Source organism: Hemiscyllium ocellatum, chromosome X (genome assembly GCF_020745735.1).
Source record: "Hemiscyllium ocellatum isolate sHemOce1 chromosome X, sHemOce1.pat.X.cur, whole genome shotgun sequence".
NCBI lineage: Eukaryota > Metazoa > Chordata > Chondrichthyes > Orectolobiformes > Hemiscylliidae > Hemiscyllium > Hemiscyllium ocellatum.
In genome coordinates, this window is record NC_083453.1 from 2,783,594 (window position 1) to 3,035,843 (window position 252,250).

General features: G+C 47.7%; 1 protein-coding gene across 1 annotated transcript; it reads right to left on the minus strand.

Moving 5' to 3' along the window:
- Positions 1–101,826: 101,826 nt before the first annotated feature.
- Positions 101,827–214,708, minus strand: LOC132805734 (bridging integrator 2-like). Its single transcript, XM_060820954.1, has 13 exons — positions 214,537–214,708; positions 179,556–179,636; positions 167,519–167,573; positions 165,869–165,963; positions 162,288–162,383; positions 159,050–159,157; positions 157,863–157,948; positions 156,126–156,201; positions 154,675–154,757; positions 148,446–149,589; positions 142,043–142,198; positions 137,500–137,595; positions 101,827–102,287 (listed from the first exon to the last, which is right to left on the minus strand). Exons 1-13 carry the CDS (start codon positions 214,618–214,620, stop codon positions 102,180–102,182), a joined length of 2,268 nt encoding a protein of 755 aa, XP_060676937.1. The 5' UTR covers positions 214,621–214,708; the 3' UTR covers positions 101,827–102,179.
- Positions 214,709–252,250: the final 37,542 nt, after the last annotated feature.

Consider the following 252,250-nt stretch of genomic DNA (forward strand, 5'->3'; position numbering starts at 1 on the left):
CAGGCATGCTTTCACCAACACCGGACACAATTCTCCAGGTATGGTCATGCCAACACAGGACACAATCCTCCAAGCATGGTGTCTCCAACACGTGACGCAAAACTTCAGGTATGGTCTCACCAACACGGAACACAATACTCCAGGCATATTTTCACCTACACAGGACACAATACTCGAGGCATGGCATCACCCACACCGGACACAATACTCGAGGTATGGTTTCACCAAAACGGGTCACAATACCCCAGGCATGGTCTCACCAACACGGGACTCAATTCTCCTGGTATGGTGTCACCAACATGGGACACAATACTCCAGGCATGGTCTCACCAACATGGTACACAATACTCCAGGCATATTTTCACCTACACGGGACACAATACTCGAGGCATGGTGTCACCAACACGACACACAATACGCTAGGTAGGGTTTCACCAACAGGAGACACAATACTCCAGGCATATTTTAACCAACACGGGACACAATACTCCAGGCATGCTTTCACCAACACGGTACACAATTCTCCAGGTATGGTCACGCCAACACGGGACACGATTCTCCAGGTATGGACACGCCAACACAGGACACAATACTCCAGGTATGGTGCCACCAAAACGTGACAAAATCCTCCAAGCATGGTGTCACCAACACGTGATGCAAAACTCCAGGTATGGGCTCGCCAACACAGGACACAATACTCCAGGCATATTTTCCCCAACACAGGACCCAATACTCGAGGTATTATCTCTCCAACACGGGGCACAATACTCCAGGTATGGTTTCACCAACACGGGACACAATACTCCCTGTATGGTCTCACCAACACGGGATACAATACGCCAGGTAGGGTTTCACCAACATGAGACAAAATACACCAGGTATGGTTCACCAGCACGGGACACAATTCTCCAGGTATGGTCTCACCAACACGGGACACAATACTCCAGGAATGGTCTCACCAACACGAGACACAATACTACAGATATGGTCTCACCAACACGGGTCACAATTCTCCAGGTATGGTGCCACCAACACGGGACACTATTACACCAGGTATGCTTTCACCAACACGGGACACAATACTCCAGGTATGGTCTTGCCAACACGGGACACAATACTCCAGGCATGGAAACATCAACACAGGACACAATACCCCAGATATGTCCTAACCAACACGGTACGCTATATTCCAGGTATGGTCTCAACAACACGGGACACAATACTCTAGGTATGGTGTCACCAACAAGGGACACAATAGTCCAGGTATGGTGTCTCCAACATGGGATAAAATACTCCAGGTATTGACTCACCAACACAGGACATAATACTCCAGGTATGGTTTCCCCAAAACAGGACACAATATTCCAGGTAGGGTCTCACCAACACGAGACACAATACTCCAGGTATGGTCTCAATAGCACGGGACACAATAGTCCTGGCATGGAAACATCAATACGGGACACAATACCCCAGGTATGTCTTAACCAACACGGGACACTATACTCCAGGTATGGTCTCACCAACACGGGACACAATACTCCAGTTAGGTCCTAACCAACACGGGACACTATACTCCACATATGGTGTCACTAATACGTGGAACTATACTCCAGGTATGGTGTCACCAACATGGGACACAGTACTCCAGGTATGGTCACACCAACACGGGACGCAAAACCCCAGGCATATTTTCACCAACACAGGACACAATACTCGGGGCATGGTGTCTCCAACACGGGACACAATACTCCAGGTATGGTGTCTCCAACACGGGACACAATACTCCAGGTATGGTCTTCCCAACACGGGACACAATGGTCCAGGCATGGAAACAGCAACACGGGACACAATACCCCAGGTATGTCCTAACCAACACGGGACACTATACTCCAGGTATGATCTCACCAACCGGGACACAATAGCCCAGGTATGTCCTAACCAACACGATACACTATACTCCAGGTATGGTCTCACCAACACGGGACACAATACGCCAGGTATGTCCTACCCAACACGGGACACTATACTCCACATAATGTCTCACCAATACAGGACATAGTACTCCAGGTATGGTTTCACCAACACAGGACACAATACTCAGGCATGGTCTCACCAACCCGGGACACAATACTCCAGGTATGGGCTCACCAACAGGGGACGCAAAACTCCAGGAATGGTCTCACCAACATGGGACACAATACTCCAGGTATGGTCCTACCAACCCGGGACACAATACTCAAGGCATGGTGTCACCAACCCAGGACACAATGCTCCAGGTATGGGCTCACCAACATGGGACACAATACTCCCGGTATGGTCTCACCAACCTGGGACACAATACTCCAGGCATATTTTCAGCAACACAGGACACAATACTCGAGGCATTGTCTCCCCAACAACAGGACATAATAGCCCAGGCATGGGTGCATCAACATGGGACAAAATATTCCAGGTCCCGTTTCACCAAGACTGGACACAATTCTCCAGGTATGGTTTCACCAACACGGGACACGAGACTTCAGGTATGTTTGCACCAACATGGGACAAAATATTCCAGTCATGGGTACACCTACACGGGACACAATACTCTAGGTCCCTTTTCATGAACATGAACACAATACTCCAGGCACGGTTTCACCAATACGGGATACAATACTCCAGGTATGGTCTCACCAACACGATACACAATACTCCAGGTATCATTTCGCCAACACGGGATGCAATACCCTAGGCATATTTTCACCAACACAGGACGCAATACTCGAGGCACGGTGTCACCAACATGGGACACAATACTCCAGGTATGGGTACATCAACATGGGACACAATACTCCAGGTATGATTTCAGCAACACGGGACAAAATCTTCCCGGTCCCGTTTCACCAAGACTGGAGACAATTCTCCCGGTAGGGTTTCACCAACACGGGACACGAGACCCCAGGTATGTTTGCACCAACACGGGACACAATACTCCAGGCATGGGTACACCTACACAGGGCACAATACTCTAGGTACATTTTCAGCAACACGGGCACAATACTCCAGGTATGGTTTCACCATCATGGGACAAAATACTCCAGGCATGGGTACACCTACACAGGGCACAATACTCTTGGTACATTTTCAGCAGCACGGGCACAATACTCCAGGTATCGTTTCACCATCATGGGACGAAATACTCCAGGCATGGGGTACACCTACACAGGACACAATATTCTATGTACGTTTTCACCAACACGGAGCGCAATTCTCCTGGTATGATCTCACCAACATGGGACACAATACTCCAGGTATGGTCTCACCATCACGGGAAACAATACTCCAGGTATGTCCTAACCAACACTGGACACAATTCTCCAGGTATGGTCTCACCAACACGAGGCACAATATTCCAGGTATGGTGTCACCAACCCGGGACACAATGCTCCAGGTATGGGCTCACCAACATGGGACACAATACTCCCGGCATGGTCTCACCAACCTGGGACACAATACTCCAGGCATATTTTCATCAACACAGGACACAATACTCGAGGCATGGTCTCCCCAACAACAGGACACAATAGCCCAGGCATGGGTACATCAACATGGGACAAAATACTCCAGGACCCGTTTCACCAAGACTGGACACAATTCTCCAGGTATGGTTTCACCAACACGGGACACGAGACTTCAAGTATGTTTGCACCAACATGGGACAAAATATTCCAGTCATGGGTACACCTACACGGGACACAATACTCTAGGTCCCTTTTCATGAATATGAGCACAATACTCCAGGCACGGTTTCACCAATACGGGATACAATACTCCAGGTATGGTCTCACCAACACGAGACACAATACTCCAGGTATCATTTCGCCAACACGGGATGCAATACCCTAGGCATATTTTCACCAACACAGGACGCAATACTCGAGGCACGGTGTCACCAACATGGGACACAATACCCCAGGTATGGGTACATCAACATGGGACACAATACTCCAGGTATGATTTCAGCAACACGGGACAAAATATTCCCGGTCCCGTTTCACCAAGACTGGAGACAATTCTCCCGGTAGGGTTTCACCAACACGGGACACGAGACTCCAGGTATGTTTGCACCAACACGGGACACAATACTCCAGGCATGGGTACACCTACACAGGGCACAATACTCTAGGTACATTTTCAGCAACACGGGCACAATACTCCAGGTATGGTTTCACCATCATGGGACAAAATACTCCAGGCATGGGTACACCTACACAGGGCACAATACTCTTGGTACATTTTCAGCAACACGGGCACAATACTCCAGGTATCGTTTCACCATCATGGGACGAAATACTCCAGGCATGGGGTACACCTACACAGGACACAATATTCTATGTACGTTTTCACCAACACGGAGCGCAATTCTCCTGGTATGATCTCACCAACATGGGACACAATACTCCAGGTATGGTCTCACCATCACGGGAAACAATACTCCAGGTATGTCCTAACCAACACTGGACACAATTCTCCAGGTATGGTCTCACCAACACGAGGCACAATATTCCAGGTATGGTGTCACCAACACGGGACACAATACCTCAGGTCTGGACTCACCAAAACAGGACACATTATTCCAGGCATGGTTGCACCAAAATGGGACACGAGACTCCAGGTATGTTTACACCAACATGGGACAAAATACTCCAGGCACGGTTTCACCAACACGGGACACAATATTGCAAGTATGGCTTCACCAACACGGGACACAATGCTCCAGGTATGGCTCACCAACATGGGACACAATGCTCCATGTATGGGTTTCACCAACATGGGACACTACACTCCAGGTATGGTCTCACCAACACGGGATACAATGCTCCCGGTATGGTCTCACCAACACGGGACACAATACTCGAGGCATGGTATCGCCAACACAGGACACAATACTCGAGGCATGGAGTCACCAACACGACACACAATACGCTAGGTAGGGTTTCACCAACAGGAGACACAATACTCCAGGCATATTTTAACCAAAACGGGACACAATACTCCAGGCATGCTTTCACCAACACGGTACACAATTCTCCAGGTATGGCCACGCCAACACGGGACACGATTCTCCAGGTATGGACACGCCAACACAGGACACAATACTCCAGGTATGGTGCCACCAAAACGTGACAAAATCCTCCAAGCATGGTGTCACCAACACGTGACACAAAACTCCAGGTATGGGCTCGCCAACACAGGACACAATACTCCAGGCATATTTTCCACAACACAGGACCCAATACTCGAGGTATTGTCTCTCCAACACGGGACACAATACTCCAGGTATGGTCTTGCCAACACGAGGGACACAATACTCCAGGCATGGAAACATCAACACAGGACACAATACCCCAGATATGTCCTAACCAACACGGTACGCTATATTCCAGGTATGGTCTCACCAACACGGGACATAATACTCTAGGTATGGTGTCACCAACAAGGGACACAATAGTCCAGGTATGGTGTCTCCAACATGGGATAAAATACTCCAGGTATCGACTCACCAACACAGGACATAATACTCCAGGTATGGTTTCCCCAAAACAGGACACAATATTCCAGGTAGGGTCTCACCAACACGAGACACAATACTCCGGGTATGGTCTCAATAGTCCTGGCATGGAAACATCAATACGGGACACAATACCCCAGGTATGTCCTAACCAACACGGGACACTATACTCCAGGTATGGTCTCACCAACACGGGACACAATACTCCAGTTAGGTCCTAACCAACACGGGACACTATACTCCACATATGGTGTCACCAATACGGGGAACTATACTCCAGGTATGGTGTCACCAACATGGGACACAGTACTCCAGGTATGGTCACACCAACACGGGACGCAAAACCCCAGGCATATTTTCACCAACACAGGACACAATACTCGGGGCATGGTGTCTCCAACACGGGACACAATACTCCAGGTATGGTGTCTCCAACACGGGACACAATACTCCAGGTATGGTCTTCCCAACACGGGACACAATGGTCCAGGCATGGAAACAGCAACACGGGACACAATACCCCAGGTATGTCCTAACCAACACGGGACACTATACTCCAGGTATGATCTCACCAACACGGGACACAATACGCCAGGTATGTCCTACCCAACACGGGACACTATACTCCACATCATGTCTCACCAATACAGGACATAGTACTCCAGGTATGGTTTCACCAACGCAGGACGCAATACTCCAGGCATGGTCTCACCAACCCGGGACACAATACTCCAGGTATGGGCTCACCAACAGGGGACGCAAAACTCCAGGTATGGTCTCACCAACATGGGACACAATACTCCAGGTATGGTCCTACCAACCCGGGACACAATACTCAAGGCATGGTGTCACCAACCCGGGACACAATACTCCAGGTATGGGCTCACCAACATGGGACACAATACTACCGGTATGGTCTGACCAACCTGGGACACAATACTCCAGGCATATTTTCAGCAACACAGGACAAAATACTCGAGGCATGGTCTCCCCAACAACAGGACATAATAGCCCAGGCATGGGTACATCAACATGGGACAAAATACTCCAGGTCCCGTTTCACCAAGACTGGACACAATTCTATAGGTATGTTTGCACCAACACGGGACACGAGACTCCAGGTATGTTTGCACCAACACGGGGCACAATACTCCAGGCATGGGTACACCTACACAGGGCACAATACTCTAGGTACATTTTCAGCAACACGGGCACAATACTCCAGGTATGGTTTCACCATCATGGGACAAAATACTCCAGGCATGGGTACACCTACACAGGGCACAATACTCTAGGTACATTTTCACCAAAACAGGACACATTATTCCAGGCATTGTTGCACCAAAATGGGACACGAGACTCCAGGTATGTTTACACCAACATGGGACAAAATACTCCAGGCACGGTTTCACCAACACGGGACACAATATTGCAAGTATGGCTTCACCAACACGGGACACAATGCTCCAGGTATGGCTCACCAACATGGGACACAATGCTCCATGTATGGGTTTCACCAACATGGGACACTATACTCCAGGTATGGTCTCACCAACACGGGATACAATGCTCCCGGTATGGTCTCACCAACACGGGACACAATACGCCAGGTATGGTCTCACCAAAACGAGACACAATATTCCAGTTATGGTTTCACCAACACGAGACACAATACTCCAGGTATGGTTTCACCAACACAGGACACAATACTCCGTGTATGGGTTTAACTAACATGGGACACTATACTCCCGGTATGTTCTCACCAACACGGGACACACTACTCCAGGTATGGTCTCACCAGCACGGGACACAATACTACAGGTATGGTCACGCCAGCATGGGACACAATTATCCAGGTATGGTGTCACAAAAACGGTACCCAAAACTCCAGGTATGGTCTCACCAACAGGGGACGCAATATTCCAGGTATGGTTTCACCAACACGGGACACAATACTCCAGGTAGGGTCTCACCAACACGAGACACAATACTCCAGGTATGGTCTCACCAACACGAGACACAATACTCCAGGTAGGGTTTCACCAACACGAGACACAATACTCCAGGCATATCTTAACCAACACGGGACACAATACACCTGGCATGGTCTCACCAAAACGGGACACAATTTTAGAGGCATGCTTTCACCAACACGGGACACAATTCTCCAGTATGGTCACGCCAACACGAGACACAATTCTCCAGGTATGGTCACGCCAACACAGGTCACAATGCTCCAGGTATGGCGCCACCAACACGGGACACAATACTCCAGTATGGTCACGCCAACACGAGACACAATTCTCCAGGTATGGTCACGCCAACACAGGTCACAATGCTCCAGGTATGGCGCCACCAACACGGGACACAATACTCCAGGTATGGTGTCACCGACACGGAACACAACACTCCAGGCATATTTTAACCAACACAGGGAACAATACATGAGGTATGCTTTCACCAACATGGGACACCATGCGTCCATGCATGGTGTCACCAACACGGGACGCAATCCTCCAGGCATGGTGTCTCCAACACGGGTCACAACACTCCAGGTATGGGCTCACCAAAACTGGGCACAATATTCCAGGCATGCTTTCACCAACACGGGACACAATTCTACAGGTATTGTCATGCCAGCACAGGACACAATCCTCCAAGCATGGTGTCTCCAACACGTGACGCAAAACTTCAGGTATGGTCTCACCAACACGGAACACAATACTCCAGGCATATTTTCACCTACACGGGACACAATACTCGAGGCATGGCATCACCCACACCGGACACAATACTCGAGGTATGGTTTCACCAAAATGGGTCACAATACTCCAGGCATGGTCTCACCAACACGGGACTCAATTCTCCTGGTATGGTGTCACCAACATGGGACACAATACTCCAGGTATGGTCTCACCAACACGGTACACAACACTCCAGGCATATTTTCACCTACACGGAACACAATACTCCAGGCATATTTTCACCTACACGGGACACAATACTCGAGGCATGGCATCACCCACACGGGACACAATACGCCACGTATGGTTTCACCAAAACGAGTCACAATATTCCAGGTATGGTTTCACCAACACAGGACACAATACTCCGTGTATGGGTTTAACTAACATGGGACACTATACTCGCGGTATGTTCTCACCAACACGGGATACAATGCTCCCGGTATGGTCTCACCAACATGGGATACAATACTCCAGGTATGGTCTCACCAACATGGAACACAAAACTCCAGGCATATTTTAACCAACACGGGAAACAATACTCCAGGTATGGTTTCACCAACACGGGACGCAAAACTCCAGGAATGGCCTCACCAACACAGGACGAAAAACTCCAGGAACGGTCTCACCAACACGGAACACAATACTCCAGGCATATTTTAACCAACAGGGGACACAATACTCCAGGTATGGTGTCACCAACACGGTACACAATACTCCAGGAATGGTGTCACCAACATGGGACACAATGCTCCAGGCATGTTCTCAGCAACTCGGGACACAATGATCCAGGTATGGTGTCACCAACACAGGACACAATACTCCCAGCATGTTCTCACCAAAACGGGACACAATGCTCCAGGTATGGTTTCACCAATACAGGACACAATACTCCAGGCGTATGTTAACCAACACGGGACGCAATACTCCAGGTATGGTGTCACCAACACAGGACGCAAAACCCCAGGCATATTTTCACCAACACAGGACACAATTCTCGAGGTATGGTCTCACCAATACAGGACACAATACTCCAGGCATATTTTAACCAACACGGGACGCAATACTCCAGGTATGGTATCACCAACATGGGACACAATACTCCAGGAACGGTCGCACCAAAGCAGGACACAATACTCCAGGCATATTTTCACCAACATGGGACACAATACTCTAGGTACGTATACAGCAACACGGGACACAATACTCCACGTATGGTTTCACCAACAGTGGTCACAATACTCCAGGTATGGTCTCACCAACACGGGACACAATAGTCTAGGTATGGGTACATCAACACAGGACAAAATGCTCCAGGTATGGTTTCCGCAAAATAGGACAAAATATTCCAGGAGCGGTTTCACCAAAACGGGACACTATTCTCCCGGTATGGTTTCACCAACATGGGACACATTACTCCAGGTATGGATTCTCCAAAATGGGACGCAAGACTCCAGGTATGTTTACACCAACATGGGACAAAATATTCCAGGTACGGTTTCACCAACACGGGATACAATACTCCAGGTAGGGTTTCACCAACACGGGACACAATACCCCACGTATGTCCTAACCAATACAGGACACAATATTCCAGGTATGGTGTCACCCACACGGGAGATTATACTCCAGATATGGTCTCACCAAAATGGGACACATTTTTCCAGGTATGGTTTCACCAACACGGGACACAATACACCTGGTATGCTTTCACCAACATGTGACACAATACTCCAGGTATGGTCTTACCAAGGAGGGACACAATGCTCCAGGTATGGTTTCACCAAGACAGGACACAATGCTCCAGGTATGGTTTCACCTACACGGGACACAGTACTCCAGGTATGGTCTCACCAACATGGGACACAATACTCCAGGTATGGTCTCACCAACATGGAACACAATACTCCAGGTATGGTCTCACCAACATGAGACACAATACTCCAGGCATATTTTAAACAACACGTGAAACAATACTCCAGATATGGTTTCACCAACACGGGACGCAAAACTCCAGGAATGGTCTCACCAACATGGGACGCAAAACTCCAGGAACGGTCTCACCAACACGGAACACAATACTCCAGGCACATTTTAACCAACAGGGGACACAATACTCCAGGTATGGTGTCACCAACACGGGACACAATACTCCAGAAATGGTGTCACCAACATGGGACACAATGCTCCAGGCATGTTCTCAGCAACTCGGGACACAATGATCCAGGTATGGTGTCACCAACACAGGACACAATACTCCCAGCATGTTCTCACCAAAACGGGACACAATGCTACAGGTATGGTTTCACCAATACAGGACACAATACTACAGGCGTATGTTAACCAAAACGGGACGCAATACTCCAGGTATGGTGTCACCAACACAGGACGCAAAACCCCAGGCATATTTTCACCAACACAGGACACAATTCTCGAGGTATGGTCTCACCAATACAGGACACAATACTCCAGGCATATTTTAACCAACACGGGACGCAATACTCCATGTATGGTATCACCAACACGGGACACAATACTCCAGGTACGGTCTCACCAAAGCGAGACACAATTCTCCAGGCATATTTTCACCAACATGGGACACAATACTCTAGGTACGTATACAGCAACACGGGACACAATACTCCACGTATGGTTTCACCAACAGTGGTCACAATGCTCCAGGTATGGTCTTACCAACACGGGACACAATAGTCTAGGTATGGTTACATCAACACAGGACAAAATGCTCCAGGTATGGTTTCCGCAACATGGGACAAAATATTCCAGGAGCGGTTTCAACAAAACGGGACACTATTCTCCTGGTATGGTTTCACCAACATGGGACACATTACTCCAGGTATGGATTCTCCAAAATGGGACGCAAGGCTCCAGGTATGTTTACACCAACATGTGACAAAATATTCCAGGTACGGCTTCACCAACACGGGATACAATACTCCAGGTAGGGTTTCACCAACACGCGACACAATACCCCACGTATGCCTAACCAACACGGGACACAATATTCCAGGTATGGTGTCACCCACACGGGACATTATACTCCAGATATGGTCTCACCAAAATGGGACACATTATTCCAGGTATAGTTTCACCAACTCGGGACACAATATACCTGGTATGCTTTCACCAACATGTGACACAATACTCCAGGTATGGTCTTACCAAGGAGGGACACAATGCTCCAGGTATGGTTTCACCAACACAGGACAAATGCTCCAGGCATGTTCTCAGCAACTCGGGACACAATGTTCCAGGTATGGTGTCACCAACACAGGACACAATACGCCCAGCATGTTCTCACCAAAACGGGACGCAATGCTCCAGGTATGGTTTCACCAACACGGGGCACAATACTCCAGGTATGTTCTCACCAACACAGGACGCAAAACCCCAGGCATATTTTCACCAACACAGTACACAATTCTCGAGGTATGGTCTCACCAATACAAGACACAATACTCCAGGCATATTTTAACCAACACGGGACGCAATACTCCTGGTATGGTGCCACCAACACAGAACACAATACTCCAGGCATGGTCTCACCACCAAGGGACGCAATGCTCCAGGCATGGTATCACCACTACGGGACACAATACTCGAGGTATGGTTTCACCAACACGGGATACAATGCTCCAGGTACGGTTTCACCAACATGGGACACAATACTCCAGGTATGGTTTCACCAACACGGGACACAATACTCCAGGTACAATTTCACCAACACGGACACAATACTCCAGGTATGGTTTCACCAACACGGGACACAATCCTCCAGGTATGGTGTCACCAACACGGGACACAATACGCCAGGTAGGGTTTCACCAACAGGGGACACAATACTCCAGGTATGGTCTCACCAACACCGAACACAATACTCCAGGTATGGCCTCACCAACACGGGACACAATACTTCAGGTGGCGTCTCACCAACATGGGACACAATACTCCAGGTATGGTCTCACCAACATGGGATACAATACTCCAGGTATGGTCTCACCAACATGAGACACAATACTCCAGGCATATTTTAACCAACACGGGAATCAATACTCCAGGTATGGTTTCACCAACACGGGACGCAAAACTCCATGAACGGTCTCACCAACACGGAACACAATACTCCAGGCATATTTTAACCAACAGGGGACACAATACTCCAGGTATGGTGTCACCAACACGGGACACAATACTCCAGGAATGGTGTCACCAACACGGGACACAATGCTCCAGGCATGTTCTCAGCAACTCGGGACACAATGATCCAGGTATGGTGTCACCAACACAGGACACAATACTCCCAGCATGTTCTCACCAAAACGGGACACAATGCTCCAGGTATGGTTTCACCAATACAGGACACAATACTCCAGACGTATGTTAACCAAAACGGGACGCAATACTTCAGGTATGGTTTCACCAATGCAGGACACAATACTGCCAGCATGGTCTCACCAAAACGGGACACAATCCTCCAGGTGTGGTTTCACCAACATGGGGCACAATACTCCAGGTATGGTCTCACCAACACGGGACACAATACTCCAGGTATGGTCTCACCAACATGAGACACAATACTCCAGGTATGGTCTCACCAACACGGGACACAATACTCCAGGCATGGTCTCACCAACATGGGACACAATACTCCAGGTATGGTCTCACCAACACGGGACACAATACTCCAGGCATGGTCTCACCAACACAAAATTCCAGGTATGTTCTCACCAAAACGGGACACAATGCTCCAGGTATGGTTTCACCAATACAGGACACAATACTCCAGGCGTATGTTAACCAAAACGGGACGCAATACTCCAGGTATGGTGTCACCAACGCAGGACGCAAAACCCCAGGCATATTTTCACCAACACAGGACACAATTCTCGAGGTATGGTCTCACCAATACAGGACACAATACTCCAGGCATATTTTAACCAACACGGGACGCAATACTCCAGGTATGGTATCACCAACACGGGACACAATACTCCAGGTACGGTCTCACCAAAGCGAGACACAATTCTCCAGGCATATTTTCACCAACATGGGACACAATACTCTAGGTACGTATACAGCAACACGGGACACAATACTCCACGTATGCTTTCACCAACAGTGGTCACAATACTCCAGGTATGGTCTCACCAACACGGGACACAATAGTCTAGGTATGGGTACATCAACACAGGACAAAATGCTCCAGGTATGGTTTCCGCAACATGGGACAAAATATTCCAGGAGCGGTTTCACCAAAACGGGACACTATTCTCCCGGTATGGTTTCACCAACATGGGACACATTACTCCAGGTATGGATTCTCCAAAATGGGACGCAAGACTCCAGGTATGTTTACACCATTATGGGACAAAATTTTCCAGTTACGGTTTCACCAACACGGGATACAATACTCCAGGTAGGGTTTCACCAACACGGGATACAATACCCCACGTATGTCCTAACCAACACGGGACACAATATTCCAGGTATGGTGTCACCCACACGGGACATTATACTCCAGATATGGACTCACCAAAACGGGACACATTATTCCAGGTATGGTTTCACCAACATGGGACACAATACACCTGGTATGATTTCACCAACATGTGACACAATACTCCAGGTATGATCTTCCCAACACGGGACACAATAGTCCAGGCATGGAAACATCAACACGGGATGGTTTCCACAACATGGGACAAAATATTCCAGGAGCTGTTTCACCAATACGGGACACTATTCTCCCGGTATGGTTTCACCAACATGTGACACATTACTCCAGGTATGGATTCTCCAAAATGGGACGCAAGACTCCAGGTATGTTATAACCAACACGGGACACTATACTCCAGGTATGGTCTCACCAACACGGGACACAATACCCCAGTTATGTCCTAAACAACACAGGACACTATACTCCACATATGGTGTCACCAATACGGAACATAGTACTCCAGGTATGGTTTCACCAACACAGGACACAAAACCCCAGGCATATTTTCAGCAACACAGGACACAATACTCGTGGCATGTTTTCACCAACACGGGACACAATACTCCAGGTATGGTGTCACCAACACAGGTATTGACTCACCAACACGGGTCGCAAAACTACAGGTATGGGAGCACCAACACGGGACACAATACTCCAGGCATATTTTCACCAACACAGGACACAATACTCGAGGCATGGTTTCACCAACACAGGACACGATACTCCAGGTATGGTCTCACCAACACAGGACACAATACTCCAGGTATGGTCTCACCAACATGGGAAAAAAATACTCCAGGTATGGTCACGCCAACACGAGACACAATTCTCCAGGCATGCTTTCACCAGCACTGGACAGAATACTCCAGGTATGCTTTCACCAACACAGGACGCAAACCCCCAGGCATATTTTCACCAACACAGGACTCAATGCTCCAAGTATGGTGACACCAACACGGAACACAATACTCCAGACATGGTGTCACCAACACGGGATGCAAAACTCCAGATATGGGCTCACCAACATGGGACACAATACTCCAGGCATATTTTCACCAACACAGGACGCAATACTCCCGGTATGGTCTCACCAACATGGGATACAATACTCCAGGTATTGACTCACCAACACGGGACATAATACTCCATGTATGGTTTCACCAACACGGGACACAATACACCAGGTATGGTTTCACCAACACGGGACACAATACTCCAGGTATGGTCTCACCAACACGGGACACAATACGCCAGGTATGGTGTCACCAACACGGGACACAAAACGCCAGGTGTGGTCTAACCTACACGGGACACAATACTCCAGGCATATATTCACCAACATGGGACACAGTAACGAAGGTATGTTCTCCCCAACATGAGACACAATATTCCAGTTACGGTGTCAACAACACGGGACACAATAGTCCAGGTATGGCGTCTCCAACACGGGACACAATACTCCAGGTATGGTTTCGCCAACACGGGACACAATATTCCAGGTATGGTTTCACCAACACAGGACACAATACTCCAGGTATGGGCTCACCAACACAGGACAGAATTCTCCAGGTATGGTCTCACCAACATGGGACACAATACTCCAGGTATGGTCCCACCAACACGGTACATAATACTCCAGGTAATGTTTCACAAACACTGGGCACAATACTCCTGGTATGGTCTCAACAACAAGAGACACAATACGCCAGGTAGGGTTTCACCAATATGAGACAAAATACTCCAGGTATGGTTTCACCAACACGGGACACAATTCTCCAGGAATAGTCTCACCAACACGGGACACAATACTCCAGGTATGGTCTCACCAACACGGGACACAATATTACAGTTACGGTTTCCACAACACAGGACACAATTCTCCAGGTATGGTCTCACCAACACGGGACACAATATTACAGTTACAGTTTCCCCAACACAGGACACAATACACCAGGCATGGTCTCACCAACACAAAATTCCAGGTATGTTCTCACCAAAACGGGACACAATGCTCCAGGTGTGGTTTCACCAATACAGGACACAATACTCCAGGAATGGTGTCACCAACGCAGGACGCAAAACCCCAGGCATATTTTCACCAACACAGGACACAATTCTCGAGGTATGGTCTCACCAATACAGGACACAATACTCCAGGCATATTTTAACCAACACGGGACGCAATACTCCAGGTATGGTATCACCAACACGGGACACAATACTCCAGGTACAGTCTCACCAAAGCGAGACACAATTCTCCAGGCATATTTTCACCAACATGGGACACAATACTCTAGGTACGTATACAGCAACACGGGACACAATACTCCACGTATGCTTTCACCAACAGTGGTCACAATACTCCAGGTATGGTCTCACCAACACGGGACACAATAGTCTAGGTATGGGTACATCAACACAGGACAAAATGCTCCAGGTATGGTTTCTGCAACATGGGACAAAATATTTCAGGAGCGGTTTCACCAATACGGGACACTAGTCTCCCGGTATGTTTTCACCAACATGGGACACATTACTCCAGGTATGGATTCTCCAAAATGGGACGCAAGTCTCCAGGTATGTTTACACCAGTATCGGACAAAATATTCCACTTACGGTTTCACCAACACGGGATACAATACTCCAGGTAGGGTTTCACCAACACGGGATACAATACCCCACATATGTCCTAACCAACACAGGACACAATATTCCAGGTATGGTGTCACCCACACGGGACATTATACTCCAGATATGGTCTCACCAAAACGGGACACATTATTCCAGGTATGGTTTCACCAACATGGGACACAATACTCCAGGTATGATCTTCCCAACACGGGACACAATAGTCCAGGCATGGAAACATCAACACGGGACACAACACCCCAGGTATGTTATAACCAACACGGGACACTATACTCCAGGTATGGTCTCACCAACACGGGACACAATACCCCAGTTATGTCCTAAACAACACAGGACACTATACTCCACATATGGTGTCACCAATACGAAACATAGTACTCCAGGTATGGTTTCACCAACACAGGACACAAAACCCCAGGCATATTTTCACCAACACAGGACACAATACTCGCGGCATGTTTTCACCAACACGGGACACAATACTCCAGGTATGGTGTCACCAACACAGGTATTGACTCACCAACACGGGTCGCAAAACTACAGGTATGGGAGCACCAACACGGGACACAATACTCCAGGCATATTTTCACCAACACAGGACACAATACTCGAGGCATGGTTTCACCAACACAGGACACAATACTCCAGGTATGGTCTCACCAACACAGGACACAATACTCCAGGTATGGTCTCACCAACATGGGAAAAAAATACACCAGGTATGGTCACGCCAACACGAGACACAATTCTCCAGGCATGCTTTCACCAGCACTGGACAGAATACTCCAGGTATGCTTTCACCAACACAGGACGCAAACCCCCAGGCATATTTTCACCAACACAGGACTCAATGCTCCAAGTATGGTGACACCAACACGGAACACAATACTCCAGACATGGTGTCACCAACACGGGATGCAAAACTCCAGATATGGGCTCACCAACATGGGACACAATACTCCAGGCATATTTTCACCAACACAGGACGCAATACTCCCGGTATGGTCTCACCAACATGGGATACAATACTCCAGGTATTGACTCACCAACACGGGACATAATACTCCATGTATGGTTTCACCAACACGGGACACAATACACCAGGTATGGTTTCGCCAACACGGGACACAATACTCCAGGTATGGTCTCACCAACACGGGACACAATACGCCAGGTATGGTGTCACCAACACGGGACACAAAACGCCAGGTGTGGTCTAACCTACACGGGACACAATACTCCAGGCATATATTCACCAACATGGGACACAGTAACGAAGGTATGTTCTCCCCAACATGGGACACAATATTCCAGTTACGGTGTCAACAACACGGGACACAATAGTCCAGGTATGGCGTCTCCAACACGGGACACAATACTCCAGGTATGGTTTCGCCAACACGGGACACAATATTCCAGGTATGGTTTCACCAACACAGGACACAATACTCCAGGTATGGTCTCACCAACATGGGACACAATACTCCAGGTATGGTCCCACCAACACGGTACATAATACTCCAGGTAATGTTTCACAAACACTGGGCACAATACTCCTGGTATGGTCTCAACAACAAGAGACACAATACGCCAGGTAGGGTTTCACCAATATGAGACAAAATACTCCAGGTATGGTTTCACCAACACGGGACACAATTCTCCAGGAATAGTCTCACCAACACGGGACACAATACTCCAGGTATGGTCTCACCAACACGAGACACAATATTACAGTTACGGTTTCCACAACACGGGACACAATACTCCAGGCATGGTCTCACCAACATGGGAAAAAATACGCCAGGTATGGTCGCACCAACACAGGACACAATACTCCAGGTATGGTCTCACCAACATGGGAAAAAATACTCCAGGTATGGTCACGCCAACACGGGACACAAAACTCCAGGTATGGTCTCACCAACACGGGACTCAATACGCCAGGTATGTTTTCACCAACATGGGGCACAATACTCCAGGCATGGTTCCACCAACACAGGACACAATACTCCAGGTATGTTCTCACCAACATGGGAAAAAAATACTCTACGTATTGACTCATCAACACGGGACATAACACTCCAGGTATGGTTTCACCAGCATTGGACAGAATACTCCAGGTATGCTTTCACCAACACAGGACGCAAAACCCCAGGCATATTTTCACCAACACAGGACTCAATGCTCCAAGTATGGTGACACCAACACGGGACACAATCCTCCAGACATGGTGTCACCAACACGGGACGCAAAACTCCAGATATGGTCTCACCAACATGGGGTACAATACTCCCGGTATGGTCTCACCAACACGGGACATAATACTCCATGTATGGTTTCACCAACACGGGACACAATACACCAGGTATGGTTTCACCAACACGGGACACAATACTCCAGGTATGGTTTCCCCAACACAAAATTCCAGGTATGGTCTCACCAACACGGGACACAATACTCCAGGTATGGTCTCACCAACACGGGACACAATACGCCAGGTATGGTCTAACCTACATGGGACACAATACTCCAGGCATATTTTCACCAACATGGGACACAGTAGCGAAGGTATGTTCTCCACAACACGGGACACAATATTCCAGTTCCAGTTTCACCCACATGGGGCACAATATTCCAGGTAGGGTTTTACCAACTCGTGACACAATACTCCAGGCATGGTTTCACCAACACGCGACATTAATACACCAGGCATGCTTTCACCAACACGGGACACAATAGTCCAGGTATGGTGTCTCCAACATGGGACACAATACTCCAGGTATGGTTTCACCAACACGTGACACAATATTCCAGGTATGGTTTCCCCAACAACAGGACACACTACTCCAAGCATGGGTACATCAACACGGGACAAAATACTCCAGGTATGGTTTCAGCAACACGGGACAAAATATTCCAGGTCCTGTTTCACCAAGATAGGACACAATTCTCCTGGTAGGGTTTCACCAACACGGGACACAATACTCTAAGTATGGTCTCCTCAAAACGGGACACAATATTCCAGGTATGGTTTCACCAACACGGGACACAATACTCCAGGTAGGGTCTCACCAACACGGGACACAATACTCGAGGTATGCTGTCTCCAACACAGGACACAATACTCCAGGTATGGTCTCACCAAAATGGGACACAATATTCCAGGTATGGTTTCACCAACACGGGACACAATACTCCAGGTATGGTCTCACCAACACGGGACACAATACGCCAGGTATTGACTCACCAACATGGAATACAATACTCCAGGTATTGACCCACCAACATGGGACAGAATACTCCAGGTATGGTTTCACCAACGTGAGACAATATTCTCCAGGTTTGGTTTCACTAATACAGGACACACTATTCCAGATATTGACTCACCAACACTGGACACAATACACCAGGTATGGTTTCAAAAACACGGTACACAATACTCCCGGTATGGTCTCACCAACACGAGACACAATGCACCAGGTAGGGTTTCACCAACATGAGACATAATATTCCAGGTATGGTCTCACCAACACAGGACATAATAGTCCAGGCATGTTTTCACCAACATAGCACACAATAACGAAGGTATGTTCTCACCAACACGGGACATATTATTCCAGTTACGGTTTCACCAACACAGGACGCAATACTCCAGGCATGGTTTCAACAACACAGGACACAATATTCCAGGTATGCTTTCACCAACACGTGACACAATACTCCAGGTATGGTCTTGCTAACACGAGACACAATGGTCCAGGCATGGAAACATCGACACGGGACACAATACCCCAGGTATGGTCTCACCAACACGGGACACAATACCACAGGTATGGTCTCACCAACACGGGACACAATACCCCAGGTATGTCCTAACCAACACGGGACACTATACTCCAGGTATGGTCTCACCAACACGGGGCACAATACCACAGTTATGTCCTAACCAACACGGGACACTATACTCCACATAATGTCTCACCAATACAGGACATAGTACTCCAGGTATGGTTTCACCAACACAGGACGCAATACTCCAGGCATGGTCTCACCGACACGAGACACAATACTCCAGGTATGGGCTCGTCAACACGGGACGCAAAACTCCAGGTATGGTCTCACCAACATGGGACACAATACTCCAGGTATTGTCCTACCAACCCGGGACACAATTCTCAAGGCATGGTGTCACCAACCCGGGACACAATACTCCAGAAATGGTCTCACCAACCCGGGACACAATACTCCAGGTATGGGCTCACCAACAGGGGACGCAAAACTCCAGGTATGGTTTCACCAACCCGGGACATAATACTCCAGGTATATTTTCAGCAACACAGGACACAATACTCGAGGCATGGTCTCCCCATCAAAAGGACATAATAGCCCAGGCATGGGTACATCAACACGGGACAAAATACTCCAGGTCCCGTTTCACCAAGACTGGACACAATTCTCCCGGTAGGGTTTCACCAACACGGGACACAATACTCCAGGTGTGGTTTCATCAACATAAGACACGAGACTCCTGGTATGTTTGCACCAAAATGAGACAAAATACTCCAGCCATGGGTACACCTACATGGGACACAATACTCTAGGTACATTTACACCAACACGGGGCACAATATTCCAGCTATGGTTTCACCAAAACGGGACACAATACTCCAGGTATGGTTTCACCGAAACTGGACACGAGACTTCAGGTGTGTTTGCACCAACATGGGATAAAATGCTCCAGTCATGGGTACACCTACACGGGACACAATACTCTAGGTCCCTTTTCATGAACATGAACACAATACTCCAGGCACGGTTCCACCAACAGGGGATACAATACTCCAGGTATGGTTTCACCAACACAGGACACAATACTGCCAGCATGGTCTCACCAAAACTGGACACAATCCTCCAGGTGTGGTTTCACCAACATGGGGCACAATACTCCAGGTATGGTCTCACCAACATGGGATACAATACTCCAGGTATGGTCTCACCAACATGAGACACAATACTCCAGGCATATTTTAACCAACACGGGAAACAATACTCCAGGTATGGTTTCACCAACACGGGACGCAAAACTCCATGAACGGTCTCACCAACACGGAACACAATACTCCAGGCATATTTTAACCAACAGGGGACACTATACTCCAGGTATGGTGTCACCAAAACGGGACACAATACTCCAGGTATGGTCTCACCAACACGGGACACAATACTCCAGGTATGGTCTCACCAACATGGGACACAATACTCCAGGTATGGTCTCACCAACACGGGACACAATACTCCAGGTATGGTCTCACCAACACGGAACACAATATTACAGTTACAGTTTCCCCAACACAGGACACAATACTCCAGGCATGGTCTCACCAACACAAAATTCCAGGTATGTTCTCACCAAAACGGGACACAATGCTCCAGGTATGGTTTCACCAATACAGGACACAATACTCCAGGCGTATGTTAACCAAAACGGGACGCAATACTCCAGGTATGGTGTCACCAACGCAGGACGCAAAACCCCAGGCATATTTTCACCAACACAGGACACAATTCTCGAGGTATGGTCTCACCAATACAGGACACAATACTCCAGGCATATTTTAACCAACACGGGACGCAATACTCCAGGTATGGTATCACCAACACGGGACACAATACTCCAGGTACGGTCTCACCAAAGCGAGACACAATTCTCCAGGCATATTTTCACCAACATGGGACACAATACTCTAGGTACGTATACAGCAACACGGGACACAATACTCCACGTATGCTTTCACCAACAGTGGTCACAATACTCCAGGTATGGTCTCACCAACACGGGACACAATAGTCTAGGTATGGGTACATCAACACAGGACAAAATGTTCCAGGTATGGTTTCCGCAACATGGGACAAAATATTCCAGGAGCGGTTTCACCAAAACGGGACACTATTCTCCCGGTATGGTTTCACCAACATGGGACACATTACTCCAGGTATGGATTCTCCAAAATGGGACGCAAGACTCCAGGTATGTTTACACCAACATGTGACAAAATATTCCAGGTACGGTTTCACCAACACGGGACACAATACCCCACGTATGTCCTAACCAACACGGGACACAATATTCCAGGTATGGTGTCACCCACACGGGACATTATACTCCAGATATGGTCTCACCAAAATGGGACACATTATTCCAGGTATGGTTTCACCAACACGGGACACAATACACCTGGTATGCTTTCACCAACATGTGACACAATACTCCAGGTATGGTCTTACCAACGAGGGACACAATGCTCCAGGTATGGTTTCACCAACACAGGACACAATGCTCCAGGCATGTTCTCAGCAACTCGGGACACAATGATCCAGGTATGGTGTCACCAACACAGGACACAATACTCCCAGCATGTTCTCACCAAAACGGGACGCAATGCTCCAGGTATGGTTTCACCAACACGGGACACAATACTCCAGGTATGTTCTCACCAACACAGGACGCAAAACCCCAGGCATATTTTCACCAACACAGTACACAATTCTCGAGGTATGGTCTCACCAACACAGGACACAATACTCCAGGCATATTTTAACCAACACGGGACGCAATACTCCTGGTATGGTGCCACCAACACAGAACACAATACTCCAGGTATGGTCTCACCACCAAGGGACACAATACTCCAGGCATGGTATCACCACTACGGGACACAATACTCGAGGTATGGTTTCACCAACACGGGATACAATGCTCCAGGTACGGTTTCACCAACATGGGACACAATACTCCAGGTATGGTCTCACCAACACGGGACACAATACTCCAGGTATGGTTTCAACAACACGGGACACAATACTCCAGGTATGGTCTCACCAACACGGGACACAATATGCCAGGTATGGCCTCACCAACACGGGACACAATACTTCAGGTGGCGTCTCACCAACACGGGACACAATACTCCAGGTATGGTCACACCAACATGGGATACAATACTCCAGGTATGGTCTCACCAACATGGAACACAATACTCCAGGTATGGTCCCACCAACATGAGACACAATACTCCAGGCATATTTTAACCAACACGGGAAACAATACTCCTGGTATGATCTCAACAACAAGAGACACAATACGCCAGGTAGGGTTTCACCAACACGTGACACAATATTCCAGGTATGGTTTCCCCAACAACAGGACACACTACTCCAAGCATGGGTACATCAACACGGGACAAAATACTCCAGGTATGGTCGCACCAACATGGGACACAATACTCCAGGTATGGTCTCACCAACACGGGACTCAATACGCCAGGTATGTTTTCACCAACATGGGGCACAATACTCCAGGCATGGTTTCACCAACACGGGACACAATACGCCAGGTATGGTCTAACCTACATGGGACACAATACTCCAGGCATATTTTCACATGGGACACAGTAACGAAGGTATGTTCTCCACAACACGGGACACAATATTCCAGTTACAGTTTCACCCACATGGGGCACAATATTCCAGGTAGGGTTTTACCAACTCGTGACACAATACTCCAGGCATGGTTTCACCAACACGCGACATTAATACACCAGGTATGCTTTCACCAACACGGGACACAATAGTCCAGGTATGGTGTCTCCAACATGGGACACAATACTCCAGGTATGGTTTCACCAACACGTGACACAATATTCCAGGTATGGTTTCCCCAACAACAGGACACACTACTCCAAGCATGGGTACATCAACACGGGACAAAATACTCCAGGTATGGTTTCAGCAACACGGGACAAAATATTCCAGGTCCTGTTTCACCAAGATAGGACACAATTCTCCCGGTAGGGTTTCACCAACACGGGACACAATACTCTAAGTATGGTCTCCTCAAAACGGGACACAATATTCCAGGTATGGTTTCACCAACACGGGACACAATACTCCAGGTAGGGTCTCACCAACACGGGACACAATACTCGAGGTATGGTCCCACCAACATGAGACACAATACTCCAGGCATATTTTAACCAACACGGGAAACAATACTCCTGGTATGATCTCAACAACAAGAGACACAATACGCCAGGTAGGGTTTCACCAATATGAGACAAAATACTCCAGGTATGGTTTCACCAACACGGGACACAATTCTCCAGGAATAGTCTCACCAACACGGGACACAATACTCCAGGTATGGTCTCACCAACACGGGACACAATATTACAGTTACGGTTTCCACAACACAGGACACAATTCTCCAGGTGTGGTCTCACCAACACGGGACACAATACTCCAGGTATGGTCTCACCAACACGGGACACAATATTACAGTTACAGTTTCCCCAACACAGGACTCAATACTCCAGGCATGGTCTCACCAACACAAAATTCCAGGTATGGTCTCACCAACACAGGACACAATACTCCAGGTATGGTCTCACCAACATGGGAAAAAATACTCCAGGTATGGTCACACCAACACGGGACACAAAACTCCAGGTATGGTCTCACCAACACGGGACTCAATACTACAGGTATGGTCTCACCAACACAGGACATAATACTCCAGGTATGGTCTCACCAACATGGGAAAAAATACTCCAGGTATGGTCACACCAACACGGGACACAAAACGCCAGGTATGGTCGCACCAACATGGGACACAATACTCCAGGTATGGTCTCACCAACACGGGACTCAATACGCCAGGTATGTTTTCACCAACACGGGACACAATACTCCAGGTATGGTCTCACCAACACGGGACACAATACGCCAGGTATGGTCTAACCTACATGGGACACAATACTCCAGGCATATTTTCACCAACATGGGACACAGTAACGAAGGTATGTTCTCCACAACACGGGACACAATATTCCAGTTACAGTTTCACCCACATGGGGCACAATATTCCAGGTAGGGTTTTACCAACTCGTGACACAATACTCCAGGCATGGTTTCACCAACACGCGACATTAATACACCAGGTATGCTTTCACCAACACGGGACACAATAGTCCAGGTATGGTGTCTCCAACATGGGACACAATACTCCAGGTATGGTTTCACCAACACGTGACACAATATTCCAGGTATGGTTTCCCCAACAACAGGACACACTACTCCAAGCATGGGTACATCAACACGGGACAAAATACTCCAGGTATGGTTTCAGCAACACGGGACAAAATATTCCAGGTCCTGTTTCACCAAGATAGGACACAATTCTCCCGGTAGGGTTTCACCAACACGGGACACAATACTCTAAGTATGGTCTCCTCAAAACGGGACACAATATTCCAGGTATGGTTTCACCAACACGGGACACAATACTCCAGGTAGGGTCTCACCAACACGGGACACAATACTCCAGGTATGCTGTCACCAACACAGGACACAATACTCCAGGTATGGTCTCACCAAAATGGAACACAATATTCCAGGTATGGTTTCACCAACACAGGACACAATACTCCAGGTATGTTCTCACCAACATGGGAAAAAAATACTCTAAGTATTGACTCATCAACACGGGACATACCACTCCAGGTATGGTTTCACCAGCACTGGACAGAATACTCCAGGTATGGTTTCACCAACGTGAGACAATATTCTCCAGGTTTGGTTTCACTAATACAGGACACACTATTCCAGGTATTGACTCACCAACACTGGACACAATACACCAGGTATGGTTTCAAAAACACGGTACACAATACTCCCGGTATGGTCTCACCAACACGAGACACAATGCACCAGGTAGGGTTTCACCAACATGAGACATAATACTCCAGGTATGGTCTCACCAACACAGGACATAATAGTCCAGGCATGTTTTCACCAACATAGCACACAATAACGAAGGTATGTTCTCACCAACACGGGACATATTATTCCAGTTACGGTTTCACCAACACAGGATGCAATACTCCAGGCATGGTTTCAACAACACAGGACACAATATTCCAGGTATGCTTTCACCAACACGTGACACAATACTCCAGGTATGGTCTTGCTAACACGAGACACAATGGTCCAGGCATGGAAACATCGACACGGGACACAATACCCCAGGTATGGTCTCACCAACACGGGACACAATACCCCAGGTATGTCCTAACTAACACGAGACACTATACTCCAGGTATGGTCTCACCAACACGGGACACAATACCCCAGGTATGTCCTAACTAACACGAGACACTATACTCCAGGTATGGTCTCACCAACACGGGACACAATACGCCAGGTATGTCCTAACCAACACGGGATACTATACTCCAGGTATGGTCTCACCAACACGGGGCACAATACCACAGTTATGTCCTAACCAACACGGGACACTATACTCCACATAATGTCTCACCAATACAGGACATAGTACTCCAGGTATGGTTTCACCAACACAGGACACAATACTCCAGGCATGGTCTCACCGACACGAGACACAACACTCCAGGTATGGGCTCACCAACACGGGACGCAAAACTCCAGGTATGGTCTCACCAACATGGGACACAATACTCCAGGTATGGTCCTACCAACCCGGGACACAATTCTCAAGGCATGGTGTCACCAACACGGGACACAATACTCCAGGTATGGTCTCACCAACCCGGGACACAATATTCCAGGTATGGTCTCACCAACCCGGGACATAATACTCCAGGTATATTTTCAGCAACACAGGACACAATACTCGAGGCATGGTCTCCCCATCAAAAGGACATAATAGCCCAGGCATGGGTACATCAACACGGGACAAAATACTCCAGGTCCCGTTTCACCAAGACTGGACACAATTCTCCCGGTAGGGTTTCACCAACATGGGACACAATACTGCAGGTGTGGTTTCATCAACTTAAGACACGAGACTCCCGGTATGTTTGCACCAACATGAGACAAAATACTCCAGCCATGGGTACACCTACATGGGACACAATACTCTAGGTACATTTACACCAACACGGGGCACAATATTCCAGGTATGGTTTCACAAACACGGTGCACAACACTCCAGGTATGGTTTCACCAAAACAGGACACGAGACTTCAGGTATGTTTGCACCAACATGGGATAAAATACTCCAGTCATGGGTACACCTACACGGGACACAATACTGTAGGTCCCTTTTCATGAACACGAACACAATACTCCAGACACGGTTCCACCAACAGGGGACACAATACTCCCGGTATGGTCTCACCAACATGGGATACAATACTCCAGGTATTGACTCACCAACACGGGACACTATACTCCAGGTATGGTTTCACCAACACGGGACACAATACACCAGGTATGGTTTCACCAACACGGGACACAATACTCCAGGTATGGTCTCACCAACACGGGACACAATACGCCAGGTATGGTGTCACCAACACAGGACACAAAACGCCAGGTGTGGTCTAACCTACACGGGACACAATACTCCAGGCATATTTTCACCAACATGGGACACAGTAACGAAGGTATGTTCTCCCCAACATGGGACACAATATTCCAGTTACGGTGTCACCAACACGGGACACAATAGTCCAGGTATGGTGTCTCCAACACGGGACACAATACTCCAGGTATGATGTCACCAAAACGGGACACAAGATTCCAGGTATGGTTTCACCAACACAGGACACAATACTCCAGGTATGGGCTCACCAACACAGGACAGAATTCTCCAGGTATGGTCTCACCAACATGGGACACAATACTCCAGGTATGGTCCCACCAACACGGTACATAATACTCCAGGTATTGTTTCACAAACACTGGGCACAATACTCCTGGTATGGTCTCAACAACAAGAGACACAATACGCCAGGTAGGGTTTCACCAGTATGAGACAAAATACTCCAGGTATGGTTTCACCAACACGGGACACAATTCTCCAGGAATAGTCTCACCAACACGGGACACAATACTCCAGGTATGGTCTCACCAACACGGGACACAATACTCCAGGTATGGTCTCACCAACACGGGACACAATACGCCAGGTATGGTGTCACCAACACAGGACACAAAACGCCAGGTGTGGTCTAACCTACACGGGACACAATACTCCAGGCATATTTTCACCAACATGGGACACAGTAACGAAGGTATGTTCTCCCCAACATGGGACACAATATTCCAGTTACGGTGTCACCAACACGGGACACAATAGTCCAGGTATGGTGTCTCCAACACGGGACACAATACTCCAGGTATGATGTCACCAAAACGGGACACAAGATTCCAGGTATGGTTTCACCAACACAGGACACAATACTCCAGGTATGGGCTCACCAACACAGGACAGAATTCTCCAGGTATGGTCTCACCAACATGGGACACAATACTCCAGGTATGGTCCCACCAACACGGTACATAATACTCCAGGTATTGTTTCACAAACACTGGGCACAATACTCCTGGTATGGTCTCAACAACAAGAGACACAATACGCCAGGTAGGGTTTCACCAGTATGAGACAAAATACTCCAGGTATGGTTTCACCAACACGGGACACAATTCTCCAGGAATAGTCTCACCAACACGGGACACAATACTCCAGGTATGGTCTCACCAACACGGGACACAATATTACAGTTACGGTTTCCACAACACAGGACACAATTCTCCAGGTATGGTCTCACCAACACGGGACACAATATTACAGTTACGGTTTCCCCAACACAGGACACAATACTCCAGGTATGGTCTCACCAACATGGGAAAAAATACTCCAGGTATGGTCACACCAACACGGGACACAAAACTCCAGGTATGGTCTCACCAACACGGGACTCAATACTCCAGGTATGGTCTCACCAACACAGGACACAATACTCCAGGTATGGTCTCACCAACACAGGACACAATACTCCAGGTATGGTCTCACCAACATGGGAAAAAATACTCCAGGTATGGTCACACCAACACGGGACACAAAACTCCAGGTATGGTCTCACCAACACGGGACTCAATACGCCAGGTATGTTTTCACCAACATGGGGCACAATACTCCAGGCATGGTTTCACCAACACAGGACACAATACTCCAGGTATGTTCTCACCAACATGAGAAAAAAATACTCTAAGTATTGACTCATCAACACGGGACATAACACTCCAGGTATGGTTTCACCAGCATTGGACAGAATACTCCAGGTATGCTTTCACCAACACAGGACGCAAAACACCCGGCATATTTTCACCAACACAGGACTCAATGCTCCAAGTATGGTGACACCAACACGGGACACAATCCTCCAGACATGGTGTCACCAACACGGGATGCAAAACTCCAGATATGGTCTCACCAACATGGGGTACAATACTCCCGGTATGGTCTCACCAACACGGGACATAATACTCCATGTATGGTTTCACCAACACGGGACACAATACACCAGGTATGGTTTCACCAACACGGGACACAATACTCCAGGTATGGTTTCCCCAACACAAAATTCCAGGTATGGTCTCACCAACACGGGACACAATACTCCAGGTATGGTCTCACCAACACGGGACTCAATACGCCAGGTATGTTTTCACCAACATGGGGCACAATACTCCAGGCATGGTTCCACCAACACAGGACACAATACTCCAGGTATATTCTCACCAACATGGGAAAAAAATGCTCTAAGTATTGACTCATCAACACGGGACATAACACTCCAGGTATGGTTTCACCAGCACTGGACAGAATACTCCAGGTATGCTTTCACCAACACAGGACGCAAAACCCCCGGCATATTTTCACCAACACAGGACTCAATGCTCCAAGTATGGTGACACCAACACGGGACACAATCCTCCAGACATGGTGTCACCAACACGGGACACAAAACTCCAGATATGGTCTCACCAACATGGGGTACAATACTCCCGGTATGGTCTCACCAACACGAGACACAATGCACCAGGTAGGGTTTCACCAACATGAGACATAATACTCCAGGTATGGTCTCACCAACACGGGACATAATACTCCATGTATGGTTTCACCAACACGGGACACAATACACCAGGCATGGTCTCACCAACATGGGAAAAAATACTCCAGGTATGGTCACACCAACACGGGACACAAAACTCCAGGTATGGTCTCACCGACACGAGACACAATACTCCAGGTACGGGCTCACCAACACGGGATGCAAAACTCCAGGTATGGTCTCACCAACATGGGACACAATACTCCAGGTATTGTCCTACCAACCCGGGACACAATTCTCAAGGCATGGTGTCACCAACCCGGGACACAATACTCCAGAAATGGTCTCACCAACCCGGGACACAATACTCCAGGTATGGGCTCACCAACAGGGGACGCAAAACTCCAGGTATGGTTTCACCAACCCGGGACATAATACTCCAGGTATATTTTCAGCAACACAGGACACAATACTCGAGGCATGGTCTCCCCATCAAAAGGACATAATAGCCCAGGCATGGGTACATCAACACGGGACAAAATACTCCAGGTCCCGTTTCACCAAGACTGGACACAATTCTCCCGGTAGGGTTTCACCAACACGGGACACAATACTCCAGGTGTGGTTTCATCAACATAAGACACGAGACTCCTGGTATGTTTGCACCAAAATGAGACAAAATACTCCAGCCATGGGTACACCTACATGGGACACAATACTCTAGGTACATTTACACCAACACGGGGCACAATATTCCAGCTATGGTTTCACCAAAACGGGACACAATACTCCAGGTATGGTTTCACCGAAACTGGACACGAGACTTCAGGTGTGTTTGCACCAACATGGGATAAAATGCTCCAGTCATGGGTACACCTACACGGGACACAATACTCTAGGTCCCTTTTCATGAACATGAACACAATACTCCAGGCACGGTTCCACCAACAGGGGATACAATACTCCAGGTATGGTTTCACCAACACAGGACACAATACTGCCAGCATGGTCTCACCAAAACTGGACACAATCCTCCAGGTGTGGTTTCACCAACATGGGGCACAATACTCCAGGTATGGTCTCACCAACATGGGATACAATACTCCAGGTATGGTCTCACCAACATGAGACACAATACTCCAGGCATATTTTAACCAACACGGGAAACAATACTCCAGGTATGGTTTCACCAACACGGGACGCAAAACTCCATGAACGGTCTCACCAACACGGAACACAATACTCCAGGCATATTTTAACCAACAGGGGACACTATACTCCAGGTATGGTGTCACCAAAACGGGACACAATACTCCAGGTATGGTCTCACCAACACGGGACACAATACTCCAGGTATGGTCTCACCAACATGGGACACAATACTCCAGGTATGGTCTCACCAACACGGGACACAATACTCCAGGTATGGTCTCACCAACACGGAACACAATATTACAGTTACAGTTTCCCCAACACAGGACACAATACTCCAGGCATGGTCTCACCAACACAAAATTCCAGGTATGTTCTCACCAAAACGGGACACAATGCTCCAGGTATGGTTTCACCAATACAGGACACAATACTCCAGGCGTATGTTAACCAAAACGGGACGCAATACTCCAGGTATGGTGTCACCAATGCAGGACGCAAAACCCCAGGCATATTTTCACCAACACAGGACACAATTCTCGAGGTATGGTCTCACCAATACAGGACACAATACTCCAGGCATATTTTAACCAACACGGGACGCAATACTCCAGGTATGGTATCACCAACACGGGACACAATACTCCAGGTACGGTCTCACCAAAGCGAGACACAATTCTCCAGGCATATTTTCACCAACATGGGACACAATACTCTAGGTACGTATACAGCAACACGGGACACAATACTCCACGTATGCTTTCACCAACAGTGGTCACAATACTCCAGGTATGGTCTCACCAACACGGGACACAATAGTCTAGGTATGGGTACATCAACACAGGACAAAATGTTCCAGGTATGGTTTCCGCAACATGGGACAAAATATTCCAGGAGCGGTTTCACCAAAACGGGACACTATTCTCCCGGTATGGTTTCACCAACATGGGACACATTACTCCAGGTATGGATTCTCCAAAATGGGACGCAAGACTCCAGGTATGTTTACACCAACATGTGACAAAATATTCCAGGTACGGTTTCACCAACACGGGACACAATACCCCACGTATGTCCTAACCAACACGGGACACAATATTCCAGGTATGGTGTCACCCACACGGGACATTATACTCCAGATATGGTCTCACCAAAATGGGACACATTATTCCAGGTATGGTTTCACCAACACGGGACACAATACACCTGGTATGCTTTCACCAACATGTGACACAATACTCCAGGTATGGTCTTACCAACGAGGGACACAATGCTCCAGGTATGGTTTCACCAACACAGGACACAATGCTCCAGGCATGTTCTCAGCAACTCGGGACACAATGATCCAGGTATGGTGTCACCAACACAGGACACAATACTCCCAGCATGTTCTCACCAAAACGGGACGCAATGCTCCAGGTATGGTTTCACCAACACGGGACACAATACTCCAGGTATGTTCTCACCAACACAGGACGCAAAACCCCAGGCATATTTTCACCAACACAGTACACAATTCTCGAGGTATGGTCTCACCAACACAGGACACAATACTCCAGGCATATTTTAACCAACACGGGACGCAATACTCCTGGTATGGTGCCACCAACACAGAACACAATACTCCAGGTATGGTCTCACCACCAAGGGACACAATACTCCAGGCATGGTATCACCACTACGGGACACAATACTCGAGGTATGGTTTCACCAACACGGGATACAATGCTCCAGGTACGGTTTCACCAACATGGGACACAATACTCCAGGTATGGTCTCACCAACACGGGACACAATACTCCAGGTATGGTTTCAACAACACGGGACACAATACTCCAGGTATGGTCTCACCAACACGGGACACAATATGCCAGGTATGGCCTCACCAACACGGGACACAATACTTCAGGTGGCGTCTCACCAACACGGGACACAATACTCCAGGTATGGTCACACCAACATGGGATACAATACTCCAGGTATGGTCTCACCAACATGGAACACAATACTCCAGGTATGGTCCCACCAACATGAGACACAATACTCCAGGCATATTTTAACCAACACGGGAAACAATACTCCTGGTATGATCTCAACAACAAGAGACACAATACGCCAGGTAGGGTTTCACCAACACGTGACACAATATTCCAGGTATGGTTTCCCCAACAACAGGACACACTACTCCAAGCATGGGTACATCAACACGGGACAAAATACTCCAGGTATGGTCGCACCAACATGGGACACAATACTCCAGGTATGGTCTCACCAACACGGGACTCAATACGCCAGGTATGTTTTCACCAACATGGGGCACAATACTCCAGGCATGGTTTCACCAACACGGGACACAATACGCCAGGTATGGTCTAACCTACATGGGACACAATACTCCAGGCATATTTTCACCAACATGGGACACAGTAACGAAGGTATGTTCTCCACAACACGGGACACAATATTCCAGTTACAGTTTCACCCACATGGGGCACAATATTCCAGGTAGGGTTTTACCAACTCGTGACACAATACTCCAGGCATGGTTTCACCAACACGCGACATTAATACACCAGGTATGCTTTCACCAACACGGGACACAATAGTCCAGGTATGGTGTCTCCAACATGGGACACAATACTCCAGGTATGGTTTCACCAACACGTGACACAATATTCCAGGTATGGTTTCCCCAACAACAGGACACACTACTCCAAGCATGGGTACATCAACACGGGACAAAATACTCCAGGTATGGTTTCAGCAACACGGGACAAAATATTCCAGGTCCTGTTTCACCAAGATAGGACACAATTCTCCCGGTAGGGTTTCACCAACACGGGACACAATACTCTAAGTATGGTCTCCTCAAAACGGGACACAATATTCCAGGTATGGTTTCACCAACACGGGACACAATACTCCAGGTAGGGTCTCACCAACACGGGACACAATACTCGAGGTATGGTCCCACCAACATGAGACACAATACTCCAGGCATATTTTAACCAACACGGGAAACAATACTCCTGGTATGATCTCAACAACAAGAGACACAATACGCCAGGTAGGGTTTCACCAATATGAGACAAAATACTCCAGGTATGGTTTCACCAACACGGGACACAATTCTCCAGGAATAGTCTCACCAACACGGGACACAATACTCCAGGTATGGTCTCACCAACACGGGACACAATATTACAGTTACGGTTTCCACAACACAGGACACAATTCTCCAGGTGTGGTCTCACCAACACGGGACACAATACTCCAGGTATGGTCTCACCAACACGGGACACAATATTACAGTTACAGTTTCCCCAACACAGGACTCAATACTCCAGGCATGGTCTCACCAACACAAAATTCCAGGTATGGTCTCACCAACACAGGACACAATACTCCAGGTATGGTCTCACCAACATGGGAAAAAATACTCCAGGTATGGTCACACCAACACGGGACACAAAACTCCAGGTATGGTCTCACCAACACGGGACTCAATACTACAGGTATGGTCTCACCAACACAGGACATAATACTCCAGGTATGGTCTCACCAACATGGGAAAAAATACTCCAGGTATGGTCACACCAACACGGGACACAAAACGCCAGGTATGGTCGCACCAACATGGGACACAATACTCCAGGTATGGTCTCACCAACACGGGACTCAATACGCCAGGTATGTTTTCACCAACACGGGACACAATACTCCAGGTATGGTCTCACCAACACGGGACACAATACGCCAGGTATGGTCTAACCTACATGGGACACAATACTCCAGGCATATTTTCACCAACATGGGACACAGTAACGAAGGTATGTTCTCCACAACACGGGACACAATATTCCAGTTACAGTTTCACCCACATGGGGCACAATATTCCAGGTAGGGTTTTACCAACTCGTGACACAATACTCCAGGCATGGTTTCACCAACACGCGACATTAATACACCAGGTATGCTTTCACCAACACGGGACACAATAGTCCAGGTATGGTGTCTCCAACATGGGACACAATACTCCAGGTATGGTTTCACCAACACGTGACACAATATTCCAGGTATGGTTTCCCCAACAACAGGACACACTACTCCAAGCATGGGTACATCAACACGGGACAAAATACTCCAGGTATGGTTTCAGCAACACGGGACAAAATATTCCAGGTCCTGTTTCACCAAGATAGGACACAATTCTCCCGGTAGGGTTTCACCAACACGGGACACAATACTCTAAGTATGGTCTCCTCAAAACGGGACACAATATTCCAGGTATGGTTTCACCAACACGGGACACAATACTCCAGGTAGGGTCTCACCAACACGGGACACAATACTCCAGGTATGCTGTCACCAACACAGGACACAATACTCCAGGTATGGTCTCACCAAAATGGAACACAATATTCCAGGTATGGTTTCACCAACACAGGACACAATACTCCAGGTATGTTCTCACCAACATGGGAAAAAAATACTCTAAGTATTGACTCATCAACACGGGACATACCACTCCAGGTATGGTTTCACCAGCACTGGACAGAATACTCCAGGTATGGTTTCACCAACGTGAGACAATATTCTCCAGGTTTGGTTTCACTAATACAGGACACACTATTCCAGGTATTGACTCACCAACACTGGACACAATACACCAGGTATGGTTTCAAAAACACGGTACACAATACTCCCGGTATGGTCTCACCAACACGAGACACAATGCACCAGGTAGGGTTTCACCAACATGAGACATAATACTCCAGGTATGGTCTCACCAACACAGGACATAATAGTCCAGGCATGTTTTCACCAACATAGCACACAATAACGAAGGTATGTTCTCACCAACACGGGACATATTATTCCAGTTACGGTTTCACCAACACAGGATGCAATACTCCAGGCATGGTTTCAACAACACAGGACACAATATTCCAGGTATGCTTTCACCAACACGTGACACAATACTCCAGGTATGGTCTTGCTAACACGAGACACAATGGTCCAGGCATGGAAACATCGACACGGGACACAATACCCCAGGTATGGTCTCACCAACACGGGACACAATACCCCAGGTATGTCCTAACTAACACGAGACACTATACTCCAGGTATGGTCTCACCAACACGGGACACAATACCCCAGGTATGTCCTAACTAACACGAGACACTATACTCCAGGTATGGTCTCACCAACACGGGACACAATACGCCAGGTATGTCCTAACCAACACGGGATACTATACTCCAGGTATGGTCTCACCAACACGGGGCACAATACCACAGTTATGTCCTAACCAACACGGGACACTATACTCCACATAATGTCTCACCAATACAGGACATAGTACTCCAGGTATGGTTTCACCAACACAGGACACAATACTCCAGGCATGGTCTCACCGACACGAGACACAACACTCCAGGTATAGGCTCACCAACACGGGACGCAAAACTCCAGGTATGGTCTCACCAACATGGGACACAATACTCCAGGTATGGTCCTACCAACCCGGGACACAATTCTCAAGGCATGGTGTCACCAACACGGGACACAATACTCCAGGTATGGTCTCACCAACCCGGGACACAATATTCCAGGTATGGTCTCACCAACCCGGGACATAATACTCCAGGTATATTTTCAGCAACACAGGACACAATACTCGAGGCATGGTCTCCCCATCAAAAGGACATAATAGCCCAGGCATGGGTACATCAACACGGAACAAAATACTCCAGGTCCCGTTTCACCAAGACTGGACACAATTCTCCCGGTAGGGTTTCACCAACATGGGACACAATACTGCAGGTGTGGTTTCATCAACTTAAGACACGAGACTCCCGGTATGTTTGCACCAACATGAGACAAAATACTCCAGCCATGGGTACACCTACATGGGACACAATACTCTAGGTACATTTACACCAACACGGGGCACAATATTCCAGGTATGGTTTCACAAACACGGTGCACAACACTCCAGGTATGGTTTCACCAAAACAGGACACGAGACTTCAGGTATGTTTGCACCAACATGGGATAAAATACTCCAGTCATGGGTACACCTACACGGGACACAATACTGTAGGTCCCTTTTCATGAACACGAACACAATACTCCAGACACGGTTCCACCAACAGGGGACACAATACTCCCGGTATGGTCTCACCAACATGGGATACAATACTCCAGGTATTGACTCACCAACACGGGACACTATACTCCAGGTATGGTTTCACCAACACGGGACACAATACACCAGGTATGGTTTCACCAAAACGGGACACAATACTCCAGGTATGGTCTCACCAACACGGGACACAATACGCCAGGTATGGTGTCACCAACACAGGACACAAAACGCCAGGTGTGGTCTAACCTACACGGGACACAATACTCCAGGCATATTTTCACCAACATGGGACACAGTAACGAAGGTATGTTCTCCCCAACATGGGACACAATATTCCAGTTACGGTGTCACCAACACGGGACACAATAGTCCAGGTATGGTGTCTCCAACACGGGACACAATACTCCAGGTATGATGTCACCAAAACGGGACACAAGATTCCAGGTATGGTTTCACCAACACAGGACACAATACTCCAGGTATGGGCTCACCAACACAGGACAGAATTCTCCAGGTATGGTCTCACCAACATGGGACACAATACTCCAGGTATGGTCCCACCAACACGGTACATAATACTCCAGGTATTGTTTCACAAACACTGGGCACAATACTCCTGGTATGGTCTCAACAACAAGAGACACAATACGCCAGGTAGGGTTTCACCAGTATGAGACAAAATACTCCAGGTATGGTTTCACCAACACGGGACACAATTCTCCAGGAATAGTCTCACCAACACGGGACACAATACTCCAGGTATGGTCTCACCAACACGGGACACAATACTCCAGGTATGGTCTCACCAACACGGGACACAATACGCCAGGTATGGTGTCACCAACACAGGACACAAAACGCCAGGTGTGGTCTAACCTACACGGGACACAATACTCCAGGCATATTTTCACCAACATGGGACACAGTAACGAAGGTATGTTCTCCCCAACATGGGACACAATATTCCAGTTACGGTGTCACCAACACGGGACACAATAGTCCAGGTATGGTGTCTCCAACACGGGACACAATACTCCAGGTATGATGTCACCAAAACGGGACACAAGATTCCAGGTATGGTTTCACCAACACAGGACACAATACTCCAGGTATGGGCTCACCAACACAGGACAGAATTCTCCAGGTATGGTCTCACCAACATGGGACACAATACTCCAGGTATGGTCCCACCAACACGGTACATAATACTCCAGGTATTGTTTCACAAACACTGGGCACAATACTCCTGGTATGGTCTCAACAACAAGAGACACAATACGCCAGGTAGGGTTTCACCAGTATGAGACAAAATACTCCAGGTATGGTTTCACCAACACGGGACACAATTCTCCAGGAATAGTCTCACCAACACAGGACACAATACTCCAGGTATGGTCTCACCAACACGGGACACAATATTACAGTTACGGTTTCCACAACACAGGACACAATTCTCCAGGTATGGTCTCACCAACACGGGACACAATATTACAGTTACGGTTTCCCCAACACAGGACACAATACTCCAGGTATGGTCTCACCAACATGGGAAAAAATACTCCAGGTATGGTCACACCAACACGGGACACAAAACTCCAGGTATGGTCTCACCAACACGGGACTCAATACTCCAGGTATGGTCTCACCAACACAGGACACAATACTCCAGGTATGGTCTCACCAACACAGGACACAATACTCCAGGTATGGTCTCACCAACATGGGAAAAAATACTCCAGGTATGGTCACACCAACACGGGACACAAAACTCCAGGTATGGTCTCACCAACACGGGACTCAATACGCCAGGTATGTTTTCACCAACATGGGGCACAATACTCCAGGCATGGTTTCACCAACACAGGACACAATACTCCAGGTATGTTCTCACCAACATGAGAAAAAAATACTCTAAGTATTGACTCATCAACACGGGACATAACACTCCAGGTATGGTTTCACCAGCATTGGACAGAATACTCCAGGTATGCTTTCACCAACACAGGACGCAAAACACCCGGCATATTTTCACCAACACAGGACTCAATGCTCCAAGTATGGTGACACCAACACGGGACACAATCCTCCAGACATGGTGTCACCAACACGGGATGCAAAACTCCAGATATGGTCTCACCAACATGGGGTACAATACTCCCGGTATGGTCTCACCAACACGGGACATAATACTCCATGTATGGTTTCACCAACACGGGACACAATACACCAGGTATGGTTTCACCAACACGGGACACAATACTCCAGGTATGGTTTCCCCAACACAAAATTCCAGGTATGGTCTCACCAACACGGGACACAATACTCCAGGTATGGTCTCACCAACACGGGACTCAATACGCCAGGTATGTTTTCACCAACATGGGGCACAATACTCCAGGCATGGTTCCACCAACACAGGACACAATACTCCAGGTATATTCTCACCAACATGGGAAAAAAATGCTCTAAGTATTGACTCATCAACACGGGACATAACACTCCAGGTATGGTTTCACCAGCACTGGACAGAATACTCCAGGTATGCTTTCACCAACACAGGACGCAAAACCCCCGGCATATTTTCACCAACACAGGACTCAATGCTCCAAGTATGGTGACACCAACACGGGACACAATCCTCCAGACATGGTGTCACCAACACGGGACACAAAACTCCAGATATGGTCTCACCAACATGGGGTACAATACTCCCGGTATGGTCTCACCAACACGAGACACAATGCACCAGGTAGGGTTTCACCAACATGAGACATAATACTCCAGGTATGGTCTCACCAACACGGGACATAATACTCCATGTATGGTTTCACCAACACGGGACACAATACACCAGGCATGGTCTCACCAACATGGGAAAAAATACTCCAGGTATGGTCACACCAACACGGGACACAAAACTCCAGGTATGGTCTCACCAACACGGGACTCAATACTCCAGGTATGGTCTCACCAACACAGGACACAATACTCCAGGTATGGTCTCACCAACACAGGACACAATACTCCAGGTATGGTCTCACCAACATGGGAAAAAATACTCCAGGTATGGTCACACCAACACGGGACACAAAACTCCAGGTATGGTCTCACCAACATGGGGTACAATACTCCCGGTATGGTCTCACCAACACGGGACATAATACTCCATGTATGGTTTCACCAACACGGGACACAATACTCCAGGTATGGTCTCACCAACACAGGACACAATACTCCAGGTATGGTCTCACCAACATTGGAAAAAATACTCCAGGTATGGTCACACCAACACGGGACACAAAACTCCAGGTATGGTCTCACCAACACGGGACTCAATACGCCAGGTATGTTTTCACCAACATGGGGCACAATACTCCAGGCATGGTTTCACCAACACAGGACACAATACTCCAGGTATGTTCTCACCAACATGAGAAAAAAATACTCTAAGTATTGACTCATCAACACGGGACATAACACTCCAGGTATGGTTTCACCAGCATTGGACAGAATACTCCAGGTATGCTTTCACCAACACAGGACGCAAAACACCCGGCATATTTTCACCAACACAGGACTCAATGCTCCAAGTATGGTGACACCAACACGGGACACAATCCTCCAGACATGGTGTCACCAACACGGGATGCAAAACTCCAGATATGGTCTCACCAACATGGGGTGCAATACTCCCGGTATGGTCTCACCAACACGGGACATAATACTCCATGTATGGTTTCACCAACACGGGACACAATACACCAGGTATGGTTTCACCAACACGGGACACAATACACCAGGTATGGTTTCACCAACACGGGACACAATACTCCAGGTATGGTCTCACCAACACGGGACTCAATACGCCAGGTATGTTTTCAGCAACATGGGGCACAATACTCCAGGCATGGTTCCACCAACACAGGACACAATACTCCAGGTATATTCTCACCAACATGGGAAAAAAATGCTCTAAGTATTGACTCATCAACACGGGACATAACACTCCAGGTATGGTTTCACCAGCACTGGACAGAATACTCCAGGTATGCTTTCACCAACACAGGACGCAAAACCCCCGGCATATTTTCACCAACACAGGACTCAATGCTCCAAGTATGGTGACACCAACACGGGACACAATCCTCCAGACATGGTGTCACCAACACGGGACACAAAACTCCAGATATGGTCTCACCAACATGGGGTACAATACTCCCGGTATGGTCTCACCAACACGAGACACAATGCACCAGGTAGGGTTTCACCAACATGAGACATAATACTCCAGGTATGGTCTCACCAACACGGGACATAATACTCCATGTATGGTTTCACCAACACGGGACACAATACACCAGGCATGGTTTCACCAACACGGGACACAATACTCCAGGTATGGTTTCCCCAACACAAAATTCCAGGTATGGTCTCACCAACACGGGACACAATACTCCAGGTATGGTTTCACCAACACGGGACACAATATTCCAGGTATGGTTTCCCAAACAACAGGACACACTACTCCAAGCATGGGTACATCAACACGGGACAAAATACTCCAGGTATGGTTTCAGCAACACGGGACAAAATATTCCAGGTCCTGTTTCACCAAGATAGGACACAATTCTCCCGGTAGGGTTTCACCAACACGGGACACAATACTCTAAGTATGGTCTCCTCAAAACGGGACACAATATTCCAGGTATGGTTTCACCAACACGGGACACAATACTCCAGGTATGGTCTCACCAAAATGGGACACAATATTCCAGGTATGGTTTCACCAACACGGGACACAATACTCCAGGTATGGTCTCACCAACACGGGACACAATACTCCAGGTATGGTCTCACCAACACGGGACACAATACGCCAGGTATTGACTCACCAACATGGAATACAATACTCCAGGTATTGACCCACCAACATGGGACAGAATACTCCAGGTATGGTTTCACCAACGTGAGACAATATTCTCCAGGTTTGGTTTCACTAATACAGGACACACTATTCCAGGTATTGACTCACCAACACAGGACATAATAGTCCAGGCATGTTTTCACCAACATAGCACACAATAACGAAGGTATGTTCTCACCAACACTGGACATATTATTCCAGTTACGGTTTCACCAACACAGGATGCAATACTGCAGGCATGGTTTCACCAACACGTGACAAAATACTCCAGGTATGGTCTTGCTAACACGAGACACAATGGTCCAGGCATGGAAACATCAACAAGGGACACAATACCCCAGGTATGGTTTCACCAACACGGGACACTATACTCCAGGTATGGTCTCACCAACACGGGACACAATATGCCAGGTATGTCCTAACCAACACGGGATACTATACTCCAGGTATGGTCTCACCAACACGGGGCACAATACCACAGTTATGTCCTAACCAACACGGGACACTATACTCCACATAATGTCTCACCAATACAGGACATAGTACTCCAGGTATGGTTTCACCAACACAGGACGCAATACTCCAGGCATGGTCTCACTGACACGAGACACAATACTCCAGGTACGGGCTCACCAACACGGGACGCAAAACTCCAGGTATGGTCTCACCAACATGGGACACAATACTCCAGGTATGGTCCTACCAACCCGGGACACAATTCTCAAGGCATGGTGTCACCAACACGGGACACAATGCTCCAGGTATGGGCTCACCAACAGGGGACGCAAACCTCCAGGTATGGTCTCACCAACCCGGGACATAATACTCCAGGCATATTTTCAGCAACACAGGACACAATACTCGAGGCATGGTCTCCCCAACAAAAGGACATAATAGCCCAGGCATGGGTACATCAACATGGGACAAAATACTCCAGGTCCCGTTTCACCAAGACTGGACACAATTCTCCAGGTATGGTTTCACCAACACGGGACACAATACTCCAGGTGTGGTTTCATCAACATAAGACACGAGACTCCCGGTATGTTTGCACCAACATGAGGCAAAATACTCCAGCCATGGGTACACCTACATGGGACACAATACTCTAGGTCACTTTTCATGAACATGAACACAATACTCCAGGCACAGTTCCACCAACAGGGGATACAATACTCCAGGTATGGTTTCACCAACCCAGGACACAATACTGCCAGCATGGTCTCACCAAAACTGGAGACAATCCTCCAGGTGTGGTTTCACCAACATGGGGCACAATACTCCAGGTATGGTGTCACCAATATGGGACGCAAAGCTCTAGGTATGGTGTCTCCAACACGGGGCACAATATTCCAGGTATGGTCTCACCAATACGGGACACAATATTCCAGGTATGGTTTCACCAATACAGGACACAATACTCCAGGAATGGGCTCACCAACACGAGACACAATACTCCAGGTGTGGTGTCACCAACACGAGACACAATACTCCAGGCATATCTTCACCAACACAGGACACAATACTCCAGGTATGGTCTCCCCAACAACAGGACACACTACTCCAGGCATGGGTACATCAACATGGGACACAATACTCCAGGTATGGTTTCAGCAACATGGGACAAAATATTCCCAGTCCCATTTCACCAAGACGGGAGACAATTCTCCTGGTAGGGTTTTACCAACACGGGACACAATGCTCCAGGTATGGTTTCACCAACATAGGACACGAGACTCCAGGTATGTTTGCACCAACATGGGACAAAATACTCCAGGCATGGGTACACCTACACAGGGCACAATACTCTAGGTACATTTTCAGCAACACGGGCACAATACTCTAGGTATGGTTTCACCATCATGGGACAAAATACTCCAGGCATGGGTACACCTACACAGGGCACAATACTCTAGGTACATTTTCAGCAACACGGGCACAATACTCCAGGTATCGTTTCACCATCATGGGACGAAATACTCCAGGCATGGGGTACACCTACATAGGACACAATATTCTATGTACGTTTTCACCAACACGGGGCACAATTCTCCTGGTATGATCTCACCAACACGGGACACAATACTCCAGGCATGGTTTCACCAACACGGGACACAATATTCCAGGTATGGTCTCACCAACACGGGACACAATGCTCCAGGTATGGTCTCACCAACATGAGACACAATACTCCAGGCATATTTTAACCCACACGGGAAACAATACTCCAGGTATGGTTTCACCAACACGGGACGCAATACTCCAGGTAGAGTCTCACCAACACGGAATACAATACACCAGGCATATTTTAACCAACAGGGGACACAATACTCCAGGTATGGTGTCACCAACACGGGACACAATACTCCAGGAATGATTTCACCAACACGGGACACAAAACGCCAGGCATACTTTTACCACCACTGGACACAATACTCCAGGTATGGTGTCACCAACACGGGACACAATGCTCCAGGTATGTTCTCAGCAACTCGGGACACAATGATCCAGGTATGGTGTCACCAGCACAGGACACAATACTCCCAGCATGTTCTCACCAAAACGGGACACACTGCTCCAGGTATGGTTTCACCAACACGGCGCACAATACTCCAGGTATGTTCTCACCAACACGGGACGCAAAACCCCAGGCATATTTTCACCAACACAGGACACAATTCTCGAGGTACGGTCTCACCAATACAGGACACAATACTCCAGGCATATTTTAACCAACACAGAACACAATACTCGAGGTATGGTGTCACCAACACCGGACACAATACTCCTGGTATGATGCCACCAACACGGAACACAATACTCCAGGTATGGTTCCACCAACACGGCACACAATACTCCTGGTATATTTTCAGCAACATGGGACACAATACTCCAGGCATGGTCTCACCAACATGGGACACAATACTCCAGGTACGGTTTCACCAAAATGAGACACAATTCTCCAGGCATATTTTCACCAACATGGGACACAGTACGACAGGTTTTGTTTCACCAACATGGAACACAATACTCTAGGTACGTATACAGCAACACGGGACACAATACTCCACGTATGGTTTCACCAACAGTGGTCACAATACTCCAGGTATGGTCTCACCAACACGGGACACAATAGTCTAGGTATGGGTACATCAACACAGGACAAAATGCTCCAGGTATGATTTCCGCAACATGGGACAAAATATTCCAGGAGCGGTTTCACCAAAACGGGACACTATTCTCCCGGTATGGTTTCACCAACATGGGACACATTACTCCAGGTATGGATTCTCCAAAATGGGACGCAAGACTCCAGGTATGTTTACACCAACATGGGACAAAATATTCCAGGTACGGTTTCACCAACACGGGACACAATACCCCACGTATGTCCTAACCAACACGGGGCACAATATTCCAGCTATGGTTTCACCAAAACGGGACACAATACTCCAGGTATGGTTTCACCGAAACTGGACACGAGACTTCAGGTGTGTTTGCACCAACATGGGATAAAATGCTCCAGTCATGGGTACACCTACACGGGACACAATACTCTAGGTCCCTTTTCATGAACATGAACACAATACTCCAGGCACGGTTCCACCAACAGGGGATACAATACTCCAGGTATGGTTTCACCAACACAGGACACAATACTGCCAGCATGGTCTCACCAAAACTGGACACAATCCTCCAGGTGTGGTTTCACCAACATGGGGCACAATACTCCAGGTATGGTCTCACCAACATGGGATACAATACTCCAGGTATGGTCTCACCAACATGAGACACAATACTCCAGGCATATTTTAACCAACACGGGAAACAATACTCCAGGTATGGTTTCACCAACACGGGACGCAAAACTCCATGAACGGTCTCACCAACACGGAACACAATACTCCAGGCATATTTTAACCAACAGGGGACACTATACTCCAGGTATGGTGTCACCAAAACGGGACACAATACTCCAGGTATGGTCTCACCAACACGGGACACAATACTCCAGGTATGGTCTCACCAACATGGGACACAATACTCCAGGTATGGTCTCACCAACACGGGACACAATACTCCAGGTATGGTCTCACCAACACGGAACACAATATTACAGTTACAGTTTCCCCAACACAGGACACAATACTCCAGGCATGGTCTCACCAACACAAAATTCCAGGTATGTTCTCACCAAAACGGGACACAATGCTCCAGGTATGGTTTCACCAATACAGGACACAATACTCCAGGCGTATGTTAACCAAAACGGGACGCAATACTCCAGGTATGGTGTCACCAACGCAGGACGCAAAACCCCAGGCATATTTTCACCAACACAGGACACAATTCTCGAGGTATGGTCTCACCAATACAGGACACAATACTCCAGGCATATTTTAACCAACACGGGACGCAATACTCCAGGTATGGTATCACCAACACGGGACACAATACTCCAGGTACGGTCTCACCAAAGCGAGACACAATTCTCCAGGCATATTTTCACCAACATGGGACACAATACTCTAGGTACGTATACAGCAACACGGGACACAATACTCCACGTATGCTTTCACCAACAGTGGTCACAATACTCCAGGTATGGTCTCACCAACACGGGACACAATAGTCTAGGTATGGGTACATCAACACAGGACAAAATGTTCCAGGTATGGTTTCCGCAACATGGGACAAAATATTCCAGGAGCGGTTTCACCAAAACGGGACACTATTCTCCCGGTATGGTTTCACCAACATGGGACACATTACTCCAGGTATGGATTCTCCAAAATGGGACGCAAGACTCCAGGTATGTTTACACCAACATGTGACAAAATATTCCAGGTACGGTTTCACCAACACGGGACACAATACCCCACGTATGTCCTAACCAACACGGGACACAATATTCCAGGTATGGTGTCACCCACACGGGACATTATACTCCAGATATGGTCTCACCAAAATGGGACACATTATTCCAGGTATGGTTTCACCAACACGGGACACAATACACCTGGTATGCTTTCACCAACATGTGACACAATACTCCAGGTATGGTCTTACCAACAAGGGACACAATGCTCCAGGTATGGTTTCACCAACACAGGACACAATGCTCCAGGCATGTTCTCAGCAACTCGGGACACAATGATCCAGGTATGGTGTCACCAACACAGGACACAATACTCCCAGCATGTTCTCACCAAAACGGGACGCAATGCTCCAGGTATGGTTTCACCAACACGGGACACAATACTCCAGGTATGTTCTCACCAACACAGGACGCAAAACCCCAGGCATATTTTCACCAACACAGTACACAATTCTCGAGGTATGGTCTCACCAACACAGGACACAATACTCCAGGCATATTTTAACCAACACGGGACGCAATACTCCTGGTATGGTGCCACCAACACAGAACACAATACTTCAGGTATGGTCTCACCACCAAGGGACACAATACTCCAGGCATGGTATCACCACTACGGGACACAATACTCGAGGTATGGTTTCACCAACACGGGATACAATGCTCCAGGTACGGTTTCACCAACATGGGACACAATACTCCAGGTATGGTCTCACCAACACGGGACACAATACTCCAGGTATGGTTTCAACAACACGGGACACAATACTCCAGGTATGGTCTCACCAACACGGGACACAATATGCCAGGTATGGCCTCACCAACACGGGACACAATACTTCAGGTGGCGTCTCACCAACACGGGACACAATACTCCAGGTATGGTCACACCAACATGGGATACAATACTCCAGGTATGGTCTCACCAACATGGAACACAATACTCCAGGTATGGTCCCACCAACATGAGACACAATACTCCAGGCATATTTTAACCAACACGGGAAACAATACTCCTGGTATGATCTCAACAACAAGAGACACAATACGCCAGGTAGGGTTTCACCAACACGTGACACAATATTCCAGGTATGGTTTCCCCAACAACAGGACACACTACTCCAAGCATGGGTACATCAACACGGGACAAAATACTCCAGGTATGGTCGCACCAACATGGGACACAATACTCCAGGTATGGTCTCACCAACACGGGACTCAATACGCCAGGTATGTTTTCACCAACATGGGGCACAATACTCCAGGCATGGTTTCACCAACACGGGACACAATACGCCAGGTATGGTCTAACCTACATGGGACACAATACTCCAGGCATATTTTCACATGGGACACAGTAACGAAGGTATGTTCTCCACAACACGGGACACAATATTCCAGTTACAGTTTCACCCACATGGGGCACAATATTCCAGGTAGGGTTTTACCAACTCGTGACACAATACTCCAGGCATGGTTTCACCAACACGCGACATTAATACACCAGGTATGCTTTCACCAACACGGGACACAATAGTCCAGGTATGGTGTCTCCAACATGGGACACAATACTCCAGGTATGGTTTCACCAACACGTGACACAATATTCCAGGTATGGTTTCCCCAACAACAGGACACACTACTCCAAGCATGGGTACATCAACACGGGACAAAATACTCCAGGTATGGTTTCAGCAACACGGGACAAAATATTCCAGGTCCTGTTTCACCAAGATAGGACACAATTCTCCCGGTAGGGTTTCACCAACACGGGACACAATACTCTAAGTATGGTCTCCTCAAAACGGGACACAATATTCCAGGTATGGTTTCACCAACACGGGACACAATACTCCAGGTAGGGTCTCACCAACACGGGACACAATACTCGAGGTATGGTCCCACCAACATGAGACACAATACTCCAGGCATATTTTAACCAACACGGGAAACAATACTCCTGGTATGATCTCAACAACAAGAGACACAATACGCCAGGTAGGGTTTCACCAATATGAGACAAAATACTCCAGGTATGGTTTCACCAACACGGGACACAATTCTCCAGGAATAGTCTCACCAACACGGGACACAATACTCCAGGTATGGTCTCACCAACACGGGACACAATATTACAGTTACGGTTTCCACAACACAGGACACAATTCTCCAGGTGTGGTCTCACCAACACGGGACACAATACTCCAGGTATGGTCTCACCAACACGGGACACAATATTACAGTTACAGTTTCCCCAACACAGGACTCAATACTCCAGGCATGGTCTCACCAACACAAAATTCCAGGTATGGTCTCACCAACACAGGACACAATACTCCAGGTATGGTCTCACCAACATGGGAAAAAATACTCCAGGTATGGTCACACCAACACGGGACACAAAACTCCAGGTATGGTCTCACCAACACGGGACTCAATACTACAGGTATGGTCTCACCAACACAGGACATAATACTCCAGGTATGGTCTCACCAACATGGGAAAAAATACTCCAGGTATGGTCACACCAACACGGGACACAAAACGCCAGGTATGGTCGCACCAACATGGGACACAATACTCCAGGTATGGTCTCACCAACACGGGACTCAATACGCCAGGTATGTTTTCACCAACACGGGACACAATACTCCAGGTATGGTCTCACCAACACGGGACACAATACGCCAGGTATGGTCTAACCTACATGGGACACAATACTCCAGGCATATTTTCACCAACATGGGACACAGTAACGAAGGTATGTTCTCCACAACACGGGACACAATATTCCAGTTACAGTTTCACCCACATGGGGCACAATATTCCAGGTAGGGTTTTACCAACTCGTGACACAATACTCCAGGCATGGTTTCACCAACACGCGACATTAATACACCAGGTATGCTTTCACCAACACGGGACACAATAGTCCAGGTATGGTGTCTCCAACATGGGACACAATACTCCAGGTATGGTTTCACCAACACGTGACACAATATTCCAGGTATGGTTTCCCCAACAACAGGACACACTACTCCAAGCATGGGTACATCAACACGGGACAAAATACTCCAGGTATGGTTTCAGCAACACGGGACAAAATATTCCAGGTCCTGTTTCACCAAGATAGGACACAATTCTCCCGGTAGGGTTTCACCAACACGGGACACAATACTCTAAGTATGGTCTCCTCAAAACGGGACACAATATTCCAGGTATGGTTTCACCAACACGGGACACAATACTCCAGGTAGGGTCTCACCAACACGGGACACAATACTCCAGGTATGCTGTCACCAACACAGGACACAATACTCCAGGTATGGTCTCACCAAAATGGAACACAATATTCCAGGTATGGTTTCACCAACACAGGACACAATACTCCAGGTATGTTCTCACCAACATGGGAAAAAAATACTCTAAGTATTGACTCATCAACACGGGACATACCACTCCAGGTATGGTTTCACCAGCACTGGACAGAATACTCCAGGTATGGTTTCACCAACGTGAGACAATATTCTCCAGGTTTGGTTTCACTAATACAGGACACACTATTCCAGGTATTGACTCACCAACACTGGACACAATACACCAGGTATGGTTTCAAAAACACGGTACACAATACTCCCGGTATGGTCTCACCAACATGAGACACAATGCACCAGGTAGGGTTTCACCAACATGAGACATAATACTCCAGGTATGGTCTCACCAACACAGGACATAATAGTCCAGGCATGTTTTCACCAACATAGCACACAATAACGAAGGTATGTTCTCACCAACACGGGACATATTATTCCAGTTACGGTTTCACCAACACAGGATGCAATACTCCAGGCATGGTTTCAACAACACAGGACACAATATTCCAGGTATGCTTTCACCAACACGTGACACAATACTCCAGGTATGGTCTTGCTAACACGAGACACAATGGTCCAGGCATGGAAACATCGACACGGGACACAATACCCCAGGTATGGTCTCACCAACACGGGACACAATACCCCAGGTATGTCCTAACTAACACGAGACACTATACTCCAGGTATGGTCTCACCAACACGGGACACAATACCCCAGGTATGTCCTAACTAACACGAGACACTATACTCCAGGTATGGTCTCACCAACACGGGACACAATACGCCAGGTATGTCCTAACCAACACGGGATACTATACTCCAGGTATGGTCTCACCAACACGGGGCACAATACCACAGTTATGTCCTAACCAACACGGGACACTATACTCCACATAATGTCTCACCAATACAGGACATAGTACTCCAGGTATGGTTTCACCAACACAGGACACAATACTCCAGGCATGGTCTCACCGACACGAGACACAACACTCCAGGTATGGGCTCACCAACACGGGACGCAAAACTCCAGGTATGGTCTCACCAACATGGGACACAATACTCCAGGTATGGTCCTACCAACCCGGGACACAATTCTCAAGGCATGGTGTCACCAACACGGGACACAATACTCCAGGTATGGTCTCACCAACCCGGGACACAATATTCCAGGTATGGTCTCACCAACCCGGGACATAATACTCCAGGTATATTTTCAGCAACACAGGACACAATACTCGAGGCATGGTCTCCCCATCAAAAGGACATAATAGCCCAGGCATGGGTACATCAACACGGGACAAAATACTCCAGGTCCCGTTTCACCAAGACTGGACACAATTCTCCCGGTAGGGTTTCACCAACATGGGACACAATACTGCAGGTGTGGTTTCATCAACTTAAGACACGAGACTCCCGGTATGTTTGCACCAACATGAGACAAAATACTCCAGCCATGGGTACACCTACATGGGACACAATACTCTAGGTACATTTACACCAACACGGGGCACAATATTCCAGGTATGGTTTCACAAACACGGTGCACAACACTCCAGGTATGGTTTCACCAAAACAGGACACGAGACTTCAGGTATGTTTGCACCAACATGGGATAAAATACTCCAGTCATGGGTACACCTACACGGGACACAATACTGTAGGTCCCTTTTCATGAACACGAACACAATACTCCAGACACGGTTCCACCAACAGGGGACACAATACTCCCGGTATGGTCTCACCAACATGGGATACAATACTCCAGGTATTGACTCACCAACACGGGATACTATACTCCAGGTATGGTTTCACCAACACGGGACACAATACACCAGGTATGGTTTCACCAACACGGGACACAATACTCCAGGTATGGTCTCACCAACACGGGACACAATACGCCAGGTATGGTGTCACCAACACAGGACACAAAACGCCAGGTGTGGTCTAACCTACACGGGACACAATACTCCAGGCATATTTTCACCAACATGGGACACAGTAACGAAGGTATGTTCTCCCCAACATGGGACACAATATTCCAGTTACGGTGTCACCAACACGGGACACAATAGTCCAGGTATGGTGTCTCCAACACGGGACACAATACTCCAGGTATGATGTCACCAAAACGGGACACAAGATTCCAGGTATGGTTTCACCAACACAGGACACAATACTCCAGGTATGGGCTCACCAACACAGGACAGAATTCTCCAGGTATGGTCTCACCAACATGGGACACAATACTCCAGGTATGGTCCCACCAACACGGTACATAATACTCCAGGTATTGTTTCACAAACACTGGGCACAATACTCCTGGTATGGTCTCAACAACAAGAGACACAATACGCCAGGTAGGGTTTCACCAGTATGAGACAAAATACTCCAGGTATGGTTTCACCAACACGGGACACAATTCTCCAGGAATAGTCTCACCAACACGGGACACAATACTCCAGGTATGGTCTCACCAACACGGGACACAATACTCCAGGTATGGTCTCACCAACACGGGACACAATACGCCAGGTATGGTCTCACCAACACGGGACACAATATTACAGTTACGGTTTCCCCAACACAGGACACAATACTCCAGGTATGGTCTCACCAACATGGGAAAAAATACTCCAGGTATGGTCACACCAACACGGGACACAAAACTCCAGGTATGGTCTCACCAACACGGGACTCAATACTCCAGGTATGGTCTCACCAACACAGGACACAATACTCCAGGTATGGTCTCACCAACACAGGACACAATACTCCAGGTATGGTCTCACCAACATGGGAAAAAATACTCCAGGTATGGTCACACCAACACGGGACACAAAACTCCAGGTATGGTCTCACCAACACGGGACTCAATACGCCAGGTATGTTTTCACCAACATGGGGCACAATACTCCAGGCATGGTTTCACCAACACAGGACACAATACTCCAGGTATGTTCACACCAACATGAGAAAAAAATACTCTAAGTATTGACTCATCAACACGGGACATAACACTCCAGGTATGGTTTCACCAGCATTGGACAGAATACTCCAGGTATGCTTTCACCAACACAGGACGCAAAACACCCGGCATATTTTCACCAACACAGGACTCAATGCTCCAAGTATGGTGACACCAACACGGGACACAATCCTCCAGACATGGTGTCACCAACACGGGATGCAAAACTCCAGATATGGTCTCACCAACATGGGGTACAATACTCCCGGTATGGTCTCACCAACACGGGACATAATACTCCATGTATGGTTTCACCAACACGGGACACAATACACCAGGTATGGTTTCACCAACACGGGACACAATACTCCAGGTATGGTTTCCCCAACACAAAATTCCAGGTATGGTCTCACCAACACGGGACACAATACTCCAGGTATGGTCTCACCAACACGGGACTCAATACGCCAGGTATGTTTTCACCAACATGGGGCACAATACTCCAGGCATGGTTCCACCAACACAGGACACAATACTCCAGGTATATTCTCACCAACATGGGAAAAAAATGCTCTAAGTATTGACTCATCAACACGGGACATAACACTCCAGGTATGGTTTCACCAGCACTGGACAGAATACTCCAGGTATGCTTTCACCAACACAGGACGCAAAACCCCCGGCATATTTTCACCAACACAGGACTCAATGCTCCAAGTATGGTGACACCAACACGGGACACAATCCTCCAGACATGGTGTCACCAACACGGGACACAAAACTCCAGATATGGTCTCACCAACATGGGGTACAATACTCCCGGTATGGTCTCACCAACACGAGACACAATGCACCAGGTAGGGTTTCACCAACATGAGACATAATACTCCAGGTATGGTCTCACCAACACGGGACATAATACTCCATGTATGGTTTCACCAACACGGGACACAATACACCAGGCATGGTCTCACCAACATGGGAAAAAATACTCCAGGTATGGTCACACCAACACGGGACACAAAACTCCAGGTATGGTCACACCAACACGGGACACAAAACTCCAGGTATGGTCTCACCAACACGGGACTCAATACTCCAGGTATGGTCTCACCAACACAGGACACAATACTCCAGGTATGGTCTCACCAACACAGGACACAATACTCCAGGTATGGTCTCACCAACATGGGAAAAAATACTCCAGGTATGGTCACACCAACACGGGACACAAAACTCCAGGTATGGTCTCACCAACACGGGACTCAATACGCCAGGTATGTTTTCACCAACATGGGGCACAATACTCCAGGCATGGTTTCACCAACACAGGACACAATACTCCAGGTATGTTCTCACCAACATGAGAAAAAAATACTCTAAGTATTGACTCATCAACACGGGACATAACACTCCAGGTATGGTTTCACCAGCATTGGACAGAATACTCCAGGTATGCTTTCACCAACACAGGACGCAAAACACCCGGCATATTTTCACCAACACAGGACTCAATGCTCCAAGTATGGTGACACCAACACGGGACACAATCCTCCAGACATGGTGTCACCAACACGGGATGCAAAACTCCAGATATGGTCTCACCAACATGGGGTACAATACTCCCGGTATGGTCTCACCAACACGGGACATAATACTCCATGTATGGTTTCACCAACACGGGACACAATACACCAGGTATGGTTTCACCAACACGGGACACAATACTCCAGGTATGGTTTCCCCAACACAAAATTCCAGGTATGGTCTCACCAACACGGGACACAATACTCCAGGTATGGTCTCACCAACACGGGACTCAATACGCCAGGTATGTTTTCACCAACATGGGGCACAATACTCCAGGCATGGTTCCACCAACACAGGACACAATACTCCAGGTATATTCTCACCAACATGGGAAAAAAATGCTCTAAGTATTGACTCATCAACACGGGACATAACACTCCAGGTATGGTTTCACCAGCACTGGACAGAATACTCCAGGTATGCTTTCACCAACACAGGACGCAAAACCCCCGGCATATTTTCACCAACACAGGACTCAATGCTCCAAGTATGGTGACACCAACACGGGACACAATCCTCCAGACATGGTGTCACCAACACGGGACACAAAACTCCAGATATGGTCTCACCAACATGGGGTACAATACTCCCGGTATGGTCTCACCAACACGAGACACAATGCACCAGGTAGGGTTTCACCAACATGAGACATAATACTCCAAGTATGGTCTCACCAACACGGGACATAATACTCCATGTATGGTTTCACCAACACGGGACACAATACACCAGGCATGGTCTCACCAACATGGGAAAAAATACTCCAGGTATGGTCACACCAACACGGGACACAAAACTCCAGGTATGGTCTCACCAACACGGGACTCAATACTCCAGGTATGGTCTCACCAACACAGGACACAATACTCCAGGTATGGTCTCACCAACACAGGACACAATACTCCAGGTATGGTCTCACCAACATGGGAAAAAATACTCCAGGTATGGTCACACCAACACGGGACACAAAACTCCAGGTATGGTCTCACCAACACGGGACTCAATACGCCAGGTATGTTTTCACCAACATGGGGCACAATACTCCAGGCATGGTTTCACCAACACAGGACACAATACTCCAGGTATGTTCTCACCAACATGAGAAAAAAATACTCTAAGTATTGACTCATCAACACGGGACATAACACTCCAGGTATGGTTTCACCAGCATTGGACAGAATACTCCAGGTATGCTTTCACCAACACAGGACGCAAAACACCCGGCATATTTTCACCAACACAGGACTCAATGCTCCAAGTATGGTGACACCAACACGGGACACAATCCTCCAGACATGGTGTCACCAACACGGGATGCAAAACTCCAGATATGGTCTCACCAACATGGGGTACAATACTCCCGGTATGGTCTCACCAACACGGGACATAATACTCCATGTATGGTTTCACCAACACGGGACACAATACACCAGGTATGGTTTCACCAACACGGGACACAATACACCAGGTATGGTTTCACCAACACGGGACACAATACTCCAGGTATGGTTTCCCCAACACAAAATTCCAGGTATGGTCTCACCAACACGGGACACAATACTCCAGGTATGGTCTCACCAACACGGGACTCAATACGCCAGGTATGTTTTCACCAACATGGGGCACAATACTCCAGGCATGGTTCCACCAACACAGGACACAATACTCCAGGTATATTCTCACCAACATGGGAAAAAAATGCTCTAAGTATTGACTCATCAACACGGGACATAACACTCCAGGTATGGTTTCACCAGCACTGGACAGAATACTCCAGGTATGCTTTCACCAACACAGGACGCAAAACCCCCGGCATATTTTCACCAACACAGGACTCAATGCTCCAAGTATGGTGACACCAACACGGGACACAATCCTCCAGACATGGTGTCACCAACACGGGACACAAAACTCCAGATATGGTCTCACCAACATGGGGTACAATACTCCCGGTATGGTCTCACCAACACGAGACACAATGCACCAGGTAGGGTTTCACCAACATGAGACATAATACTCCAGGTATGGTCTCACCAACACGGGACATAATACTCCATGTATGGTTTCACCAACACGGGACACAATACACCAGGCATGGTTTCACCAACACGGGACACAATACTCCAGGTATGGTTTCCCCAACACAAAATTCCAGGTATGGTCTCACCAACACGGGACACAATACTCCAGGTATGGTTTCACCAACACGGGACACAATATTCCAGGTATGGTTTCCCAAACAACAGGACACACTACTCCAAGCATGGGTACATCAACAAGGGACAAAATACTCCAGGTATGGTTTCAGCAACACGGGACAAAATATTCCAGGTCCTGTTTCACCAAGATAGGACACAATTCTCCCGGTAGGGTTTCACCAACACGGGACACAATACTCTAAGTATGGTCTCCTCAAAACGGGACACAATATTCCAGGTATGGTTTCACCAACACGGGACACAATACTCCAGGTATGGTCTCACCAAAATGGGACACAATATTCCAGGTATGGTTTCACCAACACGGGACACAATACTCCAGGTATGGTCTCACCAACACGGGACACAATACTCCAGGTATGGTCTCACCAACACGGGACACAATACGCCAGGTATTGACTCACCAACATGGAATACAATACTCCAGGTATTGACCCACCAACATGGGACAGAATACTCCAGGTATGGTTTCACCAACGTGAGACAATATTCTCCAGGTTTGGTTTCACTAATACAGGACACACTATTCCAGGTATTGACTCACCAACACAGGACATAATAGTCCAGGCATGTTTTCACCAACATAGCACACAATAACGAAGGTATGTTCTCACCAACACTGGACATATTATTCCAGTTACGGTTTCACCAACACAGGATGCAATACTGCAGGCATGGTTTCACCAACACGTGACAAAATACTCCAGGTATGGTCTTGCTAACACGAGACACAATGGTCCAGGCATGGAAACATCAACAAGGGACACAATACCCCAGGTATGGTTTCACCAACACGGGACACTATACTCCAGGTATGGTCTCACCAACACGGGACACAATATGCCAGGTATGTCCTAACCAACACGGGATACTATACTCCAGGTATGGTCTCACCAACACGGGGCACAATACCACAGTTATGTCCTAACCAACACGGGACACTATACTCCACATAATGTCTCACCAATACAGGACATAGTACTCCAGGTATGGTTTCACCAACACAGGACGCAATACTCCAGGCATGGTCTCACTGACACGAGACACAATACTCCAGGTACGGGCTCACCAACACGGGACGCAAAACTCCAGGTATGGTCTCACCAACATGGGACACAATACTCCAGGTATGGTCCTACCAACCCGGGACACAATTCTCAAGGCATGGTGTCACCAACACGGGACACAATGCTCCAGGTATGGGCTCACCAACAGGGGACGCAAACCTCCAGGTATGGTCTCACCAACCCGGGACATAATACTCCAGGCATATTTTCAGCAACACAGGACACAATACTCGAGGCATGGTCTCCCCAACAAAAGGACATAATAGCCCAGGCATGGGTACATCAACATGGGACAAAATACTCCAGGTCCCGTTTCACCAAGACTGGACACAATTCTCCAGGTATGGTTTCACCAACACGGGACACAATACTCCAGGTGTGGTTTCATCAACATAAGACACGAGACTCCCGGTATGTTTGCACCAACATGAGGCAAAATACTCCAGCCATGGGTACACCTACATGGGACACAATACTCTAGGTCACTTTTCATGAACATGAACACAATACTCCAGGCACAGTTCCACCAACAGGGGATACAATACTCCAGGTATGGTTTCACCAACCCAGGACACAATACTGCCAGCATGGTCTCACCAAAACTGGAGACAATCCTCCAGGTGTGGTTTCACCAACATGGGGCACAATACTCCAGGTATGGTGTCACCAATATGGGACGCAAAGCTCTAGGTATGGTGTCTCCAACACGGGGCACAATATTCCAGGTATGGTCTCACCAATACGGGACACAATATTCCAGGTATGGTTTCACCAATACAGGACACAATACTCCAGGAATGGGCTCACCAACACGAGACACAATACTCCAGGTGTGGTGTCACCAACACGAGACACAATACTCCAGGCATATCTTCACCAACACAGGACACAATACTCCAGGTATGGTCTCCCCAACAACAGGACACACTACTCCAGGCATGGGTACATCAACATGGGACACAATACTCCAGGTATGGTTTCAGCAACATGGGACAAAATATTCCCAGTCCCATTTCACCAAGACGGGAGACAATTCTCCTGGTAGGGTTTTACCAACACGGGACACAATGCTCCAGGTATGGTTTCACCAACATAGGACACGAGACTCCAGGTATGTTTGCACCAACATGGGACAAAATACTCCAGGCATGGGTACACCTACACAGGGCACAATACTCTAGGTACATTTTCAGCAACACGGGCACAATACTCTAGGTATGGTTTCACCATCATGGGACAAAATACTCCAGGCATGGGTACACCTACACAGGGCACAATACTCTAGGTACATTTTCAGCAACACGGGCACAATACTCCAGGTATCGTTTCACCATCATGGGACGAAATACTCCAGGCATGGGGTACACCTACATAGGACACAATATTCTATGTACGTTTTCACCAACACGGGGCACAATTCTCCTGGTATGATCTCACCAACACGGGACACAATACTCCAGGCATGGTTTCACCAACACGGGACACAATATTCCAGGTATGGTCTCACCAACACGGGACACAATGCTCCAGGTATGGTCTCACCAACATGAGACACAATACTCCAGGCATATTTTAACCCACACGGGAAACAATACTCCAGGTATGGTTTCACCAACACGGGACGCAATACTCCAGGTAGAGTCTCACCAACACGGAATACAATACACCAGGCATATTTTAACCAACAGGGGACACAATACTCCAGGTATGGTGTCACCAACACGGGACACAATACTCCAGGAATGATTTCACCAACACGGGACACAAAACGCCAGGCATACTTTTACCACCACTGGACACAATACTCCAGGTATGGTGTCACCAACACGGGACACAATGCTCCAGGTATGTTCTCAGCAACTCGGGACACAATGATCCAGGTATGGTGTCACCAGCACAGGACACAATACTCCCAGCATGTTCTCACCAAAACGGGACACACTGCTCCAGGTATGGTTTCACCAACACGGCGCACAATACTCCAGGTATGTTCTCACCAACACGGGACGCAAAACCCCAGGCATATTTTCACCAACACAGGACACAATTCTCGAGGTACGGTCTCACCAATACAGGACACAATACTCCAGGCATATTTTAACCAACACAGAACACAATACTCGAGGTATGGTGTCACCAACACCGGACACAATACTCCTGGTATGATGCCACCAACACGGAACACAATACTCCAGGTATGGTTCCACCAACACGGCACACAATACTCCTGGTATATTTTCAGCAACATGGGACACAATACTCCAGGCATGGTCTCACCAACATGGGACACAATACTCCAGGTACGGTTTCACCAAAATGAGACACAATTCTCCAGGCATATTTTCACCAACATGGGACACAGTACGACAGGTTTTGTTTCACCAACATGGAACACAATACTCTAGGTACGTATACAGCAACACGGGACACAATACTCCACGTATGGTTTCACCAACAGTGGTCACAATACTCCAGGTATGGTCTCACCAACACGGGACACAATAGTCTAGGTATGGGTACATCAACACAGGACAAAATGCTCCAGGTATGATTTCCGCAACATGGGACAAAATATTCCAGGAGCGGTTTCACCAAAACGGGACACTATTCTCCCGGTATGGTTTCACCAACATGGGACACATTACTCCAGGTATGGATTCTCCAAAATGGGACGCAAGACTCCAGGTATGTTTACACCAACATGGGACAAAATATTCCAGGTACGATTTCACCAACATGGGATACAATACTCCAGGTAGGGTTTCACCAACAGGGGACACAATGTTCTAGGTATGGTTTCACCAACACGGAACACAATATTCCAGTTACGGTTTCACCAACACAGGACACAATACTCCAGGTATGGTTTCACCAACACAGGACACAATATTCCAGGTATGGTGTCACCCACACGGGACATTATACTCCAGATATGGTCTCACCAAAACGGAACACAATATTCCAGGTATGGTCTCACCATCACGGGACACAATACTCCAGCTACGGTTTCACCAACACAGGACACAATACTCCAGGTATGGTCTCACCAAAACGGGACACAATATTCCAGGTATGGTTTCACCAACACGGGACACAATACTCCAGGTATGGTTTCACCAAAATGAGACACAATACTCCCAGCATGGTCTCACCAAAACGGGACACAATATTCAAGTATGGTCTTCATCCACATGGGACACAATACTCCAGGCAGCGTCTCACCAACATGGGACACAATACTCCAGGTATGGTTTCGCCAATACGGGACTCAAAACTCCAGGTGTGGTTTCGCCAAGAAGTGACACAATACTCCAGGTATGGTTTCACCAACATGGGACACAATACCCCAGGTACGGTCTTACCAACACGGAACACAATACTCCAATTATGGTTTCACCAACACAGGACACAATACTCCAGGTATGGTTTCACCAATACGGGACTCAATACTCCAGGTATGGTTTCACCAACACGGGACACAATGCTCCAGGTACAGTTTCACCAACACGGGACACAATACTCCAGGTACGATTTCACCAACACGGGACACAATACTCCAGGTATGGTTTCACCAACACAGGTCACAATACTCCAGGCATGGCCTCACCAACACAGGACACAATACTCCACGTACAGTTTCACCAACATATGACCCAATAATCTAGGTATGGTTTCACCAATACGGGACACAATACTCCAGGTATGATCTCACCAACACGGGACACAATAATCCAGGTGCGGTTTCACCAAAACTGGATGCAATAGTCCAGCTATGGTTTCACCAAAACTCGTCAAAGTACTCCAGGTATGGTTTCACGAACATGGGACTCAATACTCCAGGTATGGTGTCACCAACACAGGGCACAATACTCCAGGTATGGTGTCACCAACACAGGACACAATACTCCAGGTATGGTTTCACCAACATGGGACATAATACTCCAGGTATGGTTTCACCAACATGGGACACAATACTCCACGCACGGTTTCACCAACATAGGACACAATACTCCAGGTATGGTTTCACCAACATGGGACACAATACTCCAGGTCTGGGTACACCTACACGGGACACAATACTCCAGATATGGTTTCACCAACACGGGACACAATACTCCACGTACGGTTTCATCAACATGCGACCCAATACTCCAGGTATGGTTTCACCAACATGGGACACAATACTCCAGATACGGTTTCACCAAAACTGGACCCAATGCTGCAGGTATGATTTCACCAACACTGGTCAAGGTACTCCCGGTATGGTTTCACCAACACCTCATGTAATTGTGACGACCCTTCTTTACTTCTTTCTGTGTTTCTGAAGTGCTCAGAGCTCGGGGATCGAAGATCTCTGAGAAGGTCGGGTTGCAGAGATGAGGAGGGTGGGATTTCGAAGCAGAGCCTCTATTTAATGGGATCAAATGTGGCGCCACGCAGTTCAGAGGTGGAAAGAAGTCGATGATAAACAATCCTGAAAGAATTGAGCATGACTGTTACAAAATTGAAAACCTGATACTGATTGATTTTGGAAATGAATGCGGGGCAGACAGTGCAGATCAACAAAGAGTTATCTGATGGTGACCACTGGCTTCAGCCTTTGATTGGTCTCTTTCTTTGCTTTCAATGAATGCCTGTCGGAGTTGCATTGTGGGTGATGTGCTTACCTCCATCATTACGCGCATCTGCTTCATTGAGAACCATCTGTACCAACATCAGGAATCTAAGTGTCATGAAGAGACCTTTCTTCATCTTGGAATGAGCTCCTCAGATTTAGAATGAGACGTCTGGAACGCAATGCTCCTTATGTGAGTGACGTGGAAGTGCCGGTGTGGATGAAGTCAGAAGTCACATGACACCAGGTTCCAGTCCAGCAGGTTTATTTGAAATAACAAGCTTTTGAAGCACTGTTCCTTCATCAGGTGAAAAATCCTTTATGGACACACAGATATTCACTGGTTAATATTTACACACACTCTTTCACACTCACGCACACAGAAAACAATCCTCATTAATGGCTTTGAGCATCTGTCCAAATATTTCCACTTTGCTCTTCTCGTTCTCTGCGTACCTTCAATTATTTCCCTCCTCAGGTCATTAGGAAATTCAAGTTTTCAAAGTTGAATTGAATCTTCTTCAACTGAATTCCCAGAGTATTAGTAATCAGGAAGGCTAATGGAATGTTGACCCTTATTTTAAGGGGGTTGGAGTATAAGATTCGGGAAGTTAGCACGTTTTGAGAAGATTTGGAGCTCAGGTTGAGGTTCATTTTCAGACATTTTGTCACCATCAACTCGCCACAAAATGACATGACCCTCCCTCACTAGTATCCTAATATATAGATGAGGAAGGACACCACTTTGACTGGGACAACACATCCATCCTAGGACAAGCCAAACAGAGACACGCGCGAGAATTCTTAGAAACATGGCATTCCAACCGGAACTCTATCAGCAAACACATCAAGTTGGACCCCATCGACCACCGCCTGAGAAAAAGAACAGGAAATGAAATTGCCACAAGAAATGACATCACCACCGGAAATGATGTCGCAGTGGGAAATGACACCACTGACCCAAGGAAACTTAAGCACATAAATAGAAAGCGTGTCACTAACACCAGTGCTTTACTGAAGGCTCACTGATGATGTTACCTCGTGTGGTGACGAAACATCTGGAAACGAACCTTCCAGATTAGGGAAGTCTTACTGTAACTGTACACGGTGCTGGTGAGACCACATCTGGGGCACTGTGAGCCGTTCTGGTTCCTTATTTAAGGAAAGGTATCATTTCATTCGAGGCAGTTCAGAGAAGGTTCACTAGGATGATCCCTGGTGTGGAGGGATTGTCTTATGAACAAAGGCTCAACAGGTTGGGACTTTGCACACTGGAGTTTAGAAGGATGAGAGGTGACCTCAGTGTAACATGTTGGATTCCTAAGGGGCTTGACAGGGTAAATGTTGAGAGGACTTTTCCCCTCATGGGAGCGTCTAGGACTAGAGGCATAGTCTCAGAATAAAGGGGGGGAGTGCAATGTCAGACTGAGATGGAATGGAATTTCTTTCTGAGATGGTTGTGAGTCTTTTGAACTCCTTGCCACAGAGAGGAGGGAACAGAGTCCTAGTGCATATTTAAGGCCGAGATAGATTCTTGATCAGTCGGGGATGCAATGGTTAAGGGGAAAGGACAGGAGAGTGGATGTGAGGGATGTCGGATCAGCCATGTCCCTATGGAATTGGGGAGCAGGCCAATGGGGCTGAACAGTTTCTCCTGTTCCTATTTCTTGTGGAGTTATGGTCCATTTAAAATCACAGCACCACACTGCAGCAAGTACATCCTTCTTATCTTCTCACATGAACTTATCTCTGAATATGTAAGATGCCAGCATTCCATGGTTAGTACTGAAAAAGGGCTTTCAGAGTTCCTCCCATTGTCCTGGGACCAATATTTCTCATCGGAATATGAGCAGGCCATTTGGCGCCTGGAGCAGGCTTCACCATCAAACTAGATCATGACTCAACTCAAAGTGATTTTCACACCCTGTCCCCATATCCCATAGATGAGTTCAATATCAACAAACCCATTGACAGTATTCTCGTATTTACACAGTGACTCATCCTTCTCTGCTGCCAGGGAGGTAGAGAATCCCAAATGTTTGATATACCCTGAGTGGAAGCATTCCTCCTCATTCTAGTCACAAATGGCCCAACCCTTACTGTGACTGTGTTTCTTCATTCTTGACCACCCAGCACAACCCTAATCTCAACAAAGGGAACCCTTGTTCATTCTGTGGAACATTATAAGTGTTCTGCATCCTTCAATGGGGCCACCTTCCAGTTTTCCACATCCTGCATGGTCAGCAAAATTGCACACAATACTCCCAGTGCCCTCAGCTCTTTACAATTGCAGCAAGACCTCTCTACTCCTCTACTCCGATCTTCTTGCCAAACTGCTAGTTACTCTCCTGTTGCTTGCATGTTCATTTTCAGCAACTCATGATCAAGGGTATCCATTTCTCTTTGTGCATCAGCACATCCCACTATCTAGCCATTGAAAAGAAAACCTCAGCTTTTCTATTGTTCATACCAAAACAGATGCCTTCATGTCTTTCCCCTTTATTTTCCATCCGCTGCGCTCTCACTTACATTAGATTACTTACAGTGTGGAAACAGGCCCTTCGGCCCAACAAGTCCACACCGACACCCGCCCAGACCCATTCCCCTACACCTAACGCTACGGGCAATTTAGCTTGGCCAATTCACCTAAGCTGCACATTTTTGGACTGTGGGAGGAAACCGGAGCACCCGGAGGAAACCCACGCAGACACGGGGAGAATGTGCAAACTCCACACAGTCAGTCGCCTGAGGCGGGAACTGAACCCGGATCTCTGGCGCTGTGAGGCAGCAGTGCTAACCACTGTGCCACCATGCCACCCACTTAGCCCGTCCAAAATCCTTTGCAGCTTGCTCACAACTCACATTTCCACATTGCTTCATGGAATTACTTGGGCATGTTGTATTTGATCTCTGCATCCAAATTCTTGATATAGATCTGGGGCCCAAGCACTGACCCTTGCCTCATCTCACTTTTTGCAGCCTGTCAAGCTGAGAATGGCCCATTTATTCCCACTCCGTCTTTTCTGTCTGTTAACAATTCTCAATCCCTGTGCTCACATTTTATTTACTGACCTCCTTTGTAGATGCTTGTTGTAAAATCTGAAAATCCAAATGCACCGCATCCACAGGTCCCACTTTTCACATTACATCCTTCAAACAACACTAACAAGTTGTCAACCATAATTTCCCTTTTTAAAATCCATGTTCTCTCTGCCCACTCTGAACATTTTATTTCCAATGTGTCCAGTTCTCACTTATAGAATCATAGTCATACAGCACAGAAACATCCACCACTTCCTCTAGAAATTCATTCCACATGCAAACCACTCTTTGAGTAAAAAAAAAGCCCCACCGTGTCTTTTTTAAATCACCCTCATTTCACCTTAAAAATGTGCCTCCTCATCTTGAAATCCACCGTCCTAGGGAAAAGACAAATCATAGTTAGATCTGCTACATTACAACAGGGATTACACCAACAGGTTTTCATTGGCTTTAAAGATCTTTGAGGCACACTGGGGCAGAGACATTCTTCACAATGATGCAGTTCCTCCTTTTATTCTCATTTCCTCATTCTTGAGGGGAGTCCAAAGCTACAGGCATGAGTTTAGGGTGAGAGGGGAAAGATTTAAAAGGGACCTGAGGGACAACTTTTTCATACTGAGGGTGGTGTGTGTATGGAATGAACTGCCAGAGGAAGTGACGGACACAGTACAGTTACCATGTTTAAATGTCACTTGGACAGCTAGATAAATGGGAAAGGTTAAGAGGGATATGGGCCAAATGCTAGCAAGTGGGACTAGTTTAGTTTGGGAAACTTGGTCGGGATGGCTGAGTTGGACTGAAGGGTCTGCTTCGGTGCTGTATGATTCTATGACTCCCTCTCTCTTTCTCCTCCTCCTGTCTCTCTCTCTCTTTTTCTCTCTATTTGTGTATGTCTGTATATGCATATTTCTGTCTATAGCTCATGTACTTCCTCTTGCTCTGTCGTGCTCTGTTCCTTTCGATCACTATTTGTAGTTCATCCATCCTCCATCTTAATTTCCCTTCACTCACCAACTCTCTCACACTGAATGAATGGCTTTACATATTTGTCATCAGGATAAGCACCCTAGATGCTATGGGTTTTGAAGATGGGTCACCAGACTCGAACCATCGACTCTGTTTTACTCTTTCTGCAGATGCTGCCAGACCTGCTGAAGTTCTCCAGTGATGACTGTGTTTGTACCCCTGTTCCGATGATGGTTCGATATATTGGCTATTGAGAAATATATTGACTGCTGACTTCAGTTGCTCCTTGTCCCTTTTCAGTAGTGACAGGCTGGGATTCTGACTCCTGACAGCAGCACTTTACTCAGATTCCTTTATCTGACCTTGGGAGGTACACAGACGCAGTTGGCTCCACATTGCCATGCTAAAGCGACAATCAACTAATTAAGTCAAACAGGAGCTAAAATGAAAGCTTAAATATGTCTAAAAAGTAGTGTTTTGTTTATTAACCAGCACAAAGAAAATGTAAGTGATAATTAAACTGGGCAAGCAAAGGATTAACCAGAATACTGAGGAGGCCATACCATAATTCTGGACTCTTTGAACTTTCACACCATCCTTCCAATAGGAGGGAGACCAGAATTGCACACTGTATTCAAAAGTGGCCAATGTCCTGTACAGCCGCAACATGACCTCCCAACTCCTATACTCGATGCACTGACCTATAAAGTCAGAGCCTTTTTCCTTGGATGGTGATGGCTAGCATGAGGGGACATCGCTTTAAATTGAGGGGTGATAGATATAGGACAGATGTCAGAGGAAGTGTCTTTACTCAGAATACTAGGGGCGTGGAATGCACTGCCTCTAACAGTAGTAGACTCACCAACTTTAAGTGCAGTTAAATGGTCATTGGATAGACATATGGATGAAAATGGAATGGTGTAGGTTAGATGGACTTCAGATTGGTCCCACAGGTCGGCGCAACATCGAGGGCTGAAGGGCCTGGACTGCGCAGTAATGTTCTCTGTTCTATTCTATAATAGTGTCTGTACTGTCTTTTGAAAAGGCTATCTAGTTGCACTAATCTCCCTCCTGCTGTTTCCCCATTGCACTGCATCTATTCCTTGCCAATTATATATTGAAAATCACCCTTTCAAAGCTGCCATTGAATCTGCTTTGGCTGTGTTTGCAGCCAGCACAGTCTCGATGATAACTCGCTGTGTGTGTGCATCTCCCGTCTAGGGCTTTGTGATTTATCCTCGACACGATTTGTTGGTCAATGATCTTCCACCCTTTAAAGCACCCCAGGGCCACTGTCGGAAGAGGACACATCATGGGGAATTTTTGTTTTCATCTAACTGTCAACGTTTGTCAGTGAAACAGAGGACACAGCCATCATTTCCTTTATTGGTCAGTACATTGAGTACAGGAGTTGGGGGGAGGTCATGTTGCGGCTGTACAGGACATTGGTTAGGCCACTTTTGGAATCTTGTGAGGATTCTGGGTAATCCAAGATGGAGGATGGGAAAAATTTCTGGCTGTAAGAGCTGCTCCTTTTTTTGAGGTATTTCAGGTGTTGGAGGTGATTTCCTTGAATTCCATGAGCAGCAATTCCTCTTTTATAAGCTGTGGCAAATGTTTTCGAACATTGTAGAAAAAAAAGTCAAAACAGCTGCACTTTTAAAAGGAAGAAAGACAAACAAAGGCAGCGAGCACATGGTCTGTAAGGGAGACATGGAAAGAAACCCACGCTGCTAACTGGCACAGCAGTGAATTTGCGCAGTTACTGCCTTTGCTGTTTGAATTCATGTATCACTGAACATCGGAGAGCATATAGGAAAACTTAACAAACAGCGAAAGTTACAACTGATCTTGGAGGCATGTGTTTGGGAGAGGTCACAGCACTAAAACAGATAAGTGAATATTTTTAAGTATTGTCTTGCTGTGAATCTACAATAGTCAGTAGAGTGGGTTCTTTCTTGATTATGTTTTTATTATGACTTGATTTTTTTTAAAATAAGCGCCGTAAGTATTAAGTTAGCCTGGGCAAGTGTTTTGTAGAGCAATAAGGCATTGCTATTTTCTGGGTCTGTAGGTTGGAAGGGGCAAAATGGCTTTTAGTAGAGTGATATGCTCTTCTTGTCGGATGTGGGAGTTTAGGGAGAGTTTACGAGTTACTGAGGATTATATCTGCAATAAATATCATTGGTTGCGAATCCTGTCAGATCGAATGGATCAGTTGGAGTGGCAGTTAGAGGCAATGAGGAATTTACAAGAGCTTGGGAGTGTGATGGATGGCAGTTATAGGAAGGGAGAAAAGCCGCAGATACAGTCAGGTAGACGGGTTAACTCCAGCAAAGGTAAGAGAGGTAGGCAGGTAGTACAGGAGTCTTCTGTGGCTAGAGCTGAAAATGTGTTGCTGGAAAAGCGCAGCAGGTCAGGCAGCATCCAAGGAGCAGGAGATTCAACGTTTCGGGCATAAGCCCTTCTCCTGTTCCTTGGATGCTGCCTGACCTGCTGCGCTTTTCCAGCAACACATTTTCAGCTCTGATCTCCAGCATCTGCAGTCCTCACTTTCTCCTCTTCTGTGGCTATCCCCATTTCAAACAAGTATGCTGTTTTGGAAAATGTAGGAGTGATGGACTTTCAGGAGAATGTAGCCAAGTTTCTGGTATCAAAACAGACTCTAATCTAATGAGTGTATATCGGGTTCCAAACAATCGATTGCATTAAGGGACTCTCTAGTTAGGGGTACAGACAGACGTTTCTAAACAGAGAACATAGATAGAACATAGAACAATACAGCACAGAACAGGCCCTTCGGCCCACGATGTTGTGCCGAACATCTATCCTAGATTAAGCACCCATCCATGTACCTATCCAATTGCCGCTTAAAGGTCGCCAATGATTCTGACTCTACCACTCCCACGGGCAGCGCATTCCATGCCCCCACCACTCTCTGGGTAAAGAACCCACCCCTGACATCTCCCCTATACCTTCCACCCTTCACCTTAAATTTATGTCTCCTTGTAACACTCTGTTGTACCTGGGGAAAAAGTTTTTGACTGTCTACTCTATATATTCCTCTGATCATCTTATAAACCTCTATCAAGTCACCCCTCATCCTTCGCCGTTCCAACGAGAAAAGGCCGAGAACTCTCAACCTATCCTCGTACGACCTATTCTCCATTCCAGGCAACATCCTGGTAAATCTTCTCTGCACCCTCTCCAAAGCTTCCACATCTTTCCTAAAGTGAGGCGACCAGAACTGCACACAGTACTCCAAATGTGGCCTAACCAAAGTCCTGTACAGCTGCAACATCACTTCACGACTCTTGAATTCAATCTCTCTGCTAATGAACGCTAATACACCATAGGCCTTCTTACAAGCCATATCCACCTGAGTGGCAACTTTCAAAGATCTATGTACATAGACCCCAAGATCCCTCTGTTCCTCCACCTGACTAAGAACCCTACCGTTAACCTTGTATTCCGCATTCTTATTTGTTCTTCCAAAATGGACAACCTGACACTTGGCAGGGTTGAACTCCATCTGCCACTCCTCAGCCCAGCTCTGCATCATATCTAAGTCCCTGTGCAGCCAACAACAGCCCTCCTCACTGTCCACAACTCCACCAATCTTCGTATCATCTGCAAATTTACTGACCCACCCTTCGACTCCCTCATCCAAGTCATTAATAAAAATTACAAACAGCAGAGGACCCAGAACTGATCCCTGCGGAACTCCACTTGTAACTGGGCTCCAGGCTGAATATTTACCATCTACCACCACTCTCTGACTTTGACCGGTTAGCCAGTTTTCTATCCAGTTGGCCAAATTTCCCTCTATCCCATGCCTCCTGACTTTCCGCATAAGCCTACCATGGGGAACCTTATCAAATGCCTTACTAAAATCCATGTACACTACATCCACTGCTCTACCCTCATCCACATGCTTGGTCACCTCCTCAAGGAATTCAATAAGACTTGTAAGGCAAGACCTACTCTTCACAAATCCGTGCTGGCTGTCCCTAATCAAGCTGTGTCTTTCCAGATACTCATAAATCCTATCCCTCAGTACCCTTTCCATAACTTTGCCTACCACAGAAGTAAGACTAACTGGCCTGTAATTCCCGGGGTTATCCCTATTCCCTTTTTTGAACAGGGGCACAACATTCGCTACTCTCCAGTCCCCTGGTACCACCCCCGTTGACAGTGAAGACGAAAAGATCATTGCCAAAAGTACTGCAATTTCCTCTCTTGCTTCCCACATAATCCTAGGATATATCCCGTCAGGCCCAGGGGACTTATCTATCCTCAAGTTGTTCAAAATGTCCGACACATCTTCCTTCCTAACAAGTATCTCTTCTAGCTTACCAGTCCGTTTCACACTCTCCTCTTCAACAATACGGTCCCTCTCGTTCGTAAATACTGAAGAAAAGTACTCATTCAAGACCTCTCCTATCTCTTCCGACTCAATACACAATCTCCCACTACTGTCCTTGATCGGACCTACCCTCGTTCTCGTCAATCTCATGTTTCTCACATACGCATAAAATGCCTTGGGGTTATCCTTGATCCTATCCGCCAAGGATTTTTCATGCCCTCTCTTAGCTCTCCTAATCCCTTTCTTCCGGTCCCTTCTGGCTATACTGTATCCCTCCACTGCTCTGTCTGAACCCTGTTTCCTCAACCTTATGTAAGCCTCCTTCTTCCTCTTTACTAGACATTCAACCTCCCTCGTCAACCAAGGCTCCCTCACACGACCATTTCTTTCCTGCCTGATAGGTACATACATATCAAGGACACGTCGTATCTGTTCCTTGAAAATGTTCCACATTTCCACAACATCCTTCCCTGACAGCCTATGCTCCCAACTTATGCTCCTCAAATCCTGTCTTACAGCATCGTAATTTCCCTTCCCCCAATTGTAAAATCTACCCTGTTGTGCGCACCTATCTCTCTCCATAACCAAGGTGAAAGTCACAGAATTGTGGTCACCATCACCAAAATGTTCACCCACTAACAAGTCCATCACTTGTCCCGGTTCATTACCGAGTACCAAATCCAATATGGCCTCCCCTCTGGTTGGACAATCTACATACTGAGTTAGAAAAGCTTCCTGGACACACTGCGCAAACACCGCCCCATCCAATCTACTTGATCTAAAGAGCTTCCAATCAATATTTGGGAAGTTGAAGTCGCCCATGACTACAACCCTGTGGCTTCTGCACCTTTCCAAAATCTGTTTCCCAATCTGTTTCTCCACATCTCTGCTGCTATTGGGGGGCCTATAGTAAACACCCAACAAGGTGACTGCACCTTTCCTATTTCTGACTTCAGCCCATACTACCTCCAAAGGCAGATCCCCCCTCAAACTTCCTTTCTGCAGCTGTTATACCATTTCTAATTAGCAATGCCACCCCCCCCCCACCCTCCTTTTTTACCACCCTCCCTAATCTTACTGAAACATCTGTAACCAGGAACCTCCAACAACCATTCCTGTCCCTCATCTATCCACGTTTCCGTGATGGCCACAACATCGTAGTCCCAGGTACCGATCCACGCCTTAAGTTCACCCACCTTATTTCTGATACTCCTTGCATTGAAGTATACGCACTTGAGCCCATCTCTGTGTCCGCAAGTATTCCCTGTCAGTGCTACCTTCTCCACAGCCTCCCTACATTCTTGGACATCCTGACAAAAAGCTAGCCTACTTGCTGGACTACAAGTCCGGATCCCATCCCCCTGCCAAATTAGTTTAAACCCCCCCGAAGAGTGCTAGCAAACCTACCCCCCAGGATATTGGTGCCCTTCTGGTTCAGGTGCAACCCGTCCTGTTTGTACAGGTCCCACCTTCCCCAGAATGCAGTCCAATTGTCCAAATACCTGAAGCCCTCCCTCCTACACCATCCTTGCAGCCACGTGTTCAACTGCACTCTCTCCCTATTCCTTGCCTCACTGTCACGTGGCACTGGCAACAACCCAGAGATGATGACTCTGTCTGTCCTAGCTTTTAGCTTCCAGCCTAACTCCCTGAGCTCTTGAATGACCTCCCCACCCCTCTTCCTACCTATGTCGTTGGTGCCAATGTGTACCATGACTTCTGGCTGCACACCCTCCCCCTTAAGGATTCTGAAGACACGGTCCGAGACGTCTCGGACCCTGGCACCCGGGAGGCAACAAACCATCCGAGAGTCTCGCCCATGTCCACAGAACCGCCTGTCCGTCCCTCTAACTAGAGAGTCTCCTATAAGTAGCGCTCTCCTCCTCTCCCCCTTTCCCTTCTGAGTCTCAGAGCCAGACCTCACGCCACAGACCCCGTCACTGCAACTTACCCCTGCAAGGCTGTCCCCCCCAACAGTTTCCAAAGCTGTATACTTATTGTTTAGGGGAACGACCACAAGGGAACCCTGCACTGCCTGCTTCTTCCCTTTCCCACCTCTAACTGTTACCCAGCTACCTCTGTTCTCCGGCGTAACTATGTCCCTGTAGTTTCTATCAATCACCCTCTCAGCCTCTCGAATAATCCTCAGTTCATCCAACTCCAGTTCCAGTTCCCTAACTCGTTCGGTGAGGAGCAGGATCTGACTGCATTTCCTGCAGATGAAGTTGGCAGGAGTATCGGTGGTCACCCCTACCTCAAACATCCTGCAGGAGGAACATTCCACTGCCTGCGCTGCCATGACTGTACACTTTGTCTCCAACACAAGAACACTGAGTCAATAACACTGAGTCGCTTACCTGTGGACTTTAAAGTTAGGTTAGAGGAGGAGGATGGGAGGGAGGCCCTGCGAAGTAGGGCCTGGGGTCTAGAACACACCCACTCAAATACCAATCACTTACCTTCCCGACCAGCTCTGCACTCCAACCTCACTTCCGCCAAGTTTCTGTGGCCAACAGCAAAAAATCAGAGTGGTGTGTTGCTTCCCTGGTGCCAGGATCAAGGATATCTCAGAGAGGGAGCAAAATGTTCTCAAAGGGGAGAGGGGCCAGCAGGAGGTCATTGTCCACACTGGTACCAATGACACTGGAAGGGAAAAGAATGAGTTTCTGGAGGGAAACGAGAAAGTTAGGCAGGAATTTAAACAGGAGGTCCTCGAGAGTAATAATATCTGGATTACTCCTGGTGCTACGAGCTAGTGAGGGCAGGAATAGGCGGATAGGGCAGATGAATGCATGGCTGAGGAGCTGGTGTATGGGAGAAGGATTCACATGTTTGGATCATTGGAATCTCTTTTGGGGTAGAAGTGACCTGTACAAGAAGGACGGATTGCACCTAAATTGGAAGGGGACTAATGTACTGGCAGGGAGATTTGCTAAAGCTACTAGGATTTAAACTAGTAAGGGGTGGGACCCAGGGAGATAGCGAGAAAAGATTTCAATCTGAGACTGGTACAGTTGAGAACAGAAGAGAGTCAAACAGACAGGGCAGGCAGGGACAAGGTAGAACTGATAAATTAAACTGCATTTATTTCAATGCAAGGGGCCTAACAGGAAGGCAGGTGAACTCAGGGCATGGTTAGGAACATGGGACTGGGATATCATAGCAATTACGGAAAAATGGCTCAGGGATGGGCAGGACTGGCAGCTTAATATTCCAGGATACAAATGCTAAAGGAAGGATAGAAAGGAGTGCATGAGAAGATGGTGCATGGCATTTTTGATAAGGGATAGCATTACTGCTGTACTGAGGGAGGATATTCCCAGAAATACATTCAGGGATGTTATTTGGGTGGAACTGAGAAATAAGAAACAGATGATCACCTTATTGGGACTGTATTATAGACGCCCCCCCCCTAATAGACAGTGGGAAATTGAGACACAATTTTTTAAGGAGATCTCCGCTATCTGTAAGAATAATAGGGCGGTTATGGTAGGGGGTTTTAACTTTCCAAACATAGACTGGGACTGCCATAGTGTTAAGGGTTTAGATGGAGAAGAATTTGTTAAGTGTGTACAAGACAATTTTCTGATTCAGTGTGTGGATGTATCTACTAGAGAAGGTGCAAAACTTGATCTACTCTTGGGAAATAAGGCAGGGCAGGTGACTGAGGTGTCAGTGGGGGAGCACTTTGGGGCCAGCGACAATAATTCTATTTGTTTTAAAATAGTGATGGAAAAGGATAGACCAGATCTAAATTGGAGAAAGGCCAATTTTGCCGGTATTAGGCAAGAACTTTCAAAAGCTGTTAGGGCGCAGATGTTTGTAGGTAAAGGGACGGCTGGAAAATGGGAAGCCTTCAGGAATGAGATGACGAGAGTCCAGAGAAATTTTATTCCTGTCAGGGTGAAAGGGAAGGCTGGTAGGTATAGGGAATGCTGGGTGTCTAGAGAAATTGAGGGTCTGGTTGAGAAAAAGAAGGAAGCATATGTCAGGTATAGACAGGATAGATCGAGTGAATCCTTAGAAGAGTATAAAGGGAGTAGGAGTATACTTAAGAGGGAAATCAGGAGGGCAAAAAGGGGACATGAGATAGCTTTGGCAAATAGGGTTAAGGAGAATCCAAAGGGTTTTTACAAATATATTAAGGACAAAAGGGAAATTAGGGAGCGAAGAGGGCGCCTCAAAGATTAGCAAGGCAGCCTTTGTGTGGAGCCACTGGAGATGGGGAAGATACTAAACAAGTAATTTCATCAGTATTTACTGTGGAGGAGGACATGGAAGGTATAGACTGTAGGGAAATAGATGGTGACACCTTGAAAAATGTCCATGTTACAGAAGAGGAAGTGCTGGATATCTTGAAATGCATAAAAGTGGATAAATCCCCAGGACATAATCAGGTGTACCCTAGAACTCTGTGGGAAGCTAGAGAAGAGATTGCTGGGCCTCTTGCTGAGATATTTGTATCATCGATAGTCACAGGTGAGGTGCCGGAAGACTGTAGGTTGGCTAACGTGGTGCCACTGTTTAAGAAGGGCAGTAAGGACAAGCCAGGGAACTATAGACCAGTGAGCCTGACCTCGGTGGTGGGCAAGTTGTTGGAGGGAATCCTGAGGGAGAGGATGTACATGTATTTGGAAAGGCAAGGACTGATTAGGGATAGTCAATATGGCTTTGTGCATGGGAAATCATGTCTCTCAAACTTGATTGAGTTTTTTGAAAAAGCAACAAAGAGGATTGATGAGGGCAGAGCATAGATGTGATCTATATGGACTTCAGTAAAGCATTTGACAAGGTTCCTTATGGGAGACTGGTTAGCAAGGTTAGATCTCATGGAGTACAGGGAGAACTAGCCATTTAAATACAGAACTGGCTCAAAGGTTGAAGACAGAGGGTGGTGGTGGAGGGTTGTTTTTCACACTGGAGGCCTGTGACCAGTGGAGTGCCACAAGGATCGGTGCTGGTCCACTACGTTTCGTCATTTACATAACTGATTTGGATATGAACATAGGAGGTATAGTTAGTAAGTTTGCAGATGACACCAAAATTGGAGGTGTAGTGGACAGTGAAGGTTACCTCAGATTACAACAGGATCTTGACCAGATGGGCCAGTGGGCTGAGAAGTGGCAGACGGAGGTTAATTGAGATAACTGTGAGGTGCTGCATTTTGGGAAAGCAAATCTTAGCAGGACTTATACACTTAATAGTAAGGTCCTAGGGAGTGTTGCTGAACAAAGAGACCTTGGAGTGCAGGTTCATAGCTCCTTGAAAGTAGAATCACAGGTAGATAGGATAGTGAAGAAGATGTTTGACATGCTTTCCTTTATTGGTCAGAGCATTATAGTTGGGAGCTCATATTGTGGATGTACAGGACGTTGATTAGGCCCTGTTGGAATATTGTGTGCAAATCTGGTCTCCCTCTGATCGGAAAGATGTTGTGAAACTTGAAAGGGTTCAGAAAAGATTTACAAGGTTGTTGCCAGGGTTGGAGAATTTGAGCTATGGGTTCAGGATGAATAGGCTGGGGCTGTTTTCCCTGGAATGGCTGAGGCTGAGGGGTGATCTTATAGAGATTTATAAAATCATGAGGGGCATGGATAGGGTAAAGAGGGGGAATCCAGAACTAGACGGCACAGGTTTAGGGTGAGAAGGGAAAGATATAAAAGGGATCTTTTTTCGCACAGAGGGTGGTGTGTGTATGGAATGGGCTGCCAGAGGAAGTGGTGGAGGCTGGTACAATGACAACATTTAAAAGGCATCTGGATGGGTATATGAATAAGAAGGGTGTAGAGGTATGTGGGCCAAGTGCTGGCAAATGGGACGAGATTAATTTAGGATATCTGGCCAGCATGGGCGAGTTGGACCTAAGGGTCTGTTTCCATGCTGTACATCTCTATGACTCTATGACTCTAATTCTGGTCTCTCTCCTGTTGGAAGGATGTTGTGAAACATGAAAGGTCCAGAAAAGATTTACAAGAATGTTTGAGGATTTGACATACAGGGAGAGGCTGAATAGGTTGGGGCTGTTTTCCCTGGAGCATTGGAGGCTGAGGGGTGACGTCATAGAGGTTTATAAAATCACGAAGAACTTGGGTAGGGTAAATAGACAAGGTCTTTTCCCTGGTGTTGGAGTCCAGAACTAGAGGGCACAGGTTTAGGGTGAGAGGGGAAAGATTTAAAAGTGACCAATGGGGCAACCTTTCACGCAGAGGGTGGTACGTGTATGGAATGCGCTGCCAGAGAAAGTGGTGGAGGCTGGTACAATTACAGCATTTAAAAGGCATCTGGATGGGGATATGAATAGGAAGGGCTTGGAGGGATATGGGCCAAATGCTGGAAAATGGGACCTGATTAGTTTTGGATATCTGGTCGGCATGGATGAGTTGGACCGAACGGTCTATTTCTGTGCTGTATATCTCTACAACTCTATGCTTTTGTGGGTGAAATAGACAGGCAGGAGGCTGGGAGAACACAGCAGGCCAAGCAACATCAGGAGGTGGAGAAGTCAATGTTTCTGGTATAAGGGTTATATCTGAAACATTGATGTTTCCACCTCCTGACGTTGCCTGGCCTTGCTGTGTTCTCCCAGCCTCCTGCCTGTCTACTTTTGATTCCAGCATCTGCAGTTTTTTTGTCTCTTCCTTCACTTTTGGTATTGTTGCATTACCCCTGGTGTGGAGTGCTTATTCATTGTTTGTTTTGTTGATTGTTTGGGTGATTGGGTGGTGGGCTGTTAAATTAATGAAACCTAAAGCATCAGCAGTACTTCACTGATTGTGAAGTTCTTTAAGATATCCTGACATTCTGAAGAAACATTCTGGAAAGGCAAATTGTTCCTTTCATCTTTTCCTTCCACCCCAGCTCTCTCTCTCTCTCTCTCTCTCTCTCACTTTCTCCCAACCCTTTCATGCCTGCATTTAAATTTATTTCACCTTGCTCTTTCCTGCTGTATCCCTGCTTCCCTCTTTCAGTTCTTTTGTGCTACCTCCTTTTTACCTTCCTTCTCCATGTCCCACACTGTTAAATATTTCTGATTTAAAGCCATTATTGGTTCAGTAAACACTGACTTCTCAGGCGAAACTGAGAGGTCATCAGATTCTAGACAATGAGGCACCTTTTAGCATGATCTAAAGAATGAACTGTCCCTGAATATGAGCTGGCAGATTACCAACTTTCCGTGAGGAAAATATCAAACTTGCAATTCTTGACTATCCAAGTGATGTTAGTTTGAATTCTTAAACATGTCACAGTTTTATTGGGCAGAAGACACACACACACACACACACACACACACACACACACACACACACACACTCTCTCTCTCACACACACACACACACACACTCTCTCTCTCACACACACACACACATACACACACACACTCTCTCACTCACATACGCACTGTCTCTCTCATACACACACACATACACACACTCTTTCACACACACACACACACACACACACACGGTAGTAGTCTGCGATTGAGATAGTTGTGCCCTGCGAATCTCCAACTTTCAGTCCAAATCCAATGTTATCTCATGGCACAAAGACCAATGACAGAAAGAAAATCCCTTGTTGGTTCACACCGACACTCGTTCTGCTAACTAACATGGATTCCTCCATCTTGGATGATTCCTGGAATATCCGAGCACAACCCCGATGAATGCACAATGTTCGGCACCATTTGCAACTCCTCAGACACTGAAGCAGTCCATGTTCAAATGCAATAAGATCTGGACAATATCCAGGCTTGGGCCAACAAGTGGCAAGTAACATTCATGCCACACAAATGCCAGGCTAAGACCATCACCAATAAAAGACAATCTAACAATCACCCTTGATGTTCAATGGTGTTACTGTCACTGAATCCCCCACTATCAACATCCTGGGAGTTACCATTGATCAGCAACTGAACTGGACTCACCACATAAACACTGTGGCTCCAAGAGCAGGTTAGAGGTTAGGAATCCTGCAACGAGTAACTCATCTCCTGTCTCCCCAAAACCTGTTCCACCATCTACAAGGCACAAGTCAGGAGTGTGATGGAATACTCCCCACTTGCCCTGGATGGGGCAGCTCCAACAACACTCAAGAAGCTCAACACCATCCAGGACAAAGCAGCCACTTGATTGGCCCCACATCCACAAACATCCCCTCCCTCTCCCACCGACGCTCAGTAGCAGCAGTGTGTACTATCTACAAGATGCACTGCAGAAACTCACCAAAGATCCTCAGACAGCACCTTCCAAACCCACGACCACTTCCATCTAGAAGGACAAGGGCAGCAGATACATGGGAACACCCTGCAAGTTCCCCTCCAAGCCCCTCACCATCCTGACTTGGGAATAATTCGCTGGGTCAAAATCCTGGAATTCCCTCCCTCAGGGCATTGTGGGTCAACCCACAGCACATGGACTGCAGCGGTTCAAGAAGACAGCTCACCCTCACCTTCTCAAGGGGGCAACTAGGGACAGGATAATAAATGTTAGCCCAGCCAGTGACCCCCACATCTCATGAATGAATAGAAAATACGCACGCTTAGATAGTCAACATGGCTTTGTGCGTGGGAAATCATGATTCACAAACATAATTGAGTTTTTTGAAGAAGTAAATAAGAGGATTGATGAGGGCAGAGCGGTGAACGTGATCTATATGGACTTCAGTAAGGCGTTCGACAGGGTTCCCCATGGGAGACTGGTTAGCAAGGTTAGATCTCATGGAATACAGGGAGAACTAGCCATGTGGATACAGAACTGGCTCAAAGGTAGAAGACAATGGTTGGTGGTAGAGGGTTGTATTCCGGACTGGACGCTTGTGACCAGTGGAGTGCCACAAGGATCGGTGCTGGGTCCTCTACTTTTTGTCATTTACAAAAATGATTTGGATGCGAGCATAAGAGGTACAGTTAGTAAGTTTGTAGATGACACCAAAATTGGAGGTGTAGTGGACAGCAAAGGTTACCTCAGATTACAACAGGATCTGGACTAAATGGGCCAATGGGCTGAGAAGTGGCAGATGGAGTTTAATGGGGTGCTGCATTTTAGGAAAGCAAATCTTAGCAGGACTTATACGTGTAATGGTAAGGTCCTGGGGAGTGTTGCTGAACAAAGAGACCTTGGACTGCAGGTTCATAGCTCCTTGAAAGTGGAGTCACAGGTGGATAGGATAGTGAAGAAGGCGTTTGGTATGCTTTCCTTTATTGGTCAGAGTATTGAGTACAGGAGTTGAGAGGTCATGTTGCAGCTGTACAGGACATTGGTTAGGCCACTGTTGGAATATTGCGTGCAATTCTGGTCTCCTTCCTATTGGAAAGTTGTTGCGAAACTTGAAAGGGCTCAGAAAAGATTTACAAGGATGTTGCCAGGGTTGGAGGATTTGAGCTATGGGAAGAGGCTGAACAGGCTAGGGCTGGAGCGTCGGAGGCTGAGGGGTGACCTTATAGAGGTTTACAAAATTATGAGGGGCATGGATAGGATAAATAGGAAAAGTCTTTTCCCTGGGGTGGGGGAGTCCAGAACTAGAGGGCATAGGTTTAGGGGAAAGATATAAAAAAGACCAACTTTTTCACATAGAGGATGGTACATGTATGGAATGAGCTGCCAGAGGAAGTGGTGGAGGCTGGTACAATTGCAACATTTAAAAGGCATTTGAATGGGTATATGAATAGGAAGGGTTTGGAGGGATATGGGCCAGGTGCTGGCAGGTGGGACTAGGTAGGATTGGGGTATCTGGTCGGCATGGACGGGTTGGACCGAAGGGTCTGTTTCCGTGCTGTACATCTCAATGACTCCATAATCACGGATGATTTAAATCTTCATGTCAATTGAACAAATCACATTGGTAAGAGTAGTATCAAAGATGAGGTCATAGCATGTATTTGGAACAATTTCTTAGGAAGACTACCAGCAACCATGGTATTTTGGACAAACCTGGAATTTGGAAAGCTTGATTAAAGACCACATATTAAAGGGTCATCTAGACAAGTGATCATAATATGTCAGAATTACATTCGGTTTGAGAAGAAAACTAGGAATGAGAATAATCAGGAAGCTTAAGACTGACTACTTTGCAAGTCTGGTGGTCTGTGGACTAACTTTTGAAAAAAACATGGCAGCAGAAATGGTGGATGTGAGCGTGTGCAATGTTTTAAAATTCCACAGATTCTGGAATAGTTCCAATGGATTGGAAACTGCAAATATATCATCTACGCTCGGGAAAGTAGGGAAAAATAAAAAAAACCATAGACTCGCGATGCTAATGCCTTCCGTTGAGAAAAGCAATCCAATATATGAGGCAGTAGTGGCACATTTGGAAATAATAATAATGCCCGACTGAACTAATACGTTTCTTTGTGAATAGAGAAATCGAGTCGATATCTTTGATACTCAAACAGGCAAGTTAAAAAGGGGACCAAGTCGATGCAGTGTATTTGGAATTCTAAAGGCAAGTTATAAGGTTTGACATGATACATTGCTGGACAAGAGAGGAGGTTAGGGAATTGAATTGAATGTTAGCTTAGATTAAGAACTACCTAACTAACTGGAAGCTGAGCGTCAGGATAAATGGGACATTTTCAGGATGGAAGGCTGTAATTAGTGATGTGTTGCAACAATCAGTGTTGAGGCATCAACAATTTGCAATCTCTGTTTGTGACTTGGACAAAAGATCCAAATGCATTGCAGCTAAATTTTCTGATGACCCTAAGGCTTGTCAGAAAGCAAGTCACAAGAGCATAAATGAGTTAAGTGAGTGGAGAGATGAAGTATAATGTGGTAATTATATGAAACCTTCTACTTTGGCAAATTGAACCTCTGTGTGGTTTAACCAAACAATAGAGCGACTGCAATTTGGGGCGGCACAGTGCCAGGTTCGATTCCAGTCTTGAATGACTGTCTGTGTGGAGTTTCCACATTGTCCCTGTGTCTGTGTGGGTTTCCTCCCGTGGTTCAAGGATATGCAGGTTAGAGGGTTGGGCCATGCTAACTTGCCCGTTGTGTCCAGGGATGTGTAGGTTTGGTGGATTAGCCATGGGAAAAGTTACAGAGGAGAGGTGGGTCTGGATAGGATGTTCATCAGAAGGTCACTGTATATTCGATGGGCTGAATAGCCTGCTTCCACACTGTGGGGATCCTGTGATTCTACAACTATGAATGCAAAACTTGACAACAGCTTCTTTATTTTATATCACGTTTACAGCATTAAGCCTTCCAAAAAGGGGGATAGAGGATTTGTTAGCCATTTTCAAATTGGTAAGCTGTTACACTGAATCAGAGGTCAGAGTTGTGGCCTCAAATGTTTAAAATCTACACCAGTGACTTGGATGTTGGGTCTGAATGTATGGTAGTTAAATTTGCTGATGTAAGAGAGTGGTAGGCATGTAAGTTTGCTATCGGACATGAAAATTCTACAAAGGCTTCTATAGGTTAAGTCGGTAAGAAATCATTGTATGGAGCATAATGTGGGACAGTATGGATTTGTGGGGACTTGTATGAATTTGTGCACTTCAGAAGGATGTATTAAAAAAGCAGAATATTATTTGACTGGAGAGAATGGAGAATTCTGATTTACAGATGTCTTGGTAAATGATTTACAAAATGTGAGCATGCAGGTACAGGATGTAATTTGAAAGACAGGTTGAATAATGCCATTTATCTGAAGGGGAATCAAGTCTAAAAACAGAGAAATGTTTCTATAGCAGCACGGTTCTTTTGTGAGAACATAAGTGGAGCATTGTGTACAGCTTTAATCAGCTTTGCTTCGGAAATAAAACATTAAGTTGTTAGTGGCCCAACAAAGTCTCATTCGACTGACTCCTGGGGTGACTGTGTTATCTTGTGAGTGAAGGTTACACAGGTTGGGTCCATACTCATTGGAGTTTAGCCGAAGGAGAGGTGACCTTTTTGCTAGTCTAGATGCTAGGTCATTGTGGTGGACTTTGTTGACAAGGGAGTCATGGAAGTTGGAATAAAGACAGGAAAGTGAGTTGAGGCCACAGTAAAATGAGTCACTGTTTTATGGAAAGGTATGAAAGGATGAAGGCTCCTCAGGACCTAACTCCACTCCTGAATCATGTATTTTTCCATCAAGCATCCAAAAATATAACATGACATATCGGGTGGCTCACGGTCAGCACTGTTGCCTCACAACCCCAGGGACCCAAGTTCGATTCCAGCCTCAGAAACTGTGTGTAGTTTGCACATTCTCTCTGTGTCTGCGTGGGTTTCCTCCCACAGTCCAAAGAATTAAGGTGGATCGGCTGTGGTAAATTGCCCCATAGTGTCCAAGGATGTGCAAACTTTGTGCGTTAGCCATGGGGATTGCAGTGTGACAGGGATTGGATAGGAAGGTGGGTCTGGGTGGGATGCTCTTCGGGGGGTCAGTGCGGACTTGATGTTCTGAATGGCAAATTTCTGCACTGCAAGGATTCTATGACATTCAACATCACGGTGACCTATTCGGTGAGATGATCGTTTACATGTTTAAAGTAGAGATGCATAGAGTTATGTTTGTGGGGAGCTCCAGAGCTTAAGAGTTCTATACTCGAGACATGAAGGAGGATTGCATGACAATTTGAATCTTTACTCTCAAAGCTCCGAATTGGAGGGTTCAGCAATCTCAGAGTGTTGCAGCTGTACCGACTTGAGTAATACATGAGGAGTCAGAGCCACTTGTGAATTTTCAACATTTCGATCATGTCACCAAGGGCCAGCTCATGAATGACAAATAAAATGGACACGAGGTTATAGTCCAACAGGTTTATTTGGAAGCACTAGCTTTCAGAGTGCTGCTCCTTCATCAGGTGATTCCAACTGATGAAGGAGCAGCGCTCCGAAAGCTAGTGCTTCCAAATAAACCTGTTGGACCATAACCGGGTGTTGCTTGATTTTTAACTTTGTCCACCCCAATCCAACACCAGCACCTCCACATCAAATAAAATGGAAAGAAGAGAAAAGATCTTTTGGGGTGAAATTGTGGAGGTCGTAGCACAATTTACAATTGGCAGTGAATTCCTCGGAAAAGTCAAAAGTCTTTGTTTGGGAAGGATGTGAGGGGAATGAATGAAAACAGACAGAGTTAAGAAACGTATCAACAAGATCTAAAAAACTGGCAGTATTGTTGTGCCCCTCAAAGATCAGCAAGGCGACCTTTGTGTGGAGCTGCAGAAAATGGGGGAGATACTAAATGAATATTTTGCATCAGTATTTATTGTGGAAAAGGATAGGGAAGATATAAACTGTAAGGAAATAGATGTTGACATCTTGCAAAATGTCCAGATTACAGAGGAGGAAGTGCTGGATGCCTTGAAACGCATAAAGGTGAATAAATCCCCAGGACCTGATCACGTGTATCCTAGAACTCTGTGGGAAGCTAGAGAAGTGATTGCCAGGCCTCTTGCTGAGATATTTGTATCATCGATAGTCACAGGTGAGGTGCTGGAAGCCTGGAGGTTGGCTAACGTGTTGCCACTGTTTAAGAAGGGCGGTAAGGACAAGCCAGGGAACTATAGACCGGTGAGCCAGACCTTGGTGGTGGGAAAGTTGTTGGAGGGAATCCTGAGGGACAGGATTTACGTATATTTGGAAAGGCAAGGACTGATTAGGGATAATCAACATGGCTTTGTGCGTGGGAAATCATGTCTCACAAACTTGATTGAGTTTATTTGAAGAAGTAACAAAGAGGATTGATGAGGGCAGAGCAGTGGATGTGATCTATATGGACTTCAGTAAGGCGTTCGACAAGGTTCTCCATGGGAGAATGATTAGCAAGGTTAGATCTCATGGGGCTGAAAATGTGTTGCTGGAAAAGCACAGCAGGTCAGGCAGCATCCAAGGAGCAGGAGATTCGATGTTTCGGGCATAAGCCCTTCTTTCAGGAATCCTGACTGGCTGAAACTTGTCTTCCTGTCAGTGATTAACTAGAAGGGGCTTCCAGTTATCTGAGACCCTGGGATAATCCTTTAAGATGTAAGTCATAGATCTCATGGAGTACAGGGAGAACTAGCCATTTGGATACAGAACTGGCTCAAAGATAGAAGGCAGAGGGTGGTGGTGGAGGGTTGTTTTTCAGACTGGAGGCTTGTGACCAGTGGAGTGCCACAAGGATCGGTGCTGGGTCCACTGCTTTTTGTCATTTACATAAATGATTTGGATGTGAACATAAGAGGTACAGTTAGTAAGTTTGCAGATGGCACCAAAATTGGAGGTGTCGTGGACAGTGAGGAAGGTTACCTCAGATTACAACAGGATCTTGACCAGATGGGCCAATGGGCTGAGAAGTGGCAGATGGAGTTTAATTCAGATAAATGCGAGGTGCTGCATTTTGGGAAAGCTAATCTTAGCAGGACTTATACATTTAATGGTAAGGTCCTGGGGAGTGTTGCTGAACAAAGAGACCTTGGAGTGCAGGTTCATAGCTCCTTGAACGTGGAGTTGCAGGTAGATAGGATAGTGAAGAAGGCATTTGGTATGCTTTCCTTTCTTGGTCAGAGTATTGAGTACAGGAGTTGGGAGGTCATGTTGTGGCTGTACAGGACATTGGTTAGGCCACTATTGGAATATTGTGTGCAATTCTGGTCTCCTTCCTATCGGAAAGATGTTGTGAAACTTGAAACGGCTCAGAAACGATTTACAAGGATGTTGCCAGGATTGGAGGATTTGAGCTACAGGGAGAGGCTGATCAGACTGGGGCTGTTTTCCCTGGAACGTTGGAGCTGAGGGCTGACCTTACAGAGGTTTACAAAATTATAAGGGGCATGGATAGGGTAAATAGACAAAGTTTTTTTCCCTGGGGTCAGGGAGTTCAGAAATAGAGGGCATAGGTTTAGGGTGATAGGGGAAAGATATAAAAGAGACCTAAGGGCCAACGTTTTCACACAGAGGTTGGTACGTGTATGGAATGAGCTGCCAGAGGAAGTGGTGGAGGCTGGTACAATTGCAACATTTAAGAGGCATCTGGATGGTTATATGAATAGGAAGGGTTTGGAGGGATATGGGCTGGGTGCTGGCTGTTGTGACTAGATTGGGTTGGGATATCTGGTCGGCATGGACAGGATGGACTGAAGGGTCTGTTGCCATGCTGTACATCTCTATGACTCTATGACTCTAATTCGGAGTGGTTCCAATGTGGATATGTCATAGAGCCAGTCATTGAGTCAGAGCATGGAAACAGACCCTTCGGCCCAACCAGTCCATGCTGACCATAATTCCAAACTGAACTAATCCCACCTGCCTGCTCCTGGCCCATCTCCCTCCAAACCTTTCCTATTCATGTCCTGATCCAAATGTCTTTTAAACATTGTAACTGTAGCCACATCCACCACTTCCTCAGGAAGTTCATTCCACACACAGCAAACTCACTGTGTAGCAAAACTGCCTCTCATGTCTTTTATAAATCTAGGGAAAAGACACCTGCCATTCACCTATCTATACCCCTCCTGATTTTATAAACCTCAATAAGGTCACCCCTCAACCTCCTACACTCCAATGAAATAAATCCCAGCCTATCCACCCTTTCCTAACTCACACTCTCCATTCCCGGCAACATCCTCATAAATCTCTTCTGAACCCTCTCCAGCATAACAATATTCTTTCTATAGCATGGAGACAAGAAATGGGCACAATACTCCATAGGTTTAAAGAGGAATTCAGTCTCTCCATTCTATTTATCACACATACACACAGGCACATTCAGAGTCATGTTCACGTTAGAAAAGGTGAAATAAAATCTTAGCTGGAATGAAAATAAAATTTGTGCAGCTGAGAAAGAACCCAGTCTCAGTGCTATATCTTGAAAACAAAGATCCAAATACATCTCATAACCCTCCTCGCTTTCTCCATAGCCTTGCAGTTTTATATTCATAGAATCCCTATTGGGTGGAAGTAGGCAATTCGGCCAATCGTGTTCACACTGGTCATCCGAAAAGCATCCCACATAGACCCACCCCTCTACCCTATCCCGGTAATCCCGCACCCCCCATGGCTAACCTACCTAACCTGCACAGCCCGGAACAGTATGGGATAATTTAGCGCGGCGAATCCACTCTAACCTGCACATCCCTCATTACTATGAGCAGTTTAGCATAGCCTACACATCTTGAGACAGTGGGAGAAAACTGGAGCAACAGGAGAAAACCCACTCAGACACAGAGAGAACGTACAAAGTCCACACAGACACCTGAGATAGGAATCGAACCTGGGTCCCTGGCGCTGTGAGACAACAGTGCTAACCAATGAGCCACTGTGCCGCCCCAATCGAACCTGGATCCCTGGCGCTGTGAGACAACAGTGCTAACCACTGAGCCACTGTGCCGCCCCAATCGAACCTGGGTACCTGGCGCTGTGAGACAACAGTGCTAACCACTGAGCCACCCTGCCGCCCCAATCGAACCCATGTCCCTGGCGCTGTGAGATAACAGTGCTAACCACTGAGTCACTGTGCTCCCCCAATCCAACCTGGGTTCCTGGCACTGTATGGCAACTGTGCTAACCACTGAGCCACCGTGCTGCCAGAATCGAATCGGGGTCCCTGGCGCTGTGAGACAACAGTGCTAACCACTGAGCCACCGTGCTGTCCCAATCGAACCCATGTCCCTGGCGCTGTGAGACAACAGCGCTAACCACTGAGTCACTGTGCTCCCTCAATCGAACCTGGGCCCCTGGCGCTGTGAGACAACAGTGCTAACCACTGAGCCATTGTGCCGCCCCAATCGAACCCATGTCCCTGGCGCTTTGAGGCAACAGTTCAAACCACTGAGCCACCGTGCCACACCAATCGAACCTGGATCCCTGGCGTTGTGAGGCAACAGTGCTAACCAATGAGCCACCTTGCCACCCCAATCGAACCCTGGTCCCTGGCGCTGTGAGACAACAGTGCTAACCTCTGAGCCACCGTGCTGCCCCAATCGAACCCAGGTCCCTGGCGCTGTGAGACAACAGTGCTAACCACTGAGACACCGTGCCGCCCCAATCGAACCCATGTCCCTGGCGCTGTGAGACAACAATGCTAACCACTGAGACACCGTGCCGCCCCAATCGAACCTGGGTCCCTGGCGCTGTGAGACAACAATGCTAACCTCTGAGCCACCGTGCTGCCCCAATCGAACCCAGGTCCCTGGCGCTGTGAGACAACAGTGCTAACCACTGAGTCACTGTGCTGCTCCAATCGAACCCATGACCCTGGCGCTGTGAGACAACAGTGCTAAACACTGACCCGCTGTGCCGTCCCAATCGAACCTGGGTCTCTGGCGCTGTGAGACAACAGTGCTAACCACTGAGCCACATGCCGCCCCCAATCGAAGCTGGGTCCCTGGTGCTGTGAGTCAACAGTGCTAACCACTGAGCCACCGTGCTGCCCCAATCGAACCCATGACCCTGGCGCTGTGAGACAACAGTGCTAAACACTGACCCACTGTGCCGTCCCAATCGAACCTGGGCCCCTGGCGCTGTGAGGTAACAGTGCTAACCACTGAGCCACCGTGCCGCCCCTTTTAATATTTTTTAATCGCATTTATTTTCAATTTACCATCGACGCTGCTTTTCCCAGTAGTTCACATCATAACAACTCACTGCTTGAAAAGAAATTCTCGCCATCCTTCATCAGGAGCTGTTTCGGTAAGGGTTTGATTCTCTTTTGAAAGCCTGAACTGGTCAGGCCTCCTCCAACTCCGAACGCGCTTCTTTTGTTGATTTTCGGAAATGTCCATCTTCTGTTATTTCATCACTTGCTCCCTCCCCATTGTTTTTTCATGTTATTCTCCCAGACTTGCTCCCCCTGCCTTATCCATTTTAAGCATTTGTCATTTTTGACAAACTTTACTCATTTCCTGCTGAAATAGAACTTATTTGTCACTGGCTGTGATCCCCTCTGATGTCGGTCTTGAGACTCAGGGGATGGTGTCTCTGTCCTTGTGCGTGCAAGTCAAACTTCAGTTCTTTTTGGCCATTAGTTCTTGATGACCAAGGGGATGAAAGATTATCTGACGGTATGCAGGAATGTCTGGTTTAGGGTAAAATCAGATCAGCCATACTCTTATTGAATGGGAGTGCAGGCTTGAAGGGCCGAGTGTCTGCTCTTGTTTGTATGTTTGTATGACTAGATGAATGAAGAGTATTTGGCGTAGAATCTAACATGTGATTCTGTGACCGTGACTATGTTGCACTGCAATTTGTCAAGGGGTGACCCTGCCATTTCTTCGACCTTCCCCTTCCTCCTCCTCATATTTGCAGCACTCTGATCTTAATCAGAAAGAAGATACGACAGCAATCATTGCAGCGAGATTTATTCATACTCTTCGATGGATCGGGGCATCTTAGAGTTCACTTCATCTTGCAGTATACCAGGAGCAATTACTGTTCTAGAGATTGTCATTTTTCTTGTATGGGCATCTTGCGCAGGTCCCTCCCCATCCAATGTCCCTCTTGAATGCCTCAGTTGAACCTGTGTCCACCACATTTCCAGGCAATGCATTCCAGACTCACTGGGTGAGAAAGTTCTTTTCTCACATTCCCCTTGCTTCGCTCACACGTCACTAAATCTATGCTCCTCTCGTTCTTGTGCCTTTTACAAGTGGGTACGGCTTCTCCCGATCTACTGTCCGGCCTACTCATGATTTGGTAAACGTCTATCAACTCTCCGCTCAGCCTTCCTCTCTCCAGGAAGAACAGTCCCAACTTCCTCAATCTACCCTCATCACTGAACTTTCCCATTCCTCAAACCATGCCTGTAAATGACGTCTGCTCTCTCTCTCTCTCTTTCTCTGTCTCTCCAATACATCCACATCATTCCTATAATGTGGCGATCACAATTGAACACGATAGTACAGCTGAGGCCCACCAAGTGTCTTGTATAAGTTCAGCATCATAGAATCATAGAGATGTACAACATGGAAACAAACCCTTCGGTCCAATCCATCCATGCTGACCAGGTATCCCAACCCAATCTAGCCCCACCTGCCAACACCCGGCCCATTTCCCTCCAAACCCTTCCTATTCATATACCCATCCAGATGCCTTTTAAATGGCGCTGTGAGACAGCAGTGCTAACCACTGAGCCACCGTGCCATAAAATTGTTTCAGGTCACATCACAAAGCTGCTTTAGACTCACGACTGAGATTTGGGTAGGAACCGCACGAATGAGCGATATCTGGCCAGACTTCAGCTGGGTGTACCCTCTTCCTCTGGACTCTGAGCTCAGGCCCCTGCTTCTGCGATGGCTGTTCTTAGGTTATTGTTCTTGCTGTTTTTTTCAATATGTTTCCCCTTGATCTTCCAGAGAACTCGACTCCGGCCCAGCACCCTCGTGACTCTGACATTATCCATCCAAGGGTGGAGTGACAAGATACACCTGTCCTCCATTGTGCCTTTAGGTTTAGCAACCTGTGGGTCAACCTGTAGCACATGGACTGCAGCGGGTCAAGAAGGAAGCTCACTCCCACCTTCTCAACAGGGCAACGAGTCATAGAGTCATAGAGATGTACAGCATAGAAACAGACCCTTTGGTCCAACCTGTCCATGCCAACCAGATATCCCAACCCAATCTCGTCCCACCTGCCAGCACCCAGCCCATATCCCCCCAAACCCTTCCTATTCATATACCCATCCAAATGCCTCTTAAATGTTGCAATTGTACCAGCCTCCACCACATCCTCTGGCAGCTCATTCCACACATGTGCCATCCTCTGTGTGAAAAGGTTGCCCCTTAGGTCTCTTTTATAACTTTCCCCTCACACCCTAAACCTATGCCCGTTGGTTCTGGACTCCCCCACCCCAGGGAAAAGACCTTGTCTATTTACCCTATCCAAGTCCCTCATGATTTTATAAACCTCTATAAGGTCACCCCTCAGCCTCTGACGCTCCAGGGAAAACAGCCCCAGCCTATTCAACCTCTCCCTGTAGCTCAAATCCTCCAACCCTGGCAACATCCTTGTAAATCTTTTCTGAACCTTTCAAGTTTCACAACATCCTTCCGATAGGAAGGAGACCCAACTTGCACTCAATATTCCAATAGTGGCCTAACCAATGTCCTGTACAGCTGCAACATGACCTCCCAACTCCTGTACTCAATACTCTGACCAATAAAGGAAAGCATACCAAACGCCTTCTTCATTATCCTATACCTGTGACTCCACTTTCAAGGAGCTATGAACCTGCATCCAAGGTCTCTTTGTTCAGCAACACTCCCTAGGACCTTACCATTAAGTGTATAAATCCTGCTAAGATTTGCTTTCCCAAAATGCGGCATCTCGCATTTATCTGAATTAAACTCCATCTGCCACTTCTCAGCCCATTGGCCCATCTGGTCAAGATCCTGTTGTAATCTGAGGTAACCTTCTTCACTGTCCATGACACCTCTAATTTTGATATCATCTGCAAACTTACTAACTGTACCTCTTATGTTCACATCCAAGTCATTTATATAAATGACGAAAAGTAGTGGGCCCAGCACCGATCCTTGTGGCACTCCACTGGTCACAGTCCTCCAGTCTGAAAAACAACCCTCCGCCACCACCCTCTGTCTTCTACCTTTGAGCCAGTTCTGTATCCAAATGGCTAGTTCTCCCTGAATTCCATGAGATCTAACCTTGCTAATCAGTCTCCCATGGGGAAACTTGTAAAATGCCTCACTGAAGTCCATATAGATCACATCTACCACTATGCCCTAATCAATCCTCTTTGTTACTTCTTCAAAAAACTCAATCAAGTTTGTGAGTCATGATTTCCCACGCACAAAGCCATGTTGACTATCCCTAATCAGTCCTGCCTTTCCAAATACATGTACATCCTGTCCCTCAGGGTTCCCTCCAATAACTCCATTCCCTCCAATAAGCCATTACCGAAGTCAGGCTCATTGGTCATAGTTCCTTGGCTTGTCCTTACCATCTTTCTTGAATACTGGCAGCACGTTAGCCAACCTCCAGTCTTCCAGCACCTCACCTATGACTATTGATGATACAAATATCTCAGCAATTGGCCCAGCAATCACTTCCCTAGCATCCCACAGATTTCTAGGGTACCCCTGATCAGGTTCAGGGGATTTATGCATTTTTATGCGTTTCAAGACATCCAGCACATATACCCATCCAGATGCCTTTTAAATGTTGTAATTGTACCAACCTCCACCACTTTCTCTGGCAGCTCATTCTATACACATACCACCCTCTGTGTGAAAAAGTTCTTCTTGTTTTTGTACTCTAAGCCTCTATTATTAAAGTTGAGGACACTGCTTTATTTAGGGGAGGTGATGGCCAAGTGGTATTATTGCTGGACTGTTAATCCTAAGACCCAAATCATGTTCTGGGGCCTGGGTTCAATGCCACCACAGCAAATAGTGGATTTTGAAATCAATTTTTAAAAAAACAAATCTGGAATTAAGGGTTGAATAAGGCTCATGAATTCAATGCTGACAGTCAGGAAAAATTCATCTGCTTCATTGGTCATAGAGTCATAGAGATGTACAGCATGGAAACAGATCCTTTGGTCCAACTTGTCCATGCCGACCAGATATCCTAACTTAATCTAGTCCCACTTGCCAGCACTTGGCCCATATCCCTCTTAACCCTTCCTGTTCATAGACCCATCCAAATGCCTTTTAAAAGTCGCAATTGTATCAGCCTCCACCACTCATGTCCTTTCGGGAAGGAAACTGCCATCCTTACCTGGTCTGGGCCTACATGTGACTCCAGCCCCACAGCAATATGGCTGGCTCTTAACTCTTTGGGCAATTAGGGATGGGCAATAAATGCTGGCCCAGCCAGTGAAATCCTCTCCCAGTGTTCTCTACACCTGTACTACCAGCCTCTATTCTTTAAATACCCCAAAGCAGCGATTGGAAGATTTGTTTTTACTTGCTCATTTTGTCAGGTGTGGGTGTCGCTGGCTGGGCCCAGCATTTCTTGCCCGTCCCAGTCAAACAAGGATCGGTGCTGGGTCCTCTACGTTTTGTCATTTACATAAATGATTTGGATGCGAGCATAAGAGGTGCAGTTAGCAAGTTTGCAGATGACACCAAAATTGGAGGTGGAGTGGACAGCAAAGAGGGTTAAGAAGGGCTTATGCCCAAAACATCGATTCTCCTGCTCCTCTGATGCTGCCTGGCCTGCTGTGTTTTTTCAGCATCACATTTTTCAACTCTGGTCTCCAGCATCTGCAGTCCTCACTTTCTCCTAGCGAAGAAGGTTACCTCAGATTACAACAGGATCTTGACCAGATGGGCCAATGGACCGAGAAGTGGCAGGTGGAGTTTAGATAAATGCGAGGTGCTGTATTTTGGGAAAGCAAATCTTAGCAGGACTTACACACTTAATGGTAAGGTCCTGGGGAGTGTTGCTGAACAAAGAGACCTTGGAGTGCAGGTTCATAGCTCCTTGAAAGTGGAGTCGCAGGTAGATAGGATAGTGAAGAAGGTGTTTGGTATGCTTTCCTTTATTAGTCAGAGTATTGAGTTGGGAGGTCATGTTGCAGCTGTACAGGATATTGTTGGAATATTGCGTGCAATTCTGGTCTCCTTCCAATCGGAAAGATGTTTGAAACTTGAAAGGGCTCAGAAAAGATTTGCAAGGATGTTGCCAGGGTTGGAGGATTTGAGCTATAAGGAGAGGCTTAACAGGTTGGGGCTGTTTTCCCTGGAGTGTCAGAGGCTGAGGGGTGACCTTATAGAGGTTTACAAAATTATGAGGGGCATGGACAGGGTAAATAGACAAAGTCTTTTCCCTGGGGTCGGAGAGTCCAGAACTAGAGGGCATAGGTTTATGGAGACAGGGGAAAGATATAAAAGAGAGCTGCTAGAGGAAGTGATGGAGACTGGTACAATTGCAACATTTAAGAGGCATTTGGATGGGTATATGAATAGGAAGGGTTTGGAGGGATATGGGCCGGGTGCTGGCAGGTGGGACTAGATTGGGTTGGGATATCTGGTCGGCATGGACGGGTTGGACCAAAGAGTCTGTTTCTATGCTGTACATCTCTATGACTCTATGACTCGTTGCCCTCTTGTGAAGGTGGGAGTGAGCTGCCTTCATGAACCGCTGCAGTCCATGTGCTACAGGCTGACCTACAATGCTGTGAGGGAGGAAATTCCAAGATTTTGACCCAGTAACGGTGAAGGAATGACGAGATATTTCCAAGTCAGGAAGCTGAGGGCCTTGGAGAGGATCTTGCGGGGGGAGGGGTATGTTCCCATGTATCTGCTGCCTTTGTCCTTCTAGATGGAAGTGGTGGTGGGTTTGGAACATGCTGTTTGAGGATCTTTAGTGCATTCCTGAAGAAGGGCTCATGCCCGAAACGTCGATTCTCCTGCTCCTTGGATGCTGCCTGACCTGCTGCGCTTTTCCAGCAACACATTTTCAGCTCTGAATTTCTGCAGTGCATGTTATAGATGGTACACACTGCCGTGGAGTGGACATAAAGTTATTCATATAGGGTGACATGGTGGCTCAGTGGTTAGCACTGCTGCCTTACAGCACCAGTGCCCCAGGTTCAATTCCAACCTCAGGTGACTGTCTGTGTGGAGTTTGCATATTCTCCCCGTGTCTGCGTGGGTTTCCTCCGAGTGCTCCAGTTTCCTCCCAAAGTCCAAAGATGTGCAGGCCAGGGTGAATTGGTCATGCTAAATTGCCCGTAGTGTTAGGTGCATTAGCCAGAGGGAAATGGGTCTGAATGGGTTACATTCAGAGGTTCGTTGTGGACTGGTTGGGCTGAAGGGCCTGTTTCCACGCTATAGGGAATCTAATTTAATAAGGAAAAAATGCATTGGTAACAATCTAAGTTTTAACTTCACCCCCTCTCCACCTCTCTTGCCCTGTCTGTGCCTCAAATGATTTCTCTTGCTTCCACGCTCAAAACCATTCTTTTCTCTCACCATTTCTGTCTATTCATTGTCCCTCTAATCTCTGATGTACTTATCACGCTGTCCTCCCTTGTCTCTCTGGTGATGCATTACCCATCTGCCCACATGTTTCCATTTTCAACCTTCTTCTTTATGAAATAAATTGCCTGCAAATTGGATGATGCATGGAATGCTGGGAGGAGTTTTGAGAGCAACAGTTGCACTGAAAAGCCCCTTGTGCCACATATCCTGCATGACACTCCGTGATCCAATGCAAGAGGCACAGACGTTTGCAGCGAATAAAGCTTCCTATAGCCTGTCCATTGCACTGTGCAGGGGAATGCACTGTGGGGAGAAACCACCTGCCACCTCAACACTAATCTTAATGACGCAACTTTTGCCACCACACCTCTGTCTGTGCCACCTACAAGGGGCGCTGTATCAGTCTACCTGGCTTACTTTTACAGCACTTATCAACCCGAGACCTCTGCCAGCCAGAAGGGCAAGGACAGCAGATTGCAGCTATACAGCTGCTGCTTAAGTCCCGTGCCATACCAGAACGGTTAACAGCTCACTCTTCACAAGGATGATGGGAAAAAGTGGCCAATCCCGCAGGAACAAAAGCTGATTGCACAAGGAAGAGCTTGGCACTGCTCATTAAACAGGAATCTGGTGATACAAGCCGCTAAACGGCTGTCTGACCTTCGTCATTAGAGGAAGTGGTGGAGGCTGGTACAATTGCAACATTTAAGAACATAGAACATAGAACATAGAACAATACAGCACAGAACAGGCCCTTCGGCCCACGATGTTGTGCCGAACATCTATCCTAGATTAAGCACCCATCCATGTACCTATCCAATTGCCGCTTAAAGGTCGCCAATGATTCTGACTCTACCACTCCCACGGGCAGCGCATTCCATGCCCCCACCACTCTCTGGGTAAAGAACCCACCCCTGACATCTCCCCTATACCTTCCACCCTTCACCTTAAATTTATGTCCCCTTGTAACACTCTGTTGTACCCGGGGAAAAAGTTTCTGACTGTCTACTCTATCTATTCCTCTGATCATCTTATAAACCTCTATCAAGTCACCCCTCATCCTTCGCCGTTCCAACGAGAAAAGGCCGAGAACTCTCAATCTATCCTCGTACGACCTATTCTCCATTCCAGGCAACATCCTGGTAAATCTTCTCTGCACCCTCTCCAAAGCTTCCACATCTTTCCTAAAGTGATGCGACCAGAACTGCACACAGTACTCCAAATGTGGCCTAACCAAAGTCCTGTACAGCTGCAACATCACTTCACGACTCTTGAATTCAATCCCTCTGCTAATGAACGCTAATACACCATAGGCCTTCTTACAAGCCATATCCACCTGAGTGGCAACTTTCAAAGATCTATGTACATAGACCCCAAGATCCCTCTGTTCCTCCACCTGTCTAAGAACCCTTTAAGAGACATTTAAGAGACATTTGGATGGGTATATGAATGGGAAGGGTTTGGAGGGATATGGGCCGGGTGCTGGCAGGTGGGACTAGATTGGGTTGGGATATCTGGTTGGCATGGACGGGTTGGACCAAAGGGTCTGTTTCTATGCTGTACATCTCTATGACTCTATGACTCGTTGCCCTGTTGAGAAGGTGGGAGTGAGCTTCCTTCTTGACCCGCTGCAGTCCATGTGCTACAGGTTGACCCACAGGTTGCTAAACCTAAAGGCACAATGGAGGACAGGTGTATCTTGTCACTCCACCCCTGGATGGATAATGTCAGAGTTATGAGGGTGCTGGGCCGGAGTCGAGCTCTCTGGAAGATCAAGGGGAAACATATTGCAAAAAACAGCAAGAACAATAACCTAAGAACAGCCATCGCAGAAGCAGGGGCCTGAGCTCAGAGTCCAGAGGAAGAGGGTGCACCCAGCTGAAGTCTGGCCAGATATCGCTCATCAGTGTGGTTCCTACCCAAATCTCAGTTGTGAGTTTAAAGCAGCTTTATGATGTGACCTGAAGCAATTTTATGGCACGGTGGCTCAGTGGTTAGCACTGCTGCCTCACAGCGCCAGGGATCCAGGTTCGATTCCAGCCTCGGGCGACTGTCTGTGTGGAGTTTGCACATTCTCCCCGTGTCTGCATGGGTTTCCTCCGGGTGCTCCAGTTTCCTCCCGCAGTCCAAAGATTAGGTGGATTGCTAAATAGTCCAGGGATGTGCAGTCTAGATGGGTGAGCCCTGGGAAATGCGTAGGGGGTGGGTTGGATGCTTTTTAGAAGGTCAGTACGCACTCAATGGGCCCAATGACCTACTTCCACACTGTAGGCATTCTATGTAGAATTATGTTGAAAGATTGGAGTGACTGGGCTTGTATACCCTTGAGTTTAGAAGACTGAGAGGGGATCTGATTGAGACATATAAGATTATTAAAGGATTGGACACTCTGGAGGCAGGAAACATGTTTCCGCTGATGGGTGAGTGTCGAACCAGAGGACACAGCTTAAAAATACGGGGTAGACCATTTAGGACAGAGATGAGGAGAAACCTTTTCACCCAGAGAGTGGTGGCTGTGTGGAATGCTCTGCCACAGAGGGCAGTGGAGGCCCAGTCTCTGGATTCATTTAAGAAAGAGTTGGATAGAGCTCTCAAGGATGATGGTATCAAGGGTTATGGAGAAAAGGCAGGAACAGGATACTGATTAAGGATGATCAGCTATGATCATATTGAATGGTGGTGCAGGTCCGAAGGGCAGAATGGCCTACTCCTGCATCTATTGTCTCTTGTCCATTGTCTAATCAGACTGTGTGATAAATAAAGAGGCGGATTGCATTAACAGTAAAGGCTGTGAATCAGTGTGTTCATTGGCGTTGATCTGGAGAGGGCAACTATAGACAAGATGCCTGGGAGCAGTTCCCTTCCAAGCCACAGGACGTCCTGACTCAGACCCATTATCACAATTCCTTTGCTTCCTCAGGGTCAAAATCCTGGAGCTCACTTCTTCACAACTCAGTGGCGAAACTGACAGCATGTGGGCTGTAGCAGGTCAGGACGATAGCTCAGTAAAAGCTTCTCAAAGGCTATTAACCATGTGGTCGCCAAGTGCTATCCTTGATAGCAGTGGTACCATGACATCAACCAATAAATTATACATAGGAGAGGGCTGACAAATTGGCGATTGCACTGGAGGCACATGCTCATTCGTCTGAAGATCAAGGGTTAATGTTCTCACTGTTCCAGTTGGAACAAGTATCGCTTATTTTTAGCTCTTTTCCAGCGTGTTAGATATTCGCTTGCAACACAGAACTGACCAGATGCCATCAACTCTGTCAAATGTGAGGCTCTGGAAGGAACAAATTGCTCCAGGGCAGGATCTCACAAACTGTCTGCGTACGTCAATGCACAAGTTGTCCATTATTGAGTGCTCAGTTATGACCTGCCTCACAAATTCAACAATGCAGAACAGTAATCGTTGAGGGTGAAATCCAATGCTAGGTAGGTACTGTGCCACTTGGAGAGGACAGTTTGGATTCAAGAAGGCAGCTGACCTCTATTTGTTGGCGACCACATCATGTATGTGCTTGGGAACACAGAATAGAAACACTTAGTGCTTCAGAAATAAGGCACAGCATGATAATGGAGCTGTGTTGAGCTGACACACTACTCAAGGGAAACTCGATGATGAAGTTTCTCATCGTACGTTCATCAGGGTGAGGGCATTAGACACCAGACATGGGAAAGAAACACAAATTTACACGGTTTTACAGGAAAGTGCCAATTGATTTGGCCATCGTTGGCAAGGAGATGTAGCAGAAACAGTTATCAATCTTACTTACCAGGTAGACAGGTAGGCTCTGATCAGCTAGCGTAACCATTTTCCCAATGAAAAAAGTGCAATTTATGAATGCATTCTTTTAGCCTCCATACAAATACGTGTTACTGTATTTGACTTCGGACACACATGAATGCATCACGTTGCAGAACCTGCTGGAATTATTAATGTGATCTGCATTATGTAGCAAATGTTTGGCATGGTGTTTTGAAGCTAGTGAGCACAGGCCTGGGTGAGTATGATTGGCTTGCTGCCAATTTGATTAAATATAATTTAACCCTGATCAAATAACTTCAAATGAAATTTATTGATCGTAAATAAACTCTCGACAGAGTGGAAGCGGGCCATTCAGCCCACTGAGTCCACACCGCCCCTCTGATGAGCATCCCACCCAGACCCACCCTATAACCCTGCATTCCCCATGGCTACTCCACCCAGCCAACATATCCCTGAACACTATGAGTAATTTAGCATGGCCAATCCACCCTAACCTGCAAATCCCTGGGCACTATGGGACAATTTAGCATGGTCAATCCACCTGAACCTGCACATCCCTGGACACTATGGGACAATTTAGCACGGCCAATCCACCCTAACCTTCACATCCCTGGGCACTATGGGACAATTTAGCATGGCCAATCCACCCTAACCTGCACATCCCTAGACACTATGGGACAATTTAACATGGCCAATCCACCCAAACCTACACATCCTTGGACACTATGGGGCAATTTAGCATGGCCAATCCACCCTAACCTGCACATCCTTGGACACTATGGGACAATTTAGCATGGCCAATCCACCCAAATATTCACATCCTTGGACACTACGGGATAATTTAGCATGGCCAATCCACCCTAACCTGCACATCCCTCAACACTATGAGCAGTTTAGTATGGCCAAGCCTCCTAGCCTACACATCTTTAGACTGTGGGAGGAAACCGGACTACCCGGAGAAAACCTGCACAGAAAGGGCAAACGTGCAAACTCCACACAGTCACCCGAGATCGGAATCGAACCCAGGTCCCTGGCGCTGTGAGGCAGCAGTGCTAACCACTGAGCCACCGTGAGGATTGTCTAACTAATAGAAGTCAGAGTTGGGATAATTTTCAGGCTGGCAACCTAGAACTGATGGAGTACCACAAGGGTCAGTGCTGGGGCCACAATTATTTACAAGATACATTAATGACTTGGGTGAGGAGAGTGAATGCACTGTAGCCAAATCTGCAATGACACAAAAATAGGCGGCAAAGGAAGTGGTGAGGGTGGCACAAAGAATCTGCAGAGGGAGAGAAACGGGTTAAGCAAAATCTTTTACAGAGGCAATAATAACATGGACAACTGTGAGGTTATGCACTTTGGCAGGAGTAGAAGCGCTGAATATTTTTTCTTAAAATGGAAACAGACTGCAGGAAGCGATAGCACTGAGGTCCTAAAAAGCATGAATCACAAAAAGCTAGCACCCAAGTACAGACGATAACAGGGAAGGCAAATGGGATGTTTATTCCAAAGGAAATGGAGTATAGAAATAGGGAGGATTTTGCTAAAACTATATAAGACCACAGCGGGAATACTGTGAACAGGTTTGGGTCCCCTTACCTGAGGAAAGACAGACTGACATTGGAGGCAGCCCAGAGAAGGTACACTCGGCTGATCCCGGGTATGGAGGGACTGTCCCATGAGGAGAGGTTGAGGAGGTTGGGCCTGGACTCATTGGGGTTTAGGAGGAGAGGTGACCTTATTGAAACATCCAAGATTCCCTGAGGGACTTGACAGGGGAGATGTGGAGAGGTTGTTTCCCCTTGTGGGAGAGAGTCTAGGACCAGAGGGTACAATCCCAGAATAAGGGGTCACCCATTGCAGACAGAGATGAGGAGGAATTTCTTCTCTCAGAGGGGAGTGAGTCTGTGGAATTCTTTCCCACAGAGGGCTGTCGGAGCTGGGTCATTCAATGTATTCAAGGTGAAGATCGACAGATTTTTAATCAGGAAGGAAATCAAAGGGCATTGGGGAAAAGGCAGGAGAGTGGACTTGGGGATGATCAGATTAGCCATGACATCATTGAATGGCGGAACAGACTCAATGGGCTGAATGGCCTCCTGCTGCTCTTATACCTTATGGTGTTACTTACTCTGGTCTGGCCTACACGTGACTCCAGACCCACACCAATGTGGTTGCCTTGTGTAGCCGAACACACGATTCAGTTCAAGGGGCAGTTAGTGATGGGCAACAACTGGTTACCCAGCCAGCGAAAGAGCGAAGAAAAAAAAATGCACGTGAACTCTGGTGGTTGCTTTGACAACCATTTTGTGCCAAGAAAGCGTCGAGCCAGAACCCCGTAGCTCGGCGCAGATGACAGAATTTGAATTCTTGAATTTGAAAATCAAGAGAGAAACAAGGTCAAAATGATCACTCTCTCCCCACCCTCGCCCTACAAAGCCCCCTGTCCAACCCCGGTCAGGAATCTAGTGAAGGGATTTTGGGAAATCAATCTTCCATTCAGGTCAAAGGGATGGAGAAGTGCTGGAAGATTTTGCTGGGAGCCTGTTCCAGTCAAACAACAATCTGGCTTTCCACAATGCAGCTTTTTAATGCAGTGCATGTAAAGAAATGAAACTCAAGACAGAAGCACACAAACACAGGCTATAAAGCTCTTTCAAGTTATCTCCAGCCTTGCCACTGTTCAACTGCAACTGAGCTGTGTTGCCGTGCTTGCTATTGCCGCATCCAGGGAAGCTCGTTTTGCACGGAGGTCAATGCAGTGACATGGTGGCTTTCTCAGTGGAGCTCGAACTAGGAGTGTCAATCACCGAATCGGTCTTCAATCCACACGCTCAGTCAGGTCTTCTGGGAATAGACCTTGCAGATTGGCCACATCCTTGCTCTGATTCCAATCGTCCTCCCTCACACCCATCAGGCATCCTTTCGCCTGGAACAGAAATGAAGGTCAGCACGTCAACGGGTCCAAAAAGATGGACAGCATCATTGGGGGTCGCACGAAATGCTGGCATTGCGTCTGGGCCACGTGGAGCTGGCTTCCACACTCAGAACGAGTGACCCACGATAATACACTGACACAACGCGAACATCAACACCAGAACTTCGGCAACGGACAGGATCAGAACACAATTTACACAAAAGGTGCACAAAACAGACATAACGGGGCAGGAACAAAACCGACAGATCTCTGGACAGATCAAAACCATGGCGTACACAGACAAAATATATCACGGGGTTTGGTGTTTTATGCGGTGCAGTACTGGTGGGGACAGGTGTGTACCCCATGTTATATTGCTGGGGTAAAGTACTGATAGGGACTGGTCTGTCCAATGTTATAATGCAGGGTTACAGACTGGTGGGGACAGGTCTGTCAGTGTAAAACACTGGCATAGAGTACTGCTGGGGACAGGTCTGTCCCTGTATAACACTGGGATACAGTACTGCTGGGGACAGGTCTGTCCCTGTATAACACTGGGGTACAGTACTGGTGGGGACAGGTCTGTTACTGTGTAACACTGGGGTGCAGTACCTATGGGGACAGGTCTGTTACTGTCTAACACTGGGGTACAGTACTGGTGGGGACAGCTCTGTCACTGTATAACATTGGGGTACAGTACTGGTGGGGACAGGTCTGTCACTGTATAACACTGGGGTACAGTACTGCTGGGGACAGGTCTGTCACTGTATAACACTGGGGTACAGTACTGGTGGGGACAGGTCTGTCACTGTATAACACTGGGGTACAGTACCTATGGGGACAGGTCTGTTACTGTGTAACACTGGGGTGCAGTACCTATGGGGACAGGTCTGTTACTGTCTAACACTGGGGGACAGTACTGGTGGGGACAGCTCTGTCACTGTATAACATTGGGGTACAGTACTGGTGAGGACAGGTCTGTCACTGTATAACACTGGGGTACAGTACTGGGGACAGGTCTGTCATTGTTTAACAATGGGGAACAGTACTGGTGGGGACAGGTCTGTCACTGTATAACACTGGGGTACAGTACTGGTGGGGACAGGTCTGTCATTGTTTAACAATGGGGAACAGTACTGGTGGGGACAGGTCTGTCAGTGTATAAATTTGGGGTACAGTACTGGTGGGGACAGGTCTGTCACTGTATAACACTGGGGTACAGAACTGGTGGGGACAGGTCTGTCACCGTACAACACTGGGGTACCGTACTGCTGGGGACAGGTCTGTCACGATATAATACTGGGGCACCGTACTGCTGGGGACAGGTCTGTTACGATATAATACTGGGGTACAGTACTGGTGGGGACAGGTATGTCACTGTATAACATTGGATACAGTACTGGTGGGGATGGGTCTGTCCCTGAATAATACTGGGGTACAGTACTGTTGGGGACAGGTGTGTCACTGTATAACAGTGGAGTACCGTACTGCTGGGGACAGGTGTATTACTGTATAACACTGAGGTACAGGACTGGTGGAGACAGGCCTGACACTGTATAACACTGGGGGAAAGTGCTTGTGGGACAGCTCTGTCTCTGTATAACACAGGGGTATAGTACTGGTGAGGACTGGTCGGTCACTGTATAACAGTGGGGTACAGTACTGGAGGGGACTGGTCTGTCATTGGACAACACAGGGGGACAGTACTGGCAGGAATGCAAACTGTGACGGTATAACACCACGTTACAATACTGGTGTGGATAGGTGTGTCACTGTGGACACTGGGGTACAGTACTCGTGGGGATCATTATGTCATGGTATAACACTGGGGTACAGCACTGTAGGGGACAAATGTGTGACTGTAAAACAATGGGGTACAGTACTGGTGGAGACAGGTCATCACTGTACAACACTGGGATACAGTACTGGTGGGGACAGGTCTGTTATTGTCTAACACTGGGGTACAGTACTGGTGGGGACAGGTCTGTCACTGTATAACAATGGGGTACAGTACTGGTGGAGACAGGTCGTCACTGTACAACACTGGGATACAGTACTGGTGGGGACAGGTCTGTTATTGTCTAACACTGGGGTACAGTACTGGTGGGGACAGGTCTGTCACTGTATAACACTGGGATACAGTACTGGTGGGGACAGGTCTGTCACTGTATAACACTGGGGTACAGTACTGGTGGGGACAGGTCTGTCATTGTATAACACTGGGGACAGTGCTTGTGGGACAGCTCAGTCGCTGCTGGTGAGGACTGGTCGGTCACTGTATAACAGTGGGGTACAGTACTGGTGCGAACAGGTCTGTCATTGTCCAACACAGGGGTACAGTACCGGCGGGGACGCATCTGTGACTATATAAAACCACATTACAACACTGGTGTGGACAGGTCTGCCCCCGTATAAACTGGGATACGCTACTGGTGGGGATAGGTCTGTCACTGTATAACACTGGGCGACAGTGCTGGTGGGGACAGGTCTGTCACTGTGTAACACTGGTGTACAGTACTGGTGGGGACATGTCTGTCACTGTATGACACTGGGGTACAGTACTATTGGGGACAGGTCTGTCACTGTATGACACTGGGGTACAGTACTGGTGGGGACAGGTGTATCACTGTATAACACTGGGATACAGTACTGGTGGGGACAGGTCTGTTACTGTATAACACTGGGGTACGGTAGTGGTGTGGACAGGTCTTGCCCTATATAACTCCGTCCAAAAGTATTGGTGGGTACAGACCTGTCGCTGTACAACACTGGGGTACAGTACTGTTGGGGACAGGTCTGTCACTGTATGACACTGGGGTACAGTACTATTGGGGACAGGTCTGTCACTGTATGACACTGGGGTACAGTACTGGTGGGGACAGGTGTATCACTGTATAACACTGGGATACAGTACTGTTGGGGACAGGTCTGTCACAGTATAACACTGGGTTACAGTACTGGTGGGGACAGGTCTGTCACTGTATAACACTGGGGCACAGTACTGGTGGGGACAGGTCTGTCACTGTATAACACTGGGGTACAGTACTGGTGGGGACAGGTCTGTCACTGTATAACACTGGGGCACAGTACTGTTGGGGACAGGTCTGTCACTGTATAACACTGGGGTACAGTACTGGTGGGGACAGGTCTGTTACTGTATAACACTGGGTTACAGTACTGCTGGGGACAAGTGTGTTACTGCTTTACAATGAGGTACAGTACAGGTAGGGACCGGTCTGACACTGTATAAAACTAGTGGACAGAGCTTGTGGGACAGCTCTGTCGCTGTGTAACACTGGGGTACAGTACTGGTGAGGACTGGTCGGTCACTGTATAACAGTGGGGTACAGTTCCAGATGAGGACTGGTCTGTCACTGTAAAACAGTGGGGTACAGTACTGGTGCGAACAGGTCTGTCATTGTCCAACACAGGGGTACAGTACCGGCAGGGATGCATCTGTGAATATATAACACCACGTTACAACACTGGTGTGGACAGGTCGGGCCCCTGTATAAACTGGGAGACGCTACTGGTGGGGATAGGTCTGTCACTGTATAACACTGGGGTACAGTACTGGTGGGGACAGGTCTGTCACTGTATAACACTGGGGTACAGCACAGGTGGGGACAGGTCTGTCACTGTATAACACTGGGGTACAGTACAGGTGGGGACAGGTCTGTCCCTGTATAAACTGGGATACGCTACTGGTGGGGATAGGTCTGTCACTGTATAACAATGGGGTACGGTAGTGGTGTGGACAGGTCTTGCCCTATATAACTCCGTCCAAAAGTATTGGTGGGTACAGACCTGTCGCTGTACAACACTGGGGTACAGTACTGGTGGGGATGGGCCTGTCCCTGTATAACACTGGAGTACAGTACTGGTGGGGAAGGTCTGTCACTGTATGACACTGGGGTACGGTACTGGTGGGACAGGTGTGTCACTGTATAACACTGGGGTACAGTACAGGTGGGGACAGGTCTGTCACTGTATAACACTGGGGCACAGTACTGGTGGGGATGGGTCTGTCCCTGAATAATACTGGGGTACAGTACTGTTGGGGACAGGTGTGTCACTGTATAACAGTGGAGTACCGTACTGCTGGGGACAGGTGTATTACTGTATAACACTGAGGTACAGGACTGGTGGAGACAGGCCTGACACTGTATAACACTGGGGGAAAGTGCTTGAGGGACAGCTCTGTCTCTGTATAACACAGGGGTATAGTACTGGTGAGGACTGGTCGGTCACTGTATAACAGTGGGGTACAGTACTGGAGGGGACTAGTCTGTCATTGGACAACACAGGGGGACAGTACTGGCAGGAATGCAAACTGTGACGGTATAACACCACGTTACAATACTGGTGTGGATAGGTGTGTCACTGTGGACACTGGGGTACAGTACTCGTGGGGATCATTATGTCATGGTATAACACTGGGGTACAGCACTGTAGGGGACAAATGTGTGACTGTAAAACAATGGGGTACAGTACTGGTGGAGACAGGTCATCACTGTACAACACTGGGATACAGTACTGGTGGGGACAGGTCTGTTATTGTCTAACACTGGGGTACAGTACTGGTGGGGACAGGTCTGTCACTGTATAACAATGGGGTACAGTACTGGTGGAGACAGGTCGTCACTGTACAACACTGGGATACAGTACTGGTGGGGACAGGTCTGTTATTGTCTAACACTGGGGTACAGTACTGGTGGGGACAGGTCTGTCACTGTATAACACTGGGATACAGTACTGGTGGGGACAGGTCTGTCACTGTATAACACTGGGGTACAGTACTGGTGGGAACAGGTCTGTTATTGTCTAACACTGGGGTACAGTACTGGTGGGGACAGGTCTGTCATTGTATAACACTGGGGACAGTGCTTGTGGGACAGCTCAGTCGCTGCTGGTGAGGACTGGTCGGTCACTGTATAACAGTGGGGTACAGTACTGGTGCGAACAGGTCTGTCATTGTCCAACACAGGGGTACAGTACCGGCGGGGACGCATCTGTGACTATATAAAACCACATTACAACACTGGTGTGGACAGGTCTGCCCCCGTATAAACTGGGATACGCTACTGGTGGGGATAGGTCTGTCACTGTATAACACTGGGCGACAGTGCTGGTGGGGACAGGTCTGTCACTGTGTAACACTGGTGTACAGTACTGGTGGGGACATGTCTGTCACTGTATGACACTGGGGTACAGTACTATTGGGGACAGGTCTGTCACTGTATGACACTGGGGTACAGTACTGGTGGGGACAGGTGTATCACTGTATAACACTGGGATACAGTACTGGTGGGGACAGGTCTGTTACTGTATAACACTGGGGTACGGTAGTGGTGTGGACAGGTCTTGCCCTATATAACTCCGTCCAAAAGTATTGGTGGGTACAGACCTGTCGCTGTACAACACTGGGGTACAGTACTGTTGGGGACAGGTCTGTCACTGTATGACACTGGGGTACAGTACTATTGGGGACAGGTCTGTCACTGTATGACACTGGGGTACAGTACTGGTGGGGACAGGTGTATCACTGTATAACACTGGGATACAGTACTGTTGGGGACAGGTCTGTCACAGTATAACACTGGGTTACAGTACTGGTGGGGACAGGTCTGTCACTGTATAACACTGGGGTACAGTACTGGTGGGGACAGGTCTGTCACTGTATAACACTGGGGCACAGTACTGTTGGGGACAGGTCTGTCACTGTATAACACTGGGGTACAGTACTGGTGGGGACAGGTCTGTTACTGTATAACACTGGGTTACAGTACTGCTGGGGACAAGTGTGTTACTGCTTTACAATGAGGTACAGTACAGGTAGGGACCGGTCTGACACTGTATAAAACTAGTGGACAGGGCTTGTGGGACAGCTCTGTCGCTGCGTAACACTGGGGTACAGTACTGGTGAGGACTGGTCGGTCACTGTATAACAGTGGGGTACAGTTCCAGATGAGGACTGGTCTGTCACTGTAAAACAGTGGGGTACAGTACTGGTGCGAACAGGTCTGTCATTGTCCAACACAGGGGTACAGTACCGGCAGGGATGCATCTGTGAATATATAACACCACGTTACAACACTGGTGTGGACAGGTCGGGCCCCTGTATAAACTGGGAGACGCTACTGGTGGGGATAGGTCTGTCACTGTATAACACTGGGGTACAGTACTGGTGGGGACAGGTCTGTCACTGTATAACACTGGGGTACAGTACAGGTGGGGACAGGTCTGTCACTGTATAACACTGGGGTACAGTACAGGTGGGGACAGGTCTGTCCCTGTATAAACTGGGATACGCTACTGGTGGGGATAGGTCTGTCACTGTATAACAATGGGGTACGGTAGTGGTGTGGACAGGTCTTGCCCTATATAACTCCGTCCAAAAGTATTGGTGGGTACAGACCTGTCGCTGTACAACACTGGGGTACAGTACTGGTGGGGATGGGCCTGTCCCTGTATAACACTGGAGTACAGTACTGGTGGGGAAGGTCTGTCACTGTATGACACTGGGGTACGGTACTGGTGGGACAGGTGTGTCACTGTATAACACTGGGGTACAGTACAGGTGGGGACAGGTCTGTCACTGTATAACACTGGGGCACAGTACTGGTGGGGACAGGTCTGTCACTGTGTAACACTGGGGTACAGTATTGGGGGGGACAGGTATGTCACTGTATAACACTGGTGTACAGGACTGGTGGGTAATGTCTGCCATTGTATAATGATGGGGTAGAGTTCTGGTGGGGATAGGTCTGTCAATGTATAACACTGGGGTACAGTACTGGTGGGGACGGGTCTGACACGATATAATACTGGGGAACAGTACTGGTGGGCACAGGTCTGTCACTGCATAACACTGAAATACAGTACTGGTGGGGACCAGTCTGACACTGTATAACACTGGGATACAGTACTGGTGTGGACAGGTCAGTCACTGTATAACACTGGTGTACAGGACTGGTGGGACATGTCTGCCATTGTGTAATGATGGGGGTACAGTTCTGATTGGGATAGGTCCGTCACTGTATAACACTGGTGTACAGTACTGGTGGGAACAGATCTGTCACTGTATAATACTGGGGGGCAGCTCTGTTGTTGTATTACACTGGGGTACAGCATCAGTGAGGACAAGTCAGTCATCGTATTACGATTGGGTACAGTACTGGTGGGGACAGGTCTGTCACTGCATAACACTGGTGTACGATACTGGTGGGGAAAGGTCTGTCACTGCATAATACTGGGGGATAGCTCTGTCGTTGTATTACGCTGGGGTACAGTCCTGGTGGGGACAGGTCTGTCACTGTATAACACTGGGGTACAGTACTGGTGGGGACAAGTCTATTATTGTATAACACTGGGGTACAGTACTGCGGGGGACAGGTCTGTCACTGTATAACACAGGGGTACAGCACTGGTGGGGACAGGTCTGTCACTGTGTAACACTGGGGTGCAGTACTGGTGGGGACAGGTCGGTCACTGTATAACACTGGGGTACAGTACTGGTGGGGATAGGTCTGTCAATGTGTAACACTGGGGTACAGTACTGGTGGGGGACAGGTCTATCAGTGTATAACACTGGGGTACAGTATGGGTGGGGACAGGTCTGTCACTGTATAACACTGGTGCACAGGACTGGTGGGGCATGTCTGCCATTGTATAATGATAGGGTACATTTCTGATGGGGATAGGTCTGTCACTGTATAACACTGGTGTACGTTACTGGTGGGGAAAGGTTTGTCACTGTATAATACTGGGGGATAGCTCTGTCGTTGTATTACACTGGGGTACAGTCCTGGTGGGGACAGGTCTGTCACTGTATAACACTGGTGTACGGTACTGGTGGGGACAGGTCTGTCGATGTATATCACTGGGGCATAGTACAGGTGGGGACAGGTCTGTCACTGTATGACAGTTGGGGTACAGCGCTGGTGGGGGACAGGTGTGTCCCTGTATAACACTAGGGTACAGTACTGGTGCTGAGAGTTTTGCCACTGTATAACACTGGGGTACAGACCTGGTGGGGACAGGTCTGCCGCTGTAGAACACTGGGGTACAGTACTGGTAGGGGACAGGTTTGGCACTGTATAACACTGGGTTACAGTATTGGTGGGGACAGGTCTGTCAGTGTATAACACTGGGGTACAGTACTTTTGGGGACAGGTCTGTCAGTGTATAACACTGGGGTACAGCACTGGTGGGGGACAGGTTTGTCACTGTATAACACTGGGGTACAGTACTGGTGTGGAGAGATCTGCCACTGTATAACACTGGGGTACAGTACTGGTGGGGATAGTCTGTTACTGTATAACACTGGGGTACAGTCCTGGTGGGGACAGGTCTGTCACTGTAGAACACTGGGGTACAGTACTGGTGGGGACAGGTCTGTCACTGGGTAACACTGGGATACAGTACGGGTGGGGACAGGTCTGTCCCTGTATAACACTGGGGTGCAGTACTGGTGGGGACTGGTCTGTCACTGTATAACACTGGGGTACAGTACAGGTGAGGACTGGTCTGTCATTGTATGACACTGGGGTACAGTACTGGTGGGGACAGGTATGTCACTCTATAACATTGGGGTACAGTACTGGTGGGTACAGGTCTGTCACTGGGTAACACTGGGATACAGTACTGGTGGGGACAGGTCTGTCACTGTATAACACTGGGGTACAGTACAGGCGAGGACTGGTCTGTCATTGTATGACACTGGGGTACAGTACTGGTGGGGACAGGTATGTCACTGTATAACACTGGGGTGCAGTACTGGTGGGGACAGGTCTGTCACTGTATAACACTGGGGTACAGTACTGGTGGGGTCAGGTCTGTCACTGTATAACACTGTGGTATGGTACTGGTGAGGACAAGTCTGTCACTGTATCACACTGTGGCAATGTACTGGTGGGGACAGGTCTGTCACTGTATAATACTGGGGTACAGTACTGGTGGGGACAAGTCTATTATTGTATAACACTGGGGTACAGTACTGCGGGGGACAGGTCTGTCACTGTATAACACAGGGGTACAGCACTGGTGGGGACAGGTCTGTCACTGTGTAACACTGGGGTGCAGTACTGGTGGGGACAGGTCTGTCACTGTATAACACTGGGGTACAGTACTGGTGGGGACAGGTCGGTCACTGTATAACACTGGGGTACAGTACTGGTGGGGATAGGTCTGTCAATGTGTAACACTGGGGTACAGTACTGGTGGGGGACAGGTCTATCAGTGTATAACACTGGGGTACAGTATGGGTGGGGACAGGTCTGTCACTGTATAACACTGGTGTACAGGACTGGTGGGTCATGTCTGCCATTGTATAATGATAGGGTACATTTCTGATGGGGATAGGTCTGTCACTGTATAACACTGGTGTACGTTACTGGTGGGGAAAGGTTTGTCACTGTATAATACTGGGGGATAGCTCTGTCGTTGTATTACACTGGGGTACAGTCCTGGTGGGGACAGGTCTGTCACTGTATAACACTGGGGTACAGTATGGGTGGGGACAGGTCTGTCACTGTATAACACTGGTGTACGGTACTGGTGGGGACAGGTCTGTCGATGTATATCACTGGGGCATAGTACAGGTGGGGACAGGTCTGTCACTGTATGACAGTTGGGGTACAGCGCTGGTGGGGGACAGGTGTGTCCCTGTATAACACTAGGGTACAGTACTGGTGCTGAGAGTTTTGCCACTGTATAACACTGGGGTACAGACCTGGTGGGGACAGGTCTGCCGCTGTAGAACACTGGGGTACAGTACTGGTAGGGGACAGGTTTGGCACTGTATAACACTGGGTTACAGTATTGGTGGGGACAGGTCTGTCAGTGTATAACACTGGGGTACAGTACTTTTGGGGACAGGTCTGTCAGTGTATAACACTGGGGTACAGCACTGGTGGGGGACAGGTTTGTCACTGTATAACACTGGGGTACAGTACTGGTGGGGATAGTCTGTTACTGTATAACACTGGGGTACAGTCCTGGTGGGGACAGGTCTGTCACTGTAGAACACTGGGGTACAGTACTGGTGGGGACTGGTCTGTCACTGTATAACACTGGGGTACAGTACAGGTGAGGACTGGTCTGTCATTGTATGACACTGGGGTACAGTACTGGTGGGGACAGGTATGTCACTCTATAACATTGGGGTACAGTACTGGTGGGTACAGGTCTGTCACTGGGTGACACTGGGATACAGTACTGGTGGGGACAGGTCTGTCACTGTATAACACTGGGGTACAGTACAGGCGAGGACTGGTCTGTCATTGTATGACACTGGGGTACAGTACTGGTGGGGACAGGTATGTCACTGTATAACACTGGGGTGCAGTACTGGTGGGGACAGGTCTGTCACTGTATAACACTGGGGTACAGTACTGGTGGGGTCAGGTCTGTCACTGTATAACACTGTGGTATGGTACTGGTGAGGACAAGTCTGTCACTGTATCACACTGTGGCAATGTACTGGTGGGGACAGGTCTGTCACTGTATAATACTGGGGTACAGTACTGGTGGGCACAGGTCTGTCACTGCATAACACTGAAATACAGTACTGGTGGGGACCAGTCTGACACTGTATAACACTGGGATACAGTACTGGTGGGGACAGGTCAGTCACTGTATAACACTGGGGTACAGTACTGGTGAGGACAGGTCTGTCACTGTATAACACTGGGGTACAGTAATGGTGGGGACAGGTCTGGCCCTATATATCTCTGGCCAAAAGTATTGGTGGGCACAGATCTGACACTGTATAACACTGGGGTTATGGTACTGGTGGGAATGGGTCTGTCCCTTTACAACACTGGGGTATAGTGTTGTTGGGGACAGGTATGTCACTGTATAATGCTGAGGTACAGTACTGGTGGGGACAGGCCTGTTACTGTATAACACTGGGGTACAGTGCTGGTGGGGAAAGGTCTGTCACTGTATAACACAGGGGTACGGTACTGGTGGGGGACAGGTCTGGCCCTATGTATCTCCGTCCAAAAGTATTGGTGGGTACAGACCTGTCGCTGTACAACACTGGGATACAGTATTGGTGGGGACAGGTCTGTCCCTCTATAAACTGGTGTACAGTACTGGTGGGGACAGGTCTGTCACTGTATAACACAGGGGTACAGTACTGGTGGGGACAGGTCTGTCCCGGCATCACACTGGAGTACAGTACTGCGGTGGACAGGTCTGTCCCTGTATAATACTGGGGTACAGTACTGGTGGGGACAGGTCTGTCAATGTATAACACTGTGGTACAGTACTGGTGAGAACAGGTCTGTCACTGTGTAACACTGGGGTACAGTACTGGTGGGGACAGGTCTGTCACTGTATAGCATTGGAGTACAGTACTGGTGAGGACAGGTCTGTCACTGTGTAACACCGGGACACAGTACTGGTGGGGACAGGTATGTCACTGTATAACACTGGGGTACTGTACGGGTGGGGTCAGGTCTGTCACTGCATAACACTGGGGTACTGCACTGGTGGGGACAGGTCTGTCACTGTGTAACACTGGGGTACAGTACTGGGGGGGACAGGTCTGTCACTGTATAACACTGGTGTACAGGACTGGTGGGTAATGTCTGCCATTGTATAATGATGGGGTAGAGCTCTGATGGGGATAGGTCTGTCAATGTATAACACTGTGGTACAGTACTGGTGAGGACAGGTCTGTCACTGTGTAACAAAGTGGTACAGTACTGGTGAGGACAGGTCTGTCACTGTGTAACACTCGGGTACAGTACTGGTGGGGGACAGGTCTGTCAATGTATAACACTGAGGTACATGTACTGGTGGCAACAGGTTTGTCACTGTATAGCACTGGGGTACAGTACTGGTGGGGACGGGTCTGACACGATATAATACTGGGGAACAGTACTGGTGGGCACAGGTCTGTCACTGCATAACACTGAAATACAGTACTGGTGGGGACCAGTCTGACACTGTATAACACTGGGATACAGTACTGGTGGGGACAGGTCAGTCACTGTATAACACTGGTGTACAGGACTGGTGGGACATGTCTGCCATTGTGTAATGATGGGGTACAGTTCTGATTGGGATAGGTCCGTCACTGTATAACACTGGGGTACAGTACTGGTGGGAACAGATCTGTCACTGTATAATACTGGGGGGCAGCTCTGTCGTTGTATTACACTGGGGTACAGCATCAGTGAGGACAAGTCAGTCATCGTATTACGATTGGGTACAGTACTGGTGGGGACAGGTCTGTCACTGCATAACACTGGTGTACGATACTGGTGGGGAAAGGTCTGTCACTGCATAATACTGGGGGATAGCTCTGTCGTTGTATTACGCTGGGGTACAGTCCTGGTGGGGACAGGTCTGTCACTGTATAACACTGGGGTACAGTACTGGTGGGGACAAGTCTATTATTGTATAACACTGGGGTACAGTACTGCGGGGGACAGGTCTGTCACTGTATAACACAGGGGTACAGCACTGGTGGGGACAGGTCTGTCACTGTGTAACACTGGGGTGCAGTACTGGTGGGGACAGGTCGGTCACTGTATAACACTGGGGTACAGTACTGGTGGGGATAGGTCTGTCAATGTGTAACACTGGGGTACAGTACTGGTGGGGGACAGGTCTATCAGTGTATAACACTGGGGTACAGTATGGGTGGGGACAGGTCTGTCACTGTATAACACTGGTGCACAGGACTGGTGGGTCATGTCTGCCATTGTATAATGATAGGGTACATTTCTGATGGGGATAGGTCTGTCACTGTATAACACTGGTGTACGTTACTGGTGGGGAAAGGTTTGTCACTGTATAATACTGGGGGATAGCTCTGTCGTTGTATTACACTGGGGTACAGTCCTGGTGGGGACAGGTCTGTCACTGTATAACACTGGTGTACGGTACTGGTGGGGACAGGTCTGTCGATGTATATCACTGGGGCATAGTACAGGTGGGGACAGGTCTGTCACTGTATGACAGTTGGGGTACAGCGCTGGTGGGGGACAGGTGTGTCCCTGTATAACACTAGGGTACAGTACTGGTGCTGAGAGTTTTGCCACTGTATAACACTGGGGTACAGACCTGGTGGGGACAGGTCTGCCGCTGTAGAACACTGGGGTACAGTACTGGTAGGGGACAGGTTTGGCACTGTATAACACTGGGTTACAGTATTGGTGGGGACAGGTCTGTCAGTGTATAACACTGGGGTACAGTACTTTTGGGGACAGGTCTGTCAGTGTATAACACTGGGGTACAGCACTGGTGGGGGACAGGTTTGTCACTGTATAACACTGGGGTACAGTACTGGTGTGGAGAGATCTGCCACTGTATAACACTGGGGTACAGTACTGGTGGGGATAGTCTGTTACTGTATAACACTGGGGTACAGTCCTGGTGGGGACAGGTCTGTCACTGTAGAACACTGGGGTACAGTACTGGTGGGGACAGGTCTGTCACTGGGTAACACTGGGATACAGTACGGGTGGGGACAGGTCTGTCCCTGTATAACACTGGGGTGCAGTACTGGTGGGGACTGGTCTGTCACTGTATAACACTGGGGTACAGTACAGGTGAGGACTGGTCTGTCATTGTATGACACTGGGGTACAGTACTGGTGGGGACAGGTATGTCACTCTATAACATTGGGGTACAGTACTGGTGGGTACAGGTCTGTCACTGGGTAACACTGGGATACAGTACTGGTGGGGACAGGTCTGTCACTGTATAACACTGGGGTACAGTACAGGCGAGGACTGGTCTGTCATTGTATGACACTGGGGTACAGTACTGGTGGGGACAGGTATGTCACTGTATAACACTGGGGTGCAGTACTGGTGGGGACAGGTCTGTCACTGTATAACACTGGGGTACAGTACTGGTGGGGTCAGGTCTGTCACTGTATAACACTGTGGTATGGTACTGGTGAGGACAAGTCTGTCACTGTATCACACTGTGGCAATGTACTGGTGGGGACAGGTCTGTCACTGTATAATACTGGGGTACAGTACTGGTGGGGACAAGTCTATTATTGTATAACACTGGGGTACAGTACTGCGGGGGACAGGTCTGTCACTGTATAACACAGGGGTACAGCACTGGTGGGGACAGGTCTGTCACTGTGTAACACTGGGGTGCAGTACTGGTGGGGACAGGTCTGTCACTGTATAACACTGGGGTACAGTACTGGTGGGGACAGGTCGGTCACTGTATAACACTGGGGTACAGTACTGGTGGGGATAGGTCTGTCAATGTGTAACACTGGGGTACAGTACTGGTGGGGGACAGGTCTATCAGTGTATAACACTGGGGTACAGTATGGGTGGGGACAGGTCTGTCACTGTATAACACTGGTGTACAGGACTGGTGGGTCATGTCTGCCATTGTATAATGATAGGGTACATTTCTGATGGGGATAGGTCTGTCACTGTATAACACTGGTGTACGTTACTGGTGGGGAAAGGTTTGTCACTGTATAATACTGGGGGATAGCTCTGTCGTTGTATTACACTGGGGTACAGTCCTGGTGGGGACAGGTCTGTCACTGTATAACACTGGGGTATAGGACTGGTGGGGACAGGTCTGTCACTGTATAACACTGGGGTACAGTATGGGTGGGGACAGGTCTGTCACTGTATAACACTGGTGTACGGTACTGGTGGGGACAGGTCTGTCGATGTATATCACTGGGGCATAGTACAGGTGGGGACAGGTCTGTCACTGTATGACAGTTGGGGTACAGCGCTGGTGGGGGACAGGTGTGTCCCTGTATAACACTAGGGTACAGTACTGGTGCTGAGAGTTTTGCCACTGTATAACACTGGGGTACAGACCTGGTGGGGACAGGTCTGCCGCTGTAGAACACTGGGGTACAGTACTGGTAGGGGACAGGTTTGGCACTGTATAACACTGGGTTACAGTATTGGTGGGGACAGGTCTGTCAGTGTATAACACTGGGGTACAGTACTTTTGGGGACAGGTCTGTCAGTGTATAACACTGGGGTACAGCACTGGTGGGGGACAGGTTTGTCACTGTATAACACTGGGGTACAGTACTGGTGGGGATAGTCTGTTACTGTATAACACTGGGGTACAGTCCTGGTGGGGACAGGTCTGTCACTGTAGAACACTGGGGTACAGTACTGGTGGGGACTGGTCTGTCACTGTATAACACTGGGGTACAGTACAGGTGAGGACTGGTCTGTCATTGTATGACACTGGGGTACAGTACTGGTGGGGACAGGTATGTCACTCTATAACATTGGGGTACAGTACTGGTGGGTACAGGTCTGTCACTGGGTGACACTGGGATACAGTACTGGTGGGGACAGGTCTGTCACTGTATAACACTGGGGTACAGTACAGGCGAGGACTGGTCTGTCATTGTATGACACTGGGGTACAGTACTGGTGGGGACAGGTATGTCACTGTATAACACTGGGGTGCAGTACTGGTGGGGACAGGTCTGTCACTGTATAACACTGGGGTACAGTACTGGTGGGGTCAGGTCTGTCACTGTATAACACTGTGGTATGGTACTGGTGAGGACAAGTCTGTCACTGTATCACACTGTGGCAATGTACTGGTGGGGACAGGTCTGTCACTGTATAATACTGGGGTACAGTACTGGTGGGCACAGGTCTGTCACTGCATAACACTGAAATACAGTACTGGTGGGGACCAGTCTGACACTGTATAACACTGGGATACAGTACTGGTGGGGACAGGTCAGTCACTGTATAACACTGGGGTACAGTACTGGTGAGGACAGGTCTGTCACTGTATAACACTGGGGTACAGTAATGGTGGGGACAGGTCTGGCCCTATATATCTCTGGCCAAAAGTATTGGTGGGCACAGATCTGACACTGTATAACACTGGGGTTATGGTACTGGTGGGAATGGGTCTGTCCCTTTACAACACTGGGGTATAGTGTTGTTGGGGACAGGTATGTCACTGTATAATGCTGAGGTACAGTACTGGTGGGGACAGGCCTGTTACTGTATAACACTGGGGTACAGTGCTGGTGGGGAAAGGTCTGTCACTGTATAACACAGGGGTACGGTACTGGTGGGGGACAGGTCTGGCCCTATGTATCTCCGTCCAAAAGTATTGGTGGGTACAGACCTGTCGCTGTACAACACTGGGATACAGTATTGGTGGGGACAGGTCTGTCCCTCTATAAACTGGTGTACAGTACTGGTGGGGACAGGTCTGTCACTGTATAACACAGGGGTACAGTACTGGTGGGGACAGGTCTGTCCCGGCATCACACTGGAGTACAGTACTGCGGTGGACAGGTCTGTCCCTGTATAATACTGGGGTACAGTACTGGTGGGGACAGGTCTGTCAATGTATAACACTGTGGTACAGTACTGGTGAGAACAGGTCTGTCACTGTGTAACACTGGGGTACAGTACTGGTGGGGACAGGTCTGTCACTGTATAGCATTGGAGTACAGTACTGGTGAGGACAGGTCTGTCACTGTGTAACACCGGGACACAGTACTGGTGGGGACAGGTATGTCACTGTATAACACTGGGGTACTGTACGGGTGGGGTCAGGTCTGTCACTGCATAACACTGGGGTACTGCACTGGTGGGGACAGGTCTGTCACTGTGTAACACTGGGGTACAGTACTGGGGGGGACAGGTCTGTCACTGTATAACACTGGTGTACAGGACTGGTGGGTAATGTCTGCCATTGTATAATGATGGGGTAGAGCTCTGATGGGGATAGGTCTGTCAATGTATAACACTGTGGTACAGTACTGGTGAGGACAGGTCTGTCACTGTGTAACAAAGTGGTACAGTACTGGTGAGGACAGGTCTGTCACTGTGTAACACTCGGGTACAGTACTGGTGGGGGACAGGTCTGTCAATGTATAACACTGAGGTACATGTACTGGTGGCAACAGGTTTGTCACTGTATAGCACTGGGGTACAGTACTGGTGGGGACGGGTCTGACACGATATAATACTGGGGAACAGTACTGGTGGGCACAGGTCTGTCACTGCATAACACTGAAATACAGTACTGGTGGGGACCAGTCTGACACTGTATAACACTGGGATACAGTACTGGTGGGGACAGGTCAGTCACTGTATAACACTGGTGTACAGGACTGGTGGGACATGTCTGCCATTGTGTAATGATGGGGTACAGTTCTGATTGGGATAGGTCCGTCACTGTATAACACTGGGGTACAGTACTGGTGGGAACAGATCTGTCACTGTATAATACTGGGGGGCAGCTCTGTCGTTGTATTACACTGGGGTACAGCATCAGTGAGGACAAGTCAGTCATCGTATTACGATTGGGTACAGTACTGGTGGGGACAGGTCTGTCACTGCATAACACTGGTGTACGATACTGGTGGGGAAAGGTCTGTCACTGCATAATACTGGGGGATAGCTCTGTCGTTGTATTACACTGGGGTACAGTCCTGGTGGGGACAGGTCTATTATTGTATAACACTGGGGTACAGTACTGCGGGGGACAGGTCTGTCACTGTATAACACAGGGGTACAGCACTGGTGGGGACAGGTCTGTCACTGTGTAACACTGGGGTGCAGTACTGGTGGGGACAGGTCTGTCACTGTATAACACTGGGGTACAGTACTGGTGGGGACAGGTCGTTCACTGTATAAAACTGGGGTACAGTACTGGTGGGGATAGGTCTGTCAATGTGTAACACTGGGGTACAGTACTGGTGGGGGACAGGTCTATCAGTGTATAACACTAGGGTACAGTATGGGTGGGGACAGGTCTGCCACTGTATAACACTGGTGTACAGGACTGGTGGGTCATGTCTGCCATTGTATAATGATAGGGTACATTTCTGATGGGGATAGGTCTGTCACTGTATAACATTGGTGTACGTTACTGGTGGGGAAAGGTCTGTCACTGTATAATACTGGGGGATAGCTCTGTCGTTGTATTACACTGGGGTACAGTCCTGGTGGGGACAGGTCTGTCACTGTATAACACTGGGGTATAGCACTGGTGGGGACAGGTCTGTCACTGTATAACACTGGGGTACAGTACTGGTGGGGATAGGTCGTCAGTGTATAACACTAGGGTACAGTATGGGTGGGGACAGGTCTGTCACTGTATAACACTGGTGTACGGTACTGGTGGGGACAGGTCTGTCGATGTATATCACTGGGGCATAGTACAGGTGGGGACAGGTCTGTCACTGTATGACAGTTGGGGTACAGCACTGGTGGGGGACAGGTGTGTCCCTGTATAACACTGGGGTACAGTACTGGTGTGGAGAGATCTGCCACTGTGTAACACTGGGGTACAGTCCTGGTGGGGACAGGTCTGTCACTCTAGAACACTGGGGTACAGTACTGGTTGAGGACAGGTCTGTCACTGGGTAACCCTGGGATACAGTACTGGTGGGGACAGGTCTGTCCCTGTATAACACTGGGGTGCAGTACTGGTGGGGACAGGTCTATCCCTGTATAACACTGGGGTACAGTACAGGTGAGGACAGGTATGTCACTCTATAACATTGGGGTACAGTACTGGTGGGGACAGGTATGTCACTGTATAACACTGGGGTACAGTACTGGTGGGGACAGGTCTGTCACTGTATAACACTGTGGTACAGTACTGGTGAGGACAAGTCTGTCACTGTATCACACTGTGGCAATGTACTGGTGGGGACAGGTCTGTCACTGTATAATACTGGGGTACAGTACTGGTGGGGACAGGTCTGTCACTGTGTAACACAGATACTGTACTGGTAGGGACTGGTCTGCCACTGTATAATACTGGGGTACAGTACTGGTAGGGACTGGTCTGCCACTGTATAACACTGGGGCACAGTCCTGGTGTGGACAGGTCTGTCGCTGCAGAACACTGGTGTACAGTCCTGGTGGGGACAGGTCTGTCACTGTAACACTGGGGTACAGTACTGGTGGGAACAGTCTGTTACTGTATAACACTGGGGTACAGTCCTGGTGGGGACAGGTCTGTCACTGTGTCACACTGAGGTACAGGACTGGTAGGGACTGGTCTGTCACTGTGTAACACTGGTGTATAGTACGGGTGGGGACAGGTCTGTCACTGTATAACACTGGGGTACAGTGCTGGTGGGGACAGGTCTGTCACTGTATAACACTGGGGTACAGTACAGGTGGTGACAGGTCTGTCACTGTATAACTCTGGGGTACAGTACTGGTGGGGACAGGTCTGTCACAGTATAACACTGGCTTACGGTACTAGTGTGGACAGGTCTGGCCTATATAACTCTGTCAAGAAGATTTGGTGGGGACAGATCTATTGCTGCACAACACTGGCGTACAGTATTGGTGGGGACAGGTCGGTCACTGTATAACACTGGGGTACAGTACTGGTGGGGATGGGTCTTTTAGTGTGTAACAATGGGGTACAGTACTGGTGGGGGACTGGTCTGTCAGTGTATAACACTAGGGTACAGTATGGGTGGGGACAGGTCTGTCACTGTATAACACTGGTGTACAGGACTGGTGGGTCATGTCTGCCATTGTATAATGATAGGGTACATTTCTGATGGGGATAGGTCTGTCACTGTATAACACTGGTGTACGGTACTGGTGGGGAAAGGTCTGTCACTGCATAATACTGGGGGATAGCTCTGTCGTTGTATTACACTGGGGTACAGTCCTGTTGGGGACAGGTCTGTCACTGTATAACACTGGGGTATAGCACTGGTGGGGACAGGTCTGTCACTGTATAACACTGGGGTACAGTACTGGTGGGGAAGGGTCTATTATTGTATAACACTGGGGTACAGTACTGCGGGGGACAGGTCTGTCACTGTATAACACAGGGGTACAGCACTGGTGGGGACAGGTCTGTCACTGTGTAACACTGGGGTGCAGTACTGGTGGGGATAGGTGTGTCACTGTATAACACTGGGGTACTGTACAGGTGAGGACTGGTCTGTCATTGTATGACACTGGGGTACAGTACTGGTGGGGACAGGTATGTCACTCTATAACATTGGGGTACAGTACTGGTGGGTACAGGTCTGTCACTGGGTAACAATGGGATACAGTACTGGTGGGGACAGGTCTGTCCCTGTATAACACTGGGGTGCAGTACTGGTGGGGACTGGTCTGTCACTGTATAACACTGGGGTACAGTACAGGTGAGGACTGGTCTGTCATTGTATGACACTGGGGTACAGTACTGGTGGGGACAGGTATGTCACTGTATAACACTGGGGTGCAGTACTGGTGGGGACAGGTCTGTCACTGTATAACACTGTGGTATGGTCCTGGTGAGGACAAGTCTGTCACTGTATCACACTGTGGCAATGTACAGGTGGGGGCAGGTCTGTCACTGTATAATACTGGGGTACAGTACTGGTGGGGACAGGTCTGTCACTGTGTAACACAGATACTGTACTGGTAGGGACTGGTCTGCCACTGTATAACACTGGGGCACAGTCCTGGTGTGGACAGGTCTGTCGCTGTAGAACACTGGGGTACAGTACTGGTGGGGACAGGTCTGTCGCGGTATAACACTGGAGTACAGTACAGCTGGGGACAGGTCTGTCACTGTATAACACTTGGGGTACAGTACTGGTGGGGGACAGGTGTGTCCCTGTATAACACTGGGGTGCAGTACTGGTGCGGAGAGTTCTGCCACTGTACACGACTGGGGTACAGTCCTGGTGGGGACAGGTCTGTCACTGTGTAACACTGGGGTACAGTACTGGTGGGAACAGTTTGTTACTGTATAACACTGGGGTACAGTCCTGGTGGGGACAGGTCTGTCACTGTGTCACACTGAGGTACAGGACTGGTAGGGACTGGTCTGTTACTGTGTAACACTGGTGTATAGTACGGGTGGGGACAGGTCTGTCACTGTATAACACTGGGGTACAGTGCTGGTGGGGACAGGTCTGTCACTGTATAACACTGGGGTACAGTACAGGTGGGGACAGGTCTGTCACTGTATAACTCTGGGGTACAGTACTGGTGGGGACAGGTCTGTCACTGTATAACACTGGGGTACAGTACTGGTGGGGACAGGTCTGTCACTGTATTACACCGGGGTACAGTACAGGTGGGGACAGGTCAGTCACTGTCTAACACTGGGATACAGTACTGGTGGGGACAGGTCTGTCACAGCATAACACTGGGGTACAGTACTGGTGGGGACAGGTCAGTCATTGTATATCACTGGGATACAGTACTGGTGGGGACAGGTCTGTCACTGTGTAACAAAGTGGTACAGTACTGGTGGGGACAGGTCTGTCACTGTGTAACACTCGGGTACAGTACTGGTGGGGGACAGGTCTGTCAATGTATAACACTGAGGTACATGTACTGGTGGCAACAGGTTTGTCACTGTATAGCACTGGGGTACAGTACTGGTGGGGACGGGTCTGACACGATATAATACTGGGGAACAGTACTGGTGGGCACAGGTCTGTCACTGCATAACACTGAAATACAGTACTGGTGGGGACCAGTCTGACACTGTATAACACTGGGATACAGTACTGGTGGGGACAGGTCAGTCACTGTATAACACTGGGGTACAGTACTGGTGAGGACAGGTCTGCCATTGTGTAATGATGGGGTACAGTTCTGATTGGGATAGGTCCGTCACTGTATAACACTGGTGTACAGTACTGGTGGGGATAGGTCTGTCAGTGTATAACACTGGGGTACAGTATGGGTGGGGACAGGTCTGTCACTGTATAACACTGGTGTACGGTACTGGTGGGGACAGGTCTGTCGATGTATATCACTGGGGCATAGTACAGGTGGGGACAGGTCTGTCACTGTCTGACAGTTGGGGTACAGCGCTGGTGGGGGACAGGTGTGTCCCTGTATAACACTGGGGTACAGTACTGGTGCTGAGAGTTTTGCCACTGTATAACACTGGGGTACAGACCTGGTGGGGACAGGTCTGCCGCTGTAGAACACTGGGGTACAGTACTGGTAGGGGACAGGTTTGTCACTGTATACCACTGGGTTACAGTATTGGTGGGGACAGGTCTGTCAGTGTATAACACTGGGGTACAGTACTTTTGGGGACAGGTCTGTCAGTGTATAACACTGGGGTACAGCACTGGTGGGGGACAGGTTTGTCACTGTATAACACTGGGGTACAGTACTGGTGTGGAGAGATCTGCCACTGTATAACACTGGGGTACAGTCCTGGTGGGGATAGTCTGTTACTGTATAACACTGGGGTACAGTACTGGTGGGGACAGGTCTGTCACTGGGTAACCCTGGGATACAGTACTGGTGGGGACAGGTCTGTCCCTGTATAACACTGGGGTGCAGTACTGGTGGGGACAGGTCTATCCCTGTATAACACTGGGGTACAGTACAGGTGAGGACAGGTATGTCACTCTATAACATTGGGGTACAGTACTGGTGGGGACAGGTATGTCACTGTATAACACTGGGGTACAGTACTGGTGGGGACAGGTCTGTCACTGTATAACACTGTGGTACAGTACTGGTGAGGACAAGTCTGTCACTGTATCACACTGTGGCAATGTACTGGTGGGGACAGGTCTGTCACTGTATAATACTGGGGTACAGTCCTGGTGTGGACAGGTCTGTCGCTGTAGAACACTGGGGTACAGTACTGGTGGGGACAGGTCTGTCGCGGTATAACACTGGGGTACAGTACAGGTGGGGACAGGTCTGTCACTGTATAACACTTGGGGTACAGTACTGGTGGGGGACAGGTGTGTCCCTGTATTACAGTGGAGTACAGTACTGGTGCGGAGTGTTCTGCCACTGTACACCACTGGGGTACAGTCCTGGTGGGGACAGGTCTGTCACTGTGTAACACTGGGGTACAGTACTGGTGGGAACAGTCTGTTACTGTATAACACTGGGGTACAGTCCTGGTGGGGACAGGTCTGTCACTGTGTCACACTGAGGTACAGGACTGGTAGGGACTGGTCTGTCACTGTGTAACACTGGTGTATAGTACGGGTGGGGACAGGTCTGTCACTGTATAACACTGGGGTACAGTACAGGTGGTGACAGGTCTGTCACTGTATAACTCTGGGGTACAGTACTGGTGGGGACAGGTCTGTCACTGTATTACACCGGGATACAGTACTGGTGGGGACAGGTCTGTCACAGCATAACACTGGGGTACAGTACTGGTGGGGACAGGTCTGTCACTGTATAACACTGGGGTACAGTACTGGTGGGGACAGGTCTGTCCCTGTATATCACTGGGATACAGTACTGGTGGGGACAGGTCTGTCACAGTATAACACTGGGTTACGGTACTAGTGTGGACAGGTCTGGCCTATATAACTCTGTCAAGAAGATTTGGTGGGGACAGATCCATTGCTGCACAACACTGGCGTACAGTATTGGTGGGGACAGGTCGGTCACTGTATAACACTGGGGTACAGTACTGATGGGGATGGGTCTTTTAGTGTGTAACAATGGGGTACAGTACTGGTGGGGGACAGGTCTGTCAGTGTATAACACTAGGGTACAGTATGGGTGGGGACAGGTCTGTCACTGTATAACACTGGTGTACAGGACTGGTGGGTCATGTCTGCCATTGTATAATGATAGGGTACATTTCTGATGGGGATAGGTCTGTCACTGTATAACACTGGTGTACGGTACTGGTGGGGAAAGGTCTGTCACTGCATAATACTGGGGGATAGCTCTGTCGTTGTATTACACTGGGGTACAGTCCTGTTGGGGACAGGTCTGTCACTGTATAACACTGGGGTATAGCACTGGTGGGGACAGGTCTGTCACTGTATAACACTGGGGTACAGTACTGGTGGGGACAAGTCTGTTATTGTGTAACACTGGGGTACAGTACTGCGGGGGACAGGTCTGTCACTGTATAACACTGGGGTACAGCACTGGTGGGGACAGGACTGTCACTGTGTAACACTTGGGTGCAGTACTGGTGGGGACAGGTCTGTCACTGTATACCACTGGGGTACAGTACTGGTGGGGTCAGGTCTGTCACTGTATAACACTGGGGTACAGTACTGGTGGGGACAGGTCTGTCGATGTGTAACACTGGGGTACAGGACTGGTGGGTCATGTCTGCCATAGTTTAATCATAGGGTACATTTCTGATGGGGATAGGTCTGTCACTGTATAACACTGGTGTACGGTACTGGTGGGGAAAGGTCTGTCACTGTATAATACTGGGGTACAGCACTGGTGGGGACAGGTCTGTCACTGTATAACACTGGGGTACAGCACTGGTGGGAATAGGTCTGTCACTCTATAACACTGGGGTACAGTACTGGTGGTGTCAGGTCTGTCACTGTATAACACTGGGGTACAGGACTGGTGGGTCATGTCTGCCATAGTTTACTCATAGGGTACATTTCTGATGGGGATAGGTCTGTCACTGTATAACACTGGTGTACGGTACTGGTGGGGAAAGGTCTGTCACTGTATAATACTGGGGGATAGCTCTGTCGTTGTATTACACTGGGGTACAGTCCTGGTGGGGACAGGTCTGTCACTATATAACACTGGGGTATGGCACTGGTGGGGACAGGTCGGTCACTGTATAACACTGGGGTACAGTACTGGTGGGGATAGGTCTGTCACGATATAATACTGCGGAACAGTACTGGTGGGCACAGGTCTGTCACTGCATAGCACTGAAATGCAGTACTGGTGGGGACCAGTCTGACACTGTATAACACTGGGATACAGTACTGGTGGGGACAGGTCTGTCACTGTATAATACTGGGGTACAGTACTGGTGGGGACAGGTCTGTCACTGTATAATACTGGGGTACAGTACTGGTGGGGACAGGTCTGCCACTGTATAACACTGGATTACGGTACTAGTGTGGACAGGTCTGGCCTATATAACTCTGTCAAGAAGATTTGGTGGGGACAGATCTATTGCTGCACAACACTGGCGTACAGTATTGGTGGGGACAGGTCGGTCACTGTATAACACTGGGGTACAGTACTGGTGGGGATGGGTCTTTTAGTGTGTAACAATGGGGTACAGTACTGGTGGGGGACAGGTCTGTCAGTGTATAACACTAGGGTACAGTATGGGTGGGGACAGGTCTGTCACTGTATAACACTGGTGTACAGGACTGGTAGGTCATGTCTGCCATTGTATAATGATAGGGTACATTTCTGATGGGGATAGGTCTGTCACTGTATAACACTGGTGTACGGTACTGGTGGGGAAAGGTCTGTCACTGCATAATACTGGGGGATAGCTCTGTCGTTGTATTACACTGGGGTACAGTCCTGTTGCGGACAGGTCTGTCACTGTATAACACTGGGGTATAGCACTGGTGGGGACAGGTCTGTCACTGTATAACACTGGGGTACAGTACTGGTGGGGACAAGTCTGTTATTGTATAACACTGCGGTACAGTACAGCGGGGGACAGGTCTGTCACTGTATAACACAGGGGTACAGCACTGGTGGGGACAGGACTGTCACTGTGTAACACTGGGGTGCAGTACTGGTGGGGACAGGTCTGTCACTGTATAACACTGGGGTACAGCACTGGTGGGGACAGGTCTGTCACTGTGTAACACTGGGGTGCAGTACTGGTGGGGAAAGGTCTGTCACTGTATAACACTGGGGTACAGCACTGGTGGGGACAGGTCTGTCACTGTGTAACACTGGGGTGCAGTACTGGTGGGGACAGGTCTGTCACTGTATAACACTGGGGTACAGCACTGGTGGGAATAGGTCTGTCACTCTATAACACTGGGGTACAGTACTGGTGGGGTCAGGTCTGTCACTGTATGACACTGGGGTACAGTACTGGTGGGGACAGGTCTGTCGATGTGTAACACTGGGGTACAGGACTGGTGGGTCATGTCTGCCATAGTTTAATCATAGGGTACATTTCTGATGGGGATAGGTCTGTCACTGTATAACACTGGTGTACGGTACTGGTGGGGAAAGGTCTGTCACTGTATAATACTGGGGGATAGCTCTGTCGTTGTATTACACTGGGGTACAGTACTGGTGGGGACAGGTCTGTCACTATGTAACACTGGGGTATGGCACTGGTGGGGACAGGTCTGTCACTGTATAACACTGGGGTACAGTACTGGTGGGGACAGGTCTGTCACTGTATAACACTGGGGTACAGTACTGGTGGGGATAGGTCTGTCACTGTGTAACACTCGGGCACAGTACTGGTGGGGGACAGGTCTGTCAATGTATAACACTGAGGAGCATGGACTGGTGGCAACAGGTTTGTCACTGTATAGCACTGGTGTACAGTACTGGTGGGGACGGGTCTGACACGATATAATACTGGGGAACAGTACTGGTGGGCACAGGTCTGTCACTGCATAACACTGAAATACAGTACTGGTGGGGACCAGTCTGACACTGTATAACACTGGGATACAGTACTGGTGGGGACAGGTCAGTCACTGTATAACACTGGTGTACAGGACTGGTGGGACATGTCTGCCATTGTGTAATGATGGGGTACAGTTCTGATTGGGATAGGTCCGTCACTGTATAACACTGGTGTACAGTACTGGTGGGGATAGGTCTGTCAGTGTATAACACTGGGGTACAGTATGGGTGGGGACAGGTCTGTCACTGTTTAACACTGGTGTATGGTACTGGTGGGGACAGGTCTGTCGATGTATATCACTGGGGCATAGTACAGGTGGGGACAGGTCTGTCACTGTCTGACAGTTGGGGCACAGCGCTGGTGGGGGACAGGTGTGTCCCTGTATAACACTGGGGTACAGTACTGGTGCTGAGAGTTTTGCCACTGTATAACACTGGGGTACAGACCTGGTGGGGACAGGTCTGCCGCTGTAGAACACTGGGGTACAGTACTGGTAGGGGACAGGTTTGTCACTGTATAACACTGGGTTACAGTACTGGTGGGGACAGGTCTGTCAGTGTATAACACTGGGGTACAGTCCTGGTGGGAACAGGTCTGTCAGTGTATAACACTGGGGTGCAGTACTGGTGGGGACAGGTCTGTCACTGTGTAACACTGGGATGCAGTACTGGTGGGGACAGGTCTGTCACTGTATAACACTGGGGTACAGCACTGGTGGGGACAGGTCTGTCACTGTATAACACTGGGGTACAGTACTGGTGGGGTCAGGTCTGTCACTGTATAACACTGGGGTACAGTACTGGTGGGGACAGGTCTGTCGATGTGTAACACTGGGGTACAGGACTGGTGGGTCATGTCTGCCATAGTTTAATCATAGGGTACATTTCTGATGGGGATAGGTCTGTCACTGTATAACACTGGTGTACGGTACTGGTGGGGAAAGGTCTGTCACTGTATAATACTGGGGTACAGCACTGGTGGGGACAGGTCTGTCACTGTGTAACACTGGGGTGCAGTACTGGTGGGGACAGGTCTGTCACTGTATAACACTGGGGTACAGCACTGGTGGGAATAGGTCTGTCACTCTATAACACTGGGGTACAGTACTGGTGGGGTCAGGTCTGTCACTGTATAACACTGGGGTACAGTACTGGTGGGGATAGGTCTGTCAATGTGTAACACTGGGGTACAGGACTGGTGGGTCATGTCTGCCATAGTTTAATCATAGGGTACATTTCTGATGGGGATAGGTCTGTCACTGTATAACACTGGTGTACGGTACTGGTGGGGAAAGGTCTGTCACTGTATAATACTGGGGGATAGCTCTGTCGTTGTATTACACTGGGGTACAGTCCTGGTGGGGACAGGTCTGTCCCTGTATAACACTGGGGTATGGCACTGGTGGGGACAGGTCTGTCACTGCATAACACTGGGGTACTGTACTGGTGGGTCAGGTCTGTCACTGTATAACACTGGGGTACAGTACTGGTGGGGACAGGTCGGTCACTGTGTAACACTGGGGTACAGTACTGGTGGGGGACAGTTCTGTCACTGTATAACACTGGTGTACGGTACTGGTGGGGACAGGTCTGTCGATGTATATCACTGGGGCATAGTACAGGTGGGGACAGGTCTGTCACTGTCTGACAGTTGGGGTACAGCGCTGGTGGGGGACAGGTGTGTCCCTGTATAACACTGGGGTACAGTACTGGTGCTGAGAGTTTTGCCACTGTATAACACTGTGGCAATGTACTGGTGGGGACAGGTCTGTCAGTGTATAACACTGGGGTACAGTACTTTTGGGGACAGGTCTGTCAGTGTATAACACTGGGGTACAGTACAGGTGAGGACTGGTCTGTCACTGTATGACACTGGGGTACAGTACTGGTGGGTACAGGTATGTCACTGTATAATACTGGGGTGCAGTACTGGTGGGGACAGGTCTGTCACTGTATAACACTGTGGTACAGTACTGGTGAGGACAAGTCTGTCACTGTATCACACTGTGGCAATGTACTGGTGGGGACAGGTCTGTCACTGTATAACACTGGGGTACAGTACAGGTGAGGACTGGTCTGTCACTGTATGACACTGGGGTACAGTACTGGTGGGGACAGGTATGTCACTCTATAACATTGGGGTACAGTACTGGTGGGTACAGGTATGTCACTGTATAATACTGGGGTGCAGTACTGGTGGGGACAGGTCTGTCCCTGTATAACACTGTGGTACAGTACTGGTGAGGACAAGTCTGTCACTGTATCACACTGTGGCAATGTACTGGTGGGGACAGGTCTGTCACTGTATAACACTGGGGTACAGTACTGGTGGGGACAGGTCTGTCACTGTATAACACAGATACTGTACTGGTAGGGACTGGTCTGCCACTGTATAACACTGGGGCACAGTCCTGGTGGGGACAGGTCTGTCACTGTGTAACACTGGGGTGCAGTACTGGTGGGGAAAGGTCTGTCACTGTATAACACTGGGGTACAGCACTGGTGGGGACAGGTCTGTCACTGTGTAACACTGGGGTGCAGTACTGGTGGGGACAGGTCTGTCACTGTATAACACTGGGGTACAGCACTGGTGGGAATAGGTCTGTCACTCTATAACACTGGGGTACAGTACTGGTGGGGTCAGGTCTGTCACTGTATAACACTGGGGTACAGTACTGGTGGGGACAGGTCTGTCGATGTGTAACACTGGGGTACAGGACTGGTGGGTCATGTCTGCCATAGTTTAATCATAGGGTACATTTCTGATGGGGATAGGTCTGTCGCTGTATAACACTGGTGTACGGTACTGGTGGGGAAAGGTCTGTCACTGTATAATACTGGGGTACAGCACTGGTGGGGACAGGTCTGTCACTGTGTAACACTGGGGTGCAGTACTGGTGGGGACAGGTCTGTCACTGGAGAACAATGGGGTACAGCACTGGTGGGAATAGGTCTGTCACTCTATAACACTGGGGTGCAGTACTGGTGGGGACAGGTCTGTCACTGGAGAACAATGGGGTACAGCACTGGTGGGAATAGGTCTGTCACTCTATAACACTGGGGTACAGTACTGGTGGGGTCAGGTCTGTCACTGTATAACACTGGGGTACAGTACTGGTGGGGATAGGTCTGTCAATGTGTAACACTGGGGTACAGGACTGGTGGGTCATGTCTGCCATAGTTTAATCATAGGGTACATTTCTGATGGGGATAGGTCTGTCACTGTATAACACTGGTGTACGGTACTGGTGGGGAAAGGTCTGTCACTGTATAATACTGGGGGATAGCTCTGTCGTTGTATTACACTGTGGTACAGTCCTGGTGGGGACAGGTCTGTCACTATATAACACTGGGGTATGGCACTGGTGGGGACAGGTCTGTCACTGCATAACACTGGGGTACTGTACTGGTGGGGACAGGTCTGTCACTGTATAACACTGGGGTACAGTACTGGTGGGGACAGGTCGGTCACTGTATAATACTGGGGAACAGTACTGGTGGGCACAGGTCTGTCACTGCATAACACTGAAATACAGTACTGGTGGGGACCAGTCTGACACTGTATAACACTGGGATACAGTACTGGTGGGGACAGGTCAGTCACTGTATAACACTGGTGTACAGGACTGGTTGGACATGTCTGCCATTGTGTAATGATGGGGTACAGTTCTGATTGGGATAGGTCCGTCACTGTATAACACTGGTGTACAGTACTGGTGGGGATAGGTCTGTCAGTGTATAACACTGGGGTACAGTATGGGTGGGGACAGGTCTGTCACTGTATAACACTGGTGTACGGTACTGGTGGGGACAGGTCTGTCGATGTATATCACTGGGGCATAGTACAGGTGGGGATGGGTCTGTCACTGTCTGACAGTTGGGGTACAGCGCTGGTGGGGGACAGGTGTGTCCCTGTATAACACTGGGGTACAGTACTGGTGCTGAGAGTTTTGCCACTGTAGAACACTGGGGTACAGTACTGGTAGGGGACAGGTTTGTCACTGTATAACACTGGGGTACAGTACTGGTGGGGACAGGTCTGTCAGTGTATAACACTGGGGTACAGCACTGGTGGGGGACAGGTTTGTCACTGCATAACACTGGGGTACAGTACTGGTGTGGAGAGATCTGCCACTGTATAACACTGGGGTACAGTCCTGGTGGGGATAGTCTGTTACTGTATAACACTGGGGTACAGTCCTGGTGGGGACAGGTCTGTCACTGTAGAACACTGGGGTACAGTACTGGTGGGGACAGGTCTGTTACTGGGTAACACTGGGATACAGTACTGGTGGGGACAGGTCTGTCACTGTATAACACTGGGGTGCAGTACTGGTGGGGACTGGTCTGTCATTGTATGACACTGGGGTACAGTACTGGTGGGGACAGGTATGTCACTCTATAACATTGGGGTACAGTACTGGTGGGGACAGGTATGTCACTGTATAATACTGGGGTGCAGTACTGGTGGGGACAGGTCTGTCACTGTATAACACTGTGGTACAGTACTGGTGAGGACAAGTCTGTCACTGTATCACACTGTGGCAATGTACTGGTGGGGACAGGTCTGTCACTGTATAATACTGGGGTACAGTACTGGTGGGGACAGGTCTGTCACTGTGTAACACAGATGCTGTACTGGTAGGGACTGGTCTGCCACTGTATAACACTGGGGCACAGTCCTGGTGTGGACAGGTCTGTCGCTGTAGAACACTAGGGTACAGTACTGGTGGGGACAGGTCTGTCGCGGTATAACACTGGGGTACAGTACAGGTGGGGACAGGTCTGTCACTGTATATCACTTGGGGTACAGTCCTGGTGGGGGCCAGGTGTGTCCCTGTATTAAGTGGAGTACAGTACTGGTGCGGAGAGTTCTGCCACTGTACACCACTGGGGTACAGTCCTGGTGGGGACAGGTCTGTCACTGTGTAACACTGGGGTGCAGTACTGGTGGGGAAAGGTCTGTCACTGTACAACACTGGGGTACAGCACTGGTGGGGACAGGTCTGTCACTGTGTAACACTGGGGTGCAGTACTGGTGGGGACAGGTCTGTCACTGTATAACACTGGGGTACAGTACTGGTGGGGTCAGGTCTGTCACTGTATAACACTGGGGTACAGTACTGGTGGGGACAGGTCTGTCGATGTGTAACACTGGGGTACAGGACTGGTGGGTCATGTCTGCCATAGTTTAATCATAGGGTACATTTCTGATGGGGATAGGTCTGTCGCTGTATAACACTGGTGTACGGTACTGGTGGGGAAAGGTCTGTCACTGTATAATACTGGGGTACAGCACTGGTGGGGACAGGTCTGTCACTGTGTAACACTGGGGTGCAGTACTGGTGGGGACAGGTCTGTCACTGGAGAACACTGGGGTACAGCACTGGTGGGAATAGGTCTGTCACTCTATAACACTGGGGTACAGTACTGGTGGGGTCAGGTCTGTCACTGTATAACACTGGGGTACAGTACTGGTGGGGATAGGTCTGTCAATGTGTAACACTGGGGTACAGGACTGGTGGGTCATGTCTGCCATAGTTTAATCATAGGGTACATTTCTGATGGGGATAGGTCTGTCACTGTATAACACTGGTGTACGGTACTGGTGGGGAAAGGTCTGTCACTGTATAATACTGGGGGATAGCTCTGTCGTTGTATTACACTGTGGTACAGTCCTGGTGGGGACAGGTCTGTCACTATATAACACTGGGGTATGGCACTGGTGGGGACAGGTCTGTCACTGCATAACACTGGGGTACTGTACTGGTGGGGACAGGTCGGTCACTGTATAATACTGGGGAACAGTACTGGTGGGCACAGGTCTGTCACTGCATAACACTGAAATACAGTACTGGTGGGGACCAGTCTGACACTGTATAACACTGGGATACAGTACTGGTGGGGACAGGTCAGTCACTGTATAACACTGGTGTACAGGACTGGTTGGACATGTCTGCCATTGTGTAATGATGGGGTACAGTTCTGATTGGGATAGGTCCGTCACTGTATAACACTGGTGTACAGTACTGGTGGGGATAGGTCTGTCAGTGTATAACACTGGGGTACAGTATGGGTGGGGACAGGTCTGTCACTGTATAACACTGGTGTACGGTACTGGTGGGGACAGGTCTGTCGATGTATATCACTGGGGCATAGTACAGGTGGGGATGGGTCTGTCACTGTCTGACAGTTGGGGTACAGCGCTGGTGGGGGACAGGTGTGTCCCTGTATAACACTGGGGTACAGTACTGGTGCTGAGAGTTTTGCCACTGTAGAACACTGGGGTACAGTACTGGTAGGGGACAGGTTTGTCACTGTATAACACTGGGGTACAGTACTGGTGGGGACAGGTCTGTCAGTGTATAACACTGGGGTACAGCACTGGTGGGGGACAGGTTTGTCACTGCATAACACTGGGGTACAGTACTGGTGTGGAGAGATCTGCCACTGTATAACACTGGGGTACAGTCCTGGTGGGGATAGTCTGTTACTGTATAACACTGGGGTACAGTCCTGGTGGGGACAGGTCTGTCACTGTAGAACACTGGGGTACAGTACTGGTGGGGACAGGTCTGTTACTGGGTAACACTGGGATACAGTACTGGTGGGGACAGGTCTGTCACTGTATAACACTGGGGTGCAGTACTGGTGGGGACTGGTCTGTCATTGTATGACACTGGGGTACAGTACTGGTGGGGACAGGTATGTCACTCTATAACATTGGGGTACAGTACTGGTGGGTACAGGTATGTCACTGTATAATACTGGGGTGCAGTACTGGTGGGGACAGGTCTGTCACTGTATAACACTGTGGTACAGTACTGGTGAGGACAAGTCTGTCACTGTATCACACTGTGGCAATGTACTGGTGGGGACAGGTCTGTCACTGTATAATACTGGGGTACAGTACTGGTGGGGACAGGTCTGTCACTGTGTAACACAGATGCTGTACTGGTAGGGACTGGTCTGCCACTGTATAACACTGGGGCACAGTCCTGGTGTGGACAGGTCTGTCGCTGTAGAACACTAGGGTACAGTACTGGTGGGGACAGGTCTGTCGCGGTATAACACTGGGGTACAGTACAGGTGGGGACAGGTCTGTCACTGTATATCACTTGGGGTACAGTCCTGGTGGGGGCCAGGTGTGTCCCTGTATTAAGTGGAGTACAGTACTGGTGCGGAGAGTTCTGCCACTGTACACCACTGGGGTACAGTCCTGGTGGGGACAGGTCTGTCACTGTGTAACACTGGGGTACAGTACTGGTGGGAACAGTCTGTTACTGTATAACACTGGGGTACAGTCCTGGTGGGGACAGGTCTGTCACTGTGTCACACTGAGGTACAGGACTGGTAGGGACAGGTTTGTCCCTGTATAACATGGTAGGGTACAGTACCGGTGGGGACAGGTCTGTCACTGTGTAATACTGGGGTACGGTACTGGTGGGGACGGTTCTGTCACTGTATAACACTGAGGTACTGTACTGGTGCGGACAGGTCTGTCACTGTATAACACTGGGGTACAGTACTGGTGGGGATGGGTCTGTCCCTGTATAGTACTGTGGTACTGTACTGGTGAGGATAGGTCTGTCACTGTGTAACACTGGGGTACAGTACTGGTGGGGACAGGTCTGTCACTGTATAACACTGGGGTACAGTACTGGTGGGGACAGGTTTGTCCCTGTATAACATGGTAGGGTACAGTACTGGTGGGGACAGGTCTGTCACTGTGTAATACTGGGGTACGGTACTGGTGGGGACGGTTCTGTCACTGTATATAACTGAGGTACTGTACTGGTGTGGACAGGTCTGTCACTGTATAACACTGGGGTACAGTACTGGTGGAACAGGTCTGTCACTGTATAACACTGGGGTACAGTACTGGTGGGGACAGGTCTGTCGCTTTATATCACTGGTTTACAGTACTGGTGGGGACAGGTCTGTCCCTGTATAACACTGGGGTACAGTTCTGGTGGGGACAGGTCTGTCAGTGTATAACACTGGGGTACAGTACTGGTGGGGACAGGTCTGTTGCTGTATAACACTGGGGTACAGTACTGGTGGGGACAGGTCTGTCAGTGTATAACACTGGGGTACAGTACTGGTGGGAACAGGTCTGTTGCTGTACTACACAGGGGTATAGTTCAGGTGAGGACTGGTCTGTCACTGTATCAGACTGGGTTTTGTACTGATAGGGACATTTCTACCATTTTATTAAAATTAAAGTCAAGTTATTTATTCAAAGTTTGTGAGAAGATTTGTAGCTCGTTGTTGTGGTTCTGTTCGCCGAGCTGGGAGTTTTTCTTGCAAACGTTTCGTCCCCTTTCTAGGTGACATCTTCAGTGCTTGGGGGCCTCCTGTGAAGCGCTTCTGTGCTGATTCCTCCAGCATTTATCCTGGTTTGAATCTGCCGTTTCCGGTTATCAGTAGCTGTACAGCCGGACAGCTACTGACAACCGGAAACGGCAGATTCAAACCAGGATAAATGCCGGAGGAATCAGCACAGAAGCGCTTCACAGGAGGCTCCCAAGCACTGAAGATGTCACCTAGAAAGGGGACGAAACGTTTGCAAGAAAAACTCCCAGCTCGGCGAACAGAACCACATCAAGTTATTTATGTCACAGTGACCTTTTCATTGATATGCACACATATCACCGCCTCTTGGTGTTGCAGATGATGTGTCCCTGACCACTCCTTGTCTCCAAAGTGAGGACCTCTGCCCTCGTTACTCAGTGAAGCCTCTCACAGCACTAACTGCTCCTCGTGTATCCATGGAATCCTGACTCAAATACTTTTCCTGCGGGCAGTGGGAGCAGATCTGACCTGAGAAGACTGGCTGCCTCTCAATGTTGGGTGCTGACCGGATTGCATCACTTGTTCCTCTGCTCAGCGTATAAACCACTCACCTCTGTCTGAGTCCCATCGAAGGACAGGACCAATATGATGTCCCCCTGAGTAAACTGTAAGTGTGTCTCCTCACAGGAGCTGTGTGTGGCTTTTACCTGCAGAAGCAAACGCAGTAAGCATCAAATCTCCTTCCCACTTGAAATTGATATCAGTTCCTTGCTGAACACTTTCCCACTTGGACCCCATTTCACAGCCTGAAGAAACCCATCAGTGAGACCTGAGGGAGAGAGAGGTGAGTTTCAAAGATTGGGCTGGGGTAGGAAGGCCTGTGAGATGTCAGAGTAATGTCTTGTGGTGTCTTGGGAGGCAAGGGCTTGTGAGAGAGGGTAAGAAGCTAGTCTCTGCCGGTTGGAGATCTATGGAGCTTGTTACCCAAATGTTTCAGTTCACGATCCCATCTCAGATCCTCCACCCCAGTTTGGGACTAAGCTGAAGACTCACCTCTGCTCTACAACTATATAAATAAACTGAAGTGAGATGGAGGACAGGGAGCAACTGAAACGATGGCTTGTCCACCTGTGAGTTCCACAGACATCTCACCACTTTGGATGGTGACACTTGAGAAAATGCAGCAGCCTCCTCTCGCTAAAATCAATAAGTCCAAGCCTGAGGGAGGGGTCAAGGGTCAATTCAGTTCATTGGGAGAAGAGCTTTGTTCCTTGATTGCTCTTCAAGCAACGCTCTGTTTAACGTGTATCGTCTCCCGCCCGAGAATGGCCTGAGTGTCTCCCTCTGTGGAACAAGCATTTGACCCATTCTGCCATTGAATTGTTCGGAGAACTTTCCCGGGAGCCAGCAATGAGATGGATCCCATGGAACATTCCAGCTTTCCAAATGGATATCTGTGAGAGGTTGGTTCGTTCAGTTGGCTGGGCCGTGCTGCCAACCATATGGATTCAATTCTTCATGGCAGACTGGCTGAAGTTACCACAAAGGACTCGCCTTCTCAACCTGTCCCTTCATCCGAGGCATGGGGAACCTCAGGTTAAACCACCACTAGCCATCTCTCTCTCTCTCTCTCTCTCTCTCTCTTTACATTTATCTATGGTCACTGGAAGCTGCTCAAAACATCTAATCTAAACATACAGCTGCTTTTGGCTCCCAGGATTAATTAAAACACCAGCATCAAGTGTTAGATTATGGTTTTGCTTCATTTTTGCTTGCACACAATGTTGAATACAGTAATACGTTCCAATTTGCAAGTGTCCAGTTAAGTGCCATCTCCAACAAGACAGGATCTAACTATACCCCTTGACATTAATTGCAGCACCATCACTGAATCCCCCACTATCAACATCCTGGGGGTTACCACTGTCCAGAAACTGAACTGGACTCACCACATAAACACAGTGGCTGCAGGAGCAGGTCGGAGGTAAGGAATCCTGCAGCAAGTAACTCACCTCCTGACACCCCGAAGCCTGCTGCACCATCTACAAGGCACAAGTCAGGAGTGTGATGGAACACTCCCCACTTGCCCCTGGATAGGGCAGCTCCAACAACACTCAAGAAGCTCAACACCATCCAGGACAAAGCAGCCGCTTGATTGGCCCCACATCCACAAACATCCCCTCCCTCCCCCACTGACGCTCAGTAACAGCAGTGTGTACCTTCTACAAGATGCACTGCAAGAATTCACCAAAGATCCTCAGACAGCACCTTCCAAGCTCATGATCACTTCCATCTAGAAGGACAAGGGCAGCAGATACATGGGAACACTACCCCCTGCAAGTTCCCCTCCGAGCCCCTCACCATCCTGACTTGGAAATATATCTCCGTTCCTTCAGTGTCACTGGGTCAAAATCCTGGAATTCCCTCCCTAAGGGCATTGTGGGTCAACCCACTGCACACGGACTGCAGCGGTTCAAGATGGCAGCTCACCCCCACCTTCTCAAGGGGGGCAACTAGGGACGGGGCAATAAATGCTGGGCCCAGACAACAATACCCATACCCCATGCATAATCGAAAAAGATGCAGGCATAAAGTCTGTCCATGTGGTCCTTGCTCCCCCGTCAGCCGAGCCATATTCTGCTCCTGGGATGTCCCAGCGATGCTGCACTTGCTTAGTGACGGCTGGAAGTCAGATACTTCTTGTACTTTGAGGAGGCATCACATGAGGTGCACAGCAGAAAACTGAGCAACTATTTGCTGCAAGACCAGGTTAATTCTGGCAAATGACAGAGCACTGTGCTGATTGTTCTGTTTCAATGCAACTTCCCACAACCAGAGAACAGCATCAACAGACCAGTCATTGGACTGCAATCATTAACTCTGATTTCTCCCCACAGATGCTGCTCGACCAGCTGCGGTTTTTCCAGCACTTTCTGTTTTTGTTACTGATTTCCAGCATCTGCGCTTCTTTGGGTTTTTATCATTCGATGGTTAAATCCCAGCCAGAGATATCAGTAAGCTACATCCATCTTAAACTCAATAACCCAGAGAGGATTCTGTGACATGCTTAGGACTGTGTAAAGAACTGGAAGATATTGAATTGTTTGGACCATTTTGATTGTCCTCACAGGTCTTCAAAAGACAATTCGAGGCTTCGATGCTGGTGGGGACCTGGCTCAATTTGATTCCCACTACAAACAAGGGAGTCAGACAGAAAGAAAAGGTGCAGAAAGGAACAGTAGTTAGGTTCAAGGTTGCTGGCCTTCTCCTAATTCAAATTTGGGAATCCAATCAAGTCAACACCTTCGTATTTTGACAACCATGCAAACACTTAGAAGCAGAACTCTGTGTGTGTGTATGTTTGTTTGTTTACGTATGTGTGAGCATGTGTGTCTGTGTGTGTCTGTATACATACGTGTGACTGTGTGCATCTGTTTACATATGTGTACATGTGAGCATGCATCTGTATGTGAGTGTATGTCACTTTATACGTATGTTTGTGTGTGAGAGCATATATGTGTCTGTCTACATGTATGAGTGCTTATGAGCATATATGTGTGTGCATGGGAGTGTTTGTGTTTGTGAGACACAGAGTGTGTGTGTGTGTGTATGTTTGTCAGATTGTGTGTGTGTGTGTGTGTGTGTGTGTGTGTGTGTGTGACAGAGACTGACCATGTGTGTGAATGCACGTGTGTGAGAGTTTGTGTGTGTGAGAGAGAGAGATTCTGAGTGATAATCTATGTGTGTGTGAGAAAGAGAGAGATTCTGAATGTGTGTACCAAATGCCTTCTTCACTATTCTATCGACCGGTGACTCCACTTTCAAAGAAGTATGAACCTGCCCCCAAGTTCTCTTTGTTCAGCAACAGTCCCCAGGACCTTACCATTAAGTGTAGATGTCCTGCCCTGATTTGCCTTTTCAAAATGCAGCACCTCACATTTATCTAAATTCAACTTCACCTGCCCCTCCTCGGCCCATTGGCCCATCTGATCAAGATCCTGTTGTACCCTGAGGTAACCTTCTTTGCTGCCCACTACACCTCCAAGTTTGGTGTCACCTGCAAAATTACTAACTACACCTCCTACGTTCACATTCCAAATCTTTTATATAAATGATGAAAAGCAGTGAACCCAATACTGATCCTTGTGACACTCCACTGGTCACAGGCCTCCAGTCTGAAAAACAACCCTCCACCACCACCCTCTGTCTCTACCTTTGAGCCAGTTCTGTATCCAAATGGCTAGTTCTCCCTGTATTCCATGAGATCTAACCTTGCTAATCAGTCTCCCATGGGGAACCTTGTCGAACACCTTACTGAAGTCTAAATAGATCATGTCCACCGCTCTGCCCTGTTCAATCCTCCTTGCTACTTCAAAAAACTCAATCAAGTTTGTGAGACATGATTTCCCACGCACAAAGCCATGTTGACTATCCCGAATCAGTCCTAGCCTTTCCAAATACATGTACATCCTGTCCCTCAGAATTCCTTCCAACAACTTGCCCACCACTGATATCAGGCTCACTGGTCTATAGTTCCCTGGCTTTTCCTTACCATCTTTCTTAAATAATGGCACCACGTTAGCTAACCTCCAGTCTTCTGGTACCTCACCTGTGACTATCGATGATACAAGTATCTCAGCAAGAGGCCCAGCAATCACTTCCCTAGCTTCCCACAGAGTTCTCGGGTATACCTGATCAGGTCTTGGGATTTACCCATTTTTATGCATTTCAAGACATTCAGCACTTCCTCCTCTGTAATATGGACATTTATTTCTCCAAGTCCTCTAACTTGCATATCCTTCTCCAGACACAAAATACTCATTTAGCATCTCCCCCATCTCCTGTGGTTGCACACGTAGGCCACCTTGCTGATCTTTAAGGAGACCTATTCTCTCCCTAGTTACCCTTCTTTCCTTAATGTATTTGTCGAATCCCTGAAACCTGGTCTTTGCTTGCTGTCAAGACAGGAAAATGGGGGAATTATGTGCACTTTTGGAAGCTTTGACTGTTGTGGTAACTCTAGGAACAGTGGGGCTTGATTTAGCAGACCTGCCCAGAGAGACGTAACTGAGTAACGTAAATATTTGCACTAACTATGTGACTAGCGGAGCAACGGAGCAGTGTGTGCCTCACCTCAGTTGGGACGCAGCGTACCTTATACATGAATCCAGGAGGCAGTTCTTCACAAACTGACTGCTCTAATGTCAGTCCTTCACTGCATGAAGGAGACAGAGCTATCTCTTTGCTGGCATCGGCCTTCGCTCTGCTGTCTTCCACCTCGTCTTTATCAGTAACAGGAAGAGCCTGGGCCTAAATGGGATAAATGCCACGGCATTAATCTCAGTATTGGCAGTTTTGAAAATACCTTTCCCTTACCATTTACAACAGATGAAGGCTGAGATCGCAGGTGAGGGAGTGGGCAGAGTCCCTGCCTCTGAGCGAGAAGCTCCAGGTTCGAGTCCCACTCCAGGACATGATGGTCAAGGAAGGTGAGTGGGAGAACCAGGATGAACCAGGATTGGAGGGTGGCTAATGTTGTACCACTTTTTAAGAAAGGTGGGAGAGAGACAGCAGGAAATTATAGACCAGTTAGTCTGACCTCAGTGGTGCTGGAAAGATGCTGGAGTCTATTATAAAGGATGAAATTACGACACATCTGGATAGTAGTAACAGGATAGGTCAGAGTCAGCATGGATTTATGAAGGGGAAATCATGCTTGACTAATCTTCTGGAATTTTTTGAGGATGTAACTCTGAAGATGGATGAGGGAGATCCAGTAGATGTAGTGTACCAGGACTTTTAGAAAGCTTTTGATAAAGTCCCACATAGGAGGTTAGTGAGCAAAATTAGGGTGCATGGTATTGGGGGCAAAGTACTAACTTGGATTGAAAATTGGTTGGCTGATAGGAAACAAAGAGTAGTGATAAACGGCTCCATTTTGGAATGGCAGGCAGTGACTAATGGGGTACCGCAGGGATCCGTGCTGGGACCGCAGCTTTTTACAATATATGTTAATGATTTAGAAGATGGTATAAGCAATAACATTAGCAAATTTGCTGATGATACTAAGCTGGGTGGCAGGGTGAAATGTGATGAGGATGTTAGGAGACTACAGGGTGACATGAACAGGTTAGGTGAGTGGCCAGATGCATGGCAGATGCAGTTTAATGTGGATAAATGTATGGTTATTCACTTTGGTGGCAAGAACAGGAAGGCAGATTACTACCTCAATGGAATCAATTTAGGTAAAGGGGCAGTACAGAGAGATCTAGGTGTTCTTGTACACCAGTCAATGAAGGCAAGCATGCAGGTACAGCAGGTAGTGAAGAAGGCTAATAGCATGCTGGCCTTCATAACAAGAGGGATTCAGAATAGAAGCAAAGAGGTTCTTCTGCAGCTGTACAGGGCCCTGGTGAGACCACACCTGGAGTACTGTGTGCAGTTCTGGTCTCCAAATTTGAGGAAAGACATTCTGGCTATTGAGGGAGTGCAGCGTAGGTTCATGAGGTCAATTCCTGGAATGGCAGGATTACCTTACACTGAAAGACTGGAGTGACTGGGCTGGTATACCCTTGAGTTTAGAAGACTGAGAGAGGATCTGATTGAGACATATAAGATTATTAAAAGGATTGGACACTCTGGAGGCAGGAAACATGTTTCCGCTGATGGGTGAGTGTTGAACCAGAGGACACAGCTTAAAAATACGGGGTAGACCATTTAGGACAGAGATGAGAAGAAACTTCTTCACCCAGAGAGTGGTGGCTGTGTGGAATGCTCTGCCCCAGAGGGCAGTGGAGGCCCAGTCTCTGGATTCATTTAAGAAAGAGTTGGATAGAACTCTTAAGGATAGTGGAATCACGGGTTATGGAGATAAGGCAGGAAGAGGATACTGATTAAGGATGATCAGCCATGATCATATTGAATGGTGGTGCAGGCTCGAAGGGCAGAATGGCCTACTCCTGCACCAATTGTCTATTGAACAAGTTAAGGATCAACTTAGGAATCCTTCCAACCGATACCAATGGCTGGCAGTAACAGTCGGAGAGGTTCCGGCTCCTTCATGAGGTGGGATGAGATTCGGAGCCCGGACTCATCACTATCCAGGGCTCCAGGCTACAACATGCTGGCAAAGGCATCTGGTGCCACAGCAACCTGACTCCATGGGTGGTCCTGGGTAATGCGCCCTCCTCCCTTACACCTTGCATTCAAAATTGGTCACATGATTTCCTGAAGAAGGGCTCATGCCCGAAACGTCAATTCTCCTGCTCCTTGGATGCTGCCTGACCTGTTGCACTTTTCCAGCAACACATTTTTAGCACATCATCATCTCTGCCTTGTTCCCAAACCAACATTTCATGGGTTTAGGGCTCAGGTTGGAGAGGGGAAGAGCCAATCGTTTCAAAGTGCAGGAAGAATACCATTCGACCCATCGACTCTCCCCCTGTAACCCTGCGTTTCCCACAACTAACCCACCTACCTGCATATTCCTGGATGGTATGGGGTAATTTAGCCTGGCCAATCCTCGAGCCTCTATAGGGACAGTGAGGGATGGGCAGCAAATACTGGCCAAATCAGTGATGCCCACACCCGTGTGACAATACTATGGCTTTAAGAGGTGCATTTTGTCCTTTTTTTAAGAAGAGAGATTGAGACAGAGGTACTGAGCACTCAGCTCCAAACCAATAAAGTAAACAGCTTGTGAGGCATTGGGGTTTTTTTCAAGTAGGAACAATAGAAGCAGCCTGAAGGGGCGGGGTCAAGCTCCCACAGAACCAGGGTTTTAGTCTAACTTTCAGTAGCTGTTGGGGTTTGGAAGCAGCTCCACATCTCTCCCTACTACAGCAAAATGCTTGAGTTCTTTCTCTCTCTCTCTCTTTCTCTCTCTCTCTCAGAGCTTTCTCTCGATATTCTTTCCTCCTGAACTAAATAATTGGATGTGAGACAATCTATTTCACTGAACGCGCCTTTGCCAAGGGTGTGTTTATGGGATGTACTACACTGGAACAGCTAACCATTGGTAGTTAACATATTATTGTGTTCGGTATTTCAATAGAAGTTACTGTTCAGCTAATTCTTATTTTGTCTGTATTTTAACTATACTGTAAGAATAAAGTTTGTTTTGCTTCAAGCTTGGTTGTTCGACCAATCAAATTGCATTCAGAACACAATGCTTAAAACTTGCCTCTAAAAATAAGTTGGGGGTCCAGGCTATTTTCTTTGGAGGACTTGAGTACAGGAGCAGGGATGTCTTGCCGCAGTTAGACAGGGCCTTGGTGAGGTCACATCTTGAGTATTGTGTCCAGTTTGGGTCTCCTAGTCTGAGGAAGGGCATTCGTGCAAAAGCATCTGGCAAAATCATCAATCCCCGTCTCACCTCCCCTGAGCTCACTGCCCTCGTAACCTCCTCAAATCTCTCCCTTCATATAAACTTCTCAATCCTTATTCAAGGCCCCCACTTTGGTCTTGCAGGTCGCTGATAAAGCTAGCACACTCTCTCACTCTGACCGTCCTCCCTGATACCATGCTCACATTCATTTCTGTAAATCCAAGGAACACAGACTTCTTGCTACTGAGGGAGTCTAGTGAAGGGTCACCAGACTGATTCCCGGGATGGCAGGACTGACATATGAGGAAAAACTAGATTGACTGGGCTTGTACTCATTGGAATTCAGAAGAAGGAGGAGGGGGGTCTAAAGCAAACCTATAAAATCCTGATGGGAATGGACAGGCTAGACGCAGGAAGAATGTTCCCAATGTTGGGAAAATCCAGAACTAGGGGTCACAGTCCAAGAATAAGGGGTAAGCCATTGAGGATTGAAATGAGGAGGAATTTCTTCACGCAGAGAGTTGTGAACCTGTGGAATTTTCTCCCACAGGAAGCTGTTGGGGCCAGTTTGTTAGAGATCTTCAAGAGGGAGCTGGGTGTGAAAGTCATAAACCATTAACGCATATCCATGCAAGACTGTGTTCCTTGGATTTACAGAAATGAATGAGCATGGTATCAGGGAAGACGGTCAGAGTGAGAGAGTGTGCTAGCTGTCTCAGAGACCAGCAAGACCAAAGTGGGGGCCTTGAATAAGGATTCAGGAGTTTTTTTGGAGGGAGAGATCTGGGGAGGTTACAAGGGCAGTGAGCTCAGAGGAGGTGAGACAGAGATTGAAGCACTGAAGATGAGAAGGCAGTTGGTGCAGAGACTGAGAAAGAGAACAGTGAAGCAATCTTAGTGGAAACCTTTTGTTATCCGGGATGCTGGGACCGATGTATGAGGAGAGACAATGAGGACTATATTGACTGCAGTTCAGAAAAATGAAAGGGGGAGGGTGTGGGGGGACTATCATAGAAATGTATAAAATTCTAATAGGACTAAACAGGATAGACACAGAAAGGATGTTCCCAATGATCAGGAAGTCCAGATTCAGAGGTCACTGTCAAAGGGTAAGAGGTAGACCATTTCAGACTGAGATGAGGAGAAATGTCTTCAACCAGAGAGTGAGGATCCCGTGGAGTTATCTGCCAATGCAAGTGATTCCAAGGGTTTCAGGGATCAAAAGGTTATGGGGGAGAAATTGGGAACAGGGGACTTAGATAGATGACCAGCCATGATCATGTTAAATAACAGAGCAGGCTCAAAGGGCCGAATGGCCTCCTGCTGCTATTTTCTATATTGCTATGTTTTTATTTTAAACTTGGGCAGGGGTAGCGAGTGAGGGATTGGAATGAGAGGTGAGAGGAGTAAGATGCTGAAAGGAGGAGAAAGAAGCAAAGGCCTAAGGGGGTCAGGTCAATAATGTGATCACACCACCATTGTGATTGTTTGACAGGGACAAATTCTGGGAGATATAGCTAGTGGGGAGGCTTTACTTCAGGTGGCGAGGTCTCAGCATCCCTCAGCTAGGTTTCCATTAAGGCCACGATAAATTCATGGAACAGCAAGGGCCTCATTCACCAGTAAGTGGACAGGCAACATGGAGATGCAGAGAGAGGAAGGGAGAGGCTTTGATAGAGTCTGCAGTAAGAGGGTGAATTGAACAGGAAGGAGATTGTTAAGAATCAGAATAATAATAATAATAGTGAGAGACCTTACAGAAGGTTGGATTGTTCTGTTGAGGTTGTACAGGACATTGGTGAGGCCTGTTCTGGAGTAATGTGTCCAGTTCTGGTCCCCCTGTCATAGGAAGGATATTATTAAGCTGGAGGGGGGGTTCAGAAAAGATGTTGCCGGTAATGGAGTTATAAGGAGAGGCTAGATAGGCTAGGACATTTTATCACTGGAGTGTAGGAAATTGAAGGATGACCTTATAGAAGTTTATAAAATCATGAGGGGTATAGATAAGGTAAATGGCAGGGGTATTTTCACTAAGATGAGGATTTCAACACTAGGGGCATATTTTTATGGTGACAGGAGAAAGATTTCAGAAAGACATGAGTGGCAATGTGTTGTTTTACACAGGTTCCTGTGTGGAATGAACTTCCTGAGGAAGTGGGGGATGTGGGTACAGTTACAATGTTTAAAAGACATTTGGATAAGGACCGGAATAGGAAAGGGTTTGGAGGGATATGGGCCAGGAGCAGGCAGGTGGGACTGGTTTAGTTGGGGATTATGGTCAGCATGGACTGGTTGGATGGAAAGGTCTGCTTCCATGCTGTATGACTCTCTGACCCTACAATAGCTCCCGTAAATACAGGGTGGAGATTGGGATGAGGCACTCCGTTTTCCTGTTTGCGGAGTACTTCACTGACCCGTCCCCATGAAAGAATGCCAACAGAGTGAAGCAGTAGGTGCACCCACAAGGGAGTCCACTTGGGATGCCACTCTTGACAGAAGAGCGGGCAGCATCAGAGGTGGCTCCACGGGCATGCCCCATAACCTCAGAGGGAGGACCCAAAGCCCAGGCCTTGAGTGAAGCCTTGTCCTCCCCTGAGGCAAATACAGTCGACAAGGCGACTGGTCCAAGTGACCCCCCAGCTCCTGAGGTGCCGCAGACTTGTAATGGGGAAATTGCAGCATCTAACGCTCTGAGGGAAGGACCTGTCCTCTCAGCATGCCCGAGAGAAGGCAACTTGAGGAGGGTTAAAGGTTCAGGAAGCAAGGAATGGGAGAGTTGAGGACTCCGAGAGGAGAGAAGTAAAGGGATGCATCAAACGATAAGAGAGTGGAATGGCTCAGACTTGGACAGAAGAACAGAAGCTTTTAAGATAAAGAAAAAAAGCAGTGGGAACTGAAGAGACGTGCTTCCTCAAAGAACGGTGCTAGGGGGAATTGAGTGATCTACGTATATGTAATGTCCTTTAAAAGAAAAACGTTCGCACACATTTGATACTGGAATGTGGTAAACTCCAAGCTGCCTGAAATACATGGGTGGCATTGACCCACTGGAGGTCGCCATATCCATTGCCTTCAAACTAAGACAATCTCAGGCGTCAGCCACAGCCTGTGCTGCACATTTGCAATCCACGGCGATGGAATGACTCTGATTTTCTTTCATCAGCGCAAGAATAGGGCTGGACTTACCTCATGTGGGCCTGGCCAGAAACCTGATGTCTCTATCCCTCTTACCTGAGGTGATGCCGGGTCAGAGGTCATGTCGGCTTCACAAGGTGCGGACGTGTCCTGGGAGCCATCTTCTGTCGAGCTCAAAGTATCATTCTCTGGAAGGCGAGCTGAAAGGACGGGGCCTTCCCTTGGAGCATTACACGCCGTGATTTCCTCGCTACAAGTCTGCGGCACCTCAGGAGCTGGAGGGTCGCTTGGACCAGTTGCCTCGTTGACTGTATTTTCCACAGGAGAGGACAAGGCCTCAATCAAGGTCTGGCTTCCAGGTTCCCCCTCCGAGGTTATGGGGCCGGCATGGGGAGCCAGCTCAGATGATGCCCGTTCTTCTGTCAAGGGTGAAGCTTGGGCCTCTGAATCTGCCAGCGCCACAGGGCAAGCCTCCATGGTCTCCTTGTGAGGCGGTTGACTTCCAGAAGGAGCTGCGGCATCCGAAGACACAGCTGGCGAGTGTTTAAGGGCATTGCTCAGCATCAGGGATACTGAGCGAGGAGCTGGGGCTGGATCCGCTGATGGACTCAGAGATGACAGCGAGGACGAGAGACCTAATTCCTCAACGGCTGTACTGGCGTCCTTGCACCCAGCATCAATACTCACAGTGGATGTGGTTTCCAGCGACAGGGGTGTATTGATGGCCAAGGCTTCTGAGCATGCTCCGTCAGTGGTCGATTCATCGCTGGACCTGACGCCCGGCGTTGCTTCTGCTGGAGAGGGGTCACTTTGAGGGGCTTCGACCATCTTGGCGGGGGACTCTGACCTCGAATCTCCAGGCTCCTCAGCAGGTTCCAGATCAACAGAGGCTGAGGTGTCTTGAGGTGAGACGAGAGGGGATTGTCCGTCAGGAGAAGGGAGGTCCAGGGGCTCGGCCTTGCTTATCGATAAGCGGGGAAGAGGTTTCGGAGTTTTGATGGGCGGCGACGCAGCAGCGGGCAGCGGGTCTTCGTGTGGCTCAGCTACTTCGGGGGCTTCCTCACTAGGTGCCACTTGTGGTGCCCGTGTAGCTTCAGTGGAGGATGGGGCATCAGGAGGCACTGCCTCTTCCTTTGGCAGAGCTGTGGTGGTCGAAGTTGGCGTAAGTCCAATCTCCGACGAGATTGAAAGTTGACTGGCCGGATTGACTGGTGACGAGATAATCAATGAACGCCTGTTGCTGTAACAGAGAAAGGCACAGGTACCTCATGTGTTTGTTTGTGGCTTTCATTGGACAATCGACAATGTTAATAAAAGCCATCACATTCGGTTGTTAGCTCAGGAAGGAGATTGCTGTGTTATGGACCAGGCCAGACCTCCTCAAAATATTTTAAGAAGGTAGCCTGGACCCTAATGTTGTCTTATTTTTAAAGCAGATGTGAAGTGGGTATTCCAGGCAGCTGGCTAAGACACTCAGCTTTAAGCAAAACACAATTTATTTAAACACGACAGTTGAAACGCGAGCAAAAGGAAACAGAATTTAGAATGACGACTATTGGGAAACCGATCCTTGACAGCAAATTAACAAAGGAGCTGTTCCAATTCCCATAATGTCCCATAAGCATACCCCTTGGCAAAAACTGAAACACAGATTCTTACAGGCAGGAGAGTACAACACCCAAAGAGAGATTTCAGAGAGAAAGTCAGTCAGGAATCATCTGCTGAAGCTTGCAAGCTTTCCTGGACCCAGCATCTTGTGACTGCCACAGCTAGACCAAACTAGAAAAAAACCTGAACTAGGAGAACTGGCCACACCCCTGCCATTGTTAAACATCGGTACCTCTGCCTTTATGGCCTCTTTTTAAAAAAAACCCAAAGATAAAATAACATTGTTAAAGTGATAGCAACGTCACACCTGAGCCGTATAGATCACACAGTGAAGACTCCAGCTTGACTTAGATATAGTTCTTAGGACTAAAGGGATCAAAGAGTATGGGGGAACAAGTAGGGACTGGGTTGGATGGTCAGATTGAATGTTAGAGCAGACACAAAGGACCGAAAGGCCTCCTCCTACTCCCATTTTCTACGTTTCTCTGGTGACGACACTCGAATCGGCCTCAGCTCCCTGATTGGATGGCAGTGCTACAGAACTCCAGTGCACAGCTTAATGGCAAACATGCCTCACACCAAGAACTAGCCATTCGTGTCAAAGGACAAGATGCAGCCACTTGGCACCACCCGGAGAAAGGAGCCAAAAGAAGGTGAGAATTCAGGCTCATTCATCTCGTTTCTGGGACGGAGGGATTGGGGAGGTGGCCTTCTGGAGGGCGTTTAGGCAATTCTGGGAGGACTAACACAGCAAGGGAATACACGATGAATGGTGGGGCTCTCGGAAGGACAGTGGATCAGACCGACCTTGGTGTGCATATCCGTAGAAAGCAGCAGGACAGGTCGGCAAGCTGGTTAAAAGGGCATATGGCATACTCTTCATGAGGCAAGATGTTGAAGAGAAGAGTGGGGCGGTGATTTTTGGAGCTTTATATATATTAGTTAGGCCACAGCTGGAGTACAGTGTGCAGTTCTCTGCACGATAGGAAGGCTATAGCAGCAGAGGAGAGATAGTCATAGATGGTGTTAAGCTGGTTCAGGACTGATAGACCCTCATTAACTTACTTCATTCTTCTTTTTCTCCTTATTCTTAAATTATTCAAAATGGCGCCAAATCATGACAACAAATGATAGCTTTTCACTATTTTATTGTATTCTTACTGTAAAGTACACATGACAATAAAATTATTCATGTGATTGCACTGAAGAGGGTGCAGAGGAGATTCACCAGCATATTGACTGGGGAAAGCTGTCTACACAGAATCGTGACAGTGTGGACATTCAGCCCATCAAGCCCTCACTGAAGAGCCAGCCCAGTAACCCTACATTTTCCATAGTAAACCCACCCAGACTACACATCCCTGGACACAACAGAGGAATTTAGCATGGCCAATCCACCCTTACCTGCACATCCCTGGGCACTATGGGACAATTTAGCATGGCCAATCCACCCTAACCTGCACATCCCTGAGCATTATGGAACAATTTAGCATGGCCAATCCACCCTAACCTGCACCATCCCTGGGCACTATGGGACAATTTAGCACAGCCAATCCACCCTAACCTGCACCATCCCTGGGCACTATGGGACAATTTAGCACAGCCAATCCACCCTAACCTGCATAACCCTGGACACTATGGGACAATTTAGCATGGCCAATCCACCCTAACCTGCACATCCCTGGGCACTATGGGAAAATTTAGCATGGCCAATCCACCCTAACCTGCATATCCCTGGGCACTATGGGACAATTTGGCATGGCCAATCCACCCTAACCTGCACATCCCTGGGCACTATGGGAAAATTTAGCATGGCCAATCCACCCTAACCTGCATATCCCTGGGCACTATGGGACAATTTGGCATGGCCAATCCACCCTAACCTGCACATCTCTGGATACTATTGGACAATTTAGCATGGCCAATCCACCCTAACCTACACATCCTGGGACACTATGGGGCAATTTAGCATGGCCAATCCACCCTAACCTGCATAACCCTGCGCACTATGGGACAATTTAGCATGGCCAATCCACCCGAACCTGCATAACCCTGCGCACTATGGGACAATTTAGCATGGCCAATCCACTCTAACCTACATATCCCTAGACACTATGGGACAATTTGGCACAGCCAATCTACCCTGACCAGCACATCTTTGGACTGCAGGAGGAAACTGGAGCAGCCAGAGGAAACGCACACAGACATGGGGAGAAAGTACAAACTCCACACAGACAGTCACCTGAGGCTGGAATCAAACCCAGGTCCCTGGCGCTGTGAGGCAGCAGTGCTAACCATCGAGCCACCGTGACACAAGGCTACAGTGGAGGCAATGACAGAGTCACCCAGGAAACCTTTCTCAATGCTTGGCATTTTGAACACTGTGGTTGTGAATGATGGTCTGCAGTTTGCAAATATAATTTTACATGAGTTCCACAATCACCCCAGTGAATGGAGAAGCTGAATGAGGAGTTCTTACAATTGAGACATGATGGAAATAAGAACAAAGCCTTCAGTCTTGCCCCATTACTGTCAGAACGGGTTCAGAATTATTGACGGAATGGGAGAGCTGGAGCATTGAGAATACAACATGCACCTCTGCTGCAGATGCTCCAGCCAAATGTGACTGAAAATGGCCAGAAAGAAGAAACTGAACACCAGGTTCCAAATTTAACGAAATGTACAGGAAAAGGGAGGCAGACAACCCCGGGAGAATGTGGAAATCAGAGACTAACAGGAAGACAGATTTATGATAAGGGGAACAAAGAAACTGAGACCACACGAGGGGTGGAACAGATCAAAGGGGCAAGAAGGAGGATATTGTATTGCGCTGATATCATGCACAAGAAATAAAGAGGAATGTGGAACCCATTTTGGGAAGGAAAGGAAGGAACAAACTTTATATCTGCCCTGGAGAGGAACATTGTGACTGAGGAGAGAGGAAGTGTGTCGAAGATGTGTGACCACAGAACGTGGCCAGAGCCAGATCAGGGAGATTGTTGGCAGCAGTGCAAGAGATACCCTCTGAAGTCTGAGACTCATGGGGATATGCTCTTCACAGCATCATGAAGGAGGAGAAAGTCTGTTGGGGAAGAGGAGGGGGGAGAGGGTGGAGATGCAGAACAACAGTGAAACATTGATGACATCGAATGACAGTGGGGCCAAGGTCCCATGCCAATGCAGAGAACTTTTGTGAAGGGCAGGTCATGCCTCACAAACCTTATTGAGTTCTTTGAGAAGGTGACTAAGGAGGTGGACAAGGGTAAAGCAGTAGATGTGGTGTATATGGATTTTAGCAAGGCGTTCGATAAGGTTCCCCATGGCAGGCTAATGCAAAAAATACGGAGGTATGGCATTGAGGGTGCATTAGAGGTTTGGATTAGGAATTGGCTGGCTGGAAGGAGACAGAGGGTAGTAGTTGATGGAATAGGTTCATCTTGGAGTGCAGTTACTAGCGGTGTACCACAAGGATCTGTTTTGGGACTATTGCTGTTTGTCATCTTTATAAATGATCTAGAGGAGGGGCTTGAAAGCTGGGCGAGCAAGTTTGCAGATGACACGAAAGTCGGTGGAGTTGTGGACAGCGAAGAAGGATGTGGCAGGTTACAGCGGGATATAGATAAGTTGCAGAGCTGGGCAGAAAGGTGGCAAATGGAGTTCAATGTTGCTAAGTGTGAAGTCGTTCACTTTGGTAGGAGTAACAAGAAGATGGATTACTGGGCTAATGGTAGGCTACTTGGTAGTGTGGATGAGCAGAGGGATCTTGGTGTCCATGTACACAGATCTCTGAAAGTTGCCACCCAGGTAAATAGTGCTGTGAGGAAGGCATATGGTGTACTGGGCTTTATTGGCAGAGGAATTGAGTTCCGGAGTCCTGAGGTCATGTTGCAGTTGTATAAGACTCTGGTGCAGCCACATCTGGAGTATTGTGTGCAGTTTTGGTCGCCATACTATAGGAAGGATGTGGAGGTACGGGAACGGGTGCAGAGGAGGTTTACCAGGATGTTGCCTGGCATGGTAGGAAGATCGTATGAGGAAAGGCTGAGGCACTTGGGGCTATTCTCATTGGAGAAAAGAAGGTTTAGGGGAGATTTGATAGAGGTGTACAAGATGATTAGGGGTTTAGATAGGGTTGACAGTGAGAACCTTTTACCGCTAATGGAGTCAGCTGTTACTAGGGGACACAGCTTTAAATTAAGGGGTGGTAGGTATAGGACAGATGTTAGGGGTAGATTCTTTACTCAGCGGGTTGTGAGTTCATGGAATGCCCTGCCCGTATCAGTGGTGAACTCTCCCTCTTTATGGTCATTTAAGCGGGCATTGGATAAGCATATGGAAGTTATTGGGCTAGTGTAGGTGAGGTAGGCTTCGGTCGGCGCAACATCGAGGGCCGAAGGGCCTGTTCTGCGCTGTATTTTTCTATGTTCTATGTTCTATGTTCTATGTTCTATGTTCTATGTTCTATGATCTATGTTCTATGTTCTATGTTCTATGTTCTATGATCTATGATCTATGTTCTATGTTCTATGTTCTAACTGGAAAGAGGTAAAAGCAAGTTGGAAACAAAGAGTGGGAAGGAAGGCAGTTTGAGCTGAGGGAGCAGTGCTTGGGAGATGGAATGGAAGCCGAAAGGCACAGGCATACCAAGGCCGAGCTGCCTTCAAAGCTGACGACACGGGACATGACATTGCTGCAGTGGCGACTTGTCCTGACTTACCTCGCCACGCCCTTCACAATAAACACTGTGGTACTGTGCTGCTTCTCCAGTTTGGTCATCACAGAGTAGAGGCTCTGATTCAGCTGCAAAAACACAAGTACGTACTGAACTTGAGGAGCATCACTGACACAGCAAACCGCGTTTATCCGCAACTGAGGAGTGACAGCGATTGGTCCAGGTGCTGGGATTGCAACAACAGGAAACCAAAACTAACAGGTCACTCAACCCCAGAGACAGCACCCTCAACATCACTTAAATTAAGAGAACTGAGAAAAAAACAAAACATTCATCATCAGGTTCGATACAGAGTAAAAGTCTCTCTCCACTGCCCCCATCAAACACTCCCAGGACAGGGACAGCACAGGGTTACATACAGAGTAAAGCTCTCTCTACACTGTCCTCCCATCAAACACTCCCAGGGGCAGGGACAGCACGGGGTTAGATACAGAGTAAAGGTCTCCCTACACTGTCCCCCATCAAACACTCCCAGGACATGGACAGCACAGGGTTGGATACAGAGCAAAGCTCCTTCTACACTGTCCCCCATCAAACACTCCCAGGATAGGAACAGCACAGGGTTAGATATAGAGTAACGCTCTCTCTACACTGTCCCCATCAAACACTCCCAGGACAGGGACAGCACGGGGTTAGATATAGAGTAATGCTCTCTCTACACTGTCCCCCATCAAACACTCCCAGGACAGGGACAGCACGGGGTTAGATACAGAGTAAAGCTTCCTCTACACTGACCCCCATCAAACACTCCAGGATAGGGACAGCACGGGGTTAGATACAGAGTAAAAGTCTCTCTCTCCACTGCCCCCATCAAACACTCCCAGGACAGGGACAGCACGGGGTTAGATAAGAGTAAAGCTCTCTCTACACTGTCTCCCCATCAAAAAATTCCCAGGACACGGACAGCCCAGGGTTAGATACAGAGTAAAGCCCCCTCTTACTGTCCCCATCAAACACTCCCAGGACAGGGACAGCACGGGGTTAGATACAGAGTAAAGCTTCCTCTACACTGTCCCCCATCAAACACTCCCAGGACAGGGACAGCACGGGGTTAGATACAGAGTAAAAGTCTCACTCCACTGCCCCCATCAAACATTCCCAGGACAGGGACAGCACGGGGTTAGATACAGAGTAAAGCCCCCTCTACACTGTCCCCATCAAACACTCCCAGGACAGGAACAGCACGGGGTTAGATACAGAGTAAAGCTCTCTCTACATTGTCCCTCCATCAAACACTCCCAGAACATGGACAGCACAGGATTAGATACAGAGTAAAGCTCTCTCTACACTGTCCCCATCAAACACTCCCAGGACAGGGACAGCACGGGGTTAGATACAGAGTTGTACACAGTGAGACTGCTGCATTTTTCAGCATTGCTTAATCTGTGCTTTCTCATGCAGTTTCACATTATTGTGCCTCTCCTGACCATGCCTACCTTGCTCATTTCCTGATAAAAGATATCCCGTAAGTTGGACATGTTCTGAAATATTGTCACGTAGCATCCAATGCGGCTGTTGGAACAGGAATTATGATCAGCTGTTACACCATTCGAGATAAATCCAGGGCTGAGAGTGCCACAAAGTGGACACAGCTGCATACTTCACGTGTGGAGAGAACCAGCCAAAGAACCATTCCCATTCAATTCAATGAGTCCTCTGAAACAGACTGAGTGTGGAACTCCCCTGTAATGACTTATACCTGCCACGTCTTAAACAATTCTTCTCTCTGCCCCAGTTTTCCGAGGACACCTCGGAACTCAATTGTCCCTCTCTAGCTACCAGAGGCCAGGCAATAGAAATCTCAAGCCACCGCTTAGAGCTCGGCTTGCTCACAAGGTGGTAGAAAAGGCAATGTCACTGCGCCAAGGCACACAAGGGCTTTTCTTGAGTGTTAAGACCACAAAACGACGGAGCAGACGTAGGCCATTCAGCCCATCGAGCCTGCTCCCCCATTCATTGAGATCATGGCTGCAATTTTCTGGCACTTTCCTTATAAGCAGCTCAGAGATGTTACTACACACCTCTAGAGAAGAGGAATCTTGAACCCGGAACTCCTGGTTCAGAAGTAGGGAAACTATCGCCACAATTCTCACGCCCACTCTCCTGCCTTTTCCCTGTAACCCCACGATTCTCCTTCCTGATTACAAATCTCTCTGTCTCAGCCTTGAATAAACTCACTGACCCAGCCCCGACAGCCCTCTGTGGGAAAGAATTCCACAGACTCACTCCCCTCTGAGAGAAGAAATTCCTCCCCATCTCTGTCTGCAATGGGTGACCCCTTATTCTGGGATTGTACCCTCTGGTCCTAGACTCTCTCCCACAAGGGGAAACAACCTCTCCACATCCCCCCTGTTAAGCCCCCCAGGGAATCTTGGATGTTTCAATAAGGTCACCTCTCATTCTTCTAAACCCCAATGAGTCCAGGCCCAACCTCCTCAACCTCTCCTCATGAGACAGTCCCTCCATACCCGGGATCAGCCGAGTGTACCTTCTCTGGATTTTTAAAAAATTCATTAACAGGATGAGGGCGTCACTGGCTCGGCCAACATTTGTTGCCACCCCAAAAGGTCGTTAAGAGTCAACCACATTGCTGTGGGTCTGGAGTCACATCTAGGCCAGACCAGGTAAGAATAGCAGTTTCCTTCCCTCAAGGACATTAGTGAACCATATGCATTTTTTCAGCAATCAGCAATGGTTTCACATTCATCATTATACTCTTAATTCCATGTGGGTGGCATGGTGGCTCAGTGGTTAGCACTGCTGCCTCACAGTGCCAGCGACACAGGTTCGATTCCAGCCTCGAGTGACTGTCTGTGTGCAGTTTGCACATTCTCCCCGTGTCTGAGTGGGTTTCTCCAGTTTCCTCCCACAGTCCAAAGTTGTGCAGGTTAGTGAATTGGCCATGCCACTATTGGTGTACAGCGTGTCAAGCCCTGACCAAAGCTGGAGTTAAACATTGCATTCGTGGAGCAGAAGTCAACGTTTCAACAGCCTTGTTTCCCCGACATGTCTCCCTATCCTCAACCAGTCAGAGTTCCAACTCTGCAAATGGATTTTTGGGGTAGTTCAGGGTCACGCCACTAGAACCAGCCCCTGCATGCACTGCCTGAGGGTGATCCGTTCATGATGCTCTTTGTGAGCAAACGCTCCCTGATCCCAAAAGCAGACCATACCTGTTCCACAGCTCAGGGAGCTCCTCACGAAGTTGAGCATTCAGCTCTTCAAACTCATTCTGGGCGTTGACAAACTCCTCTTCTGCCTGAAAGATAAGCAGCCTAGAATGTAACGCCGTTTGTCCACCCCAGACATATCTATTACTCAACAAACTCCATCCACAGCATCTCCCAGTACTTGCTTTACCCTGAAATGCTGTCTCTGTTGAGTTCTCCACAGATTTTACCTGACCTGCACTTGAGTGTCCCGAATATTTTCTGTTTGATTTATAATCCTCTTGGTCATGCAGATCTTGAGCAGTGCAGAAAAAATGCTTTCTATCCTACTCGCATCTGGACAAAATCGCAAGAATCACCCAATCTCAGAACAACTTTTGATACTGCATGCCAATAGGTTGCTGATTGATTGGCAAGGAGGCTTGGATTGGTCGAGGGGTTGCCATGGAAAACACACCAGGGAACAGTTAACTGTCAACCTGTCTTCTCAATTTATTCACTGGATAGGGCCCAGCATTTATTGCCTGTGCTCCTTTGAGAAGGTGGGGGTGAGCTGCCATCTTGAACCACTGCAGTCCATGTGTTGTGGGTTGACCCACAATGCCCTGAGGGAGGGAATTCCAGGATTTTGACCCAGTGACACTGAAGGAGCGGCAATATATTTCCAAGTCAGGATGGTGAGGGGCTTGGAGGGGAACTTGCAGGGGGTGGTGTTCCCATGTATCTGCTGCTCTTGTCCTTCTGCATGGTAATCATAAAGGATTTGGAAGGCATTGTTGTCAGAGCTATAATGAGTCGCTGCAGTGCATCTTGTAGATTTAAATTCAGTCAACTTGACTGGTTTGAATTCAAACTCAAAATTGACAGTTAACTGTTCCTTGGTGTATTTTCCACAGCAATGCTTTTACTAATAGCAGTCCACTTGAAAACCAATCAGCGCCCTTTTCCCATGAGGTATATATTGTTGTTCCCTTTGGGGTTTGGCATTCTTGCGATTCTGTCCTGATGAGAGTAGGGCAAGAAACATGGACAGCAATCCCGCTTTCCAACAACCCTCCCATCAGGCCATTCATTGTGTTCACCATTGTCTAGAAATCTCATCAACCACAAGTCCCGGCGATAGGGTGGCAGGATCTGACAGGACGTAAGGGCCAAAGCTGACCACTGAGATTAAACTGTCGCCGAATTACCTTTGTGATCTTCGCTTCATCTTTCTTCTTGGCACTATGCAGAGATTCAAGGTGATGTCGGCAGCTGTCATAGTCCACCAGCTTACGCCCTCGTTTCGCAATGCGTTTCTGATGGATCGAGAACAAGCTCAGGTTCAATATTCACTCGGCCTCCACACTAACCTCCCTGGGACATAACCGCAGTTGGTTCTTGTGCATTAACCCTGGCAGTTATGTTTGTTTCTCAAGGAATTATTGTATTACAACTACATTTGTATATCGTCCTTCACAGGATAAACATCCTCAAGCTGCTTAATGAGCAAACAAAATTTGAGGCGGATCATGGAATCCCTACAGTGGGGAAACAGGTAATTTGGCCCAACTGACCCTCCAAAGAGTAGCCCACCCAGACCCAGTCCCCTACACTGTTACTCTACATTTATCCCTGACTAACACAGCTAAACTACACACCCCTGAGCCTATGGGGCAATTTAGCATGGCCAATTCACCTAACCTGCACATCTTTGGTTTGTGGGAGAAAGCAAGAGCACCTGGAGGAAACCAACGCAGACACGGGGAGAACATGCAAGCTCCACACAGTCATCCGAGGTTGGGTCCCTAGCGCTGTGAGGCAGCAATGCTAACCACTGAGCCATCATGCCTCCCCTCAGGCTGGGAGCAACATGGTGAATGCAAAATAATGAGGATAAGTTCCACTTTGGAGAGAGCAACAAAGGTGCAGAGTGTTTCTTAAATACGGAGAGATTGGACAGTACTTGTTTTCAAAGGGACCTGGATCTCTTTGTTCTCAAAACACTGAAATCGAGCAGGCAAGGGGAGCAAGTAAGTAGGAAGGAGGACAATAGGTCGGCCTTTATTTCAAGCGGATTTGAGCAAAAATGTGTTACTGCGATGGGACAAGATCTCACCCAGCTGCCATATTGTGGGCAGTCCTGGCTGAAGGAAGGATATGGAGGGTGTGCAGCAGTGCTTCATCGGTGATTCCTGGGACAGTGGGATTACTACACACGAAGAGATGGAGGAGACTGGGCCTGTACCCTCCAGCATTTGGCAGTATGAGAGGCGATCTCATCGAAGCAAGCAAATGTCTGGCTGGGGGTTGACAGGGGAGAAGCAAGAAGCAAGTTTCCACTTGGCTGGGAGATCGAGAACCAGGGGACACACAATCTCAGGATAAGGAGGCGGCCATTTTGGAATGAGAGAATATGGGGTTTCTTCAGTCAGAGACCAGTAGGGGGGTGGTGGGGGTGGACTCTTTGGAGTTTTCTGGAGGATTAATTAAACTAGAGAAGGTTGAGAGAAGTTTTACCTGGATGTTTGGGGAGTGGAGGGTTTGAGATATAAAAATAGACTGGTAAGGCTGGTACACTGGAGTGTAGGAGGTTGAAGAGGTTTATGAAATCATGAGGGGCATAGATAAGGTGAATGGCAAGGGTCTTTTTTTCCCAGGGTAGGGGAGTCCAGCACTAGAGGGCATAGGTTTAGGGTGTGAGGGGAAAGATTTTAAAAGAAACCTAAGGGGCAACTTTTTCACACAGAGGGTGGTGCGTGTATCGAATAAACTGCCAGAGGAAGTGGTGGAGGCTGGTACAATTACAGCATTTAAGAGGCATCTGGATATATGAACAGGAAGGCTTTAGAGAGATATGGGCCAAGTGCTGGCAAATGGGACCCGATTAGGTGAGGATATCAAGCCAGCATGAACAAGTTGGACTGAAGGGTCTGTTTCTGTGTTGTACATCTTTATGACTGCATAACTAAAGACAAATTATTCCCATGGACCTGATGGGGGAACATCCTAGGATGCTAAAGGCAGTAACTACAGAGATAGTGGGTGCACTGGTTGTAATCTGCCAGGAATTCTTACATTTTGGAAAAGTTCCAGAGGACTAAAGATTGCCAGTGTAATCTAATTATAACTATCGGTCAACTATAGCCCGATGTGGTCTCCTCTACATTGGGGAGACTGGGTGCCCTCCCACAGAGCACTTCAGATAACATCTCTGGGACAACTGCACCAATCAACCCCACCGCCCCGTGGCCCAACATTTCAACTCCCCCTCCCACTCTGCCGAGGACATGCAGGTCCTGGGCCTCCTCCATCACCACTCCCTCACCACCCGATGCCTGGAGGAAGAACGCCTCATCTTCCGCCTCAGGACCCTTCGACAACAGGGCATCAATGTGGACTTAACCAGTTTCCTCATTTCCCCTCCCTCCACCTTACCCAGTTCCAACCTTCCAGCTCAGCACCATCCTCATGACCTGTCCTACCTGTCCATCATCCTTCCCACCTATCTGCTCCACCCTCCTCTCTGACCTAGGAAGGCCAAGGGAATGTTGCTCTTTATTCCAAAGGGAATGGAGCATAAAAATAGGGAGGATTTTGCTAAAACTATACACGACACCGGTCAGACCACAGCGGGAATACTGTGAACAGGTTTGGGTCCCCTTATCTGAGGAAAGACTGACATTGGAGGCAGACCAGAGAAGGTACACTCGGCTGATCCCGGGTATGGAGGGACTGTCCCATGAGGAGAGGTTGAGGAGGTTGAGCCTGGACTCATTGGGGTTTAGAAGGATGAGAGGTGACCTTATTGAAACATCCAAGATTCCCTGGGGGACTTGACAGGGGGGAATGTGGAGAGGTTGTTTCCCCTTGTGGGAGAGAGTCTAGGACCAGAGGGTACAATCCCAGAATAAGGGGTCACCCATTGCAGACAGAGATGAGGAGGAATTTCTTCTCTCAGAGGGGAGTGAGTCTGTGGAATTCTTTCCCACAGAGGGCTGTCGGAGCTGGGTCAGTGAGTATATTCAAGGCTGAGACAGAGAGATGTTTAATCAGGAAGGGGAATGGAGGGGTGATGGGGAAAAGGCAGGAGAGTGGGAGTTGGGGAGTATCAGAGTTGAAAAATGTGGTGTTGTAAAACACAGCATCCAGTATCTGCAGTCCTCACTTTCTCCTAGTTGGGGGGGGAGGTATCAGGTCAACCATGACCTCATTGAATGGCGGAGTAGACTCGATGGACTGAATGGCCTCCTGCTGTTCCTCCATCTCATAGTCTTATGAACCCCCAAGGTCAGTTACTCTCGATAAGGATCGAAATGCTTTGGTTTCGTTCACTATGACCGCTGGTTCTCACTGGTGGAGATGCCAGCCCTACGACACGACGTTTATTGGCTGATCAACCTTTTCAAAAGAAGTGGGAACATATTTCTGTCCTCTCTTGTGACTCACCTTAAATGCTGGGAACTGGCTCAGGTAGGTCTCCAATGTCCTCAGGGCCTGATCTGATAGTTTCTCTTCATAGTCCGCCCACAGCAGGTCATTATTCTGGAATTACAAAAGTCTTGTAAAAGCTACAGTTAGCACAACAGATGCAGTTGTGTTGCTTTGTTGGTCTTGATGTACGTTTGTGCTTTGCGCTTGAATCTCAAAGATGTTCATTGGTTAATTCATTGAGAACAGGAGTTGGTTCAGTCATAGAACCCTTGCAGTGTGGAAGCAGGCCATTCAGCCCACACTAACCCTCCAAACCAAGGAACTCATTATTCACTTTCGGTGGGATGTTATTCCTGCCCCCCTCCCTACACATTAACAGCACAGAAGTGGAACAAGTGGAGAGTGTCAAGCTCCTGGGATTGGTCATCCACAACAAGCTTCCTTGGACTCTTCATGTGAATGCACAGGTTACAAAGGCCCAACGTCTCTTCTTCCTCAGGCAGCTGAGGACATTTGGCATGACAGCTAATACCCTTGCTACCTTTTATAGATGTGCCATCGAGAGCATTCTGTCTGGATGTATCACTGCCTGGTATGGCAACTGTACCATTCAAGATCGGAGACGGTTACAGAGAGTGGGGAACTCGGCCCAGACAATCACAAAGACCAACCTCCCATCTATAGAATCCATCTACCAGGCCCCACTGTCAAGGAAAGGCCGCCAGCATTCTCAAAGATCCATCCCACCCTGGCAATGTTTTTCTACAGCCTCTACCATCAGAGAGAAGGTACAGAAGCCTGGACACACACACCAGCTGGTTTCGAAACAATTTCTATCCTACGGTTGTTCGAATACTGAATGGACTCACAACCTTTTAGCATTCGCTTGTATTTTTGTTTTTGCGACTGTTTATCTATTATTTACTATCTATGCTACTTAACTCTGTGATCTGCCTGTATTACTCGCAAGACAAAGCTTTTCACTGTGCCTCAGTACACGTGACAATAAATTCAATTCAAATTCAAAGATAATGTCACCCCAAAACCCTACATTTCCCATGGTGAACCCACTGAGCATGCACATCCCTGGACACTATGGGCAATTTATCACAGCCAATCCCCTTAACTTGCACATCATTTGACTCCAGAAAGAAATTGGAATACCCAGAGGAAACCCGTACAAAATGTGCAAACTCCACACAGACCTGCCTGAGGCTGGAATCAAACCTGGGTCCCTGTGCTGTGAGGTAGCGGTGCTAACCACTAAGCCACTGTGCTACTGTACAGGACATTGGCCACTTTTAGAATACCGCACTCAATTCTGGTCTCCCTTCTATCGGAAGGATGTTGTGAAACTTGAAAGGGTTCAGAAAACACTTACAAGGACGTTGCTGGGGTTGGAGGGTTTGAGCTAAAATGAGAGGCTGAATAGGCTGGGGCTGTTTTCCCTGGAGCATCAGAGGCTGAGGGGTGACATTACAGAGATTCATAAAATCATGAGGGGCATGGGTAGAGTAGATAGACAAGATCTTTTCTGCAGGGTAGGGGAGTCCAAACCTAGAGTGCTTAGGTTTGAGGTGAGAGGGGAAAGATTTAAAAGGGACCTAAAGGACAACTTTTTCACACAGAGGGTGGTACGTGTATGGAATGAGCTGCCAGAGGAAGTGGTGGAGGCTGGTACAATTGCAACATTTAAAAGGCACCTGGATGGGTACATGAAGAATGTAGAACATAGAACAGTACAGCACAGTACAGGCCCTTTGGGACTCGATGTTGTGCCAGCCTTCTATCCTACTCTAAGATCAGACTAATCCACATATTCTTCATTGTACTACCATCTATGTGTCGATCCAAGAGTCACTTAAATGAAGAAAGGTTGAGAGGGATATGGGCCAAGTGCTGACAAACGGAACTAGATCAGTTTAGGATATCTAGTCAGCAAGTTGGACTGAAGGGTTTGTTTCCATGCTGTACATCTCTGTGACTCTATGTTGCTGTTTCTTTGTCCTGCTCTCATGTATGTAATGATTCTAACTCCATCATAATTACCACAGTTGGTCCCTTCAGAACAACACAGCTCAATCCCAGACTGGGAGTATTCTGCCAACAGGATTTAAAGACCTGAAGCAACTTTAAGGGCCCAACTTTAACCTTGTTGTTACTGCTCAGGGATAGAACATCTCCGAGTGGTCAAATTGCTGCTTGTTTAACAGTCAAGCCATCAAAAGCAGCAATAATTTATGTTTTAGTTTATTCATTCACAGGATCCAGGCTAGGCCAGCAGTTTTGCCCATCCCTAATTGCCCAGAGGCAGCCATGTTGCTTTGAGCCTGGAGTCACATGTAGGTCGGACCGGAAACACAGAAATCTCCCCCTTGCGTTTCCACCCGGAGCTCAGGAATACCACCAACGAGGGCACTCCGTCTCACCCTGTCTCTCATCTCCGCTTCCTGACAAGTTCGGTCACCGTGACAACCTGGTAGAGCTGACAAACCCCTCCCACATCATCCTGGAATCCTCGGCCTCAATATCCAAGGGCAAAACCCAGAGGGTCGTGGGCGGAGGGCAAGGCAGGGTAGATTGAATGTTGCAGCAACCGCCTGGCTCATGGACAAAGTCTGAGGTCAAGGTGGGGGGGAAAGGAAACCAGCAGAAGAAGACGGCCCCTCCATTTCTCCTGGCCTTGGAAAAGCATGTGTGAGCACAGCGTCAGACCTCACGATCTCAAAGCAGATCAGGCTGCCAGAGCTCAGTCCCACCAGCTCAGGGTTTGTGAAATGGTGCTCTGTCCTCTCACCATCTTGTGGACGGAATCACTGAGCAGACTCAGAGAGCATCTGACAACACAGAAATAAGGCCCTTCGGTCCATTGCTTTCATGCCAGTCATCAATCTATTCTAATCCTGTTTTCCAGCACGTGGCCTGTAGGTTTGTATGCTATGGCATTTCAAGTGCTCATCTAAATGGTTCTGAAATGTGCTGAGGGTTTCTGTCTGCACTGCCCCTTCAGGCAGTGAGTTCCAGATTCCCACCATCCTCTGGGTGAAACACTGTGTCCTCAAATCCCCCTTGAAACCACCTGCTCCTCACTTTAAAACTGTGCTCTCTAATTATCGACCCCTCTGCTAAGGAGAAAGGTTTCTCACTATCCACCCTGTCTCTTCTCTTCAGAACTTGCTAATCTCTGTCAGACCCTCACTCAGCCTTCTCTGCTTTAAGGAAAACAGCCCCAGCGTATCCAGCCTCTCTTCAGCGCTGAAATGCTCCATCCCAGGCAACATCCGAGTGAATCTCCTCTGCACTCCCTCCAGTGTAATCACATTCTTCCTATAGAGTGGGGATCAGAACTGCAGACAGTACCCCAGCTGGGGTCTCACTAATGTGGTACACAGCTCCACCATAAGCTCCCTACTCTTCCTCCTAACACAAATTTAAGAGCTTATTCAAGTGGCATTCTTGCTGAACTGCCTCTCTGAGTCAGCACTGGTCGTTGATGTGTTTCCAAACGGAGGAGCCAACACCCACTGTTGGGTCCTGCCAACGACGTGTAGGGGCTGAAAGAGAGAGTGTAGGCCAACACAGGAGATTTCACTCACCTCTACGATGGGGAGCAGCTCGTCCTTGCCATCCCAGTCGGGCTCATATATCTCCTGCAGGGTAAGGCAGAGTCTCTTCGATGTGTCGTGCATCGCTGGGAAAAGTGGAGAATCAGAGGCTGCTCAGTTCTGTCCAGACCAGGTAATGCCGTGAAAGGTTTGAGGAGCGGGGAGGCCAGGCCTGTGGGTGGCTAATGGCACTCTACTGGGTGTGCACTTTCATTTCACTGCAGGGTTAAACCTAACAGGATTCTTTTATTTTGTCACTGTCTGGGCCCAGCATTTATTGCCCCGTCCCTAGTTACCCCTTTGAGAAGGTGGGGGTGAGCTGCCATCTTGAACCGCTGCAGTCCGTGTGCTGTGGGTTGACCCACAATGCCCTGAGGGAGGGAATTCCAGGATTTTGACCCAGTGACACTGAAGGAGTGGTGATATATTTCCAAGTCAGGATGGTGAGGGGCTTGGAGGGGAACTTGCAGGGGGTGGTGTTCCCATGTATCTGCTGCCCTTGTCCTTCTCGATGGAAGTGGCCGTGGGTTTGGAAGGTGCTGCCTGAGGATCTTTGGTGAGTTTCTGCAGTGCATCTTGTAGATGGTACACACTGCTGTTACTGAGTGTCGGTGGGGGGAGGGAGGGGATGTTTGTGGATTTGGGGCCAATCAAGCGGCTGCTTTGTCCTGGATGGTGCGGAGCTTCTTTACACTGATGCAGCCCGACAACCAGGCGGTCTTTGTGAAGCTTTCTAACGAGTTCAACCTCCCCTGAGGGACTGAAACAGGCAAGGAACCAGGGTCAAACCTGAGCGGGCGGCTGAATTTGAATTTGAATTCGAAATCAAATTCAAGTTCAAATTCAAATTAGAATTAGAATGAGAATTAGAATTATCTTCATTGTCTCAATGAGTACAGTGAAAAGTGTCTATGTTGCACCATTTGGATACAAAGGTACCTAAGTATAGATTCTTAAGTACTGGGAGCCATGGTGAGTGTTGGGACAAGCATTGACCTTAACGGAGAGAAAACGAGGGAAGCAGGGGAAACGCTGGTCTCATTCCTCTCCAATGACTCCTGTCGGGAGACAGGTGTAGATTCTGAGTGGAAGAAACGACTGGATTTAGCTGTAAAGCTCCCCCTCTATCTCCCCCCTTGTCCCAGTCCAATATCAGGTGGGTACCCAAAATCTGGGTATACATATGGAGATTATCACTTCACATGTGTCTGAAAGCCAAGTACTGAGATCCCTGCTGTCAATATTGGTTGCTTCCAAGCAATTTACTGAGTCTGCCATTTTTATGGGTAGGATCTTTCAGTGTTTTGGGCCTGTACACGAGATGGTACAGCATCACCCACTGCCTGGCAAGCACAAGGAACGGGCTTTAGTGTATACACCAAGACAGACATTATGGAGTCTGTTCAGCAAGATATTTGACTCTGCAGGGCATCACAACAGAGCCTGAAGCCGGGCGAACACAGATAGACAGGGACCCAGAGATCAGTATCACTATTGATGTGTCCATCAATCAACTGTTAGCCTGAACTATGAGAAGAGAATATAAGGCTCATAAGATGGTGGGGCTTTCAAAGACAGGGAGGATTACATGAATGCACGGGAATAAAGAGAATCATCAGAAAGCTAAGGGACATTCCATACCTCTCACAGCATTCAGATAGGCTTTCAGGTCCTTTTGCAGCTTGCTCCCATCAGCCTACAATAAAAACACAAAGTTCAGCTTCACGTTTTACAGCTGCCCTCTCCTCTGGCACACTGCATTGCACCACTGGTGGAGACTCCCGCTCCTCTGGTGAAAACAAAATCCCCACCTTTGGTGCAGCCACCTTATCCCCAGTACACAGGTACACTGTATCTAACCCCGTGCTGCCCCTGTCCTGGGAGTGTTTGATGGGGATAGTGTAGAGGGAGCTTTACTCTGTATCTAACCCCTTGCTGCCCCTGTCCTGGAAGTGTTTGATGGGGACAGCGTAGAGGGAGCTTTACTCTGTATCTAACCCCGTGCCGTCCCTGTCCTGGGAGTGTTTGATGGGGGGACAGTGTAGAGAGAGCTTTACTCTGTATCTGACCCTGTACTGCCTCTGTCCTGGCAGTGTTTGATGTGGACAGAATAGAGGGAGCTTTACACTGTGTGTAACCCCAATCTGCCCCTGATCCTGGGAGTGTTTGATGAAGGGATGGTATCGAGAGAGCTTTTCTCTGCATCTAACCCTGTGCTGTCCCTGCCCTGGGAGTGTTTGATGGGGGACAGTGTAGAAGGAGCTTTACTCTGTATCTGACCGTGCTTCCTCTGTCCTGGGAGTGTTTGATGGGGGGACAGTGTAGACGGAGCTTTACTTCAATTTTCCAGAGTGGCGGGACAGTGACTTGCATTTTAAGAGAGTTGAGGGGTGGTCTACCACCTATTGGAGAGTGCAGTCCAAGTCCAATCCATTCATTGCCTATACATGAAACACCTGCCTCCATATCTCCCATGACAAAGAATCCTTGACCAGGCCAAATTGGCACAGTGCAGCACCGAGTTGGAATCTCATCTCCAATCTCTGGAGGCTTGCATGGCATCTCAACTTGGCACAACTGGCAGAGTATGACAGCGGTCAACACCAAAAGATTTTGAGGCTTCTTAATATTTTTGGTGAGAGAAACAGATGGTGGATTTTATTCGCCTTTCAGCACACGAAACTGGGAGACAGCACTTGTGGCATAGTGGTAGTGTCTTAACCTCCGGACCAGAAGACCTGGGTTCAAGTCCTATCTCAGCCATGGAGATGTGTCATTACATACCTGAGTTGGTGAATTAAAATAACTGTTGCCAATAAATAGGAAAAATTGTGTATGGATGAGGTGAGTGATGATACACTCTGGACCCCAACTGCTTGGAAAGACATAATTGACCTGGAGGAAGTATTGAAGATTTACCAGAATGGTTTAAGAAAGGGGGTGTTCCAGATGCAAGTTGAAAAATCTGAAGTTGTTCTCCTTGGATGAAAGGAAGCTGGGGGTGGGAGGAGTGTATTGAAGGCTACAGGACCAGAACAGGCTTAGGTGAGATGGAAAGGGAATAACCAACTGCATAAGAACCAGAAGATATAAGTTTAACATCCCAAACAGGGGAGTGCCCTGGAATTCTGTGCACGTGTGGGGTGTGATAGAACTGGAAACAACCAATGATTTCAAAAGGAAATTGAATTGGTGCTTGAAAGAAATAAAATGGCCAGGTTCAAAGGGAATAAAGAATGGGCATGCAAACTGAGGGAAACATAACATTAAAAATCACACGACACCAGGTTTATTTGGAAGCACTAGCTTTCGGAGCGCTGCTCCTTCATCAGGGAGGTTGTCAAAGCTTCTCCTGAATATCTCAAAGGAGAATGATTGATAAGGGCCATCGCAATTGAGAACAGGAGAATTTAGAATGGAGATCAAGGGAAGCCATAACGGTTACTTTGTATCTGTCTTCACAGAAGGACGACCGAGGACTTGTGCCCTTGAGCCAATGGATGTGAAAGAGATGGAGCAGAGGAGTGGGGCTGGCTGGATTGCTCTCTGCAGAGCCAGCATAATCTCAATGGATTGAATGGCCCGCTTCTGTGTTGTAAGTAACTCTATGGGCAAGCTATCCATTCAATGAGAGCTCCCCTGTAAACGCCTCATATCCCTCTGCCCACTGGTAAACAAAAAAATCTAATGGTATCAGTTACAGAAGACAATTTCTAAATGTTATTATCCTCGATATGAAAAGGTATTTCCTAATTTGAATCCTGAAAAGTCAGGCTCCAATGTTTTGACTTTGCCTGTCATCTTAGACTGACAAATAAAAATCTGGCAGATGCTGGAATCCAAGGGAGACAGGCAGGAGGCTGGACCAACACAGCAGGCCAGGCAGCATCAGGAGGGGGAGAAGTCGACTCTTCAGGACTGCTTCAGTTATACCCTAAGGGTTATACCTGAAACGTCAACTTCTCCACCTCCTGATGCTTCGTGGCTTTCTGTGTTCTTCCAGCCTCCTGCTTGCCTACTTAATCTTAGATTCCCAAGCCAACGGAAATTATTTCTCCCACTCGACCCCACGTATCTTGAAAACTGGAGGGAAAAGGCAGCAGAGTGGAGTTGTGGTTCTCCGATCAGCCATGGTCTTTTTCAATGTCAGGGCAAACTCGATGGGCCAAATGGCCTGCTACTCCTCCTACATCTTCTGGACTGAAGTAGACCACTCTTGGGGTGACACCGCTGAGGCATCACAAAGCTCAGTGCCTAGTCCACAACGGTTCATTCTGGATAGAAATACATGAGGGGCAATTGTAACATCTCCAAATCTGCTGCTCACATCAAATTGGACGGGAATAGGAGTCTCGAGAAGGGTTCAGGGAGGCCTGAAGGGGGCTTGGGCTGGAGAGGTGAATGGGCTGGAACATGGCAGATGGAACATCACGTGAATAAGCATGAAGTTGTTTACTTTGGTCGAAGAAAGCCGAGGCAGAATATTTCTGAACTGGGTTGAGAGGTCTTGTGCTCCTTGCCCAGGCGATACTAAAAGCTAGCAAGCAGGTGCAGCAAGCAGTTCAGATGACAAATGGCGTGTTGACTCTCATTTCAAAGAGATTTGAAATGAAATCCTTCAGGGGATGTGGGCATAACTGGCTGGGCTAGCATTTATTGTCCATTCCTTGTCGCCCCTTGAGAATGATGTGGAGGTGCCGGTGTTGGACTGGGGTGGAGAAAGTTGGAGCCCTGCACCTTTGTCACCTAAAAACTTGCGACTTCAAGTAAACCTGGTGGACTATAACCTGGTGTCAAGTGCCTTCTGACTTTTCCCTTTGAGAAGGTGGGGGTGAGCTGCCATCTTGAACCGCTGCAGTCCGTGTGCTGTGGGTTGACCCACAATGCCCTGAGGGAGGGAATTCCAGGATTTTGACCCAGTGACACTGAAGGAACAGCGATATATTTCCAAGTCAGGATGGTGAGGGGCTTGGAGGGGAACTTATGGCGGGGGGAGGGGTGTTCCCACGTATCTGCTGCCCTTGTCCTTCCACTTGGAAGTGGTGGTGGGTTTGGAAGGTGCTGTCTGAGGATCTTTGGTGAGTTTCTGCAGTGCATCTTGTAGATGGTACACACTGCTGCTACTGAGCGTCGGTGGGGGGAGGGAGGGGGTGGATGCTTGCGGATGTGGGGCCAATCAAGCGGCTGCTTTGTCCTGGATGGTGTTGAGCTTCTAGAGTGTTGTTGGAGCTGCCCCCATCCAGGGGCAAGTGGGGAGTATTCCATCACCCTCCTGACTTGTGCCTTGTTGATGGTAGGACAGGCTTTGGGGACTTAGGAGGTAAGTTGTTTGCTGCAGGATTCCTAGCCTCTGACCTGCTCTTGCAGCCACTGTTTTTTATGTGGCAAGTCTCATTCAGTTTTTGGTCAATGATGCCTCCCAGAATGTTGATCGTGGGGGATTCATTGATGGTAACACCATTGACTATCAAGAGAAGATGCAATTTTCTCACTCACTTCCTTTCAAACCTTGGGACGGAATGCATCTGCTCTGAGGGGTACCTTTTTCTTCATTGCTGCTGCTTTGGTTACATCGATGTTATTCCGCCCCTCTCTGTGAGTTTAGTCAGTGTTTTCTGGGGATGTCTGGAATGCAGTGTCTTCCCTGACTTTAAATTCTGATACATTGTCATCAATCTCTGTGCAGCCATCTGGTTAGTCTAATTTCCACAGCCTGTGCTCTCCCCAGAGTCCTGCCTGGATATTTCCCTTGAAACCATCTGGTTTCCTTTCAAGGTCTCGATCTTCACCATTTCCACGCCCTCACAGGCAGTGAGTTCCAGATCAGCCCCTCTCATTGCATTAGAAAGTTTTCTCTCCCTGTGTTTCACATCCAGAACCTTCAGCCTACTCCCACTCATTCTGGACCACCGGCTAATGGGAATAGATCCTCAGTGTTTCTCTTACTGAAGTGTGCCATCATCTTAGTTCACATCTATCTAATTTCCCTCAACTTCCTTGGTTCCCAAACTGAATCCCTTACCTTCCTGAACCCTGACCTTATCGTGAAAATCTCGCATCCCTAATGGATGACCAGAACAGAAGCATTCAGATAAATCTCCTTTGTAACCATCTCACACCCTTCCTAAAGTGTGGTGACCAGCTTTGGATTTAATACTCGCACTGTGTCCGAACTGGAGTTTTATAACGGCTCAGCTTGTTCTGGAGTCAATACAATACAATCCAGTCCTGAAGAGGGGTTTCGGCCTGAAACATTGACTTTCCTGTTCCTGCTGTGCTTTTCCAGCCTTCGCATCTATTGACAATACAATACAGCACAGGAACAGGCCAGGAACTAAGCCTGCACTGATTCCTGATCCTTATTTCGACCTGTTACTCATTGCCCATACGTGATTTCCATCCCTCTGTTTGCCTCCCATTCATGTGTCTATCAAAATACGCTTTAAACACTGCTTCCACCACCTCCACTGACAGTACATTCCACAATCCACCATCCTCTTGGTGAAACATTTGACCTGTACTTCTCCCTGAAACGCCTCCCCCTCCATCACCTCGGGCCTGTGCCCTCTTGTAATTTGTAAAGTCCAAGATCGCAAATACCGTGCTCACCACCATCTCAATATGTCTTGCCACCTTCAAAGGTGTCTGCACCCGCATCCCCAGGTCCCTCTGTCCTTCCCCGCTGGTGAGAACTGTGCCATTAAGTCTTTGTTGCCTCTTCTTGTCCCGACAACCAAAATGTAGCAGTTCATCCTTCGCTGCATTAAACTCCATCTGCCACTTGTCTACCCATTGTACTCACAATGGCCCGTTGCTATCATCTTCACTTCTTTTCAACATAACTGGGAAATATTGAAATTTTAACCCGCATTTCAATATTTCCATATAACATTAAAAAGAAAACACAATTATCTGAGTGCTGACCCTTAGGGAAAGCCATGATCTTTCATCCTTGAGTCTGGAAAATCGCTTTTCACCATGGTCTCTGTCCTTAATCCAACTGTTTCACCAATTGGACAATGATGCCCCTTTCCCATGAGCCTCAATTTTCTTAAACATCCTTCCCTTTGGTGTCTTGTTGGACTCTTTCTTCAATTCCAAGTGCAACAACATGCACCACCTTTTCCTTTTCTTACTTCATCCAAAACAAAACAATTCATCCTTTCACAAAATAGGGCAGCACATTTAGAGTCACAGAGATGTACAGCATGGAAACAGATCCTTCGGTCCAACCCGTCCATGACAACCAGTTATCTCAACCCAATCTAGTCCCACCTGCCAGCACCTGACCCATATCCCTCCAAACCCTTCCTATTCATATCCCCATCCAAATGCCTTTTAAATGTTGTAATTGTACCACCCTCCACCACTTCCTCTGGCAGCTCATTCCATACACGTACCACACTCTGTGTGAAAAAGTTGCCCTTGAGGTCTCTTTTATATCTTTCCCCTCTCTCCCTAAACCTATGCCCTCTAGTTCTGGACTCCCCAACCCCAGGGAAAAGAATTTGTCTATTTATCCTATCCATGCCCCTCATAATTTTGTAAACCTCTATAAGGTCACCTCTCAGCCTCCGACGCCCCAGGGAAAACAGCCCCAGCCTGCTCAGCCTCTCCCTATAGCTCAAGCCCTCCAACCCTGGCAACATCCTTGTAAATTTTGTCTGAACCCTTTCAAGTTTCACAACATCCTTCCGATAGGAAGGAGACCAGAATTGCACGCAATATTCCAACAGTGGTCTAACCAATGTCCTGTACAGCCGCAACACGACCCCCCAACTCCTGTACTCAATACTCTGACCAATAAAGGAAAGCATACCAAATGCCTTCCTCACTATCCTATCTACCTGCCACTCCACTTTCAAGGAGCTATGAACCTGCACTCCAAGGTCTCTTTGTTCAGCAACACTCCCTAGGACTTTACCATTAAGTGTATAAGTCCTGCTAAGATTTGCTTTCCCAAAATGCAGCACCTCACATTTATCTAAATTAAACTCCATCTGCCACTTCTCAGCCCATTGGCCCATCTGATCAAGATCCTGTTGTAATCTGAGGTAACTTTCTTTACTGTCCACTACACCTCCAATTTTGGTGTCATCTGCAAACTTACTAACTGTACCTTTTATGCTTGCATCCAAAACATTTATATAAATGTTGAAAAGTAAAGGACCCAGCACCTATCCTTGTGGCACTCCACGGGTCACAGGCCTTCAGTCTGAAAAACAACCCTCCACCACCACCCTCTGTCTTCTACCTTAGTGCCAGTTTTGTATCCAAATGGCTAGTTCTCCCTGTATTCCATGAGATCTAACTTTGCTAATCAGTCTCCCATGGGGAACCTTGTGGAACGCCTTACTGAAGTCCATATAGGTCACATCTACTGCTCTGCCCTTATCAATCTTCTTTGTTACTTCTTCAAAAAAACTCAATCAAGTTTGTGAGACATGATTTCCCACGCACAAAGACATGCTGACTATCCCTAATCAGTCCTTGCCTTTCCAAATACATGTACATCCTGTCCCTCAGGATTCCCTCCAACAACTTGCCCACCACCGAGGTCAGGCTCACTGGTCTATAGTTCCCTGGCTTGTCCTTACCGCCCTTCTTAAACAGTGGCACCACATTAGCCAACCTCTAGTCTTCCGGCACCTCACCTGTGACTATCGATGATACAAGTATCTCAGCAAGAGGCACAGCAATCACTTCCCTAGCTTGCCACAGAGTTCAAGGGTACACCTGATCAGGTCCTGGGGATTTATCCACCTTTATGCGTTTCAAGACATCCAGCACTTCCTCCTCTGTAAAATGAATATTTTTCAAGATCTACCATCTATTTCCCTACATTCTATATCTTCCATATCCTTTTCCACAGTAAACACTGATGCAAAATACTCGTTTAGTATCTCCCCCATCTCCTGCGGCTCCACACAAAGGCCGTGTTGCTGATCTTTGAGGAGCCCTATTCTCTCCCTAGTTACCCTTTTGTCCTTAGTGTATTTGCAAAAACCCTTTGGATTTTTCTTAATTCTATTTGCAAAGCTATCTCATATCCCCTTTTTGCCCTCCTGATTTCCCTCTTAAGTATACTCCTACTGCCTTTATACTCTTCTCAGGATTCACTCGATCTATCCTGTCTATACCTGACATATGCTTCCTTCTTTTTCTTAACCAAACCCTCAATTTCTTTAGTCATCTAGCATTTCCTACACCTACCAGCCTTTCCTTTCACCCTGACAGGAATATGCTTTCTCTGGATTCTCATTATCACATTTCTGAAGGCTTCCCATTTTCCAGCCGTCCCTTTACCTGCGAACATCTGCCCCCAATCAGCTTTTGAAAGTTCTTGCCTAATACCGGAAAAAATTGGTCTTTCTCCAATTTAGAACTTCAACTTTTAGATCTGGTCATCATTATTTTAAATCTAATAGAATTATGGTCGCTGGTCCCAAAGTGCTCCCCCAATGACACCTCAGTCACCTGCCCTGCCTTATTCCCCAAGAGTAGGTCAAGTTTTGCACCTTCGCTAGTAGGTACATCCACATACTAAATCAGAAAAATTTTTTGTACACACTTAACAAATTTCTCTCCATCTAAACCTTTAACACTATGGCAGTCCCAGTTGATGTTTGGAAAGTTAAAATCCCCTGCCATAACTACCTTATTATTCTTACAGATAGCTGAGATCTCCTTACAAGTTTGTTTCTCAATTTCCCTCTGACTATTAGGGGGTCTATAATACAACCCCAATAAGGCGATCATCCCTTTCTTATTTCTCAGTTCCACCCAAATAACTTCCCTGGATGTATTTCTGGGAATATCCTCCCTCAGTACAGCTCCCCCTCCTCTCTTGCCTCCCTTTCTATCCTTCCTGTAGCATTTGCATCCTGGAACATTAAGCTGCCAGTCCTGCCCCCATCCCTGCGCCATGTCTCTGTAATTGTTATGATATCCCAGTCCCATGTTCCTAACCATGCCCTGAATTCATCTGCCTTCCCTGTAAGGCCCTTTGCATTGAAATAAATGCAGTTTAATTTATTAGTCCTACCTTATCCCTGCCTGCCCTGATTGTTTGACTCGCTTCTGTTCTCAACTGTACCCATCTCAGACTGATCTCTTTCCTCACTTTCCCCCTGGGTTCCCCACCCCCCCACCCCATCCCACATCTTACCAGTTTAAATCTTCCCGAGCATCCTCCATCTCCCATACACCAGCTCCTCAGCCATGCATTCATCTGCCCTATTCCTGCCCTCACTAGCTCGTAGCACTGGGAGTAATCCAGATACTCTCAAGGACCTCCATTTTAACTTCCTGCCTAACTCTCTGTAATCTTCCTTCAGAATCTCAACCTTTTCACTTCCTATGTTGTTGGTTCCAATGTGGACAATGACCTCCTGCTGGCCTCTCTCCCCCGTGAGAACATTCTGTACACTCTCTGAGACATCCTTGATCCTGGCACCAGGGAAGCAACACACCATTCTGCTTTTTCTCTGCTAGCCACAGAAACATCTGTCTGTACCTCTGACTACAGAATCCCCTAACACAATTGATCTCTTGGAACCTGACATACCCCTCGTTGCATTAGGGCCAGTCTCAATACCAGAAATTTGGCTGTTCGTGCTACGTTCCCCTGTGAATCAATCATCCCCTACATTTTCCAAAACAGCATACTTGTTTGAAATGGGGATAGCCACAGAAGACCCCTGGTGCTGGAAGAGCACAGCAGTTCAGGCAGCATCCAACGAGCAGCAAAAGCCCTTCATCAGGAATAAAGGCAGTGAGCTGGAAGCGTGGAGAGATAAGCTAGACTCTCCATGCTTCCAGCTTTTGCCCGAAACGTCGATTTCGCTGCTCGTTGGACGCTGCCTGAACTGCTGTGCTCTTCCAGCACCACTGATCCAGAAGCGGGTTTCCAGCATCTGCAGTCATTGTTTTTACACAGAAGACCTCTGTACTACCTGCCTACCTCTCTTACCTTTCCTAGAGTTAATCCATCTATGTGGCTGTGTCTGAGAATTTCCCCCCTTCCTATAACTGTCATCCATCTCATACCCTTGCTGTTGCAAATTCCTCATTTCCTCTAACTGTCTCTCCAACCAATCCTTTCTGATAGGATTCACAACCAACAGCATTTATTGCAGATACAATCCGCAGTAACCCGTAAACTCTCCTTAAACTCCCACATCTGACAAGAAGTACATATCACTGTACTAAAGGCCATTTTTGCTCCTTCACAGTCTACAGACCCAGAAAATAACACCGTCATATTCCTCTACAAAACACTGCCCCAGGTTAAATTAATAGTTATGGCTTATATTTTAAGTTTAATCAAGAGACATTTCTCAAAAAAAAATCAAAAAAAACCCGCTCTACTCACTACTGCAGACTTTTTGTAGGCCACATTTAAAACAATTAACTTATGTGTTTCTGTGCTGTGAACTTTGCTCAAACAGTTCCTCCAAGATTAGTTGTGAATTTCACTGTTTGTTAATTGTCCCAGATGCACTCCGATGTCCAGAGATACATGAACTCAAACAGCAAAGGCAGTAACTGTGCAGGTACACTGTGGTGTCAGTTTCTTTCTCTCTCTCCTGCACTGACCTCCCCATGTGCTTCCTTTGTCTGTTCCTCTCCCTTTTAAAACTGCTGTTGTTTTGACTTCTTTTTCCCAAAGTTCCAAAACAATGCAACACCATATAAAACAGGAATTGCTGCTCCTGGAATTCAAGGAAATCACCTCCAACACCTAAAATACCTCAAAAAATGGAGCAGCTATTACAGCCAGAAATTTTTCCCATCCTCCATCTTGGATTACTTGTTGCTTGTCCCTCATTGCTCTTAAGAAGGTGGGCATGTGCCATCTAACTGTGGCACCGAAGTCCAACTGGCTTATTTTCTCTTCTTAGCCATGTCAGAGGGCACTTCAGGTGTAACCTGTGGGTCTGGAACCATGAGGTCTGCCCTATTCCAGTTGCTTTGCCCTTTCTTGTACCCTCTCCAGAAGACTCTGGAGCAATGCCAACCAACTCCCCGCCCCCCCCCCCGCCCACACACCCCTCCCCAATCCCCGGTATCGAACATCCATGTCGGCCATTTTGCAGCCCGCATTGCGCAGCAAGATGAGAGAATTGGCTCCTGCAATGGGCTCACTGAGCCACTTGGCGCGGTTGGCAGTTGCTGGCATTGCTGCTTGGTTCTGCGCTGCACTGTGTTTGCGAGGGTCATAGGACATGGTTCCTTCGATCACCCAAGGCTGGCCAAATCCTCGGCTAACGGGCACGCTCCTCGTAACCAAAAAGTTGAGCCAACACTCAGGTGGAACTAAACAAAAAGGCTGCTGGCAAAAACATGCCTGCAGTTGGTAAGGAGATGAGTATCTTTTGCTAAGGGCGATGTCAGATAGTCTGTTGGTACTGGCGTTGACTAAGTACCTATCGCTAAAGAAAATGTCAGGCTACCTTTACTGAACAAGGATGTCAGAATCTGTTGCTATGAATGTTGATAGAGTATCTATTGCAATGGGGAGATCTCAGAGAGTGTCTGTTGCTCAGGCAGTTTTCAGGGCACCTGTTGTGTTGGAGAATACGAGAGTGCATGCTGCTAATGCAGGTGTCACAGTACCTGTTGATGTGGTGTTCATTAGATTGCCTGTTGCCAAGATTTATGTCAAGGAACCTGTTGTTCTGATGGAACTGAGAATGCTTGTTGCTCAGAAGGATATGACAGTATTCTGCTAAGGCCAGTATCAGGGTAACAATTGGTATGGAGGACATGAGAGGGTCAGATGCTGAGGCAAGTATCAGGAAATCTTTTGCTTTGTAGAATATGAGAGGAGCAGTTGCTAAAGCGGGCGTCAGGTTACCTGGTGCTCTGAAGGAAAGGAGAGTGCCTGTTGCTAAGGCAGGTTTCAGGAGTTCATGTTGCTATGGCAGCTATGGGAATACCAGTTGTTAAAGCAGTGGTCGTGGAACCTGTTGCTATGGATGATATGACAATGGCAGTTGCTAAGACAGGTGTCAGCGTACAGGTTGCAAAGGAGTATTAGAGAATAGTTGTTGCCAATATGGGTGTCATCGTATCTGTTGCTGTGGAAGATATGAGATTGCACATTCCTAGGGCACATGTCAGGGTAACTATTACTATGGAAAATATGAGAATGCTTAGATGATAAGGCAGATATCAGGGTATCTGTCGTTATAAGAGATGGCAGTTGCTAATGCATGTGCCAGGATAACTATTGCTATGGCAAATATGAGAGCACCTGTTGCTCAGGCAAGTGTTATGTTACCTGTTGCTATGTAGGCCTTGAGAGTTCCTGTTGCTACTGAGGGCATGACAGTGCTTGTTGCTAAGGAGTATAAGGAGCATAAGTGAGTATCTGTACCTAAGGCATGTCAGGATCCATATTACTCTGGAGGATATAAAATTGCTGGTTGCTAAGGGGTATATGTTGCTAAATCAGGATCAGGATACTTACTGCTATAGAGGATTTCAGAGTGGTGGTTGCTAAGGCAGGTGCCAGGGTTCTTGTTGCTATGGAGGATTGAGAGTGTCTGTTGCTAATGCCAGGGTACCTGTTGCTATGGAGGATTGAGAGTGTCTGTTGCTAAGGCAGGTGTCAGGGTACCTTTTGCTATGAAGGATGTCAGATTGCCCATTGCTAAGAAGGATGGTATGGTACCTGTTGTTTGTTGAAGCTGTTTGCGCACTGCTCAAACTGTTCATCTTTTGTTTCCATGGTTTTGCCCATTTTCTGGAGAACCTGAAGGAGAAAAGTAAAGTTCGGTTCAGCACCCGCTACATTTCAGCAGCTGCACATCAGAGTAGGAAGGGATGGTAAGAGAAATGGAAATAATTCTTACCCAAAATCATTGGCTGCTCTGGGACTCACGTACACCCTCTGAGTGGTGGAGGATTATAGGCTGGCGAATACTCTCATCATTGGGCGCATAGCTAGCAGTCACACTGAGCGCTTGAGGTGGGAGTCCAGGAATGGCTCCACTCTTTTGGAATACCTCCATCAACACCCAAAATGCCAGTGGAGCATGTCTTTGTCCCATTAGCCACCAGGAATTGGGCATTCCTCAGGAGCAAGGGCCAAAAAAATAAAATCAGCCCTACCATTTCTGAAGAAGACGATTTGATTGGATCCTTGCCCTTCTGCAAGTAGATTCTAGACTGTCAGAGGTGTCGTTATTTAGTGGAGTATCACTGAATCAGGGAATAAATGGTGCCAATATTGGAAGGGCAAGAAATTCACCTGCAGTCCTGGTGAAAACAGTTAACAAGGACGCCAGAAACCACACTGAAAGTCACTGGCCTTTGTTGGATCTTGGTGTGCATAATCTAGCTGCCTTGCGAGATTTGTAGCAGGACATACAAGAGAGGATTCATGTTCCACTCCTCATGCTGTTTGGGATTTCAACAATGATTATCCACAATACCGAACGCTCTTTAATCCAATGGGAGTCGGGGCAGGACCCCAAGCTAAATCAAAGAGGAATTAGAGGGGCAAAGGGAGGAATGGGAGACAGGGAGGGGAGAATAATGGGAGAGTGTGGGAGGGGTAGAAATGCAAGAGGTGGGGGAGGGAAGGAACAGAGGGGAAGGAATGGAAGAGGGGTGAGGGGAGGAATGGGAAATAGGGAAGGGGAGGTGGGATAATGCGGGAATGGGAGGTGGGTGAGGGGAGGAATGGGAAATGAGGATGGGGAGGAATGGGAAGTGGGGTGAGGGGAGGAATTGGAGGGGGAGGAATGAAAGGGGGAGGGGAGGAATAGGAGGGGGAGGGAGGGAAGTAAAAGGGGAGGAGAAGGGGGTGGGGAGGTGTGGGAGATGGGCGGAGAAGAGGACTGGGAGAGGTAGGAAGGGGAGGACTGGGAGAGGGGGCAAGTGGAGGACTGCGAGAGGCAGGAAGGGGAGGGAGGACTGGGAGGGGGAGGGGAAGACTGGGGGAGGGAGGGGAGGAATGGGAGGAGGGGAGGAATGGGAGGGGGAGGATTTTGGAGAGGTAGGGAGGGGAAAATTGGGAGAGAGGGAGGGGAAGATTGGGAGAGGGGTGGAGCGGAGGATTGGGTGAGGGGAAGGGATGATTGGGAGGGGGGAGGATTGAGAGAGGGGTGGAGGGAAGTAATGGGAGATTGGGGAGGGGAAGATTTCAAAAAAGGAGGGAGGGGAGGATTGGGAGAGGGGTGGAGGGGGTGGAGGGGAAGATTGGGTGAGGGTGGAGTGGAGGATTGGGAGAGGGGTGGAGTGGAGGATTGGGAGAGGGGTGGAGTGGAGGATTGGGAGAGGGGTGGAGTGGAGGATTGGGAGAGGGGTGGAGTGGAGGATTGGGAGAGGGGTGGAGTGGAGGATTGGGAGAGGGGTGGAGTGGAGGATTGGGAGAGGGGTGGAGTGGAGGATTGGGAGAGGGGTGGAGTGGAGGATTGGGAGAGGGGGAGGGGAGGATTGGGAGGGGGTGAGGAAAGGATTGGGAGAGTGGGGGAGGGGAGGATTGGGAGGGGGCGGATTGGGAGAGGGTGAGGGGATGATTGGGAGAAGGGGAGGGGGTGGTTGGGAGAGGGGGAGGGGAGGATTGGGAGAGGGGGAGGGGAGAGTTAGGAGAAGTTGGAGGGGAGGATTGGGAGAGGGGGAGGGGAGGATTGGGAGAGGGTGGAGGGGAGGATGGGGAGAGGGTGGAGAGGAGGATTGGGAGAGGGTGGAGGGGAGGATTGGGAGAGGGTGGAGGGGAGGATTGGGAGAGGGGGAGGGGAGGATTGGGAGAGGGTGGAGGGGAGGATTGGGAGAGGGGGAAGGGTGGATTAGGAGAGGGGGAGCGGAGGATGGGGAGAGGGTGGAGAGGAGGATTGGGAGAGGGTGGAGGGGAGGATTGGGAGAGGGTGGAGGGGAGGATTGGGAGAGGAGGAAGGGTGGATTAGGAGAGGGGGAGCGGAGGATGGGGAGAGGGTGGAGGGGAGGATTGGGAGAGGAGGAAGGGTGGATTAGGAGAGGGGGAGCGGAGGATGGGGAGAGGGTGGAGGGGAGGATTGGGAGAGGAGGAAGGGTGGATTAGGAGAGGGGAATGATATTCCAAGCATAGCGCTTATTATGTAGAATCGAGAAACAGATTGAATGTTTTGAAGCAGAGTCGACGAGCAATACATTCACTGATTATTATTCCGATTGAGAGTTCCCTGCGGGATTCTTCTCTCTCAAGGAAGCAAACCAAATTCCTGCTGACTGCCAAGAGTTCTAAAAGGGCTACCATGCGGAATTCTGAGTCACATGGGGAAGTAGAGTGTGTTTCAGTTCGATAAAACTGAACTGGCAACAAAACTGTCAGAGTACACACAGAAACTAAGGCACTTTCTGAATACATTTCCTTTTTAACTGCACAGGGCAACTTGGGTAGACAAGGCAGGAAGGAACAGGGGTGAAGGGAAGGTGCCTGGACTTAACAAAGAATGTCTTAACAAAGATCTAACAGCTTCAGAATCAGTTCTGTGACATGCTCAAGCTCATTAACTTCACCTTCGACAAAATGTGTTATTTGGCTGTGTCGAAAGTCTCCCTGGTTGGTGAAATTTGAATTCAACAAATATCTGGAATTAAATGTCTAACGATAACCATAAATTGATTGTTGGAAAAGCCCATCTGGATCACTCATGCCCTTCAGGGAAGTGCCAACCTCTGGGCCAACATGTGACTCCAGACCCACACCAATGCATTTGATTCTTAACTGCCTGTGGGCAATTAGGGATGGGCAATAAATGCTGGCCTAGTGTCACCCAACACTTTACATATATTCAAGAGTGGAGCACCTGCAATCTGATAGGCCAAAGATTGAGTGTAGATATTTCTTCTCATCTTGATCCTAAATGATCAGTCCCTTTTCTTGAGACTGAAGGATAATGAGTCATTAATCAGCTAGATGTGACTTGTGGTGTCCCACAAAGGTCTGATCTGTGTTCAAACCTCAATTCTTCACCGTATTCTGTCACAATGATGGGATAGACAGCTATCCAAACCAAACTTGGTTCTCCAGATCTAAAGTACTGCTGCGAATCAGGATATGCCATCAAAGTTTCCCTCTTGTACACATCAGGAGAGAATCACAAGAATGTCAAATCTGACAGGGAATGATCATTTCTACTGCATGAGAAAAGGTTGCTGATTAGTAGGCAATCGGAACTCCAATTGGTCGGGGTGATGCCATGGTGAAAGCATCAGGGAATGCTTAATTGTCAACTTTCTGTTCAAATCAGGTAAGTCAAGTCATGCCCTTCAGGGAAGGAAACTGCCATCCTCACCTGCTCTGGGCCAAGGCGCTGAGGCGCAGATTGGACAAGGTGCTGCCATAAGCAGTATACCAGGGATGCACCTGGGAAGGGCAAATCTAAATTTGTTGACAGCACAAAGATGGAAGGGGGTTTCCAGCAATGAAAACTTGCATTACGATAGAGGTTAAATGAATGGAGAAAGAAATAGCAAATAGACACGAAAATGTAAGGTCAGCCATTTTGGATCTAAAAGGGATGGCATATATGTTGTATATGGTGAAAATCTACAAACCTTGGAGGCCCAAAGCGACAGTTTTTTTTTGTGGGGGGAGGGGGGGGGGAGTCAGTCCAGGTATAGATGTCATTAAAATGTCACAAACCGGTCCAGAAAATATTCAGAAAGGTAAATGGAATTCTGGCCTTTATGTCTTAAGGAACAGAATCCTAGAATCCCGACAGTGTGGAAACAGGCCCTTCGGCCCAACAAGTCCACACCGACCCTCCGAAGAGTAACCCACCCAGACCCATTCCTCCCTGACTACTGCACCTAACCTGCACACTATGATTAGATTACTCCTAGAGTACAGCACACAGTTCTAAGCACCACATTTTAGGAAGGATAGATTAATCTTCGAGGGAAATGCGGTCTGATTCACCACAATGCTCCCTGGATTCCCAAGATTGGAAGGAGAGATTACACAGACTATGGTTATATTGCCCGCAATTTAGCTCAGCGTATAGAAGGCACTGAGAGGAACAGGCAGGGAAACTGGAGGGAAAATATTTCTGCTAGAATAGAATCCCTACATTGTAGGAACAGGCCTTTTGGCCCAACAAGTTCACACCAACCCTCCGAAGAACAACCCACCCAGACCCATTCCCCTACCCTATTCATTTACATTTACCCGAACTAATACACATCCCCTGAACACTACGGGCAATTTAGCATGGCCAATTCACCTAACTTGCACATCTTTGGATTGTAAGAGGAAACCCACACAGACACAGGGAAAACATACAAACTCCACACAGACAGTCACCTGAGGCTAGGATCAAACCTGTGTCCCTGGCACTGTGAGGTAACAGTGCTAACCACTGAGTCACCAGGCTGCTTACAACAGCAAGGCTGAGGGAGCATTGTTTAAATATTGGAGCCAGATGTTTCTGGAATGAAGTTCAGCATTTTTGTATGCAAAAGATGACAGAAATTTGGAACACACTTCTGTAACAGCATTGACACCCGATTGGTTGTTCGTTATCAAATTGTATTGATCATTTCCTGTTAACCAAATGTAAGGGATTTAGGGTGAAGACATTATGTGATTAGATCACCGTTCAGACCTTGTCTCATTGAGTGATTTGAGGCGTTACGTAGCCTCTTCTTATTCCGATGTTGCAATGTGCAATGTTAATGGTGGATTAGAACTCTATCTCATTAGATTAATGTTCATGATCATTAATCATGTTAGCTTGATCAGAACTCCCTCATTGGACCAATCTTTGTGACTGATCACATTACTCTCTCATTGGTCCAACATTAGGAATTCATCACAAATCCTTCTCATTGGTCCTAAGATAGGAATTCGTCACATCCTTCTCATACTGGACCAACATTGCCGTTTGATCACAACTCTCTCTCATTGGTCCGTTCTTCATGATTGATTCTTAAGTCTTCCATTGGATCAAAGTCGGTGATTGAATATATCACTCTCTCATTGAATTGATGTCTGCTAGTGACCACATCTTACGCTCTCTCTCTCTATCGTCACTGTCAGTGATTGATCACGTAGTTCTATACTTGGATCGATATGAGTGATTGATCACATCTTTCTCTCAGTGTATCAATTTCAGTGGTTTGTTTTTCACTGGTGGGACATGGACTTTGTTGGCTGGGCCCAGCATTTATTGCCCGTCCCTAGTTGCCCCCTTGAGAAGGTGGGGGTGAGCTGCCTTCTTGGACAGCTGCAGTCCATGTGCTGTGGGTTGACCCACAATGCCCTGAGGGAGGGAATTCCAGGATTTTGATCCAGCAACACTGAAGGAACGGTGATATATTTCCAAGTCAGGGTGGTGAGGGGCTTGGACGTGAACTTGCAGGGGGTGGTGTTCCCATGTATCTGCTGCCCTTGTCCTTCTGGATGGAAGTGGCCGTGGGTTTGGAAGGTGCTGTCTGAGGATCTTTGGTGAGTTTCTGCAGCGCATCTTGTAGATGGTACACACTGCTGCTACTGAGCATCAGTGGTGGAGGGAGTGGATGTGGTGCCAATCTAGCGAGCTGTTTTGTCCTGGATGGTGTTGAGCTTCTTGAGTGTTGTTGGAGCTGCCCCCATCCAGGCAAGTGGGGAGTATTCCCCTGTGCCTTGTAGATGGTGGACAGGCTTTGGGGAGTCAGGAGGTAAGTTACTTGCCGCAGTATTCCTAGCCTGTGACCTGTTCTTGTAGTCACTGTTTTTGTATGGTGGATCCAGTTGACCTTCGGGTCAACAGTAAGAATTAGAATTAGAATCCCTACAGTGTGGAAACACGTCCTTCGGCCCAACAAATCCACACTGACTCTCCAGACAGCAATCACCCAGGCCCATTCCCCTAACCTATACTTACCCCATACTTAATAACTTACACTGTGGGCAATTTAGCACAGCCAGTTCACCCTGACCTGCACATTTTTAGATTGCAGGAGGAAACCAGAGCAGCCGGATGAAACCCACGCAGACACAGGGAGAATGTGCAAACTCTACACAGACAGTCGCCTGAGACTGGAATCAAACCCGGGTCCCTGGTGCTGTGAGGCAGCAGTGCCACCCACAGAATGTTGATGCTGAGAGATTCGAGGAGGCAATGACGTAGTGGTGTTATTGCCAGTCTGTTAATCTGGAAATTCAGCTAATGTTCTGGGGCCAACGTGGCTGACACTCATCTGCTCTCTGAAATAGCTTGATAAGCCATTCCGTTCAGCAATAGATGCTGGCTAGCCAGCGACGCCCATGTCCCACAAATAAGAACAATTCAGTGATGATAACATGATTGAATGTCAAGGGTCAGTGGTTAGATTGGCTCTTATTGGTGATGCTTATTGCCTGGCATTTGTGTCGCGCGAATGTTACCTGCCACATGTCAGCCCAAGCCTGGATATTGTCCAGATCATGTTGTCTTTGAATATGGACTGCTTCAGTACCTGAGGAGCTGCGAATGGTGCTGAACACTGTACAATCATCAGTGAACATCCCCCACTTCCGACCTTATGATGGAGGGAAGGTCATTGATGAAGCAGCTGAAGATGGTTGGGCCCAGGACACTACCCTGAGGGACTCCTGCAGAGATGTCCTGGAGCTGAGATGACTGACCTCCAACAACCACCAACACCTTCCTATGTGCCAGGTATGACTCCAACCAGCAGAGAGTTTGCCCCCCGATACCCATTGATTCCAGTTTTGCCAGGGCTCCTTGATGCCACACTCGGTCAAATGCAGCCTTGATAACACCTTCCATCACTCTACTGATAAACAAGACTAAACTGATTGGGTGGAAATTGGGCATGTTGGATTTGTCCTGCTTTTTTGTACAGGACATACCTGGGCAACTTTCCACATTGTCGGGTAGATGCCAGTGTTACAACTGTACTGGAACAGCTTGGCTGGGGGAGCAGCAAGTTCTGGAGCACAAGTCTTCAGTCCCATTGCTGGAATGTTGTCAGGGCCCATAGCCTTTGCAGTATCCAGTGTCTCCAACCGTTGCTTGATATCACGTGGAGTGAATCGAACTGGCTGAAAACTGGTATCTGAAATGCTGGGGATCACTGGAGGAAGTTGCGATAGATCACCCACTCGACACTTCTGGCTGAAGATTGCCGCGAAAGCTTCAGCCTTTTTGTTTGCAGAATGTGGTAGGACTGCAGAGCTTAGATCTGATCCATTGGTTATGGAATCGCTTAGCTCTGTCTATCACTTGCTGCTTTTGCTGTTTGGCGTGTAAGTAACCCTGTTTGGTGGCTTCACCAGGTTAACATCTCATCTTCAGGAATGCCTGGTGCTGCTGCTGGCATGTTCCTCTGCATTCTCCATTCATCATATCTCTCTCTTGGTGTGTTAATGTTAGTGATTGATCTTTGGATCAATATGATTGACTGATCACATCTCATTCTCTCTCTCTCTCATTGGCTCAATGTTAATCATTGTTTGCATCCCTCCATCATTAAGTTAATGTCAATGAATGATCACATCACTCTCTGGATCATGGTAAGTGTTCACATCCCTCTCTGATTGGATCAAGCTCACTGCTTTATCACATCTATCTCTCATTGTGTCGAGGTCAGTGATGGATTGCATCCAGTTCACATTGGATCAATATGAGTGTTTGAACACATCTCTTTCTCTCTCCCTCTCATTGGTTCAACGATAGTCATTGAACCCACCTCTGCATCATAAGGTCAATGTAAGTGATTGATCAGAATGCTTTCTTATTGGATCAATGTGAGTGATTGGCCACATATCTCTCTCTCTCTCACTAGATCAACGGCAGTGATAGATCACATCTCTCTCTCTCACACACATTAGATCACTGTCAGTGAGTGATTACTTCTTTCTATAATTGGACCAATTTGAGTGATTGATCACATCACTTTCTCATTAGGTTAATGTCAGGGAATGATCACATCTCTCTCTGGATCACTGTCAGTGATTGACCTATCTCACTCTCATTGGTTCACTGTCAGTGAATGATCACATCTGCAACGAAACGTCTGCAACACAAATTCTCAGCTCAGCGAACAGAACCACAACAATGATCACATCTTTTGTTCAATCAATGTCACTGGTTGATTAGATCACTCTCTCTCATTGGATTAGTGTGTGACTTAATCTCTCTCTCATATCATCAGTGTCAGTAGCTGATCACATCACTCCCATTGGATCAACATGAGTGAATGATCACATCTCTCTCTCATTGGATTAATTTCACTGATCACACCTCTCATTGGGTCAAAATCAGTGATTGACCACGTGCCTCTCTCATTGGATCACTGTCACTGACTGATCACATCTCTCTTTCATTGGATGAATGTCACTGATCCTCTCTCTTTCTCTCTCTCTCATGGATCAATGTCAGTGGATTGATCACATCTCTCTCTAATTATCTCAACGTCAGAGATTGATCACATTTCTCTCTCATCGGATTAATGTCAGCGTTTGATCAGATATTTCTCTGATTTGGACAATTTCAGTGATCGATAATATCCCTCTTGCTTATTGGTCAATGCCAGCGATTGTTCCCATCTCTCTCTCATTGGATCAATGTTCATGCTTGATCACATTTCTCTCTTATCAGGTAAATGTCAGGCTTTGATCACATTTATCTCTCATCGGATCCATGTGAGTGATCGATCACCTATTTCTCTTTTTGAATCAATGCCAGTGATTGATCACGTCTCTCTCATTGAATAAATGTTAGTGAATGGTCACATCTCACTCACTGGATCGATTTCACTGACCACATGTCTCTCTCATTAGATCAATATCATTAATTAATCATACCTCTCTCCCTCTTTTTGCCAACAGATCAACGTCTGTGAATGATCACATCTCTCTCTCGTTCCAGCAAAATCAGTGAGTGATCACATCTCACTCTCTCATTGGATCAGTGTCAGTCTTTGATCGCATCGTTTTCCCACTGGGTCAATGTCACTGATTAATCACATCTCTCTCTCATTGGAACAATGTGAGTGATTGATCACATCTTCCTTTCTCAATGGGTAAATGTCAGTCATTGATCACATATATTGCTCTTTGGATCCATGTGAGTGATTAGTCACCTATTTCTCTTTTCAATGTCAGTGATTGATCAGAACTCTCTATCTCTTACTGGATCATTGTCAGTGATCAATTCTGTATTTCACTGGATCAATATCAGTGGTTGACCTCCTCTCTCTCAATCATTGGACCAACATCAGTGATTGGCAGTGTCTGTCCCTCAGTGAATAAATATCATGGATTAACTACATCTTTCTCTCACTGGATCAATGTCAATAATTGGTCTCATCTCCTTTCATTGGGTCAGTGGCAATAATTGATCATTTCTCACTCACACTTTGTCAATTGCAGTGACTGTCAGTACATCTCTCTCTCTCATTAGTCAATGTCACTAATTGATCAGTGCTTGCTCTCTTTGGACCAACGTGAATGATCAATCTCTTGTTGAATCAATTTCAGTGATTGATCAAATGTCTTTCTCATTGGGTAAATCTCAACCTTAGATCATATAATCTCTCATTGGAATAATGAGAGCGATCGATCAATTATTTCTCTATTTAGATCAATGTCAGTGATTGTTACAATGAGAGAGAAATCTGATCAATGTCAATAATCAGTCTCGTCTCTCTCAACGGGTCAGTGTCAGTGATTGATAACGTCTCTCTCTCTCTGTCATTGGTCAATGTAAGTGACTGATCTCATCTCTCTCACTGGATCAGTTTCAGTGATTGATTACATCTCTCTCTCTCATTGGGTCATCATCACTGATTAATCACATCACTCTCTCATTGGATCTATGTCAGTGTTGACCACATCTCTCTCTCATTAGGTGTCAGTCATTGACCAAATATATCTCCTATTGGATCAATTTGAGTGATTGATCATCACTGATTTCTGTCTTTAGATCGATGTTAGTGATCAGGCTTATATCTCTCTCTCATTGGATCAATGTCAGTGACTGATCACATCTCTCTCCCATTCATTGAATTCATGTCAATGATTGATCACATTTCCCTCTCTTGTTCCCTCTCTCATTGGATCAGTATCAGTGGTTGATCATATCTCTCCCCAGTTGGATCAATGTGAGTGATTGATCACATCTCTCTCTCTCTCTCATTCGGTCAATGTTAATCATGGATCCCAACTCAATCTTTCAATGTATGAAAGTTCATAATGGTTCACAATCCTTTTCTGTTAGGTAAATGAGCACAGTTGGCCACAAATATTCTGTCGCTAGCTCAAAGTTTCTGACTGAACCCTATTCACTCACTGCATTGTAACTCTAGTTGCTAGATACGTTGATGATGGAGGAATCACTGCCTGCGTAAGTCCTTTGCTGAGAGCAAAAGAGGAAGGTACTGTGAACATAAAGACACTTGACAGGATTTCTCACTTTCCTTCCCTTCTTGATAAGTCTTTAACATGCAATATTCAGAAGACTCCTCAGGAGTATTCGCTCGTGGCTCTCAACTTCGCCTTGAGAGAGAAAAATAAAAGTCTCCTATGGATTGGTGTGTCAACTGTGTGTGGATTCTTCCATTCCTCCTGCAAGTTAAGGCCAGACCTCAAAGTCTTTCTGAGTAATATTTATGAACAGTAATAATATGATGATATGGCAACAGAGTTCCCTGCTCTGAGCTGTTCCAGTTCCAACCTTCAGAGTGCAAGAGTCCTGATAGTGCAAGAAGCAGCAAACCTTCCTAATTCTTCCTTGTATTAGGCACGTGACAGGGAGCAAAGTAATTTTCCATTCTGATATGAAGCTGATTAGAAAGTTTAAAGGTTGAGTAGAAGGGACTAAGGACCTCTCATTACATTCCCCATCATGAAATGAATCACAGAAGGTCTTTTGGACTAACAACACAATGATACAAGCAGTTCCAAAAGCAAAATTGGGATTTTTGAGATAATCAGAAACTCAAAGCCATCAGTTAGTACCTGAAGATCTTAAACTGCGATTGGGCCTCACTGGAATAAAGCCCAGATATAATTTAAAGACAATGTACAAGGAATCACAGTGGCAAAGCAGTACGTTCTGATTTGAAAACCTTTGACGAGACATTGGGATCAGAATGAATTTTCTGCAAGGCACGTAGCTACTCACAAAGCCAAGAAAAATGGTTGATATCGCTAAACAAGTAACTTATTTTCATTCGTTCATGTGTAGCACCTGGCCCAGTATTTATTGGCCACCCCTAGTTGCCCCCTTGAGAAGGTGGGGGTGAGCTGCCTTCTTGAACAGCTGCAGTCCATGTGCTGTGGGTTGACCCACAATGCCCTCAGGGAGGGAATTCCAGGATTTTGACCCAGTGCAGTGAAGAAACAGCGAAATATTTCCAAGTCAGGATCGTGAGGGACTCAGAGGGGAACTTGCAGGGGCTGGGTGTTCCCATGTATCTGCTGCCCTTATCCTTCTAGATGGAAGTGGTCATTTGGAAGGTGCTGTCTGAGGATCTGTGATGAATTTCTGCAGCGCATCTTGTAGATGGTACACACTGCTGCTACTGAGTATTGGTGGTGAAGGAAATGGATGCTTGTGGATATGGTGGGCTGTTTTGTCCTGGATGGTGTTGAACTTCTTGAGTGTTGTTGGAGCTGCCCGCATTCAGGCAAGTGAGGAGTATTCCATCACACTCCTGACTTGTGTCGTGTTGATGGTGTACAAGCTTTGGGAAGTCAGGAGGCGAGGTATGTGCTGCAGGATTCCTAGCCTCTGACCTGCAATTGTAGCCAATGTACTTATAACTTGTCCAACTCAGTTTCTGGTCAATGGTAATCTACAGGATATTGAAAGTGGGGGAATCATGGACGGTAACACCACTGAATGTCAAGGGGTGGTGGTTAGATTGTGTCTTATTGGAAATGCTGTGAATACAACTTGCCACTTAGTATCATAAGCCTGGATGCTGCCCAGATCTTGCTGCATATAGACACAGATTGTTTCAGTATCTGAGAAATCATGAGCTGTGTAATCATGGGCAAACGTCCCCGCAATGATGGAGGGAAGGTCATTGATGAAGCAGCTGAAGATGGTTGGGCCCAGGACACTACCCTGAGGAGCTCCTGCAGAGATGTCCTGGAGCTGAGATGACTGACCTCCAACAACCACAACCATCTTCCTATGTGCCAGGTATGACTCCAACCAGCAGAGAGTTTGAACCAAGGCTGTAATGAGGTCAGGAGCTGAGTGACCCTGGTGGGACCCAAACTGGGCGTCACTGAGCAGGTTATTGCTGAGCAGGTGCTGCTTGATAGCACTGTTGGTGACCCCTTCCATCACTTTCCTGATGATCGAGAGGAGACCGATGGGGCGGCAATTGGCCGGGTTGGATTTGTCCTGCTTTTTATGTACAAGAAATAACCTGGGCAATTTTCAATGTTGTCGGGTAGATACCAGTGTTGTAACTGAAGTGGAACAGCTTGGCTGGGGGAGCGGCAAGTTCTGGAGCACAAGTCTTCAGATTCTGAAGCACTCCATGTTCAAATGCTGTAAGATCTGGACAATATCCAGGATTGGGCTGAAAAGTGACATTCATGCCACACAAATACCAGACAGTGACAATCTCCAATAAGAGACAATCTAACCATTGTTCCTTGACATTCAATGGCATCATCATTGCTAAAACCCCCACTATCGACATGCTGGGGTTATGATTGACTAGCCTTATAAATAAAGTGGCTCCAAGAGCAGGTCAGAGCCTAGGAATCCTGCAGTGAGTAACTCACCTCCTGTCTTCCCAAAGTCTGTCCCACCATCTACAAGGCGCAAGTCAGGAGGGTGATGGAATACTCCCCACTTGCCCTGGATGGGGACAGCTCTAACAACACTCAAGACGTTCAACATCATCCAGGACAAAGCAACCCGCTTGATTGGCAGTACATCCATAAGCATCCACTCCCTCCCCCACCAACGCTCAGTAGTAGCGGTGTTTACCATCCAGAAGATGCACTGCAGAAATTCACCAAGGCTCATTAGACAGCACCTTCCAAAGCCATGATCACCATCACCTTCTCAAGGGCAATTAAGGACAGACAATAAATGCTGGTCCAGCCAGTGGCACACCCCCCCCCCCCCCACCCTATGAATGAAGAAAACAATTTGCATCTTCAATCTATCAGTCAGTACAGAGCTTCAAGCTGACAGAGAGAGCTGTGATCATGGCTATGTTTGATCCACTAGGTGAGAGTATAACCCATCAATCATATGGACCCAGTCAGAGAGTTGTGATTAATCACTAATACTGATCCAATCAGGGAAAGTTGTGATCAACCTGTAATGTTGGTCCAATCTAAGAGAGTTGTGATCTAACATGAGCATTGTCCCATGAGGAAGTTAAAATATAGAGTTGACATATGCATCAAGCTTGATCAAATTTCTAATTGACTGATGATCCCCAGCATGAACAGTGCACTCTTGTTCCTATATTCCACTTTTAGTGACTTCAAACAAGGATGATCATAAATATGACAAATATGGTTGTTCCAGTATAGTAAAAACACTGGCATCTACTCACCAATGTGGAAAGATGCCCAAGTATATCCTGTACACAAAAGGCAGGTCAAATCCAACCCAGAGAATCACCGTCCCCATCAGTCTCCTCTCGATCATCAGGAAAGTGATGGAAGGGGTCACCAACAGTGCTATCAAGCAGCACCTGCTCAGCAATAACCTGCTCAGTGACGCCCAGTTTGTGTTCCCCCAGGGTCACTCAGCTCCTGACCTCATTACAGCCTTGGTTCAAACATGGACAAAAGAGCTGAACTCCAGAGGGGAGGGGAGAGGGACAGCCCTTGACATCAAGGCGGCATTCGACCGAGTGTGGCATCAAGGAGCCCTGGCAAACCTGGAATCAATGGGTATCAGGGGGCAAACTCTCTACTGGTTGGAGTCATACCTGGCACATAGGAAGCTGGTTGTGGTTGTTCGAGGTCAGTCATCTCAGCTGGTGTCCAGCCAGTGACATCCACATACTGTGAAGCAAGAAAAGAATCCATACAGCTCTGGAGCTGTTGATTGTGCACAGTGGTACAACTGAGTAGCTTGCTGGGCCATTTCAAAGGGCAATTGTGAGTTACCCATATTGTTATAGGTCTGGAGTCACATGTAGATCAGACCAGATAAGGATGGCAGATTTCCTTCCCTGAAGGACATTAATGAGCCAGATGGGTTTTTCAATGGTTGTAGCATCTCCATTAGACTTTTAATTCTAGCTTTTCAGTGAATTCAAGTTCCACACTCTACCATGATGGGAATCAAACCCAGATCTCCAGAACATTTACTGGGTCTCTGGCTTAGTGGTCTGGTAAATAGCGCTACGCCATCACCTCCCCTCAATGGAGAGATCACTTTTAGCAGAGTTCAATATAATGACCAATTTTTTGAGACAACAAACAACATAAGCTGTTTAAAAATAGCTCAGTCCTAACCAATCCAGTCTCTTCATACATCAGTCCTGCTATCCCAGGAATCAGTCTGGGAAACCTTTGCTGTACTCCTTCCATCACCAGAACACCCTTCCTCAGATAAGGAGACCCAAACTACACACAATACCCCAGGTGTGGTCTCACCAAGGCCCTGTCCAACTGCAGCAAGACATTCCAGCTCCTGTACTCGAACCCTCTCACTATGAAGGCCCAACATTCCATTGACCTTCGCCACCTCCTGCTGCCCCCTGCAGGCTTACTTACAGTGACTGGTGTGAATCAGAACCTAACCTCAGAATGGTGACCATTCAGTAAAGCTGACAGATACTATTCGGTGTCTGAGGGATGTTAGGTCCGAGATTTGAATTTAATGGGTAGATCAGTTCGAGAAAGCTTGCACCAAATCCCACTGTTTCTAGCATTCCCTGAAGATTATTCCATTCAATCTGGCCAAGAGGCTTGACATCAAGAGAAGTTAACAAGGTGGAGCTATTCAGAGTACATGAATCTTGAATTGTGCTGAGAAAGCATCAACCCTTCCTAACACTCTCTTCCTTTCGTTAGGCACGTTAGAACCTTGATATTGAGCAATGTAATTTTCCATGCTGATACGAAGCTAATTAGAAGGTTTAAAGGTTGGGTACAAGGGACTATAGACCTTTCATTACATGAATGACAAAAGATCTCGAGGATTGGCAACACTCCAACAAAACATGGAATAGGGTCCAAAAAGCAACAGAAAAGCTGGTGGTATCTTCAGAGCTTTTCAAAGACAGTGAGATACGTCTGTCTATCCCCAAGGGCTTGCGAAAGTATCTGATGTCTTTCTCATTGCAAGATTGGAGTGTTCTCATCCCCATAATAGAATAATACCTGTGTCAGTCTGACAGAAAAGACAGAAGAATTTGTCTCTGCCATTTAGATTGTGTATCTCTTCAGTGGTACATAGTTTCAGCAGATAGAGACTCAAGTGTTGTGCAAGGCTTGTGGCATCACATATGAGTAACTTGCATTGTTTAGAGGTAATGATACTTTGTTGTATACCATGGTCTAAATCTATTGAAGAATGAGTGTAGACCATTCAGCGCCTCTGGTCTGTTCCATTATTCAATGGGTTTCTTGCTTCCCACAAAAAGAAACATCCTTTCCATGTCCAAAGTATCAAGTCCAGACATGTCAATCAGTAACCTCTCTCTCTTCTGAACTCCAGTGGAAACAAACCCCAAACTGTCCATAAGACAAAGCCACAGTAGGTCCAGGTCTCAATCTAGTGAACCTCCTCTGAACCACTTCCAACACACGAACATCCTTCCTTAAATAAGGAGACCAAAACAGCACACAGTATTCGAGACGTGGTCTCGCTAATGCCCTGCATAGGTGAAGCATAACATTCTCACTTTTATATTCAATTCCTCCTGTAATAAAAGGACAGCACCCCATTTGCCTTCTCAATTATGCTCTGTACCTGCAAACTAACTTTATGTAACACCTAATCCCTCCTTTCCCTCAGATTTTCACTGTCGCTAGTGTTTAATTCTTTGCTCCTTTGTCCTTCCTGCTGAAATGAACAAATCCACATTTTTCCCTGCATTATACTCCATCTGCCAGATTTTTGCCCTCTTCACTTAACCTATCCATATTGGTCAGCATCCTTATTATTGTCATGTTCATACCATACAATCCTCCCTACCATTGGGTCATGTGCAAATGTAGACACATCTCTTTGGGTTACCCTTGTCTCAGTCATTGATGTCAGTTGGAAAACATTGAGGCCCTCGTGCAGACGCCCGCGAGATTCCATCCTGCCAATAAGACAAAGACCCATTTTTTCATATTCTCTGTTTTCTGCCAACCAGACATGAACCATTTCATAATCTGAGGATTCATGAACATCACTTGTCACTTGTCAGCCCAAACCTGGATATTGTCCAGATCTGGTTACATTTGCAAACGGACTGTTTCAGTATCTGAGGAGTCGTAAATGGTGCTGAACATTGTGCAATCTTTAGTGAACATACCCATTTCTGAGCTTATGATGGAGGGAAGGTCATTGATGAAGCAGCTGAAGATGGTTGGGCCCAGGACACTACCCTGAGGAACTCCTGCAGAGATGTCCTGGAGCTGAGATGACTGACCTCCAACCGCCACAACCATTTTCATGTGCTTTTGTGTAGAATTCCAGTAACTGGAGACTCTTTCATTCGATTCCCATTGACTTCCACTCTACTGGGTTTCTCATGGTCAAGCGCATCCAACGCTACCTTGATGTCAAAGGTGGCCATTCGCAGCTAACCTCAGGGGCTGAGCGTCTGCCTTTCACAAGACCATAGCATCCTAGAATGATGCCATGGCCACTCAGCCCATTGTGGCCATCTGGAAGAGCTGTCTACACCCATGCTCTTTCAACTTACCCCTTCTACGATTCATCCAATTCATCCTCGTAAGTTCCACCACTCTTTCTGAATTATAACAACGCACTGAGGGGGAAAAAAAAGAACATTTGCTTTGGTCATCTTTGGTTTTTTTGCCACTTTTTCTTTTTCTGTTTGTCCTCTGGTTATCTTCACCCTTCAACCAGTGGGAAGAGTTTCTCCTTGGTTCCTGCTTCGAAAGCTGCTCAAGATGTTGAAGTTACAGGAACAGAAGTAGCCAATTTAGCCCCGGGAGCCTGTCCTGCTGTCCTGCCAATCTTTAAGATCCAGGCTGATCTGTGACTGAACCCCACTTCCCTTCATCCCCTCAGTCGACAGAAATGCAGCAATCACCACTTGAAAGTTTACAATTCCTCTGGCCTCGGAACCTTGCAAATTTCGATCGCTACTTTGTTGGTCAAACTGCTGCCCAATTTCATGCCTGAAATCTTGGGCTCTAATTTTCAGACTCTGTCCCCTATATCTTCGATTTAGCCGAACAGCAGGAGTAGTTTCTTTCTATTTATGCTAGGTTTCCTCTGGTGTCTTGAAAGCTTCGGTTAAAACAAGGAATCCTTCCAGCATAGGAGTAGGCCATTCAGCCCATCGAGTCCACGTCGACCCTCCGAAAGTCGCCCCATGCAGACCCATCCCCCTACCCTTAACCCCACATTTCCCATGGCTAACCCACCTAGCCTGCACGTCCTGGATGTTATGGACAACTTTCCATGGCCAAACTACCTAACTTGTACATCTTTAGAGTGTGAGAGAAAATCCACGCAGACGCGGGGGAGAATGTGCAAATTCCACACAGACTGGAATCAAACCTGGGTCCCTTACGCTGTGAGGCTGCAGTGCTAACCACTGAGCCACTGTGCTGCCCTTTTCCCTTAACTGCCCTAAAGTCACCTTTAATCTTCTAAACCTAAAGGATACCACCCTAGTCTGTTTACCCTCTCGTCATCTCTTAGTTTTTGGAGCCCAAGTACCATTCTGATACCTGGATCTCCAAGGGTTTTTCATTCCTCCACTGTTTCTAGCTTTTCGAAAGGATCCTGTTTGACCCTTTTTGGTCTACAACAGATCAGCTCACATTTTCTTCCATTTCAATCCATTTTCCAGCCTTGCTCATTCCCTTATCTGTCAATATCTTCAGCTTCAGGGTTTACAATGTTGTCCGTCTTTGTGTCATTTAGGCACGTGACTTTCTGTCCCACCATCAATGTTCAGGGAGGAGGGGCCCAACCTGTGGAGCCCATAAGGGGCACATTCTCTGCACTAACTTTGACCTGAAATGCCACACACACAGGATCAGGGCATTTCACATGGGCCCTACTCCTGTTTCACTGGTTGACAAATATACAGCTCATTCATAGGGCTCCCATAGTTAAAAGTATTGCCACCTTCCATGAATAGGCTCTGTGACCAGGAAACAAATAAGCTGCTCCTCCAACCTTTCACTCTGGTGCATGCTGCAGTGGGCTCACCAGCTAACTTGACAGTTAGTGGGAGTGTTATTGAACAGAGCAACCTCAGAGTGTAGGCACACAGCACCTTGAACCTGACATCACAGGTAGACAGGACGGTTAAGGCATTTGGTATGCTTGCCTTCATCAGTCAGAGCATTGAGTACAAGAGTTGGGAGGTCATGTTATGGCTGCACAAGACATTGATTAGGCCACTTTTGGATTACTGTGTATATATCTGGTCGTCCTGCTATGGGAAGGATGTTATTAAACTGCAAAGGGTGCTTAAAAGTTTTTACCGAGACTGGAGGGCTTGTGTTATAAGGAGAGGACTGGGGCTGCTTTCCCTGGAGCATCAAAAGGCTGAGGGGTGACCTTATCAAGGTTTATAAAATCTTGAGGGGCATGGGTAGGGTCAATAGCCAAGGCCTTGTCCCCTGGGGTAGGGGAGTCCAAAACTAGAGGGTTTAAGGTGAGAAGGGAAAGATTTAAAGGGGACCTAAGGAGGCACTTTATTCACACAGAGGGTGGTGCGTGTTTGGAATGAGCTGACAGAGCAAGTGGTGGGGGCTGGTACAGTTACAACATTTTAAAGGCATCCGGATGTGGACATGGATAGGAAAGTTATGGAGGGATATGGGCTAAACACAGGCAAACAGGACTGGTTTCATTCAGGAAACCTGTTGGCGTGGACAAGTTGGGCTGAAGGGTCTGTTTCTGTGCTGTATACCTCTAAGACTCGAAATCCAGATGAGAACCAGTCTGTGATTCGAGGAACAATCTGAGACTTGATCTCAGTCACTAATCAGATCAGTGAACAGTCAGGATCCTGACACAGCTCCCTATGTTCGACATCGTGCCGGCTCTCGGGCTGGCCCATTATCCCTACTCTCTGTCTCTTTCTGCTCAGCCAACTTCCAATCAGGTCAAGAATTTGCCTACAACTGCCAGCAATGTCCTTACTGAGAGTTTCTATTGAACCTCTCCTTGACCTTCTCTACCCCGAGAAGAGCAACTTCTCCAGTCCCTCCACAGACCCGGGACCCCTCAACCCTCTTCTTGTGCCCTCTCACCATGGCATCTCACACCAGCTGAGATCTAGCCAACAGTTTAGAAACAGTTGGCATGATTTCTAAACTCTGTCTCTCTTAATATGACAAAGGATCCCATTTGCTTTCATTTAACAGCCTGTTGAACCTGTCCTGCTACGTTGAAAGGTTTGTATGCATCACGCCCCCTCCCCCATCCCGCCATTTCCTGTGCCCCTTTTAAAATGTCACCATTCAACTCATACTTGGCACCAAAATGTACCATCTCACACTGCTCTGCATTAATTTCTATCTGGCATAAGTCCACCCATTTTGCCAGCCTGTCCTCAGATGCTGCCTGACCTGCTGTGCCTTTCCAGCGCCACTTTAATCTTGACTCTGATCTCCATCATCTGCGGTCCTCACTTTCGCCCTGTCTAAGTTCTCCCACTACCCTGCACATTCTTTGTCGTGCTAAAAAGGTCTGAGTCATCCGCAGAGATTCCGGTTGTTAACAACCATGAAAATGGGTCGGGATCCAAATACCAAATTCGAAATCAGTTCTTTCCATTTTCTGTCCCTTATCCAATTTTGTATCTGTGCTACCCTTTCATCGCCTGCATTTTGCTGTGATGTGGAGGTGCCAGTGTTGGACTGGCATGGACAAAGTTGAGCTACCTGATGAAAGAGCAGTGCTCCAAAAGTTTGTACTTTCAAATAAACCTGTTATAATATAACCTGGTGTTGTGTGATTTTTGACTTTAATTATGGTAACAAGTCAATTCTGCAAGACTTAGAGTCATAGTGTAGTACAGCACAGAAACAGACCCTTCAGTCCAACTCATCCATGCCGACCAGATATCCTAAATTCATCTAGTCCCATTTGTCAGCACTTGGCCCATATCCCACTAAACCCTTCCTATTCATATACCCAACCAGACGTCTTTTAAATGCTGTAATTGTACCAGCCTCCACCACTTCCTCTGGCAGCCCATTCCACACACTCACCATCCTCTGTGTGAAAACGTTGTCCACTTAGGTCCTTTGTAGATCTTTCCCGTTTCACCCTAAACCTATGCCCTCCAGTTCTGGACTCCCCCACCCCAGGGAAAATACCTTGTCGATTTACCTTATCCATGCCTGTCATGATTTTATAAACCTCTATAAGGTCACCCCTCAAACTCTGACACTCCAGGGAAAACAACACCAGCCTATTCAACCCCTCTCTATAGCTCAAACCCTCCAACCCTGGCAATGTTCTTCGTAATCTTGTCTGAACCCTTTTGGGTTTAGCAACATCCTTCCGACAGAAGCGAGACCAAGCCCTCCAAAGCAAAGCACCACCTTCATTTGCCTGAATTAGAGGTTTTGTTGAACTTGTATTGAACCTTGCTTAGACCACACTTTAGAGTACGCCTTGTAGTTCTGGTTACTATATTAGAAAGAAGATAGAGAGGCACTGGAAAGGGCACAGGGATTTACAAGGACAGATGCAGAAATTTGAAGGTTTGACATGTCAGGAAAGGCTAGGTCTTTCTCACATTGGACGGAGGTGAGGGCAGGTCTGAAACATGATGAGAGATTTTGACCAAGTGGATGCAGAGAGAGTGCTTCCTCTCCTCAGGAAGAGCAGAAGTCGAGGCCATCAATAAGAGAGTCCCCAAGAAATCCCACAGGGAATTCAGAAGAGACTTCTTTACCCAGAGGGTGGGGAGAATGTGGGACTCGCTCCCGCATGGAGTGGCCAAAATGCAAAAATGTTTAAGGAGAAACTTGACAGGTAAAGGACGGAGAAGGGGATGGAGACGTACAATGGTAGTTTTGGATGAGAAAAGATGGAAGGAGGCTTGATTGGTTGGTCTGTTTCTGTGCTGTACATCGTATCAAGTCTGTGACTGTGCAAGGTGGTCATGAGGTCTGGAACATGCTGATCAGGCCAGACATTGTTGAGCAGGTGATAAAGGGGTTAAGAGCTGAAAATGTGTTGCTGGTTAAAGCACAGCAGGTTAGGCAGCATCCAAGGAACAGGAAATTCGACGTTTCGGGGCAGAGCCCTTCATCAGGAAAATTCCTGATGAAGGGCTCTGGCCCGAAACGTCGAATTTCCTGTTCCTTGGATGCTGCCTAACCTGCTGTGCTTTAACCAGCAACACATTTTCAGCTCTGATCTCCAGCATCTGCAGACCTCACTTTTTACATAAAGGGGTTAAGCACATATGACTAGGAGGCCATTCAGCCCCTTGAGCCTGCTCTTCCATTTAGTACAGATCATGGCTGACCTCATCTTGGCGTCAACTCCACTTTCCTGCCCGCTCTGCATAAGCCTTCAATCTGTCATTCTTTAAAAAGCTGTCTCTCTCCTCCATAAAGTTACTCAATATCCCAGCATCCACCACACTCTAAGGGAGTGAATTGCACAGATTCACAATCCTTTGAGAGAAGTAATTTCTCCTCAGCTCTGTTTTAAATCTGCCACTCCTTATCCTAAAACTGTGACCACTTGTTCTAGATTGCCCCCCACGAGGAAAGATCCTCTCTACGTTTACTTTGCTAATCCCCTTCAGCATCTTACACACCTCAATTAAGTCTCCTCTCATTGTCCTCAGCTCTAGTGGGTAATGGCCGAAATTGCTCAAGCTCTCTTCATAACACAAAACCCTCAATTCTGGAATCGATCTAGTGAACTTTCTCTGAACTGCCTCCAATGCAACAATATCCCTCCTCAAGTAAGGGGACTAAACTAGATGCAAACTCCACAGGTCTGCAATACTTTACACACAAACATCGCAATCCTCAAACTGCCTGAACCCACTCCCAAAACAGACAATATGAAGACTTTGCCTCTCAATGATATGCTGGGCCATGAGGTTACAGATTGTGCTGGAGTACAGTTCTGCTGCTGCTGATGGCCCACTGCACCTCCTGGAGGCCCAGTCTTGAGTTGCTAGATCTGTTTGGCGCCTGTCCCATTCAGCACAGTGATAGTGCCACACAACACGATGGAGGGTATTCTCAATGTGAAGGTGGGACTTTGTCTTCACAAGGACTGTGTGGTGGTCACTCTTACTGATACTGTCATGGACAGATACATCTGCAGCTGGCAGATTGGTAAGGATGAGGTTGAGTATGTTTTTCCCTCTTGTTGGTTCCCCCACCACCTGCCGCAGACCCAGGGTAGCAGCTATGTCCTTTAGGACCTGACCAGCTCGGTCAGTAACACTGCTGCTGCTGCTGAGCCACTCTTGGTGGTGGACATTGAGATCCCCCACCCAGGGTACACTCTGTGACCTTGCCACCCTCGGTGCTTTTTTCCCAATGGCTGAACATCTATGATGGGAGAAATTATTCTCCAGCCTCTCAGTATGAATACATTACCAATTTACTGCTCACTTGGAAATACAGACTACAGAGAAAAGCAACTCACACTTTAACGACTGAACCACCCTGAAGTGGAAAGGAGACATTGCCCCACAATTCAGGATTAGTCAAAATTGACAAATATCATTCAGTTTTCCAGGTTCAAAGATTGACATTCAACAGGTAGACCAGTTGGACAAAGCTTGCAGGAAATACCATCACTTCCAACCCTTCCTGGAGACTATTTCGTGACAAGATACACTGAAGATCCTCAAACAGCACCTTCCAAACCAATGACCACTTCCATCCAGAAGGACAAGCAGCAGATACATGGGAACACCACCCTCTGTAAGTCCCCCTCCACGTCACTCACCATCCTGACTTGGAAATATATCACCGTCCCTTCAGTGTCGCTGGGTCAAAATCCTGGAATTCCCTCCCTCAGGGCATTGTAGGTCAACCCACAGCACATGGTCTGCAGTGGTTCAAGATGGCAGCTCACCCCCACCTTCTCAAGGGGGCAACTAGGGACGGGGCAATAAATACTGGGCCTAGCCTGTGACGCCCACATCCCACAGATGGGAGTGAACATAAATGGGAGTATTGTATAATGTTGGTATTCCGTTCAACACAGCAGAAAGAATTCTTGACATTGAGAGAAGTTAACAAGGTGGAGCTACTTTGAGTACAAGAGTCCTGAATTGTGCTGAGGAAGCATCAACCCTTCCTAACACTCTCTTCCTTTCATTAAGCACGTTAGAACTTTGACACTGAGCAAGGTAATTTTCCACGCTGATATGAAGCTGATTAGAAGGTCTAAAGGTTGGGTACAAGGGACCATAGACTTCTCATTACATGAATGATAGAAGGTCTCTAAGATTGTCAACACTCCAACAAATAAAACCCAGGTGGAGTACCTCAGGAGCTGGTTGATGGTAGATAAATCCAGCTGGATCCAGGACCAACAGAGGAATGGCTGCTTTGCCCCAGATAAGTGAGGATTAGAGGAGGCTCAAGCATAGTCTTTCCACATAGCTGTTCATTCAGCCACCCCCTCCCAATGACAGTAGCAAGAAACTGACCACTTCACCAACAGTGTTGATTGCCTAGAGATATCCCAGGTAACACCATGTCCACAAACATCAGGACAAACCCAATCCACCACCCTTTGAGTCTATTCTCAATCATCAGCAAACTCACAGAGTATGACATCAGCAGTGCTTTGACAAACCACTCACCGATGTACAGTTCAGGTTCCACCAGGGCCCTTGGGCACAAGAGTTCTTTACAGACTCATGTAGTGAGGTGAGAGGGACAGCCCTTGACATCAAGGCTGCATTTGACTGAGTGCAGCATCAAGGAGCCCTGGCAAAACTGGAATCAAGGGGTATTTGGGGGCAAACTCTCCGCTGGTTGGAGTCATACTTGACACTGGGGAAGATGATTGTGGTTGCTGGAGGTCAGTCATCTCCGGGACATCTCTGTAGGTGTTCTTCAGGGTAGTGTCCTAGAGCCAACTACCTTCAGCTGCTTCATCAATGACCTTTCCCACCCACCCCCAATCATTAGGTCAGAAGTGGAGGTCTTTGCACAATGTTCAGCACCATTTGCGACTCTTCAGATACTGAAGCAGTCCGTGTCCAAATGCAGTAAGACCAGGATAATATACAGGGATAAGCAACAGTCGCACCACACAAGTGCCAGACAATGACCATCTCCAATAAGAGATAATCTAACCACCATCCTCTGATAATCAATGCTGTTACCATCATTGAATCCCTCATTATGAACATCCTGGGGACTATCACTCACCAGAAACTCAACTGGCCTCACCACATAAACACAATGGCAAAATGAAATGGTGAGAGACTGTATTAACGTGCAACTCGGAGGGGAAATTGCAGGGGGTGGTGTGGCCATATAGCTACTGCCACTGTCCTTCTAGATGACAGTGATTGTGGGTTTGGAAATTCTGAGTGAAGTAGGCTTGGGAAGATGCTGCACTTCTAGATAATGCACAATGACATGGCGATGAAGGGAATGAATGCTGAAGGTGGTGGATAGAGTGTGAATCAAACACCAGTATCTTCAAGGTCCCCTCCAAGCCCCTCACCATCCTGACTTGGAAATGTACCGCCATTCCTTCAGTGTCGCTGGGTCAAAATCCTGGAATTCTCTCCCTCAGGGCATTGTGGGTCAACCCACAGCACGTGGACTGCAGCGGTTCAAGATGGCAGCTCACCCCCACCTTCTCAAGGGGAAATAAGCACTGGCTCAATCAGTGACACTGAGCAAATGAAAAAATAATTGAGGTTCCCAATGTGGGCAACTCGTTTTTGGGGACACCAAGACAATGGTCTCAAACCAGAGCCATATCAATGGCAGGAGAGCAGTCATGGATTGATATTGAAGCAATCATAATGCCATTGGATTAAAAAGGAACAAGTACAAATGCTTTTATGATTACGTAGTTAGACTTTACTACCTTGAGGTCATTTTGACATTAGACAAGAATGGGTGCAGTTCCAATCAACACCAGTCATTTGCAAAGTTACATTCACAATCATCCTATTTCCTGTCTCAAATGTGGGAGACCCCAATACCCAATGTTGTTGATTTGGAGATAGATAACAGCCATCAGTGGAAACTGGCTTTGCAAACAACAGTGTTTGAAAAGAGGCTTTGGCATCAGTGTATTGGCCCTTCCACAGGAGGGCCTCTCCTTGCTCAGCATCCCACCAATCCTCCAAAGGAAAAGCCAATGGACGTCAATCAGCACAGCATCACCTCCACCTTCTCAATGTGGAAAAGCTTGGCTGTACAGATCACAAAGTTCTGTACAACTTTCTGTCAATAGAATCTACCCCGGGGGAAAGCTCTATGAGTTGGTGTGGGCCAAAGGCAGCAGCAGAATTGTTTTCAACCAAGATCTGTAACTTGACCCAACGAACAGGTCTACAACTCAAGACTGGGCATCCATGAGGCACTGTGGGCCATCAGCAGCAGCAGAACTGTACTCCAGCCCAATCTGTAACCTCATGGCCCGACATATCCCCCACTCAACCATTACCATCAAGCCAGGGGATCAACCCTGGTTCAATGGAGAGTGCAGGAGGGCATGGCAGGAGCAGCACTAGGCATTCCTGAAGGTGAGATGTTAACCTGGTGAAGCCACCAAACAGGATTACTTACACGCCAAACAGCAGAAGCAGCAAGTGATAGACAGAGCTAAGCGATCCCACAGTCACTGGATCAGATCTAAGCTCTGCAGTGCTGCCATATCCAGTGGTGAATGGTGGTGGGGGATTAAACAACTCACTGGAGGAGGAGCCCCCACAAATACCCCCAGCCTCGATGATGGAGGAGCCCAGCACATCAGGGCAAAAGGTCAGGCTGAAGCTTTCACAGCAATCTTCAGCCAGAAGTGCTGAGTGGATGATCCATCTCGGCCTCCTCCAGTGATCCCCAGCATCACAGATCCCAGTCTGCAGCCAGTCCGATTCACTCCATGTGATATCAGCAACGGTTGGAGACACTGGATACTGCAAAGGCTATGGGCCCTGACAACATTCCAGCAATGGGACTAAAGACTTGTGCTCCAGAACTTGCTGCTCCCCCAGCCAAGCTGTTCCAGTACAGTTATAACACTGGCATCTACCCGACAATGTGGAAAGTTGCCCAGGTGTGTCCTGTACAAAAACACAGGACAAATCCAACCCGGCCAATTACCGCCCCCATCGGTCTCCTCTCGATCATCAGGAAAGTGATGGAAGGGGTCACCAACAGGGCTATCAAGCAGCACCTGCTCAGCAATGACCTGCTCAGTGATGCCCAGTTTGGGTCCCACCAGGGTCACTCAGCTCCTGACCTCATTACAGCCTTGGTTCAAATATGGACAAAAGAGCTGAATTCCAGAGGGGAGGGGAGAGGGACAGCCCTTGACATCAAGGCGGCATTCGGCCGAGTGTGGCATCAAGGACCGCTGGCAAAACTGGAATCAATGGGTCCTCAGCTCTAGTGGGTCATGGCCGAAATTGCTCAAGCTCTCTTCATAACACAAAACCCTCAATTCTGGAATTGATCTCGTGAACTTTCTCTGAACTGCCTCCAATGCAACAATATCCCTCCTCAAGTAAGGGGACTAAACTAGATGCAAACTCCACAGGTCTGCAATACTTTACACACAAACATCGCAATCCTCAAACTGCCTGAACCCACTCCCAAAACAGACAATATGAAGACTTTGCCTCTCAATGATATGCCGGGCCATGAGGTTACAGATTGTGCTGGAGTACAGTTCTGCTGCTGCTGATGGCCCACTGCGCCTCCTGGAGGCCCAGTCTTGAGTTGCTAGATCTGTTTGGCGCCTGTCCCATTCAGCACAGTGATAGTGCCACACAACACGATGGAGGGTATTCTCAATGTGAAGGTGGGACTTTGTCTCCACAAGGACTGTGTGGTGGTCACTCTTACCGATACTGTCATGGACAGATACATCTGCAGCTGGCAGATTGGTAAGGATGAGGTTGAGTATGTCTTTCCCTCTTGTTGGTTCCCCCACCACCTGCCGCAGACCCAGGGTAGCAGCTATGTCCTTTAGGACCTGACCAGCTCGGTCAGTAACGCTGCTGCTGCTGAGCCCCTCTTGGTGGTGGACATTGAGATCCCCCACCCAGGGTACATTCTGTGACCTTGCCACCCTCGGTGCTTTTTTCCCAATGGCTGAACATCTATGATGGGAGAAATTATTCTCCAGCCTCTCAGTATGAATACATTTCCAATTTACAATGATTCCTGATGAAGGGCTTTGGTCCGAAATGTCGATTTTCCTGCTCCTCGGATGCTGCCTGACCTGCTGTGCTTTTCCAGCACCACTCTAATCTAGACTCTGGAATCGATGGGTATCACGGGGTAAACTCTCTGGTGGGTTGGAGACTTATTTGGCAACTAGGATTGACCCCGAAATGTATCACTGTCCCTGCAGTGTCGCTGAGTCAAAATCCTGGAATTCTCTCCCCAGCAGCTTTCTGGGTCAACCCACAGCACATACAGTGGCTCAAGAAGGCAACTCACCACCACCTTCTCAAGGGGCAACTAGGGACGGGCAATAAATGGTGGCCTTGACTGCAGCAACCGATGTCTTGATAAAAAGGTAGTGATCCAGTAAACACAGAATGAGACATAAGTGAGTCCTCGCTTAAATATGCCTGTCTGTAACTGACTCTGAAAGGCTCAAATAGACACAGGTCAATCTCTTTGTCTGACAATGAGTACCTTATCTGTGTAGATCAGGCGGCACAGTGGCTCAGTGGTTAGCACTGCTGCCTCACAGCATCAGGGCCCTGGGTTTGATTCCAACCTTGGGTGACTGTCCATGTGGAGTTTGCACATTCTCCCCATGTCTATGTGGGTTTCCTCCCACAGTCGAAAGATGTGCAGATGAGGTGAATTGGCCATACTAAATTGCCCATAGTGTTAGGTGCATTACTCAGAGGGAAATGGGTCTGGATGGGTCACTCTTTGGAGGGTCGGTGTGGACTTGTTGGGCCGAAGGGCCTGTTTCCACCCAGTAGGTAATTTAATCAGGAAATGACAGCCATAAACTGACTGAACAACATATTCACTAAAAGCCTGAATGGGATGAAGAAATGTCAATCACATTTGCATTTTAGTTTCTTCAAATTCAGGCTCTTGGGCCTACTTTTGAAGGCATGCAGACTCACTCTGGCCTTTGCATCTCCATGGCAACAATGGGGAGAGGGAGGGTCGTACACCAAAGCAAACAAGGCTCATTACGAGGGAAAGAACAAAGAATTTTATTGATCTGAACCGAATGCATGTTTATAAAGCCCACATTAATTATCTGTTAAGGAGATAATTGCTCGGCAACAACATTAATTCCTCCGATCAGAAAACCGAAACAGTGACTCGTAATTCAGTCAAGCTTCATATCTGGATAATCCTCTAATAGATAACTGAGCCAATTTATTAGAGAATAATCATTTCACTCAGTGAAAAAGTGCAGCAATAAATTTGAACCTGCCTATAAATAGCTCAACATCAATGAGGCATTAACAATTAACAAGTGACGCTAACTGATCAAGCTGAAATTTTGAAAACTGCAAATCACAATACTGCACTAAGCCAAGGTCATCATATTCAGAGTTTTAAACTGTCACATCCTTACCAGGACGTTACCTCAGCCACAGGTAAGTTTGCAAAGTCTTTTTGTGATATATGTCGATCTTGGCATGCAGAGAACAATTTCCAAGTTTGCAGATGACAATAAATTGGGAGAATTGTAAACTGTGAGCAAAATAGTGTGGAACTCTGAAAGGAGTTGACGGACTGGCCAGATAGGTGGCAGATAAAGTTCAATGCAGAGAAGTGTGAAGTGATCCATTTTTGTCGGAATAACATGGCAGTTCACATTGACTGCTGCTGTTAATTTCAATATAATATTAGGATAATATTTAACAGTACAAACAGGGTGCAGGAGCAGCGGGACCTGGGTGTATATGTGTACAAATCATTAAAGGTGGCAGGACGGGTGGCGAGAGCAGTAAATAAAACATGTGGTGTTGTGGGTTTATTAAAAGGGGCACAGAATACAGAACACAGAGAGGGGACGGTGAATTTACAAAAAGACACTTATTCCACCTCACCTGGAGTATTGTTTGAATTCTGGGCACGTCATTTGAGGAAGGAATGTGAACACATTGGAGAAAATGCAAAAGAGGTTTTCCAAAATAGTTCCAGAAATGAGAAACTTCAGTCAGGAGAGCAGATTGAAGAAGATGGAACTGTTCTCCTTGGAAAGAAGATGGCTCACGGGAGATTTGATAGAGGATTCCAAAATCCTGAGGGGATGGGGAGATAGGGAGAAACTCCCGGCTTGTTGCACAGGTGGAAAAAGTGATTTGCAAAAGAAGCAGGGGTGGAGTGATGAAAAACTTTTTCACTCAGTGAGTAGTTAGGGTGTGGAATGCACTGCCTGGAAATGTGGTGGAGACAGGTTCAATTGAGGCATTTAAGAGGTGCATTGGAAGGTTGTTTGGATAGAAATGCCATGCTGGGATATGGGAAGAGAGGAGACTGGCAACAAAGAATACTGCTCATTGGAGAGTTGGTGCAGACACAATGGGCTGAATGGCTTTCTTCTGCACCATAACTTGTCGGAGTGGACTTGTTGGGCCGAAGGGCCTGTTTCCACACTGCAGGGATTCTGTGATTCAGCAGTCCAGTGTGTGTGTGTGTGTGTTCGCTCTCTCTCTCAGGCTACCAATATCAACAGACAAACAGTTCACATTGACTGCTGCTGTTAATTTCAAACAGGCAGTGGGTGAAACCACATTCTGTTTAACCTCTCTCTGTTTTCATTTCCTTTGAAGAGCTGAGCAACGAGCTGCCAATTCACAATCGCACACTTGCTCAGAGCCCAGCCTCGCATGTACACACATGCAATGATGCAAGTAAAATACTGCAGATGCTGAAAATCTGAAATAAAAAAAAGAGAATGTGGGAGGAACTGGCAGCAACTACAGAGGTAGAAACAGATTTAACCTTTCAAGTCTAGTATGACTCTCCTTAAAAACTAAAAGGAGCTCGAAAATTATGGGTTTTTTCTTATGCTGCTGACAGTGGAACAGATGGTGAGGGTGTCCAGAGCGAAAAAAACAAAGGGATGGCTTTAGGTGATAAAGCAGTGATGGAGATGTTAAAGAGATGTAAATGATCCAAGACCCCAAACACACCTTCCAAGTGAAGCAGTACTTCACTTGTCAATCTTTAAATCTAATCTCCTGCATTTGCTGCTCAGAACGTGGTCTCCTCTCCATTGGGAGAGGAAGTGTAGACTGGGTTGTGTCCACAAGAAAGCCCCTGAGCTTCCGGTTGCCTGCTGCTTTACCTCCCCACCCTGTTCCCTGGCCAACATCTCTGTCTCAGGGTAAAAAACAATGACTGCAGATGCTGGAAACCAGAATCTAGATTAGAGTGGCGCTGGAAAAACACAGCAGTTCAGACAGCTTCCGAGGAGCATCTCTGTCTCAGGCTTGCTGCAGTGCTCCAGCAATGCTCAGCGCAAGCTGGAGGAACAGCACTTCATTTTCCATTTGGGAACCCTGCAATCTTTTGGACTTAATATTGAGTTCAATAATTTCAGGGCCAGAGCACTTTCTCCAATGTCCTTACCCCAATCCCACAAACCAAGCCTTGTTATCACATGGGCTGCTACCACATACAACCCATTGTCAGCCACTAATGGTCCCCATTAGCAGCTATTCATTCTCCCAGGCTGACCTTTACCTATTCCTTTGTCTGCCCAACTGATTTTCTCTCTCTCTGGGCTCTTTGGGTTATCGTGGATCAGAAACTGAACTGGACTCACCATATAAACACAGTGGCCACAAGAGCAGGTCAGAGGCTAGGAATCCTGCAGCAAGTAATTTCCCTCCTGACTCCCCAAAGCCTGTCCACCATCTCTAAGGCACAAGTCAGGAGGGTGAGGGAATACTCCCCACTTGCCTGGATGGGGGCAGCTCCAACAACACTCAAGAAGTTCAACACCATCCAGGTCAAAGCAGCCACTTGATTGGCACCACATCCACAAACATCCACTCCTTCCCCCCACCGACGCTCAGTAACAGCAGTGTGTACCATCTACAAGATGCACTGCAGAAATTCACCAAAGATCCTCACGCAGCACCTTCCAAACCCACGACCACTTCCATCTAGAAGGACAAGGGCAGCAGATATGTGGGAACACCACCCCCTGCAAGTTCCCCTCCAAGCCCCTCACCATCCTGACTTGGAAATATATCGCCGTTCCTTCAGTGTCACTGGGTCAGAATCCTGGAATTCCCTCCCTCAGGGCATTGTGGGTCAACCCACAGCACATGGACTGCAGCGATTCAAGAAGGCAGCTCTTCCCAAACTTCTCAAGGGGGCAACTAGGGACGGGCAATAAATACTGGGCCCAGCCAGCGACACCCACATCTCATAAAATGAATATTTTTTGAAAAAAAACTCCATCTATCATTTCCTCCCTTCCCCTCCCCCACCCCATTTTCAGCAATACAGACCAACCTTTTCCGAGCTCCAATAATTTCTGAAGAACAGTTCCTTGGCCCAAAACATTGTGTCACTCTCTGCAGATGAGAGCAGACTTGCTGAGTTTCTCCAGCTACTTTCTGTCTTTCTTTTCATTGCAATGAACTTGGGCTGGGGAATGGCAGAGAGCAGCTTGGCACACGTGGCACCCAGAACCCATAGGATGGAAATGAGCAATGGGAGGCCCCTTCTGGAAAGCGAAACCTTCAATGCACAGGAGCGAGCTGAGGCTTCAGGCCTATCTGGATCAGCCAACTGAAGCAACATTTGTCCACCTTCCTCCTGATTTGAGTGTGTTACTGCCTCACTCTGAGATAGCACATTGGACTTGGGTAGTATGGTGGCTCAGTGGTTAGCACTGCTGGCTCACAGCACCAGGGACCTGGGTTTGAATCCAACCTCAGGCACCAGTCTGTGTGGAGTTTGCACAATCTCCCTGCGTCTGTGTGGGTTTCCTTCAGGTGCTCTGGTTTCCTCCTACAAAGACGTGCAGGTTAGGGTGGATTGGCCATGCTAAGTTGCCTGTAGTGTCTAGGGATATGCAGACCGGGTGGGTTAGCTATGGGAAATGCAGGGTTATGGGGTCAGGGGGTGTGGGATGCTCTTTCAGAGGGTCATTGTGGACTTGATGGGTCCCACACTGTAGGGATTCTATGACTTACCCCAGAGAGATGATCATCACCTTGATTTTTGGAAGGGAGAGGGAATAGCTGGCAACAAATTCTCAGTGTTATAATCATGGCAGTTTCAGGTAGAACTCTGGAGTTTGTGCTCCCAGGGAAATGTGGTCAGGTTTCTCTTTTCGTTTGAAGTTCCCAGAGCAGTGTATCAGGGTAACTCTAAAGCAGCCCTGTGTCTCTGACACACTGGGCTGCTACAGAACTACCTGAAGTCATACAGGGTCATTTCTGTTGGGCTTTGTAGCTCAGAGGTGGGTACAGCAAACGAACTATCTCGCCTCTCCCCACTCTAGATTCACACACTGCAGAAAAGGCCCTTCGGTCCATCATTGACATAACTACCACTAAAGGCATGCTCATCCCAATTTCCTGCATTTGTCCCATATCCTTCAAAGTTATGATATTTCAAGTGCTCATCCAAATATTCTTTCAAGGTTGTCAGGTTTCCAGCCTCCACTACCTTCCTAGGCCACTCATTTCAGAATCCCACTGCCCTCTGAGTGAAAAACGTTTTTCCCAAATCATCTCTGGACTCCTGTCCCTTACCCTAAAACTATTCCCACTAGCGTTGGCCCCTCAACCAAGGGGAACAGCTGCTCTCTATTCATCCTGTCTATACCCCTCATGTCTATACACCTTAATCATGTCCCCCCTCAGTGTTTTCTGCTTGAGAGAAAACAATCCAAGCTGTTGTAGTTTCTCTGTAGGTATATCCTGGTAAACCTATTCTGTACCCCCTCTTGTGCTATCACATCCTTCCTGTAGTGAGGTGACCAGAACTGGCTCACAGTACTCCAGCTGGGACCTGACCAATGCTCTATACAACTCCAACCTTACCTCCTTGCTTTTATATTCTACGCCATGACTGATGAAAGCAAGTGTCCCCTATATCTTCTTAACTATCCTATTCACTTACTCTGGTGACTTCAGGTATCTCTGGGTAATTACGCCCCCCTCTCCCACCCCATTCGTCTGAGTCACCCCATGCATTAGATATGCCTACAACTTGTTTCTTCTTCCATAGAGTTTCACCTCAGACTTGTCAGTGTTCATTACCACCTGGCGCTGCTCTGACCAACCCACCTATATTGTCCTGTAACCTAAGTCCATCTTGAACCACTCAACCAATCTCGGTGTCATCTGCGAATTACCTTAACATTCCCCTCCACAATTTAATCGACATCATCTCTGCACACAATAAGGGCCCAGTACTCATCTCAACCTGAGCGTGCTTAAGCAGGGCCAGCTGAATGCAGGGGCCAGGGACCAGGCATAGGGAGTCTCAGGATGCCCCATGGTGGTTGACGATCCAGCAGGCAGCTCGTTGGACAGCTCTGTGGTGCGAGGTCCCAGCTACCAGCAATCGACATCCTGTGGCACTGCTGCGACCACAATGTGCAAAGGATTGCTCCTGTTAACCTCCCCTGGCTCACCTCGTCCTTCCTTAACAAGAGACCCGGGCAGAAAGCAACGGTTTTCTTTTCATTTCGTTGAATGCGAATGATGGAGAGCTTAGTCAGCAAATTGTACCAACGTCTCTCTCAGAACTGACCTTCAATTCTTTTTGACAGAAAAAAAATTCCTCTTTCTCAACTTGAAGCTGCCAGCAAAAGTTTCACATCTAAACATCCGCTTTGACAGCTCTGTGACCACACTGCACACCAATCATCCCGTCAGCAACTCCGCGCAAAACTAGTCAGTTTATTCCATTTATGAAAGACAAGTGATCTTTTAAATAGACTTTTACACCAGGATATGTCCTTTGCCAATGCACATTCTGCAAATATCGTTCTGATCGATGCAACCAAGAGGTCATGTTCCGCCAAGTGCCCTTTGAACTGAGTGTGGCAGCAAAACCTTCCAAAGAAACGGAAAGGGGGTGGGGGGGTGGAATTAAAAAAACAGATTCTAGAATAGTGCTGGAAAAACACAGCAGGTCAGGCAGCATCCGAGGAGCATAGGGTCCACGTTTCAGGAAAAAGCCCTTCATCAGGAATGAGGCTGGGAGCAGTCCTTACTTTTGCCCGGGAAAAACAAAGACAGCCAGGGGAAAGATGCACACACCGTCGAAAGGCTCAAATCGTTTCTTTCGCCCCCTTATAAAATGGAAGGGAGGGAAAGAGAAAACGCAAAAGCTTTAAACAGAGGTGAGAGCGATATGGAGGAAAAGGATTCGTTACCATTTCTTGTGCCCTCATGAACCTTTTCTGCACGTGCTTGGCAAACAGTCCGGCCCCTCCAGGTTTACTTGGAGTCTCCGCCATTGCACCTTTGCGTTCCTTCACAATTGCCCGTCGCTTGTTCCCTACTCTGTGTCAAGTCGACACCCCCAGCCTCACCGACAACTCTCAGCTTCTCTGCCTATGAGGAAGTGAGATCTTAGAAAAAGCCGTCATACTTTACATCCGCTTCTGATCTTAGATGATATTTTGTGGGGAGGAACCGAACTCTTTCAGTAGAGGAGCCCACTCCCTAGCATTTTACATCTGCCTTTGGCCAAGAGGTGTAAAAGTGTCTGGAGCCGCAAAAAGAAACGTACATTTTTATTCGTATTGAAAGGTGACACTTTTTTTTTAAACTCAGTACTTCATAGTCCACCTGAGTAAACAACTTGCCTTGGACACCAATTCAGGTTCAGCTGGAATACTCCGAGCTCCACACTTCCCGAAAAGCGCGAATGCATTGGAGCGAGCTCGGAAGGGAAAGGTTCAAGGGTTGGGAAACTTCACGTTACAAAGACCGGTTTGAGAACTAGTTGGGAGAAACCGTTCCCATCCATTAAAGTGGTTCCCATTCTTTAAGGGATCGAGAAGAGAGGGCATGGACTTAAACGCATTGAGTCGAAGAAGCAGTAGGGACATGAGGAAAAATCGTTCTGATGCAGTGGGTCGAAAATGCATTGCTTGAGAAGCTCTTTAGTTGTGGTTTGATGTTCATATCCGTGAGTTTGGAGTGAAGCCAGATTTAGTCATAGAGATGTATAGCACAGAAACGGACCCTTCAATCCAACTCGTCCATGCTGACCAGATATCCCAGCCCAATCTAGTCCCATTTGCCAGCGTTTGGCCCATATCCCTCTAAACCCTTCCTATTCATATACCCACTCAGATGCCTTTTAAATGTTGCAATTGTACCAGCCTCCACCACTTCCTCTGGCAGCTCATTCCACACACCCACCACGCTCTAAGTGAAAAAGCTGCCCCTTAGTTATCTTTTATATCTTTCCTCTCTCACCCTAAACCTATGCCCTCTAGTTCTGGACTCCCCCACCCCAGGGATTTGCTGAGGAACAGGTAAGATCGAGAACTCTCTTTGGGCTTGGGCTTCTTCATAACCCTTTTTGTTTTATATTAAGGCTCTGATCCTACTATCACATTATTGAAAGATTATTTCATCAATTTTATACTCTGTCTACTCCACAAACTTCTCTGCGTGATTTTTGCTTTTCTTCTTCACTCCGTCCACACTGTGCTATTTACACCCAGTGAGCAACAGCTCTGTAACGCCATCACAAAGTTGCTCCAGGGTCCTAAAGCACTTGCACGGCACCCCTCCCCAGGCTTTATCCCACTCCCTTCCCTCAGCACAAACATTGACTGCCATCTTGAATCAGGTACCCAGATTGCCTCTTTTTTACAACATAGCACATGTTTTACCTCTATTTTCCACTGCTCCCCAGGCCTTTGGTTTGACTCATTTGCATTGGTAGGTAGCTCAATAAAGTCTATAATTATGTGCAGGAACACTTACAGTAAAGCTAGAGAGCTTGCTAATTTTCTGGCTTCCATTAGATCAAATCGATTGAGCGATCTGACAACATTTCGATTTGATTTTCGGTTGTCACATACCTGAGTAGAGTGAAAAGTTCTGTTTTGCAAGCAGTTCAGACAGCGCATAACAAACAGGGAAATATAGATCATAGAGTGCTTCAACTGGACAAAGAATACAGGGTTACACTTCACAAGAGGTGCACAAAGCAAGATCAACATTAGATTTGAAATTAGAGACGTCCATTCTGCAATCTAATAACAGTAGGGAAGAAGCTGTTCCTGAACCTGTTGGTACATGTGTTTCAGCTTCTGTATCTTCAGCTTGACGGAAGAAGTTGGGGGAGAGTATTACCAGGCTGGGAGGGGTCATTAATGGCGTTGGCTTCCTTCCCGAGGCAGCAGGAAGTGTAGATGGAGTCAATGGATTGGAGGTTGGCTTTCATGATGGTCTGGGCTGTGTTCACAACTCGCATACCCTAAATGGGTAGCACTTACTGAATAGCTTTGCATTGATATAACTGGAGGAATGTGAGGTCAATGGACTGTTTCTTCTCTGACATTAGCATCTGGATTGAGTGTTAATTCTCTGAAGAGAAAAAGTGGAGCTGTTCATCTATAGGTGGTTGTTCTTCATATAAATAAACTTGGCTTGGAGCAGAATTGACCAGGTTTTCACAGTTTTGCTCCCCCCACAAATACACAGGCCAAGTTGGGAAGGATTCAGGTTGAAATGTTCTTTAGGCTAGCACATTTTCAAAAAGTTCCTACAATTTTCTCTTTGCTGATCTGGAGTTTTACACCTACACCTGATACTCTAACACTCGATATTTGTGTAGGATTTTGTGTTGAAGCTGTCACACAGAGTCTATTTTTCAGATGAAACGTCCATTGCCTCTGGTCAAATGGTCTGTTGAGATGTAAGTAGGTTTATTTGAAATCGCAGGCTTTCGGAGTGCAGCCCTTCATCAGGTGCAGTGAACTGGTGTCTTGCCACTTCCGACTTTGTCCACCCCAGTCCAACACCGGCAGCTCCATATTGAGATTTAAGTAGTCAACACTCTCTGCAGGACAAAGCAAAGAGCTGTGGATGCTGGAGACGTGAAACTGAAAACAGAAACTGTTGGCGAAACTCAGCAGGTCTGGCAGCATCTGTGGGAAGAAAATAGAGGTTTGAATCCAGCGAACCTTCATCAGAACTCCCTCACTGAGATTGTTAGAGGGCCCATCTCTCTCTCCCCTCCTTCTCCAGCTATGCCCCTCACTGAGATTGTTGGCGGACCATCTCTCTCTCCCCTCCTTCTCCAGCTATGCCCCTCACTCACTGAGATTGTTGGAGGACCAGTGTCTCCCTCTCCCCTACTTCTCCAGCTATGCTCTCACTCACTGAGATTGTTGGGGGAACCTGTCCCTCTAACCCTGGTCCTCCAGTCCCGCCCCTCACTCACTGAGGTTGTTGAAGGATCAGTCTCTCTCTCCCTGGTCCTCCAGTTCTACCTCTCACTCACTGAGATTGTTGGAGGATCAGTCTCTCTCTCCCTGGTCCTCCAGTTCCACCCCTCACTCACTGAGATTGTTGGAGGATCAGTCTCTCTCTCCCTGGTCCTCCAGTTCTACCTCTCACTCACTGAGATTATTGGGGGACCAGTCTCTCCCCTACTTCTCCAGCTACACCCTCACACACTGAGATTGTTGGAGGGCCAGTCTCACTTCCTTGGTCCTCCAGTTCCGCCCCTCACTCACTGAGATTGTTGGAGGACCAGTCTCTCTCTCCCTGGTCCTCCAGTTCTACCTCTCACCCACTGAGATTGTTGGGGGAACCAGTCTCTCTCTCCCTGCTCCTCCAGTCCCACCCCTCACTCACTGAGAATGTTGAAGGATCAGTTCTCTATCCCTGGTCCTCCAGCTCCACCCCTTACTCTCTCAGATTGTTGGATAACCTGTCTCTCCCCTTGGCCAAAAACAGAAATTGCTGGTGAAACTCAGCAGGTCTGGCAGCATCAGTGGCGAGCAAACTAAGTTAATGTTTTGAGTGCAGTGATTCTTCATCAGAGCTCTCTGTAGAATGCTGTTCTACAGAACATGGACTAAAAAAGATAGCAGCATTGTGGATACAAAACTGGCTGAGTGGTAAGAAACAGAGAGGAATGTTAATGGATATTTTTCAGGCTGCAGGAAGATATATGGTGGAGTTCCCCAGGGACCTTTGCTTTCCCTGATATATATTAATGATCTGGATCTTGGCGAGCAGGGGACAATTCCAAAGTTTGCAAATGACACTAAACTTTGAAGAATTGTGAGGAGGCAAGCTGAAAATCCAGAAGGACATTGACAAGATATTGGAGTGGGCTGACAGGTGGCAGTTAGAGTGTGGGATGATGCACTGTGTCGGGACGAACATTGAAAGATAGTATCAAATAGGGGCACAATTTTAAAGGAGGTGCAGAAGCAGAGAGAGCTGGGAGTAGATGTGTCCAGATCATTGAAGGTGGCAGGACAAGGGAAGAGAGAACAGTGAATAAAACACACAGTGCCCTCAGCTTTATTCATAGGGGCACAGAGTACAAGAGCAGGGAGGTGATGTTGACCTTGTACAAGACACCTGTCTGACCTCAGCTGGGGTATCGTGTACAGTTCTGGGCACCTCACGTTCGGAAGGATATGAACACACTGGAGCGAAGAGATTTAAAAGAATGGTTGCAGGAAAGAGAGACTTCAGCGATGAGGATAGATTGAAGAGGTTAGGACTGTTCTCCCTGGAGGGAGGAAGGCTGAGAAGGAGATCTGTTCCCCCCCATGAAAGGAAGAAGAACAAAACGACAGAGATTCAAAGTGATTTGCAAGAGAAACAAGGGTGACGTGGGAGGAAAACTCTTCCACTCAGCAAGTAGTCAGGGTCTGGAATGCTCTGCCTGGAAATGTGGTGGAGGATGGTTCAATTGAGGCATTTAAAAGGGTAAGGGATGGTTATTTGGATAAAAACAACATGCAAGTGCACAAGGAAAAGACAGGAAATTGGTATGAGGTCATGATGCTTATTTAATGAGCTGGTTCAGGTGCTACGGGCTGAATGGCCTCCTTCTATACCGTGGGAGAAAATGAGGACTGCTGGATATCAGAGTCGAGAGAGTGGCGCTGGAAAAGCACAGCAGGTCAGGCAGCATCCAAGGAACAGGAGAGTTGACGTTTCGGGCATAAGCCCTTCACCAGGAATGAGGCTTGTGGGCCAAGGGGGCTGAGGGATAAATGGGAGGGGGGTTGAGGGGCTGGGGAATGGTAGCTGGGAATGCAAAGGTGGATGGAGGTCGGGGAGAAGGTGGTAGGTCGGAGAGGAGGGTGGAGAAGATAGATGGGAAGGAAGATGGACAGGTAAGACAGTTCAAGAGGACGGTGTCGAGTTGGAGGCTTGGGACTGGATAAGGTGGGGGGAGGGGAAATGAGGAAACTAGTAAAATCCACATCGATCCCGTGTGGTTGGAGGGTCCCAAGGGGGGAGATGAGGCGTTCTCCCTCCAGGCGTCGATTGTGAGGCGAACCATCGCCAAACCCTTACCACCTGACCTTATCCCAGTCCCAAGCCTCCCACTCGGTACTGACCTCCTGACCTGTCCATCCCCTTTCCCATCTATCCACTCCACCCTCCTCTCCAACCTATCACCGTCTCCCCCACCTTCATCAACGGTGGCACAGTGGTTAGCACTGGTGCCTTACAGAGCCAGAGACCTGGGTTCAATTCCCCCCTCAGGCGACTCTCTGTGTGGAGTTTGTACATTCTCCCTGTGTCTGCGTTGGTTTCCTCCGGGTGCTCTGGTTTCCTCCCATAGTGCAAAGATATGCAGGTTAGGTGAATTGGCCATGGTAAATTACCCGTAGTGTTAGGTGAAGGAGTAAATGTAGGGGGATGGGTCTGGGTGGGTTGCTCTTCAGAGGGTCGGTGTGGACTTGTTGGGCCGAAGGGCCTGTTTCCACACTATAAGTAATCTAAATCTAATTCCCAGCTACCTTGCACCCCACCAGCCCCAGTCCCATCCCATTTATCCCTCAGCCCCCTTGGCCCACAAGCCTCATTCCTGATGAAGGGTTTGTGCCCGAAACGTTGATTCTCCTCGGATGCTGCCTGACCGGCTGTGCTTTCACCGCAATTCTGTGAAAAAGAACCTTGTTTTGTGTGTAATACTTCTTGGACAATTTTCGACTCACTGCTATTTGGAAAAAGAAACAATAAAAAAAGTGCTGGAGTAACTCAGATGGTTTAGCAGCATCTGTGGAGAGAAGAATGGAGTTAACAGTTTGAGTCCAACAGCAGTTTTGCAGAGTGGATTTTGAATTGCTCATTTTAGAGTTCCATTGTTTTTATTGAAACAGCTCAGCAACCGATTTATAAGGCCATAGGACATAGGAGCAAAAATTAGGCCATTCAGCCCATTGATTCTGCTCCACCATTCAATCGTGGCTGATGAGTTTCTCACCCACATTCTCCCTTGCTCCCCTTGATACTCAAGAACCTATCTGTCTGTGTCTTAAATCTACTCAATGACCCGGCCTCCACAGCCTTCTGTGGCAATGAATTCCATAGATTCACTCCTCTCTGGCTGAAGAAGTTTCTCCTTATCTCCGTTCTGAAAGATCTTCCCTTTACTCTAAGGCTATGCCCTAGTCTCTCTTACCAATTGAAACATCTTCCCAACATCTGCACAAGGGACCATGATGAACTCACAAATGGCCTCTTGTCCTAAGTTGCATGGTTCAAATAGTGCATACATGTGGTTAATAAAGTGATCTACACATCATCCTGAAAGTTGTTTTCTGCTGTTAAAGTGTGATCCTGTCGGTGTCTTATTTGTTCTTGAAGTGAAATATTCATCCAAAGTTGCTCGGCAGTTGTCAAATATAATTGGCTTCTCATTGAACTGATGCCTGTGTAAGACATGATCTGATGTCCTTCCCATTCAGTAGAGAACATGTTCTACATTTGATCTGGTGTCCAATCCTGAAGCTCTTTGAAATCTTTGGGATCATACTTTCCACATTTTCCAATTTACTGATCTAAAAAATTGAGACAAGAGACTGAATTGTTCTGGTGGCAAGATTAGTATTAGCAAATTTTGATGCCTTGGTTGGTTGATTGTTAATAGACACCTTAGATCATTGGTTGTTGTTATGATCTGAATGACCATTGTTCAGATTTTGATCTCTCTGTCCTATCCTTATTTGTTGTCTTGTTGTTTTCTTCGTTGATTAAATTTGTTGTTGTAAAGATTGTTGCAGCAATACTAAAACAGAAAGCTGTTAAAGATTCAACTATTTTAAGTGCTGTTTTTAAAGTTAGAACAATAAAAGCAACCTAGGTGAGGTCAGACTCTCTCAGAACCAGGGTTTTAGGTAATTGGGGTGTTATTTCAGTTCGGATTAAATATTATATCCTTCATTGTCTCGTGTACTCAAGTATAGAAATACAGTAAAAAGTTTACAATGTTGTGTCTTGTGGCGTGTGTTAGGTACAAAAAGGAGGAATAAAAAAGAAAAGTTGCATTACCTTACAGTGATTCATAGTACAAGTTAGAAATAAGACATAGTTAAAAGGATGAACATTGCGGCCTGATAAACATTACATTGCAGTAGCTCAGCAGAGGGGCTGCCACATATGATCAGACTGGCCTCACATGCTGCTGATTGCCCGTGCCTGACCCCGTCCACCAACCGTCCCCACTCTGCTTCAGCTGTCAGTCACTCCAGGCCTCCAGCCCGCTCCAGGCCTCCAGCCCGCTCCACTCCAGCTCTCAGCTGTTCCAAGGTAAGTTTTCTTATCAGAAAAAAACATGTTAAAATCTCAGTTGTTGGGGGGAGGGGGGTCTGAAGCTGGTTGTGGAAACTGTGACATCTTTCTCTCTCTCTCTCTCTCTATCTCAACCATCAGAGTTCCCATTGCAGGGTGCTAAGGATTTTGGAATACTGTGCGCAGTTCTGGTCTCCATACTACAGGATGGATGTTGTGAAACTTGAAAGGGTTCAGAAAAGATTTACAAGGATATTGCCAGGGTTGGAGGATTTGAGCTACATGGAGAGGCTGAACAGGCTGGGGCTGTTTTCCCTGGAGCATCGGAGGCTGAGGGGTGACCTTACAGAGGTTTATAAAATCATAAGGGGCGTGGATAGGATAAATAGACAAAGTCTTTTCCCTGGGGTGGGGGAGTCCAGAACTAGAGGGCATAGGTTCAGAGTGAGAGGGGAAAGATATAAAGAGACCTAAGGGGCAACTTTTTCACACAGAGGGTGGTGTGTGTATGGAATGAGCTGCCAGAGGAAGTGGTGGAGGCTGGTACAATTGCAATATTTAAGAGGCATTTGGATGGGTGTATGAATAGGAAGGGTTTAGAGGGATATGTGTCAAATGCTGGCAGGTGGGACTAGATTGGGTTGGGATATCTGGTCAGCATGGATGGGTTGGACCGAAGGGTCTTTTTTTATGCTGTACATCTTATGACTCTATCTGTCATATCAGGAGTGTGTTTTTCCAGGCAATGCCTCTTGACATTTCTGTTTTGCTGCAGTTGGGTGGAAGCAGAGAACTCACCCCATCTCAATTGCTTCAGATTCATCTGGAATGTCCAATGGGAAACATCTGGGTGCCCAATGATGGCAAAGTGGTGGGTGGTGTGATAGTTCTAGAGGACTGGCAGACGCTCGCCCAATCACAGGCCCAGCGTCAGCAGCAGCGACACTGTCAGTGCATTCCTGCCGCTTACAAATAAAACTGAATGTTGTCAAGCTAAGAGAACCAGCACTGAACTTAGAATCCCTTCAGGCCATTCAACCCATCAAGTTTGCACCGACCCTCCAAAGAGCATCCTACCCACACCCACACCCTTATCCCCATGACCACTGTCGCTAACCCATCCATCCTTCACATCCCTGGACATGATGGGTAATTTAGCATGGCCAATCCACCCTAACGTACACATCTTTGGAATGTGGGAGGAAACCAGAGCACCCGGAGGAAACCCACGCAGACAGGGGGAGAACGTGCAAATTCCACACAGTCAGTTGCCCAAGGGTGGGATTGAACCCGGGTCCCTGGCGCTGTGAGGGAAGTCAGAACTCCTGTAGCCCTGCATCCCTCTGAGATCTCCACACTCCATCGATGCTGGCCTCTTGTGTGCCACTGGTTTTCATTGCTCCACCACTGAGGATGGTGTCTTTGAGCTACTAAGACCCTAAGTTCTGGACCTCCCTCTCTAAACCTCTGTGCCTCGAACTCTGACCTTGGAGTGCAGGTTCATCGTTCCTTAAAAGCAGAGTCGCAGGTAGATAGGATAGTGAAGAAGGTGTTTGATATGCTTTCATTTATTGGTCAGTGGAGTATTGTATGGGAGTTGAGAGGTCATGTTGTGGCTGTACAGGACATTGGTGAGACCACTTTTGGAATAATGCATTCAGTTCTGGTCTCCCTGCTATAGGAAGGATGGTGTTAAACTTGAGAAGGTTCAGAAATGATTCAGAAAGGAGATTGCCAGGGTTGGGGGGTTTGAGGTATCGGGAGAGGCTGAATATGCTGGAGCTGTTTCCCCTGGAGCGTCGGAGGCTGAGGGGTGACCTTGTAGAGGTTTATAAATTCACGAGGGGCATGGATAGGGTAAATCGACAAAGTCTTTTCCCAGGGGTGGAGGAGTCCAGAACTGAAGGGCTTAGGATTAGGGTGAAAGGGGAAAGATTTAAAAAGGATCTAAGGGGCAACTTTTTCACACAGAGGGTGGTGTGTGTATGGAATGAGCTGCCAGAGGAAATGGTGGAGGCTGGTACAATTACAACAATTAAAAGACGTCTGGATGGGTATATGAATGGGCAGAGTTTCGAGGGACATGGGTCAAGTGCTGGCAAATAGGACTGGATGAATTTAGGATATCTGGTCAGCATGGACGAGCTGGACCGAAGGGTCTGCTTCCGTGCTGTACAGCTCTATGACTCTATAACTCTCACTCTGTGCTGACATTGCTCCTTCAGAAGGAGCTCCTTGGGAAAGCTCTCACTGACAAACTGGTGAATCTCCTCTGTATCTCCCTCCAGTACACTCATATCCTTCCTATAGTGTGGGGACCAGAACCTCACACTCTACTCCAGCTGTTCTATACAGCTCCATTATAACCTCCCTGCTCTTCTAATTGAGACAATGTCTGATAAAAGCAATGGGAGAGAATTAATCTCCACTCACAAAGGCAAGGTTTGGTCAGGGATATTCAGCACGGTTTTGTGACAGGGAGTCATGCCAAAAAAGTGTGATTGTATTTTTCGAGGAGGTGACCAGATGTGTTGATGAAGGTAATGCAGTTGATGTAATTTATATAGATTTCAGCAAAGTCTTTGACAAGGTCCCACACTGGACACTAATAAAGAAGTTAAAAGCTCTTGGGATCCAGGGTAAATTGGCAAATTGGCTCCAAAATTGGCTTACTGATCAGAGATAGAGAGGCTGATAGTCTGACTGGAGTCCAGTGTGTCATGACATACCACAGGGTCTTATTGTATCCTTATTGTTCATGATATGTATAAATGATATAGATAAGAATGTGTGGGGAGGGGGGAGATGATAAGTCAGTTTGGTCAGGTGGTTAATAGTGAGGAAGAAGGTGTTAGGTTACAAGAGGATAGAGAAGGATTGGTCAGATGAGCAGATCAGTGGCAGATGGCATTTAACCCTAAAAAGTGATGTGATGCACTTTGGAAGAAGTAAACCAGACAAGGGAGTACTCAGTGAATGTCAGGACACAAGGAAGCTGAGAGCAACAGAGGGATCTTAGGGTGCTGCTCCACAGATTCCTGAAGGTGGCAGAACGGGTTAATAGGAGGGTTAAGAAGGCACCCAGGATGCTTGCTTTTATCAGTCATGCTATAGATGATAAGGACAGGGAGGTGAGGTGGGAGCTGTACAGGACTCTGGTCAGGCCCCAGCTGGAGGACTGTGTGCAGTTCTGGTCCCCACACTATAGGAAGGATGGGATAGCACTGCACGGGGGTGCAGAGGAGATTCACCAGGATGTTGCCTGGGATGGAGCGGTTTAGTGATGATGAGAGACTGGACAAGCTTGGGCGGTTTTCTCTCGAGCTGAGAAGACTGAGGGGACCTGCTCGAGGTGGATAAGATGATGAGGAACATGGGCAGGATGGATAGGAAGCAGCTGTTTCCCTCAGTCAAAGGGTCACTAACTAGGGCATCATTTTAAATTGAAAGCAAGGAGGTTTAGAGGGGATTTGAGGAAAACTCCGTTCACCCAGGGGGTGGTAGGAGTCTGGAAGGCACTGCCTGGGAGGGTAGTTGAGAGGGTAAACCTCGCAAACTTTAAAAAGTACTTGGATGAGAACCTGAAGTGTCAAGGCTATGGGACCTAGTGGGGGGAAGCGGGATTAGTGCAGATAGATCAATGCCAACTCGATGAGCTGAAGGGCATCCTCTGTCCTGTCTGATTCTATGACACTGTCTGTGCGCCCAGATCAGAGCTGATTTGCGACTCATCGCTTCATGCCTTTGGATATCAGTCTCAGTTAACAATTGATCTGACATCCGTTGCCATTTCTACAAGCAATTTCCAGACTTGTACAACTAAGGGGACAGCCCAAAAGAGTCATTCCAAAGGGACTGGAGTTCGAGAGTCAGATTTAGTCAGATTCTGGACACAGTGTTAGGATTCGAGGCAGAGGGAAGGATAGATTCAGCCAAGCAGATGCTGTGTAGATCCACTGGAATGTGCCCGGCCCAATGTTCTAGGTCACGCTCCTGCATGAGAGACAGGAGCAGTTCACAGCATCATTTCTTCTGCATTCAAATCATCCGGCCTCATGATCAAAAACAAATTCCTCCGTTCGTTTCTTCAGGAAGTGAAGTGCTTTGAGGAAGAAGCTGTTGCTTACAATAGCTCCTGTCTATTTTTGATCCGAAAAAGGAAGACCAAATTAATTTGTGATCAGAAGGGAACATTTCAGTAAGTTACTCGTGCAGCTAATTTTAGAGACAGTTTCTATGCTGAGCTGAGCATCTGCAGCCGATTCCTTTTCTGCATCGGTCCCCACTCCTAACGTCTTTAGAAAACTGTGTGTACTCGCAGTGTGGTAGCTGGGAAGGTTAGTCACTCCCAATGATCTTGAGCTGCATTATCGGCAGAGCAGAGCGCTGTCACTCACTGAGCGACACTTGCGCATTGGTCAACTCCCAATCCCGTGCATTGAGCAGACAAGCAGCCCAGACTTTAAGGAGAGCTCTGCCTTTTCTAAAATGTGTGAAACTGAGGTGCCATATGCTCCCTTGAAGGCTGGGAGAGATGGATTACTGATTGACAAGGGAATCAAGAGGGGAGTGAACTATGTAGAGTCGTAGAGATGTACAGCATGGAAACAGACCCTTCAGTCCAACTTGTCCATGCTGACCAGATATCCCAACCCAATCCAGTCCCATTTGCCAGCATTTGGCCCATCTCCCTCTAAACCCTTCCTATTCATATACCCATCCAGGTGCCTTTTAAATGTTGCAATTGTACCAGCCTCCACCACTTCCTCTGGCAGCTCATTCCATACACATACCAATCTCTGTGTGAAAAAGTTGCCCTTTAGGTCCCTTTAAATCTTTCCCTTCTCACTTTAAACCTGTTCTGGACTCCTCCACCCCAGCAAAAAGACTTTGTCTAATGGCTTCTCTGTTGCGCCTACAATAGTCAGTGCAGTATAGGGGCATCCACAGTGTTGTGAGGGAAGATAAATTTGCTTCAGTCTCCACGGTGATTGCCGGGAGTGATCAGCTAGGCAGACCTCACAGAATATGTGTTCCCTGATTGGGGCTGTTAATCTGGTGCAATCAGGGAGCCTTAGGCTGGGAGGGAGCTGGGTCAGTGTCAAGGACTCTCTGCGTGTAAATAAAGGGTGACTTGTTGACAGGATAACGGCATCTAGAGAGTCATTTTACCATCAGAAGGAATTTCTCCCAAAAGCTCTGACGGAACCATTTGTGATCTTGAACAGCTTGATCGAATCTCCTGTTCTTCCATTCCAAATGTAACAAGCCAAGCCTCACTAGTCTTCTGTCAGCTACCCCCAAGCCAATACCATTTCCCTATAGGCATCTTCCCATCGCCTGCCTGCTCAGTTTTGTTTACAGTCTCTTTTTAAACACGCTTGTCAAACAACAACAAGAGTACCGTTGCCAAAGGGGCTTCTGATACGTCCTGCTAACTTTGAACTTCGGCCCGCGACCAATTGGACTGATTGAAGGCTGCGTGAGATGGATCTCTGATGATGTCAATGGTTATGGGGTCAAACAGAAAGTGGAGATTGACCACGACCTTCTTAAGCCTGAAGGGGCTGAATGGCCTCCTCCTGCTTCAAAAGGCAATGCTCCATTGAGCTTTTCAAACAGGTAGTGGCATCTGGTCAGAGTTGCTCTCCTTTGATGAAGACGTCGTGTGTTGGGAAGGAATGAATAAATCGGTGACTCCCAGATGCAATTTTGACAACCTCAGCTTACCGTCAAACACTTCACAGCGCAGGAATGAGATTTGGAGTGACGTCATTCTTGAAATCTAGGTAAACAGTCAATATTTCAGAACAGGAATGTGACCATCTCCCAGCAGACCATCAGTTTCACTGAGATCATGAGGGTAGGTATGTCCCACAACATTGGAGCTAAGTCATTGCTCGAACACAGCGTACCACAAGGTACATGACGAGGTCTGCAGCATTACAAACTGACCATTCACCTGAAAGTAGGCTCCCTCCCACAGAGCGGCATTCCCTCAGTACTGACCCTCCAACAGAGAGGCACTCCCTCAGGACTGACACTCAGACAGTGCAGCACTCCCTCAGCACTGACCCTCTGACAGTGCGGCACTCCCTCAGTACTGACCCTCCGACAGTGCAGCACTCCCTCAGCACTGACCCTCCGACAGAGCGGCACTCCCTCAGTACTGACCCTCCGACAGTGCAGCACTCCCTCAGCCCTGACCCTCTGACAGAGCAGCACTCCCTCAGTACTGACCCTCCAACAGGGCAGCACCACCTCAGTACTGACCCTCCGACAGTGCAGCACTCCCTCAGTACTGAACCTCCAACAGAGTGGCACTCCCTCAGTACTGACCCTCCGACAGTGCAGCACACCCTCAGTACTGAACCTCCAACACTGCAGCACTCCCTCAGGACTGACCTTTTGACAGTGCAGCACTCCCTCAGTACTGACCCTCCCACAGTGTGGCACTCCCTCAGTACTGACTTTCTGACAGTGCAGCACTCCCTCAGTATTGACCCTCCAACAGTGCGGCACTTCCTTAGTACTGAACCTCCGACAGAGTGGCACTCCCTCAGTACTGACCCTGTGACAGTACGGCACTCCCTCAGTGCTGACCCTCCGACAGTGCCACAATCCTTCAGCACTGACCCTCTGACAGTGCGGCACTTCCTCAGCACTGACCCTCCGACAGTGCAGCACTCTCTCAGTACTGACCCTCCGACAGTGCAGCACTCCCTCAGCACTGACCTTCCGACTGTGTGGCACTACCTCTATTGACCCTCTGACACTGCGGCACTCCCTCAGCACTGACCCTCTGACAATGCGGCATTCCCTCAGTACTGATCCTCCGGCTGTGTGGCACTACCTCTATTGACCCTCTGACAGTGCGGCACTCCCTCAGTCCTGTTTTGAAACTTCAGTTTGAATTTTTGTGCTGCATTGTCTGGAGTTGGATTCTTTCCCATGACCTTCCTCCTCTTCAGTAGCACGGGGTCTCGGCTCACCAGCACATTTTGTGGCTTTCCATTGTTTTCATGGCACCTCTTAATCTGCAGATAAAACCAGCCATCGCTTGCCCCTGAGCTCAGATCGAAGATGATATCTCTGTTGGAACTGATGTACAGGATTTCTTTCTGCTGTGGCCACTTCTGAGCACAGGAAATTTGGGCTTTGTCATTTAACCATTTCCCTGCCAAGGGGTTGGACAGTTTCCCTCTCCCTCCCCTCCCGTGCTGCTCTCCATCTTGTTTACACTGTAACCTTTTTTGGCTTCCCTTTTACTGAAAGACAACTGCTTTATTGGAATTCATTCTTGATTCCACTCAGTGGAACGGTGGTCAGAGGCCGGCCACAGAACAAGTGTAAAATGTTGTACATACTCAGCAGGGTTGGCTTGCAGCTTTGGGGAACTCAGATCACTGGCACTAGTTTGTTTCAGTGTGCACATCCCAGTCATCAACACTGCAATTCGTATTACTGAACCACTGGAGCAAAGGCACCAAGACATACATAGAGAGAGTGACACACACACAGGCATTGTCTCACACACACACACACACACAGGCATTGTCACTCACACACACACACACACACACACACACACACAGGCATTGTCACACACACACACACACACACACACAGGCATTGTCTCACACACACACACACACACACAGGCATTGTCTCACACACACACACACACACATACACACACACACACACACACACACACACACACACAGGCATTGTCACTCACACACACACACACACACACACAGAGGCATTGTCTCACACACACACACACACACACACACACACACACACACACACACACACACACACACACACACATCAAGGCCTGCAGCCCTCTCTGTGCATTTGTGCCTTTGCTCACTCTTTAAAAGAGCATTCCAATTGGATCTCCCTCATGGCATATACCGAATGACCCCCATCAAGATCAAAGTTCATCTCCAGTCGCCTTTTCAACATTCACGGTTGGCTCAGAGGTCGGCACTACTGCCTCACGGCACCAGGGTCCTGGACAACTGACTGTGTGGAGTTTGCACGTTCTCCCCGTGCCTGCTTGGGCTTCCTGCGGGTGCTCCAGTTTCCTCCCATGATCCCAAGGTGTGCAGGTTAAGGTGGATTGGCCATGGGACTTTGCCTCGTCATGTTCAAGGTTGTTGAGCAGTTTAGGTGGATTAGCCATGGGCAATGCAGGTTTACAGGGCCTGGGCGGGAGGGTTGGTGTGGACTTGATGGGCCAAATGGACAGCTTCCTCTCTACAGGTAGTGCGTTTGGTACCTTAACAACTGTGTGTCGGAAAAACAAACTTTTGATTTCCCTCCCAGTCGTTTTCCTAATTAGTTTTGATTGGAATCACACAGGTAAATGGAAAGTCACCATGGTCCGACGGGACAATGGGAATGGCACTCTCACTGGGGAGAGATGACTGAAAGTGGTTTAATCTGAGGGTCACCACGCCTCAGGTGAGGGGAGAGGTTGAGAAGGAACGTCTTTAAATGGTAATCTCAAATTGTCATTCAACATTGCAAACCAACTGAGCTAACCAAACCCACCACCCCCCCCCAACCACAGGCTACAATCATAGATATACGCCCCTTATCTCTAAACTGACATAATTATATGCACACAGATGTGGATGTACACACTCCAGTAAAGGCAAAGAGGGCCGTGATGTGTACAGGCCTCAGAGCCTGGGTCAGGATATGGGGGAGAAAATATATCAGGAAATGGAAAAGGCAAGTAAGAAAGGCACGGTTATAATAATCATGGGGGCTTCAATGTGCTGGTGGACTGGGAAAATCAAGTTGCTAGCAGATCTTAAGAAAAGGAATTTGCAGGATGCCTATGAGATAGTTTTTTGGAGCAGCTTGTGGTAGAGCCCACGAGGGAACAGACAATTCTGGATCTGGTGAGGTGTAATGAGGCAGACTTGATTAGGGAGCTTAAGGTGAAGGGACTCCTAGAGGACAGTGACCATAATACGATAGAATCCTCTCTGCAGTTTGAGACAGAGAAGCTGGAATTGGATGTAATGGGAGTACAGAGACAGTAGGGAGGAGCTGAATTGGAAGGGCAGCCAAGCAGGGAAGACAGTGGAGCAGTAATGATCGGGGTTTCTGGGGGTAATTCGGGAGGGTCAGCAGAAATTCATCCCAAGGAAGAAGAAACAGATGAAGTGAAGGATGAGGCAGCCGTGCCTGACGAGGGAAGTCAGGGGCAACATAAAAGCAAAAGGAAAACACATACAGTGTGGTGAAGATTAGTGGGAAGCCAGAGGATTGGGAAGACTTTAAGAACCAACAGAGAATAACTAAAAAAAACAGCTATAAGGTGGAAGAAGAAGAAATTTAAGAGTAAGCTAGCTCATAATATAACGGAAGATTGTAAGAATATTTTTCGATATCTAAAGGGTAAGAGAGGGACAAGAGTGGGTGTTGGACCCCTGGAGAATGAGGCTGGAGACGTAGCACTGGGGAACAAAGAGGAATTTTGCATCAGGTTTCACAGTGGGAGACACCAGCAGCATTCCAGAGCTTCAAGAGAGTCAGGGGACAGAGGTAAGTGCAGTGGCCATCATTAAGGAGAAGGTGCTGGGGTAGCTGAAGGTGGATACATCACCCAGACCAGGTGGACTACACCCCAGAGTTCTGAAGGAGAGAGCTGAGGAGATTGTGAAGGCATTGGTGATGATCTTCCAGGGAATCACTGGAGTCAGGGAGGGTCCCAGAGAACTGGAAAATGGCTTATGTAACACCCCTGTTTTCCCTAAGGTGGGGGAATTTCAAGGCTGGGGGTACATTTTTAAGCTGAGAAGAGAAAGCTTTAAAACCGACAGAAAAGGCATTTGTTTTTACACAGACGATGGTTCACGTGTGAAATGAACTTCCTGAGGAAGTGGTGGATGTGGGTACAGTTACAATGTTTGAAAGACATTTGGATAAGCACAGGAATACAGAAGGTTTGGAAGGATATGGGCCAAGAGCAGGCAGGTGGGACCAGTGTAGTTTGGGCCTGGACTGGTTGGACCGAAGGGTCTGTTTCTGTGCTGTATGACTCTATAACTAACAAAGGAAGGAGGCAGAAAACATGAAACACCAGTTAGCCTGACCATGGTTATTGGTAAGATGTTCGAGTCCATTACTAAGGATGAGGTTGTGGAGTATTTGGAAGTGCATGGTGAAATAGGGCTGAGTCAGCATGGCTTCATCAAGGGGAAGTCATGCCTGACAAATCTGCTAGAATACTTTGAGTAGCTAACAAGCAAGTTCGACAAAGGAGGGAGGTCTTTAACAAACAGCCACACAGTAGGCTGTGAAGTAAGATAAGAGCCAATGGTGTGAGGGACAAGGTACTGGTATGGATAGAGGATTGGCTGACAGGCAGAAGGCAGAGAGTGGCGATAAAGGGATCTTTCTCAGGATGGCAGCTGGTGACTATTGGGGTTCCACAAGGGACAGTGGTGGGAGCACAGCTATTCATGTTGTACATGAATGATCTGGGTGAAGGAACCTGAGGGTATTGTTACTCAGTTCACAGATGACACAAGGGTAGGTGAAGGGACGGAGTGTTGAGGAAGTGGGGAGGCTGCAGAAGGACTTGGACAGGTTAGGGGAGTGGGTACAGAAGTGGCAGGTGGAATACAATGTGGGAAAGGGTGAGGTTATGCACTTGGTAGGAAGGATAGAGGCATGGACTGTTTTCTAAATAGGGAAAGGTTTCAGAAATCTGAAGCACAGAGGGACTTGGGAGTGGGAGTCCCAGTTCTAGATTCTCTTCAGGTTAACATGCAGGTTCAGTTGGCAGTTAGGAAGGCAAATGCAATGTTAGCGTTTCTTGTGAGAGGGCGAGAATACAAGCGCAGGGATGTACTGCTGAGGCTGTACAAGGCTCCTGTCAGACCATATTTGGAATATTGTGAGCAGTGTTGGGGCCCTGTATCTAAGGAAGGATATGCTGGCCTTGGAGGGGGTTTACAAGAATGATCCTGGGGATGAAGGGCTTTTCGTATGAGGAGGGGTTGAGGACTCTGGGTCTGTACCCGATAGAGTTTGGAATGATGGGGAGGTGAGGGAGGATCTGATTGAAACTTACAGAATACTGAGAGACCTGGATAGAATAGACATGGAGAAGATGATTCCTCTCAGAGGAGAGAGTAGGACCCGAGGGCACCGTCTCAGAGCAAAGGGACAACCCTTAAGAACTGAGATGAGGAGGAATTTCTTCAGCTAGAGGGTGGGGAATCTATGAGACCCATTGCTGCAGAGAGCTGTGGAGGCCAAGTCACTGAGTATATTTAAGCCTGAGATAGATAGGTTCTTCATTGGTAAGGGGATCAAGGGCGATGGGGAGAAGGCAGGGAAATGGGGGTTGAGAAATACATCAGCCATGATCACATGGTGGAGCAGACTCAATGGGCCGAATGGTGTATTTGGACTCCTATGTCTCAGTCTTGACAAAGTGCATTGTGATCAACTCACTGTGTCACTGGGGTCAGGAGGAGCTGCCACCTGCCCTTCAATCTTTGGAATCATTCAAAACCTTTCCAACATGCGATATTTGGACTCAGATTACTGATCAGCTTTGATGATTAGATTAGATTCCCTACAGTATGGAGACAAGCCCTTCAGCCCAACAGGTCCACACCGACCTTCCGAAGAGTAACCCAAATAGACCTTAAATTTACCCCTGACTAATGTACATAACACCCTGGGCAATTTAGCATGGCCAATTAACCAGACCTGCACATCTTTGGATTATGGAAGGAAACCAGAGCACCTGGAGGAAACCTGCACAAACATGGGGCAAATGTACAAACTCCACACAGACAGTCACCTGAGGCAGGAATCGAACCCTGGTCTCTGGTGCTGCGAGGCAGCAGCGCTAACCACTGAGCCACCAGGCTGCCCGTAGATCCAGTAGATCACTGAGATGATCAACAGCTCGGCTATAGGGGGCTGCAACCAGGCTGGAAGAAACTAGGGAACAAGGGATCTGAATTTGAGACAGGGCCCCAGAGATTTACGTTTTGCAGCAGTTAGAAGAATTGGAGGGTGAAGTTTTCAGCAAAGTGCCCAAATGCCAATGAAGGAAATGAGGCAAATCTTTAGACAATAGACAATAGGTGCAGGAGTAGGCCATTCTGCTCTTCGAGCCTGCACCACCATTCAATATGATCATGGCTGATCATTCCTAATCAGTATCCTGTTCCTGCCTTATCCCCATAACCCTTGATTCCACTATCCTTGAGAGCTCTATCCAACTCTTTCTTAAATGAATCCAGAGACTGGGCCTCCACTGCCCTCTGAGGCAGAGCATTCCACACAGCCACCACACTCTGGGTGAAGAAGTTTCTCCTCATCTCTGTCCTAAATGGTCTACCCCGTATTTTTAAGCTGTGTCCTCTGGTTCAGCACTCACCCATCAGCGGAAACATGTTTCCAGCCTCCAGAGTGTCCAATCCTTTCAAAATCTTATATGTCTCAATCAGATCCCCTCTCAGTCTTCAAAACTCAAGGGTATACAAGCCCAGTCGCTCCAGTTTTTCAGCGTAAGGTAATCCCGCCATCCCAGGAATTGACCTCGTGAACCTACGCTGCACTCCCTCAATAGCCAGAATGTCTTTCCTCAAATTTGGAGACCAGAACTGCACACAGTACTCCAGGTGTAGTCTCACCAGGGCCCTGTACAGCTGCAGAAGAACCTCTTTGCTTCTATACTGAATCCCTCTTGTTATGAAGGCCAGCATAACATCTTTGTGCGATTTCAGGTGGCTGAGAAATAGAGGAAGAGTCTGTGTTGTTGGGGGGGTGGGGTGGTCAGGAAGTCAGTGATTCTCTGGTTCTGCCTGGCTGGATGGAAGTACATCCACCCACCTTTGCCTAACAGTGACTCCCCACACTGGGATCTTATCCTTGGCCGATGGATTGCTCCTGCACGTCCACCACCATGATGTTCTCTCTCCCCCATTCTCTCTCCCACCCCAATTCTCCTCCTCTCTCTCTCATACGTCTGTCTTCCCCGTCTATGCACATTTGTTAGGCCACTTGTTGAATACTGTGTTCAATTCTGGTCGCGCTGCTCAGTTCAAAACAGCTTCAAAAAAGCCTCTCTAATTCAGGCAAATTTAGTGAAGATGGTGCTTTGCTTTGGAGCTTTTTGCAAAAGGCATTTGGTCAAGACCTTGGAATGCAGGTTCATCGTTCCTTGAAAGTGGAGTTGCAGGTAGATAGGATAGTAATGAAGGTGTTTGGAATGCTTTCCTGTATTGGTCAGAGCATTGAGTATAAGAGTTGGGAGGTCAAGTTGCACCTGTACAGGACATTGGTTAGGCCACTTTTGGAGTATTATGTGCAATTCTGGTCTCCCTGCTATAGGAAAGGTGTTATGAAACTTGAACATGTTCAGAACAGATTTACAAAGATGTTGCCAGTGTTGGAGGATTTGAGCTACAGGGAGAGGCTGAATAGACTGGGGCTGTTTTCCCTGGAACATCAGAGGATAAGGGGTGACCTTATAGAGGTTTCTAAAATCATGAGAGGCATGGATGGGATAAGTAAACAAGGTCTTTTGCCCAGGGTAGGGGAGTGCAGAACTAGAGGGCATAGGTTTAGGGTGAGAATAGAAAGAATTAAAAGGGACCAAAGGGACAACTTTTTCATGCAGAGGGTGGTACGTGTCAAGGCATCTGGTTGGGTATATGAATAAGAAGAGTTTAAAGAGTTATGGGCCAAGTGCTGGCAAATGGGACTAGATTAATTTAGGATATCTGGTTGGCATGGACACGTTGGACTGAAGGGTCTGTTTCCGTGTTGTACATCCCTATGACTATCTTTTCTCCTCAGATTGTCTGTCTGGCCCTCCGATTGACAGCTGTCAATTGTGTGAGATGGGTGGATTTGCGTTAACTGAGGTTACCCGGCTCATTGATAGATCCATGTCATTGGCCGATGTATACCTCTCCGGCAGTTTCCCCAACTCCATAAGCCAGTACCAGGCTCCACCTCAACCAACAGGCCCAAACAGCCTGGGGGCATGTTGCTTAGCAACAACATTCCTGCAGCCTCATGACTGGGGAATGTAGGGTCAGGTTACGGGGGCCCGTTCATTACAAACGAAGCAATGTGTATGTGCGTACACATAATCCAGGGGTGGGATGGGCTAGAGGACACTCTAACCTGGCAACAGCAACAACTTTTTACTGGCAATCACAGGCCAGATTATAGAGCCTGATGAAGTCAAATTGTTTCAGGCGATCTTCCTCGTGCTTTGTAGATGCAAAACTGCTGTTGAATGGCAAATCTGTTAAATGTATAAATTGCTTTGCCTAATGACAAGCTGCATTAATTGTCTGCAGTTCTCTCAGCAGTACTGAGGATGGAGAATACATTTTATGCTGCACTTGACCATTGGACTTTCGCAACAGCCAGTGATAGTTTGTGGTAACCAGTAAAGTGACTTTGAGTCATACAGCACAGAAACACACATGGAACATAGGACATTACAGCACAGTACAGGCCCTTCGGCCCTCGATGTTGTACCGACCTGTGGAACCAATCTGAAGCTCATCTATTCTACACTATTCCATTTTCATCCATATGTCTATCCAATGACCATTTAAATGCCTTGAAAGTTGGCGTGTCTACTACTGTTGCAGGAACTGTATTCCATACCCCTACTACTCTCTTGAGTCAAGAAACTACCTCTGACATCTATCCTATATCTATCACCCCTCAATTTAAAGCTATGTCCCCTTGTGCTAGCCATCACCATCTGAGGAAAAAGGCTCTCACTGTCCATCCTATCTAACCCTCTGATTATCTTATATGTCTCAATTAAGTCACCTCTCAACCTCCTCTCTCGTGAAAATAGCCTCAAGTCCCTCAGCCTTTCCTCATAAGACCTTCCCTCCATACCAGGTAACATCCGAGATCCTCTGAACCCTTTCCAAAGCTTCTACATCCTCCCTCTAATGCAGTGACCAGAACTGTACCCAATACTGCAAGTGCAGCCTCACCAGAGTTTTGTACAGTTGCAGCGTGACTTCATGAAACTCAATCCCTCTACCAATAAAAGCTAACGCAATGTATGCCTTCTTAACAACTCAATCAGCCTTGGTGGCAACTTTCAGGGATCTATGTACCTAGACACCGAGATCTCTCTGCTCATCCACACTACCGAGAATCTTACCATTAGCCCACTACTCTTTATTCCTGTTGCTCCTTCTAAAGTGAATCACCTCACACTTTTCCACATTAACCTCCATTTGCCACCTCTCAGCCCAGCTCTGCAGCTTATCTATGTCCCTCTGTAACCTGCAACATCCTTCAGCACTGTCCACAACTCCACCGACCTTAGTGTCATCCGCAAATTTACTCACCCAACCTTCTATGACTTCATTCAGGTCATTTATAAAAATGTCAAACAGCGGTCCAACTTGTCCATGCCAACCAGGTTTCCTGAACTGAACCAGTCCCATTTGCCAGCATTTGTCCCATATCCCTTTAAACCTTTCCTGTCTATGTACCCCTCCCAAAGCCTTTTAAACATTTTCATTGTACCTGCATCTACCACTTCCTCTGGCAGCTCATTCTATACACGCACCACCCTCTGTGTGAAAAAGTCCCTTTTATATCTTTCCCCTCTCACCTTAAACCTATGCCCCCCATTCTCCTACCCTTGGACAAAGACCTTGTCTATTTACCCCATCGTGCCCCTCATGATTTTATAAACTTCTATAAGGTCACCCCTCAGCCTCCTACACACGAGGGAATAAGTATCCCCAGCCTTTTCAGCCTCTCCCTATTACGCAAACCCTCTGGTCCAGGCAACATGCTTGTAAATCTTTTCTGTTCAATTTCTTGTTTAACAGCAACCTTCATGTCGTGGGGCAAAGAGAATTGAATGCAGTATTTCAAAAGTGGCCTCACCAATGTCCTGTACAAACACCCCGACTCCTGTACTCAATACGGTGAACTTGTTGGAGAGAAATGCAGAACAGATTGACAAGAATGGTTCCAGGGTTGAGAAACTTCAGCGATGAGGATAGATTTAAGAAGTTGGGACTGTTCTCCCTGGAGAAGGCTGAGAAGAGATTGATGAAGATTTTCAGAATCATGAGTGGCCTGGACAGTGTAGATCGGCAAAAGCCATTCCCACTTGTAAAAGAAAAAAAGAGCGAGAGAAAATGGATTTAAAGTGATGTGCAAAAGAAGCAAGGGTGATGCAAGAAAGAACTTTTTCACTCAGAGTGTACATGAATGGATGCTGTCACTTTAACAAGGTTATTTTGTCCAAGGCAGAGATGCCGAAATGTCTGAAAATGTCTACTTTAACAATGGCAGGGGAGTGGCCAGTTCCCCCAGTTCAGGTTTTTTCTAGGTTGGTTTAGTTGTAGCAGAGAAGCTGATGCAGTGCAAAAAGGTTAAGCAGATGATTCTTGACTGACTTCTCTCTCTGAAATCTCTGCTGCCTGTAAGAACCTGTGTTTGAATTTACCTTTCACCAAGAGGTGTGTTTAAGGGATGTTACAGGAATTGGAACAACTCCTTAGTTAAGTTGCTGTATCAAGTCAGTTGAGTTTTTCAATAGTTAAATTATTCGAAATTCCATTTCTTTTGTTTGTATTTCAACTATAGTGTGTAAATAAACTCTGTTTTGCTTAAAGCTGAGTAGTCTGACCAGCTGCATCACACCTGGAATACCCACTTCACATCTGCCTTTACAATAAGGAAAGGTAGGGTCTGGGCTCCCTTCTTAAAATATTTTGAGGGGGAGTCTGGCCTGGTCCATAACATAGGATAGGTCAGGCCTTTTTACCCGAGCACTTGCTGCTCACTGCACCAGCTGTGAGCCAATGGCACCAATTGCAAGGGACGCCCTCTGTGCCCTTTACCCTTTCATGAGGCCCAGCTAATTCCCTGGGGAAATATCAGAGGCTGGCCCCCACTATATGCCTACCTAAATTCAACCCCAGGCTGTACGGGCAGCCTGTGCCCACAGATCGGAATCAGAGTGTGCTCATACTGACATCTATAACCAGGTTCATTGGCATGTGAAAGGATTGAGTGAGATGTCAGGGCCAGCCACCTAATGCCCCGGTGAAACATGTTGGCATTGGGTAGCCAGCTGGTATTTTTGTCACAGTTCTCTTCCCTGCTGTAGCTGTAAACTCTGGTCTCTCAGCAGCGGGTATGGAGGGACGGTCTCATGAGGAGAGTTTAGAAGAATGAGAGGCGATCTTATTGAAACATCCAAGATTCCCTGGGGGACTTGACAGGGGGGATGTGGAGAGGTTGTTTCCCCTTGTGGGAGAGAGTCTAGGACCAGAGGGTACAATCCCAGAATAAGGGGTCACCCATTGCAGACAGAGATGAGGAGGAATTTCTTCTCTGAGAGGGGAGTGAATCGATGGAATTCTTTCCCACAGAGGGCTGTCTAGGTTGGGTCATTAAATGTATTCAAGGTGGAGATAGACAGATTTTTAATCAGGAAGGAAATCGAGGGGCATTGGGGAAAAGGCAGGAGAGTGGAGTTGGGGATGATCAGATCAGCCATGGCCTGAATGGTCTATTTTTGCTCCTATGTCTGATGATCTCGCAAATGAGACAGCAGAGACCTGTCAGGTCATTCCAGAATTGTTCAAAAGATACAACAGATGCACTTTAATGTGAAGGTGAGTCCAGACCTCCAACTGTGTGGCGGAATTTGACCAGAGGACAGACAGTGAGAGAGATACAGACAGAGAGAGATAGGACAAGTACTGGCATTGCATATTCATTTATTCACTCACAGGGTGAGGGCATCACTGTCCAGACCAGTATTTATTGCCCATCGGTAATGGCCCAGAGGGCAGTTAAGAGTCAACCACATTGCTGTGAGTCTGGAGTCACATGTAGGCCCAGACCAGGTAAGGATGGCAGTTTCCTTCCCTAAAGGGCTTTGGTAAATAGGGTAAAGGAGAATCCAAAGGGATTCTACAAATACATTAAGGACACAAGGGTAGCTAGGAAGAGAATAGGGCCCCTTAAAGATCAGCAAGGTAGACTATGTGTGGAACCACAGGAGATGGGGGTGATATTAAAGAGTATTTTGCATCAGTGTTTACTGTGGAGAAGGACATGCAAGATAGAGAACATAGGGAAATAAACAGCAGCATGTTAAAAAGTGTCCATACTACAGAGGAGGAGGTGCTGGTCATCTTAAAACACATAAAGGTGGATAAATCCCCAGGACCTGATCAGATGTACCTTGAACTCTGTGGGAAGCTCAGGAAGTGATTGCTGGGCCTTTTGCTGAGACATTTGTATCATTGATAGTCACAGGTGAGGTGCCGGAAGACTGGAGGCTGGCTAATGTGGTCCCTCTATTTAATAAAGATGGAAAAGACAAGGCAGGGAACTATAGACCGGTGAGCAAATTGTTGGAGGGAATCCTGAGGGACAGGATGTACATGTATTTTGATGCGGGATAGTCAACATGGATGTACTCCTGTTACTACTTCCAAAGTGAATCACCTCACACTTTTCCACATTAAACTCCATTTACCACCTCTTAGCCCAGCTCTGCAGCTTATCTATGTCCCTCTGTAACCCACAACATGGCTTTGTGCGTGGGAAATCATGTCTTACCAATATGATTGAGTTTTTTAAAAAAGTAACAAAGTGGATTGATGAGGGCAGAGTGGTAGATGCGATCTATGTGGACTTCAGTAAGGTGTTCGACAAGGTTCTCCATGGGAGACTGATTAGCAAGCTTAGATCTCATGGAATACAGGGAGAACTCACCATTTGGATACAGAACTGACTCGAAGGTAGAAGACAGAGGGTGATAGTGGAGGATTGCATTTCAGACTGGAGGGCTGTGACTAGCGGTGTGTCACAAGGATTGGTGCTGGGTCCATTGTTTTTCATCATTTATATAAAAGATTTGAAATGTGAACATCAGAGGTATGGTTAATAATTTTGAAGATGACACCAAAATTTGGAGGTGTAGTGGACAGCGAAGAAGGTTACCTCAGAGTACAACAGGATCTTGATCAGATGGGCCAAGGAGTGGCAAATGGAGGTTAGTTTAGATAAATGTGAGGTGCTGCATTTTGGAAAGACAAATCAGGGTAGGACTTATACACTTAATGGTAAGTTCCTAGGGAATGTTGCTGAACAAAGAGATCTTGGAATGCATGTTCATAGTTCCTTACAAGAGGAGTGGCAGGTAGATAGGATAGTGAAGAACGTGTTTGGTATGCTTTCCTTTATTGGTTAGTGCATTGAGTATAGGAGTTGGGAGGTCATGTCATAGAACATAGAACATTACAGCGCAGTACAGGACCTTTGGCCCTTGATGTTGCGCTGACCTGTGGAACCAATCAGAAGCCCATCTATCCTACACTATTCCATTGTCATCCATATGTTTATCCAATGACCATTTAAATGCCCTTAAGTTGGCAAGTCTACTACTGTTGCAGGCAGGCCGTTCCACGTCCCTACTACTCTCTGAGTAAAGAACCTACCTCTGACATCTGTCCTATATCTATTACCCCTCAATTTCAAGCTATGTCCCTCGTGCTAGCCATCACCATCCGAGGAAAAAGGCTGTCACTGTCCACTCTACCTAACCCTCTGATTATCTTATATGTCTCAATTAAGTCACCTCTCAACCTTCTTCTCTCTAATAAAAACAGCCTCAAGTCTCTCCAGCTTTTCCTCATAAGAACTTCCCTCCATGCCAGGCAACATCCTTGTAAATCTCCTCGGAACCCTTTCCAATGCTTCCATATCCTTCCTATAATACCGTGACCAGAACTGTACACAATACTCCCAAGTGCGGCCACACCCGAGTTTTGTGCAGCTGCAGCATGACCTCGTGGCTCCGAAACTCAATCCCTCTACCAATAAAAGCTAACACACCATACGCCTTCTTAACAACCCTATCAACCTGGGTGGCAACTTTCAGGGATCTATGCACATGGACACCGAGATCTCTCTGCTCATCTTCACTACCAAGAATCTTACCATTAGCCCAGGACTCTGTATTCCTGTTACTACTTCCAAAGTGAATCATAGAGTCATAGAGTCATAGAAATGTACAGCATGGAAACAGACCCTTCGGTCCAACCCGTCCATGCCAACCAGATATCCCAACCGAATCTAGTCCCACCTGCCAGCACCCGGCCATATCCCTCCAAACCCTTCCTATTCATATACCCATAGAACATAGAACATAGAACAGTATAGCACAGAGCAGAAGAACAGGCCCTTCAGCCCACGATGTTGTGCCGACCATTGATCCTCATGTATGCACCCTCAAATGTCTGTGACCATATGCATGTCCAGGAGTCTCTTAAATATCCCCAATGACCTCGCCTCCACAACTGCTGCTGGCAATGCATTCCATGCTCTCACAACTCTCTGTGTAAAGAACCAGCCTCTGACATCCCCTCTATACTTTCCTCCAACCAGCTTAAAACCGTGACCCCTCGTGTTAGTCATTTCTGCCCTGGGAAATAGTCTCTGGCTATCGACTCTATCTATGCCTCTCATTATCTTGTATACCTCAATTAGGTCCCCTCTCCTCCTCCTTTTCTCCAATGAACAAAATCTGAGCTCAGTCAACCTCTCTTCATAAGATAAGCCCTCCAGTCCAGGCAGCATCCTGGTAAACCTCCTCTGAATACTCTCCAAAGCATGCACATCTTTCCTATAATAGGGCGACCAGAATCACCTCACACTTTTCCACATTAAACTCTATTTACCACCTCTTAGCCCAGCTCTGCAGCTTATCTATGTCCCTCTGTAACCCACAACATCCTTCAGCAATGCCCACAACTCCACTGACTTTCGTGTCATCCGCAAATTTACTAACCCATCCTTCTACGCCCTCATCCAGGTCATTTATAAGAATGACAAACAACAGTGTCCCCAAAACAGATCCTTGAGGTACACCACTAGTAACTGAACTCCAGGATGAACATTACCCATTAACCATCTCCCTCTGTCTTCTTGTGGCTGTACAAGATGTTGGTTAGGCTTCTATTCAAATATTGCATGCATTTCTGGTCTCCCTGCTATAGGAAGGACGGCGTGATCACACAGAGGGTGGTGTGTATATGGAATGAGCTGCCAGAGGAAGTGGTGGAGGCTGGTACAATTACAACATTTAAGAGGCATCTGGATGGGTTTATGCATAGGAAGGGTTTGGAGGGATATGGGCCAAATACTGGCAAATGGGACAAGATTGGGTTAGGATATCTGGTTAGAGTGTGACTGAAGGGTCTGTTTCCGGCAAAACTGCATCACCCCGATTAATGTGTGACGAGAAGTAGGACGCTGGCACCGATGTGCATACCCGCCCTCTCTGCCCTCTGTTTGACACCTTGTGCGATAGCACGGTGGAGCTCAGGATGATCCCTCAGTTGGGCGGGCAGTTGTGAAACTGGTTTGATTTGAGTATGCCCTGGCACTGCGCTCCCCCCCCCCCCCCCCCCCCCCCCCCCCAACCCCACACACACCTGACATGTTTGCTACATTTCCCAATGATTTATTCCTCTTGTTGTTTTGCCACAGGCGATTAAGGTGTCAAGGTTAAACAGAAAGCCCAGCTGAAAGGTTTGCCTGGAACCTTCAAGTTGCACTCAGTCCCTGTCCTGCCCACAACCGTACCCTCCCCTAAAAAATAAAAACTCAGGCTGTTCCCTGACCAGATAGTCTGGCAGTTTTTCCTGTGCCTCAGCTGCTCTATGGATGAAACTCACTTTGACACCTAAGAGATTTGCTGATTCACCGCTCCCCCCACCTCCTCCCCACCCTCTCCCAGACTGCTCTCTCACATCCCACTGAATGTTTGCTCACGTCCATTCCAGGGAACGTGCTGTTACCGAGCGCTCCGGGTTGCGACAGACTGCTTTCATCATGTCATTCAAGAAGGAGAAGAGCGAGCCAACAGGTACAAAGCATTGTTATTTTTAAGAAGTTGAGCACCTCCATCACCGATCCCTGAGCTCGGCTTTTCCTATCCTCTCTGTCCTCTGGGTTCTTTTCACTCGGTCACTTTTTATTCCTTGACGAGGTGTTTGTCAGCTCTGTCTCTCACTGTTGCTTCATCACTTTGACTCCTTGTTATCTGCTTTCTCTCTGACTCTGTGTTCCAAGTTGCTCTCAGAGGACCAAACTGACATTCTCAGGAGTTTGTGTTCAAACTGTTAAATATTTGGTTCTGGTTTCTGTCTTGATTTGATTCTGGACTCCTTTATCCCCCCCACCCCTCCAGCACCTTAAATCTGTGCCCCTTGCTAATTGACCTCTCTGCTAGGGGAAAACAGATTTTCCCTGCTCACTCTATAACATTGATTAAATCACCCCTCAGCTCCCTCTGTTCAGAGGAAAACAACCTTCTCCTTTTCAATTGTATCCCTCTGCTGCAATGTTCAAGCCCAGAAGTTGGGGATCACTGGAGGAGGCCGAGATGGATCATCCACTCAGCACTTCTGGCTGAAGATTGCTGTGAAAGCTTCAGCCTGACCTTTTGCCCTGATGTGCTGGGCTCCTCCATCATCGAGGATGGGGAGATTTGTGGGGGCTCCTCCTCCAGTGAGTTGTTTAATCCCCCACCACCATTCACCACTGGATGTGGCAGCACTGCAGAGCTTAGATCTGATCCAGTGATTGTGGGATCACTTAGCTCTGTCTATCACTTGCTGCTTCTGCTGTTTGGCGTGTAAGTAATCCTGTTTGGTGGCTTCACCAGGTTAACATCTCACCTTCAGGAATGCCTAGTGCTGCTCCTGCCATGCCCTCCTGCACTCTCCATTGAACCAGGGTTGATCCCCTGGCTTGATGGTAATGGTTGAGTGGGGGATATGTCGGGCCATGAGGTTACAGATTGTGCTGGAGTACAGTTCTGCTGCTGCTGATGGCCCACAGAGCCTCATGGATGCCCAGTCCTGAGTTGCTAGATCTGTTTGGAGTCTGTCCCATTGAGCTCAGTGATAGTGCCACACAACACGATGGAGGGTATTCTCAATGTGAAGGTGGGACTTTGTCTCCACAAGGACTGTGTGATGGTCACTCTTACTGATACTGTCATGGACAGATACATCTGCAGCTGGCAGATTGGTAAGGATGAGGTTGAGTATGTTTTTCCCTCTTGTTGGTTCCCCCACCACCTGCCGCAGACCCAGGGTAGCAGCTATGTCCTTTAGGACCTGACCAGCTCGGTCAGTAACGCTGCTGCTGCTGCTGAGCCCCTCTTGGTGGTGGACATTGAGATCCCCCACCCAGGGTACATTCTGTGACCTTGCCACCCTCAGTGCTTCCTCTAAGTGCTGTTCCATGTGGAGGAGTACTGATTCATCAGCCGAGGGAGGATGGTACGTGGGAATCAGCAGGAGGGTTCCTTGCCCAGGTTTAACCTGAAGCCATGAGACTCCATGGGGCCCAGAGTCAATGCTGACAACTCCCAGGGTAACTCCCTCCCGACTGTATCCCCACCTCAGCTGGGTCTGTCCTGCCTGTGGGACAGGATGTATCCAGGGATGGTGATGGTGGTGTCTGGGACATAGTCATACTTACAGAATCATACATTATAGACAATGTCAGGCTGTTGCTTGACTAGTCTGGAATAACTCTCTCAATATTGGTCCTAGCTCCCAGATGTTAGTGAGGAGGACTTTGTAGGGTCGGCAGGGCTGTGTTCACTGTTGTCGTTTCAAGTACTTAAGGTGATGCTGAGCAGTTGGTCCATTTTCATTGAGTCTTTTTTGTGGACTGATACAACTGAGTGATTTGCTCGACCATTTCAGAGGACAGTTAAGAGTCAACCACGTTTGCTGTGGGTCTGGTGTCACATGTAGGCCAGATCTACATTACGGACCGCAGATTTGAAACCCAAGTATTGCAGATACCGGAAGGCGGAAATGTGAGCAGAGAATGCTGGAAAAGCTCAGTGGGTCTGGCAGCATCTGTGGAGAGAGAAACAGAATTCATGTTCTGAGTCTGGCATGATTCTTCTTTGAAGGTGTTGCCAGACCTGCTGAGTTTCTCCAGTGCATTCTGTTTTTAAATGGAAGGGTGGTCGGATTTCCTTCCTCTTGAACCAGATGGGTTTTGATGATGGTAAATAACGGTTACAAGGCCACCATCTGACTCTTATACAAGATGGGGTTTTGTTGCATGAGACTGAGGGTGACTCGGTGATGGATCTCACTCCTTCGAGGTGCAAACTATTCCCTTGTCGGAGTCCTGTCTGTCAGGGCCATAGTGGGTAATACTTCGTGCATTCCTCGACAGTAACCCTTTCGGACTTTGGAAGCATGCACCACAGTTGGTCAGTGCTATTACACTGCCTGAGGTGCATGTCAGGGGTGAGAATCTCTTGGGTAGCCTGTAATCTAGGGTGGCTATGTAATGTCCACATTAAACCACAATGGGCTGTGGAGTTTCCTCCTCTTCCCCATGCGACACACCCACAAACAGACCTACACACAGAGAGACACACACATACACAGACACACACATGCAATACACATGCACACACAGACACACATGCAGCACACATACACATACACAGACACACACACATGCGACACATACAAGCATGCAGAGACACACACATACAGCAACACACACCCACACACAGAGACACACACACACACACACACACACGGAGACGCATACGCACACAAACACAGAGACACACACACACAGATACCCTATCACAAGCACACAAGACAGACACACACAGGTACACATTCACAAGCACACAAGACACACGAGCCTGTGTATGCGTGTGCGCACCTAAGTACGCGAGACACACACACACACTCAAGTACGAGGCACACACATACAGGCACACAGACACACACACAGGCAGACGCACACAAGATACACATGATATATATACACAGACAGACGTACAAAATACACACACACACACGTACAGACACAAACACACACACATGCATACAGATATACAAACAACAGCACACGCACAGATACATATAACTCTTGACCAATTCTGCTGCTTTTCCATTGAAGTTATCCAAAGGGGTCAGGAAAAACCCCAAGGCAAACTCATTCCCACGATCATTTATGCCTCCCTGTTTTTTTCTTTTCATTTAATTTCAGAGAGCTCGGAGCATCAGCAAGATTGTAATACAATGAGCTTCGATCAAGAGATGAAAGAGTCAACTGGTAAGCTACCGTCTGCCTCTCGTTCTCCAGATGGCAAGAGGCATTTCTCCAGAGGGCCTTCTCCGTCCAGCTATGGGGCCAATTTTCACTTCGCCAAAGTGGTGGTTTAATTTGACTTGCTTTGTTGTTGTCACATGTACTGAGATACAGTGAAAAGTATTGTTTGTGTGCTATCCAGACAAATTCTACCTTCCATTAGTACATCTGGGTAATAGAACAGAATGCAGAATATAGTGTTACAGAGAAGCTGCAGAGAAAGATCAACTCGAGTATAAGAGAAGTCTATTCATTATTCTGATAACAGTAGGGAAGAAGCTGTTCTTAAATCTGTTGGTACGTGTTTTCAAACCTTTTGTATCTTCTGCCCAATGAAAGAGGGTGGAAGCGAGTGTAATTGGGGCGAGAGGGGTCTTTGGTGATATTGGCTGCCTTCCCGAGGTGGTGGGAAGTGTAGACGGAGTCAGTGGATGGAAGGTTGGGTTGTGTGAGGGACTGGGCTGGGTCCACAACTCTCTGTAGTTTGTTACAGTCCTAGGCAGAGCAGTTGCTGTACGAAGCCATGGTTCAACCAGATGGGATGCTTTCCATGGTGCATCTCTAACTATTGGGAAAGAGTCAATGTGGACATGCTGAATTTCGGTGGGAATGGGACAGTGACGTTCTGGGACCACGGGCAACTAGGTTGCCTCCTACTGCCTACTCCATCCATCACTGCACTAAGACTGAAGATTATTACAGGTCACCACCCAAACTGGCAGAGGGTCAGACCAGTCAAGGGACCAAATGCATCACCCAAACAAACAGTGATGTGGGCAGAAAGAGTTTCCAACTCATGGGGCACTTGGACCAGAGGGAACTTCTCCCTTAGGATGAACGTAAACCGGGCTGCCCTGCTGAATCATGTACTGAGGATGAGGCCAGTTCTGGAATGTTGCATTCAGTCCTGGTTGCCCTGCTACAGGAAGGATGGTGTGAAACTTAAAAGGGTTCAGAAAAGATTTACAAGGATATTGCCAGGGTTGGAGGATCTGAGCTACAGGGAGAGGCTGAACAGGCTGGGGTTGTATTCCCTGGAGCGTCGGAGGCTGAGGGGTGACCTTTTTGAGGTTTATAAAATCATGAGGGGCATGGATAGAGTGAAAGCCAAGATCTTTTCACTGGGGTAGGGGAGTCCAAACCTAGAGGGCATAGGTTTAGGGTGAGAAGGGAAAGATATAAAAGAGATCTAAGGGGCAACGTTTTCACACAGAGGGTGGTGCGTGTATGGAATGAGCTGCCAGAGGAAGTGGTGGAGGCTGGTGCAATTACAACATTTAAAAGGCATCTGGATGGGTATATGAATAGGAAGGGTTTAGAGCTATATGGACCAAACGCTGGCAAATGGGACTAGATTAATTTAGGATATCTGGTCGGCATGGATGAGTTGGACTGAAGGATCTGTTTCTGTGCTGTATGACTCTATGTCCCTTAGGTCCCTTTTAAAGTTTTCCACTCTCACCTTCAACCTATGCCCTCTCTGATCTCTCTCTCTCCCTCTCTCTTTTTGCACCTTCGCTGTGTCTGTAACACTGTATTCTGCATTTTGTTCTGCTACCTTGTTGTACTCTGTGTGGTTCAGTCTGCCTGTAGAGCATGCAAAACAACACTTTTCACTGTATCTCAGTACATGTGACAGCAATCAATCAATGTTATCCTTTCCCAATCCCCCTCCCAAAATGACACAACAAAGCCATTCAGTGTGATTTCCTGCTCTGGGTTTTTGCAAATGACTGAAATATACTTTTTCTTTTGGCCTCTTTCTTCCTTATCTTGCCTCGAAGTTGCAGTTGTCCGTCATCCTCCAGTTCCTCACCCATTTGGACTAAGAATGAAACATTGGCATCGAGTGACTTGCCATTGAGGAAGCAACTCACGATAGTCTTGTGTTCAGCCAATGCACCCCCTGCAGCAGGGTGTCAGTCAAAGCAATATGGCCCCTTGAAGGGGTGTGGTTTTCAACCCCTCTATTGACAACCCCAAAGATGAGAGAGCCTTCAGAACTAGAGGGCATAGGTTTAGGGTGAGAGGGAAAAGATGTAAAAGGGACCTAAGGGGCAAACTTTTCACGTAGAGGGTGGTACGTGTATGGAGTGAGCTGCCAGAGGAAGTGGTCGAGGCTGGTAGAATTACAGCATTGAAAAGGCAACTGGATGAGTATAGGAATAGGAAGGGTTTGGAGGGATATGGGCTAAATGCTGACAAATGGGACTAGGTTTATTTAGGATATCTGGTGGGCATGGATAGGTTGGACCGAAGGGTCTGTTTCCGTGCTAGACATTTCTATGACTCTATGATTACCGGCTTTATTTCCAGTGAGGGGCATAGAGTCAGTTTTCCCAAAGTGGCTTGCGAATCCAGTCAATAAATTGTCCAAATTAAAGAAGGATTGCATTACCAGATAAACCCTATAAACTTAGTCTGCTTGATGTAAAGCATAGGAGGAGCTGGAGAACAGGCAGAAACAAAATCAATTACAGTCTTCTCAGACTATCTCGTTCTCATTCATCCAGAGGATGTGGGTGTCACTAGCTGTGCCCAATATTTATTGCCCCGTCCCTAGTTGCCCCCTTGAGAAGGTGGGGGTGAGCTGCCATCTTGAACCGCTGCAGTCCATGTGCTGTGGGTTGACCCACAGTGCGCTGAGGGAGGGAATTCCAGGATTTTGACCCAGAGACACTGAAGGAACAGTGATATATTTCCAAGTCAGGATTCTGAGGGGCTTGGAGGGGAACTTGCAGGGGGTGGTGTTCCCATGTATCTGCTGCCCTTGTCCTTCTAGGTTGTGAGTTTGGAAGATGTTGTCTGAGGAGCCTTGGTGAATTTCTGCAGTGCATCTTGTAGATGGTATGCACTGCGGTTCTCGAGGGAGTGAATGTTTAATCTTCACTCAGGTAAGCTGAGTCAGCGCAGCCCAGTTCAGGCACAATCTCACTGGAACATAGTGGAACCATTACTCTTTGATCCAAGCACCACCACCTCCCCCTCAAGACCTTGCTGAATGATAGCTTCAAAACAGACTGATTTCCAAATATCCGATAGCTTAGAATCAGAGACTGCCTCTCTGAACGACCCTGGTTTTAGGAAATCTCGGATGTTCTGAGAACTCGGCTGTTTCCAGGAATTTGCTGCTGAGGTAATGACAGAGTCTTTAAGCTTTTGCTTCACATTTCAACAGTGGGCACAACCTGTCTGCTTCTTCCTATTTTCTGACAAATGACAGGAACGAACCGCCTCCCTCTGTTCCAGCAAGTGAAGTGAGAAATCGCCAATGAGGAGAGGGTTTACATTCTGGACTGTTTGGCTGTTTGCAAAGAGCTGACTTGCTAGACCCTGTGTCCCAGACAAACAGGCCGCTGTGAGCACAGGTCTCTGGGTGTGGGGTGGGGAAGCAGCATTTACCCATAGAGACAGAACACAGGCAGATCGAGTATCTTAGAGGGTGGAGAAACTAAAAGAAACAAATGTTTCGAACAGGCTGAACATGTGAATGTGTCTGAATGTGTTTGTGTGTGTAAGACAGTGAGAGTGTGTGCAAGAGAGTGACCATGTGGGAGAGAGAGTGTGTCTTCAGTGTGTGCGTGTGGGGAAGAGAGAGAGTGTGTATGTGTATGTGTATATATATATTTATATATACAGTGTATATGTATTTGTGTGGGTCTATCTGTTTTTAAGTACATGCCTTTGTGTACGTCTTTATGTGTACATGTCTGTGTGTGAACTTTGAACATATGAATGTGTCTGCAGCTGTGCGTGTAAGACATTGAGAGTGTACGCAAAAGAGTCTGAGCATGTGAGAGAGAGAGTGTGTCTAGGTGCATGTATGTGGGAGAGAGAGAGAGTATATCTGATGTGTGTGTGTGTATGTGTGTCTGTGTCTGCAAGAGAGTCTGAGCATGTGTGAGAGAGTGTGCCTAAGTGTGTGGGTGTGGAAGCGAGAGAAAGTGTCTGAGTCTGTATGCATGTGGGAGAAAGAGAATATATCTGAGTGTGTGTGTATATGTATTTGTGTGGGTCTGTCTGTGTTTGAGTACATGCCTTTGTGTGTGCACATGTTTTTACATGTGCATGTCAGTGTGTGTGTGAATCAGTGTGTATTGGTTACATGGAACAGTGATGAGAGGGAGGCACGGTGTCATGGGGGAGGGGTCATTCAAGGGTTCAGGGTCAGGGTCTCTTAAGGGAGGGGTCACTGGGCAGGAAAGAGAGTGGCTGGAGGGTGGGGAAGTGGAGTGACTGGAGGGGATGCCGAGTATAGGACTCATTGGGGGGGATTGTTGAGGGTAGGGGGTCATTGGGGAGGAGGAGGGGGTGGCTGGGGTGGATGGTTAAGGATAGCGGTCATTAGGGAGGAGGATGGGTGGCTGGGGGGGATTGCTGAGGGTAGGGGTCATTGGGGGGAGGGAGTGGCTGGGGAGGATTGCTGATGGTAGGGATCATTGTGGAGGAGGGGGTGGCTGGGGTGCATGCTGAGGGTACAGGACATGGGGGGGAGGAGGGGGTGCCTGGGGGGGATGGTTACGGGTAGGGGACATGGAGGGGAAGAGGGGTTGGCTGGGGGATTGCTGAGGGTAGGGGTCATCGGGGGTGGAGGAGGGGGTGGCTGGGAGGGACTGCTGAGGGCAGGGCACATTGGGGGGAGGAGAGGGTGGCTGGGGGGGATTGGTGAGGGTAGGGGTCATTGAGGGGGAGGAGGGGGTGGCTGGGGGGGATTGGTGAGGGCAGGGGTCATTGAGGGGGAGGAGGGGGTGGCTGGGGGGGATTAGTGAGGGTAGGGGTCATTGAGGGGGATGAGAGGATAGCTGGGAGGGATTGGTGAGGGTAGGGGTCATTGAGGGGGATGAGAGGATAGCTGGGAGGGATTGGTGAGGGTAGGGATCATTGAGGGGGAGGCGGGGGTGGCTGGGGGCGATTGCTGAGGGTAGGGGTCATTGAGGGGAAGGAGGGGGTGGCTGTGGGGGATTGCTGAGGGTAGGGGTCATTGAGGGGAAGGAGGGGGTGGCTGTGGGGGATTGCTGAGGGTAGGGGTCATTGAGGGGAAGGAGGGGGTGGCTGTGGGGGATTGCTGAGGGTAGGGGTCATTGAGGGGAAGGAGGGGGTGGCTGTGGGGGATTGCTG

What these genes read in the sequence shown, in the direction of transcription:
- LOC132805734 (XM_060820954.1), bottom strand. Translation starts at nt 214,620, where the DNA reads ATGGCGGAGACTCCAAGTAAACCTGGAGGGGCCGGACTGTTTGCCAAG. An exon ending in GCCAGTTCCCAGCATTTAAG is followed by an intron (nt 159,158 to 162,287) that starts GTGAGTCACAAG and finishes TCGATCCATCAG; the next exon opens with AAACGCATTGCGAAACGAGG. An exon ending in CTGACCCGGCATCACCTCAG is followed by an intron (nt 142,199 to 148,445) that starts GTAAGAGGGATA and finishes TATCCCATTTAG; the next exon opens with GCCCAGGCTCTTCCTGTTAC.